Raw genomic sequence first — 223,386 nt, 5'->3', positions numbered from 1 at the left:
CGTGTGTGCCGAGTGCAGGTACATGGAGGGAGGTGGCGGTGGTTGTTGTCGTTGACTAGCAGGGCCCGGGGGAGAGGGCTGCCCCTCCCCCCTGGCTCCCGGAGCCCTGTGCCCCCCAGTGCTGCCCTTGAACCCTCCAGCAACAAGACCCTGTGGTATCTGCACCCCCGCCTCCCCGCAGCTCCCCTCTGGGTCTGGGCCAGTGCCGCTCCCTCCCAACAGTCTGACCAACTCCTGCCTGTTCTTCAAGATCAACTCCGGTGTCACCTCCTCCAGGAAGCCCTCCGCGCCTCAGGCTGCTCTCAGACGGATGCCTCCTGCGCATCTCTTCTGCAGGACCGTGTACAATGTATGTACGATCACACACATACATGCCTTTATGGATAGAGACTTCTATAATGCTTTCTAATTTTGTTCATTTAAAATTTTTATTTATTGGCTTTAGATAGAAAGAGGAAAGGAGGGGGGAACATTGATTTTTTGTTCTACTCATTGACACACTCATTGGTTGATTCTTCTATGTGTCCTGGCCAGGGATCGAACCTGCAACTGTGAGATATCTGGATGCTGTGACTGATCCAGCCACAAGGCCAGAGCTAATGTTTTTGTGTTCAGTAAACTAACAAATGAAAGTGACCTTGAGCAATGAAAGTGACCTTCTGGGGCTGTCTCCTCCCCTTCCAAACAGGGGCCTCACACTTGATTGGTTGTGCCCTGGAGGGACGCACATTCACTCAGCAAACAGCAGACAGAGGTGTCTGCACTGGGGTCTGGGGTCCGGGCTCCGGCCCCAGCTGGGCGGGAGACCAGAGAGCCCCTCCCCTGCTCCCGCCCCCCAGAGGCGGGGAGACCACCACTTACGGCCACTGTGTGCTCTTCTCCTTCCCCCAGTGCACAGACCCTGCGTTTTGGATATTTTATCAACTCTGTACCAGCCCTCCCTGCTGCTGGCTCTCACATACATCTGTGAAGCTTGAAATGGACACATGCAGCCTGGGAGAGTCTGAGGGAAGAACTGGGGTGTGGTGGAGCCCCTTTATGTTTGCAGAGACCCATAGCTGCTCATACTGTGTGAGAGGTCCATGGTCTGGCCATGGTCACAGTTTTCACGACAAGGTGGTGCTTCTCCCGACCAAGGGCTTAAAGGGCCAAGATGCTTGATATTTCCTGGGTCCCTGCTCAGGGTACAGGGTCTGTTGGACCACAGGTATTCGTGGGGGCTTGGCACCTCTTGCTGGACCCTGGGGTTTGTGGGCCCTTTGGGGGTGGCTCTGGCTTTGCTTCAGGAGCCTGTCTCAGCCTGGGGCCCTCTCGACCTCCTGCAGGCCTACCCTGTGCTGCCCGAGCCTGCCCAGCCGCGGCACTGGGAGTGGAGACTTTCTCTCCAGCCACCCGGCAGCCTCATCTCTGGCACTTTGTCTTTGCTGCCCCGGGGGGCTGTGAGAGACACCCCCTGGGCGGTCTGGGCCAGGGGACCCTCCGTTCCACAGTCTGTGGTGGGGGATGCACTCAAACCCCTTCTAGGCAGAGGCTTTGTTTCTCTCTCAGGAAGCTCAGCTAAAGCTGCTAGCCAGGGAGGACCAGGGGACCGAGAGGCAGGCCTCCAGAACCACCGGGAGCCACACGCGACGGGGCAGAGGCCCCTACCAGGCTCCAGGTTCCACGACTCCCCTGGTGAGTTCCGTGTCCTCCGCTCACCCCTCTGTCTCCCAGGAGCGGCTCTGCGAGCAGGCTTCCTTCTGGGGGTGTACGGGAGCGCTGGTGTGCGTGAGGAAGCTGTTCACTCTGGCTTCCTGGGTGGGAAAGACCCACGGCCTCCCCACTTCAGACTCGAAACCCCTTTCCTCTGCTCATTCCGTCTGGGGTCCCGGCGTTGGTTGGCTCAGGGGGCCTCCTCGCCTGCAGGACCCCCCACTCCCCTGAGGTTTCCCAGGCAAAGCTACGCCCCTCTGGCTCACCCTCTCCCATCCTGCCTCCTCCTGAACGTCTGCCTGCAGAGACAGGCTGAGGGGTGGGCAGGGAGGTCCCGCATCTGTATGGAACCCCCTCTGCATCCCCACCCCCGTCCCTTCTCCACATTCTGTCTGGAGTGAGCCCCTTAAAGGCGAACGGGGTGGCACGGTTTGCTGCTAACTCTTCATTGCTTTCCCAGCAGCCTTAGAACCCTGCAGGAGCGGACCCCTGGGGGGCCCACCTCTCCCAGCCTTCCCCAGCCCCCTCCCAGCCTCGCTGGCCTTCCTTGAAGAGACCACTAACCAGCCACCCCCAGGGCCTCTGCACTAGCTCTTCCCCGCGCGTCCGTAGAGCGCCCTTCCCCCTATCTGCGTCCTCTTCGCTCAGACCTCGGATTAGATGGCACCTCCTCAGAGGTCCTCCTGACCGCAGGACCTCAAGTAACCGATTATCACTTTCTGTGACAGCAGCTGCTCTTAATCCTGTGCACGGCACTTAGGACAGCCTCAGAGTTATCGAATTCATCTCCTCTCCTTCTCGCCTGCCCGAGTGACCGGTTCCCTCGGAGAGCACGGCTTCTGCGGGCGTCCTCCGCAGACCCCGGGGGCGGCGGGGTCTAGAACTGGCTTGGCCGAGCAGGGCTGGCTGCTGGTTCTGGGACGGAAATGGGGCACCGGCTGCTGCTGCTGCGGCTGCGGCGCGCGCTCCAGGGCGAGTGCGCGGGTTTTATCTCAGTTGCGGGTCCCAGGGGAAGCACGCCCCCCCTCCGCTTGGCTCCCCGCAGACGCGCCTTAAATGCGCTCCGGGGACTCGAAGATAACGAGGCAGACTCTCAGGCGGTGGGAAGGGGCGAGGCCGCCGGTGGGGAGGGGTTTTTGCGGCTGGCTCGGCGCCTCGCGACCCCAGCGTTAAGGCCCCAGTGGTCTCCACCTCGCACATCCAAGATTCTCCCCAGAGTCCCTGGGACCCGCGGACGGGTGGGCGGAGAGGGGTGCTCTGAGCGTCGCTCGGGGTGGGGTGCATATTCCCGGCGCCCTCGACCCCCTCGGGGCAGGGAAGAGGGTACAGACGGTGCTCTGGGACGGGGCTGCTGAGGCCCCGGTCCTCCGGGTGCGCCGGCGCCGGAGCCACAGTCCCCGGGCAGAGTCGAGGCGCAGCCCGTCTGCGCGCTCCGGCAGGGGACAGGGTGGTGAAGGGGGTGGCGGAGCCGGGGGCAGGGTAGGGACAAAGAGCCGCCCTGCCGCCGGGAGAGCGACCCCTGTGTCAGAATCCTATTGTTCGTTGCAGCTCAGACTACGCTGGACTCTGGTGCCCCGGGAGGGAGAGAGGGACCTATCCCCCGGGTGGAGCGTGTTTGTTTATTTGGGGCGAGGGAGGGCGGGCCGGGTACGCTGGCGGGAGAAGGGGTTCGGAGCGCATTTCAGCGCGTCTCCTTTAAGGGAAGCCCGGCCCTACCTTTCCCACCGTCGCCCTCCCCGCACTGTACCTGCATTTTAAAAGCGCCCTGTAGCCCTGGGATTGGCCCAGGCCGCGTCCTCCGGCGCAGAAACTTGAACCGCCAGAGGGAGGGGGGAGTGTTAAAAGCCCAGTGGGTGGACTGTACCATTTTCTCAGCGTCCCCCTCGTGAGCCCCGCCCCTCCCACACACCCCCGGAGAGACCCAATCGGACGGGCTGGAGGGCGGGACCACGGCTCCAACGCGCCTCTGTCAGGGCGCCGGGCGGGCGAGCGCACAGCGGTGGGGGACCTCCGGGCTCGGCCGCGCCTCTGCCCGTCCCCTCGCTCCCTCGGAGGCGGGGCCGGGCCGCGGTGCCCCGCCTCCTCCCCGCCCGGAGTGGGCGGGGCGGCCGGGGCTCCCCGGAGCTGGGCCGGGGGCGGGCCTCCGCCTGCTTCGCCTGAGCCCGGAGAGCACCCGGCACGGCGGCCGCCGACAGAGCAGCGATCCTCGCTCGCTCGCTGATACCCGAGACGCGCGGGGTCCCGAGGGCCCGGGCGGGCGCTGCGTGAGGACTCGAGAGGCGGCGCGGGGCGGGCCGCACGCGCCCCCGCCTGCCCCCCGCCCGCGCGCGGACCGGCCCAGCGCAGCCCCGGCGCGGGGAGCGCCGGCCGGGCGAGGGCGCGGGCGATGCCGCGGTGACGGCCCAGCCATGGCGAAGCCCCCTGCGGCGGCGGCGGCGGCGGCGGCGTCGGAGGAGCTGAGCCAGGTGCCGGACGAGGAGCTTCTGCGCTGGAGCAAGGAGGAGCTGGCGCGGCGGCTGCGGCGCGCGGAGGGCGAGAAGGTGGGCCTCATGCTGGAGCACGGCGGCCTGATGCGCGACGTGAACCGGCGGCTGCAGCAGCACCTGCTGGAGATCCGCGGCCTCAAGGACGTGAACCAGCGGCTGCAGGACGACAACCAGGAGCTGCGTGAGCTCTGCTGCTTCCTCGACGACGACCGGCAGAAGGGGCGCAAGCTGGCGCGCGAGTGGCAGCGCTTCGGGCGCCACGCGGCTGGCGCCGTGTGGCACGAGGTGGCCCGCTCGCAGCAGAAGCTGCGCGAGCTCGAGGCGCGCCAGGAGGCCCTGCTGCGCGAGAACCTGGAGCTCAAGGAGCTGGTGCTGCTGCTGGACGAGGAGCGCGCGGCGCTGGCGGGGGGCGCGGGCGGCGCGGGCGGAAGCGGCGGCGCGGGCTCCCGCAGCTCCATCGACAGCCAGGCCAGCCTGAGCGGGCCGCTGGCGGGCGGCGCGGCGGGCACGGGGGCCCGCGACGTGGGCGACGGCAGCAGCACGTCGAGCGCGGGCAGCGGCGGCAGCCCGGACCACCACCACCACGTCCCGCCCCCGCTGCTGCCCCCGGGGCCGCACAAGGTCCCCGACGGCAAACCCGTAGCCACGCGCAGGTCCCTGGATGACCTGTCGGCGCCACCGCACCATCGAAGCATCCCTAATGGCCTGCACGGTAAGGACGACACCGGCGGGACAGCGCGGGTCACAGCCCCTTCCCCCACTCCAGACCTCTCCTTCGGCTGGCATCCAGACCCAGGGCTGGGATACCTCGCGCCCGCCCGCCCGCAGTAGGGCTTTAGGTGGTGTTTTTCTGGCCGCCTAAAGTGATCGAGGCGGGTCCCTGCCCAGCTTCTCCTCGGCAGCCGGGCGGGACCGCCAGATCCCAGGAAAGTTTCTCTCCTGCGGGCGTATCAGCGTCGGTGTCCGCCGCTGCACACACTGCTGGCTGGGGGGCGCCTCCTCTCTGCCTGGAAATCCTGGTCGGCCAGCAGGAAGCTTGTGTTAAAAAAAAATGAGTGGCCTTCTTAGCAGCAAGTGAATTTTCCCTCTTATTGGCAGCAACAGGCTGCCCGAACCAGAGCTGCACCCGCGTGTGAGCTGGGGCTGGGCATGTGTCTGGGCCTCCTGGGGCGGCCCGTGGGCTGGGAAGAGGCACCGCCAGCAGCCGGGCTGAGACCCCGAGGCAGCTGGGCGAGAGGACCCAGGCTCAGAGCCTTCCTGGCTCCTTCCTAGCTCTGCACTTCCCAGGGAGGAGAGACCTTCCAGAGGGGTCATGCATGGGTCTGGCTTTGTGTCCCCCCTGTGCCTCAGTTTCCCTATCTGTAGAATGGAGCTGGCGAGCCCTGCCTTGGGGACTTGAGGCGGAGAGGAAGCTTCTGAAAGGGTTTGTAAACTGTTGGTTGCCGTACAGGAAGTGCCACAGTGGTGGGTGGCCAGGGTGTGGGTGGCAGGACCTTTGAACTCAGGAAAGCTCAGCTCCTGGCTTCCACGCCCAGGGCAGGGAGCCCCCGGCCTGGTCTGCAGAGCTGAACCGCGGTGCTGCTCCCTGTTCTTCCACATTTTTGGTGGCTCGGCTCCCGGTTCTGGCGGCAGTTGCTACTACCCGAACAATTTGCCTGGAGGTGGGGATTAAACAGCTCTTTCTGGTTCTGCTCAAGGCTCTGCTGGTTCAGGGAACACATATTAGGCCTTAAGTGACGATTCTTCCCCAGAGCGACAGCCTGAGCAGGGGGAGGACGCTCTGTCTTTGCTTCGATGGCTGGCCAAGCGGCCTCTGCAGGTGCTTGGGGTGGGGGCTGGGGTGCGAACTGGACCCAGGAGGTGGGGTGCAAGTTAGTGCAGCCCAGTTTTTCCTTTATTTACCTTCCCAGCCTGCGAGTTCAGGGCAGGACTGGGCTGAGAGGGATATTTTGTTACCGATTAGCGATCTACGTCTACAACTCAGGTTACTTTTGGTAACTCGGTATCCAACCCCACCTCCCACCGCAGGCTCCTTAAGGCCAATGGCAGTCGCGGAGCGTTAGGTGGTTGCATTTGTTGGGGTTTCAGGGTTTGGGGAGTGAGGAGCCCCAGTCCCAGCCTTTCTGGCCTAGCCTTCTTGGGGGGGGTGGGGGGTGGTACGGGCTTGGGAGGGTCAGATTTCTGGGCTTCCATTTCCCCCACTGCAGCATGAAGGAGGGGACTGCTGCAGCCCTGTGGCTGGGAAATGAAACGTTGCTAGTTTCCAGCTGCATCACTGAGGACACTTGGCGGGAGTAGTTCTCTGTGGGACACGGGAGGGCTGGAGTGTCTCAGCATATTTGCAGGGAAGTTCTCTTGTGGTTGCCAGGGAGGCAGCAGCGGAGGCCTGGTGTAGACCTGAGATGTTCTCCCAACGTGGATAGGAGGCCCAGACACCGGGACAAGGCCCCTTTCTTGCAAATGGCCTTTTCTGTCCTCGGACCTGTAGTTGAAGCCGTGTGAAGAGTGAGGCTGGAGGTGGGACCCGTGAGCCCCGGCCCGGTGTGGCGGGGGGAGGGGGAAACGGAGTCAGACACAGGGCTGGTGCCTAGCGGACCTGGTCTCGGCTCGTCCTCACAGGAGCCCTGGGGGAGGTAGCATTATCCCCACTTTACAGACAAGCAAGTGGAGGCACAGGGGTCTGCGCGTGACTGGGGATGGGGCCACCGGCGGGGTCCCCCCCTGCCCTGGTGGTGGGCTGGCTTGCATCTCTGGCCTCTCGTCCTGCTGGCTGATCCTGTTAATCAGCAGACAAGGGTGATTCCCTAGTCTGGGTTCCTGATCCGGGCTTGCCCTCCTTCTCCCATCCTGCGAAGTGTCGCTTCCTTATCGGTGACCACTGAGCAGATGGTTGATAACCCCTTCCCCCGGAGGGGTCAGGCCACCTGGGATTTGAACCAATCCCTGCTCCTCCTCTTCTCTCTGCGAGTGACTTGACTTGGCTGAACCTCTCTGCTCTCCCGTGCGGGTAAGCCCAGAGTGCCCCCTGTATCCTCAGGGGGGGGGGGGGGCGAGGGAGGCCAGGGTCTGCACACAGTAGGTCTCAGCAGTTGTCAGAGCCCTGGTCGTGAACATTTCTTCCGAGGCTCCTCGTGAAAAACCAGTAGGGACCCTTTTGGGGGCTGGCCAAGCAGGCTTCAGTGTTCTTTACGACTGTTTGCTGTGTAGACAGCCAGCTCATGTGAATGTCTGGGCCCAGGTGTGGCTGCACCTGCCAGTGAGCCTGGGAACCAGGGACCCAGGGGTCCTCCCTTGGGAGCCGTGGGGTACCTGCGGCTGGCTGGGGGCCCCCCGGAGGCCCAGGAGGCTATGGTGGGAGGTGGCCCGTCTGCGTGCAGCGCAGCAGTCCTGGGCAGGGCTGCTGCAGGCCTCAGAATGCCAGTGCAAATAGCCCTCCCCCCGCTCGGTTTCGGCCGAGGGCCAATTAAAATCTGGGCTGCAGCGCTCTTCCCCGTGACCCCATGGGGCAGCTGAGGCAGGTGAACCCCAAACACCAGAAAGCCAGGTTTGCCCCCTTGAATGGATGCAGCTTTCAGACAAAAGCATTTCCAGCAGTCCCTGCTTGCCCTTCCCCCATCCTCCGTGCCCCACCTACCCGAACCGCCCCACCCCCATCCCCCAGCTTGTCCCCGTGCGAGTCAGCCCTGTGCCCTTCCCCCACCACTGGGGACACTCCCCTTTAGCTAACCTGGGGACCCCAGGACCTCCGGCAAGCCTTTGTACGGCCCTGTTTACTTTTAAAAGTTTGGATTAAAAATTTGAGCTGCTCATAATACGATGGGTTTGTTCTCTGGCTTGTGCTTTTTGTTGGTTTAAAGGGAGGGTGGAGCGGGGGTGGTTGGAGCCTTCAAGAAGACGGATCGTGCTGGCCCTGAATGGGTTTTCGCGGCGGGCCACCCAGCTCAGGGCCTCCTGGGCAGGACCGGGGAACACAGAGGCATTTCCTGAAGCCAGTGTGGCCCGGGAGCAAAGGTCAGTGCAGACAATGGGTGGGTTAGAGAAGCCTTTTCCCTCCCTCTCCAACCTGGTCCCGAGCATCCATCCGTCCACAGTGTTGGGGTGCTGGCCTTGCACCAGAGGACTCACGGGCAGGTAGCCCCGGGGGGAGGGCAGTGTGTGGCCGACATGTCACAGCTCACCACGGAGAGCTTCCCGGGCCCCGCTCTGTTCCGTTCTGTTCAGAGCGCCCATATGGCCCCATGCCATAGATGGGCAGGCGGAGGCTTGGGGGGTAGGGTGCCGTGCCTTGACCTGGGTCCCGCTGGTCTGCTGCTGGTGGGGTCTGGGATGGCTCTTGGGTCTCCTGTGTCGGAGTTAGCCACCTGCCTGGCGGCTGCTGCCCTCTGGGCTGGCACGGTCCAGCCCCCCACGGGAGGCCTGCCTGCGACGGAAGGCCTCCCCGGAGCTTGGTCCTTGGCAGGGCCCAGGGCCTGTAGGTAGACACAGAGCCGGTGGGGAGGGAGTCCCAGGGGTGGGACACGTGGGGCAGAGGTGTGGCACCCCTTCTGCAGCAGTGGGACTCTGAGCCTTATCCCGGTCTCTGCCCTTGAGCCTGCACAGGTGAGACGGAGAAGGCAGGTGTGACGCATGCTCCATGGCACATGCTCCGCGGCGCATGCTCCAGGGCGCTCGCAGGGGCTCTCGTTCCCTCGCCGGACTCCTCCAGGGTGGCTGCCCTCGGCCGGGGGCCCCACCAGGCCCGTCCCCTGGGGCCTGGCCTCTGAGCCTGCAGGACACAGTCATGGTTTACTGCTGGCTCTGGAGCAGCACGATTGGCAAGGAAACCCTCTGTGTTTCCCCGGGGACTTTCCGTGACATGCTTGTTGTCAGTGAGCACAGAACATCGGAAGCCGGGACCTGAGGCCAGTTCTGGCACCTCCGTGGGCCTCCGCTCTCTCATCTGCAAAGTGGGCAGCTGCTAGGTGGCCTCGGGGGTGAGGGGAGACACAGTGGAGCGAGGTGTGTGCAAGCCTTGAAGTGTAGCCGTCTCCCGACACACGGATCCCCCCCTCTCGGCCGCAGCCCTCGGTGCCGGGGGTGCTGAGGGGCAGTGCCGCCCGCTGGTCAGGCTCTGGCTCCGGCTCAGGGTCGGAGAGGCCTGGGGGAGTTCTGGCCTTGCCCCCTGCTGCGTGAGCATGGCAGCTCCCGGAACTTCCAATCCTCAGCTTCCTCATCTGTGTCCGGAAGATAGATGATGATACTCGGGTGCGAGAGCTGGGCCTCAAGGGGCAGGTTCAGCGACCTCCACTGCCACCCGGACCCCTGCAGACCTGCCTGCCAGGGTGGGCCTGGGACTCTTGTGCCCACTGTGTGTCAGGGCCCAACGAGCCCTTGTTTGGAGGGAGGGCAGGGCGAGGGCGCTCCGGCAGGGCCAGGCAGCTGAGGTCTGCCAGGGGGCCGAGCCGCGGGGGTCCGGGGCCGGGGCCCTGGGAGGAAGGTGCCCTTGCACCTCATTCCGGGCGCCAGGAGCCTTGTCACATGAGCAGAAAGAACCGGAATGCTGAGCCAGGAGAAGGGAGGCCTCAGGGCCCGGGAGCTGCTGCCAGGGTGTAGGGGGTGGCGCTGTCAGCCCCAGGACGTGAGCGCTGTGTGCACCCCAAGGGCACAGGCTGAGTTCCAGGGGTTCAGATGGCAGCACCTACAGACAAATGTAGACCCGGCCAACCGTGTTGCCTGTGGAGGTGGGGAGCTGCCCGTCAGGGGTGGTGTGCAAGCACCAGCTTGGGCACCTGAGAAAGGGCATCGCCGAACGCAGTGTGAGGGGATTGGGACCAGTTCTGCAAGCAGAGACTACTGGCTCCCGTCGTGGGGCGGAGGGCGGGCCGTGTGGCTGGGAGAATTTGCCCTTCCAGCAGGGAGGGAGACAATAGCAGGCGGTTAATTGAGTGGTTACTCTGTCTGACTTCTGCGTGCCCCACACACTGGTCTGCGGAGCCTGGCTCGGGGAGCGGTGGCACAGGAGCACTCATCTGGCGTGTGTCCTGGTGTCGGCTGGGCAGGGGACGCCCGGGGAGGAAGTCTGGGGCCTCTCTGGCGGCTGTAGCAGTGACAGTGGCCACGAGAGAGAACCTCTGCAGGCTTGCAGACCTGGCCAGTCTGCTCCAAAGTCCAGCCCCTGTCTGCCTCCTTGTGACCTCTGACCTCTGAGGTCTGGCAGCCTTTAGCTGCCGGGCTCAGGTAGGCCAGAGCTGCAGGTGATGTGCTTTCTGCAGCCTCACTCCCTCTGGTGACAGAAATGTCATTGCCACAGCCAGTGTGCAACCACACCTGCCACCCGGGGTCCGTGCAGGGACCACTCGGAGACTTCGCAGCTGGGATGTGGGTAGTTCTCATCTCCCTGGAGCGTGACGAGGGGGCGCTGGGGGGGGCTGCCCAAAGCCTCGGCCACAGAGGAACACGCTTGTCTGCTAAGGGACACGACGGCCCCTCGATGGTGGAAAGTCGGGAATGGTTCCCCTCCTAGCAAGCACCCAGAGCCCCTCATTGTCACATCACAGATGGCCACTGTCCCCTGCCTCTGCAGGTCGGCGGGGGCGGGTGGGCAGAGGGTTTGGGGCAGCTCTGATGCTGGTCCCCCCAGAGATAGAGCCTGGTTCTGAACGAGTCTCCGCCGGTCTCCAGCTCTGGGCGGGGGGCAGGGCGGCAAGACAAGGGGTTTTCCGGATTTTCCTGTAAGCTCCCCGGGCTCACCCGGAGGAGAGGTTCACCCGGAGGTGCGGAGCGCCGGCGAGGTCTCACAGACGCGGAGGCCCGGCGGGCGGGCGGGGAGGGAGGGTGTTCCCCTTTCCTCCTTCCTGCTTCCCTGTCTGCCGGAGGAGGCCGTGGCCGTGTGTCCTTTGTTGCTTCCTGACTTCAAAGACGGGCTTCCCCTCCTGCGTGGCCCGGCGGCCGCGTCTTGGAGTCTGAGCGTGTTTCCTGAAGGGCCACCTCACTCACTCGGGAAGAGCTGTGGGCAAGAGCACACGGCTCGGGCACCTGTGACCGCATGCGTGTCCCAGAGGGGAGGAGGCGCCGGGCAGGGCCCTGCAGGCCCTCCGCGGGGACTGGGAGCGGGGAGCACGCCCCAGGGCCGGCCACGTGGTGCTGGAGCCCCGCCTGGGCCCTCAGTGGCCCCCCCCCCCCATCTCTGTCTGTCTCTGAGCTTGACTACCAGCCTCGGCAGAAGGGAAGCCTCCACACACGTCTTTTGCGTGGTGGGACCAAGTGTGCCTGGCCCGGCGTTTCGGGGCACTGGCTGCCCACCGCGGGGAAGAGCCCTGCTGGGCCCCAGCCCAACCCCCTGGGGCTGAGAAGGCTCCGGGCAGTTAGGCAGGTCCCACCAGGTCGGTGGGGCCGGGGCGGGGCCAGGAGCTCCCGTCCTCGTCCACGGGACCCGGGAGCCCGCGCTGCCTGGGTGGCGCTCTCTTGCTTTCCTCCAGGGTGACGGTTTGCCACACTCCTTTTACTCTCCGAAGCGGGCCCTGGTTTGTCTCTCAGCCTCTCCAGGGTGCTGGGAGGTCAGGGGAGGGGTGGCTGGAGGGGACCTGGCAGGGGCCATGAAGGGGGAGCAGGTTAGTGCAAGCAGAGGAGGGCAGGGAGAGGCCGGGCGTGGCAGAAGGAACGGCGGGAGCCCAGGCGCGCAGCAGGCACGAGCCTGGCACAGCTGGCTGAGCGGGGCGGGGTGGGGGCGTGGGCGGGCCAGGGCAGGTGGGGTCTGGGCAGCTCCTCCCGCCGCACCTGGGTCTCCCCCTGCAGTCCCTGGGTTGGGCCCTTCCAGCTGTGGGCACTTTGGGGGTGGCTTTTTTTTTCTCAGTATAAAACAATTTTTAAAATGATTCTTCTATTTTATTTTACTTTTTAAAAGATTCATTTATTTACTTTTAGAGAGAGGGGAAGAGAGGGAGAGAAACATTGATCAGTTCCCTCCCACACGCCTCCACCTGGGGACCTGGCCCGCGCAACCCAGGCGTGGGTCCCGACTGGGAATCGAACTGGTGACCTTCTGGTTCTCAGGCCAGTGTGCTCAAACCACTGAGCAACACCAGCCAGGGCTAAATTATTATTTTAAAATTTATTTCTCAATTATAGTGGGTCTGCCATATTATCTTAGTTTCAGGTGTACAGCATGATAATTAGATGTTTATCTGCCTTACGGAGCGGTGCGCCCAGTAAGCCGAGGACCCATCTGGCACCGCACGTATTCATTACGCCATTGGCCGTATTCCCTGTGCTGTCCTTTACATCCCCGTGACTATTTTTATAGCTCGCAATTTGGACTTCTTAATCACGTCACCTTTTTGCCCACCTGCTGTAGCCTCTTTTTTTTTTTTTAAGGATTATGCAGCTCATTTTTTTTAAAGGTTTTATTTATTTTGAGAGGGAAGGGAGGGAGAAAGAGAGAGAGAGAGAGAGAGAGGGAGAGAAACATCAATGTGCAGTTGCTGGGGGCCATGGCCTGCAACCCAGGCATGTGCCCTGACTGGGAATCGAACCTGCGACACTTTGGTTCGCAGCCCGAGCTCAATCCACTGAGCTACACCAGCCAGGGCTGCTGTGGCCTCTTCTGATGGGCTTTTCCAGGGGGAACCAGAGTTTTCCGTTCGGGCTTCACCTGAAGTTGGATCTTCTAAACAGCCCGGCCCCTCCTGTTCTCCTGCTCCTCCACTTCATGAATACAGATTATCCGCTGGGCCCGAGATCGGCTACCTCGGCCGGTGCGTTCCCCACACCTGGGGTTTTGGGGTGCCTTTGGGTCACCCAGCACTCTCCTGGGCATGGTTCCACACAGAGCCAGCAGTTTCTGTACACGGGCGACCTGACCTTATGCGAGGTCCCTGCCTCCCCCGTCCTCATGTTCCCACCTGTAAACACGGGAGGCTCGCCCTGGCTGGCGTAGCTCAGTGGATTGAGCTCGGGCTGTGAACCAAAGCATCGCAGGTTCGATTCCCAGTCAGGACACATGCCTGGGTTGCGGGCCACGTGAGAGGCAACCACACATTAATGTTTCTCTCTCTTCCTCTCTCCCTTCCCCTCTCTAAAAAATAAATAAATAAATCTTTAAAAAAAAAGAGGAGGCTCCACGGGCTGTGCCGGGGGCCTCGGAGACCCTGGTTATCCTCTGACTCGGCGCTCCTACGACGGCAGAGCCACGGCAAAAACAGAGGCTGCCCGCTCCGCCCCCCCTGCCTCTTGTCGGTCACACCTGTGGTCAGGTCTCCTGCCGGGGGCCCATCCTCACACTGGGGCAGGTCCCGGGATTGAGCTCCGGGGTGGCGGGGGGCAGGGTGCCCCGGGGGCATGGCTCTGCCCCCACCTGGCCAGCCTGCCCTGGTGGAGGGCCACAGTGAGAGCCCTGATGGAATTACCTGCCTCCGCCAGGCGGTCGCCGTGCGCGGGAGTAGGTGACAGGTTTGGCGAGAGAGGACAGTGCCGGGCTCCGGTCCCCGGGGGTGGGGTTTGCCTGGGGCAGGGCCGCCTGTCCTGGACCCGAGTTTCCTGGGTTGGCTGTCCTGTCTCTCTGCCAGCCACTCTCCGTCTTCAGGGCCGTGTCGGTCTCCCTGGCAGGTAGCAGGCGCTCAGTCAGTGGGTGAGGGGTGGCGTGAGGGGTGGGTGGCCGGGAGGTGCTGGACAGGGTACGCTCCCTGTTGGTCAACCCACTGGGGTCACCTGCCTTTCTCATGTGCTCCGTCTGGCACCAAATGGCCTGCAGCTGCTAACGTGAGAACCAGGCCCCCGGCCTCGGGTGGTGGCTTTCACTGCCCTCCTCCCCTGGCTCCCTCTAATTCCTAAAGAACACACACTTGGCATTTGTCACTCGGCTGCATGTTAGATGTCATGTGGGAACCCTAAATGATGCCAGTGCCTAGTTGGACCCCCCTAGCGATGGGCTTGACTGGTCCCAGGGCCTTAGCGGGTGTAGAACCCCCCCACCCCCACCCCCCAGGCGCTCCCGGCGGCCAGAGCGGCTGTGGGGAAACTCCAGGAGAAACCCTCCGTGTCAGCCCGGGGCCGAGTCACCGCCCTGCCAGGCCCTGCCATGGCTGGCCCTGGCGGGGAGGCTGGTGTCAGCAGGCATTAGCCGTGAGGGAGAAATGGGACGTCGCTGCTGTCCTCTTGCTGACCTTTGCCATTGTCAGCCGGCGGCGCCCAGAGAGATGGCTCTGGTGCACCCAGTGGGGCTGCCCCGCAGTGGTGGGGAGGTGGGCTTGCATCTGGCCTTGAAGTTCCTGAGCACGTGCCCCAGCCCTCAACACAGCCAGCCAGCGCCCCCTCCCCACCCGAGAGCCGTCCGAGACCCAGACACGGCCTGCAGACTGGCCCGCAGACGCCGTTGCCAGCAGCCCCATTGTGGCGCGCCGGGCCGCCCAGACAGGCTGGGGGGGGGGGGGGGCTTTTAAGGCTGTGGCGTTCGAGGGACAGATGCAGGCAGGGCCAGTGGCACCGAGGTGGCAGCTCTGGAGAGGAGTCGACCCATTTCCAAAAATAGCCCGTCAGCGCTGTCAGGGGATGCATCTCTTTGTCTCCCCCAGCCTGTCTCCGGCTGTAAGGCAAGGAGGCTCCCTCTTGTCTCGGAATCAGAGGCTCCGGAGCACCTGTCCCCACCCCCCACAAGGGCCCGATTGTGCACCGGCCCTGAATGAGCCCGTGTCGCCGAGCACGGCCGCGCGGCTCCAGTCCCTAATGAGCCTGCTCCGGGAGTGGCCCTTTGTGGCGGGTTCCGGCCGCGCTGCCCGTGCGCGAGGCCCTCAGAAGGCTCGATTTCCCAGTTGCTTCCCATCTCCTGCGGCTGTGGGACAATGGGACGCCCCTGCCCTGCCCTTCCTCCTTTCTCCGGGCTCTCCGTGTTTTCTGGAATGTGCACACACCGCGGTCCTCCCGGGCAGCAATGGGGCAGTGGGCTTCTCCCTCTTGCAGCGCCTCCTGTCCTGGCTGGCCAGGGCCCCTCTCCCCTTCCCTGGCCCCTCCTGCGGGACCTCCCCGGCCACTGTCTCCTGACTGTTCCTCCTTCCCCTGCAAACAGGCTCCCGTTCCCTAGCCCACAGCAGCCAACACAGTCCTCTTCTTTCTGTCGTCCTGCCCCTCAGGTTCCTCCCCTGCACTCCCCTGTCCCAGGGAGGCCCTGGGGGCTGGTTGCCCTCTTCTCCGCACCCCACCGCACCCCGCTTCTTGGCCCTGTGCAGCCCGGGGTCCTGGGAGAGGCCCCTCTCACTGGTGTTTGCCCCCACTCTGGGCTCGGCTTCCAGAGCAGGACCCCCCTGGGGGCGGCTCCCAGCTGCCTCTCCGGCAGCCCCTGCCCGTGGCAGGCACTTTGCCCCACGCTCAGCGCCCAGTCTGCCTCCACTTCTCACTCCTGACCCTGAGGCCCAGACTTCCAGTGACCTGCTGGTCGCCATCCTGCTGACCCTGGTGCCCCCCTGGCCCTCTCCCGCCTCGTGGGGCGAGCACCCTCTCCCAGGTTTCCTGGCTCTGGCCCTGAGCGACCCATGAGCTGTCAGCGGCTGCTTCAGTTTCTGTGTAATTCGGTTCGGTGAGGTGGAAGGTTTCAGTTTCTGAGTGGTGAGAGCTTCCCACCATGTTGACAATCAAGAAAAGGAGCATTTTCGTCCTTCCAGAGATTCCTGCTGGGCTGTGGGGGGCTGTGCGGCCAGGGGTGCCCACCTGCCCGAGAAGGAAGCTCTGGCTCCAGGACAGCGGGGTGTTGGGGACTCCCCGCCCCCCAGGGCTTCTGCGGGCAGTGGGACCCTCCCTTTCCGACACCCCCCCCCCCCCGAGGTCCCGCCCTTCCTCTGAGGCTTCGGTCATCCCTTGGAGAGGGACGGGCACAGGATGTGGGGCCAGTCATCCTGTCTGCTCAGCGTGGAGCCAGGGGCTTGCCGGCTGCCCCGCAGCCACGGACGGCTCCGACTTCCCTTCTGCTGGTGGCCGGGTGTGGGTTCGCGTGCATGTACTTGAGGGAGGGGCCACGTGGCTGGGTGGGGGGTCCTGAGCCCTCCCACCGAGCCCCGCCCCCGAGCCTCCCAGCCCGCAGCTCCTTATCCCCAAAATGAGGTCCAGAGGTCTGCAGGATTAGGCACCAAAGAAATGGGCTTTAAAACAATGGAGGGGCAGGGCAGGGCAGGGGGGAATGAATGGACACAGGCCAGGAGGCCTGCCTGCTCTCGGTCCCCCCACAAGGCCTCGGGCCTGGCTGCTAGCAGCCACCGCTCCCTCTGCCCTCTGCGCTCTTGGTTCTCCGAGGCGGTGGAGGGGGGTGGGCGGCACGGCCGGCGGTCTCGCCCCTGCGCATCCCGGGTGAGAGGAGGCGCCTGGGCCCAGCTGCAGGCCATTACTCCGGCCCGTGAGGCCATTATGCGCCGCACCTGGGGTCTGGCCCGGGTGTCATTCTGCCCCGTGCAGGCTCGTGGGGGCTCGTGCGGGCTCGTGCAGGCTTGTGCGGGCTCCTGCAAGTGGGAGTGGGGGGGGCAGGCTGGCGCCCCACCCCTGGGGAAGGTGCTGGCTGGGAGGGTCAGAGGAGAAGCCCCTTCTAAACCACTCTGCTCTGGAATGCAAGGAGTCTGACGTGGTGGGAGCCCTGTGGGTGGGTGGGTTCTTGCTGTCAACGCCTTGGAGGTCCCAACGCCCCCGTACTCCTCAGGCCCCAGGCACCTCCTGCTGCCCCTGGGGGCTGTTTCCAGATGGGGGCAGGGGCTGGTTTTCTGTGAGTCGGCTTCTGCTGCCCCCCCACCACCGAGACTGCGTCCTCCCTCTGCCAGCATTGCTCCTGCGGGGGACGGGGGCAGACAGCGGCTCCCGAAGGTGTGGGGAGGTCCCCACCCCATCTTGCTCTCCCCCTGCGTCCCTAATCCCTTGCACTGAGTTAAGACCTTGTTCCCCGGGAGTGTGGCCTGGTTATGGGCAACGTGAGCCGCTCCCCCGTGTGTGCGGCTGAGTCGCTGTGGGATGAAAAGACCCCTTGTTTCTGGTGCAACCTAAACTCCCCGAGCAGGAGGGGCGGCAGGGGAGCTATGCCCAGGCAGGGGCCCTGGAACCTCTGGGCGGGGGGCTTCGGATGGGGGCGTGAAAGGAGGGAGAGGCGTGGGCCCGCTCCACCCTCTTCTCCGCAATGGTCCGTGGACCCCTTGACCTCGGGACCCTGACGCGACCATGAATTCGTGGCTTTTCCTGGGCCACGACCCCTGGCTTTTGTCCGAGGCTGAGAGCGGGGCGGGGCCCAGGAAAGACCACAAACCACAAGAGGAGGCTCAGGGAGGCGCCGCCCTGAAGCCTTTAAAAAATAAAAGGAAATGGACGTGATGGGTGTGCGCAGTGAGAAACCCCACTCGGGGTGCCGTGGTGCGGGGCGAACCTCAGGGCTCCCTTGGTCTGCTGGCTGTGCATCTGGGACACCTGGCCACCTCAGGTTGTGCCTGCCCTCCACTGGCTGGCCTGCCGGCTCTGGCTCACCCCTGCCGGCCCTCCACCCTCAGCCGGCCGCCCCTTTCGCTTCTGCCCTGAAGTTGTATTTGCGGAGGGTTTTGGGGTGGGTGGGTTTTCATGCAGATCTTTGCTGCCTGGACTTCTCTCTCCTTCATTTGCTTTCTGCCTCCATGGCTCCCCACCTTCCCTCGGCCTCAGGTGACTCATGTCTGAGCCGAGGCAGGTGGACCAGGCCCACGGCTGCTTCTGTCCGTCCTGGCTCCTCCCGTCCAGCTGGACCCGGGCCTTTCGGGCTCCAGGACGTGCGTGCTGCTCCGAGGCCTTCAGGGCCTGCGGTGGCCCAGTTTCCGACCACAGGCCCTCACCTGCAGGGTCCTCCCTCCCAGGTGCTCGCCCAGGCAGGGGAGTGATCTGACCCAGAATCAGAAGGCTGCAGCCGGGAGGGATCGTTTGCCACCCCACCCCCAGCCTGCCCCCAGCCCTCAGCCCCTTGTGCCGGCTCCCCGAGGCCGCCGCCAGCAGGAGCAGAATAAAAACAGGAGAGCCTCCTAATGTGGTTTGGAATTGCTGCCTTCTGGTGACTTTTGAGTGGGTCTGTGGGTCCCCTTCTCTCGAATAGTCGTGCCCTGGTGCCGAAGGAAGCCGGCCGGCTGGCCGGGCCCCGGACTGATGGGCAGTGCCCAGCCAGTGACATCTGACTCTAAAAGGTGCTAATTTACTGGCTTGGCTGACATAAGGCTGGTGGTTTTGTCCTCGGGGATACCAGTGTGAGGAGGGGGGTCCTCTATCAGCTGAGAGGTGCTTCTTCCCCACTCGCCCCCACCCTTCGCTGGTTTGCTGATTGGCAGCTGGAGGAAGTGGGAGGGACCTCCCATCCTTCAACGGACTGTGGTCCCAGAGGCCTGGGTGGGCTGGGGAGTGCAGAGGGGGCCTTGGGTGAGGGGTGGCCGGGGTGAGCCGGGGGGAGGGGGAGGGCAGGCGGGAGGGATGCTGGACTGGGGAGCAGGGGCTGGCGGCAGGAACTCGGCTTCATTTATTTGTGGGGCAGATGTGCGTGCGGCCGCTGGGGGTGGGGTGGGACACCGGCCGGAGGGCCCGCCCGCTGCCCGTCCTGCTCCTGCAGGTGCGCCTGCTCTGCTCTCGGGTGCACTGGGCGCCCAGGCCGCTGCCCCCTGGGCCAGGTCCACAGCTGGTCCAGTGTGACCGGGGCGGCTCTCGGGCTGGGGAGTGGTAGGGGACAGTCTGCTATGGTTGGGGCCCCCCAGAGGGCTGTATCTTCCTCCCTTCTCCTCCCTCCTCCTGCTTTGTCACCAGTGAAGCGGACCCTTGGGTCAGGGATCTCTGAGGGCCGCTGCGTAGGGGGTTGGAATGCATCCAGGTGTGACGTCTTTTTTTTTTTTTCCCTAATCAGGACGCTAACCACCTCCCTCAGAGGCCTTGAACGGGGTAGCTCTGACCATTGACCTCTGGCGATTCTTAGAGGAAGGGGGCAGGAAGTCTGGGAAGGGAGAGACGAAGGGGTCCCTCGTCTGTAGGGGACCCCTGAGCCCCCCGAGCCCTGCCCATCTCGGCCTTATAGACGTGTTGGGTGGTCGTTACTGCTCGTTCTGTCTGTTCCACAAGGCCGGGGGGCCGGGGTCCTGCCCTCCGCCTCCTGCCCTCCCCCTCCTGGGCATCACCTGGGAGGAGTGACCGTGACCACGAGGCACGGGTCTTTGAGAGTGGGCGAGGTCACACGGGGGCCAGAGCGTGGCAGTGGGGTGGAGGGAGAGGTCGGTGCCTGGCTCTGCCCACACTGCCACCTCTGTGAGCCTCAGTTTCCCTCTGGGGAAGCTGGCCACTCAGCTGTCCTCCACGCCCGCTGGGAGAAGCGAATGGGGGTTCACGAAGCGCAGCCACCCACCGTGCCTGTGCCAGTAACACCTGAGGCCGCCGATGTTAGCTTTTAGGCTGAGCAGCCTGCCCTCTGACCGGCTCCTGGGGCAAGACCACGCAGCCGGTCACTCCGTTTAGAAGGGCTACTCCACTCCGGGCCCTCTCTGGAGGGTCGCTGGCCCCGCCCCCTGTGTGGCCCCGCCCCCTTGTGGCCTTGCCAGGCCAGCCCAGGAGCAGCAGGTCCCGCTCACAGGATGTTTGTCTGCCAGCCCATTGAGAAATCCTCTGGAAATCCTCCTTTGGCCCCAGTGGGGCAGCCAGAGACCCGCAGACAATGGGCCCGTGAAACAAAAGGCACAATTGTTGGGGCTGCCTGGGCAGGGTACGTGGGCGCCCCTGGCCAGGGAGGAGGACACCCCCCTGGCGCCCCACCCCTGGGCAGATCACTGGGTATCCGCCCCCCAGGGGGGTGGCCGAGAGCCTGCTGTGAGGAGGGGAAGGATGCTGGAGCTGTGCTCCGCCCTCCTGCTCGGAAGGGGGCACCCTGGGGTTGGAGACCTGGAGTGTGGCTGCCGGGGCAGCACCCTGTGCTGGTGGGGTCCAGACCAGCCCGGCGTGGCATCGCTGGGCTCTGCCCACCCTGCCTTGCCCAGGCCTTTCCCTGCCGAGCACGGGGTTACAGTGAACAGTGCCAGGGTGAGCATGGGCTCACCTGCCTCCTCCCTCGTCCGTCCCATGCTGGTGGGGGGCTTGCACCCTCCCTCGCCCACCCTCTGCTTCAGGGTTCTCAGCACAGCCTCCCAGCTGGGCTCCCTGTCTGTCTCCAGGGCCACCACCTCCAGCCTTCACTCTGTCCTTCTGGAATGTTCTTAATACATAGCCCCCGGCTTCTCCCCCTGCACCCAACCCTGTAGGGGCCCTGAGTCTCGGCGTCAAGTTCAGCCTCCTGGGAACAGAGTTGAAAGTGCTCTGTGACCTGATTCCTCCCATCTCTTCCGGAAGCTTCCGTGACCCCTGGCCAGTAGCAGTTCCTGAGTACCATCTGGGCATGTCCGTGCCCCCCTGCTTTGCCCTGCCGTCTCCTTGCCCCCCAGTGTCCTCCCCTGCCTGCCCCCCATTTGGAAAGTCCTGCTTGTTTTCAGGCTGTGGCTGACGTGCTGCCCCCACCTTCCGCCATTTTTGCCTTCACCCTCGCTGCTTAGAGAGGGTCTCTCGGGGCGTGTTTCATTCAACCGCAGCCTTTGCTGCATCCAAACTGGTGTTGGTCTGGCACCCCCCTCCCCCCAGAGAGCCCTGCAAGCAGTCGGGGGCTCTGTGGACGCCCTCGGCGGGACAGACGAGGCCCTCGGACTCCGTGGCCTCGCCCCAGGGCCACACTGGAGCTGCCCGTCCCTGCTCCTCTGGGGGCCGGAGGTCAGGATGCCCGGATGCCTGGGTTCCTGGAAGGGTCTGCTCTCTGGCAGTGGCCCTGGGAACGGGAGGCCGAGAGGAAGGGCTGGCCCTGCCCCAGGGACTCACTGGGCTGCGTGGGGTTCAGCAGGGCGAGCGCTGCTGGGGCTCCCCTGTGCCCTGCCCCCCAGGCTGAGACACCCGAAGCCCTGCGGCTGAGCCGGGTCGGGGAGGGGCGGGGGTCTGGCCTCAGGCCTCCTCCGGCGGACAGCTTGGCCACCCTCCGTGCCCAGTGTCCTTACGGTGGATGAAGATGGTGTGGGAGGGTCAGGAGAGGCGACAGGCAGGAGCTGGTATGTGCCCCTCCCCCAGCTGCCCTGCACTCTCAGCTCCTCAGTGGGGCTGGGGGGGGCCAGGGACCCTGACACTCCCCAGGCAGCCAGCCCCTGCCCCACCCTGGCCTCCTTCGGCCATCCCAAACCTGCGTGCTTGCTGTTCGGGGTCACCCCATCCTGGGTGTCTTGTCTGGGCTCATCAGGGCTGAGTTCCAGGAAGGCCCACGGGAGGGTGAGGTGGGTCGGCCAGTGGCCTTCTGGCTGCCAGCGGCGTCTGGAGCACCTTGGGCCCTTTGTGGGTGCCCCGTGGGTCCTGCAAAGTGAGCTAGAAGGAAGCCTGGGGCTGGGACCCCCTGACCTGCTGCTGAGCCCCAGTTCCCGACTGTGGGGTCAGCCATCAGCTCCTCAAGTTAACCGAGCTTTGGGGAGAGGGCACATGGCCTCTAGCCTTGACCCTGACCAGGCTCCCCAAGGGTCTCTCTGACCTGCCCAGGCTCGGTGCCCCCTGCGTGGACAGGAGCAAGGAGGTTGATGTGGGGAAGGGGCGGTTGGGGCCGGAAGGAAGGTACAAGGAGTACGTGCGTGTGTCTGTGTGTGACTACGTGAGCGTGTGTGAGTTGTGGGGTTCCCACAGCCGCCCGCACCCCTCGCTCCCCTTGCTCACATTTCGTAGCGTTAAAGTGCCCCCCTGTCCCCCCAGCTTCTATTTTTGCTTCGGACCTTTCGCCAGGTGCTCACACCGGCTGGGCGGCGGTGTGGCGGCGAGTGTGTCACGAGTAATTGGGAGAGGGGACACGTTCCCTTCTTTTAATAGCAGTGCTGCCCCCCCCCCCCCCACCTCCTCAGAGCAGAGCTGACTTCTCCGGGCTCTTTTCCGGGAGCATTTCACACTGTAGGTGACAGGTGGGTGCGTCACCACGCTGGTGTTCACACGCCACGGCGCCCTCCCTCCGTCCACAACCCCCCGCCAACGGCAGGGAGGAGGGCGGCCGCTGTCCCCCGCCGAGAACACAGCCTGTCTCCCCGATGCTCACTAAGCAGTCACTGCAGGTGACAACTCAGGCTCGGAGCTGGAGGGGCTGCGGGTCCCCAGGAGGACACCGGGCAGACCCTGGCTGCCCTGAGCCCTGGGTGCCCCGGCCCTTGTGCACATCCCCGGGAGATGGTGCCCAGGGTGGGGGGGCACCGGGCCCAGGAGACGGAGGAGAGCCGGGTCTGAGCACCCAGTGTGGCAGGCAGCGTCCTCACCCCCACACCCCCGTGGTGTCCCCACGGCAGACTCCCGCGGCCTGCGCAGCCAGCGGCAAAGGAGCCCCGGGGACGTGCCAGGGGCCCAGGGTGACTGCTGCACCTGCCACCCCCGAGGTGGGCAGGCTGTGTCAGCAGCCCTCCACGCCTCGGGCCCCTCTGCCGTTGAGTGGCCTCGGGGACACTCAGTGGCGCTGTGCGGGTCAGGGACGTACGCCGGGCGGCAGCAGCAGGGCGTCGGCGGCAGGGACACCGTTGTTCAGCCGGCGCGTGCATTGGCGCCCTGAGTGGGAGTGACGAGCAAGACGCAGATGGGAACCGGGGAGCAGGCAGGCCAGGGGGAGTGTTTCTGGGGGGCTGGAACCCGCCCAGCCTGGGAGGTGCTGCTGCTTCCCCCGCCCATGTCTTCGCTGACCTGGATCTCACCTGCGAGGACCCCGGTGGCTGCAGAGCTGATGCGGGGGGCGGGGGGAGCAGGTCCCTGGGGCATATGCTCATGGCTTGGCCCCCTGTGCACCCAGCTGCGAGGGTCCCTGTTCAGGAGGGGTGTTCCGGCTCCTGGCTGTGGCTGCCCTCTCGGGCCAGAGCAGCCCGGCCCTGGCGGCCTCATGACCGCCTGCCAGCGAGGCCCTGGGCCTGCTCCTCTCTGGGGAAACTGAGGCCCAGCGTGGGGGAGGAGGGGCTGACCTAGGAGGCTGTGGCCACAGCTGGCGCCTGCCCATCGGTGGCAGCTGAGGGTTCTGTGGTTCTCCACGTGAGACCCCATGGCCTTCAGTGGTCCTCAGAGCAGCCCCTCTGAGGGGGTGGAACCTGGGGGCCCAGGAACAGGCACCCCTTTCTCAGTCCGCTGGGGCTGCTGTGACAGAAGGCACCTGACCGGGTGGGTCGGGAACCATGGAAGGGCACTGCTCACAGTTCTGGGGGCTGGACGTCCAACGTCCAGGCGCCGGCAGGGTCGCCTTCTGGCGAGTCACTTTGGGAATTACTTCCCAAAGGTCCCAGCTCCTAACACCACCACCGTTGGAGGGTAGGATTTCAGCGTATGAATTTGGGGGGAATGCAAACACTCAGACCATAGCGACCCCCAAAACCAGGCAGAACCAGCTCCCTGGGGGCTCCACGCCCCGCAGGGGGCACCCGGGGCCTCGCCACTGCCGTTCACTCGGGGTGGACGGCCAGCCGCGGGCCCTGTGCTTGTCCCCTTCGGCACCAGGCTCCGTCCTTGGCCTTTCCACGATGCCCCCGGCTGCGGGGTCCCTGTCGTCCCATCTTATCCACAGAAGGCGGGGCTCAGAGGCCCAGGCACCTGGGCAGGGCAGTCCGAGGCCCCAGAGAGGGGGGTTGGAACCCAGGCCTCCTGCCCTCCCCCCTGCGCTGCTGCAGCACTGGGCTGTGCGCTCTGTCGTCAGCTGTTGATGGAGCACCTGCTTCACCACGGTTGCTTGTCCACTTCCACGCCCCTGGGACCCTTCCAGAAGCCAGACAGACCTCGGTCTTGCCAGGGAGACAAACTAGCAAACAGACCAGGGGACAGGATGGTTTCAGTATGGGGGAGTGCTGGGAAGACCTTACACAGATGGCCGCAGGACCACCTGGGCGGGGGGCTTGGTGGGTCAGGGGCTGTCCCTGGGGGCTTTGCAGCTGGGGAGGATGTGGAGGCCGGTGGGGATGTGTCCAGTGCGGAGGCCACTGCCGCTGGTCTGCTGGCCCGGTGGGCAGAGTGGGTGGCGCGGTTTTGAGCTGCGGTTTGATCTAAAGCCAGGCACAGGTGACACCATATACTCTGGTTTCCTGGTGGGCAACGGGCTCAGGGCGTGGGGGGGGGGTCAGGTGCCTAGATCGGAGGCCCTGCAGTGTCCAGTGACCCAGGCCACACGCACAGCTTTTACAGCCTTCTTGGGAAGAACCGGGGAGGAGACAGCTGTGCACTCCAGGTTACCTCTGCAAAACCAGCTCAGCTTTGAAGGAGGCGTGGCTCCGTCCTCATGACCTCATCACCTCCCAGCGGCCCCGCCCCCTGACACCACCACCCTGGGAGGTTAGGATTTCAGCCTACGAATTTTAGGGGAACACAAACACTCAGACCATAGCGGCCCCCCCAGCCCCCAAACGCGGGGAGGGAGGGAGCCCCAGAGGACGGCTGGGTGGCCACCCACAGACGTCTGGGGCCCCGGCGGGCTGACAGGGGTGGGGGCGGAGGGTCAGGGGAGTTTGCACTTCGGTTCCTCCCGCACCCTGTGCTCGAGAACCGGTGGGCGTGGGAGAACCTGGGGGGAGTGGGAGTGGGGGGAGTCTGGCTCTAGCAGCTGACTTCCAGAGTCTTCCGGTAGGACAGCATGTGGCGGGGGCAGGGGGAGCGCTGCACCTCCTGCTTCTGGCCCGTGAGGGCCAAGGATGCCCACACCAAGCAGCATCTCGCTGCACCGCTCACCCGCCCCTCGGCCCCTCTGCCTCTGGGCGGGGACGCAGGGACAGGAAGCTGGGCCCGAGTGATGTCCACGTCACTCATGAGTCAGACAGCAGCAGGAAGGGGCGAGGGGGTGTGTTGTTCTAAGCAGCCTGGTGGAGCGGGCGCCTGAAGGCGGCGGCCACAGGAACCCGGAGCATTCACATCCGCAGGCCCGGCCTGGCCGAGAATCACCCTGTACCTGTGATTCAGCTTCCCGTCCACCTCGCTCTCCCGGGGCTTCCCGGCGTCATAAATCTGGCTGCACACGGTGACTCGGGGAAGAAACCAGTCCGAGGTGCCACCGAGCGCACGAGCAGCTGTGGGCCGGGGCCGGTCTTCCAGGTGGTGGGGGCCCCAGCCTGCTCCCTCCCCAGCCTGCTCCCTCCCGAGCGACCCGCCCAGGGACCCCGGCCTCCTCTGTCGGGGGCTGTGTCTCCACTGTCCACTGCTTGTCTGTCAGGCGGGGTCCCTGGTGCCAGTCCAGCACCACACGTGTGCGCAAGGCCCTCGGTCACCGTAGCCGTGGGAGCTGGGTGTCTTTATACTCGGGTGCATTGTTGTCGTTGCCGCAGTAGCCTCAGCAGGCAGACCTCAGGGAGACACCTGGGGTGGGGTGGGGTGGGGTGGGGCTTGGATTCCACGGGGTAGCTCTGGAAAGGCCTCCCCATGGCTGTGTCCATGGCTGACCCTGCCTGTGTGGCGGGAAAGCCTGTGGTCCCCTAGTCCGGACCCCCTTTGTGTCCGTCGCTCCTTCCTGAGCCTCCTGGTGGGGTCGGCTGCTGGAGGGAGTGTGTCCCTGGCAGGTGGGGGCAGCCCGGGCAACGGTGGAGAAGGCAGGGCTGGGTGGACAGCGGGCGGGCAGGCCCTGCTGTATGAAGTCAGACAGCAGCAGGAAGGGGCGAGGGGGTGTGGTGTTCTAAGCAGGTGGCCCCTTCCCATCTCCTGGGGCCGCACGGCGGGTGCATGCACCCAGTCTGCTGGGCCTCTGCCACCCCAGCCTTGGCTGCCACCAGCCTTCTCTTTGCATCGAGGGCCTGGGTCTTTCTGCTCCTCCCCCAAAGCTGCCTGTCCGTGACGTCTGCGTTTTCTGTGGTCAGCGGCCCGGCAGGTTAACATACAGATACGCACTGTCCAGCGTCCAGCTCTGGGGGGAGCCTCGTTCCCGGGGCCTGCAGGGGAGATCGCAGGGCCCCTGAATGCATTTCCCTTTCTCCTGCCTGGCCTGGTGGTCGTAGCCCCCCGCTCTCCACTCCCCTCCCCTTCCTTGCCCTGCTGGCCTCTGGGGAGGTTTTTTGCTGGCCTGTTACCACCTTAGAAGGTTCGGCCGGCCGGGTATAACTGTCCCAAACCCAGCCCCCCCGCACCCGCAACAAGAGGGATCATAGAAGACCCAGCCCCTGGTCCCTCTGCCCTGGGCTCTGCCTGGGTGACTTCTGGCCCCTGCGGTGGCCCCTCATCTGTAAAGTGGAACTGATTAGCGACCCACAGCATAGAGTCTGTGTGTAATAAGGGGTGAGGCACACAAGCCAACTGTCCCGAGCTTGGTGGGAGGAAGCTGTGTCCAGGGCCCCCGCCTGGGCTCCCAGCGGGCCCGCTGTTGGCTGCTGTGTGGCCTTGGGTTGGCTGGTTAACCTCTCCGCCCCTCTTTCCTTGTGGGTCAAGTTAGGGAATGCGGGAACCTTCCTTACTACAGGGTTGCGGGAGGCTGGATGGGACAAGGTGTTTAAGGTGCCCAGGTGTGTAAAGAGTGAGGCCACACGTGGCTGTCACCCTCTGGGGGAACATTTTGGTCTCTGAAAGGCACAGTCCCAGCCCCACGTCAATACCCCCCTCTTGGGAGCCGTCCCTGCCCCTGCGCTCTGCCCACCCTGTGCGCGGCGGGCATGGCGGGCCCTCAGCGTCAGGCGCTGCTGACCAGCTCCAGCATTGGCATGTGGCCTTGGTGAGCACGTGTCCGGCCTCGGAGCCCTGCCCCCGGGGCAGCCACCGCCTTTGCAGGGTCGTCGCCTCTCCGTGGGCACCTGGGAGGCGTGGAGCTGACCAGCTGCTGCGGGCTCCAATGAGGCCGCCCGGGGTGGCCACGTGAGGCCGGAGGCGCCCGGGGTTAGGAGTCGGCTCTGGAGTGTCCTGGCTCTGTGGCCTTGGGCGGCCGGGCCCCTGTCTCTTGTCTTCCCCTCGAGCCTCCCCAGAGAGGGGGGTGTTGATTTCGCGGCCGCAGGCTGTCCTAGCCCCAGAGGCCAGCCTGGGACTGCTGGGGTCCCCGGGCCAGAGTGGCGTGCAGCCGTGGGGTGGGGCTGTCCTTACACACAGTCTTGGGGCGCGTGGGACACCTGCCACCTGGTGCAGCTGAGCAAACACCCCGCCGGCCCGGCGACACCAATGCTTTTAGACACCAGAGCCGGGGGCTCCTGGGCCTGGTTTCAGGCTCCTTGCAATCAGGCCACCCTGGGAATCAGATGGACTCGAATCTTCCCTCGTGGATAAAGCCGGCGGGTCCCGTGGGGCTTTTGTTACAGAAGTGCGTTGCAGGACTGGGCTTGGGGGGGGGCTGGATGTGTTCGGGCGGAGAGCTGGGACCTGACCTTCCCTTTGCCTGGCCTCCCCGGAGCAGCCTCTCTCTGCAGCACCCCCTCCCGGGACCCCTGAGACCCTCGTCGGCCCACCCCCCATTTCTGAGGCCCGTGTTCCCGCTGCTGCGCCCAGCGGCAGCCTCCCCAGGAGTGCAGTGGGAGCCCCCACCCTCCCCTCCGGCCCCAGGTCGGTCTGTGACGTGGAAGTCCTCTCCTCTGTTGACAGCCTGGCCGAAGCCACGTTTCCTCTGCCCTTTCCCGGGAGCCTGTGCCTGGCGACCGGCCAGACCACTAATAACGCTGCAGCTGGCAGTGTGTGGGGTGTGTGACCGGCCTGGCCTGTTCCCCTGCCCCAGGAGAGCCCGGCTCAGCGCCCTCGCCCGCTGGTCCGCGTCCCCCTCGGCGTGGGCACTCAGTCCCGAGGCCGTGTCTCTTCCGGGCAGCGTCCTCATGGCCTCGTCTGGCCACCTGCCCGCACCCGCCAGGAAGACGCAGTCTTCTGAGTGTTTGCGTGTGCCCGGGGGTCCCGGTGGGGGCCTGGGCAGCTCCGGAAGTCAGTGTGGCTGTGGGAGGGCAGAGGGGTTCGGGGTGCCCAGGCCCCCTGGTGCCCAGGGTGTGGTGGACGGCACAGTGCCGGACCTCCTTGGCGGGCTGCGGGGCTGCCTGGCCGGAGGGATTGGTGTCCTGCTGGGCTCCCGTGTCCATGGGGGGTGAGGAGGGAGGTCTCCCAAGGCCCGCCTCCCACCTTGGGCCTGGCACGCACGCCCCTCTGTCTCCGCGGTTACATAAATCGCGGGCCACCCCGGCCCCAGCAGCGCCAGTGCCCGTGGAGTGTTCACAGTCTCACATTCAGGCCCCGGTTATTCTAGAGCTTGTGGTGGTCCCGGGGGGGCACCACCAGGCTGCGGATTATCTCTTGGGGGGGGGTTCCTAGGACAGCTGACTTCTGTGGGGAAAGGGAAGGCCCTGCTCCCTGTTCCTCCCTCAGCACGGTGCGCTGTGAGCCAGAGAGGGCTGTGCCCCACGTCCCTGCACCCGGCGGTGGGGTCGGGGGCGGGGCACCTTCCCACCTGCCCTCCCCACCCCGCCTTCCTGACCTGGGAGAGTGAGTCCTGGGCTGTGGGGGCGGAGGAGGGGGCCACTGTGGGGAAGGGGACCGTGCATCGAATGCACCGGGCAGGCATCGAGGACACTGCAGTGCTGGCCCGCTGGTTTGGGAAGGACTGGGTGTTGCTTACGCCTCTTCCCAGGGCGGCCGGAGGCCCCCGGCGCCTGGCACGGCCCTTCCCGGCTGACATCTCCAGACCATCCACCGCCTGCCCCCAGGCGGGCCTGGGGAACGCAGAGGGGGCCCAGGGCAGCCCTGCAGCCCGGCTCGGCGCCTTCAGAGCCTCCCGCCCTCAGTTTCCTCCTCCCCGCTGTGCCCTCCGCCCCCGCATGCCTGGGACCCCCAGCTCAGCAGCCGGCCTCTGGGGCAGGGGTTTTCCTGTGACCACCCCTGGTTTTCCAGAGCCTTCCGGAGCCTTCCGTGGGGACAGGGGGCTGTGCTGAAGCCGTGCTCTGCTGTGCAGGCTTGTCAGATTCACGCCCCTCCCCCACCTTCCCCACCTCCCCCACTTCTCCCACCCCCACTTTGCTGTCACGTGGCCACCTTTGGCGGGGAGGCCTCTGTACCAGGCCATCCGGTGCTCTTGGTGGGGCCTGGGGCTCCGGGCCTGGCGCCCCCATTTGCCGAGCAAACCTGGTCAGCCACAGACTCTCTGAACCTCAGCGTCTGCAATTAGAAAGTGGGAGCGCTTCACGTGAGCTGGGGGACATGCAAATGAGGACCACAATGAGCTGCCTCCTCACACCTGTCAAAATGGCTGTCCTCAATAAGTCAGCAAACAAGAGCTGGCGGGGGTGGGGAGAAAGGGGAACCTTGGTGCACCGTTGGTGGGCGGGCATGCAGACGGGTGCAGCCTCGGGGGAAGGCCGTGTGGAAGGCCCTCCAGAAATTAAAAATAGAACTGTCATGTGACCCAGCAGTTCCACCTCCGGGTGTTTATCCGGAGAAATTCCAAGCACTGATCGGAAAGGATAGACGCAGCCTGTGTCCAACGCGGCGTCATTTCCAGCAGCTGCAAGCAGCCGAGTGCCCATCGGCAGACAAGCGGATAAGCGGGCACGTGCCAGGAAATATTACTCGGCCATAAAAAGGAGGGAACTCTTACCTTTTGCCCCAGCGTGGGTGGACCCAGAGGGTGTTGTGCCGAGTGAAATAAATCAGAGAAACGCCATGTGATTCCACTCGCGTGCAGGTGGACCCTGAAGAACAAACAAGGGTAGAAACAGACTCCCGGGCACGGAGAGAACAGCTGGCGGCCGTCAGGTGGAGGGGGTGGGGGCGGGGCGGGAGAGGTGACGGTGGGGCTCAGGTGCACAGATCGCCGGTCAGACACACACAGGGGTGCACAGCACCGCGCAGAGGGCAGAGTCGGTTCTGGAGGGAGCTCGTGCGTGGCGCCGGGTGGGTGCCGGGCTCGTGGCATGGTGGGGGGGGGGGTCGCCCTGTAAGGTGTGTGCGGCACAGAGCCGCACAGCTGAAACGAATCTAATGGACTGCCGTTTAACTGTAACTGGAAAATTAAAAACATTGAAAGGTGGAGAAGCGGTGAGCTGTAAACTTAGGGGAAACCGTGTCAGCTGGCCAACGGGGTCGCTGAGGTTCCGACGAAGGGTGGGCTGCTAAATGGGCTTTGCGGCCGTAAACCTTCCGGAGCCGCAGGGCCGTTCCTTGTATCTGGGTGCGAACCCTGCCCCTCCCCCGCACGCGAGCTCTGAGGACATGGGTGCTTCCCCCCCCCCCCCCCCCCGTGAGGCCTAGGGAAGGGGGGCGGCGCCCCCTCCCCCCGCCCGCCCCGGTGCACCCCGGCCCCTTGGCTTCTGAGCTGAGGGCTGCGGGATGCAGGGAGGGCCCCCGTGCAGGGAGGCTGGGTGTCATGGGCCAGCTCTCCCTCGGTGACACTGGACCTGCACATTCTAAGTCTTGGTGGTGACCTAGTTGGTCCTGCAGTGCCACCACTGAGCAGTGTGACTGGGGGAGCCAGCTTCTCGCCTTGTCCCCACAGTTCTGCCGCCACCTGGGAGGCAGCTTGTCAGCCCCGGAGGCTGCGGCGGGACTGGGGCGGGCAGGCCGTGGGAGGGGGTGGGAGCGATGGGAGTTCCTGCAGCAGGTGGGGGCCGGGGACCCGGGGCAGAGTCCCCAAGCGGCCGCAGTTGAGTGTGACCCGGCTCTCCTTGGCAAACCAGCTGGGGGGACAGTGCGGTCAGTGGCCCGTGACTAACACCGAGTGCCGCCGCTTGGCCGCGTGCTCAGGGGCCCGAGGCCGCCCCCGGGGTAGCGTCCGTTTCCCCCACGTCTCCGGGGCTGGCCCCCGGGGGCTGCTGCGGCCCCTGCCGCCTGGATTCCCGGCAGTTCCCGAGCATGCCTCGGACAAGGGCACGTTCCTCACCGCCCCCACCGCCCCCGTTTTCTCCTGCCTCTGCCCCCCCATCCCCGTCCATCCTCCCCCTAAGCCGGCTCAGTCTGTCCAGAAGGCCTCAGGTTGGCTGCCTGCCCATCTTTCTGTAAGGACAATTTAATTTGGAGGGTCACTGAGGGGACCTAACAGTCTGGACATTGTTCCCTGTGCCGTGGGATGGGCCTGGAGGAACCAGCAGCCGGCTGCGGCCTCACATTCCTGGTGGTCTTACCCAGACACTCTCCACCACTGGCCCGAGCCAGGCACCGTGCAGGGGTCGCCGCACACAGCAGAGGGGCCCCTGCCCTCAGAGAGCGCAGGGCCAGGTGATGGAGGCCACCTGGGAAGGGATGACATGCTGAGATGAGAATTAAAAAGGGCTCGAGGCGCTGATGCAAAGGGGCAGGTTGCTGGAGAGCATGTAGCCTCTGTGGGGCAATCCTAGAAGGCTCCTTGGAGGAGGGGGCCTCCGAAAGTGCTGACTTTCCTGCCGAACCCCATCCAGGGATGCACCTGTCTAGCTACAGAGGGGGCCCAGGCAGGGGGGGGGTGAGTCCTGGTGGTGGTGATGGTGGGGGTCATGAGGCAGAGGATGTGCTTCCCGGGTAAGAAGAGGAAGCATCCAGAGCTACAAGGCCTCTAACTGGCAAACTGCTTCATTCCAAAGAAAAAGAACAAAACAGAAAACTTCTTGCGCTCCCCGATGAAGGAGGGAGCGTGAGTGTGTCCAGCCCCCCGGGAGGGCAAGCCGGTGACTTTTAGAGAATTCCAGAGGCACGGCCCCCCTCTGCTCAGCAGTCCCCCTGCTGCGGACGAGTTCCCCCCCAGGTGCGGGTGGGGACACTCAGGCTCCTCACCGCGGCAGCGCCTGTGACGGCCATGTCTGCCGCAGCCCAGGGTCCTCTGCCCAGGGCGGGTGCCTGCCACCCCCAGTCTCTCCGGGGGCCGTCCTCAGAGGGAGGGTGCGGCTCCGGCAGCTGGTCTGGCTGTGCCCAGAGGAGGCACGGCCCACCTGCTCCTGCGTGGGTCCCCGCAGGACCCCATGCCCACAGGGATCGGGCTGGGGATGCTGGCACGAGGGGGCTGGGGGGCCCACAGGAGGGGGTGATGGACATCCGCCGGCTGGCAGCACCGCACCGTGCCTTTGGGTGCATGGGAGTGGGGGGCATCTCCCTGCCGGGCCTCTCCCCCCTCATTTCATCCCAGTGCCTCTCAGATGCAGAGGGACCCCTGGATTCGCTGGTGGTCCTGCCCCCTCCACTGGGGGGGGGGCGTGTCTGCCCCAGGTACAACAACGGCCATGCCCTGGGGGCTGGGGACCAGGGGCCGGCCAGGGCAGGGGTGAACAGGCGGCGTGGGCCAGGTCCCTGGTGTCCTGCCCACAGCCCTGCTGGGGCCCGACAGAATGAGTGATTGGCTTGAAGAGGCCGCCGGCCACGCCGCGCCATCTGGCGGGGCCATTGTGGACCACATAAAGGACGGAGCCTGGCAGGGTAGGGGCCTCCGGGGAGGGGAGCGGACGGCCGAGCGGTGGAGGACGCTGGCCCCCGGCGCGCACCACGCTGGCGCGTTCGCTCCGCTGCGGCCTGGGCTTCAGCGCCGAGATCTGGTTTATCGCTTCTGGACAGGAGCAGGGGGTGACTCCCTCCCCCCGAGTCTCTGGCTAGAACGCTCTAAACAGCTCTGGCTCTGGGCTGATTTATGGCTCTGCTCAGATGCACAGGCGGGTGTACGTGGTGGGTAATTAAGCGGCGTTATGGATGGCCGAGAGTGAGTGGCCGCTGTTTTAATAATTAAAACAAATGACCCCTTGGCTGTTCCCCGGCTCGATGCTGGTTTCCCTCAGTGTCAGGACCCCGGAGAGAGGCAGGGCATAGGTGTGTGCGTGTGTGGGTGTGCGTGTGGCTGTGCATATGGTGTGGGTGTGCGTGTGGGCGTGGGGGCGAGGTGGCTCCTTCCTGGTCTCTGGTTCCCAGGGCCGTTCCCGGGCACACACGTCCCCCCGGGGCCGGCAGAGCCCCCTCCTGGATAAACCGTTTTCCACCCTTGAGTCTGGCTGACCCAGGTGGGTCTCAGACGGTGTCTCCCGGGGCAGGCAGCGCTGGTTCTCACCCCGGCTGCGGTGCTGCAGCCGTGCCGGGGCCGCCCCTCCTCGGGGGCTGGCTCAGCCTGCCCGATCTCATGGCCTGCCCACCTCCCACGCTGTGTGCTGGCGCCCAGGGGGGACGGCACTCCCCTTCCAGGGCTCAGAGGCGCTGGGTGGGCGCTGGGGTGGGCACTGGGAGGGGCTCGTGGGGGTGGAGGTGGAGCTGGCCTGCCCCTGCCCTCTGGTGGGAGTGACAGTAGGGACGCCAGAGCGGGGACAAAGTCAAGGGCAGCAGAGACGAGTTGGGAGCAGAGCCTGAGGCCTGGCCCCTGGCCGGCCGGAGCATCTCTGGCTCTGTGCATCTATCTGCCTGCGCACGGCTGCCCAGGCCCGGGGGCAGCGGGCCGGCCTGCTGGGGAGTGCCATTGCCTCCTGCCCAAACCGCACCGTTGTCTTCCGGAACGGGGGCCTTCCCCAGGAGCCGTGGGGACCGTGGAGCAGTGCGCCCTCACCCCGTGGGGCTGGCTCTGGGCGGGAGGGAGATGGAGGAGGCAGGAGGCCGGGCCGGGGGCTCTGTGCCCAGGTGGCCCTGGCGGAGGGGGAGGAGGGAGTGGAAGCGTCGCCGGGGTCCGGCACCGCACTGGGCTGCCACACACTGCCCTACGAAGTGAGTTTCACGGAATCCCACCAACCCTGCGGCGAAATGACTCTTCCACGGTTGGGAAAGCGCCAACTCGGGGATGGTCAGGTGCCAAAGTCCCAAGGCCGGAACAGGTACACGTCCCCTCCGTCCTACCCTCCGTCCTCACCCCACCCGTGCACTCTTCCCTCCTCCCCACCGACGTTTCTGCGGCCTCAGTGTGTGCCGGAGCTTGCGGGTCTTCGGGCTGGGCGGACTCCCCACCACCACCTCCGGTCCCTGCCCGGCCGAGCTTCCCATCATGGAGCCCGCAGCCTGGGAGTGCCCGTCCCCAGCGGTGCCCGTGTGACCGACCACCCACGCAGCTCCCTCATCCGGGCCTCGGTAGTCCTTCTGGAAACATGGGCGTGTCCAAGGCAGCTTCTGGACTCTGGGGGACCCGGTGTGGACGTGCTGGGATGTGGGGGCAGGGCGGGGCAGTGGGAGTCTGTGGGACGCAGGACTCGGCAGGGCCTGAAGGTGGGGCCTTGCTGTCCTGGCGCAGCCCAGTCCTCAGAGGGTGTGTGTAGCCGCCAGCTGTGGGCGCCACCCCAGTCTGTGGGCAGCACCCCCCATCTGTGGGGACCCCTCCGGTCCCCTGCCCTTTGCCACAGGAGCTCCAGGGCCAGCCCTTGTCGGAACCTGCGTCCAGGGCCTCGCACAGAGGCAGTGCCCACGGAGCTTCTGTCCTGGGTGGGACAGCCGTGGGCCCCTGGGCTCCGGGGCGGGAAGCTGTTAGGAGGCCTGGGGGCCCCGGGCCTCTTCCCCGCCGACCGCCTTTTCAAGCCCAGTGAATGGAGCGCTGTCAGCCCGCCCTGGTTGCCGGAGTAACTCGCCCAAGCTCGTGCCGGCCCAAGCTCCGAGCCAGCCGCGCCGGGGCGCAGCTCTGCCCGTCGTCGCAGCAGAGGCAGCGTGGGAAGGTCATCCTCGGCCACGGCTGCTTCTCCGGGGGGGATACCTCGGTGGGCACGGCCTCCTGATGCCGCTCGGAGCCGCAGGCCCGAGCCCCGCCTCCTGTCGGGGAGTGGCGGCGCCTGCACACCCAGGAGGGCGGCCCGTGCCACCTGCCCCCCGCCCTCCCCATCTGTGTGACCCCTGAATTCGGATGCTGGGTGGGGGTGGCCCTCACAGACCAGTGCCCAGAGCCGGGGGCGCCAAATAAGCCTTCCTTCCACCCTTTGCTCCTCTCCTCTCCTCTCATGCTTGGGGGCCGGGCCCAGGCTCCGGGGTCCCCCTGCCCCGACTTCAGGTCTGGGGTGGGCTCCTCTCCCATCTGCCTCCCCAGAGGCTCGTCTGGCCTGGGGCCCAAGGGGACCACAGCCGTCTCCGGCCAGCAGCCCGTCGGGAGGCCCGGGCGCCCGTCTCTGGGAGGTCAGCGCTGTCATGTCTGCGTGCAGCAGGACCTCGGTGCCCTGTGGGGAGCTTGGCACTCCGCAGCGCTTGGGCTCTGTGGAAAGAGCAGCACCCCCTCCCTTTGGCAATCCTTTCCCTGGGAGATAGGTAAAGGGGGGCAGGGGAGTCTGTCCTGGTGTCCGTCCCGGGCGCGGTCAGCTATTTGAGGACCAGGCTGTGTGGGCCTCAGGGCGGAAGGGCCTTGCCTGGAGCTGAGAACCAGGGCAGAGGCCCTCTGGCCCAGCTCACTGTGTGGGCCGGGGCCACACAGCCCAGGGGCAGGGGCGGGAGCGGGCCGGCCCACGATGGTGCGTACATGTGAGTGAGTTGCCTTGGCTGGACGGAGGGCTCTGGCCTGTGGCTGCAGCAGGACATGGCCAGCGGAGGTGGCTCCGGGGAGCATGGCTGTCTCCCCACAAAGCTCTTTGGCCCGGGGCTGGGGGAGCAGTTGGCCCTTCCACTGCAGCTGGAATGCCCCTGGGGCCGGTGGTCGGTGGGCAAGGCCCTGGCCTGGGCAGGGGCCGGGCTTCTCACCCTGGCTCTGCGACTCCCTGGGAGGGTTTGGGGGTTCGAGCCCTCTCTGGGCCTTGGCTGCCTCCTGCAGACAGGGTCTCAGGCTCCGTGGGCTCCAGCATCAGGGCAGAGCTGGGCTGTGGCTGTCGGTGAACCAGACTGTGCCCGGTGGGGGTGTGTGACCAGCACAGCGGCCGCTTCCCTGCCAGTGCGACCTTTCTCCAGGCTGGGGGTGGGGTGAGGGGGGGTGGGGTGGGAGGGGCCTACTGTGAGTGGCTGGGCTCCTCCCTGGGCCCCCCCCGAGAGCAGGCCTCTCCTTAGAACCCTCATTCAATGGCCTCCGACCGTCCCCGTGGAAGAAGGGCCTGGCCAGGGCCCGCTGGATGTCTCTGAGCTTCGCTCCACAGTGAGCCTGGCACCCACTGCCGTGGGAAGGTGCTCTGGGAGCCAGAATTAGGGGTGCCGAGTGCCTGCCGGCATCTGGCGGGGGGGGGCAGCTCTAGGGTTGCTGTGCGAGGTGTTTGTCGTGGCCCTGCCCACCCCGTGGTTGTGTCCAGGCGGTTGATTCTGGCTGCAGGAACGTCCCCGCGTGTGTGGCCACCTCCATTTCACAGGTGGGAAAACCCACCCTCAGAGCCTTCACGGGGCGTCCCAGGGTCTCCCAGCTCAGGCCCGCCTGCCCCTTCTGAGCTCAGACACGTGGGCAAGCGTGAGGGCTGTTGTGGTTCAGCCGGGTCTGAAGCTGTCTCCCCGCTGTCTGCAGAGTGGCCTGCCGTCGGCCGCCTCTGGAGGCCTCGTGGCGCAGGGCGACCCTAAAACGCCACAGAGGCTGCCCGCGCCGTCCTGGTGCTCACTTCCACGGCTGCCTCCTGTGGGCTCAGGGGCCGATTTTTTGTTCTTCCCTGAGATGGAACAGGAAAGGCCTTTTCTCCTGTGATGGTTCACCTTCCTGACGTGTCGCGCTTGCAGGGATGTGCACAAGACACGGTTACACGTACACGCCTGCGGCGAGAGTGGAGGAGGAGGTGCCTGCCCACCTGCCTGCTTCAGCTCGCCTTCTCCTTGGGCCTCGGGGCGGGGGGGGGGGCCGGCTGGGTTCATCCTGTGGGGCTGCTGGAGGCGTCTCCGCGGCACCCCGTGGCCCCGGCAGCCCTGCTCCGGGCCAGGGTCCCTGCCTGGCCCTGAGCGCCACCCAGCCAAGAGCCCCCTGCTCGGGGCTGATTTCATGTCCTTTGGGCTGATGGTTAAAAAAGGACCCAGATGACCCTCGTATTGCACCTGGGGAAGCTCAGCGCAGGCGGGGAGAGCCACTAGCGCACCTGTCCAGGGTCACTGAGCGAGCCAGGTGGTGGCTGAGTGTCCAGCGCCGCCCAGGCAGCTGGTGTGGCTGGGCTGCAGCGGGTAGGCGCCCTGGGGCCCTGTGCTCCACTGGGCATGAGCGTGCGTGGGCCGTGGGCTCCCCTCCCGGCTGCACCACGTCCTGTCTCGTGATCTTCGGTGAGCCCCCTGGTCTGTCCGGGCCTCAGTTTCTCCACGTGAAAATGGAAATAACGGCCCCCCTCTCAGGGTTATGTGAGCATCAGGTAACAGGCCTGAGGCTTCCCACCAGTTTCTGGAAACGGTGGGGAAGGTGTTTTTCATCTTTTTAGTTTATGTTTTTTGGAGTGAGTTTGAAGTGGCAGAAACATGGCCAGAACAGCGCAAGGACTCCGGTAGCTTTGCCCTCGCTTTGCCAGGAGTTTTTGCCTGGTGGCTTTCGACTACATGGTTCTTCCTGATGCATTTGAGAGAGGTTGGCGCTAACACACCCCTTCACCTTCAATACTTTGTTCTTTTTCTTTTTCTTTTTTTAGAGATTTTATTTATTTATTTCTAGAGAGAGGAGAAGGGAGGGACAAAGAGAGGGAGAGAAACTTCAATGTGTGGTTGCCTCTCATGCACCCCCTACTGGGGACCTGGCCTGAGACCCAGGCACGTGCCCTGAGTGGGAATCGAACTGGTGACCCTTTGATTTGCAGACTGGCACTCAGTCCACTGAGCCACACCGGCCGGGGCCAATACCTTGTTCTTGAGAACCAGGGCTGTCTCGTGGTGACAGTGCAGGAGTCAACATCAGGAAACTGGGCTCCAGCTCCAGGCTCGTCCTGTCGCGGCACTTTGGAGACTGATCTTCGGGTCCAGGGTTTCGCCTGGGTCCACACGCTGCGTCCCCTCTGGAGCCTTCTCCCTTGGAGCCATCGGCCCCTCCTCCTTCGTTGCTGCATAGACGCTTTGTAAGAATGCAGACCACCTGGCTGGCATAGCTCAGTGGATTGAGCGCGGGCTGCAAACCAAAGTGTCGCAGGTTTGATTCCCAGTCAGGGCACATACCTGGGTTGCAGGCCATGACCCCCAGCAACTGCACATTGATGTTTCTCTCTGTCTCTCTTTCTCCCTCCCTTCCCTCTCTAAAAATAAATAAATAAAATCTTAAAAAAAAAAGTCAGACACAAAAGGTCACATAAAAAAAAAAGGATGCAGACCAGCCACGCGTGGGCCCTGTCTGGCGGCCCCATGGTGGCGGGAAAGGCCCAGAGGGCAGGCGGTGCCGGTGACGTGCCCTGGCACCAGGCGCCTGGTGTCCGCTGGTCTTGGGGCAGACTTGGGTCGGCTGGTTTAGCAGTGTGCCACAGGCGTCCCCACTGTGAGGTGGCACCGCCCTGTCATTATTCAGTAACGGGGGGGGGGGCGGGGGGCACTTCGAGACTGTGCAGGTGGGCTGCCCCCAGGATGCCTGGCTGGGTCAGCTCCCGCGGCCGATGGGGACTTTGTTGTCCCCTGGCCCTGGACGCCTGGCCCTCGGCACTGTGCACAGAGGGCCTCCCCCCCCTCCCCCCCCGCCCTCACTGGCCTGTGTGCGCACGGCATGAGGCATCTTGTTTTATCTGTGGGGGTGTGACCCCGGGCCGTCCTTATCATCGGCGTTGTCACTTTGCCCAGGTAAGCAGCTGCCGTGCACCTGGAGGAGAAGGCGTGGAGGGTTTGGCGTGAACCCTCCTGGGGCCACGCAGGCCCCGGAGCAGGGCTCCTGCCCTCCTCCCAGCCGGGCCTCCGACCGACCTTGGGCGGGGTTGGTGAGCACCTCGGGGTCCCCGCTTCACCCCGATGTTCGAAGGAAACGTTGGGACAGGCCACCCTTTAAGGCCCTGTTTCCCAACCCCCGCGGTCCCCGTGGGGTCCCCGCCCAGGCCTTGTGCTGTCCTCCGCTGGGGCCAGGGGTTGGCCGTGGGGCAGTTCCGGGTGGCCCTCAGGTCCCCGGGACGCTCCTCCAGCAGCTGCCCCTCGGGGGGACCCAGGCCTGTTCGTTCTCGCTGGGAACCGAACGGTGACCTCATCCTGGCACCGGCCCTGCTGGCCTTTGGGTCTGTTCTCGTTCATATTTTTCTTAAAGAAACAGCCGCGTTGGGCAGGTGTGGTGGGGTGCCGCAGTGACGGACGTGTGCCCACTGTGCCCACCGCCTGCCGGTGTCCACCATACCCACTGGGGCCCACCGTGGAGGCTCTCCACGGTACCTTGCTGGACCGAGGACTGTTCTGGGCCCCAGAGAGGACAGGGGACCTGCCCAGCATCACATGGCAGGTGGCAGCGGGGTGACTTTGAGACCAGGCCCCTGGTACGCCAATGCCACACCCGCCCACAGGTGCCCGTGTGCCCTTTACAAGGGCCAGCCCACTGGCCGCCTCTCGGAGCCTGAGGCGGGGTTTGGTCCTGGGGACAGGGCTCCCGGTCCCTGCTCTGTCCCGGCGCAGGGCTCCAAGGTGGGAGGGCGGTGAGCGGGGTCCTGAGGGTCGCCCCCCTTCTCCAGGGGCCAGCCCTGCAGGGACTCGGAGGGGGCTCGCAGGCCCAGCAGAGAAGTGCTCGTGGCTCTGGGCCCAGCCCACTCAGGTGTGGGGCTCCCCGCTTGGGGGTGGGGGCTGGGTGTCCCCCAGCAGTGGAGGCTTGGCCAGAGGCACCTACCTCGGGGAGCTCTGTGTGTGTGGGGACAACCTCTGGCACCTTCAGAGGACAGTGGGGGTGGGGCACCGAGTAGAGGGGAGGGAGGAGCGAGGCTGAGGGCCGCCCCCGGGGAGTGTGGGCGGGGGAGGAGCAGGGACAGCCCATGGAGCAGGACCCCTCGGGTGGCAGTGGCAGCTGAGGGCCCCGAGAGGCACCCTGCTCAAGTGCTTGGGCTTGTGAAGGTTCTGGAAGGACCTGTGAGAGAAGGGCTCCATGCTCTCCCCCACCCAAATTCCCGAGCTGCCGGGGCCTGGCCTGGGTGCTCCCAAATGCTCCCTCGGCTCAGGGAGGCTCAGAGATGTTCAGTCACCAGTGCGAGGTCACACAGCGGGAGCCATGGAAGGGGCCCGGTGGCCCCCGGGCTCCCTTGCGGACCCCCTACTCTGGCTGTGGGTCCTTCTGCTGTGAAAATCATACCCCCGGCCCATCCTCAGTGGCTGGGGGTGACCAAAGTGCCTGGCCGGCAGGAAAGCAGGCTCCTGGCCTGTCAGTCCTGTCTGGGGCCCCCACTGTGTCACGATGGGAAGTGAAGGGTCCCCAAGCCCTGCCTGAGGGAGTTAGGTGAACTTTGAGCCCCAGAAAGGGGCTCAAGGACCCGTGGGCCCAAAGGACAGTCTCAGCTGGATTGACTGGGCGAAAGGTAACCCTGGCCTGCGGGGCATTCAGCGGAGCCGGCAAGGGACCGCAGGACAAGGATGCAGCCGGGCAAGCCGGCAGCCCCCCGCATCCCAGACACCGGCCCCCAGCACAGCCGATGCCTGCCACCCTGTCGTGCTCTTCTGCAGGGGCCTGGTGCGTCCTCACTGGACCGAGGGGACGCTGAGGCGCTGGTGGGGACACTCCCGTCCGGCACACGTGGCCAGACCTGCAGACTCCACACCCAGGTGCGCTCTGCAGGGTGGGGCAGACTCTGCCCGCCTCCCCTCTGCTAGCCTTGGGGACCTGACTCACTGGAGCCAGCCTCTCCGTCCCCACGATGACCTTGGCTGGACACGCAGGTGTCAGCTTTCTCAGGGGTTGGGTCAGAGGGCAAGATGACGGCACACCTAGGCGGTAGCCCAGGTTCTGCCTACCCACGCTTCCCTGTCTCAGCTGCAAGGGGCCCCAGCCTGGTGCGCTGGGGGCGGGCTCTGGGGATGCAGACTCCTCTGGCCTGGGGGGAGCTTTGCCCTTCCCTGAGCCTCTCACCTGGCCCCCCAGCTCCGGGTGTGGCTCCTACCCTTGCAGGATTCAGATCAGGTGACCAAGGACGCCCTCTGTGTGGGCCTGGGCCTGGGTGTGGCCTGGGTGTGTGCAGGCTGGGCTCATTTCTCCTCGGTTCCTTCCCCCTCCCTCCCTTCCTTCCCTCCTTCCTTCCTTCCCTCCCTCCCTCCCTTTCTTCCTTCCTTTCTTCTTCTTCCCTCCCTCCCTCCCTCCCTTCCTTCCCCTGCCTTTCCACCTGGGTTTGGCTTGGGCTGTCTGTCTCTTGAGCCTTGTTTTCTGGGGGCTTTCAGTTGGGGGCCATTGTGCTGGGAGGAGGGAGGCTGAGCCTGGACCTGACCTCAGTATATGGTCACCGGCTCCCTCCCTCTGTCCCCACAGGCTACCTGCTCTGTGCCACTGGACACAGGTTGGGTATCCAGTCCGTCGCTAGGGCCCTCCCAGCCCCATGCTGCAAGGGCTGGAATCAGCAGGGCCACGCTCTGTCCGGAGACCCTAGGGCAGAGGCCACCGGCTCCCCGGCAACCGGCCCCGCCCCACCTCCAGAGCCAGCCACGGCCTGTTGCTATGGCCCTTCTCCCCAGATGTGTCTCCCACCGACCCCAGCTGGGGAGGGTGTCCAGGAGGGACCCACCTGGGTGGTCAGGCCACCCTCCCACCTTAATCGCAGGGCCGGCCCTTGACGTGTGAGGTCGTGTTGTCACAGGTCCTGGGGGTTAAGGTGCGGGCATCTGCGGGGGGTGGCAGTCTGCTGAGGCCCCTTTGTAAGCACGGGCTGAGGACAGGTCCCTTGTGGTGTCGCAGGGGAAACCAAGGCCAGGGCTTGTTTTGGGGGGTGCTGCTGGGGCTAGGACCCTTGACCCCGGTGTTCCCCAGCCCCACGGCCTCTTCCTCACAACCCTCACGCCGGGCACGGGGCTCCTGCTGTGCACTTGGGTGACGCTGGTTTTCTCCTCTAGCCACGTGCCCCAGGCATGAGGGAGTCGGCCCTCCCCAGGGCCGGCAAAAGGCGCCTCCCTGGCACCTCGGGGGCGGGGGTGGGGGCGGCACCCCAGAGCCGCCTTCGCTGAGGATCCTTTGGTCAACAGTCACCCCACCACGGGTTTTATGTGCACAAGGAAGTGCAGTTGGCTGTCCCCACGCCGAGTCTGAGTGTGTCATTCGCACCTGGGCGGGTCCTCACCGCCTGGCTAATTGCAGGGACGCCGCCTTGCAGGGGCTCCGAGCCACCTCCCTGCTCCGCTCTGCTCCACCTGCCACCTGCTCCCTGCCTCTGCACCTGGCTGGAGTGTCCCCCAGTGCCCTGCCCCTCCCGGGCCTCCCCACTGTTCCCGCCTCCCCCGCCAGACGGGGGTGGGGTGGGGGGTCCATGCCGGCCCCACCGGCTCCTCACCAAGGGCGAGGGCCTGCTCAACACCCCGTGCAGACTTGGTTGGCATCTGAGGATGAAAGCCCACCCCCCTTTCTCCCGAAACCAGCCATGTCCTCCTGTTTTTGCTGCTTGGGGCTTGGTGCATCCAGTCTGGGGCTCGGTGAATGTTAACTCCCCACCCGCAAGACTTCAGTCCCACCCAAGCCCTGAGGTTCAGCTGTGTTTGCAGGAGGTCAGCCCACTGGGCAGAGTTGGGGGCCAGCTGGGTGTGGGTCCCACGGGGAGGGAGCCCAGGAGGCGGATGCTCTGAGCAGCCACTCACCACTCAGCAGCCCAGCAACCTGGGGTTTGCAGCCCTGCATCTGAAGTTGGCTGGGCGCCCACCCCCCTCCCCTCACGAACAGTCCTGTCGGTCTCGGTCTCGGGAGAAGAAACCAGATGTTGAAAGGTCCCCAGAGAGCCAGGTGCTGCGGTGCCGAGAGCCACAGGCTGGGGATGACTTGGCCACCGGGTGCCTGGGTGTCGAGGCCTGTATAAATAAATGCCATTCGGAGTGAGAGTGGGGCTGGGGGGGAGGGGACCCGAGCAGCGCCGTCCCCTGCGCTGTCACACTGCTGCATTTCTGGGCGCGGACACCGGAGGCCCAGGCCAGCAGCTCCCCCTCCCCCCCCCCAGTCTGAAGCCCTGACACAGTTTCCGCGGGGCTCGGGGGGCTTCCCCGGGGGCAGATAGAGACGCGGTTGGAGCGGTCGGTGCGGGTGCACTGGAGGCGGTGCGGCAGAGGGGCCCCACCCCAGGCTCCTTCTAAATGAGCCGAGTGGGACCCGGCTTTCTGGCCGGCTGCTCCCCGGAGGTTCCAGTGTGAGCCGGAGTGGGGGGGGCTTGTGGCTTTTCCTGGAATTAATTGCCAGGTGAGCCCACGTCCCTGGAGGGGCAGGCCGCTGATCCCTGGAGGAACAGCCGGGGGGTGGGGGGACAGTTGGGCGCCTCCCTAGGGGAGGCTGAGCGGCCAGCGTGGAGAGACCCGGAGCCCACCAGTGTCGCCGTTTGTTGTGCTCCGAGCCCACTCGCTTTCTTTCCTCCGTGGGCTCAGGCTGGAGAGGGTGCGGCTCCAGTCACGCTGTGCCATGTCGTTATTCAGGGGCGTCTGAGGGCTCCCTGATCCTCGGGTGTCGGGGCCTGGGGGTGGGGTCACGGGCGGCCCCTGGGACATCGGGCGGGGCGGGGGGGGCGGGCAGTGCTTTCACTCTGTGACCCTGACCTTGCCGCTTCACCTCTGTGAGACTCAGGCTCCTGGTCAATAACCAGGGACTGACAGTAACAGATTTACTTCTGATTCGCTCCATGTGAAGGGAGGGTCGGGGTCTCGCTTGGTGCCTGCGGGGGGCCCGGGGACCTGTGTGTGTGGGTGGGACGAAGGCTCCCTTCTCAGTGCTCTGTGGGCATGTGAGCGTTCCCCGTGACCAGGGCTCTGAAGTTTGCAGCCGGCTGCCTGGGCCTGTCCCGCCCTGCAGACCCCCGAGGGCGGCCCTGGTGGGCAGGCCGGGCCAAGAGCAGGGAGTGGCAGGGGCCCGCCTGGGTGCCCGTATCCCAGCCCCCCCCCCCCCCCCCCCCCCCCCCCGCCGCCTGCCTGGCCCAGGATGGCCACGCTGAGAGGCATCCTCACGGGAACGTGATGCTCCCCTGATGTGCCTCCCTGGCCCCCTTGCCTTCATCCATAAATAACACGCATCTCACGTTCAGCCCGTGCCTCCTGGAGCTGCCACGTGGGCCAGGAGGCAGGTGCGCGTGGCTCAGGTGCTCCTGAGCCTATCCGTCACGGTCCTGCCTCTGTGCCTTTGCTCACGCCGTGCCCTCGGGCTTGCCTTTCTTTCATCCCCGCTTCACTGGTCTGCCTGTCAGGGTCCTGCTTGCTCTTCGGGGCTCAGCTCAAATGCCGCCTCCTTCAGGAAGCAGCCCCTGATTTCTCCCGGTCGGCGCATCCTTGTTCTTGGTCCCCCTCCCGTTAGGCTGCACCTCTTTGCTCCACGCTTTCCCTTCAGCAACCCGGTTACTCCCACGGCTCTTTCGGTAGGTCGAGGCGCCCTCAGAGAAGGGGACCATGGCCTTGGACAAGCATGCGTAGTGCTGGTGCTGCCGGCACCTGGCTCCGTGGCCTTGGGCAGACCTGTGCACTCTCTGAGCATCCTTGCTCGCAAGGCGGGGTCCCCGGGAGGATGAGAGGGTAGTCCCGTGGCATGCCCGCGCTGAGGTCGGTGAGCAGCTCCCAGCTCCATCCGGGACCCTCAGTGTTCCCGGGGCTTCCGTCCAGCAGAGGACGCCCAAGCCGGAGCCTTTCAGCCTTTGCTTGCTTCCCCCTGGCGATGGGGCGCTCACACCCCACTCACTGGGAGCCTTTGCTGCCCAGAAGTTGATTAAGTCTCCTCTCTAGTCTCGGGCTCTGCTCTGTAAGAATTCAACCCATGGTGACCTTTTGGGACTGCCCAGGTCCTGGGGGTTGGTAGGCCCTGGTTTCAAACATCCTCCAAGTCCGTTAAGAAGACAGGACCAGTGGTGGGGAGGACAATGGAGACAACTGTACTTGAACACCAGCTAAAACAAAAGAAGAAGAAGAAGAGTCTTGGCCATGTGCGGGCTCTGGGGGTCGGTGTCCGGGCCTTGCTGGGGACACGTGGACACACGCCTGTGTCACGGGAACATTCAGGTCCAAGGCCTCCGAACTGGGCCGTGGGCAGTGGCCACTCGGGCTGAGCACCGGCCAGGGACCCGGCGCTTCCCAGCAGGACAGGGCTCTGCAGGGAGCGGTCCAGGCTGCACTGGGCCAGAGGGGGCGGGGCTGCCTGGGAGGAGGAGGAGGAGGAGGAGGAGGCTGCACCACTGCCCGGTCCACAGCATCACCTCCCCTCCTCAAGCCTCCACGTCCTCACCTGGAAGCTGGGGGCCGATCGCCCGCCGCAGTGAGAAACGATGGGGACGGAAGTGTGCAAGGCACACTGATGGTGCTGAGTGTGCGTGGTTATCGGTGGGTCCGTGGACTCTCCATTTGTCCCGCCGGCAAACAACAGACGTTTATTTCTCGAGTTCGAGAGGCCGGGTGCCTGAGATCGGCACGCCGGCGGACTCGGTGTCTGTCTGGCAAAGGTCTGGTTCCTGGCCCAGACCTGGTGCTCCCCTCTGGGTCCTCCCTCCGAGGGAGGGACAGGAGCTCCCTGGGGGCTCTGATACGCACCAACCTCACGCATGGGGGCTCGGCCTTCGGGACCTAATCTCCTCCTCCCAAAGGCCTCACCTCCTGACGCCATCACAGTGGCCATTAGGTTTCAACACACGGATTTGGGGGGACACATGGAATTCTGACCACAGCAGTGCCCCCCCCGGGCTGGTCAGAGCTCCCTGTGGTTGGTTCTCCGGGTGGCCCAGCTTGTGGGACTCAGGGCATCGCTGCACCGCGCCTCGTCTCTGTGCCGGTGGCGGGATGGCGCCGCCTCCCCGTGGTGGGGGACGGTCTGAGCTCGCCCCCGGCAAGAGCGGCTTGCTGTGGCTCGTGGCGGGAGTGACAGCCCCACCACTGGGGAGCAGGACAGAGTGGGGGCGCTCTGCCAAGCTGGAGTTTGCTTTCCTGACCCGCAGGGGCCGCTGGCCTGCGCCTCGTGGGTGAGTCCTCGGTGCGGGGAGGGGGCGGAGAAGCCGAGAAGGCAGATGCTCTCCGAGCAGTTTCCTCCTCTGGGGCAGAGCGGGCAGGGCCTTGGGAGGACGTGGTGCTTCTGTTTGATGAGGCCCCTCAGCCCCGATGGGGCTGGAGCCGTCGGCCAGGCCGCTGCCGCCCGCCCCTCTCCAGGAGGGGGGAAGAGAAGGGAGGTGGTCAGCCAGGCGTCCTCACGGGCCGGCAGCAGCCTCTCCCGCAGGGCCCCCGCAGAGGACGCCCGAGGCGAGCCGTGGCCGGCTCTCTTGCTAATGACCTGCCACAGAGCCCTCCCGTCCCCATGACCCGGGACCTCGAGGGGCCTCTGCCCCATGGGAAGGGGCTGGAAGGGAGGCAGGGCTCCAGGGGCAGCAGCTGGTCAGGCCCCATGTGTCACTCACTGTGTGTCCCCGTGACAGCGCCCCAGACGCTGCTGGCACCCTGCCCACACAGCAGAGGCGCTGACCGCTTCTGTGGCCGTCACTCACTCCACCTGCTGGCGCCCGAGGCTCTGCCCCGGGCTCTCCCTGCCCACTCTCCAGGCGGGACGGGCCGCGGGGTCATCCCCCTCTCCTGCCAGGAGCTGCCTCCACCAGTGAGCCCTCCAGTAACTCTGAGATCCTGGAGCTTCCCTGTCATCCTTGCCCCCCCCACTCCCTCCTGCTTCCCCACGCTCCTGGGGCTCCCTCCTGCTCACCCTTGAGTCCTGTCTCACCCAGACTAGGACGTGAGCTCCTGACAGGGTTATCTGAGACACAGTGCACAGAGCCAGGGAGGGTGGTCTGGGGACCTCTGGCACCAGCTCAGGCCGCCATGAGCTTCCTCTCTTAGCCGCTGCTGGTGGGAGGACCTGACCCACCTGGCAGGGTGAATTCCTGCTAGGTGCTCAGTCTTTCTCTGAGGGCCTACTGTGTGCTGGGAGCTGAGCTAGGGGAGGAAGAGGCTACTACAGGGTGGTCGGATGTTGCCTTGGGCTTCCAGATTCTTACCGTCTGGAGTAAAGAGGAGATGGGTGGGGGGGCACTGCCTCGCCAGGGAGGGGACCGGCCAGGGAGGGGGCCGGCCAGGAGGGGAGACGGGACCTGACCCCAGCCTCACGCCCCAGGAGGCAGGGTGTCCTGATGGTCAGCGCCAGGACTCAGCTCTCGAGGGGAGGGGCTCACAGACCCTGCGGACAGGGGGCTCCTGCTGCCCACCAGGGGCTGCACAGAGGGTCTTTGAGGAGTGAGGAGCGAGGGCTGATGCTCCTCCCGCTCCTGAACATGGGAGAATGCTGCAGGCGGCTCCCGCCCCGATGGAAGCTGCATCTCAAACCCCCCGGAACTGGCCCGAGGGCCCAGGTCGGGCCAGGGGAAGGTGTGAGGGGACACTGTGGCCCGCCCAGCCCCAGGAGCCCCCTCTGTAGTCACCTCCCCCACTTTTCCTGCAAGGAGTGAGGCCGGGAAGTGACGCTTTCCTCCCCCGGGGCTCCTCTCCTCATTAGTGCCAACCCTGGGATTAATTTAATTACACGCTCACTCGTCTCGGAGAGGCTGGGCCTCAGAGGCACCCGGTGGGATCAGGAGTTGCCCGGGGCTGCTGGGAAGGCGTGTCTTCCCCCAGTGCCAGGCCCTTCCCGGGGTCCCTGCGCTCGGGGTCCTCCCCCGCCCCCGCCCCTGCAGGTTCCACCTCACTCCCATTCTTCCTTGTTGTGGGGCACCTGCTCTGGGCAACCAGGTGCCCTGCTCCCTGGCTCCTGGCCACGTGCGGCTGCATGTGGAGACAGGGCCCAGTGTGGTGGGGGAGGCCAATCCTGTGGAGCGCCGTGGGCAGGGGCAGGCTTGGGGCTGGGCCTCGGGAAGGGCCCCCAGCGCCGATCTGGGGGCAGTGGGCGGAGGGGGGGTGGCGGGTGGGCCCGCCGTCCAGGTCTCCCTCCCATCTCCCCTCCTGCCTCCCTTGGATTCAAAACGTAAGTGACCTCAGCGGCTGGCTGTGGCGTGTGATGGTGCCGTCATTTCATCGATTCTCCTTTTCATTAAAAAAAGAAAAGGTTTCTCCCTCTTCTGGAAGTAGATTACTTGCAACGGAACAGGAAATAGCGTGAATGAAGGAAAGATTGCCCGTTCCTCCGAGGAGGCAGCCGCGCCGGCGGCGCGTCCAGGCGCGCCCTCCTGGCTCCGTCCGCCGCTGCGTGGACCCGTCACGTGCAGGGGCGCTCCCACGAGCAGTTACTTCCGTGTGCGGCTGGTTCCGTGGGCGGCGGTGGGGCGTCTCCCACGCCGTGCGGGAGGGAAGCTCTTGCTGGATGCCCCGAGCGATGGCGGGGCGTGGCTCGCTCGGCCGGCTCGCCGCTGTCTGCAGTCCTGGCCACCGGGACGCCGCCTGCATCCTTCCCCATTAGCGTTAATGCTTGGGGATGAACGCCACCGGAATCACCGGGTGATTCAGAAGAGTTTAAGACTCTCGTCTCGTTCTTTCGAAATTCAGACGAACCCCTCACACCCCGAGGTGGTCTGAGGTGTGCTTTGTTCTCTGCGGCCACTCGGGGTTGGGGGCAGAGGCACAAGGACGGTGGCCGTGGCCTCGGGCCAGTGCCCATGTGGGGCGGTCAGGGAGGCCTGCAGCTGTGGCCTGGGAACCCTGCGGTCTGGTGCTGGCAGTGTGCAGCGGGGTGGGGGGGTTGTGGGTGTTGTTGGGTCATTTGGCCTGTGTCCCTCTCCTGTCCCCACACTTTTCTCCTCCCTGCCGTCCTGGGAGCGGGGTGAGGGGCCGGCCAGCTCACGCGGGAGCAGTGGCGTGATCCTCCCGCCCGCCCTCCCATCTGCCCACTGCCCGGCGAGGACGCTGCGGCTCGCGGGCAGGTCTGCTGACTCCATGCCAGGCCACGACTCCAGCTGCGTCCGAGCAGAAGGGAACTGCTGGCCGCTCCCGACTGCCACCCCTCCCCCTGCCCCCGACATGGCAGAAAGAGGCAACACCATCCCTGTAGCCCAAAAACTGTGGGTGGGCAGCACGCCCGTCATCTGAAAGGCCCCGTGGCCGAGCACGGCTGGGTGTGACCTAGGGACCTGATAGGGCCGGTGGCCCCTCTCCAGAGTTTGGGGCTGTGCCTGGAGGCGGGGGCTTCAGGGAGCAGGGAGCTGGCTTGTGGCTGCCCCTGCAGCCTGGGCAGTGGCGGAGCGTCCAGGGGGGAGGCTTGACCAGGAACCGGGTCTCCTTTCTGGGAGCGGCGCCTCTAGCTTCCCTCGGCGCTGCTTGGAGCAGCCAGGGGTGGCCTCTGCAGCACTGACCGACCTCGGGGGGCGGGCCTGGGCCCCGGCCCCTCCACTCCCCCGCCAGCCAGTGCGGACCCTGTGCTCCTCGTGGCCTCCTCCTCCAGGAAGTGGGGACGCCTGCTTGACCCTTGCCTGATGCAGGGGCTGCTGTGTGTCACTGGGGGTGGGAGGTGAGGGGTTGGCCCCCCCAACCCCTCCCCGCTTCCACCAACCCCTCCCCCCTTCCACCAACCCCTCCTAGAGGGAGGCCGCACTGGGCCCCCTTGTCTTAACCCGTGCCCACGAGAGAGCTGGGAGTGCCTCTGCAGTTCATCTTGTCCGTTGTTTCCCGGCTGGTGTTCCGGGGAACCCTCCTGCGACCAGCACGCAGAGGGTGCACGTGGGTTTGGGGAGCCTGGGCCGTACCCCAGTTCCTTCCCTGTGCCCAGCACGCCCTGAACACCGGGGCCTTTCCCATCAGGCCTGTTTGCGTGGGTGGTTTGAGGGAAGGGACGTGGGGACTGCTCGTCAGTTTTGGGTGACCGGTGAGTGCACTGAGGCTGGGGACAGGCATGGGGCATGGACTGTGGTGACCCTGGGCCACAGAGAAGGCCGAGAGCAAGGCCTTGTCACAGCCGCGGCCAACCAGGCTGGCCACCAGGCCTGCCGCCCGGGAGGGAGGGGTCGGCCGGAGCTGGGCCTGCGCACAGCATCCTGGTGGGGCGGCCATTGGGGTCACGGCCCAGGGTCCGGTCCCACCTCTGCGCTGCCCTGCCCTGTGCTGTGCTGTGCGGGGGCCTCTTTACCTCTCTGAACCCGCCTCCCTCAGTGGTCAGGGGAAGCTATCCGGGGGGTGGGGGGAAGTGAGTGTGGGGAGCACCCAGCCCCCACAGGCCTCCCTGGCGGAGCTGCCTGGGGTCACCCAGTGTCACCCCTGGAGCTGTGTGGGCCGGCCTGGCGGGGAGCCACCCTTTCTGTCTCCAGGAGGCTCCAGATTCCTGAGAGGTGACTGGGTGGGAGGAGCCGCTTCTGATCCCCAGGAGGGCGTGGGTGGGGATGGCTCCTTCCATTCCCGCCTGGGGCTGGGCCCGGAGCTTTTACATCGCCTGTCCTGGGCTGGCTGGGAGGGGCCCCGAGGGTCCCTCCTGGTGCTGAGGGGGCACGGTGGGGTGGGTCCAGGGCAAACGGGCCCCTCTGCAGGTAGGGCCTCTCGTACCTGGGGGTGGCCTTGCCGGTGGGCGGGGACTCTTGGGGCTCGGCCAAGCCCTGGTTCAGGAAGGTCACGGGGTTGTGGGAGAGGGCTGTTGGTGCCCCAGGCCTGCAGGGTGCCAGTGGGGGACACTCCTGTCATCCGTGAGGGTGCCGAGGAGCCAGACATGCACTCGTGTGTTCCCATGGGTGTGTGAGGGTCCAGCTCGTCCCGAGGCGGCACCCAGCCCCCCGGCCCCCCAGCCCCCTCCAGGAATGTTAAAAGCCCGCTGGGTCTGTTTCCTGTGTCCCCGAGGCGGCAGTGTGGGGGGTCACGGAGCTGGCTTTGTTTCTAAGATAAAGCATCAGCGTGTCCTCTGGGAAGACCCTGTGTCCCGCTGGGGAGCAGTGACTGGCCTGGGGGCGCCCAGGGTCCAGGCCGGCACGGAGAGTGAGCTCTGTCGGGGGCTCGTGAGAACAGGTGGTGCGCAGACCGTCCCCTAGCAGGGGGCTGCTGACCGCCCCTCCCCTCCCCTCCCCTCCCCTCCGAGCCCGCCTCTGCCCTGCGCGGGCCGTCGGTGCCCTTGCCGGCCTGCCCTCTCCTGTGGACTCACCTTTTCCGTGCGGGGTGAGGGGAGGGTGGCTCTCCTCCTGGTGACCGAGGCTGATGGCTCACGTGCCCTCGTGTTGTTGCAGATCCCTCGTCCACCTACGCCAGACAGCTGGAGACCAAGGTGAAGCTGCTGGAGGGTGACAAGCTCCTGGCACAGGTAGGCCGGCTGCTGCAACCCCGGAGCAGCGTGAGCCGGGCCCTGCGCCCCCCGCTTACCTGGGTCCCTTCCTCCGTCATGCCTGCAGCCTCCACGCCCCCAGCCTGCCTCTCCTGCTCCAGGCCACCTCCCGGGGCGCCGGCACCCACCCTTGCTCCACAGTCTCCGGGGTCCCTCCGTCATGTCCTTTCCCTGTCTGTCCCCCGGTGGTCTTCAGGCTCCCCGGGCGCCACACTGGGCCTGTCCCGGAGATCACGTGGACTCCCAGTCGCTGAGGAAGTGGGCGGCTTTGCCCCTTGGCAGGCGGGTGAACGGAGGCCCCAGTGCTGGGCCGGCATGCCTGGCTCAGACCCACGTGGAAGCCTCCCTGGCTCCCCGCCCCAGTCCTTTCGGGGCTGGGGTCCATCCTTCTCCCTCCTGGGCCCGGCGGGTGCCCATGGACAGACAGACCAAGTCGAGTGTCATCCCCAGTGTGGCCCAGCACAGGCACAGTGGGTCAGAGACTCGGCAGTGAGGGCAGAGCAGGGCAGAGTGGCCCACGGTGGGCCCACCTGTCGGCACGAGGGGCCTGTCCTGTCGGGGCAGGGGTCGTGACGGCAGGCTGTGGTCAGCCCTGCCTGGGGTCCTGGGGGCCAGCTGGCTTGGCCCACCCCCTAGCCTCTCTGTCCCTTGTACTCATCCCTGACTCAGTTGAACCCCCTCCCCCAGCAGCATCCACAGTGGCAGCCGGCTGGGATGCCCAGAGCATCTCTCTGGGAACCAGGCCCAGCTGGGGGTGGGGTGGGGGCTCAGCTGCCTGGTCCTGTTGCTAGGTGACCAGCAGGCGTGGTGCCACTGCGCCGCTCAGGAAGCCCTCGGCACCCCCTCTGACCTCACCTCACGCCGGCATTGTGGGTGCTTCCCAAGGCCCAGCGGGGCTCGGCGGAGCACACATCTGGGTTAGGGCCCCCTCACCCCACCATCCCCAAGGTATTGCACTGCAAGGCTGGTTTTGTAACTGTATGTGGTAGTCCAAGGTTCTGCATGGCACCAGCTCCAGGGGCTGGCGAGGCCAGGGAGGGGCTGGGGTCTTACCTGGCTGTGGGCCGGGGCTCCTCGGACCTGACCTTCCACGTGGACTTGACCTGGGCTGGCCATGCCTGCTAAGGAGGGGGGTGGGGTGGGGGCTGCGGGTGCTGTGGCAGAAGTGACGGAGGGCACTCCAGGGAGACGGGCTCAGGGCCTCTACCTGGGAGCAGGTGCCCGGCCAGCGCAGAGGGAGGGAGCTGTCCCCGCAGCTGTGCGGCGGGATGGAGACCAAGGCTACATCTGGTGGCCGTGCGAGTCCTCCCCAGCCTACCCGTCCTCTGTCCCGTCGGCCCCTGGAGGAGCTGGGGGAGAGCGTGAGCTCCGAACTGGGGACGTTGTTCCGCAGCCCAGCTGAAGCGCTGCTTGGTCCTGTGTCTACAAGGAGGGGGGTGTCCCTGACCCCCGGCCCCTGCTGTCTTAGGCCACATTGTCCACTGGCAGACACGCCCCAGTCCCAGGTGTTGGACCTGGCCGCGAACCTGTCGGAGAACATGCACGCACTCAGGCCACAAAGCGATAGCCCTTCGTCTTCCTCCCTGCGGGCACCCCCTGGTTTCACCAGGGAGCCCCACGTCTGTGTCTCCCGGCTCCACACCCAGGTGTGCAGAGGAGGAGGTGGACAGGGGCCCTGTGTCTGGGGCATCGGAGAGATGGCAGCCACTCCCTCTCCCAAGCCAGCTCTGCCCTCTCCTGGGGGGGACCAGCCTGGGGGCCGTGGCCTGGAGGCAGCGCCGTGGGGTTCGGCCCCCATCTGTTCCCACACCAGGCCAGACGTTGTCAGAAGAGGGGTTGCGGACCCTTGGCCCCTCGGCCCCTCGGCCCACACCCACGCCTGCTGGCTGTGGGCGGTTACACTGGGGTTTGGGGGCACGCACGTGCTTTTGCCTGCTCGCTGCCAGAACGGGAGGGGTGCCGGGGACTCAGAGACCACCCCGTGTGGAAGGTCATGTGTCTTATTTTTGTGGGACTTTTCTTCCTGAACGAAACCTTGCGAAGCTGAGCTGCTCTGGTGGCGGCTGTGTGGGCTTGTGTATGTCAGGGGGGGCGGCTGGTCAGGCCCCACCCCTCGTCTCTTCCTCAGCAGGGGCTCTGCGGGTGGGCCGGCGTCTTGCCCAGGGGTCCGTAGTGAATAGTATCGGGAAGGGGGCAGCAGCATGGTGCTGGGGGCTCAGCCCCGCAGGCGCACTGGGGGTCCTTCTGCCCGAGCCTGGCCCTTGGTCTTCAATCAGCACAGGCACTTGGAGCCAGTGGCCTTGGCAGAGTGTCTCCAGGGTCGTGGATGAGGCTCCTGCTGCCCTTGCTACCTGCTGTCACCAGAGTTGGCCCTGAGGGTGGGTGGGTGGTGCTGGCCGTGGAGGAGGGCACTGGTGCTCTGAGCCACGCAGGAGGAACGGGAGGCAGGGAGACAGGGAGAGGAGGCCCCTGGCCTGCTCGGGGCTTCCTGGTGGCAGTTCACACCTCGCTTGCCTTTGGACTCCTGAGGGGCTCCAGGGGTACCAGCCTCCTAAGGGCCCTCAAGTCATTCCTGTCCCCAAGGCTGTCTGCTCACCTGGACACTGGACACTCACTCAGCGTGTGAGCGATCCCCTGCTGAGCATGTGGCCCTGGGGAGGTGGGGCTGCCCAGGCGGAGGTCTGCCCTCAGGGCGCCCGCTGTCCAGCCTGGAGGTTGTCCCCGCCCGACCCCCTCCCTGTCCCGCCCAGCAGGACTCCCATGCACAGGGCGCTGCTGGAGGACAGCAGAGGGAGGGGTGGGGGGAGCCCCTGGTCAGCACTCGGCCCCCGGTGAGAATGCTGGCCTTATTCTTCCGGGGTCCAGGGAGGATGGGGGTGACTGGGCCTTCGTCCCCCGGCCTCCTGCAGGTCACGGTTCCCGGCTCTGGTGTGGCTCCTGCCGGTGTCCCTCCCGGCCACCCCAAGTGGTGTGGCGCTTATCCTGAGCCCTCCGCTCCATGGCTGCCCGCCCTGCTGGTGGGCGTTGGGCCCCTCCGGTGGGGGGCCTGGCACTACCCCTGCTGGACGGCCAGCCTCCTCTAGGACTAGACTGCAGGGTCTGATGGTCACTTCTGTGTCTCCAGTGCCCGGCACAGCTGGACCAAATGGTTGTATCTTGGGGAGACCCTGGCTACCCCCCTCCCCACCCAGAGTCCTAGGCCAAGAGGGAGTGTGGTTCTTGCCCAGAATAGGGAACACCTGCTTCACCAAGGGAGAACTGCTTTAAAAGGTAGTGAGCATATCATCTTTGGAAGTAATCAAGTGACGGATAGATGACCATGTTTGGAAACCTTGAAGACACTGCTGCTGTGGGCGGGCTGCTGGCCTCGGCCACGTGAGCTCTGGCGCGTGAGGCTTGATGGCTCTGGCACCGCAGTGCCGGCGCTGCAGTCGCTGCACAGCAGCCTCCGGCTCTGCACGGCCAGGAACCCGCCCGCTGGCGAAGAGCCGGGGAGAGCAGTGTTGTTCTCTGCATTCTCTTAAGGGGACGTGGCTGCGGGGTTTGGGCGGGAGGGCAGGGAGCCGCCGTGGATCCCCACTTCCCGCTGCCCCGCCCCGCCCCCCCCATGGCCTCTATTTAACTCCAAAATAGCTTTAATTAAAAATGTGCCGGAGCGTTCACAGGCTGAATTACTGTATTCCAGTTCGTATTTTCTTTCTCCCGTCAGCTTTAATGTTTCATCAACACAGCTGCTGCCTCGGCCCTGACGCCCCGTGAGCCCCGCACACGTTACTGCTTCCCCCGCGGGCTCTCTGGGCCCGGCGGCGCCGGGGCGCTGGGGCGCTGGGGTCCTGGGGTCGGTGCTGAGGCCCGGGTGCTGCGCTCCCTCGGTCAGGGCCCCGCTGGGCCGGCACAGGTGCACCCAGCAGCCAGTGCCACGGCAGTGCGAGGAGCCCGAGATGCCGCCCCACGCTGGTGGGGCCAGCGGGCCATGCCCAGGGGTGTGCCGGCGGTGGTCCAGGCCCCTGGCTAAGCCGCCCCGAGCCTGCCCGTGCCCCTCCTTACCGCAGCACCCCCACCCTGCCAGGCCACACAGGGCGGAAGTGACCCCAGCGTTCACACCACACACAGCTGGTGGGGGAGCCGAGGCCCGGTCGGGGCAGGTCGCCTGGCGTGGGTGGCTGCATCCGCCCACTGGGGCCGCCGGGACTGCACAACCACACCAGGGGGCGGGGTTCAGCCAGTGACATGTACTGTCTCACAGTTCTGGGGGCTGGAAGTCCGAGGTCCGGGCAGGGACGGTTCCCTCTGAGGGCGGGGACAGGAGGATCCGGCTCAGGCCTCTGCCATTGGCTTGGGACTTCCCTCTGTGGGAGTCCGTGTTCCAGTTTCTGCTCTATAGGAGGACACCGGTCACTCTGGATTAGGGCCCGCCCTGATGACCTCGTTTTAACCTGAGCACCGCCGTGGGGGCCCATCTCCAAGCGGCCGAGTCCTGAGGTCCTGGGGGTTAGGACACGTGAGCGGGGAGGCCCCAGTTCAGCCTGTGGCCCTGCTGTGTCGCCCCGACCCGGGAGAAGGCGGCTCTGGGTCCTGGAAGAACCCCCGAGCCAGCTCTCAGCCGGCCTGGGGCTCGGGCAGAACTCTGTGTGTCCCGGGGTCTCGGCCTCCTCCCCTGTGGGACAGATGACGGTGAGGCCATGGCAGCGCCTGTGGCCCTGACTGTGGCGCCAGCCCCCGGGATGCCTCGGGCAGCGGCTCTTTTCTCGCCTTCCTCTGACCCTGGGTCCCGGGATCTCCCGAGGTCTGGCAGGCTGAGCCACCTGGCCTGTGGCTTGGGCCTGCCCGTCTCCGAGTGAACCCTGCTCCTCCGTCCCTTGTCTGAGTTTTGAACCCTCCAGGCTGGGGAGCGGGGACAGGTCTGCCACCGTCTAAGCCCATGTCTCGAGCCCCTGAGGAGGACCGGCCGTCTGAGTGGGGGTCCGCTTCCCCAAAGCCTCTGGAGATGCAGCCCTGGGGGCAGGGGTTGGCACTGGCAGCTCTGCTCGCTGGGGTCCCCTGTGACGACAGTCTCTGGGCCGTTCCTGCTCCCCTCACCTGTCTGGTGTTTGGGGTTGGCCGTCACGCCCCTACCCTCCCCACCCCCTTCGTTGGGGGCATGTGGTCTCTTTAAGTGCTTCTTTAACGAACCTCAGAGCCGGCCCGGCTTCTCCCTCAGCTGGGGAGGAGAGCCCATTCCCAGCCTCTGAGCAGATGGCCAGTCTGGCAACAGGGGCAGGAGGACGGCAGGAATTTCTCCTCTGTCCCCTTGCCCGAGGCGGAGCCAGTGTCCACCGTGAGCCCTGTGCGAGGACAGAGTCAGCGGGGCGAGAGGCCGGGCCCAGGGCTGTCAGCCAGAGCCAGGCTCCTGCCTGCCAAGGGCCGCGTACCAGCCGGGGGGGGAGCCCTGGGCCGGTGGCTGGGCCTCTCTGTGCCTCTGTTTTCTCATCTGCAGAACGGGGGCACTTGAGGGGCCCGCCCCAGGGTCAAGGGCGGATCTCCGGAGACACGGAGGGCCTTGGGCCTCTGAGTGTCCTTCTGGACCCCAATGTAGGTGAAGCAGAGACCCTGCAAGTTGGTTTGCTCAGGTCCAACCCAACGTGATGGGGGTTGGGAGTCCACGCCCCCCCCAAGGGGCCACCCCCTTCCTCGGAGGCCCTGCGGCCCACCCAGGGGCCCTGGGAGGGCCGGGCATGGTGGCGGGCGAGACCTTGTCCACATGCTCCTGTCGGTCCTGGCAGTGTGCACCTGACACGGCGGGGCCTGCGGGGCGCACGGAGCAGTCCCGGCTGAGAGTGCTGCGGCGGCTGCACGCAAGAACACCTGGTCGGGAGGGGCCCGCTGGGCCCCGCCGTGTTCTTAGTGGCCTGCTAATGAGTTCTCCTCAAAGTAAAGAGAAAAAAATAAAGTGAATCAGGTGTGTGAGGAGCCTGAGGAAGAGGGGGGGTGTCCCCACCCAGCCTCCTTTAGCGGCTGGGACCTGGGGTGCACTCCAGCCGGCCTCTCACGGGGCAGCTGCATTCTGGTGGGAGCCTGGGGGGGGTGCTGTGAGGGGGGTGGTGTCCTGGTGCCCGAGGGGGGCAGGTGCTGCCGGTCCTTATGAAACCTGGAGCTTTGAACATGTGGGGCTCCTGCGAGGTGCCTGGGGGCCCCCTCACTCCCACCCTTGCTGTGAGAAACCCGCTCCGGCCAAGCTGAGGTCCTGGAGGCTCTGGGCGGATGGGTCTCCGGGGCCGGGGGCCCAGGTGAGGGATGCAGCCAGGGGTGCTGGCTGACACCGCCCCTCTTCCCTTCCAGCTGCCCTGCCCCCACGCCCCGCCGAGGAGCTGGCTTCAGGTAGAGCTGCCTGGCGGACCTCGGGTGCCAGTGTTGGGGGTGGGGGTGGGGGTGGGGGTGGGGCTGTCTTGAGTGCTGTGTGGTGGTGCCCTGTCTGCTCTGGGTCCCCTCACTTGGGCCCCCTCCTGGGACCTGCTGCATGGGGGCCCTTCTCACCTGCTCTCCGAGGGCCCACCCCCCCTGTCAGTGTCTCTCCTGCCCTGCAGGGGCAGCCCCAAGGGGCAAGGTCAGAGGCGAGGTTGGCCAAGCTGGCCCAGGTCCCTGCGACAGGTCCCTGGGGCCCAGTGCTGGGCTTTCTCCCCCCCCCCCCCCCAGGGATCTGGTGCTCCTGGCGGTCCCCTGTGAGCAGGCTGCTGGGCGGGGCCAGGCTCCCCCACTCCGGTGCCCATGCTCACCCTGGAGTCCCTGCCCACAGTCAGGCGCTACCACCTGCTGGGGAGCACATAGTAGGAGCTTCCTGAACACAAAACTGCTGCAGCGGAGGGTCCCACTGCAGGGCCAGAGCCCTTTGGGGCGGGAAGGAGGGGTCGAGTGAGCAAACCCCGGAAGGTGGCCTGCCCACAGCTGCCGGCCCCCCAGAACAAGGAGCCCCACGTGGCCGGGGGGGTGGGCGGGGGCTGCCCCGCCACGGCCCGCTCTGTCCAGCACCCCTCTGACGGTGCCCCCAGGTGTTGAGGGGGCGAGGCCAAGGGAGTCCCTGCAGCTTTGCCAGCGGAAGGCCTGGCGGGAAGCTGGTGGCTGAGGCCCAGGGAGGCTGGGGTGGCCTGAGCCCCCACAGCGGGCAGCCTCATAGTGACAGCCCTGGACAGAGCCCGGGTGCCTGTCAGCGCACCCTCGGGAGGCCCTGCAGCCTCCTGGGCCTCTCCCGGTCCAGAGGGCTCCCGCCGCCCTTGGGGGGCACAAGATGGGCTGGGAGGGCTGTGCTGTGTTCTCGGCCCTGGGCGGTTTCCTTCCCTTTTAAGGGTTCGGGGGATCCCGTTCTCCTGCCGTGTGTGTGGGAGCCGCCCCCGCCCCCCTCCGTGTCAGGGGGCTGCCTCCCCTGGGGAGCAGCCACGGCCCCACTGCCTGAGGAGCAGGCCCAGCCCCCCGCCCAAGGCCGTTTCAGCTCCGTTCCCCTCAGCAAGGAGAACCTAGGGATCTCTTTCTCCCAGCGCACTAACAGGCAAATGCCAGGATTTTAATTTGGATCTAAGTGCAATTATGGTTCCTCATTTCGATGCGTCATTAGTCACGTTGGCCCTAATGAGAGATTGTGCACGTTCCCACCAGCTTTGAGGCTGGCTAATAAAGTTCTGATGTGCAGAACACGGGCGTGCCAATGTTTATAGACGGTCACTGAAGGCAGGGGTGGGGACTGCGTGCCGCTAATTAAAAACTCCCCCCCCTCCTCCCAAGGAAACCGTCCGGGCGGGGGAGGGAGGAGACACAGCCCAGTGTTTTGAGTAACAACGTGGGGGCTGTCTCAGAACCCATTTGGGCCAGGGCCAGAGAGGCCGGGAGGAGGCCTGTGTGGGACTCGGCCCAGGGCAGAATCCAGACCGGGTGTGAGGAAGGACTGACCGGGCGGGGCCACGGTCGGACACTCAGCTGTTCCGTTGTATTCGAGATTGATGGTCGTGCTCCAGGCTCCCTGGTGAGATTGTGCTGCACTTTGGGGGCCACCGTGAAGGGGTGATGAGCAGGGAAGAAGGGCGTGGCCCCTGCCCCTGGCCCACCCGCCTCCTCCCCTCCAGGGTTTGTTTGGGTAACTCAAGGGCCTGCTGATTGATGGGACTCTCCCCTGCACGTTATCTGCCCAGCGGCCTTCCCTCAGCGCCTTTGAAGTCCAAAAGGGTGCTGGGGCCGGAAATGCCATGAAAGGCCCAGAGGCCTGGCTTCTGCTCAGCTGGACCCCTGGGCCGGCTGGGATGGATGGAGCATGGCCACTGCCTGGTCCTCTCCCTGTCCTGCCCGGGTGCCAGCCCCCAGTGCCAGCTTCTGCCGGGAGGGGTGGGGGAAGGGCCAGCTTCGCCCTGCAGGAAGCTGTATAAGGCCAGATAGCTGTGTTCGTGCGCTCAGTACTCACACACTCATTCACACTTCCCTCCCTCCCTCCCTCCTAAGCTCACACTGGGCATCAGTTAGGAGCCCAGCGTGCACTGGTTCCCGTGGGCACAGAGGGGTGAGGCCCAGGGCCTGCGTTTGGGCGCTCCTGTCCGATGGTGGAGGCTAAGGGGCGCCCTGAGCAGAGAGCCCTGTGAGGGGCTCAGCCTGCAGTGAGCCCCAGCACCCATGGGAGGCAGGAGGACTTCCTGTGGAAGAGGGGGTTCCGGAGGGTGCGGGGAGCCCCAGTGTGTGGGATGCTGGAGCCAAGGAACAAAGGTCAAGGGGTGGGAGACCGTGCCCTGGTCACTCACCTGCTGCCCACGTTGGTGCAGCATGGTGGGGGCTGAGGGGGGGGGCAGGAGGAAGCGCCTGCCTGGATGGGGCGTGAGGGGCTGCAGCGGGGGGTGGGGGGTCGAGGGGGTGGGCAGGGCCTCCCGGCAGGAGTCCAGAGCGGACCACAGCGGTCAGGAGGAGCCGCTCCAAGGGCCCGGCTAGTGCCGGTGGGGCGCAGTCCTCGGCCGCCTCCGCCCAACACCCCCCCCCCCAGTCTAACCTCTGCGCCCCTCTCTCCTGTGCAGCAGGCGGGCTCCGGGGAGTTCCGGACGCTGCGGAAAGGCTTCTCCCCGTACCACTCGGAGTCCCAGCTCGCCAGCCTGCCCCCCTCCTACCAGGATGCCCTGCAGAACGTGAGTGCCCCTCCCCCAGGAGTCCCACTGCTTCCCCGAGGCCCTGGCGCCTCCGGAACCCTCGGTCCCCGTGCCAGTGGGGAGGGGCGGGGCTCGGACCCGTGGGCAACCTGCCGGGGCCTGAGGGCAGCCGGTGGCCGAGCTCGGTCAGGGGCGGGTAGTGGGTCAAGGTCTGGCCCTCCTCATTCTCCCACCTTCTAGAGCTTTGTCAGGGCCCGTGTGGCAGTGAGAGGTGGAGGCCCGGCTCGGGGCGGTGGTGTGGCGGCACCAGGCAGTGTCCAGAGGCCACAAGAGCGGCTGCCCAGCTGCCGTCCCACCGTGCAACCCGATGGCCTGCGTCCGCCCTTGGATGTGGTGCGGAGAGTACTTGGGCTGGTGCGGGTGCTCGGGGTGGGGCTGGGTGTGTACATGGGGGTCTCGACCTCAGGCTCGGCGACGAGGGTGGGTTTGGGGGTGGCATGCTGCAGTTGTCCACAGGGGCCCCCAGGGTTACCCCGGGGTGCGGCCGGCCCTGGCAGGACAGGGAGAGTGGCATGGGGCCCACTCTCTGGGACGCAGACAGCAGCCCTGGGGGCAGATGTGTCTGCCAGACCTGCGTGACCTCCTGCGTGGGAACAGCGTGCCCGGATCTCTAGGGGCAGAGTCCACGTGCGGTGGCCGGGGGCTGGGAGGCGGCTGCACTGGGGAGGGGTTGCTTTCTGGGCTGATGGAAATGTTCTCTTGTGACGGCACCCACCTGTGACTACGCCGAGAGTCACTGCCCAAGAAGCACTTACCCTCCCGAGCTCAGCAGAGGATCGGAGCAAGAACAGCCAGCGTTTGTCGAGTGTCTGCTGTGTGCCGTGCCGCGTCGCGCAGGGGGCTCACCTCACGCATAAGCCACAGCGAGGCAGGGACCCGGCCTGTCTGGGCCAGCCCGGCGTCACTCTGTGGGTCCTGGCCCCGCTTCTCCCCTCCCCCGGGCCAGCAGGGACCATGGGACGCCCCTGCAGAGCCACGCTGGCCTCGGTGCTGGCGGACGTGTGTGACGGCCAGCGGAGTGGGCTGTTTCTCCCGGAGGCCCTCGCCCCTCGCCCCTCGTCCAGGCACACAGCTGCCCGGGCTGTGCGGACGGCAGGGCTGCCGGCAGCAGATGCTCCAGATGTTTAGGCGGGAGCCCGTGGCTGAGTGAGGGTCCGGTCGCCTCCTGAGTTAGGGCCCCGGAAGAGCCCGTGACTCCCATGTGGGTGGCTCCCCCACCCCATCTCCCCGCCCCCTCCGTCCATTCTGCTGGCCGAGGACGGTGGAGTGCTGTGTCCCGACTGATGCCCTCTCGGCCATCTGCGAATTGTCCTGTGCTCTGCAGCCTGGCCGGCGGGGCTGCTGCGCTGGTCAGGCCTGCAGGTGTGAGCAGATGCAGCCGGGCCCACGGGGGTGGGGTGGGTTGCCGGCCCCCTGTTCCTCCCCCTGCCTGCCTGTGGCAGGGGCCCAGTGTCTGTCCAGGGCCACCCCAGCTCCTCCCCCACGAGGGTCACTGGCCTGGGTGGCCGTGGGGCGGGGGGGCGGGGCTTCTGCCTCAGGCTGCGGGGAGTTACTCTGGCCCCTTCGAAGGAGCTGTCCCCGGAGGTGGGTGGCTGGTACCCGTCAACCTCCCGAGAGGGGAACCAAGGCTTCCCACTGGCCCCCCGGGGGAGCTGGTCTCCTCCTGTGTCCTTGTCAGTGGGCCTTGTTTGTAAGCAGACAATTCAGTGGTTTCTGGTACAGTCGCAGATTTGCGTCAGGATTACAAGAGAACATTTTTATCACTGTCCGCCCCCCCCAGAACTATTCTCCTTCGTATTCCCCCTCCCTCCCCCTCCCCACCCCCTTCATCCCTGGGCAACCACTCACGGACCCCCCCCTATAGATCTGCCTGTTCTGGACCCCTCATGGAGGTGGGGTCTCATGACACACGGTTGGCTCTTTGTGACTGGTGTCTTGAGGGCCGTCCACGCTGCAGCGTGTATCCGCTCCAAACCCCTTTTTATTGTTGAAGGGCAGTGCGCTGTGTGGGCGTGCATTCTGTTTATTCGTTTACCGATTGCTACGTATTTGTGCCTTGTCTTTTTTTTTTTTTTTTGCCTATTGTGACCAGTGGCGCTGTGAGCATTCCTGGCCAGGTGGTTTTCAGTTCTCTTGGGTAGACCCTGGTCTCCTCTCCTGGGCCCCCAGCTCTGGAGTCCCACAGACCCGGGTTCGAGGCCCAGCCCCCTCGTTTGCTAGCCGTGCGGCCTTGACAAGCCATGCAGCCTCGCTCTCCTCAGCTGGACGATGGGGATGTGAGAAGCTGGTGGCTGCCCGGAGGGCTGGAGTGAGAACTGAGTGGGAGGCCTTCTGGGGGAGCTGTGCGTGGGGGGTCCTGTGTCGGGGAAATGGCCCCAGCTGCATACTGTTGGTGCATACTGTTTGTCCAGTGGTGGCTGCATTTACCGGCTCCCAAGGCCACGCTCTGGCCAGGAGAGGGCTGCACTGCCCAGCCTTCCCAGGCGGCTCCTGGCGTCCCTCCTGCCTTTGCTCCAGGAGCCGGCCCCCTTACAGAGCAGGCTGTTCAGGGAGCCCCAGGTACAGACAGGACAGGAGGCCGGAGGTGCCCAGAGCTGGGTGCCTGCCCGTACATGTGTGGCTGTCGCCCCCTCCTGGCCGATGGGGGCAGTGCAGCTTTCTGCCTCAGGTCACTCACCTGTGTGTGGCCTGCCTTCCGCTTACCCCAGACCCCCAGAGCATCCAGATCTTTTTGGCCCCCTCACAGGACAGACCTGGCCTGGGCACCAGAGGCCAGGCACCTGGGCTGGAGTCCAGGGCTCTGCACACACCCTGGGACCCAGGGAACCTTTCTGTCGTCCAGATGGGGAAACTGAGGCAGAGTGGGTCAGCCCTGCCTCCAGCCACAGCCAGCAGAGCCTCACCCAAGCCCAGCTTCTTCGGACTCCAAGGCTGGGGGTCCCTGTCTCCCTGCTGCTGGCTGTAGGGGGAGCCTTTGAGGCCCTGGGGGCAGGCAGGTGGGGAGAAGGGGGTGGGTGTTGGCAGGGAGGTTCTGGGCCCTGAGGGTCTCCACACAGCATGGGTGGATGGGCAGGACCCCAGGGCGGTGACCCTCAGCCAAGCTCACCTGTTCTGCCAGGGCCCTGGAGGAGCCATTGGCCCACAGAAGGGAAGGAAACTGAGACTCCAAGAAGAAGGGGGGCAGGGCCTGGGGAACCCAGCTTAGAGGCTCCCTCGCTGCCCCCAGGCTCCCAGGCTGGCGGGCGCTCCCTCCGGGTGTTTTCTGTCTGGGTCCCCTCAGGCCCACTCCCAGGTCTTCTGCACACCTGGCTCCAGTGGGCCTGGGGGCTTCATCCTTGAGGGTTCTTTGTGAGTTTCTTCCACGGGATCCTGAATCCAGGGTCCTTCTCAGAGCCCAAGACAAAAGCCCAGCACCCAGCTCCCTGGCTCCCTGGGCCAGTGACTCTTGTGGGGAGAAGCTGGAAGGCCCTGGGCAGACACTCGACCTCTGCCCCAGGCGGGCAAGGTACCGAGAGGCTGGGCCCCCTCCTTGCCTGGCCCATCCGGGTCCCCGAGTCTGGTATGGGAGTTTGCTACCTAACTGCCCATTAGAGTGTGTGCCGAGTCCGGTGGCCAGACCCGGCCAGGAGGTAGGGGTCGGGGCTGGAAGGGACTTAAAACCCTGGGGTGTGGGGGGCGGAGTCAAGGGGATGCAGCCACGGGGCCGTGGGGGAGGGGAGGCGGCTCTGGGGTCGGGACACCTGGGTTCTGCCAGGGGCTCTCTGTGTCTCCGCTGCCCTCCGGCCCTGTGAGCTGCCTTTGTGTGGGTGGTAGACCTTGCACGTGCTCCCCGTGGAGAAGCCCGCGTGGCGGCGTGGTGGGCTCCAGGTGCCGCCCCTCAGCCCCGGCCCGCTCTGCACACCTGCCTCCCCTCCCCATCAGCCTCCCCTGTTTCCTCCCGCCTAGCCCCGGGCCCCGTGGAATCAGGGGCCTCGCTCAGGGCTGGTCACACCTGTGGCCACCACCTGGGCCTCTTGAGCGTGCGCTAAGCCACGTGATTCCCTTCCACAGGGCCCAGGCTGCCCTGTGCCCGAGCTGTCCTCACCCCCCTCGGCCGTCTACAGCCCCGCAGGACAGAAGCCCGAGGCCGTGGTGCACGCGATGAAGGTGAGGGCCAGTGCCCGCCCCCTCAGGAGCCTGACCGCTGCTGCCCTGCGGGCCACGGGGCCCCCGGGGTTGTCTGAGTCGGGACCCGGTGGCTATGGCTGTGACTGCCTGGAACACTTTTGGGGGGGGGGTCCGGGGGGCCGGAACAAGTATGTCATCTGTCTGTTCTCCTTGCACCTGGGGAAACTGAGGCCCCTGGGTGTAGAGAAAGGGCAGGCACTGCCTCCAGGTCAGAGTCACAGGCAGGACTGGAGCCCCGGTCTCCTTGGCCCGCTGCTCCTCACCTCTGGGGTGGCTGCCCCCCCCCCCCCACAGGTGTCTCCGGGCACATCTCCTCCTGCTGTGCCCACCCCACCCCCACCCTCTGAGCTCCCATGCACTCCCCAACCCCCACCCCCCCGGCCACATGCACAAGTGGGTGCTGTCCTCGACCCTTCTGCCCACTAGTCACACACCGGGCCCTGGGTGGGAGGGAGGCCACCTCGCACAGGGCGCCTCGCACAGGTGCCCTCAGCCGCCCGCCATGGGGGTGCTGCCTCCCTTGGGTGGTGTCCGCAGTGTCGCTGGGCTGAGGGGGGAGGGCTCAGAAAGAGGAGGGAGGGGATGGCCCAGCCCTCAGGCCTCTCCGCACCCTGGCCCCCGGGCCCTGTTCCCTGCAGGTCCTGGAGGTGCACGAGAACCTGGACCGGCAGCTCCAGGACAGCTGTGAGGAGGACCTGAGCGAGAAGGAGAAGGCCATTGTCCGAGAGATGTGCAACGTGAGTGCCCCCCCGGGTGGGCATCCGGGCCTGACATGGGGGGTGTGGTCGCAGCCGTCCCCGAGGTCTGTCCTCACCGCCCCCCGCCCCCTCCAGAATGGAGGTCCCTGAGCTGGGCAGGTCGGTCTGTCCTGGGAACGTGCCCCTGCCCGCAGGAAGGGTCCTGCTTAACCTGTGTGTCCCGACCTCAGTCCTGGTCTCAGGCGGCTGGCCTCCCAGCTGGGTGGGGCCCCTGTTGACTGCTGGCCACAGAGGTAGCACCCAGACTGAAGGTGCAGGTGGCCCCCAACTCTGGGGCCTGCAGGGCTGGGGCTGCCTGGGAAGGACGGACTCACCCCTTGACCGCCTTCCTGACGCGGTTCTCTTGGGGCCCTGGTGGGAGCCGGACGGATGGGGTGGTTCACAGGGGCTGAGCCAGAGCCTCCTGGGGGCGGAGCATTCTAAACCCCCCTCCTCCAGCACTGCCTTCTGAGTCCATGGGGCCCCAGACACCTGCGAGGCAGAGCCTGCACTCCAGTGGTGACCTGCTCAGGTGGCCACGAGGGTGGACGTGCGAAGTCTGGGCCTCCGTTTCCCCTCCGGGCCCCCCGGCTCTGGGGATGCGTGGGCGGGCTCAGCACGGGCCCTGCACTCACAGCTGGCCTCTCCGCACAGGTGGTCTGGAGGAAGCTGGGGGACGCCGCCAGCTCCAAGCCCTCCATCCGGCAGCACCTGTCTGGGAACCAGTTCAAGGGGCCTTTGTAGGGCCTCTCCTGTGTGAACGCGGACTCTCCCTGCCCGGGGTCCCCAGGGGAGGCGGCGGGCCCTCCGGCTGAGCCGCTGTCGTCTTCTGGGATGAACTGTACATAGGACGCTGCCGGCCGGGCCCCCCTCACCCCCATCTCTCACACCAGCAAACCGGGCAGCCGAGAGGCCGCCTGCTGCTGCCTGAGGTTCCCTGCTGCCGCCACCTGGGCGGCCGCTCCCACCCCGGGCCCCGGCGTCCAGCTCCCCGGGCAAGAACGGAAGGCAGCTCTCTGACGCCAGGCCCCAGGACCGTGCGGGCTGGGCCTGCACCTCCTCCAGCCCTTGCTTCCTGCGTGCCCCGGCCGCCACCGCACTGGGCCGAGGCTACTGGCAGCTGGACACGGTGCGGGCAGCGCTTTTCATCCGCCTGCTGTCACCCGGACGCTGGCTCCCGAAGCACTGGGTCCCCTGAGTCCCGGATGGGGTGCTCCCAAGGCCCCTCCCCTGGCCTGTGCCCTGCTCCCCTGCTGCCACTTGGTTTTAGGGTTCACACTCCCCCACCCCCCAGGGTCACCCTGCCCTGCGCCAGGGGTGCCCTTTTTGGTGGCTCCCTGCCCAGGCATCTCCATTGTCATGGTTCTCACGAGGGGCCAGGGGCACAGGGAGGCTGAGCAGAGGCCCCAGGCTGAGCCGCACACGCCCCTCTCTCCAGACGGGTCACACCGGCTCACGCCTTGGCCTCTGGTCCGCCGTGGTGTCCCCTGGAGCCGCGCCCCGTCCTCGCTCCCTGTGGACAGAGCCGCAGGGCTAGTGACAAGAGCCCTGCCCTCCTGGGAAGGGACCTGGCCTGGCTCTGGCTGGAATTTGCTGCGTGACCCTCACTCAGTCTCTCTCTGCCCCTGGTGCAAAGGGCGGCCTCGGTGGTGCTCTTGGCCACGCCTCCGGTGGGTGCCATCAGCTGCTGCCCGCCTGTGCCCTCGGCACTGCAGCTGACGGCATCACCTGCAGGGGGCGGCTGGGGGCAGGCCCCATGCCGCCTTCTGCTGCCTCATCATCCGGTGGACCATCCCCCTGCCCTGCCCTGCCCTGCCCTGCCCTGCCCGAGCCCGCTGAGGTGGGGTGGGGGCACGAGGAGCTCCTTGCGGCCTCTGAGGGTCGGATGAGACCCTCGGTGTAGATGGCTGGGTATACACTGTAAAGTGCGGTCCGTGTTTCCAAGTTAGTGTTTGAGGAAGAGGAGGCCCAGAGGGTAGGAGGTCCGTGGCTCCCCGCCGGTGAGACCCCAGGGCCTGGGGGCAGGCAGGGTCCCTCGATGCCGTTGGGAGGCCCTGGCGTCCACTCGCTTCTCGCCCACCCTCGGACCTCCCTGTTCCGGCGGCACTGAGGGCTGCGGCAGCCTCCCGAGGCCCCGGGGGCTTGGCTTTGCATCGGGCAGCCTCGTCCAGGCCCATGTGAGGGACGGGGGCCAGGACCCAGCTGCTCCCACTGTCCATTTGCCTTTGGGGTGACACTCTCAGGGGAAAGGCATGCACCCCTCCTTGTTCCCAGGAGCTGAGGGGGCCCTGCCGATGGCCGCAGGCGTGTCCCTCCTGCCCTGGGCTCTTTCTGGGAGGAACTTGCCGTCGGGGCAGGTAGTGAGCTCCCTGTCACGGGGGCGTGCCCTTGGAGCAGGGTGGGCAGCCTTGGTCACGGCACTGCGTGATCACTGCCCGGGTGGGCAGTGAGCTGGGGGACAGAGGCCCCGATCTGGTCTTGGAGTCCAAAGAGCCACAGCAGCCGGGGCCCTGGGTCCATTTCGGTGGGAGCCACGTCTGGGAGCCCCTTCGCCATGTTTGGATCAGGTTGGCTCGGCCACAACCGACAATAAGCAATAAGGAAGGTCCGCTGGCACCTGCAGCTGCCCCCGGGGAGGGCGGCCTCCCAGGGACCCTCCCCCTCCGGGGGGAAGCAACGCTGCCCTGGGCTGCGGTGGTGCCCGGGTAGCAGGGCAGCAGGGCAGCGTTCCTGCCAGAGCCCTCCGGCCTGCCACTAGGCAGGACGAGCTGGTGCAGAGACCCTCCCGTGCCCCCCCCCCCCCCCCCCCCGCCAGCATGGCGTGGGGTGGCTTCTTAGGGCAGGACTGTGACGGTCACCTTGCTAGTGTGGAAAAGGCTGCAGCAGCAGGAGCTCTGCCTGACCCGGCACTGGGTCCCTTTGCAGCTGTGGGGTGGGGCAGGGTGCCAGTGGGGGCGGGGGAGCTCCGAGGGGCCTCAGCCCAGGGGCCAGCCCAGGGGCGTGCCAGCTCTGCCGCTAACGGGGGGGGGGGCGTGTGGGGGTGTCACCGGGTGACCCTTCTCCCCTGGGGAGCCTTAGCTCTAAAAGCTCGTGGTGGGTGGGGGTGTCGGTGAGCTCGGTGTCCTTTCCTAAAGGCCCCTTTCCATTCCAACCCCCCCCCCCCCGCTTCTAGATCCTGAAGCCGCGGGGCCGCCTGCCCGGGGCCCCAGCTCCCACTGTGACAGAGGCCGCCTCCCAGCCTCGCCCCCGGCCGCCGCCTCGCCTGCCCGGGCCCGCGGCCCACCGCCCGCCGCGCACATTTCCTGGGGTGGCGTGTTTCTATCCGGGAGTGGTTAGCTCCACACATCAGTGTTGAAAAAGTGACCTTTCACTTTTTTTTTTCTTGAAAACTTGAGAGGAAACAAAATACTACTGATTTTTTTTTTTTTTTTTTAAAACAACGCATGACTGCAGAGCGGTAGAGGTGTATATTTTTCACGACGGAGGAAGGGTCCGCCGCTTCCGGAACTGGCCGGAGGCCCGGTCCCCGTCCCCGCGCCGCAGCCACGCTGTTTTCTGTAGGATGTGACCCCGAGGGCAGGGGCCCGCCCCTCCCGGCCCCGGCCATCGAACCCCTTTGACTCGGGGCAAGAGCGAAAGAAATAGAACCTTTTGATAGTGTGGTAAAAACATTGAGCTATTTTAGTACAAGGTAACAGAAGAGTGTGACAGTGTATACTTTGCGCTAGATAAATAAAGGCTCTTTGCAAGCCTCCGCGGTGGGTGTGCAGTGCCTGTTTGTCTGGGGGGGGGGAGGGGGGGCAGGCAGGGCCACCGGGCAGAGGGCTGCACCTTAGGAGGGCGGCCGCAGGGCACGCAGCTGTACCCCTCAGCACGGGTGGCTGGGACCACTGACTGCTACCCCAGGGGCCTCTGTGTAGCCACAGGTCAGAAACAGGATTTTGAGCCCAAACCCCCATCTGACTCAGGAACCCAGGTCTGTGCAGGCTTTCTGACAGCCCCAAGCTGGGCCAGAACGCCAGGGTCCCCCACGGCTGAGGCGGGCTCAAGCTGGAGGCGGCCAGAGGGGGATCCAGCCCCCACACCCACAGGAGGCAGCAGGCCCGAGCCCCACCTCCCAGCCAGGAAACAGACAAAGGTTTCAGAACTGCTTTTATTTGGGTAACTGCCTGAAGGAGTCTGGTTTGTAACCAAGATGGGATTCAGAGTAGGCCATTCACACTTAAAAAATATATCTCTATGTACAGGAATTTGCAGATCGATGTAAACATATGTTACTTCCCAAGCACTTCCCTCGCCTTCCCGGAGGACAAAAAAAAAGCCATCCCACCAGGCAACCCCTCGAAATAACTTTCATACAAATATGTATCTCTGGATCAGAAAAGTGGTCCTCTGGCCGCCCAAGGGTCACGGGAGAGAACCACACAGAATGACAGCGACGACAGCGCGACTTCAGGTGGAACGGGACTATTTAAAATGGAGTATCCAGGAAAGGTAGGCACTGATTTCTAGAAGGAAATTCACTCCTTACGGACGCTATTTCTTGAGCCAATATGGCCGGTTGCATTTTCACTAGTGTAGTCACCCAGGGCAGGACTCCGGCCTCGGTGGGCACCAGCACGCGGCCGGCGGCTCTGGGTGCTGCCTGGGCTACGCTGGCAGCCACTGTCCCAATCCCTGTCCCAGGTGGGGAGGACCACCCGCGTCTTCTGCTGCACCTGTCTAGCATTACACAAGGTACCCTGCTGCTTGCTTCTACTACCCTTCAAGTTGATTAGAAAAACTTGTTTAAAAAAAAAGAGTGGGGGAAGGCGTCAGGTTATCTCATCCAGGCTGCGCGCCCCAGTCCCCCAACGGGGGGCATGCCAGGTGGGGGGATGGGTGGGGGCACGGGGGGCTGCCCTCCAGGGGGGACAGATGGAGGTGGGTAGCTGGCCGGGGGCAGGCCCAGGCCTGGAGGAGGGTGAGGTGGGACAGCATGTGTGGGGGGCAGGCGTGGGGGTGGAGGTGGGAAGTTGGGGTTGTAGGTGGGTGGGGGTGGAGGGTAGCCGGGAGTGGGGGGAGGGATGGCGGGCGGGGGGAAGGAGGTCGGCGGAGGGGGCACCGGCGGCGGGGGTGGGTTGGGGGGGTAGACGTGAGGGTGGTAGGGCAGGTGCGCCGGGGGGCCGTAGGCGGGGGGCAGGGTGCCGTAGGAGGGGCCCTCGGTCTTCATCATGGACTGCAGGCTCTGGTAGCCCTCTCCGGACATGTAGGAGCTGGTGGTGGACATCCCGGTGATGTAGCTGGAGGGCGGCGGTGGCGGCGGCCGGTGTGGCAGCGGCGGCGGCTGGTGCACAGGGGCCGGGTGGGCCAGAGGAGGAATCTGGACTTTGGGGAGCTCACCGGCGTCCACAGGGCCAGGCGGCTCGGCCTCGCCTAAGGCAGCCGAGAGGGGAGGCTTCCGGTCTGCGGGGGAGAGGCCAGTCAGTGCCCCGCACGCCGCCCCAACCCCTGCAGCCCTGGAGTCTAAGGTCCTCGGCGGCCCCGCCCAGAAGCCCAGAAGCGGGCGGGTGGTCCCGCCTCCCTCACACTGACCCCGAACCCCCTCTCCTGGGGAGCGCTGCGTTTCTGGACGCGAGCGTCCAGACACACCCCGAGTTTACAACGTCCTCGACGTTCCTGGTTCGTGAACACAGTTTCCGGAAGACCCCGGGTCACTACCGCCCCTAACAGTTTGGCTCCGAGGTCTCCCTTCTATGAGCTGGCCCCAGGACGCCCGGCCCGCCCTCGGAAGGGGGGGGGGGGAAGCTGCCTCGGCAGACACTGACCTGGCGGTGGGTGGGCTGGAGGCAGTGGAGGGTGAGTGGTCTCGATTTTGGGGATTTTAGGCGGTGGCGGATCTACGGGCAAACATCACGTTAAAAAGCACTCATAGCTCGTCACGTGAGCACACACGTGGCAGCAGAGCACACCTGTCAGGACTCCCCTGGGGAAGGAGAGCAGGTAAGAACACAAGCCTTAGGGGGCACTCGAGCAGGGTCTCGGCCGCGCCCGCACGCACTAACCCTTGCACACGGAAGAGCACAGCGAATGCAACCCCTGCTCTCCGGCCCCCCTTCCCCGCTCCACCGGGCGGGCGAGCCCTTCAGCAGCTGAGGCCGCGGACGATCCTGCGGGGAGTCCCCACCCCCGGGGCACAAGGCAGCCTGAGCGCCCCGTTGCATCCTGGTCGGGGCACAGCCTCGGTCTGCTTCCTCACAGGCACATGCCCCCGGGGGGCAGCTGGCAGAGGCGACATGTGACCTGGCACCAGTGGGGAGCTGGAGGCGCGCGCCGTTGCAGCCAGGGGGCTGGGACCACTGGGGGCAGAGCTCACAGGCCACCCTTCAGGGCTGAGCAGCTGCCCGTGACCAGCACCCGCAGTGAGGGCGCTGAGTCACCCAGACAGGCCCCACGGAGCCCAGGAGCTGCCTACCGAGTGCGCGCACCACCAAAACAGCGGTCAGCCCTCCTGTTCATCTGTGCGCTGTGGCCCCTCCTTCCCGACGCCACTGTGCCGGAGCCTGCCCACCGCTGACCGGACTTGCTCTGGCGCCGCCCACCACTTTCTCGGTGTCCTCTGTCTCTCACACACGGGCTGGACCAACCAGGTTCAGGGTCTGTCTCTCACCTTCCTTGGAGACCAAACGCCCCCTCTCTAGGCGGACGAACCTGTGCTCCTCGCTCTGCCTCTCCTCCAGGACTGGGGCCGACTCCTGAGCCCGCCTGGCCCCAGCAGCCAGCCCGCACGGGCAGGCCCCCGCCGCCCCCGTAACTGGCGCCTGGCCTGCCCTCCCAGCAGCCAGCCCACGCGGGGCTGGCCCACAGAAACGTAAGGAGAGCCGCGCGTGTAACTTGACACTTTCTAGCAGCCACATTCAGAAGAGGCAAAATTAATATTTAATGTGACATTAAAAACTCGATCAATGTATGATCAACAAAACTTGACTAACAAAATTTCCTTCTTTTTCCTTACTAACTCTCAGAGGTCCTGTGTGGGTTCTGGGCTGAGGTCTCACGGCCAGCTGCGTGTGCTGCTCTGCGGTGCTCTCGGCGCCCTGCAGCTCACGGCACCGGCTGCGCGGCCCCGCCGGGACCGCCTGCAGGCTCGGGCCCACCCCCACCCCACAGCCCCCACCCGCATCTGCCCTCGCCAGGCCCCCCTCAGATGCCGGCCCGCTTCTCCCCACAAGGACCCCGGAGGGGCCGCGCTCCTGCTGCGAAGGCCCCCGGCGCCCACCGCCCAGGCCTGAGCCCTGTCCCTGCACTCTAGCCTCTCACACCACGTTCGCTCCTTCAGCGCCACAACATTTGCTTGACCGAACTCACCGTTCCCCCGAAGACTGTGAGAAAAACGTAGCTCACTGTCACCGGGAGCTCAACAAACGGTGCACCACGCCCTCCGCTGGGCCCGGGCATCGCGGACCAGGACATGAGCGGACAGGCCACGCCGCTCCCTTGCCCTCCCGCCACCACTCAGCTGACGCTCCCCTCGCTCTTTGCTTCTGAAGCGGAAACGAGGCAGCCGAGCGTGGGCCCCACCACACACGCGTGTATGAACGGAGGCACGGCACCCTGCCCACCACGCGGCCCTTCCCCCACACCGCCCCGCCGCTCGCTGCGCAGGACGGGGACACCAGGGCCCCATGCGCGCCACGCTGCGGCCCACGCCACAACCACTGACAATAAACACCGCTCCACAGGCCGCCCGCACTCACAGTGACGTTTCACACGGGGGCCTCGGCGCGCTGTGACCTAAACCAGAGAGCAGGGACCAGCAGAGAGGACGAGGCACCACTGCTGGCAGGCAGGGCCAAGTCTGCGATGGGCTCTAACGCTCATTTTCTAAAAGATGATTTTACTTACTTAGAGAGGAAGGGAGAGAGACATCAACACATCAATGTGCGGTTGCCTCGCACACCCCCCCCACGGGGGGCCCGGCCCACAGCCCAGGCACGTGCCCCGACTGGGAATCGAACTGGAGACCCTTTGCCTCGCTGGCCAGCGCTCAGTCCACTGAGGTGGACCTGCCAGAGCCTAGGGTCAATTTCAAGGCCAATCTGATCTGGATGGAAACACTGTTGACTAAAAACTTAGTTTGACCAGCAGAAATGTAAAACGGAAGACCAGAACAGGAAATTACCTGCTGCTTTGTTCTCTTCTTTGGGAGAAACCACCTGTTGCAAAAGAAAACAGAGCCATTAACCAAGACCCTGGGGACAGAGGGAAAATGGATCACGTGGGCACCACGTCACAGTGATGGGACGTGGCCTCCGACAGCACGTCCCCGGAGGGCACTGGGCCACCGCGGAGTGCTGCTCCCCCCGCCCCCCCCCTTGCCCGGGCCAGACACAAACGCTGCCCTGTCTCCGTTCCGGGCGCCCAGAGCTCCAGGCCCGCTGGTGCCCGCCCCAAGCGTGATGAGCGGAGCGAGCTGACGCGGGTTCTTCCTGCACGCCTGCCTCTGGGGATCGCGTGGCAGCACACCCCTCCCTGCTGGCCGGGCTGCTTCCCCGCTCCCGGGGGACCTCCGCGAACACGGCCTCTTGAAGGACCGAACACAGCAAGGCCAGGGGAACTGGGAACACCGCCGTCCCGGCCGGCTGCAGACGCGCAGCGGCACCCCGCAGGGTCCGGCCCGTCGGAGCTGACACAGGCAGCGGCAGCTGGAGGAGCGGGGTGGGGCCTCCCCTCTGACCGCCTCGGCTACCAGGTTCCCCACAGACTCCCAGTCTGCTGGTGAGGTCACGGGCATCGGCCCCGCTTCGGGGCCCCGTGTGACCCCTCAGAAACAGGAACATGCTCGGGCAGGGTGTTGCCGCGGCCGCCGGCCACACCGGGGCCAGCGCAGCCCCTCACCGTGGATCGTTTGGCCTGGCGGGGCGGGCTTGGCTGCGGGGACGGCTTCTTGGGCGGCTGGGCTGGCTGCGGCGGTGGCGGTGGCTGGGCTGCCGGCTGCGGCTCCTTCTGCGGGGGCTGCGGCGGTTCGGAGCCTTGAGCCGATGGGGGGTGGCGGCACTGGGGGCACTTGCGGTGTGGATGGGAGTGAAGGGGGCTGCGGCAGCTGATGGGGCGTGTGATGAGGCATCTGTTGTTTCCCTTGCGAGTAAAGATCCAGGATTTGGTGGCAGATGTCTGAATGACAGGCGACAGTTACATTTACTATGAATTGGTATTTTAAGTAGAATTTTACCTGGAAAAAACCAGCCCATTTCCCTCTGAGCCTCCGGCTCCGCCACAGAGGCCCACAGGCGGGACTCGCCCTTGCGGTCCGCCCGCCCCCGCCGCGCACAGGCCTGTGGGCCCCTCCGGGCCACCAGACCCGCGTTCCGGACAGGGGGGCGTCAAGTCTCAGGCGTTCACCCAGGGCCCCCGTTCTCGGGCAGCGCCGCCTGAACACGGATGCAACACCCTCACGGAAGGCTCGGCGCGCTCAGTACCTTCCAGAACATCCACAGGGACATCTTGGACGAACTGCTCCCACCACCTCCGGTACATGGGCTTGGAGGTCCACTCTTGTATCTCGAACTTGCACAAACGTCCCGCAAGATACATCACCGCCACCGCTATGATCTCGGGCTCCCACTGCAGCGACAGCGTCGTGCAGAGGCTGGTTCAATGGGAGAGAGGCGCTTGAGTCGGGCGAGCACGCACCAGCCGGCAGCTCAGGGCGCGGCGACGAGGTGCCGGGCCCACCTGTGCCCTCGCGTGTTCTTCCCTGAACACGTCCAGCGAGGCACTGTGCGCGCCCAGAGCAGCAAGTCCCTGGCCTTCCCGGAGCACCCGAATGAGCAACTCTACCCGTGGTCACTGGCCGACTCCTTCAAGAGCCAGACGGATGCCAGAGCATCCAGGAACCGCACACGAATGAAAACGGTTTCTGGTCCCTGAGCCGCCGGAGCCCCGGCCACCCACCTCTCTCTCAGGCTCCCCCCAGGTCCCCCCGGGGCTCGGAATGTCAAGGCTCTAAACCAGTACCCCAGATGGCCCCCCACCAAAGAACCGAATGGGTTTTAAGTGACAGCTGTCTGAGTTCCCCAGTGCCCTGCTCTGGACTCGTGTTTCCCAGTGGCAGTGGGAGGTGTGCTTCCTCCACCACGACGACCCTGGGGCGGCCCCTCTGCTGGGGGCAGGGGTCTGGCCTGCAGCCCCCGCTCTGCCACAAGCTGGCTCGAGTCAGTTCCACCCAAAGCGAGGGGTTTGGGTAAAATGACCCAGAGAGTCCTTGCACATTTAAAAGCACTGTAACTGTACACTGTTCTTCAGGGATCACTTCTGTAGTTTGTTAAACACATCGTAACTAAACCAACTTTTAAACAAACGTACCTGTCATTTACAAATGTCCATGCCATCTGAACCAACTTTTGGATTTTATTTTTATCACCTAGAAACGGGGAAAAGGGGAATCAGCAGAGAAAGAGAGAAGCGGGAGCACAGGCAGCAGCACGTCCTCACGCACAGCCCAGGGCGCCCCCAGCCCCACCCCGACCCACGGCCAGCGAGGGGCTCCCGCCCGGGCACGAGGGCAAGTGAGCGGGCTGAGGCCCGCCTCCACCCTCCCACGTGCCCCACACCCAGGGCCTCCGCTCCTGGGAAAGCCGGCCCCACGCCTGACTGCGTTAGGCTATTTAAAAACTTCTGACTCATTTTCCTGTTTCATCGCACTTGGCAACTGGGTGACAGAATCTGTTTACGCATAAAAGACAACCTATTACTAGCCCCGACACTGAACTGCCCGGGCACGCCATGCCCGGGCACCCTCCACACCGAAGTCTCCGCTGTCCTTGCCCGAGAAGCACCATCTCAGTGACATCCAGCAACGACAAAGACTTGGTTTCAGAACAAAGAAGGTCTTTCGGTGACTTCCCCTTACCTTTGAGCTGTTTTGCATACTTGAGCAGGAACTGGTAGGGGTGTTCCACCTGTAAGTCAAACTTGATGGTCTGCAGTAGGATTCTCTCCAGAACCATTACTTCTTCCTAGAAGTAGAGCAAATGCTGGAATGGTGCTTCAAGTCCAAAAGTCCAAAACAACATTTAAAAAGTGAGCTTTCCTGTTTATTTTCAAGTTATAACAACCATTTTTTGTTCCTTTTCTCCTCTCCCCCACTCAGGCACAACGACAAATTCTGGAAAGAACCAGGAGATGAGGACATGGCTAACTTTTAAAAGATATTGGAAACAAAACATTCTCAGAAACATTACGCTCCCAGTGCACACGAGCCCCCGTTCACAAAGCAGACCCCCGCTGTGCAGACGGCTCGGCTGAACTGCGGGCCCCTCGCAGGCCCCGTCCCGGCGCTGCCGCGCGCCCCCAGGGACACACCCGGGCACCCGCTCAGGCCCGCAGCTTCCCGCAGACGAGGGCAGCGAGCGGTGCCAGCTGAGAATGTGTGTGGGGGCCCATCACCCCTGTTCAAAATTTTTTTTCATTTCTGTGTGTAAATCTTTCCTTCATCGAATAAGCTGTCCCCAGGTCATTCACTGACTGCATCATTGGTCAAACCACACCCTAAGCTGCCCACGCACCGCCACACACGGCGGCTTCTCTGTTCCCCGACGTGGCACTTCTGTGCCAGCATCAGAGGCATGGTTCCACAGCGGCTCCCCCTTTTCAAGAACAGTTTCTTGTTTTTGCTCGTTTCTCTCCAAATTTCAGTACCGTTTTATTTACTATCACTGTAGAAAAACAGGGACGCTGTCGATGCTCCCATTGGGAATCACCTGAATTCGTAGAACAATTTAGGAAAATGGACATTTTTTAACTACATCGAATCTCTCCATCAAAAATGTACATTAGAATCGTTTCAGTCCTTTAGTAGTTGTAAAGAATCCCTCCGCACCCACTAATTTTTTAATAAAGTGTACTCCTGAATACTTCCTTTTCCTGTAGCATTGTGCATGGGCTCCCCACTCTTACCACACCCTCTGACTAGTGGTGCCCGCAAACAAGTGTTTCTCGAATCCAGCCCCTGGAGTTCTGTGCACCCGACTGCCCGGCACCCAGACAGCACGGGGCACGCAGGACACCCAGTGGGGGCGCAGGAGCGAGAGCACGTGCCTGTGTCAGAAGAGCAGGGTCCCCTGACCCCCTGGACCGCAGGCGGAGGGGCCGGCAGGCGGCCACCTCCCTGCCCAAGCTCGGGGTGCCTCTCGGAGCTCGCCCCCGTCCGCTGTGCCTTGTGGCCCCGCACGGCACGGCAGGGCTGAGGGGTTCCGTCCTGTCTCCCGAGAGTTCTCTCGGGGAGGCTTTCTGAGGTCGGAGAGGCCTCCCCCGTTTCTGTCACCGCCCGTTTCCCAGAAGCTTCAACGTCATCCCTACCAAGGGAGCCGATCGCGTGTCCAGGCTGCAGCTCCGAGTGTCACAACCCCCGGGCCCCCTCCACGTTCAACTGCTCAGTGACAGGTCGTGCGCAGACGCCACTCCTCAGGAAGCCTCGCCTCGACCCCACCCCCACCCGCCCGTGGGGGCCTGGCCCGCGTGCCCAGGGCCGGGTCCCACCGCACCTCCAAGCGAGGGCGTCTACCGCAGCCGGCCCTTGGACAGCTCCGTGGTCGCGCACCGAAACCTCCCACCGCTCAACTGTGAGAGCCGGGAGAGCGACGCCCGCGCCCGCCTCGCTCCCGGTTATGCCTAGCGTCTAGCACGGAGGTGGAGCCAGCACTTGCTGAACACGAGAAACATGCAAGAGGAGGAGGGGCCACACGGTCAAAGCAGAGCTAATCAAGGCGGGAAAGTTCTGCAGGATTCGCAGTCTCATTCCCCTCAACAGCTTCAGTGCCCCTCCCCAGACGACTGTCCCCTCCTGTCTGCCCAAGACAGCGTCCTCCCCGTGTCTGCACCGTTCTAGACCCGGGGCCCGTGCCAGGCCCCCACCCCGGGCCTGTCTGGGGGACCGAGCAGAGGGGGGAGCAGGTCACCGGGCCCCACTGCCCCCTCGGGTCAGGCCGGGCCCTGGCCTTGCGCGCTAACCGGCAGGGCCGCTCCCTCTTCCTGTCTCCTGGCGCACAGGGGCTGCACGGTGCCAGCCTCGCCACTCCCGCCCCAGGTCTCAGTCTCCCGACGTGGTGGTGTGGGGGTCACGGCGGAAGGTGAGACGGGACTTCGCCAAAGGCCCCTGAACAGCACACGCCAGCTACGTCCACGTTTCCACGTGCCAGCGGCTCTGCCGGCAACACGCTCCTACTCTGTAGAGGCCCAATACGTGGGGGCACAGGGAACGTGCTCTTGTGGCTACGTGCCTCGTCTAAAAGTGCACTTTCCGTCACCGTTAGTACGAGTTCCTACCAGGCTCACGTTTTTCCAAACAGGCGAATGAACTCCTAAGGAAGCTCAAGGCAGAGTCACCCACGCCGACAGTACTTACGAAGTATCAGGACTGATCACAACCGCAGTGTCTGCAAGAGTGTTCTGGGCCTCTGCTAACTCCTCACAGCAAGGACACACACACCCCCTCATGTATGCGCACACAGACACTGCTCGGCAGGCAGAGGGTGGCTACCGAGGCAGGTGACCCCAGCGAGTCAGGACACACGGGCCCGTGAACGGCGCTGGGTCTCGGCGCCCCGGCCAGCTGCGCCCTGACGGAGCCCGAGCCCCTCCCAGCACCGGCTGCCTCCTGCTCGGTGAGCGCGGCTGCGCCGTCCAGCCCCGTGCGGGGCAGCAGGCACGGTCTCTGCTCTCCCAGTTCACGGCTGAGAAGAGGGGAGCGGGGCGTGATTACTTAGTCAAAACCTGATAAGCAGCAGTGACAGACGCGACGAAGGACGTTCAACACCAAGGGTTACAGTGGGGACCGGAAAGAATGGGGGAGAGGAAGTTGCCACCGGCCTCCAACAGCGGTCTTTCTAGAACATACCAATGGCACAGGCACAACGACTTCAACACCGAGTCCGGACGTGAGCAGGAGCCGTGGGGAAAGGACAGGGAGGGCGGTGAAACCCTCGAGTCTCCGAGCGTCTGGAAACGGCCGCCAGTGCCAACACCTCCCGCCGCCCCGGGGAGCAGAAGACACGGAGCACAGCAGACACACGCGCGGGCACACGCAGCATCGGGACGTCCCGGTCACCCGGACACGGCCACCACCCCTGCCCCAAGGAAGCCACGCTGCTTCTGGGTCCAGAAGCACAGCCAGCCACGAGAGGATGCCGCTCCTCTCCGGCAGACGGACTCCCGGCCCCGCAGCGCTCAGAGCGTGACTCGGCCCATCAGCCGGCACCACCGAAGTGCAGGCTGCAGGACAGCCTCGCTGCTCTGAGAGAAGCGACAGGCACCTTCCGCCGAGTCCTCGCGGGCACCCAGGGCCGGCAGACACAGGCGCCCCGGCCACTGGCAGCAGGGACCTCCGACTCTGTGCAAGGAGATGAGACTTAAAGGCAGAAGTGCTGATCCTTACCTTTGGGTCATCTCCAAACTGGCCAAACTGCACATCATTTAATAAACTACGCGCTGTTTTGATGATATCTTTACATTTTTTGGGTGTTTCTTCCACCTTCCCAGCCAGAAAGAGACAACAAGCTCCTGTGACCTAAGAGAAAGACAGAGGTTCCTGAGAAGCTGTGGCCACAGGCCACACGGAGACACGAGCAGGGACTCCGCCCGTCCCGGCTCACTGGCTGCCTGGCCCGCCCACACCCCCTTTCTCGCCCACAAGAACGCGGACGCCCTGAAACCGCAGAGCAGATTTCACGCCCCGCCCGACTTGGCTCCGTGAGCTACTTTAAGTTCCATCTTCTGAAGAACACGTTGTGTAAACAGAGTGGACGGACGCCCGCGGGGAAAAGGCCACGGACACAAGTCTCCTCTGCACAGGGCGACCTGAAGACCGAGACCCCCGATCAGCGCGCTCCTGCACGCGGCCCGCCGCTCCCTCCAGGCGTCTGGGTCCCGGTCTCACCGCTCGGCCTTCAGCTCTTCCCCGCCCACCCTCGCGGCTCCTGCACATCCCTCCCTCCACAGACGCCTGGCCGGCAGGGTCCTCACATGACCGCCTTCCTCGTGTATAAAACTCTGTAAAACCTCAGCACGAGGAAGAGCCCCCACTAAGGGGCTTCCTGTTAAGTCTATCGTCTTCTTCACGGAGCGCTTCCGCCCCTTTGGTTCGCCCACGGAAGCCAAATGCCCTCACCGGGAATTCAGCCTGCCTTCCCACTCGGGGCCCGTCCCATCCCTGCCCCAGGGACGCACCCCCCCACCCCCGAGACTGACACGTGCTACACCCCCTCCATGTCCCTGTCACGCTGGCTTCTGTCGGACGACTGCTCGCCCCCGTCTCGGCACACCCAAGGCCCACTGCCGCCAGGGCTCGCCTGACGGGGGCACCTCCTCCCCGGCACACTCCCCGACCCTCCGCGGCACGACTCATCTCCCCCTGGAATGCCGCAGCCCCCCCTGCACCGCTCCCTTGGCCGCCCTCTCGACCACGTGCTCTGCACGCGGCATGCCGTCTATTCTGGACTCACGGCTGCGGCGGCGAGCCCCCTCGGAGTCGCCCACAGAGCGGGAGGCCGAGTGCCTGTGTAAGGAGTAACTACAGAGTGAGCGATGTGGCCTGGAAAATTTCTGTTTCTCCTCGGTCTTTGTTGGGCCTCAATTATAAGCCCACATTTATCTCAGCAAAACCAACCACACAAAATACAGTATGACTGTGGTCCACATTGGTCTAAATTTTAAAAAATGTGAATATGGTTAAATAACAAAAGTTCAAACTTGATTTTGTTTATACGTGGTATTTACTACGTAGAAATAAGTACTTTCTGGAAATATAAAAAAAGTTATAATCATTTCACTGAGCTATGTGGAAATAATTACACGTAATAAAGCATTATGATAAAATTCAAATACTTACGTATCGTGGGAACTGCTTGAAGGAATGAAACATATAGAAGCGATGAAAATAAATTATTCCGGTAGCCAGGGTATCATAGTGCCTGTGGTTCTGGTTAAGGACTTCAGCCAAAAATGTTTACAGGTTACGTTCTTAGTTAAACGTGGAAAAACTAAAGACAAACAACAGCAACAAAGTCGGCGGCGAAGCGAACCCCGTCCGTGGCAGAGCAGGCAGAGGGGAGCCCCGGCGCCAGGACGCGGGTACGGACTCAGCAGGGCCGGGCTCGGGCGTCCCTGGGAGCTGTGGCCACCTGCCCCACGGCGAGGCCCGCACATTTACACGCAAACCAGGAGAGAGCGAGCGAGCCCTGGCGGAGCCACGCCAGCCAGAAACCACAGCTTGACAGGACGCCCCCGAGGCCTTCTGGCGCAGTGGCACCGTTACGGGTTCGGCCCACAGAGCCTAACCTGCTCCTCGGTGGTGGAGGGGAGCCCGTCTGCCACAGACGCCACGGAGGCAAGGATACAGCCCCAGGCGCGTGCCCACGTCGAAGATGAAGCGCGCGCCCTCCCGGCGGTAGCGGGCCTCGGTGGCCGGGTCGAGCCCCTCCAGCTGCGAGGGCGTGTGAGCCAGGTCTTTCTTATCCCAGTACCAGCATGGCTTTGTGTGGTCCAGGTTCGCCGAGGTCACCGAAGGGCTTGCGTTTTCTTTGTTCTCCTTCATTTATTGGAGTAGGCCTGCTCCTTTGCAGAGGTTCTCTGAGAGCGCCGGGTCCTGAGAGAGAGAAGCAGAGCAAGGCTGGAAAGGGACGGCCCACGTGCAGCCACCCCACTCACTACGGACACTCCGCAACCACAGACGGCGCCCCATTCTGAACTGGAACCCCCCACGGAAGCGCCACTACTGCTGGGCTGGCGGAGGCCCAGCTCACCCCCAACGCCTACTGAATGCGTCCGTGCGCCCTGCTCGACGCCTTTCACGTACGGGGCCCGAGCGCCCGTGGATTCTGGTGCCGGGGGGTCCTGGAGCCAACCCCACGCAGACACCGAGGAGCGCCCGTGCTGCACGTGACCCCCTGCACTGTAAATCCCAACGCTCGTGGCTGCTTACGAGGAAGCAGGTTCCCGCCGCTCCTGCCTTCGCTGGGCCAGCCCCCTCGCGCTGGTCGGGAGTCCGCTCTGCACTACACCCGGGCCTGTCCTAGCACTGAGAGGCCTCACGCTCCACAACCGGCCCTCTCCCCCGTCTGGCACCCAGCCGGATCTTCCTCCTCAGTGCACTCGACTCCACGAAGGTGCTCCCACTTTAAAGAGCCACCGGGCTGGGTGATCGCACACCTGCACACGTCACTGAACTCAGAGTGGGGTACTGTCGGGTGTGGGTGCAGGGACTTGGGGGGGGGCAGGTGGAGGGAGGTAAACGGAAGAAGTGGCTCTAAGTTTTTCTTGCTTTCTCATCCGCTTCCCTTTTACTCAGAACGAAGAGATTCCCTACAGGCTCCCTGCTGAGAAAAGAAAACAAAACACGAGGACTCTCATGTGAGCACACAGTACTAAGAATCAGTGAGTTGGATCAGAGGCTGGAGAGTTTCAAAAGGGGCAGGAGACGGGCTCCACCAGAGGCGCTGGACCCACATCCAGTCCGACTGGCGAGGAAACAGCCGTGCGGTGGCCAGGCCGGGAGCTGCCCTCCGGCGCGCGCTCGGGGGCTCTGGGGAGAACCTGGCGCTCCTCCAGCAGGAGGAACCGAGAACCCCAGGGAGAGCAGTCCTGCGCACTGACCCGCACTGGCGTGTGTGGCCGGCTCGGGCGGGCCCGGTGACTAAGGCCTCGGCAAGCACGAGGGGTTCCGAGTCAGGTGGCTGAAGTAGCATCCCTCACCTACCGCATCAGCACAAACGCTCCAAGTTTCACCACGCACCCTGCTGACAAGGCCCAGGGGAAGCAGGCGATCTCACCGACGGCTGGTGGGGGCGCTACAGGGGACAACTCTCCCGGCGGGGGGGGGGGGGTGTCTGGCAGCACCTAACAAAACGGCACACCCATCGGCTCTCTGCTTTGGCAGCCCACTTCCAGGAATCGACTCTGAAAATGCCACCACAAATACGAAACAATGCGTGCGCACGATCATTCACCGGAGTGCTGTGTATAACGGCAGGGACTGGAAGCGACCCAAGTGCCCGCCAGCAGGGCGCGGGCTGAGGACAATACGGCACGTGAACACAGCACACACTGCGTGCTGCTAGCACGCGGGAGAAGGCGCTCTGCGTACTGGTGGGGAGACGTGTCCAGCATCAGCCAGCGGCAGGGCAGTGTGCACGGCGTGTTACTATCTAGGCAAGAAAGGAGACGAAATAGGAATAGACGTTTCTATTTTTCTAGACTAATAAAAATAATGGCTACCAATAGGGTTTGGGGAGAACAAGACAGGAACACCGGGAACAAGACTTCTCTGAGCACTTATCTTCTATAGTTCTGATTTTAAAAAAGCCTTATTTTAAAATAATTGTAGATTTACAGAAAAATTGTAAAGACAGTACAGAGACTTCTTACAGACTCTTCACCCAGCTTCCCTTAATGGTGACATCTTATATAACCATGGTACACTGATCAAAACTAACAAATTAATTTTGGTATATTATTAAACAAACTATAGCCTTGACTCAAAAAATTTAAGTTTTTCCCAAAACCCTTTTTCTGGTCTGGGATCTTAACCAGGACACTACACGGCACTCAGGTGTCACCCTTCTCCAAGCACCTGCTGGTGTGTAACTGCTCTCAGTCTGCCCTTGCCCTCGGCTGAGGCCCGCCTGAGGTCTCCCCAGGAATGGACCTGGGGCTCTGAGCGACACTGCCAGACTCGAGGCGTCCTTCCCACCCCACTGTGCCAGGACGGCGCCCTAGTGCCCGCCTCAACCACGAGCACTTGGGCAAGAGGAGATCTGCCAGGTTTCTCAGCTAAGTTACTGTTTTCCTTCTCTTTTTTCTATTCCTGAGAAGTGAGTCGTGACATACGGCCCACGCTCAAGGGTAAGGGAGTGAAACCCCACCTCCTGGAGGGAGGGGTAGAAAGAATGTGTGGACAAATGCTAAAACCACCGCAGTGATTAGGAATCATTTGGGGGCAACTATTTTGCAATGCAAAATACTGCCCTAAATACCTATTTGTCTTTACAGTTTCACCCATTAATTATAGCATTTATTTCTGGAGTGTGGCTGCATTATTAGGGTGTTCTGATGGAGATTTTCCTTCAGGGATGAAAAGAATCCCAGCCCACAGGGAGACAAACCACAAATACGTTCAAGCCGGTTTTGCCTTGCTGTCCTTGACCAAACCCCATGCTAATAATTGAGCGCAGGTGCCTTTAGAGTTCAGGGCACTGAACAATACGTGAGATGTGGTGAAAATAAATGTGCATAAATAGAAAAGAAACAGTCCTCTGAATCATACACCACCTGAAAAAGTTCTTGCCTCGTTCTCTAACTCTGTGCCCCATTACTCTTCGATTACTCTTTCACCCTCAGGTCGTAAATGTGCTCACTAGCAGTTCATGACTGCCTTGAAGGCCGAGAGATTTATGAGGTCCTCGAAGGAAAAATCGCACACGAATGAGCAGCTCGTCAAGGCATTCTAGCAACATCTTCCAAGAATGGGCCTTAGATATTTCATTTTATGTGTCAAGAGGTTACATTCATTTTTTAACATTCACAATTATGGACACTTGCAAGTTGGAAACAACAGTAAAAGTCACTACCCAACTTATTCTCACAGTACAGCAACGCCCTCTAAACGGCAGCATTTGGCCACTCGCTAACCTGCATTTGGCCACTTCCATTACTGGGACCTCAGCAGATCACAAAGCGGCCCACGGCACTGCCAAGTACCAACAGCTGGTGTGTGCACGGTACCAGTGACTCTTGGGTTAATTACACACCGGTTCTGATCGGCTCTGTTCAAGCCCTAGCTCTGGCACGTATGTGGCGCAGAATAAGGAGTGAATGACATCTACCTACTCTCCACAGCTCCCACTTAGCTCCTTGAAAATACCTTCCCTTATCTACTGACTGCCTTCCAAATTCATTAGGACAGTTTTCACACTCCATTCTCTTCTTCAGGGCAAACATCTCATTTACTAGATTTGGTTTTAAGCGTTTCAAGATCACCCCTAAACATTAGCAAAATGAAAATCAATACTCTTTATACCGTTGGTGTAGTACTTGGGGGATGGCAGGTGACTACAATAATAGTATACAACACGTCCAGCGAGAGGCCGCTGAGTGGCAACATGCCTGCAAGCTGCTTCTTTGTCCTCACAACCCACCACTGAGAAAATGGAGCTGAGGAGACAGGAAGCAATTGCCCCACGCATATACCACTAGCAAACGGCAGAGCCACAGTTTGTCATTAGATTTAGACACAGCCTTTCCTCTACGTGCACACACGCGGCTTCTGTAATGGCAACAGTGTGTCCATTTCTGTCAAGTTGGCCTTCCTCATTTCCGACCGGGACAACTTGGTTTCTGTCAATTTAATCTTTGCTGGTGAATCTGCATCTTGTTAGCCTGGGCCTATTATTTCAGGCTTTAGGACCTCTTTGAACCCTGAGAGTCATCTCACATGCTTGCTAATTCCAAGTTTTGAGTGCATTTATTAATCTGAGAAGCCTGCCTCTTACACATCTGAAGTTGGTAATAAGAAGTGCTGGTCAGCCCTGGTCAGGTGGCTCACTTGGTCAGAGCATCATCTAGTACACCAAAAGGTAGCCGGTTCAAGCTCCGGTCTGGGTGCCTACCAGAGGCAATGGAATGTCACATCGATCTCTCTCCCCACTTCTCTCTCCCGAAAGCCAATAAACATAACCTTGGGCTGGGATTTAAAAAACAAAGCGCTAATCAGAGTAAGAGCAAGACCAGAGACCTGTAGCCTATGTCTAAAGACCTCTCATCGTTCAAGCTGACATCAATTCATTAATCAACAGTCGAGGTTTAGTAGTATAATGGATAGAAATCCACCTAATTAGACCTCATCCACTGTACACCTTCCTGACTAGGGCAGGAAGATGCTATGTTTCGAGTTGTAAGGAAACCTAAATGGTCTCATCCCCCGCCCCCATCCAGCACCAATCTAATAAACTTAAAAAAAGGATTACCATCTGTGTCACCCAGCTTTACTGAAAAACTGAAACTCTGCTGGTTTGAGGGAACCAGCTCTCCATTCCCAAGTACTCAAAAACTCCCCTTTTGCTCTTCCAACGAGATTTTAAAATAGATTACTAACAAGGTCAAGCATCCGAGAGCCATCTATTTAGTCTGCAAAACTGAGGCCTTTATCCGACTCCAGATTTCTATCGTGAACTGCACTGCTAGGATTCCAATGATTTTTAGTCATACCTGCAAGCTCTCTGGCAGAGAATTTCATCAGAGCCTAAATAAACAAACGAAATTTAATCCAATTAGGTCTTCTTTACAATTTCCTCAATTACCATGCACCTAATTCCTCTTTGACCCTATTCAGTTTTGGAGAAAGACAAAAAAAAAACATTTTTCTTCCTCCTAGACACTCAGTGTACTCACTGCTTTCCAACAAGCTCTTGAAATGAGCCACTCACGCGCTGCTTAGTAAGGATGGCAACACGTTCTACGCCATGTTCCACGAGAGAGTATCATCATTGGGCGAACATCACAGGGGCACTTACACGAACCTAGGCGGCGTTGTCCACTATCCCTGGGCTACAAGGCTGTAGAGCATGTTTTGTACCGAACGACACAAGAATCGATCAGGTGCAAGAGAACAGGATCTGATCGCAGAAGTGGCCTTTCCTTATTCCTTTCCAGGCTCCACAGTCGGGGTACCCAGGCGTGGAATGACACTCAAGTTTCAGACCTAACCAAAGTTGGCACCGAGGTTCTGCGAAGCCACGTAAAGACGTGGGTCGTCTGAGGTTGTGAGGCCAAGAGTGCGCGCGCGTGTTAGGATCCCTGCCCCTTCTCCCCACCTGCTACACAGTCCCCAAACCCTACCCGCTGCTCTCGGCGAGAGCCGCTACCTGTTCTAGGGTCCGCGCGGGCCTCTTTCCTCTGTACCCGCACCTCAAAACCCTCCCCCGAAGCACGCCCCGCAGCCCCGCCGCCTCCCGCTGACTTCGAGTTGCCCTGGGGAAAGTGGGATCTGGGAAGAGACTCCACCGGCGGATGAAGGCGTAGACCTTACTCTACTGGACTTTTAGAGACGCGGGAGGTGGGTGGCGCTGCCCGCGGTCCGTCGGTCACTCACTCGTAGCCTGAAGGAAGCCCCTTAGCGACGTCTTTCCTTGCCCACAGCGGCCATCTTGGACGTGGGAGGTCGGGGAGCTACGTCATCTCCCGGCGCGGCGACGGAAAACGAGCGACGGGAGGCGCCTGTCCACCAATCAGAAAATAGCAGAGCTCTCACAGGAGGAAAGAACAGCCAGTCTTCTTCCTCCGGCCCTCCTCGCAGGAGGGGGAGCCGGCCAGAGGGCCCGCCCACCGGTCCTGGGGCAAAGGCAACTTCGAAGCAACCGAACGTGCTAACGGAACTTGGACGCGAGAGGCGGGCCCTGGGGAGGTTTCTTCCAATCAGCGCCCGGGCGTGCCACAGTTCCGCCAATTGTGGCTTCGGAGCTGGCAGGGGCCGAGCCGGCCGTTTAGGTCCTGGGAGCCGGTAGGCCCAATGGCTAGGGAGAAACCTGAGCGAAACGGTAGGGGGGCGGTGGGGCGGGACCGCGCCCATGCGTTCAGCCACGGGCCAATGGGCGGTGGCGGCAGCAACCCGGGGCGGGACCTGGGGGCGGGCGGATCCGGGTTGGGCCGCGGCGGCGGGGCCGTCTCAGGCCGCCGACCCGCCCCTCCCGTCCGGCCGCTACCGCCGCCGCCGCCGCCTGGGGCTTGGTTGAGGCGGACGGTGGGTCTGGGCCGGAGTGTGGCACCAGTGCCGCTGCGCGGAGGGGTAAGAGGGCAGGTGAGTGCCGGCGGCGACCCCTCCGCACGAACCTTCCGGAGGGCAGAACTGTGCCTTCGCCCCCGAGTGCTGCGAGGCCGCCTACCACCCGGCCGGCGTCTCTCGGCCGAGTCCGGGCCCGGCTCCGCCGGCCGCAGTTGGCTCGGGGTGCGGGGGCGGTGTGCGTCCTGGCACCTGGAGGGGTGGGCTGGGCGCGGGGGTCCCCGCGGGGTTGGAGGGCGCCGCTTGGCCTTTGCCCTCCGGCCATCCCGGGGCGCACTCGCTGTCTCCCCGCTCCCCCGTCCCTTCCTGGCGTCTGACGCTCCTGACCCCCCTCCGCCCGCCCCGGAGGTGGTGGCAGGTGCAGGGAGCGCCCGGCCCGTCTTCACCCGCCGGGTGGGGCGCAGGCCCCTCTCCGTCGCGCTGGCCCGCCCCGTTCTGCGTGCGGCCGGCTCGCGCGCTCGCTTCCTTCCTTCCCGTCGTCACCCCGTTGGTTGGTGAAGGCGGTGTGGCTCTTATGTTCCTCTCTGTCTCCAAACCTCTGGTGCCCGCCGGGTGCCCGGGGACCAGGCTGCGCTTCTCTCACTCGCATTCCAGTTACAAAAACAGTCGTTGGAAATAGGTCATCTTTCTTCCCACGCGCCCTGGCTCTCTTCCACACGCTTCGAGCCCTACTAGGGAGAAGAATTCAGTGCTTTGGAGTTTGTCACTCCGGCATTGAAAACTCTTCCTCCTCGTGGCTCCGGCCTGGCGACGCAGTTCTGGCTCCCCGTGTCTAGTCCGGGAAGAGGAGACGGTTCGTGTCGTGTGTCCGGCCACACTGGCTGCGGGGGCCTCTCCCGCACCGTGTGTTGTTGACACGTTTAGGATCCCTTGAAAGATACTGTTTTTGCTTTTTCCAAGTGAGGGCGGTGATGCCTCAAAAGCAGAAATGCTTTAAAACTGTGTTGACAGGTTACTTTTGCCTGGAAGCACCTCGGTAGCTGGGCTGCGGTGGGGATTACACAGCCCTGTGCATTTGTCGGAGCTCAGAACCGGACACGGGCACGTGTGAATTTTATCATGTAAATGATACTATTTCTTCCCCCATTTTTTTTCTCCTCAAAAATGACCGACTGGTCCTTCAAAACTGAACTAACCGGTAATCTTGGAGAGGTTTGCCTTACTATTCTAAGTGAAGGCATTTAAACTCAAGAATATAGCAAAACAAAAGCAGCCTTCCTCGCTGCGGTTAATATTATTTGGCATGACTTGCTTGAGCCGCGTGTCTGTCTCTGCAGGCCACCGTGCACAAGCCCTGCCTTACCTAATTAGTCCCTGGGGCTGCTGTGATTGATGTTTTGGTCAAGGTCCAGCCCTGTAAGGAGCAGTTTTTCTCCGTCCCAAGAAAGTACTTTGCAAAGCTGGCTTCTCCAACGGCTCCAGAACAGCCCCTTTATCGAGACCCCAGACTTCCTCCATCTCAGCCTTCTGCCACCCCTGCCCGTGCGCTCTGCTTTCCCTCTGCACTCAGAACTGTAAGTTCCCATCTGAAACGAAACCCCAGTCCAGACGCGTTGCTGAAATGGTTGCTGCTTCTCGTCTCTCCCGCACGCTGACGCCTCTTGGCGATCCCGGTGGAAGGGAGCGCGCCAGGTCGGCTCTGCCCCTTTGGCTCGGGAGGAGGGAGCTCCCCAGGAGCTTCTCTTCCTGTGGGGCACACGGAGGCCCCATTTTCAGTGACGATTAAACCTTTGCTCTGGAGGCTGCTGGAGAGGGAGAAAACTGCGGAGGGAGTATGCAAATATTTTTCCATTCTGAAGCTCAACCGTCTTTGTTTTCACAATGGCCTCCTCAGTACCTAGAGGAGAACGACAAGGGAGGTGACAGCTAGGAAAGGAGTGACCTTAGCACAGCAGGCATGCCCGCCGGTGCCCACTGAGTTTACTGAAAACCAGGGACACAGTTTGTGCCGCGGGGAATGTTAGTGGAAGGATGAGCAAATATCTTATCTCCTAGCTCAGGGTTGCATTTTTTTTTTAAAACTAGATACCAATATAGTTTGAGGCATTTTAAGTCCCTTGAAATATTTGAATTAATGTCTTTTTTTAAATCACTAATCTGAAGTAGCATTTAAAAATGTAACTACTAATAGTGTCATTTTTGTGTACTCTGATGAGTATCTTTCACCGGGAGGGTTTTTATCTTCAGAAACTGGTTTGTCTGTTGGTGGCTGCTGTGCACTGTCGCTGCGGTTGGGGGTGGGGAGGGAGTTTCAAGTGTGCTTCCTCCTAGCACCTAGATCCTGGGGCTGGAGCCGGGAGTTCGTTCCCCTGCGGAGGCCTAGCAGTCACTTGTTCCAGTGGCACTAAACACTTGTAAAGAACAGTGACTGTATCTGTATTCTGTTGTTTTGGAAGTTGCTGGTGGCCCGTTATTTTTTGCTGTGCATCCTTTTTTTCTCGCCATTGTTGTAGAAGTGCTCACCGTGGATATCTGCTCACTCTGAGTCCTGTGCAGCCAGTTGAGAGAGAGAATGAGACTAAGGATTCCTTGCTCTTACGTTTTCTCAGTGTTCACTTTTGTTGCATTTTCAGGTGTATCTTACCTGGCAAAATTGACTTTTGTACATTAGATTTCTTTATACCATCTCATATTTTCCTATTTATAAAATCAGAGATGTTAATTATTTTGATTTGTAAGTATAGTTAATTTCTATGTTTATTCTCAAAGTAAAAATAACTTTCTAACAAAATATTAACACACACAATATAATTTTCTATTACAAAGGAATTGAGACTTTTCTGTTTTAAGTTACTTAGTAGGCTTAAGGAGAAAAGTTTAATTAGCACAATCGGCAAGATTAGAGGTCCTGGTTTTTGTCGTAAACCTCACTCAGTAACTCACTCCGGAGATTAGCTGGGTAGGCAGATTTCCAGGTGGGGCGTTTCCTCCAGGTTTTGTAAATAAACAGATTGTAAAACGAGAGGTACAAACACAGGTGTTGACAATTTTCAAATGAGATATTTGATTGGAAGAAAAATGATACCAAATGATTATAAAATGCAAATGTCAAAGTTAAGATTTTGAAATTCTTATTCAAGAAAGAAAGTTAATTAATAATCAAGCTAAGTCTTAAACACTCTTGGCTGACAGTGGAAGACAAGTCTACTCTGAAGTTCAAGTTCTGCAAGAGATCTGAGGCATCCTGTTTACCAAACTAAAGTACAATTTTACAGGCTCAGGCCCGGTAACAGGGATGCAGAGGGAGCTGAGGGCGGAGGGGCCGAGCAGTAAGAAATGCTTTCACTGATTTTTTGTTTTTTGAAGAACTGAAGAATTGTCTAGAGCATGGAGACCATCAGGTGTCTCCAAAGGACTGTTCGTAAATATGCAGCGTTTTAGGCGTATTACCTATGTAAGGTCCTGCGTTTCACTTCCCGCCTTCTCTTAGGATACAACTCATTAGAGCAGGGCAGGGTCAGGATACAACTCATTAGAGCAGGGCAGGGTCTGAAAAATCATGTGACTGAGTGGTTTTCAGGTTTCAGTCTCAGTAAGCAAGCATGACTTCACGTCAGTAGCAGCTTTCTGTGAAGCGCAGGTAAGAGAAAGTGGGATTAGTGTTGAAAAGGAGTCATTAAAGTTGCTTGTGCCGTAACATAGTTACTAATGACTAATAAGCTTTTCCTCCGTTGACTGTGATGCTTTAGTATTGCCCCACGTCATGGGCACCCACGTGGTAGCTGCAGTTTGCCCACTGCACCGTGTCCCCCTGGGAGCACGTCTGAAAGGTTGTGTTGACTGCAAGACACTGCGCTTCAGTGAAGGGGTTTTTCTGAGTGGCTCTGTCCACTTCTGGAAGCACGTCCCGAAAGCATGTTCAGTCTGGAGAGGCGAAGGCTGTGGAGGGTGCAGAGAGCTGTCTTCGGAAATTTGAAGGGTGGTTTCTTTTTAAAGGCAGAATTGGGAAGTTGAGGAGGACAGTGAACTTTCCAGAACGAGGAGCAGGCGCCCTCCGAACCTGGGGTCCCGCCCCCCTCTGCCACTTGAACCGCAGGCGGTGCCCCTGTTAGGGGTGGCGGGCTCACCCCTGCCTCTCCGAAGGTTTCGTGCTGGAGTTTGACGGTGGACAACGAAGCACGTGGAGAGCCGTCACTGCTCCGCCACGTGGGGTGCAGTTATCTTAAACATTTGCGGAGTCTGTGGTTAACACGGGTGACTCCAAAGGTCCCTTCCGAACCTGAAAGCCCGCCGTTCTAGACCCCACGGAGGATGTGGAGGTTTCGGGGTGGTTTCCAACAGATTACAGCTGTTCCTTCACACTGAACAGTTTCCTCTTTTCATTAGGAAGATGTAACAGGACATGATTGCTCATGATACCAATGATTCCTTGCTTTACGAAAAGTTTTTTTAAAATAGAATCCTCTAGTGTCGCAGGTTCCATTCCCAGTCAGGGTACACGCCTGGGTTGCAGGCCATGACCCCCAGCAACCGCACATTGATGTTTCTTTCTATCTCCCTCCTTTCCCTCTCTAAAAATAAATAAATAAAATCTTAAAAAAATAAAATAGAATCCTCTTTAAAAAAAAAGATTTTATTTTTTAGAGAGTGGGGAAGTGAGGGAGAGAGGAGAGAAAGAAACATCGATGTGCTAGAGGTAAACATTGATTGGCTGCCTCTCACATGCCCCCAGTGGGGGTCCCTGACTGGGAATCGAACCTGTGAATGCTCCGTTCATAGGATGATGCCCAATCCACTGAGCTACACCAGTGAGGGCCATTTAAGTGTATTTACAAATTAATTCAACTGAAGTTTAAAACTAAAACTATTATGTATCGAAAAGTCAGTCAGAAATGGTTTAAGCATTTCTAAAATTGTGTAAATTAGTAGAAAAATAGCAAAATATTGTGGAAGGCAAGAAACATCTGTCTTTTTTTTAAACCTGGATTTCGGGTGTGTGTATGTCTATCGCTCTCTGTAGGACAGCCCGAAATGTTCTGTGTGAAGATTTAAATGATACTCCCATGCAGCTGATAGGTCTGCATTCATCTTTGTAGTCAAGCAGCTCCTGAGCTGACACTAATTCCGCTTGCCTGTGCGCCTGTGCGCCTCGACTCCTGGGCACGTTCGAGCCGTGGCGCGTCTGGGCCTCTTTGGCAGAGGTGGGAATGGCGGGCGCCAGGTAACCGCGTAAACTGGTGTAAGTCAGCGTGGCCTTACCCTACCGCCAGTCCCTGCCACGTGCACAGTGAGGGCACATTTCCGACACACACTGGCTTCGGTGCACGTGGCACCGTGTGCATGTGAAGACTGTATGTACCTCATCAGTGCCGGTAGGAGAGAGAAGGCACCACACAGTTCCTTTTCAGTCTGGGAGTGCTTTCGTTTTCCTAAACCACCATCCTGTAATTCGTGCCTTTTACTCAGAACGCAGTAATCTGATCCTAATGGCCTGCAAAGTATTTAGTGAGATTCTTCTCTTCCTACACAAAGAAGAGGCCGGCTCGCACACTCCCCTCAAGTCCAAGTTACGGCTGGGTGCCCGAGGTGGGTGGCAGCCCCAGGCCATTCTGTCCTTCAGTCCATCCAGCTGTGAAGTCGGGCGCATTGGAAAACAGAAGCTGGATTTGAGCTAAGGTTTCCTGGATAAATTGCCAAATACGTGTAATCAAAAATGTTTATTCAAGTTGCATCTCATCGAAAGCAACTGAGGAAAAATACAAATGTACGCCCTTTCCATTTAGAATTTTTGGGGAAAACCAAAACGCCTCATGCAGCTGAATTCCATCCCTGCCTTTTCAGTGTGTGTGAGCTACACTTTGTAACAATGGGTTAAGCACCCAGCACCCCCCCCTCACTGCCACCCCCGCCATCAGCCAAGGTCCCTGAACGCACTTAATCTCCTACCTCCTGACCCGTTCTTCCCCTGCGCGGATGAGGTGTGAAAGAACCGTTCGGCTGGTCAGAAGTGGTTGTTGATTCCAGATGCCCCTTGCACACGAGTGGTTTAAGTAATAATTGAGCGCGCATTTATTGTTACTGTCTTCCAGAGGTCTTCTATCTCTTAAGTAGAGAGGTTGTTGATGGGCTTGCTGAATAGATTTTCTTTTAAAGAGCCACATTTTGAGGACTCGGTAGGTTTTTAAACCAACTTGACATTGAAGACAAGTAGACGCTCGGGAAACTCCCGCACATGCCCTTTGGGTAGACGCGCCTTCCTCTGACCGGCGCCGCCCACTGCGCTCGTGCGCGGGGCCGTTGGCCTGCTGGCTCGGTCTGTGATGGTGTTCTGCCTGTTTCCTTTTTCTCAAGCGTTGTTTAAATCCATTTTTTACCCCGTGCTTTGTTTCTCTCCAGATAATTCAGTAAGAATTTGTAACTTATACCTGATTTCCACCTAGACTTGGGGGAAACAGCTTTCATTTAGCGTTGCATCTCAGGCTGGTGTTTGGGATTTGACTCGAGTGCATGTGTGTGTGGGCGCGTGTGCAGGCGTTTAATTCAGCACACCTTCGTATTTTTCTCATGTAAGTCTTTGGAACAAATATTGAAGATAAATGTGAAACTTACGAACGTCCGATAGTAGTTTTTCCACTGAGCATTGAGAGCGTTCACAATACCTACTCAGCTGTTTCGTTCGTTGGAACTTGGACTCTGGCTCCAGATTCAGCTGAAATCACAATAAAAATTATTCATCGTCTGGAACAAATTTTGGAATTCTAAAGGAAGGGGTAGGTAGCTAATTCAGATCCGTGGTGTTGGGGCCGTCTGTGTTAGCTAATGACGGCGGCTGAATTTAGGGAACCTTTCTGCTGGACTCGAACACCGTCTCACACTTGTTCCTAACACACAGTTTTCCCTCTCCAGCGTGCTCTCTTCCTTGCGCCTCTGTCGTGTTACTTCCCCAGGTATTTGAAGAGGGCTCTGCTGCGAGCCTCACTTGCTTCCCTGCCCCTCCCCCCTAAAGGCGCGCTCGGCCTTCCCTTGTTTGGTGGTCTCCTGCACCAGCCGGCGCGGCCCCTGCGCCTGGAGCCTCGGAGCCTGCTCAGGCCGGTGCACCTGGGCTTCGAGCCTGCCCGTGTGCCGAACAGAAGGCTGCGGGGTTTCAGGCTGGACACCGTGGGTCCCCTGCTTGGGGCTTGGCTGAGCGACAGCTGAGCGTGAGGCCCGGACGCAGCTGTCGTTACCACTGGCCTCTGCAGGTGTGTCGGGGACCCAGGGAGGCCGTGGGCGGGACGTGCCCGACCAGCACAGAGCCCCACGCGGACGCCTGTGCGCCTGGTCACGAGCGGCTGTTGGGAATGGACGTGGTCCTGCTTCGTAGCTTTCCGACAGACCGAAAACTCACCTGCCCAGGGAGCAGCCTGGCGTTCCTCGCAGGACAGGTCATGCAGGACCTCGTTCCCGTCCGTGGTCAGAGCCCCAAGCCAGGCCCTCTGCGTGTCCTGGGGAGCACGGGGGGAGGGAGCGGGGGGCAGACGAGCCTCTCCGCGAGAGGCCGTGGGCGTGTGCGTTTCCGTGCCCGGATGATGACTCGTGGTTCGTGTATGTGTGCGTGACCGTTAGCGCTGCAGTGTCGTGAGGTAGACACGTCAGCATACAGAATGAAATCCGTGTAATTTGAGAACAATTCTGGAGTAAAATTTCCTTCCGCTACAGTTTTTGTAGGGAAAAAGGACTGCACTTTTCTTCCAGAGACTCCAAAATAGGCTTTTTTTTTTTCATTTGAGAACCTCCGAGTACTAGTATTTATTATGCTTTATTATATTTTTCTTCTGGAAGGAAACTTCAGGATATGGCCCGTGGAAGATAAATTCCTAGCATCTTAAGGCTTAGCTACTGTGGTGCCACATTTTATTTCTTGCCTTTTTTCCTTGGAAATGTAATGTTTTCTCTCTGTCTTTTTTCCTCTTCGTTGCAGTCAGAAAATGGGTAAGAAGAGTCGAGTGAAAACACAGAAATCAGGAACCGGTGCTACAGCAAGCGTGTCGCCGAAGGAAACCTTGAACCTGACGAGCGAGCTCCTGCAGAGTAAGTGTGCCGCTGGTCTTCCTGCCCTCCCGCGGGGCGCGCGCGTCTGTGCCCCGCCCCTGCAGGGCTGTGCGGGGGGGGGGGGGGGGGGGGGGGCGTTGCCGTCCCCCTGCCCGCCCGGTGGGGCGCTGCTGCCAGTAGCGCCGTGCGACTGCCCGTGGGTGCCGAGGACCTGCCGGGGCCCGGTGCGGCTCTGGCCGAGCAGCTCCCGTAGCGCGGGCTCCCGGGCCGTGGGCTGCTCTGGGCAGCGGTGGGCAGAGGCGGGCAGAGGCGGGCTCGCTGTGCAGCAGTGTGGCCTCGGGCCAGTCACTCAGCCCTAGGGTTCCTGTGGCCGTCTCATTCAGTAAAGGCCGCCTTGGGGCCCGAGGAGGACCGTGCGAGCCGGGGCAGGTGAAGGCGCACGATGGCCGCTCGCGCCCACGGCACGCGCGGCGTCCGCTCAGAGAGTGGCCCTCGGAGTGGGAGCGGGGCCTTTCCCGGGGCGGCTTGCTTTCACGCTCGGTGATTCGGTGACGGTTTTTCCAGTTCTCACGTGCCGAAGTCACGAGCTCTTGGTTCGAGGGAGTTAAGTACCTTGCCTCAGTAAGTTCGTATAAATTGGTAACTTCTTTTAGAGTGGGGACTTTAAATTGGTGCTGTGTGTGCTTCAAATTCAGCCGTGGTCACTCGGTCACCTCACTGCACTTGTCTCGTGTGCTTGCCTCTCACGTGGGGATTAAGTGACAGGCTGAACCGCAAATAAACATTCAGCTTTCTCCCTGACAAGCAGGCAGCCACCGAGTGAGGGCCGGGCCCTTCCCCGGGCACCTCCAAGGCCATCTCCCCCCCTCCCCCACCCCAGGACAGTGCGGGCCCTCCACGGAGCGCCACAGCGCTGACCGCCCCCACCCGTCTCCCACGCTGGCCTGGGGCAGCTCGAGGGCGGGCCCCGTGTGGTGTTCCAGGGCCTCGGACAGCACTTGTCGGTGGGAAGGTGAGGGAGACTGGTCAGCCTTCATGGTCGTGCGTGGGCACACAGCTGGCTGCTGCTCCTCACTCGCCACAGGTGCTCCTTTCCTCGCAGGACGAGGGGCCGAGAGGGCCAGCAGGAGTGTGGGAAGGGCTCCCTGAGCTGATTGGAAAAGGAAGGCGCTGCTGGCAGGTCGGCTGGGTGCCCGGCGCACAGCCTTCTAAGACACCGGCCCGGTCCCGGCTGTTGGTTCCTTCAGTTCTGGTTCGGCAGCAGAATCTCAGCTCCTCCTTAGTGCTGACGGTGCCTTCTCTGGCAGAGACTCCCCAGAGTGCCAAGTGTAATGCCTCGCACACGCGTGTGGAGCGTTTGTGGGCTGAGAGTCCTTGTGTCCAGGTGAACGGTTCCCCCAGGGGGCCGTCGTCACAGGGCTCACCTAGAGAGAAACGGGGACTTTGGGTATTAGCCTCTCCCACCACCCAGGACGGTTTTCCGAGCCGCGGTGTGCACTGTGGCGTGGCTTCTTAGGTCTCCCCGTGCACAGTGAGACTCGGAGGGCAGCGTGTCAGCGGCAGGAATGAGGCGGATGTCAGCCAGGCGCGCGCACTTGAGTCCCGGGGCCGCAGTTGGTGGGCGGCACTTGAGTGGCGTCGGAGGGTGGGTGCGCTCGACGAGGACACCTCCTTCATGCTTCTCGTGTTTGTCCTCTGGCTGCGGTGTCTCTGTCCTTTAAAAGTAAACCAGCCCCAACGGCCCGGCCCCTTTCTCCTCCAGAGCACAGGTTAAGGTGAAGGGAGCGTCTGAGCCCGTGGTCTTTATGTTGCAGAATGCAGCAGCCCTGCCCCTGGCCCGGGGAAGGAGTGGGAAGAATACATGCAGATCCGGTCTCTCGTGGAGAAAATACGGAAGAAACAGAAAGGTACGTTTGCTGGGGCGGTAACCGCTCTCTAACAAACCCGGGGAGAGAATCGGCCTGAGTCAGGAGGCGTGGGGAGCAGTCAGGTCTCCGCCACTTGCGTTCTCTGCAAGGTCGCGGTCGTCGGAGGGGCCGCTGGACTGGGAGGGGCGGGGCTCCTCTCTGAGATGCCGTTGCCTGCTCTGGGGGGAACATGGTGGTTTCTGGGGGCTAAAGTGATACAACGTCCATGCACCTTTATTTTGTGAAATGCACGTTTGGATGTGCCGTGCTTCTTTCAGGGTTTGAGGTCTGTCCGTAACGCTGTGTGTGGCCAGCACACAAGTGTACACTGATTGGTTAGTGTCCACCGAGATTGATGACGAACTCCATCATATTTTGATTAAATAAGAGATGTGGGTGTATGTCCCAAGCTGTGCTTTTACGGGTGTATCCCGGAGACACTGGCTTCACTCTTGGCCAGGCTAGTGGTGGGGCCAAGTGTCGGCTGAAAAAGCCCATTCAGCCCTCCTGAGGGTTCCCTCCTGTAGGGCACGGAAGGGGAGATCGGTATTCAGGGCCACGCGGGAGCAGAGGGGGAGCGTGACAAGGAGCCTGCGTCTAAAGGACGAGAAGAACCCTCTGGGCTCCTTGTGTGTTTGTTGTCTTAAAAGTGAGCCAGAAGAGGGTCTGTTTCCTTGCCGTCTGAGGCAGTGGCTTCATTGCTCCCTCAAGCACACCTACACACGCGCGGCCTCGGGCTAGAGGGCCTCAGACCCACATGGAGATGGGCCCTCAGTAGGGCGCTCACCCCACCCGGCGTAGTCCGCGCTGGTCCCGGCTCGCCGGAAAGGTGGCCGAGAAGCCCTGTGTGTCCCGCACGTCCCTTGAATAGAGACTGTTCGCTGCAGCCGACGCCAGACGTAGGAGGGCTCACTCATTCTCGGGAGGTCTTCGGTGGTCCCTGACGAGGTCGGTGTTCCTCACCGAGCAGGGATCTGCCCGTCTGGCCCGGTACGCCGCCGCGCCAGGCCGCTTGCTGCACGCGTGGGCCTTTTATTACGGGCTGGTGACGTGGCCGCCAGCGCTTGGACTGGCCTCCACGCCCAGCTCCTTGGGTTGAGTTCCTATTCTCCTCCCTCGTTTCATCAAAGAAATAGTGATTTCTCCAGTGCATGGCTTTTCATCTTTCTGAAAAATATTTCAAGCTGAAAATTCCAGAAAGTAATACACCACCACCTAAGAGCCTACCGCCCAAATTGAATGCATGTCAAACCCTTACCTGTTGAAGTTCTCTTTCTCTTCTTTTCCCCTACTGGTCTGATTCCCTTTCTTTCCCTTCCTTGGTTATTTTACTTTGTGTTCGTTTTTAAGAAATAACTGTTACACGTAGAGCTAGCCGAAGCCCCAGGCCTCCATCCCAGCCCCTTCCCTCCCCCCCTGGCGGGGGCGTGGTATTTATTGTGAATGTTTTCTACTTCATGTGTAACCCCACGAACACATGTGAGAGTGATCGGTATTTTTAAAATTGAATACGGGTATCATTCTGCTGGGTGTTTAAAAACTGTCACATTTTGTACTGACACTGTAGATCTGGCTCGTGGAGGTTGCTGCTCCCCAGGACTCCGGGGCAGAGCCCTCCGGCCTTGTGCTCCCAGGATCGGGCTCATCCGCACACGCGGCGCCTTGTGCGTGTGTGAGCTGCTGGCTTTTCTCCTCGTGGGAGGCTCGTTACGGCGAACGTGCCTGCGAGAGACGGCCCGTGGGCTCTCGGGGCGCCGCTCTGTCGGCCTGCAGCGGTTAGCGGGGTTCCCTCCTTCCCAGCAGACTGCCTCGGCCGCCCGAGGTCCTGTTCCCTGGGGTCCAGAGTGTTTCTCTGTGACCCACAGGAGTTTCGGATTTCAGTTGGCCCTTCCTGTCACTGTAACTCTCTGGCGATTAGCCTGGCTTTTTTCAAGATCAGAGTGTTACTACCATTTCTTTGGTTAGTTACTGTCCTTTTATTTTCTGAGCGTAGCGTGAATCATACATGTCCTAAAAGTAGTTCTTGTTTTGTAAAACATGGATTGATACAGGTCTGTCTGTTACTTTTGATGGAAAAAGAGAAGATTACTTTCCTGATCTGATGAAATGGGCCTCGGAAAACGGAGCTTCGGTGGAGGGCTTTGAAATGGCCGATTTCAAGGAAGAGGGCTTCGGTTTGAGAGCGACAAGAGATATCAAGGTGAGTTCAGAGGCTGCTGGTCTTGGGGGAGGCGTCTGAGTGTGTCTGGGTTGTGTCGTGTAGCGGACACAGGTCATGGAGCCAGAGGCTTGGGCCTGTTCTGGGCCCTGTGGCCCGGGGGCAGGGGCGGCCGGCCTCTCCTGCCTCCGCGGTCCCTCACCGGGATCACGGCCCCGTGGGAGCCTGACTGCGGGCGTGTCAGGTCACAGTGCTGGGCCTGTGTCAGGAGACCGGGGAGCGTGCCGCGTGGGGTCCTGAGACCTAACCGTAGAGAGGGGTGTGGGCCCCGGGGGCTGCAGGCAGAGCACTGGGGCCCGCTGGTGGGCTGGGCGTTGGGTGTGGGCGGGCGGGGGCGGGCACATCTGGGGGGGAACGAGCAAACCCAGCTCTGCCCTGCGGGCTCGGGCCCTGGCTGGTGGCCGTTGTGTTCCGGAGACAGGAGTGTTCAGGGGGACCGTCGCCCTTGCTGGTGGCCGTTGTGTTCCGGAGACAGGAGTGTTCAGGGGGACCGTCGCTCCAGCCCCAGGCACTCAGCGCTGGGAGCAGCTCACACGGACGGAGGCTTTGCTGGCGGGGGATTTTGTTCTGTTGTTAGCACTTAAAAATATAAGTATGGCAGAGGATGAAGTAAATATCTCTGTGCTTTGCCCCAAGCTGTTACACTTACTTTATATTAAAGTAAAAAGTCTCTTTTTGGTTGTCTTCCCAGTCTACCAGGTAGTTTTCCTGCTGGAGGCGGAGTTTCAGAGCGGGCCCCCCTCACCCAGTGACAGCGTGAGCGCTCACACGTGCGGTGCACCAGGGAGCAGGAGCGCGGCGCCGCCGCCGTGCCGCCCTCGGCTGTCTCCGTGGTGGCGGGCTGTCCGACCGGAGACGCGGCCGGGCTGGGGGCTGGAGTGCGTTGCGTTCTCACGATTCTCCTGTGTTCTGTTCTTTTCCTTCCAGGCAGAAGAACTGTTTTTATGGGTTCCGCGTAAATTACTGATGACTGTTGAATCCGCTAAAAATTCAGTTTTGGGTGAGAATAATTTCTGACTGTTCATAGCAGACTGGAAGTGATAGAAACATATAGAATTTCATTTTGTGGCGCTAAGGACCCTATTTGGTTGTTTTTCCAACTAGTGAACTTCCCCCCAACCTACATTAGCTGTTTTACACACTTATCACAACCCCACACAGTAGTGGACGAATATCGGGAGGAAGATGCGTGCCCCATTAAGTGTTCTAGTCCTGCTTCCTTATTGCCGGGACTTGAGCAGCAGAGATGGGCACCTTCTGAAGAAGTCGGGGACTCACGCTGTTAACCTGTGGGTTGCTCCAGGGCCCCTGTACTCTCAGGACCGCATCCTCCAGGCCATGGGGAACATCACACTGGCCTTCCACCTGCTGTGCGAGCGGGCCGACCCCGGCTCCTTCTGGCAGCCCTACATCCAGACGCTCCCCAGCGAGTACGACACCCCGCTGTACTTCGAGGAGGAGGAGGTCCGGTCCCTGCAGTCCACACAGGCTGTGCACGACGTCTTCAGCCAGTACAAGAACACGGCCCGGCAGTACGCCTACTTCTACAAGGTCATCCAGGTGAGCGCCGGCTGCCCTCGCCGGCTGCATGCGGGGGCGGGGCTCAGCGGGAGGGGGCTGACCGCACACGTTCACCGGGCCTCTCGGTGCCTCAGCGGTTACGTTGTAGGGGGTTCTAGTGCGTTGTTTCCATGCTTCCGGAACCGTCCCTGAAACGTGGCCAGTGTCCACTGTTAACATCAACAGCAGTTGTTCCCAGGTTGTGAAAGTCACCAAGTTCTCAGGAAAACAGTTGCAATGAAAAGTTAAATGCTCTACAGTGTAATACAAAAAAGTGCTCTGCATGTAAGTTTTCCAAGAAAATGGAAGTCCATTTGTGGGTTCTTCCTATGTATTGATAGTAAAACATTGGCAATCAATTTACTAAGTTACAATGCTGGCTTTTCTCTGTTTCTTCAGAGTGTCCTGTGTATTGTGGTAGTTCTACTCATTCTAAGTAAAGGTCATAAGTCTCTGTAAAGTTTTGAAGGGGCCTCGAGGCCCGTGCTGATAGGAGTACAGCTTCCTGCGAGAGGACTTGGGGACTGAGGCCACTGCTGCCTGCCGGCCGGCGTGGGGGTGACGGAGAGGGCGGGCCCGGGGCCGGCCAGCCGAGTTGGAATCCCCGCATCGCCCCTTGGAGCCGTGTCAGTCTGGGCAAGTCTCTGCTTCCGCCCTGTCGCCCGTGCGCGGGTACACCGCCCTCCTCCTGGGGCTGCTGAGCAGGCCAAGCGAGCGGGTTTGTGTGTGGCGCCCGTGCGGCCGGACTTGGGAGGGAGGTGCTCGTGCGAGTCACCCTGTTGTGTTTCGATCCTTCAGGCCATGTGGTCTAGGGGTTTGTTTTTTAATTTTTTTAGGTTGCTTCTCCCTCTGACCCCACAGGACCTTGTGTTGGTATTTCTTCTCTGCTGAGAAACTCCCATTCATAAGTGACCCATCTCAAGCTCAGAATGGCTCCGAAGTCTCATGCTTTGTTGCTGTGGTTGCTGGTCTTTGGTTTCATGTTTTTAAATCTTAAAAATTAAGGCAAATGTTTGTTTCCAATAGTTTTAAAAACCGTGTTAAATGACATAGTGTCCAGTCAGACTGGCAGCGTGGGAAAACAGCTCCGTCTCTCCTGTGGCCCCACACGCCCCTGGGTGTCCAGGGACCCACCGCGTCCCACCCAGCGGGAGAAGCACCGCTTCCCGTGCACAGCGGGGCCACCCCGATGGCGTGGGCCGTCTGGGTGTGGCTCTTAGGAGGACAACATGGGACTGCCACTTATCGTCGGGACCGACAGGCAGTAGAGGAGGGAGTCGTTGCAGGATGAACGTAGGGTGTGGTGAGCACCGGGGGGAGGGGGGTTCCCAACTGGGGCTTTGGCTTCAGAACGAGCCGCTCTGGGCGGCGCCGGCCGGTGTGGCCGTGGGCTGGGGGGCTTCTGCGTGACGCCTCACGACAAGGAAAAACGGGCTGAAGCAGACAGTTTGAAAAGTCACGGTTCAAGTCTCGCTGTTTCTCCGGCTTTAGAACATGCGCGGCGCATCCCGGAGCCGTCGGTGGCAGTCCCGTGGATGTGAGCGCAGCCCCGCCTGCCTTCATCGAGCCCGGGTTCTCGCCTCAGTGCCGGCCACGTCTCTCCAGGGCGCCGGTGGGGCTCCGCCCCGTTTAGGAGAGCGCTTCGGCGGCGCCTTACCGCTCAGGGAGAAGGGGGTGCCGTCACGTCGGTTCACGGTCACTGTTTCATGCTTTCATCACTGTGACCTCCTCAGTGTGACTTTTTTGGGTTTTTTTTTGGCATTGCGACCCTTAACCTTTTTCAGGGTCAGGGAGCCTTCTTCCCAGAGGGATGCGTGTGTCCTGCATCACAAACACTTGCATACCGTTGGGGGTTCCGAATTCTACAGCTTGAGTTGCTTTTTCCCTTATAGCTCCCATGCAAAGTACCCTCCCACGGGCCCGCTCCCAGCCAGGGGTCTGACCCGAAGCCCGCCGGGTTTCTCCTGAGCGGTGCTGGCTCCGGGGTCTGCCGCAGCTCTGGGTGCGCCAGCCATGTGGCAGCGGGCACACGCCCCCGTCCCACGCACGCGTCTGCGGCGGTGACCCCAAGGCCCCAGGAGAGGGGCCCCGGAACACTCACACGGATGCTCCAGGCCTCAGGTTTTCGTCCTGGGGGGAGCCGGTGCCGGCAGGGCGTCCGTTCCCTGGTCGGCGGTCCCTCAGGTGCGGGGCTTCGAGCTGCGCTTTCATCCCGGGATGTCCCTCTCTCTCTCTCTTTCTCTGTCGCCTGAAAACTAGAAAAATAATTTCCTGAGTTCTTCCCCTTCCAGCATGTGTCCTTGGTCAGGGGGCCACTTTCAGTGGCCACTTGCTGGTTCGCGTGACTTTCTGTCTTAAAAGAACTTGCTTTACCAAGTTCTTTTGAACAGTCTTTCTGGGCGGGTCTTCCAGTCTTGTTCTTCAGAGTCATTGTCATGAATTTGTATAATTTTTTCCATGGGGGAAAAACCAGTCTGCTTGGGTCTGTGCTGGTCTTCCTGGCGGTGGCAGGGGCCTGAGCTCTGGGGGTGTTCATGTTCTGCACGTTGTGTTTGCATGGTGCTTTTCTTGAGATGTTGAATATACAGCGTTTCCTGTAGATGCTCGTCAGATGATAGCGGGTCCCTGGAAGCCTCAAGCGGGTCCTGGAATAACCGTTCTGTTCAGCGAGGGCAGCGTTGATGAGATGCCGCAGGGACTGAGCTCTCGTCGGTACCAGTTGGCCTGCGGTGAGACCGGTTTCCCTGCGTGTCAGGCCGGTGAAAGGCGCAGCCCTGTCCGCAGCGGGGAGCGAGGGCCGCCTGACCCTCGGGTTAGGACGAAGCACCTGCTGGTGAAACCCCACGCTGCAGCCGGGCAGTGGAGGTTGGGGAGTGTGGGCACCCAGGCTCCGGGAGCTAACTTTAGAAGCGTGGCTCGGCCAGGGGCTGGGAGAGGCGTGTGCGCGCTGACGGCCCTGCGTGGTGAGCGTTCCGTCCGTCTGTGACAGGGAAGCCAGGGAAGGAGAGAGGGTGGGTGGCGGAAGGCGGTTTAGTGGCACTGACCCCTGGTTCAGAGTTGTTTGTTTGTTTCTTCAGGAGAGTGTATTTGTAGGGAGAGGGGAAGGGAGGGAGGCGGAGGGAGAGGAACACTGACGTGAGAGAGGTGCATCAGTCATTGCCTCTTGTACACGCCCAGCCCGGGGACCGAACCTGCAGCCCCGGCACGTGCCCTGACCGGGAATCAACTGGTGACCTTTTGCTTTGCGGGGCGATGCCCAGCCAACCGAGCCACCCCGGTCAGGGCTGTTTCAGAGTTCTAAGCCTGTAAAAATACCTCTAGCAGATCAGGGCGTTCCAGAGTCAGCTCCGAGTTGGGCACTTTGTGATGGAAATCAGCGGAAAAGTAGGATTTGGCTTAAACCCAACTGTGAAGTAATGTGATTGTGTAAAAGTGAAGCAAGTTATATCAGCTTTGACTTAACGTATATGAATGATAGTCCAAATGTTTTTTATTCACGTCAACGAAAAAGAAATGGATAGCTCCTGGGAGTGAACTGCTTGTGTCACCGGTAACCCCATCTAGTGGACCGGGTCCTGCCGTGCGGGGGCCAGCCTGTCCTGAGGCCACACGCGCTCTCAGGGACATGCACATTTCCCTGTGCCGTGGAGCTTGAGCCTGGTGCTTTTTTAGGTACATGCAAGGTGCAGGTTTCAACACAGTAGAGGCGTATGTATAAACTTACTATTTTGCCATTGATCTCATCAGTGAAGTGCTTTGTCCTGCCTTACTTGGGTTTCCTTTTTGGCGTTGATCGAACAGTTCGAGAGGTGCAGGGGAAGGGTTGCGGGTGGAGAAGCGTGTGCGCGCGCTGGCTGCCGGGAGTTGCATGTCGAGGCACGCGTCCGATGCAGCCCGTCCACGCGTCCTGCTGGCGCGTCGGGACGAGGGGCAGCTGAGTCGGCAGTTCTCCTTGAACAGGCAGCCTCTCCTGCCCTGCTGGGGCGGTCCCGGCAGGAGCCTGGGGCGGGCACACGCGGGATCTGCTGAGCACGGGGCCACCGAGGGGCAGAGGAAGCTTTCACTCGGGCTCCCAGCTTCTGTCATGGTCGCGGCTGAGTACAGGCCGTGGCTTCTCCCGTTTTTTGTGCGTCCTCCCGTGGCAGAGCCACAGAGAGCAGCAGCAGAAGTGAGCCGCCGGAGATAGATTTAGCCTGAGTTTTCCTAACGCTTGCACCTGCCTGCAGGAGTCTGACCCCACACAGGGCCTCGGGAGAGACCACCCAGTTGGAGTGAGGACCCCCGGGCATCAGCCCCCTTTAAAGGCCCCGCTCCCTGGGACTGGAGCGCCGTACGGCAGCATCCGAAGCCGGGTGTGGACATGTGTGTCGATTGTGGACTCAACCGGCACCGGAAGGGACAACATGCGGGCATTGGTGTGACTTCATCTCCTGGTGGCGGTTTCTGCAAGGCTGTCTTCTCATTGTCCGTCCCCTCCCCCGGCGGCAGGGGCTCTGTGTGGTCAGCGTTGGTGCTGCGTCGGCTCCTCCCCTCTGCCTGGAAACCTTGTGAGCCTCCTTTCCAGATAGGCCAGCCCCGGCCTCCTCCTGACCTTGGGCTTACCGTCTTCTCTTTTTAACCCACCGTAGCCTCTTGATTGTTTATTAATAATACAACTAGTATTTGTCTTTCACATGTGAGACGCCTCACTGGGGGAAAGGGGCTAGTATCTCTAGGGATACAAGGGTGTTTTCCACTTTTTATTTCGAAATAATTTTTCAGACTTCCAAAAAACTATAAACAGTACAAAGTTGAAAGCATGGCCATGGGTGTGGGACTCACGCTGGTGACCTTTAGCTCTGTGGGATGACGCTCAACCAACTGAGCCACCCTGGTCAGGGCTGTTCAGAGTTTTAACCTACAAAAATACTTCCGGCAGCTGAGGGCAGCCCAGAGCTCTCCTGACCTCACTCCCAGTGGCGTTTTTCCCTGGGGGCAGTTATGTTCCATTTGTCCCATTTTTGTTCTCGGCCAGGGTCGTGGCAGTGTCGCATCTTGTCCCGACGGAGGGGTGAGGGCGAGGGGTGCGGAGAGCTGCAGAGGAGCAGAGGGGAGGCCGGGTGGGGGGGGAGGGGGAGGGAGTGGGAGCCAGGCGCACTGAATGGAGATGTGTGCCTTGGGTCGCGGTAACAGGAACTGGGTAGTGGCTCCAGGACAGAGAAGGGGGGAATGATTCCTGTCTCCCCAGTCTCTGCCTGAGTCGCCGGGGGCCTGCTTCCGTGGTGCAGTGGTGGTCTGCACTGTGTCCTTGAGGGGCTGACTGTGGGGGGTGGGGGGTGGGTCAAGGTGGGTCAGAGCAGCTTCTGAGCACAGCCAGGGCAGCCGCAGCTGACGCCCATGCCGCCTGGCCGCCTGGTCAGAGTGACCTTCCCCGGTTCGGCTTTAACCCTTACGGTCACCCGGCGAGGGGGGTTACTCGTCCCTTGCAAATGGGAGTCTGACTGTGGAGCAGGGCGTCTGAGGCTCAGGGCGGGTGCCCAGGCCTGGGCTGGCTTCGCGGCAGGTCAGCTGGAGCCCAGCCCCTCCCAGCCGCTGACTGGCCGAGCCTGTGTCTGTCTCTGAGGCCGTTCCAGCAGTGGATCAGGGACACGGAGTGCTCTGGCGCTAAGGGCAGAGCTGTCTTGCTGAAATCGCTTGGGCTGTTCCTTTCCGGACAGCGGCCCCTGCCACGGCTTGCGGACTTGGAGGCCCGTGCTCGTGGGGCCAGGGTGGCCTGGACTCTCTGCCTCCAGCAAGGGGTTCAGCTAGCAGCTCTTCAGATCAGCGGTTTGCGTCCTCACGGGCTACTGTGTTTTTCTCTGTCAAGTTTCCTTCTGCGCCCTGCGGAAGGCTGGGTGACGCGCAGGGGCTTCCCCCACACTGTCGGCCCTGGTCTGCGGTCCTTCCTCTCCCAATGCTCGCTGCCGGGGTCCTCTGCCGAGGCACACTGTGCTGGCACCTTCGCCCAGATCTGCTTTTAGGCGACGCAGGCCCCTCTGCTGCCGTGTCCCACCACGAGTCCCCGCCAGCCCAGCCGGGCCTCCTGACTGCGCTCCCCGTGGCCCCCGGTGAGTCGCCCTCCGCCGATGTGCACGTTAGACGTCGAGTTGGCTCCTCCTGCCCCTCTGCCCCACTGCCCTGCTGAGGTCCCTGGGTGCCACCCCCCCCCCCCCCCCCCCCCGCGGACGGCTGCAGCGGGCTGCCCTGCGGTTACGGCGGTTTGCCCCGAGTGACTACTTCCAGGTTGACCTGTGTGTGTGAGTCCTCTCGCGTTCTGTCGCACGTGGCGGCGGTTCAGGTCGTGTCCCTTCATAGTCAGCTTCACTCTTGAAGCTTGAAAGGAAAAGTGGGTTCTCGAAAGTAGGGGTGGAAACGCAGCACGGATACTGCGCTTATCTTTACCTACGTTCCGTCGCATCCGCAAGGCCACTGCTAACGGTGGTGTCCCTGCGTTCCTGCTGGTGGGGGAGTTGGACTGAGTGCCTGTTCCCCGCCCGGTCAGCGGTAGGTCCTGCAAGGAGGTGGAGAAGTCGAGGGAGGTCCCGGCCTCCTGGACGTTGATAGTCCAGCTGAGCGGGAAACAGTGAGCAGGACGGGGCAGACCGCAGCCTCGGTGCCGGGGGCAGCGCCTGCTCCCCGGGGCCGGCAGGCTGGAAGGCAGACTTGTCTGTCCGAGAAGGTCTGGAGATGGGCGGGCAGGGCAGGGCGGGGGAGACGGTCCAAGCCCAGCACAGACAGTGACCCCGGCACTGAGAGGCTTCGCTGCAGGTCTGTGGGGACCAGCTCCCCAAGTCTGACACGGGCATCTCTCTGGGGGGCCTGTGGCGTGTGGCTCAGGCCAGCGTGGGATGAAGTGGCTCAACTCTGGGCCTCGGTGTCTGCCCTGTCTCACGCTCAGATGCAGGAGTGCAGCAGACATACCGATAGATGTGTGTGTGTGCTTTTAAAATGTAGAGCATGCGATGGATGTAATTAGCCGGGAGGTGGGTCTGTACACCTTCCTCGGGGCCGTCGGGGAGAGAGGCCCTGTACTGCGTGTACAGGGTGGGGGGGCGGGGCAGACAGGCCTGTGCCCAGGAGCAGGGCGGAGGCTGTGGGAGGGGAGGGGGCGGGGGGGAAGGTGGGGCAGGCCTGAGGGCCTTCAGCAGGCTCTGGAATTCCTGTGCTGCGTGACCAGGAGCCGTGGGGCCTGGGGTTGGCAAGCCGTGGGGCCTGCTCGTTTGAAGATAACCGGGCACCGGGGAGGCCGGAGACCAGAGAGCCTGAGGAATTTGAGAAGTATTTTGAGATAGAATCAGCAGATCTGGTGATAAGCTGGAGGCGAGGACTCTGTGAGGTGCCTCCGGATGGGGCGATCTTGATGCTTCTGGACTAAATCGCTTTGATCTTTTTCCCCTGTTCCTTCAGCTGACTTGACCGACCTTTCCCTCTCTCAGCCTCTCTGGTTTAGGAAGGAGATTTCGGATCCCAGATTTCTAGCTTACTCTAACCCAAGACACACTGAAATTCTGTATCTGAGTGTTCAGTCCAGAGAGGTTTACTTTGTACTTTGGAATACATATGTCCAGCAGGAGTCCTTTGTGTGCAAACGTCAGGCCCAGAGCAGACTTTCACTGTGAATCGTCAGCCGCGAGCGCGAAGGTTCAGTGGAGGTGCCCAGCCAGCCCTGACCTCGGGGACACGCGGCCGTGTCTGAACGGTGCCCGTCCAGCGAGCAGCTTTCCATTTCGGGGTGCCGGTGGTGTCGGACTGACTCCACGGAGTTTTAAAATCTTTGTGTCGGTCTCACGTCTTCCCTTAAGTGCTGCGAAGTCATTTAAAATTAATCAGCCAGTTTTTACTCAGCAGCGTTTACATCAGAACTGTTACCATCGGCTTTGAAGTCCTCACTCTCGGGCGCTCTTTTTCATTGTCTGCAGTGAACTAGAGGCCAGGGTTCTAGAACCAGAAGGATGCCGGTTTCCTGTTCCCGGGCAAGCGGACTCACCTGAGGGACGACCTAGATGCAGGTCTGTGGCAGGAAGCGTGCCCGTGAACGTTAGTGGGGTGTGAAACGGAATCCTCTTGGGTTCGCGGGGTGCCAGACCGGGCTAACGGAGCGCTCAGGAATGGCACCCCAGAGCCGAGAAAGGTCCCTGGGGACAGTCTGTCTCCGTCTCACACGCCCACTACCACGCTTCGCAATCCCACGAGGTCTGCCTGCATCTAGGCCTTGCCCTTTGGCTGGTACCTCGTGCGATCGAGCACCACAGGTCGGTGAGGACCACTGTCAGACCTGGGCAGCGGTGTTCAGTCTGGTGGGGAGGCAGAGCCGGGGCAGGGGCACAGGAGCTACTGGGGGACTTGCCCAGAGGCGAGGGAGACCGCAGAGACCGTGGGCAGGCAGGAGGGGCTTTCGGAGGTGGGGTGTCCGTTGACGCTGAAGGAGGCCCAGGAGGTTGCCAGGTGGAGGGCAGGGGGCACAGCATGGCCGCCCACTGCGGCTGGCGTGCCGTGGCCAGAGGCAGTGCGGGTGGAGAAAGACGGAGGCCAGAAGGGAGGGAATGGGACTGGCGTGCACAGCTCTTCACTCAGTGCCAGATCCGCATCCCTGCACGACGCCCCTGGATCCTCAGGACAGTGCCGCTCCGTCTGGGTGTCGCTCCTGTTGACGGGGAGGAAGTCGGGGCCTGCTTGGCTGGCCTGCTTGTTCCAGGACTTAAATCCACGCCTCGTGACTGGTGCCCCAGCACTCCCATTCGTGTCTGCAGTATCTTTTCCACTGTGTCATGCAGCTTTGCCCGGTAGCCATGGCAGCTGGTCAGGCACGCCGTAGACATTTCTGGAGAGCTAGCCGCTCAGTCGGTCTGATTTGTGTCTCAGCACAAGCCGAGGAAATGGTGTGAGCAGTGGACCGTGTGCTCGGGGTTCCCCCGGAACGGACGCACCAGAGGCAGAGGCAGGGGCAGGGTGGCCTGTGTTGTCCCGGCGCCCAGCCTGGGGCGCACTGGCCCCAGGCAAGGACTCGGTGATCGGCGACTAGAGAAGAGACACAGCTTCCGTGTGGGGCCAGGCACAGGTTGTGACAAGCCCGCAGGGTCCGCCCCGCTCCACACAGGCCTGGGTTTCCTCTTGGGGGGGGGGGGGGCGGGGCAGGGCACTGCCCTCCCGGAGGGGCTGCTCCGGGAGGGAGAAGAGCCGCAGAGGGTGACGGCGGACCGCATGCGGCTCGCCCGGAGAGAAAGGCCCGCCAGGCCAGCTCATCGGCTCGTTTTCCTGTCTGAGGGGGGTGCGTAGTCTCAGCAAGACCCTCGTCCTGGTGCCGTCTGGATGCGGACTGAGTGAGGGGACATGCCAGGCTGCACGAGGCCCCCGTGGGCCGCCTGCGGGCTCCCTTCCGTCCTGGCCGGTCCTGCCCACACTCCTGTCGGGGTGGAGACGGAGACCCGAGAGGCCGCCGGGCAGGTCGCGGGCGACAAAAGACCGCGGAGGAGTCCCTGGTGGAGACGGAGCCTGTCCCGACTGAGGAGCGCCCTGGCTCTGGAAGGGCGCGGTTGAGCGGGCATCCATCGTCTGGGCGTCGGCACCCTGGGGTCCTCGTCTCCCCAAGTAGCTCATTTCCTGACTGGGGACAAGTCACTCCTACTCTCTGAGCCTCACTTCCACACTCGAAAAAATAAGGGGTGTGGGGGGAGTCGTGCCCTGTGCCCCCGCAAGGGTGTGAGGCCAGGCGGGGAACGGGAGGAGAGGCGTTTTCAGATGCGGACACTTCACACGTGCACACGTGCACGGGACTCAGAGAGCAGCCGCCTGTCGGTGCCCTCGGGGGCCTGAACTGGCCGTGCTTGCACGGGGTGGGAACCCCTCGGGTTGTCCCCGGAGGCTCCCCCCCCGGCCAATGGACCACCTGTGAGGGACCGTCGCAGCCAAGGCACCCGGGGAGGGGAGGGTGCACGCCCAGCTGCGCCTCTCCTCGGCTCCTAGTTCCCAAGCTAGTTGGGGACCTGGGACAAATGGGGAAACAGTGAATGACAGTAAAACGTGCGAGTACCAGTTTTGGCAATAGAAGGGTTTCAGGAGCTTGTATCGGATCACAATTCTAGGGAGAAACTGCTGAGAGAAATGCAGAGGCAGGAAAGATTCAAGGGATTTAAGGGTTTGTCACATAAAAAACACAGCTATACTTCATAGGTGGAAAAGGTCAATAACAGCTTCCAAACATTAAAGTTTATAAACTGTTTTTATGAGATTTATCTACATCTCTCCAGACATAATATATGGCAAGCAACAGAAAAAGGCAAAAACAGTATGTATCTGTTGGTGAATTGTATCAGAGCAGCAACATTTTGGGTCCGTCAGTGCTCCGGAATGGCCGGTACCAACAGAGTAAGTGTGTGATAGGGCACGAGGTGGGGGGCGTTGAGGAAGCCCCTGTAGTAAAGGTGAAGAGCGTGGGCTGTTGGCTGCTGGGACTTTCGGTGTCTTTAAACTGAGATTGAACCTGCACCTGTGAAGTGCACGTGTGTTAGTGCGGGTTCGCTTTTACCCAAGGAGCCACGGCCGAGAGGAGGCCGCGCCCGGTCTCCCTTCCCAGTCGGTGCCCGGCCCCTGTCTGCAGGACGCGGCCTGTCTGGTCTCTGTCACGGTGGGTGACTGCTGCCCGCCGACGGACGAGCTTCCCGTGGGCAGAGCCTTAGGTGGGGGAAGCGTGTGGCCCGTCCACCTCTGCCTCCTTCCGTGAGGTGCAGTGTCTGCGCGAGCGTCCGTGTCGCCGGGTGTGGCGGGGGTTGGGTCTCGCCATCGCTGTGCAGTTTCCCGCGGTGCGTGTGGCACACCCGCTGACCCTCCTCCTCCTGATGGGGCTGTGGCTTTTCCAGCTCGTGACCATCGCAGACAGAACCTCTTGAAGTCGTCTGGGTGCGTCTCGTGGGTGCACGTGCTCCTTCCTTCTGGGCGTTCCTGGGAAAACGGTCCCAGGAGGAGGAAGTGCTTTGAGAAGTGCTGTCCTCGACCCGGGTGGAAGGCCGTTCTTGAAGAGACGGCGGGGACAGGAAGGTGATGGGAGCATCTCCGTGTGTTGACCGGTCGTGCGGAGGAGCTGGACCGTGTTCTCACGCCGAGGTCGAACTTTGCAGAGGGGGTAGGGTGAGGTGGGAGGTGGGGATGGCTGGGCTGGGAGCGAGTGGGAGGAAAGTGGAGACGACCGTACTTGAGCAGCGATAACAACAGAGAGAAGAAAAGTCTAGTTTTGTAGAAGGATTTGTGGCTGAGGAGTAGTGGGGAAGGGAGGGGAGGGGAGGGGAGGGTGTTGCCTCGTCTGGCTTGGGTCTGGGAGCGGTGAGACCTCTGCCGTTGAGACCAACATGGCAGGGCCCGTGGGTTACGGGCTCGGTGCTCCGCTCTTGCTTTAACATCCTTAAAAATGCATGTTGCTGTTTTGGGGTGCCACTAGTCCCCCCTTTCTTGCATTTGTGTTACACAGTAGAAGGAGTGCTAGGTTTAGAATCAGGACACCCGGATTTGAGTTACAGCTCTGCTTCTAAGTAACCTCAGGGACGGCAGGTCTCTTAGCCTCAGTTTCCCCATCCAGCGAGGGTGGCGCCAGCCACTGCTGGGGTTGGTGCTGGGCAGCTTGAGTGAGGAGTGCAAGAGCGCTTTGTGAAGCCCAAGTCCTCACGCAAGTGTGGGGTGCCCGCCTCGTGGGCTCGCCTGATGAAACAGCTCTCCTGTGTTGGTTATGTTTATACAGAGTCGCACTTGGAATGGTGAAGCGAATGGGCTTGGGAACGCCCCCCCCAGCTGGGCGCACCGGGCAGGTTTCTGGGGCGTCGTGTTTCACCTGGGCAGCAGGGGGTGGTGGCGCCCGTCTCACAGGGTCGCCGCGAGGCTTGCATTCAGCAGTGTCTGCCTGAGACATTCCATGCACCCGGCACGTGGTAGACGCTCAGGGAACGTGAATTATTGGTCTTGTTCCTGCCAGTGGGGTTGAGTAATAGTGAAACTCAGGTACCACCCTCCTGGGTCAGACCCTCTCCTGCATGCACTGAGCGCTGCCTGAGAACAGGTGCAGGTAGTCTTGAACCGGGAAGGCCGGGTCCTCAGCACTGTGTCGTGAAGTGGGCTCACGGCCACGGGGGGTCCGCCGTGGGGAGGCCAGGCCCTCAGCATCTGCCCGCGTCTTCCCTGCTCAGCGGGCCTGGACCTGGAACTGTTCGTTCATGGGCCACCTGCTTCACTTCACCACTGTCTGCAGCGGGGCCGTTTGGAGCCTCCGGAGGGCTGGCAGCAAACTCCCTCCGCTCTGGTGTCCACCGCTCCGGGCCTGGCGTCTTGGGCGCGCGATGGACGTCTTCTGGGGCGTGAGTTGTCGCCATCTGCAGGGCGGGCCCCAGACCGGGCTGGAGGCCCCGAGAGACAGGGAGGGGTGGGTCCGGGGTCCTCGGCCCTGCTGTCAGGGGCCTTCGGGCGTTTGTTTTTTTAAGTGAAATTATCTTTTAAGTTGTAACCCATACAATACAGAATATTAGAAATTATGCAGTAGCTTAAAGAGGAAAAGATATTTATTTACTTACTTATTTTATAGACAGAGGGGAAGGGAGGGAGAAACAGAGGGAGAGAAACATCAGTGTGTGGTTGCCTTTCATGTGCCCCCTGCTGGGGACCTGGCCCACAACCCAGGCGTGTGCCCTGACTGGGGAAAGTTTTATTGGCTTGGAAAGGTGGGGCCAGAACCCTTGTGTGAATTTTAGCTTCTCCCACACTGCATTTTGCCATCGTTCATGCGTGGGTGCATCTGTGCCCGTAAGGGGCGGGGAGGGGGTTAGTCAGATAGCAAGGACCTTCACTGTTCTCCTGCTTGGTGGCAGTAAACTCAGTTCTGGACTCAGCTCAGGTGAGAGTGAGTCAGCCTGGGAAACATGTTAAAAGGGGGTTTCCGGGCTCCACCCTCCGGGCCCGCAGGCTGGACTGAAGGCCTGGGAGCAGCACCCCAGGGAGAGTGCCCCGGACTGCGGGCCGTGGGGAGGGCGCGCACCCGGGACTGAGCCTGTCTGGAGGAGCTCGCCATTTCCGTTATGCTCCACAATGTCGTCTGTTTCAAAGAACAGAAACAGGTGTTTGAAGCTGATGAGACCAAAATAGACCCAGAAGCACGTAAGGTAGGCTGTATGGGGGCTGCAGATTGCCTGCTTGTCCTAAGTGACTTTGGAAATTGAAGCGACTCGCATGGGTTCCGTTCGGTGCCGCTGAGGCTGCCGGTGCAGGAGGAGCCGCCACTGTGTCGGTCTAGCCAGCGCTTTTGCTCAGAACGTGTGGTGAGTCTCATAGGTCTCCGAAAGCTGTGAGCTCGGGTCTGAGAGGCACTGTTCGTTCTGAGGTGACCGAGTGGTCACTGAGCATCAGTGGGGACAGAGAGACAAGAAGTGGTCGCGCCTCATAAATGACAGTCATAAAACAGACTCATTCTCAGCAGAGGCTCCTGCCCCCATTTGTAGAGAATCGGGTATTCTGTCTACTCCAGTTTCCCTGGCCGTTTTCCCTCCGTCTCAGAGTTTCCCTGTACCTTCACCGGTCCCGTGCTCCTCATGCTCCTCGTGCAGACCGGCCCTTTAACCTGGGCCCGTGGCGCAGCAAGGGTTCCCGCTCCGCACACTTTTTCCCGTTTCCTGCCAGTGTGTTCACTGCCTCTTCTCCGAGAGGAAGAGAGGCACGGACGCTGGCTGAGGGCCTGGGTCCTGGAGTGACCGTGCCGGAGAGCGGAGGGTGGGGCACAGCCAGCCAGCCCACCACCAGACCTCCCCAGCACCCCCTCGCCATCCCCGCCAGCTCCCCCCCTCTCCACCACTGCCTTCCTCCCGGACAGGCCTCCCCAGACAAGCCCCCCTCCTCCTGCCCCGCCGTGTCTGGTGCTCCCTGCATGGGACACTTCCTGCTTTCCCGCCCACGTGTGGAGCGCCCACCCGCACGTCCCCTCCTCTGGGAGTCTGTCACGCTTCTCTGGGAGACTGACGTGGGCCATGTATTCTGTCTGGTGGGCCACATCGTGTCTTGCCCACCGGATGCCCTGCGACCACCTGGCTAGCTGCTCGGGAGCAGCACCCGTCTGACTCCTGTTGCCCGCAGCGCCCGGCGCAGAGCGGGCGCTCGGCGGTGTCGGGGAGCGGGTGGCGGAGCTCCTCGGGACGCACTGGAGGTGCTGAAGCGGGCAGGCGCGGGAGCGCGTCCGGGACTCAGCGGCTCACTTTCATTACCGCTGGGACCCGGTGGCTGCTTCGGCTGTCTCTCCCAGAGCGATCGGAACCTCCCTACAGGTTTCCCATTTTTTGCCCATATATTTCCCCTTGTAGTTTGCGGAGTACTGCAGGAAATACCACATTTATTGCATTATGTCCTGTTTTTACGTGGACGTGCGTTTCAAGCTTGGGTGGGAGACTGGGAGATGTGATTATTTTAGCCATTCTTCAGCGAGCACCTTACTCCCACCAGAAGTCAGTGGGCGTTTTCTAGTCTTAATTTCTGTGTCTGTCCAAAGGTGTTCTCCTGGTCAGCACGTGTGCCCGTGAAGCGACTGCGTAGTTTCACGTCCTTAGCTTTAGTTTTCAAACCAAAAGGTTGATTTGCAAAATGACCACACTTGTGGAAGGCAGGTGATGAAGGAGTGTGGCTGGGAGAGGGCCCTGGTGCTCCTGCCTGCCCCCGCTTCGGGAGAACCAGCCGCTCCCTGAAGTCTGAACACCACTGGCTGTGGGCCCCGCCGGCCGGGCGGTAGGCACAGGGGCGGCGGTTGGGCGTGTTTGTGCACCACGGGGCGGGGGGCAGGCTGTGCCCCCCGTGGCCCGCAGGGCTGTGAGTGGGCGCGAGGAGGCTGGCCTGGCCCTGTGCCCGGGACTGGGACTGGGGGCCGCCTGCCGGGCCTTGGAGCCACTGCTCCTCTTGTTTGAATTTAAAGTTGCTTCGACCGCGGAGGGGGCCCCCTTTTAATGAAGGGCTCGTTGTTAGAAATCTCTACAAGGTGGGCAGTCTCTTGCTTTTCCTCCAAACTGAGTCTGTGGGGAAAACAGGAAGCAGGCACTGTCCTGGGTTTGAGAGGTTCCCTGGGAGAGCCCCGGGCTCCCTCACCAGGCCCGCTCCTCTCCCGACCCCGCCGGCCGCCTCTCCTCCCCCTCCTGGCGTGCCGAGGCTGTGCATCTGGGGACCCCCGTCCACCGGACGGGGAGCCACGGGAGGGCAGAAGCCAGTGCGGCCTGGGCGGCTTGTTCCCATTTCCTGACACAGCGTTTCACCCTGGAGCGCCCGCTCCATGAGTGTTTGCTGAGTGCGCGAGCGAGGGGACGAACGAGTGCCCCAGAGTGACCCGAGGGCAGCTGAATGCGGTTCACAGTCAGGTGCTAGGCAGTGTGTTGCAGACGGTGTGTGTTAGAAATGCATGGGTCACTGGAGGTCATGTGAAGTTTTGAAGAAAGAGGGATCTTAAGCTATCTTAGGGTTTGGTTAAGTGAATGGGGGGGGGGTAAATTATTCTCATTTGGAAAGCAATACCAAATGTTCATTGTGAAAATTGGGAGAAACCATTTTCCACATAAGGATTTTTTTCAGGGATAAATAAGATTACTTCCAGGTTTTGCAACTTTTTTTTTTTTTTTTTAGAAATTAAAGAATGAACAGAGAGAAAACAATGGTCATTTTGCCGAGCACAGAGCCGTAATTGACGGAGCTAATGATCTAGAAAACCCTATGCTGGAAATGTCACTTTAGGCTGTGTGTCTGGGAGTGCAGATGGGGAGACAGATTTTTTTCCTTTTGCAGTAACTTCATTAAGTGTTGGGGAAGAGTTCTCTTCCGCACCGCCTTCCCGCGGAGCTGGGGACGAAATCCAAACCCCGCTCGTCTCATGCTCCTTAGGAAAGAGCCAGCCCGTGCCCTGCACCGACGGGCCCGCGTCCCGAGTCCTCACCGTCCCCTTCCTCGGGTCTGCTCGCCGCAGAGCGTCCAGGCAGCGGGCGGCTCTGCCCGGCCAGCGAGGTGCGTCGTCCTGTCCCCCGGACCCGCCTCGTCCCCCTGGAACTGTCTCAGTGTCTCCAGCTCCCGGCTGCTCCCCACCCCTTCCTCCCTGAGAAGACAGCAGGTGACAGGAACATCTGCTCCTTGTTGTCGCCCTTGTGGAGTTTCTCTGTGCCCCCCCATTAGTCTCTCTGGGAAAGAACCCTCTCCGCAAGCTCGGGGGGGCCTGGCCGTGCCCGGCGCCTGTGACGTGCCCTGTGCCCTGTCTCTTCATTTGCTTTCGGTCTCAGGCTTCCCTGCTGTCCTAGTGTCATCCCCTGGGTGACGGCAGGGGGACCCTGCGCCTTGGAGATAGCGTCCCGTCCGCCTTCCGTCTTGAACCGCGGCTTCCGTGGCGAGCATTGCACATTCAGCCTCGGCCCTCCCTGCCGGTGGCGGGCCCTCTGGTGGCTCTGGGGCCACCCGCTGGTCCCAGGGGCTTGCTCTGTGTCCCGTCTCTGTCCTCCCTGGCGGCCAGGCACGCCCTTCCAGCTCATTCTTCCGGGCTCATCTCACACTGCCGTTGCGTCCCACCAGGGTAGGTGTCCCCACGTTTCAGGACTTCAGGTTGGGAGTCAGGCCTGGTTTTCAAAGCCCCTTTCCAAAGTCTTTTCTCGTTCGTGGCTATCGTCAGAAGTCATCTTGTAGCAAAAGGGGCTTCAGGCAATATGTTAGATTTCTTGCGTTCTGTTCCCGTCGAGCAGCTTGAAAGTGGTCTGTTTTGCAGGTAGTGCTGAAAGGATAGGCTCTGATTTAAACCGTCCCTTCACCGCTAGTTCGTCTCCAGCCATTGAGCGCTCTGACAAAGTGGTGGTGTCGCCGGAGCGGAGGTGGCGCTCCCTCCCTCGGGTGGAAACGGGAGTGCAGCCCGGAGTGCAGCCCGGCTCGTGACTCGTGACTCGTGGTCAGGGAAGCCTTCCATCAGGAAGACCTGGGCGGAGCACACTCTTCGAGGGGGAGGAGTAGTGGGCTCTGCACGTTAGTTCGGGCTCTGCGGCGGGGCCGGAGCCCTGTGCACCCTGCGCAGCAGCAGGCCCAGCCTTCCCGCCCCCCGCATCCCCCTTCCCACCCTCCCGGCCGCAGGGCAGGCTGACTCTGACGGCACCTGCAGAGGGAGGGTCCTTCGGGGTCTCTTCTTGTCTTTCCTGAGGGATGTTAATGCTTGTGGGAAAATAAGTATTGATGCCATCTTATTGCCTGCTTTTTTTAATTTATTTGATTTGGGGGTATAATAGTGCTTGAGAGAGTTCTGACACCTATTTTAGATTCTTAGTGAAATGAGAGACAGAATATTTTATCAACTGAAAATGAATATAAGGTAATTTTGTTTGATGAAAAAAAGCTCTTAGCTACTCTACTCAAAGACAAGGACATTTTATTTTATTTTTTTAAATTATATTTTATTGATTATGCTATTACAGTTGTCCTGGGTTTTCCCCTTTTGCCCCCCTCCACCCAGCACCCCCACTCCCTCAGGCAATGCCCCCCATTGTTCATGTCCACGGGTCATGCGTGTAAGTTCTTTGGTTACTCTGTTTCCTATACTGTACTTTACCTCCTCATCATGGCTATTCTGTAACTACCTATTTGTACTTCTTAATCCCCTCACCTCTGCACCTGTTCCCCCACACTCCCCTCCCATCTGGCAACCATCAAAACGCTCTCTGTATCCATGATTCTGTCTGTGTTCTTCTGGTTTGCTAGTTTGTTTTTTAGACTCAGTTGTTGACAGGTATGTATTTACTGCCATTTTATTTGTTGTTTTGATCTTTTTTTTTTTTTCGTAAATGAGTCCCTTTAACATTCCATATAATAATGGTTTGGTGATGATGAACTCCTTTAGTTTTTTTTCCCCTCTACTGGGAAGCTCTTTATCTGCCCTTTGATTCTAAATGATAGCTTTGCTGGGTAGAGCAGTCTTGTCTGTAGGTCCTTGATTTTCATGACAGAATATTTCTTCTCAGTTCCTTTGAGCCTGAAAAGTTTCTTTTGAGAAATTGGCAGTCTTGTTGGAATTTCCTGTAGGTAACTAACTGCTTTTCTCTTGCTGCTTGTAAGAGTCTCTATCATTAACCTTTTGGCATTTTAATTATGATGTGTCTTGGAGTGCGCCTCTTTGCATCCATCTTGTTTGGGACTCTCTGTGCTTCCTGGACTTGCATGTCTATTTCCTTCACCAAATTAGGGAAGTTTTCTTCCATTATTTTTTCAAATAGATTTCCAGTTTCTTGCTCTTTCTCTTCCCCTGGTGGCACTGCTGTGATGTGAATGTTGGAATGCTTGAAGTTGTCCAGAGGCTGCTTACACTATCCTCATTTTTTTGTATTCTTTATTCTTCTTCTTGTCCTGATTTGTTGTTTTTCGCTCCTGCTCCTTATGTTCCAAATCATTGATTTGATTTTGTTTGTCTCTGTGTACGAGGTGGGCTGCTCTGATCCGTGTCTTGGTGGTGTGTCCCGGTGTGTCCTGTAGGGTCCAGTGGCACAGCCTCCCCTGCCACCCCGTGGGGCACCGAGGTGAGGCTCAGACACTTGGAACTGCACCTGGTCAGTCAGGCGCTGCCCTGACTGAGTGTAGTAACAACGTCGGTGGCCTCTGCGCGTCTCTCCCCCTCGACCGGAACCTTGGGCACTCTGCTCCACCCGCAGTGACGGTAGCACTGGGGACGCTCTCTTCGGTGGGTGTCTTCTGAGCACAGTGGAAGCGTGGGGAGTAGGGAAGAGGGGCACCGTGGCAAGTCCCGAGTGGAGGAGGGACCCGTGCATTCCCCACTGGCTGTGTCCCGAGACTCTGCCCACAGAGGGCAGGGCCTGCGGGGGCTGTGGGCACGCGCTGAGCCAGGGGCCGTGTTCTCAGGCGCGGGCCCTCACCCACCGCACCTCCCTGTGCCTTGCAGCGGAGGTGGTGCCCCGGGGACCTCTGCTCCAGTTGTTGACATCATTGGGGTTTCCTCCGGGCAGCTGGTGACAAAGGGGCACGTTGTCATGTGTGGGTGTTTCCATAACGTGCCTGAGACTCCGGGTGCCCAGCGGCTCACGCAGCTGCGGGTGTGGTCCCCCGAACCATCAGGGCTGACTTACCGGAGCCCCGAGACCGACGTACGCGGGTCCTCAGGTTCCGTGGGCACTGCAGCCACTCACACACCCGCTCAGCTCCCTTCAGGCCTAAAGGCACAGCGTGCGAGGAGCCAAGGTCCGTCTCCCGGACAGCAGGATCCCGGGGAGAGCTGGAAGTAGCCGGAAAGATGCCAGAACACGGAGGCCATGCTGCTTTTATGATTGAGAAAGCTGTGGGGGTCTCCAGGGCTGGTCAGAGTTGTCGTGAAAATGACGGGAATTGCAGCCGATAGAATAGTGAGGGTTGTCGGGGCACCAGTGCGACGTACTTCCAGTGAAAGCACGGCCGGGAAGACTGCATATGACCCCTGTGCTTTAAGGTGTGATGAAGGACGGGCGTGCACACCTCTGCGTGTGCTTGGTCCATTGTGTTCTCTGGGAGCGGGGTCCTTCCCGCCCAGCGTGAGGGGGCTGGGCTGGAAGACCTCCAGCGACACCCAGGCCTGCGGCCTTGTGACCAAGGACGGGACCTTGAGCTCGTTGTGGTGTCCCGTTGGTGGTTTGGGAAGTAACAGACTCAGTCTCTGCTTCGCTGGTTTTGCCTGCCTCTGAGCTTTGTAACATCTCTCCAGATACATTTAGGCTGAATTTTAAATGTGAGCAGCGTTTACCAGCCATTTTTCTAGAATTTCACCAAGAAAAAAATGTATTAACCGTATTGGAATGTACGCTTTATTTATAAAAGTAGCACAACTCATAGTCGTCTGCTTTAAACTTCAGACCTCCGTGGCCCAGGTGGTCATCCCAGCCCCGTCATGTGCTAACGCGGTAGGTGACCTTGGACATGCTCCTGACTCCCCCGTCCTCCAGCCTCGTCGTCCGTGGGGCGGGACCGGGACGGCGCCCTCCACAGGAGTCACGTTCTCCATGTCGAGTTCCTTGCGCGGAGTGCTTAGCCGACGGCTGCTGTCGCTGTCGCCCTCTTCCCTCCTCCTCTCTGTCTCTCTCTCTCTCTCTCTCTCTCACTCTCCCCTGGGGGCCAGAGAGCTCTCCTGGGCACCAGGCCCTGGCGGCCCCTTTCCTGGGGGGGGGTCTCTATGTGCGCCCCAGGTGCCCGCCGCCCCCAGTGGGGGGCGCGCTGCCCTCCCCCGCTGCCCGGTGGCCTGGCTCACGCCAGCCTGACTCAGCTGCCCAGCGTCCGACGTCTCGGCCCCGAGTCACGGAAACCTGAACTGGCCGAAGTGAAAAATAAATAGTATGAAGCCAATCATAAATCATTCTTGCTTGCTTTTTTGGTACAAATACATTCCTCTAGAACAGTAACTGCCTTTGCCATTCTGTTTACTTCTAGTTTCTTTGGTAGGTTTGAGGGCTTGCAAGAACGTGTACCTCACAAGTGAGCACTGATCCCCGGGCGGATAGCCCGTCGTCTCCTTGGCACACCAGGGGAGAGGTCTGCTGGCGACTTAGCCCTTGAGTTCCTCCGCAGGTTTAGATATTTGGGGCTGGGGAGTGTCCCAGGCAAAGCAACAGAGGGTTCAAGAGCTTGAAAGAAGATAGAGCCCGCTTGTCTGGCTCCCCTTCAGGCGAGGAGGCGGGGGCTCAGGGGCTGGGCGGTGTGAGACGGCCGGGAAGCGGGGGCTAGCCTCCCCACAGGCCGCGGTGAGGGCGGCAGTGGGGCTGCCTGGCTCAGCGGACTGGTGGGCTTGGTCCGTTTGCTCCTCGGTAGATTCTCAGTAGAGTAGAGCTTTCTCAAATACGTGTGCTGAAAGGTAGGTTTGGGGGTAGAAAGAGAGAGGAGAGGGAGAGAAGGTTCTCTGACCCCTAGACAGGGGGAAACACCCTGTTCGTGAGAGATGCAGAAGGAAAGGAAGCTGGAAGCTGTTTGTCGGGAGGCCTGGGGGAGGCGCCTCCACCCGGAGCTCTCCGATGGGGTGTGGGAGCCAGGCTCCCTTGGGTGTGATCCGACTGCAGCGGTTGTTACCTGGGTCTGCCCGTCCTCGCCTTCGGAGTCTCGCTGGTTTGGGAAGTCGTCACTGTCTTTATTCCTTCTGTCATTCGGGATGTCATTCACTCTGCTGTGGATGCGGAGACAGGAGGTCGCAGGCCACCAGGGGGCAGCTCTCCTCCGCTGGCGGGAGCAGGACGGAGTGTGAACTCCTTGCTGGGGTGGAGGAAGAGGGCTTCTTTGAAGGAGGACCTGTGTGAGGCATCAGGAATTCCCTGGTGGTCCAAAAAGGTGTGGTCCCCACCCGCCTCGCTGAGCATGCCTGCCGGGGGAAGGGAGCGGTAATGAAGCCCGTGGTGTGGACCTCCCCGCCCCGCCCCACGGGTGGCGCGAGCTGAGGCCGGCCTGGGAGAGAAGGGCACGGGGTGGGCGGATGTGGGGCAAGCGGCGGGGGCGGCGGGAGAAGGCGGCCCTGAGAGGGGATCTGAGCTGTGACCGCCCACCTCTCTCGACTGTCACGCTGCCTCGGCCCCGTGTGCCCCTGTGCCCGGCACGGGCAGAGGGACTTCCACTGCAGAGACGCCAGTAAATGAAGTGTCGTTGGGCGAACGAATCTCTCGTCCTGACCTGTCTTCAGCTGTTTTCTGAGACAGTAGATATTTGCTGCGTGAATAATAATTGACAGTGAAAATGTTGATGGATTGTGACTCAGTCTGGCTTACAGCCGATTGTCTGTCCTCAGCGTGTACAAATGGTAACAGTCAGGTCTGGAAACTGCTTATTTTTTTGTGTTTCAACTAATTCCAATTTAATGTAGACTGGAGGTAGGTTATAGATTTCATTGTCTTCCAATGAAGAACAATTCTTGCATCTTAGAGTAATTTTATAAATTTATTGAACCATGTTGATATTTCTCCACTAATCTCACTTTCTTAATTAAAAACCTTTTATTATAAGGTAATACACAACTGTTGTAGAGAAATTAAATATATATAACTGAAAAGCAAACAATTCAAATTTAATGTGTATTGATGTGTTTATTTGATGGTATTGAGTGGATTCAAAGAACCTGATGGAATATTCCCTGTGGGATGTAATCTGTGTTTAAGAATAAAAGCCTTAAAATTGATTTTTTCCTCAAGCGCCAAATTCATGACCCAGGCTTTGACTGACTCCTGTTCACGGCTGCTGACCCCTAACCCGTGTGTTCGGTCTGTCGTGGAGTGGGACTGCGCTGGGTCCACTGGGAAGGGGGACGCGGGCGGCGGGGCCGGCCGACCCCAAGACCCGCCGCCTCCCGCGCATGCTGCTTCTGTCGAGCCTGCCTTTGGGGGCACCTCAGGGCCTCGGGGTCCGCTCTCCCCTGCCCGCTCTTCCTGCCTGTGCTCCGTCTGCTCTGCCTGCCGCCTGCACCTCCCTCGTCGGCACTCGGCCTGCTTCCTTCCGTCTCCGGGCCCCCACCCGTGCTCAGCCAGCCCCCTTCCTGCTCACCCGGGGCCCGCCGTGTGCGTGTGCGGAGACCCCAGGTCCACACGGGGCTCGGGGAGGATGCCAGCGGGCGTGTGTCGGGACGTTTCCCAGATGCTGCTGAAAGCACCACAGATCTCCTGGTTCTGGGAGGTGGGGTCGCAGCCCCCAAACTTACGTACCCGCACCCCCCCACAGAGGTCCCGGCTGAGGACCTGCAGCTGAGGCGCCCCCACCACAGTGGGAAGTGGAGCCCCCGCTAGGGTCAAGTGCGGCTGTCCACAGCTAGTTGACCCGACTGCTGTTTGTCACACATGCTTCAGAAGCACAGCCAGATCCAGCCTCGGGCATCTCTGCGTTGGAACATGGTGATTGCCTGCCAGTGTGGTTTCATCAGCACAGACGGGGCACAATTGCACTTCGTCATCGCTGGTACTACAGAGCCGCTACTAAGTCACTGAAGTGCTACGTGTGTATTTGATGTTAACAGTTGGCTACATCTTGTAGCAGGCTGTGAATTCTTTAAAATGCAGTTTTTAGGAGTGATTTTTACGGACTGAGCCACTTTTCTTTTACTAAGTATATTGGAAGGCCTCGTGGAAGGCAATGGTTAAGTGTCTTCAGCCAGGTCTCCCTGTGAGCGGCGGGCCGGGCGGGCCGGGCGGGCCGGGCGGGCCGAGCGGAGGTCTCCGCAAGTCGGCCTGGCCTGGCGCTGCGGGGCTCCGGGCCTTCCAGGCCGTCTGTCGTCCCGACCCTCCCCTCCCCGGGGACTGCTGGTTCTTCCTCCAGGCTGACAGTGTTTCTTCTGAGAACCGTTTTAGGAAATTCCTCTTCATATGCACGGGTGTGTTTGTCATTTAAAAAATGTTTTTCGTTAGGTGTTGGAAAAAAACAACTTTAACTCAAACGTGTTTTGTTCCCTCACAGAACTGTTAATGTTTCGGAGCTCTCCTACATACGAGATGCTTCTGAATTCGGAATTCACATAATGATGAATTCTGTTTATTTGGGTTTTCCACAAAGGTTTGTTGTCTGAGCTTAAAATAAGACTGCAGCTGATTTGTGTAACTCGTATTAACTGTTTATTTAGTTTAAGTTCATGTCTGTATCTCTCGTTGCTGATCAACCTGAAAAATTTGCATGCTGCAGAGCGGCTATCTTATTCTGTACTTTATTAAATATCTGTCAATTACAAATATCAAGGTTTTACATTAATGTCAAGACAGTACATCAAAAATTCATGGAATAGGTGACTTTTTCCAAGGGTATTTAATACTTAATGCATTTGTGTCATTTTTCTTTCCAGAGATATTGACAGGTTTTATTAAGTGTTTGTTAGGGAGATTTCATTTTTACCAAGGGACTATAAAGAGAAGCTGCATGCTAAATCAATTTTTTAAAGCCAGAAATATTGTTCATTTTTTTCATCTTCAAACTCTTGTAATCCATAGGCTTTATGTAAATTTCTCCTTGGTTTATTTTTGTTTCATGTGAATGATAGTTCAAGACAGAACTTTAATAAGGATCAAATATGCTGACTGTAGCGGTTTTTAATTTCCTTAAGCATAGCTACCAGACCCATGCTATATGGTAAATTCTTCAAAATGTCATACTTACATATTTAGCAATATTACTTCTTTTTATTGAAGCCAAACAAATGATTTTAGATATTAATCTTTTCCAAACACAGTGATTATTTTGTACGAGGTACAATATTCCTGCCTCGTCCGGAGCCCCTGCTGGCGAAGGGCGTGGGGCCCTCCCCGGGCGGCCTGCCCGGCATGGGAACGAGGGTCCCGCGTGGGAGCGGGGCCTCCGGCCTGATGATGAGAGGGGGCAGCTGTTCACGTCCCCCACCGCAAATATGTGTTACACTCGAGAGAATGAAAATATCAATCGCGTGAAAAACCCGCACAAAATCTGTGGCTGGTCCCTCCATCCCGACTGAAGCGGGTGGAGGGTGGGGAGGGTTCGTGCGCCGGCGGACCCCGTGGCCGAGGCTCCTTCCCCCGTGGCCGAGGCTCCTTCCCCGTGGCCTTGCCGGCGTGCACATGGCCCTTGCTCCCGTCCCACGGGTGTCTGTGGCGGCCCAGCCGGCATGCTGGCCACAGAGTGAGTTTCTGGTTTAACTCACACTTCGTTTTCGAAGTGCGGGTTAGTGATGCCGTCTCCTGCTGGAGAAAGCCTGTCGTAGACAAAACCCCGGCCAGGTTCTGCCCTGGGAGTGCAGGACGGCGCTCACCCGTCCCGCTCAGGGCGTGCTTTACGGCTTTCACCGGAGGACACCTCAGGGCCTTCCAGGCCACTCGGGTCAGGATTACAGTTCTTACAGCACATTTTTAACCCTTAACCTGGTCTTCCATGGGAAAAGTCCTGGTCTTTAAACAGAACAAAAATCACTCTGTCCAGAGCTTCAACAAAGAGTGTTTACAATAGACAGTTTTCTTTTTTCTTTTTTTAAAAGATTTTATTTATTTATTTTTAGAGGGAAGGAAGGGAGAAAGAGAGGGAGAGAGAGAAACATCAATGTGCGGTTGCTGGGGGCCGTGGCCTGCAACCCAGGCATGTGCCCTGACTGGGAATCGAACCTGAGACACTTTGGGTCACAGTCCGCGCTCAATCCACTGAGCTACGCCAGCCAGGGCTAAATAGACAGTTTTCTTATTCTTGTTCATTTTTTCCAGATATGTGAAAATACTCCTTTTTAAAGCTAAATGTTTTTCAAAGGCAAATCATTTCCAATCTTTGAATGTTTCAAGATCCTTGTAAAACAGTTACATAATAATGTGAAGAGGTAGGGGAGGTATTTCAGAAACCAGATCTGCTGGAGTGAAGCTGAGGCAGACCACTCTGGACGAACCTGGTGTGCTTTGGGAGGAATGTCAGGGAGAGGCCTTGTCTGGCTGTGAGTGCCTCCTGTCTGTGCCGCCACCAGTAGGTGGCGATAGCGTCACAGCAGTGAGAGCCCGGGGAAAGGGAAAGGATTTGCCGTGCTCCTGGCTGTCACCTTGTGCTTCAGCCTAACGGTGAAGAGCGTGTGTCGGTGGTGGATAGCGTTTTTTTATACCAGAAGTGCGTGCAGTGGGCACACCTTTTTTTTTTTAAGCAGATAAGAACCACTGTTTCTTACAGATTCTGCAAATATTATATAACTATACAGCCAAAATAATCTTAATTTGAAGAAAGCATTTGCACATTTTCTTCTTCAGTTTTCTTTACAACTTCATTGGGACTGTGAGCATGAACTTATATTTTTGGTAAGAAATGTGTATAAATAGTAGGAAGGGGAACATTTTGGAGAGTGACTTCATCTTTTTAGTCCTTGAGGAGGTCACTGTCATGTGAATTGGTTCTGTATCATCCAGAGCTATTTAAAGATCTTTTGAGTGTTAGAAGATTTTTTTCAAATCGTTTTGACATCCAAACATTCCAATTTTGAGAATTCTCTTCTTTTCTATTATTCAATATCTCAAACTTTTTTGGGGGGGAGGATAGATCAAATTTTGAATACTTACGGGATTTAGCAGTGGAATTTACCAGCTGTCAAAATACAGTAGTGCGCCCCACAGTTTAAATGAATTAAAATATTTTAAAGTAACAGAAGCAACAGGGCCGTCCCACCTGCCGGAGCTGGACAAGGGGCGGAGCGTGCCGTGGAGGGATGTGCGGCTCTACTTCGCTGGCCGCAAAAGGACGTTTCGGCCACAGCATCTCTGGGGGTCTTCTGTAGCCCTTTGTGTCGTCAACCTCGTCTTGGGCGGGGGCACGGTTCTCACCTGATGCATTTGTGCTCTCATGGGGGCGGAGCCCCCTGCCACCATGGAGAGCCTCCCTGGGACTCCCGCTGCTGCCCGCTGCTGCCCGGCCTTCGGTTGCCGCAGAGAAGGGCAGGGTGGCGCCCGGAGGTGCCGCTGTGGTTGACCGGGTGTCATTTTTTTAACCCCGGAGACAGGCTTTCTTGCTGTTCCTGTAGCAGCTAGAAAATGCCCAGGGCAACGTGTTATGTGTTGACTTAAAAATATCTTCTTTAATTCCATTTTTATTATCAAAACATTGAAAAGTTATGTGGTTTATTTTTTAGTGTTGACTCTCCTTCCAAAGGGTTAAAACCGGGCTAAGGATTAGAGGGCAGGAGCGGCACCTGGGAGCGAACACCCAACTGGCAGCCTTTTGTAATATATAATTTGCCTAAAATTGCGCGCTGAGCACAAGCTTTGTTTTCTAATTGATTTACGGTTTGAGCCACTTTTACCTCATCCCCTACTGTCCTGCCTACGGTGCCAGCGAGTACATTACCGTGAGCGATGATAAATTGCCGTGCACTTGTGATGCTAATGCGTCAGGAGGAAAGCCCGCCCTGCGCGGCCCCGCGCACCGGCAGCGGTGCGGGCACAGAGCACGGAGCCGCGCTGGCGTCGCAGAAATTGCCATTTGTTCATTTGATCGCTCACTGCAATCTGTCTATCAGACTATAATTGAAACTGGAGATTAAAATGATACTGTTACAGCTTTTAATTCCTTAATTGCGACAAAGTTTTTTAAGTGCTTGAAAGGTCTAAGGTGCCAGGGGGCGCGGGGGGAGAGTTGTGAAGAGAGAACATGAAATATATAAAATCTTCTCGTAAGTGTGAAGTTTTGAATATTTTTACCAAATGTTCTTTTGTCCAGAAAAATAAGTAATAACATTTAAGTACGCCAGTCTTTATTTTGTTAAAAAAAAATCTGTTTGTGAAGTGTGCTCCGTGATCTCACAAGAAGAGCCAGCCGCCTCTCTCCTGGTCCCCTGCCCCGCAGCCCCACCTGCCCCGCAGCCCCACCTGCCCCGGGATGATTCATGTGCACGGACACGCTGGTTCCCGTCCAGATGATTTAAGCCCGAGATAAATGGAAGAACTTTCCATTTATTAGAGTGCCTTTAATTGTCTCCTTTATTGCCGCGGGGAGAGATCTGAGACCTGGGCCGAAGGGACCCGGGCAGCACGCTGCGGCCGAAGACACAAAGGAAGGGCGCCCGCCTCCGGGGGCTCGGGGGCTCTGTGGGGTGGGCGTGCCTGCCTCCCGTGCAGTCGGTCCACCTTAAACCTCCTGCCCGCGCCGCGCCCGCGGGTTCTGGTACCGGCGGAGGAGGAGAGGGGAGGAGGCAGATTTATGGCGGCTGCTGGGCACAACAAATTAAGCTGACAGTGATGTATGGGAGCGTAACAGCACGATGATCCCTCCGCGGCGCGGCTGGACGCCTCCCGCTTGGTTTGGCTCTCGTTAGGATCTGTTAGGCAGCTGGGTAATGAAATTCTGCTGACTGACTTCTGTTTTCCCTCTCTCTCCTCGCCCCTGCTCCTCAAACTTCTAATTCCCAGACCCACCCTCATGCCAACAAACTGCCCTTGAAGGATTCTTTCACTTACGAGGACTACAGGTTGGTGTGTTGGGGGGGCGTCGTGTGTATGCGTGTGTTGGGGGGCGGTTTCTGAGTGAATTGGGGGTCTTGGAAGTGAGAAATGCAGCAGTGAGAAACGACCCGTGTGACCATTTTCACAACCTGAGACGGAGGTCGCCTGTCAGAAGCAGGTAGACAGCTGGGGGCGGGGGTGAGCGCTGTAAGAGCCACACACCTGCAGTGGCGGGGACTGGTGGGGCCGCCAGGTGGTGCTGGAGGCTGGCATCAGTGTGGGGCAGTCCTGAGGATTTTCCTGCTTTTTAAAAGCAACGCTCTAGTCTTTTTAAAGGGGGACTTCGTTTTAAACAAAAGATTTAATTCACTGTGCAATAAAAAATTGCCCTCCACATTTTGTAGTGTTCTTCAAAGAATTTCTGATCAGAAAAGAGTTACGTTGTTTTCACGGAGGCTTAAAATAGGTGCAGAGTCGGCACCGGGCAAGGAGGGTGGGCCGGCTTGGGGGAGGGGCCATGGTGGCCACACAGACCCGGGCAAGCTGGGGGAGCTCTGCTCATGGGCCTCCTTCTGGGCCCCTCCGTCCAGGCCTCTGGCTTCTCAGGAACATTCTCCTTTAGCTGCTCACTCCTGGGCTCCCCGGGGCTCCTTTTCCCTCTACCCACCCTCCCGCCCCCCGCCCAGATGTAGTGCTAAAGGCGTGAGCCCTCACGGTGAGGGAAGAAGGGCTTGAAGGTCCGGGAGCGGGCAGGGCTCTGTGTCTGGGCGAGCCAGTCACCTCTTTCTGGTTGTTGCAGGTGGGCAGTCTCTTCTGTGATGACACGGCAGAACCAGATCCCCACGGAGGACGGCTCCCGGGTGACCCTGGCGCTGATTCCCCTGTGGGACATGTGCAATCACACCAACGGCCTGGTAATGCCCTCCTCCGCGTGGGGTGTGATGGGGGGGCGCTGCTGTGGTGGAACTTGAATGTGGACATTCCCCTGCAAACCCTCCTCTCCCCGATTGCCTCCTGCGGGGCGGGGGGGGGGGGGCAGGCACCCTCCCACTGCCCGCAGGCGGAGGCTGGTATTTTCCTCTGTTGTGTGTCCTTAATCCCCCAAACCGGGGATCTTACCTCACTGTTGAAAACCACAGTGAACTGCATTTATTTGCTAGGCCATAATCCCAGCCTAAACATTCATTTTCTTATCTTATTGAACCACAGACTAAACCAAGTTTCTTTTTTTTTCTTCTTCTTAAAATACTGATTTATACTGAGTTAGTGGGGCGGGGACCTCTCTTCTCTCTCGCTTTTCTCCTGTGTTCCTCTGCTGACTGCGTTCCCCTCGTGTGAAGCCCTGGATTCCTTCCCGGCCCCCCCCCCCTCCCCCAACACGCTGACCCGTCCTTGGCCCCATCTGTTCACCCGCTCTGGCCCCAGGCGGCACTGGACCCCTGGTGCTGGGGCGGCAGGGGTGCACTTGGGCGCCGGCCTTGGCCACAGGACTCGGTCGCACCCCAGGCCGGGGGTGCTGGGTAGGAGACGTGAGAAACGGGGGAGCTGTGTGACGGCCGTCGGCAGCGGTGCAGAGCAGGAGGAGGCCGCGCTCTGCCTCTCGGCGTTCCTCGGCCCCGGGGAACCGCCAGGCCCCGGCCCCGCCGGAGGCGGCTGTCTGAGGAAGGTGTCCCGACCTCGGCACCTCGGAACAGGGTCAGCCTGAGAGCGTTCTGAGTTTCTAAGCGTTGTGCTGGTGTCCTGGTTCAGTTCATCTTTGGCTCAGCGTGGGCTTTCTTTGTCATTGTCAGCACTGTTATAAGCAGGCTGGGAAAACGCTGTGAGCGGGTGCTCACGAAACGGCCACTCACGCGCAGGCTGTGCCGCACGCGCGCAGGGCCCGCCCTGCTGCTGGCCGGGGAGGGTCGCGCCGGGTTGTGGAGGAGGAGGAGGGGGAGGAGCCCCACCTGTATGCTTCCACTTCTGTCTTATTTTAGGTACGCTTGGTTCAGCTAGCCGTTTAAGGAATAGTGGCGCATTTTATTTTCTTATTGATGAATAAAATTTTGCATTCTTTTGGTTTTTTGATTAGATCATTGGTTTTCAAACTGGATTGATCGTTACGGTTTATTTTTTTATATCTAAAATGTAAAAGCACACACTTCATTGTAAACACACGAAGCAAATGAAACGTCCGGGAACCCTGCAGTGAAGTGCGGACATCCCTTCCCCAGGGCCTCCACCCAGTGTCAGGGTTCGGCCCGGCTTGCTCAGGTCTCCCCCGGCCTTTGCTGTGCCCTCGCACCTGCGAGCGGGCGTGCACACACACACACACACACTGGTGTGTGCTCTGCTTTCTTGTAAATGGGATTAGACTATTCACTTTCCCCCCTAAAAGGTAAAGAGAAAAGTTAGTGTGTCTCAGAACAAAAGCAGTGGATTGATGACGGTACCAACGCTGCCTGTCACTGCCCTCTGCCCTCTGCCACGACCCACAGGGTCTGTCACTCCCACGGTCCGGGAGAGACGCGGCGGCCACTTCCTGGCTTGGCTCACTGGCCCCTTTGTGTCGCTGCGCTGTCCCGCTGTGCTTGCGGGACTCCGTGGAAGTTCCGTCTGGCGGGGTTTAAGAGTCTGTCTGAATGCTGAGAATTGGTGTAGGACACGCACTAGCAGTTCCTCTCCCTTTTAGAAAGTCAGGAGCTTGAAGGTAAGGCTGGGCGTTCCCGACAGTAGGCTTTCTTTGTGTGCGTGGGTCCTGACCGTTCCCTGTCTGTTCTGACTGTCACTAGGGGGTGACCCAGCCACGCTGCGTGCTTCCAGCAGCGTCCCAGCCCTGGCTGCGGCGCGGAGGCAGGGTCGAGTCTGACGGTCAGGAGCACGGGGAGCAGGGGGAGAGGAAGGCGGGCACACCTCAGCCAGAGGTTCGGGCCGCCGGGAGCTGGTCCTGGCCACTCGCAGGAACAAACTCAGACAGGTGTATGAGACTTGGTGTTAAGCTGTAAGAAGTAATATGTCTTTAAGTTCTGCTTGACGTGTTCAAAATTAACGTCAGCAGCAGGCTCCCTCCCTCAAGGCGGCGGTTTACACAGAGCAGCACACTTCTGGGTGGTGGTAGGCCCTGAATCACTCCGGCAGGGACAGTGTCGGAGCACTGGGCCCGGCAGTTGACATGCGCCTCTGCAGTCAGGGTGAAGGAGCGCTGGGGGAGGCAGGCTCTTCCTCAAGGCCTTTCTGTTTGAGAACCGAGAAATCTAAACCTTCAGATCGACAGGGGTCTTCCAGTCTGCAAGTAAGCAGCCCAGGCCCTCCCAGCGGCAGACAGGTGCACTGCACAGCCTGCCCCCGCCACACCCTGGCACACCCCACCCCTTCCCCTGTGGCCCACGCCCACCTCCGGGCCTTTGCACATGCTGTTCCCGCGGCCTGCACTCCTGTCCCTGAGTCGCCTGCAGGACGGACTGCTCACTAAGCTCCTCGGGTGAGGCCGCCCTGTCCTGAGCACCCTGCACAGTCACCATGCCCCTTCCATAGCCTCCCTTCCTGTCCTGGCGTCTGTCTCCTGTCTTTCTGCCTGTTTGTGTCGTGTATTGGTGGCCCTCCCCACTGTCTTCTTCCCCTTCCCCGGGGCCCCTGCTTACCTGGACTTACTGTCCTGCCTGTGTCCTGTCACGTCCCTGTGTGACCACACAGTGGTGTTCTGGACTTTCGGGTCTGGAGTTGATGGGCAGACCCTCTTCCATGCCTTACTATCAAGGTCAAGTCCGGGGTCAGAAAGGTGATTTCGGTGCTGGGCGGGGGCCTCCTGGGGTTGCTCCGCCAGAACACGGGCTTCGAGTGTTTCTCGTCGTTTCCTTTTTCCTCAGTGGCTCATTGGTCTTGCGGGAGATGAAGGTTTCTGCACGTGTGCTTCACTACGCATGGCCTCTGGGGTTGCTGGGTTTGATTAAACGTTGGTGTCGCCTGGCCTTCTCTCCCAGAATGCTGTTCCCTAGACTCAAAAGTATTTTTATGTTGGACCCAAACCTTTATCAGCAAGAAGCATGTGTTGGTCTTGAATTTTGATTCCCTAGGGCAGAACGAGGAGGTGAGAAGTAATGGATGAGCCTGTATAGACCATCTAAGAGATGAGGTGGGGCAGGGAGGGGCAGACTTGGAAGAAGGAGCTTTGAATACACTGTACGTGGTCGTGCATAATGCGCTCCCGTGTGACTGCGCACCCATGTTTTTGGCCCAAACTTGGGGAAAAATCTTTTGTTTTAATTTTTTAATTCAATTATTTATTTATATTTAGAAAACCGATTATCCTATTCCAGGGTATTTTGCATGTGGCTATCATTATTGCTTTCTAGAGTTACACTTTTAATGCATAAGAATAAATAAAAAGAATTAAAAATATTTATATAGAAACAGAATTAGTGCTACACATGTATAATGCACATCCTTGTTTTTCTCTCAAAAATGTGGGCAAAAATATGCACGTTATACACGGCAAAATACGGTAAGCTGGGGGCTTTGTGCTTCCCCGGGCGCCGCCGTGCATCGAGTGAGGAGTCCCAAAGGCAGTGCCAGGCACCAGGTGCAGCAGAGGGGCCTGGGGGGGCAGGTGCTTGAGTAAGTCCCCTCATGCGGGTGGCCGGGGTGTCACCACAAGGCTCCCATCTCGCAGCAGCAGGCAGGTGGGGTGCTGGGGGGACAGAAACGGAGGGCGGCTCCCAGCACGAGAGAGACAGAGTGGTGGCTGGCGTCGCAGGCCCGTGGCCATGTCCGGAGGCTGAAGCGGGAGGCCTGGGCCTCCTTGTGAACTGGCCCTGCGCGCACGTGAGGGCGTCCTCCTGCAGGCCTGGGGGTCGGCACTGTGCTGGCGCTCTGGCAGCGGCGGCCTGGGGCTGGAGGCCCGCTGGAAGGTTTTGCAAAGGATACGTTAGGTGGGAAAGCCCCAGGCCCTCGGTCAAGTAGGGGACTGGCCTGGGAGGAACCACTCCAGGGAGAATTTGAGAAGACAAAATGCTGACCAGCTGAGGTGCCAAGACTTTGACAGTGCCTGGCCTCGTAGGACAGATGCGAGATGTGGGTTTTGGTGTAATTGGTGGGTTTCCTGTGCTTATTTGTAATGGGCTTAGAAACTCGTGATGTAGCTCTCAGCAAAAAGAAAGTGACTAGGATACAACTAAGTTATTTCTCCTTTCTTATCTGAAAGTTATCTCTAATTTCGGAATAAAATATGAATATAAACTCAGAAACAGAACTTTCCTCCCCCCCCCATTCTTTCTCTGTGGAAAAGCCCACTTCAGTGTCTTAAAGCGGGCGTTGGGCAGGACGGCGTTTGCAAGTCAATAGAGGTGTCGGTCCGGAATCCGCTGCCCCTGGTGGGGCGGGGGCGCGGGCAGAGCTGGAAGGCGGTATCTTTGTAATAAATGGCTTATGTTTCGTTGAGACAAGCAGGTGATAATCTATACAATACATTTTCCTGAAGGATGTCTTTTAAGCACAGCATCTTCCGTGAGAATTTCTGGTGTAAAGAGTGTTGATTAAAATAACCAAGCAGTTGTTTGCTCGGTTGCATGAGGCACGCGCAGTGCTTTTCAGTCCCCGTGGATAGCTGTTACCCTCCAGTGCCCACAAAAGACCCTCCCGAGTGAGAGACCCCTGTCCTTGCCTCCAGATCACCACAGGGTACAACCTGGAGGACGACCGCTGCGAGTGCGTGGCTCTGCAGGACTTCCGGGCGGGAGAGCAGGTAGGCCCGGGGTCCTGGAGGAGGGGGCGGGGCCGGTGGAGGGGGGCGGAGCCGGCGGAGGGTGGCGGGCCCTGGGCCCTGCGGTCCTGCGGTGTTGGTAATTGTGAAAGGTATTTAACGTGGGCAGAAAAACTGGGGACTTCCATTTAGGGTTGCTTGGGGAACGAGTCTGGAGACGTAAAGCCCTTGTGAACACATTGTGCTCTAAGTCCACAAAGAAAAAACGACTTAAATGCAGTTATTTGCACAGCTGACCAAATATTAGTAAAGTTGTCAGCTGAAAATAAACTGTTATGAAAGTGAGACAAATTTTTCAGTTTTATAAACTGCATTTTTTTCTTGTTGAGTAGACCCTTTGAAAGGAGGCTGTTTAAGTGGCAAAAACATAAAGGAATCAGGAAGTACAGGTCTGCCTTCTTGTACTTAGACTTTAATCTGCGAGGTTTATATATCCAATTATTGTAAGTATGTGGGCAGGGGCAGGAGTAAGCCTTCCAGTGCGTGTGAAAATATGCCCCTCTGCACACCTGCATTCTGTCCGTCGGTCTTATGACCAAGCAGGTAATACAAAAAAACCAGAGCTGATGTGAATCATTGATGCTGCGATAGAGACAAAAATGAAATCTGTTAGTCTAACAGAAGTACTGACCCGCAGTCGGCAGAGAGCTCAGAATCCCCACAGGATCTGGAAATGAACTTCTGGCAGGCAGCCCCCCAAACTCTTGGCCCAGGAGAGAGGCTCTTGTGTGGGGCGCGGAGGAGCGCGGCGCACTGTGGAGGGCAGCGGCGCAGTGGTCGTCTTACCGTGCGCGCCCCCGCACCGCCAGGGCCAGGACTCGTGGGAAGGCCAGGCTCCCTCCTGTGCACTGGGGCCCCGGGTGCGGGGGGAGGCTCCTCCTCGTCCCTGGCAGTTGGGAAGGTGGGGAAGTTGTGCATCCGCGGAACCGCACCCGGGCGCGCGCACTGCCCGGAGAGCCGCAGGGCCCCGCCGCGCGGTCCCGCTGCCTTAGTTAGTGTAAAGCCGTGTCGCGACTGTGAGAACTGACCCTTTGCCCTGCTCTGTGCTGAGAATGGATGTTAAGTCTCTCTTATGTCCCTTTATTTTTTCTTTACTGCATCTCAGATTTACATTTTTTATGGCACTCGGTCAAATGCAGAGTTTGTGATCCACAGTGGTTTTTTCTTTGACAATAATTCACACGACAGAGTGAAAATAAAGCTTGGAGTGAGTAAAAGCGACAGGCTCTACGCGATGAAGGCCGAGGTCTTGGCTCGCGCTGGCATCCCCACGTACGTAGAAAACCGCGGCCGGCTCTGGCCTGTGCTGCTTGAACTGTTTCCAGTTGCATGATGTGTAGTTGGTGTGGTAATAAACCTTCTCGACAGTGGTGTGTCTTAATCCCTGTACCCCTGTGGCGCGCACATTCGCACCACGGCGCCGTCACCGCGTTTTTGGACAAACACGCTTGTGTCGCCGGGAGTGTTCGCAGTCAGTTCTGGGGGCTGTGGCCTGAACTCCTCACGACGCTAACTAAGTGCTTGCTGTCATTAATGTCTTTCACCTTGAAAAGGTTAATGACCCGGATCAATTTGTTTCATTTAATTTTTTGCCACCATTAGTTTCTGTAATGAAGTCGTGATCCTCAGTCACTTAAAAATTTCTGGTTAAATTCTTTAGGATTTTAGTGCATTTGAGGTGCAAAATGATAAAGAAGGCAAGAATTATGATTTATTAGTTCTCCAGGGAACAGAGGAACTATTCTTAATGAAAATGGATTACCCAGCCCTTTTTTTATTGAACTTGTCAATATTTGATTAATGATTAAAACGTGAACTCAACATAAATTATTGTTAACATTTTTTAAGAACCACAGTGTGCTCAGTTCTCTCAGCGTGTTGCACGCGAGCGGAGGCTGTGGCTGTCGGACTGTGAGAGTCGCTGGTGGGATGGGCGCTGCTGTCCTCAGCGGTCAGCCGGCCGTGCGCCGGGCGGCGCGGGGCGGGGTGGGGCGGTGCGGGCAGCACCGCAGTGCTCTCGCAGGTCGGGGGAGGAGCTGGAACGGCGCGCGCTGCCGCTCCGCGCTCCCGGAGGACGGCCGCTCGGCCTGCAGTGTAGGGGGTCTCACCGGGAGCGGGCGGGTCGCTGCAGGGGGGGTGACCGGTCTCCTCCCTGTCCCGGCAGTTCCAGCGTGTTCGCCCTGCACTTCACGGAGCCGCCCGTGTCGGCGCAGCTGCTGGCGTTCCTCCGCGTGTTCTGCATGACCGAAGGTACGTCACTCCGGGGGGCAGTGGTCCCTCTCTTCGGCTCATGGGCATATAAAGCGCTGGGTTTCAGATTAAAGATAAAAGTGCTGAAAACTAAAGTGCCTTTCAGCAGCAGTTAAGTTAGCAGTACTGGAGAAAGAAGTTCTTTTTTACCTTGAAAATGTTTTATTTCGTCCTCAATGTGCTGTCAGCATTCATTTGTCATAAACAATTCTCCGCCGCCTTGGAAGAAAACCGAGCACACCCGGGCTTGTCTAACCGTGGAAATCTCACCTCCGGAGGCGGGAGGTTTTGACCAGCTCCTCCCCACTTCGCCCGGCAGTGGCGGAGTTGGCAGTGACGTCACGTGCTCCGGCGAAGCCCCTCCCCTACCTCGCGGGCGACCGGGCTTCATTAGCTGCCCGGGCCTGTGTCCTGAGTCTAAAAGGGCCAGAAGGCCTTTGAATGCCGGGCGTCCTGCTGGAGTCAGCAGCGCTGCCAGCAGAGTCTGCCCAGGTCACGGAGTGCACTTGTCTCCAGCCTCTCACCAGGCACACACAGAGCTGAAAACATGCGTTGAACATCTATGTCGTGTTTGCCTAAGACAGGTCGTCGGGGTTTCTCACTGAGACCTGACCTGTCGGGGTGGTGGTTTTCCCCTCTCACCTGACACTGGGCTTCACATGGCCTGGCGCGGGGGCCTTGCGTCAGCCGTGGGTGTGTTTGCTGGTGGCGTCGGCTCGCTCGCGTCCTGTGCGGGGCGGGGTGGGTAGGAGGGGCAAGTGGCTGCCTAGTGGAACGGACACATGCGTGTTCTCCCAGAGACAGCTGCCTGGGCGCTGGGGAAGGGCACCTGGGCCGTGGCCCTGAGCCGTGGCCCGTGGAGGGGACTCTGCTGGGCTCCGCTGTCCCCAGCTCCCCGAGTCCATGCCCAGACCCAGGAAAAGTGGCCTTGTTGGCATGGAGGTAGAGGACACTTAGCCCCAAAACGAGGGGCCAGAAATGCCGAGGCACCAGGTGGCACCTGTCCCTCTTGTGCAGCCACATCTCGGCAGCCTCACTGTCGTTGAGGTGAGAGCTTTTGGTGACACGGTGCTTCAGCAGAGCCTCACCAGCTCCATTCAATGGGCACGAGTTACGGGTTGACTGTGGTGGCCCTTGCGTGTAGTGCAGGGGCACACACTAGATGTTGTCACAGCTCACGGGCCGAGGGCCTGTATGAAGCCGCAGTGGCGAGGGCAGCCCTGTGATCGTGAGCGCCCCCGTGTGCCCACGCAGTGCCGAGGGCAGTGCAGGCCGGGGGGCAGTTCGTCAGCCTGGCGAGGGACAGGGTCCCACGTGCCCGACGTGGGGACGGCAGTTCACAGAGGGTGAGAAACTGGGCCGCCCTGCCGGCAGGCGGTGGCCCTGTCTGGCTCCAGAGCCCGTGCCCTGGGCATCCCACGTGGCTGCTGCTGGTTGGCAGCGACACGAGCCACAGAAGAAACCCTGGTGCCCCCCGGGGTCTGGAGGACCCGGGCTGGGGAGAAGGGTGCCTGCCGCGAGGCGTGACCAGAGCTCACTCCCACGGTGGCCGGGGAAGCTGAGGGTTCCGTGAGGGCAGGGCGGGTTCCAGGCGCAGGGCATCTGTCCAGGGCCGGTCAGCAGAGGGGAGCAGGGGGAGGCGGCCCGCTGCAGGAGCCCTGGGCTCACCCTCCGGGGGTGGTGACCTTGCCGCCTCCCCCCACCTGTGGGTCTGCGCAGGGAGAGCAGGCGTGGGTGCCGCTGCGCTGGCCCGGCCGGCCCGGAGGCTGAGTCGGGCAGCCCGAGGAAGAAAATGAAAACGGAAACCTCACTTTGGGGGGCTTCTGAAAACAAATTCCCACCACTCGGGGTATTCTTAAACTTTTAATGACTTCATACAAAGAATACAAACTGAAGGATCAAACCTCTAAAAACCCTGAATTACCACCATCTTTTACTGACAAAGGCAACTTAATGAATTTCTTTTTTGAACATTAGATTAACTTCTGTTTTGTTTGAAATTTAGAAAAAGGCGAAGTCCTTGAATCATCTTAGATCTGTTGATTTTTTTTGTTTCTCTTTAGCCATAGAGAGTTTGTCACGTCAATTGTCTTGACGTGTCCTTCGAATCACTCTAAACTGATAAAAGTTTGGTTTGCTGGCAGCAGAAGTCCTCGCATTTGCATTGTAAAGAGTGACAGCTGCGGGGCATTTTGCTCTGAAAAAGACACTGTCTCCTAATTACATAAGAAGCGGGTGGATGTCTTGAGCATGAATAGACCAGCATGTTTTGGTCTTTTGAAGAGAATGTGCCAGGAGATAAACCGCTCAGAGCAGTTGCTGAATTCTTTCCTCTTAAATGTAGTTGAAGGTAATTGAGATGTTCGCTTGCGTGTATTTGCAATTGCTATTTAAATTCCTGACAAGTGAGGGGCATGCACACGTTTTTCATTAACTGCGATTTTCCTAGTCCGTTTTCTTGTTTCTCTGGTCGTGGCTCTGCTGCACGCTGGGGTCAGTGGCTGGGCGGGGCCCCCTGTGTGAACAGCCCACCGGGCCTAGATCAGAGGGCTTGCCGCGGTGCTCTGCTGGCCTTCGGGTTTGCTCGCTGCATCGTGCGTCCGGGTGTCGTTCCCACGCGGCTGGTGTGACAGAGCTCATGGCTTGGAGGACGAGTGTCGTCAGAATGCCACCATAGATTATCCTTTAGAAGGTAGCTGGTGAATTGGTCTGAAGGCTCGTGGGGTCCTTCATGGAAACCTTGGAAACGGAGGCTTGAGTGGTGCCGGCTCTGGAAGCTCTCGCCTCGTGTCCCTGCCCGAAGCTCAGCTCTGGCTCTCCTGCAGAGCCGGGAGCGGCCTGGTGGCCAGGCCAGGGCAGGCGGCGCTGTCGGAGGGCCGTGGCGTGAGGTGGGCTGCTTGTTAAGATGAGAAGGAGGGCCGGTCCCCTGACGGCTGGCTGTGCTTCCTGCAGACGAACTGAAGGAGCACTTGCTGGGAGACAGCGCCATTGACAGAGTCTTCACCCTGGGCAACGCCGAGTACCCCGTGAGCTGGGACAACGAGGTCCGGCTGTGGGCGTTTCTGGAGGATCGCGCCTCGCTGCTTCTGAAGACGCACAAGACGACTAGCGAGGTACCCCGGCTGCACGGGGGTTCGAGCTCCGTCCTGCTGAGGGGTGCTCAGTGGGAGGTCCCTCCCTGCACGTAAACCACTGTGCTGCTTCTTTTTTATTTAACACCTTTACGCTCAACAAGAAATCCTGTTGAGGCATTGTTGATTGTAATAATTCTTTACATTATTCGATACTTGTCTGTGATTTCTAACCCACGATACAACAGACAGAAGCTTTCATTTGTGCTTTCAAAGTTGACCATCAGGTCGCTCACTTGAAGTACTTCTCATTCATTCATTCATTCATCCATCTGTTCATTCATTCGTTCAGCCAAGGGCTGGGCCCTGGGACCCCGTTAGCCCCCAGGACGAGACAGAAGCAGTTCAGACCCGGGGGAGGTTCCCCGTCAGGTGGGAACGCACCTTGGATGCAGGCTCCCTGTTGTGTCCTGACCGCTTCACTGAGGCGCAGTTCACACCCGGTAGAACCTCGGTGTTGAAGCGCACGTTCTGATGTACGAGTGTCCGCATGCAGCCACCGCCACAGTCAAGGTCTAGAGCCTTGTGTCACGCCCCACATGTCTCACGCCCCACCCCCAACAACCGCTGACCTGCCTTCTGTCTCTGCAGTTTTGCTGATTTAAACTTCTTATGCTTAACTTTGCTCGTTTTTATTTTCTAGGAAGACAGGTCCATCTTGAAAAACCAGGACCTTTCTGTCCGTGCGAGAATGGCCATCAAGTTGCGCTTGGGTGAGAAGGAGATTTTGGAAAAAGCGGTGAAGAGTGCGGCCGCCAACCGGGAGTACTTCCGCAAGCAGATGGAGGAGCGGGCTCCGCTGCCCAAGTACGAGGAGAGTAGCCCGGGGCTGCTGGAGGGCGACGGGGCGGACTCGAGGCTGCCCCTGGTCCTGCGGAGCCTGGGGGAGGGGGCCGGCGGGCAGGGGGCCCTCCCCCTCTCAGAGGCCATCGGCCACACAAAGGCCGCAGAGAATGGGCTAGTCAATGGCCAGAACTCGATCCCCAATGGGACCAGGTTAGAAAAGGAAAGCGTAGATGAAGAGGAAAGGAAAAGAGCAACTGAAGATGCCAAAGAACCTCCCTCGGAGAGCGCGGGGGCGGCCCCGGCGCGGCTCTGAGGGTGCCGGCGGCCGGGGGCCCAGGCGGCGCCCCCGCGAGAGCGTCCCCTTCCGTCGCTGTGGTTCCTTATTTCACGTTCGGGTTTTTTTTTTTTTTTTTCTGCAGAGAGGAAAGTGTTTTTGCTGCTTTATATAAAAATAATTTTTTTAAGTTATTTAAAAAATCTAGCTTCCCTTTTTTGATTAAGATTGCCATCTTGCTTTGAGGCAAAGCGAGCACGTTACGGAACCGTGACAGAGAAGGGGAGAGGGGCCTCGGAAGGCTCTGCAGACCCGCTGTGGGCAGAGCGCCCTCTTCCCGGGGAAGGGGGGGCTCCTCTCCCAGCTGTGCTTCTGTGGGCCTGTCACCGAGACAGCCGGGGCGGACGCCCTCCGCCTCCTGCCCGCGGGGGGCGGGGCGCGGTCCCACCGTCCGCCGGCGAGAGCGAGCTGGGGGTGTGGGAGCTTGTCTGGGCAGGATCTTTTTCCCCCCCTAAAAGATAGAGCACTCCAGTACCCAAATAAAAGGTAAGGTGGCAACCTTATTTTTAATAGTTTTAAATGTTGATGATAATCCTAATTCTATAAACACACACACACCCCTAGTGACTTCTGAAGACTTGTTTACTTTTTGTGTTGTTTTGCTGTATTAAGAACTTGTCTCTTCTCCTTGAATCAGAGTAGGACAGGCATCACCGTTCTAGGGTCCAGAGTCGGCTCCGGCTCTAAAGTGGCACGCGTGGTCTCCACGCGGGTGGTGGAGAGCGTGCGGACACGGCGGCCGCTGCTCTCCGCCGCTGGGTTCGGAGCGGGGGGCTCCCGGGCCCTTCCGGTTCTCTCAAGCTAGAGATTTTCAAAGCTACACTTTTGAGTAAAAAGCCTTATTAAAAGGAAACCATGATTAATATATCGGTCTCTTCCTTTTATTTGGAGTGGCACAGAGCCTCTGAGTTGAGCTTTTATGCAGACCACCCTCCTCGCCCACTGGGCAGGGCCCGAACCCGAGCACTGCCCTCGCTCTGCCGGCCCTGGGGGTCCAGAGATGAGGAAAGGCTCGCGCGCAGCCCTCACCAGCCGCTAGAGGGCGCTCCGGAGGGGTGGGGCGTGCCGGCAGCCCGCCCACAGAAAGAAGAGCGCTTAAGCTCTAGGGGAAACAAAAACTTGGGACGGTGTCCTGGTGCGGGAGGGGGCAGGGGGCCTCCGTCCCCAGAAAACCACCCCTCTTCAGACTGTGGACTGCCAGTCCTCACGGTACGTTTCCACGTCGGCTCTGATGTCCTGGTCAGCCCGTCACCGGCTCTGAAAACACTGTGTCATTGTTTGCACGGGCGTTGGTTGGACATCACTGCTCACAGGTCGTCTCAGTGCCCTCCTTGGAGAGGACACCCCTGCAGACACAGTGTGTCCCTCTCACTGAGGACGCCTGCCTTCCGGGGCCCAGCAGGCCGCCCGCCCACGCCACCACACGCCAGCGTCAGGCGTGGTTCTTGGGCGAGGTCGGCGACTCTGCCCGTGTGGTGCCTGTGACGTGTGCACGTTGTTGGCGCGTGCGTGGTCCACGCTTCCTCGTGAGGAGCCACCTGTGACTGCCCACCCTCCGTCAGCCTTGTCCCTGAGGTCCTTTGCCAAGAAGGAGGAGGAGCCGGTCTCACGTACGAACTTCCCGAAGGCCGGAGCGCTGCGGTCCCCAAGGGGTCTCCCGCTCTGGGGGAGGAGCCCCAGGGGCCAGAGTGGTCGTGACTGCCGTGGCTGTAGGTACAGTGGTCACTGGGGTGAAAGTTTCCAGTCTGATGTAACTGTGTCCTTTGAAAAGACAGCCACAGTTCAGACATAAAGTAGCATCTCAATCTCAAGAAGGGACAGCTTTGAAGAGAGTCCCTGGAAAAGATGTGCGTTGGGTGGGGGGGTGGGGGGGGCTGAAAGAGGCCCGGGCGGGCTTGGATGCAGCTCAAGTCCTCGCAGCACCACCAGTGCGCCGTCTCCCCCCGGGCGGGCCCCGTCGCCGCAGGTCCCGGCCAGGTAGAGGGCTACACCGTGTTACCGGAGGTCCTGCTTGAGAGCGTGGAGGCTGTGCTGCCCGCGGACTCCCCGCCCACGGTGGGGCCTGCTCATGCAGGCGGCCGGACCGACGGGCGGTGGTGTGTCCGGCTCCCGTTGAGGACAGTCTCTGTGTGTGTGTGTGACCTAAGAACGGCGCCCGTGAGGACAGGGCGTAGGACGTTTTCATGTGGGAAGACCTCGGACTGTTGAGTGGCGGTACTTCTGAGCCGGGGAGGGCGGCCCTCGAACCTTGGCCTAGGACCGTGAGCCCGCGGCCCCCGCAGCCCCCAGTAGTCGCCCTCGTTCGGCCCCACACGGCTCGGCAGGGGCAAGGCTGGCGCCCAGCCGTGTGGTGCCCCCGCCGAGCGTCTGGAAACAGAGGAGAAGGGGTGACATGGGCCCGGGGAGCCCTCACTGCCGTCTGTCATGGAAGCAGACCTTCCTCCCCAGTCATCTCAGAGTTCACTTTCCCTCCCTAACGCTGTGGGACGCGGGGCTATTCGGACCGGCTGCCGGGAAGACACCAGCTTCTACCCCGGTTCTGTGAGCTCCACGCGCGATTTGTGTGAGCAGTCCGCAGCGAGGTGCCGCCGGCCCAGGAGAACCACTCGGCTGTCCCTCGCCCACTGCGAAAACGGTGGGCGGTTTTCCCCTGTGGCTGTAGGCCGAGCTCTCCAGGAGAGGCATTTGTTTGAGAGATGGGGGAGACGGTAAAAACACACTCAGGTTCCCAGTACCGTGGTCACGGGAAGTGAAACCCGCACTCACAAACCGCGAAGTTGGGCCGGGCCGGGTGGCTCAGCCGGTCGGAGCGTCGTCCCGGGCCGCACAGGCTGCGGGCTGGACCCCCGGTTGGGGCAAGCGCCTGTCTCTCTAAAATCAATCAATACCTCCTCAGGCGAGAATTTAACAAGGGGAGTTCGTTTCCTGTACGTGATCACTGTATTTCCTGGCGGTTGATATGTGGGTGTTAGAGCAAAGGATGAACACAAAAACAGCTCGTGGAAAGTCCTCTCGACCTGAGGCCAGGACTGGGGCAGTGCAGACCCAGGGGAGTCGGGGACCACGGGCCGGGGGCTGGCTCAGGAGTGAGTGTCGGAGCGCTCAGCGTCGGAGGTGCTGGCTGCAACCGTGGCTGCGGCGGGACGCTGCCCGGGTGACACCGCGTGCTCCGCGCGCACGGCCGTCGGTCCACAGAGCGGGCGTGTTCCACGTGGGGTAGCCGCCGGCCCGGCCTGAGGGCCGGCGCGCTTGTGGGCACAGGCAGCTTCGGGTGGGTAGAGAGTGGGTCCGATGGCCTCATTCCGGGTCGCCCTGCTGTCTCTGTCCACAGTGCCTCCTGTAACGCATTCCTAGAATCCTGTGTGTAAGTCGAATTTGAGTTACTCAAATTGTATTTACGTGTTCTCATGAATTTGTTATTTAAATACAAGTGCAGCGCGGCCCTGGGTGTGCACGGCCCTGGGTGTGCGTGGCCAGAGGGAAGGGGCCGCAGCTGGGCCTGAGCCCTGTCGTCCCGGGTTTGAAGGACTGTCCACGAAGGAGGGGTGGATGGTGGGAGGGTGGGGCCACTGCTCAGGCAGGAACACGGCCAGGGCCCGGCCTTCGGGGTCCAGGGGCACAAGGACACGAGGAGAGCATTCTGGGTGATGTGAAGATCCCTAAGGCCCCCCCCACCCATGGCTTCTGAGCGGTGGGGCACCCACCTGGACAACCACCGTAACCCAAGCAGAGCATGCCACGTTTCATGACCGGGAAGCCTGACACGCGGGACTCGGAGAAACTGGGGGGTGGAGGAGCTGGTGGCTGGGCATCCAGGGGTTCTTCGTGAGCAGCGGAGTGGGGGCAAGGGGTGGCCAGGCGTGCACAGGAGGGCCCAGGAGGCCCAGCCTCTGGGAGAGAGCCTGCGGGAGACTGAGCCTTGGACCCCAGCGGGCCGCAGGTTCTGGGAGGGCCGGTCCTGGGGCGGTCGGCCCAATCAGCGGCTTCTTCAGCCAGAGAACGCAGCAGCTGCCCGCCCCTTTAGACACGGGTCGCCCTCGCTGCTCTCCCAGGAGAAAGGTGAAAAGACGGAGAGAGCTGTGTCCGTGGGCCTCGCGGCACGGTCCCTGGAGCTGGGCCCGGTGGCTCTGGCGGCGCACACCTGCTGCGCGTCCTGGGCTGGCGTGACCGTCTCCAAAGCCCTCGTACCGATGCGGGCCACTCTCCTCGACCCGGACCCCGGCTGGCGTGCTCCTGCGTGAGGGTCCTACATGTGTTCTGTACATAGACACGGACATATATGTGTGTGTGTGTGTGTGTGTCCATGCGCTCGTATGTGCAGTGCTCTCAAAACACGCTCTCAGGTTCAGTTACCGGGGAGGTGACTCGGTGTGGTGTAGGCTGAGCCTCCCGCGCAGGTGCCACTCGGGCGCTGCTGCAGGTGGGGTGCCGTCGGCTTCCACTGGCTCGTCTGAACGCCTGGCACCTGGGGTGTGCTCTGAAGGGGCCCCCTCAACTGCTGGGCCGGTCACCGCGGTGGGACACACGGCACCTCTGGGACCTCGCGTTACACTCCTCCAGGTTGATGGAAATCTCACCGGTTCCCTCTCCCTGTTCCCGCTTGTTGAGTCCTGGCCCCTCAGGTGCGTCTGGCAGCAAAGGGTCAGACGGGCTGCCTCTCAGAGCACCCTCCTTCGTCCTCACAGTGCCCGGCTCTGGGGGAGCTGCTTTTAGGATCGTGAGATCTGCTCCAAACACCGGAAAGCAGCCAAACGCACCCCAGGCGGGCGGCCACGGGGTGGCCTGTCCCCTCCCGTCCCGCAGAGCCCGCCGTCCCCGGGCTCCGTGCTCCTCCCCACCGTGTGTTCACGCAGACTTCTCTGAAAGTCAAGGAGCCGACCAACGAACCCTCCCTCCCACGCGCGTGGCTCGTAGGGCCCTCACGAGGGTTAGCGTGGGAACCTGTGGTCGGCGCTCTAGCCCAGAGAAGCAGCCTCATCCAAAGACCCGAGCTTTGAAATCGGGCGGGGTTGGTGCAGAGCCGTGACCGCTCCTCCAGCGTCTGAGACCCCCGGGGGGTTTCTTCACACGCCGGGCGGTGGCTTCCTCATCTGGGAGACGGGATGGCCATGGCGGCCGCCTGCCGGGGTGGCTGCAACAGTGGGATGGGAGTCCGGGGCCCGGGGCAGCGGGCGTCCCGCAGGCGGGTCCCACTGTGACTGCCAAGGGACCCCACGGGGAACCAAAGGCTTTGCCTCTGAGAGCGGAGCGGGTGGGGCTTGCCCTCCGCCCTGGGATGTCAGGGTGGACCTCAGCTCCCCCTGCCGCTGCTCTGCTCACCTGCTTCCTGCAGACCCGGCAGGGACCACCCTCACACCTGCACCTTTTCCAGTGGGAAGACCCGCCCCACAGGCACCTCTGCGTTCCTCGGCTTCAGGTTCTCAAGTGACTCTTACAGGCAGCCCGAAAACACACCGTCCCCCGACTGTGGGTGCGGACGACGGCCCCCAGGGAGCAGGGGGACGGCAGCTGGGGCCTGTGCCACCCAGCACGCCTGACGTCGGAGGTGACGCTCCCGGAGGCCCAGGGCGCAGTCGAGGGAGCCCACAGGCGCGTGGGGAGAAGCGAGCGGCCGCTGCCTTCTCGTGCAGAAACTGGGGAGGTTTTGCTTTGCTGTGGTCGCCGGCACTTGTCGGAGCGCACGACGTTGGGCCGTCATCTAGCGATCTCCGGTCGAGACTGCCGTGGGGTCACGGTCAGGGGGACCCAGTCGGGCCACTTCTGTGGTGTTGAGAGGAGGAGAAAGGCCCTGGCCGTGTGGCCCGGTTGCTGGGCGCCATCCCGGGCACCAAACGGTTGTCAGTTTGATTCCCGGTCAGGGCACGTGCCTCGATTTTGGGTTTGGTCCCAATCAGGGGTGCACAGGAGGCAACCAATGGATGCTTCTCCCTCCCTCTGCCGCTTCCTCTCTCTCTCAAAGCAATAAAAACTGCCCCCAGGTGAGGGTAAAAACAACTAATAACATTAAAGGGCCAGGTGTTTTCAACAGTTGTCCCGGGGAAAAGGAAAGGGGTGCTTTGCTCTCGACTCTTTGGAGCTGAGGCCCAGGCTCTGAGGCCCGGATCAGGGCACCGCAGTGGCCCCTTCTCCTGCCCGAGAGCCCCCTCGAGAAGCAGGGCTGCAGCAGACACACGACGCCACGGAGCTCTCCCCGCTGCTCAAACGAAGGCGGCCTGTCACACAGAAGCCTTCACGTGTGTGCTCCAGAGCGGGGTCTGCGTGGGCGGGGCCTGGGGGGTGCGCTGTGCCACATGGGAGCCTAGCCGTGACGGGGCTCCCCAATGTTAATGAGCTGCCGGCTGGACAGAGTGCTTACCGACCACAGGCCTGGCTACTTTGCATGTTAACGAGGTTGAGAACTCGGTGCCGGAGCCAAATGACAGTTGGCTGTCAGCTCTTCTCTTCACCATGAGGAGAGAGGCTGCCGCCTCCTTCAGGGACCCACCCCAGCGTCGGTGTAGAGGGGACGGAGTGCGGGCAGCCGCGGGACACTTGCTGGTCTGTCCCCAGCAGAGGTGGGACGCAGCAGCGGTGGCTCCAAGCTGGTCTTCTTGGAGGCTCGGCTCTGCAGCGGGGGACTCTGGGGTCCGGGCGCTCCCCCACAGGCGCCTGAACAGGCCTGTCTGCTGCTGTCCCCGACCTCACCCAGGGGGCAGAGGCAGGTGGGAGGAGCCCTGGTTCGCAGGTGACAAAATGTAGGTCCGGTGGCCATGCTGAGCTGGTGGGGGAGAGACGCATGGCTGCAGGGCCCCAGCCCAGGTGACCTTCCTTCACGTGCTTCCGGTCAGTGCCCTCTGCTGAGCCCCCCAGCAGTCGGCCGAGTGTCTGATACGTGCCGGGCGCTGTCCTCGGCTCTGGGCGGACCAGCAGCGTGTGACACCGGGGTCCTGTCAACCAGGGCCTCACGGAGGACAAGGACAGCCACCTACCTCCCTGGAGGCTGCAGAGGGCCCCCCAGGGGGCGGTGTCCCTAATGTAGGACTTCACGTACATCCCTCTTTTTTAACAAAAAGTTAAAAAATCGTGGCAAACAACATCCCCAGATGATGGCATTTAACAACCACCAGTTAATCAGTCCCATTTAGGGGCGACTGGGCCGTCCACAGTGACAAGAACAAGCACGGCCCTGCTTACTGCCGTCTGTGTGAAACGGACAATTAAGAAGGAAACGACCTGGCTGGTGTAGCTCAGTGGATTGAGCGTGGGCTGCAAACCAAAGTGTCGCAGGTTCAATTCCCAGTCAGGGCACATGCTTGGGTTGCAGGCCACGGCCCCCAGCAACTGCACATTGATGTTTCTCTCTCTCTATCTCTCTCCCTTCCCTCTCTAAAAATAAATAAATAAAAAATATATATATTTTTTAAAGAAATGAGAGGGTCCAGGCTCCGTGCCGCCATGTCTTGCCTGGAAGTATCTTCTGTCTCCACCTCATTCCCGTGGCGAGTTGTCTCTGGCCCGAGTCGTCTCTGGCTGGGGCCACTGGGATCTGTTGGTGGACATCTCGGTGCCTGGAAATCTGAGGGCGCAAATGCGCCTCCCCCAGGAGACACACAGTGCCCCCCCAGGTCACATCAGGTGCCTCTGTGGGCTCTCTCTAAGGAAGCCAGGATTTCCAGCGGCAATTAAACGGCGTGATTGGATACAGGGAGAATTTTATAATTGCTCCCAGGTAGCAACTTATTAGGACGGATGTTACTGATGACATGTGTCAAGAAGGTCAAAGTTTATACTGCCTCGAACATTAACCTAATCTTCGAAACTCTAAAAGTTACACTTTTTGGTCATTAATTTTTTTTTCACATGCAGAGATTTTGACAATTAACCCAGTTAATAAAGGTCAAGTTTCAATTTTTTTCCAATTTCTGGAAATTGGAGCACTTAACTTCCTCCTTTGTGAACGTTGGGAGATGGAGATAAATAGTTATTAGGCGGATGCGGGAGGCAGGTCCGCCGTCAGGGCGGTGATTAGAACCGGCGACCCCGAAGAACAGCATCGCTGTGTGCCTGGTGGGGAGGGGAGCGGATGACGAGCCGAGGAAACGGGAAAATGAAGCCCGAGCAAGGTGCGTGGCTAGCAGGATTGTAGGAGCATGCACGCTTGTAAAAGTCGTCTCAGGGGTCTTCATCCAGTGACAGCAGACTTCGGGCTGCCACTGTGGAATCTGAGTATTTCTAAAGAGGTAATTTCTGCAAACTCGCGAGGAAGCACAACGTGGGTCAAGAACCAAGTGTACCCCGCAGCCAGGCCACCTCCCTGAAATGACACCATGCACACACCCGCAGACGGGGCAGCCGAGTCTCTGGGACCCCCGGACCAATCTACACGGGGGAGGGGGTGCACACTGCCCCGGGGACAGCCCCCCGGGTTGGACCAGGGGAGGTGTGGGTGAGGAGGGGTTTCCCTCTGCTCAGGGCCCGGGAACCGGCGGTGCAACCCCACAGAGCCCTCCGCCGCGCAAACAGGCCGGCCGGCCGGACCTCTGTGTCCGCCCCCACCCAACCAAACCCGCGAGCCCAGCTTCCAGCCCGGTCCCGACTCCCCAGCAGCCTTCGACTCCCCAGCAGCCTTCGTGGGATCCTCAGCGCCCGCCTCCGCTTGCGCCCCCTGGTGGCAGTGCGGGCTGGGACGCTGCCCCGGGAAGCTGAGCGGAGGAGCTCTTGCACCCACTCGCCTTGAGAGCAGGTACCTTTCCAGACCCAGCCGCGAGCCTGGTCCGAGAGGCGGGTGTTTGCTGGCACGTTTGCGGGTTGTGGCTGCCCCCGCTCAGTTGTGTAAACACAGGCCTCTCGGTGCCGGTGCCGACGCGCTCAGTGTTGGTTGAGAGAGCTGGGTAACCAGGCGGGGCCGTGGGGCTGGGGTGGTCTGAGCCCCGGAACTGTGAGGTGAGGGTGCAGGAGGGGGTGCTGGGTGGTCAGGCAGGGCCAGGCTGGAGCTGCTGGTCGGAGGGTGACAAAAGTCAGGGGTGGCCTAGGCGTGGGCCTGAGAGGAGGTGGACGGCGAAACCACAGGAAGTGAGGAGGTCACGGCAATGGAAAGCTGAGGGTGAGAACTGGGCCCCGAGGTGGCTGCAGGGGCCCCTGGGGGTAGAGAGCTGCGTTCGAGCCGAGTTGACTCTGCTCAGCAGGGACACCCTGGGTGGCCTGGCCTGCTGAAGTCATCGGCGGCTGGAGGGGCCCCTCCCCCGAGTACCAGGAGGCCGGAGGCCGCCACCGAGCGAGCCGGCAACCCCTGCTTCGCTGCAGACGCCCCGAAGCCTCTGGTAATGGCCGCCCAGAACCGTAGAGCAGCTCCCCTGAAAGGTCACTCTCCCGAGAAAGAGGCGGGAGATTCCTCCTCCCGGGGGCTGTCATCTTGTGCTTTAATTAACATCACCCGTGTGCACCCTTGGCAGTGGCTTCAGGTGTTCGAGGGGACTTCCTGTGACATTTTTAACAAAAAAAAAATGTGAATCCTCCCGGGCTAACGGAGGTGTTGGTCCGCGCCTTGTCGGCTGCAGGGCGCCTCCGGGGCAGACAGACGCCGGCCCTGCGGCCCTGCCCTCGGCCCAGCGCAGGCAGCCTCACCCGGAGGACAGGGCCGGGCGTGCCAGCTTGGTCATCCGCTCGCTGGGGAGGCCACGTGGGAGAACCCAGTGGCTTGCATTCGCATCCTAGCTGCCAGGGCCAGTGAGCTCGCCTCTCCCTGCCTCAACAGCCTCGTCTGTAAAATGGGCCCGTCAGAGCCCGATTTCACAAGGTCGTTTTTGTGGGTTACATCAGTTTACACGGGCTGCTCTGAGACTCAGCCGGCTGCAGTCACAGGGACTCATCATCACTGACACCCGTCCCCACGGCGTCCTATTGCTGACGTGTCTGCTGCCCCCGCCAGACCGAAGGTGGGACCATGTCTGGTGTACCAGTGTGCACGGGCACCCTGCTCAAGGCAAGACCTGCAAGACAGGAGCCGGCAGGTGTGGCCCGGGGCTCCCGGTGGGAGCGGCAGATACCTCTACAGAGATTGGGACTTCAGCTTCTCTTTGGGAAGTGGCAGCGGGTGGTCCAGTCTGGTTCCTTTGGCGCTGTCTCCATTTTTCCGGTGAGAAAGTGAAAGCCCAGTTGCAGGGGTCCTTGCCTGCCCCCCACCCCCGTCTCAAAGCTCACCTGTTCCTCTAGGAATCGGGAGCTGAACACAGGCCTAGGAGCACCCCTTCCCTGGTAAGCAGTGGGCCCTGTGACCCCAAAACTCCCCTTTCAAAGACCACCTACTGTGTGTCAGCGCCTCATTGCTGATCAAGAGACCAGCGTCCCCTTTGGAGCTCACATCCTGGTGGCTGCCCCTCCCCTCAGCGACACCCCCAAATGCTCAGCTGGGACAGAGAACCCTCTTTTCCTGAACTCTTAATTTGAAGGTGCCGACGCAAAGTTCTACCCACATTTCCCCCCCGCCCCCGTCAGCGTGCCTTTCCTAGGACAAGGGCGTTCTCTTGCTTAATCACATCGCAACCATCAACAGCAGGAAACTATCGCTGGTGCGTTCCTGCCACCTGATCCTCAGGCCCCATCAGGGTCTCTCCACGCGTCCCACTGAGGTCCTTGACCCTGACGGGATCCTGGATCACATGCCTCGTCTTCATTCTAGACCATCTCTGTCTTCACGCCCGGACTTCTGTGGCTTGGCACATCTGAGGGTCACAGGCCTGTCATCTTGCAGAACGCCCCTCCGTCGGGGTTCGGCTCTTGTTTCCTTGGGACCGGGTCCCTGTCCCGAGCCTCTCGGGGAAAAACTGCAGACGCAGCACCGTGCTCTGCCCCCCCCCCCCCCCCCGCCTGACACTGGGTGGCACAGCTTTCAGTGCGTCCCCCAGCCGACGCGGTTGACTTGGTTCATTTGGTTACGGCAGGTTCCGCCAGAGTTGCCAACTGTGGAGTGGCTCTTTCCCCTTTGTCATCAGTAACGTGTGCGCGTGGTGGGGAGGAGGTGTCCTGCGGTGCGTGTGATCGGGAGTGTCCCACTCCTGGTCATTATTTTTTTACCATTCTGTATTTTGACACTCAGCTTGCCCCTGACCTGGCCAGCGGGTTAGCCTTTCAAGCTGGCGCTGGTGCCCTGCTCATTCTCTGTGCTCTTCCCGACCTCCCTGTGCCCCAGCCCTGGCCAGGGGACCCGCCCTCTCTCCCTGAGCCCTGTTTCCAGGCGGTGGAGCCCAGAGGGGCGGCAGCCAGGGTCCGGGCAGCAGGCGTGCCCAGGCGCCGTGGGGCCTCGCTCTCCCGGGCTCTCTCGGTGAGCAGAGCTCTAAACACACACATCGATTTACACGGAATGTCTCTCTCTCTCTCTCTCTCTCTCTCTCATTCCCCTCCTATTCCATTCAAGCACCACCGGGTCCACCCCAGTTTCCCCTTCCCACAGCTCTAAGGCGCTCTCCCCCAGGGAGAGCCCCGGCTCCCCTTATCCTCCAAAGTTTTCCTTAAGGGCTCAGTCCCCTGGTCAGCGACCCACCTCCCGCTGCCCGGGTGGCCCCTCACTCTGCTTGGGCTCCAACATGCCACCGTTGATCGCCTTTGTGTGTAGGGACCCCCTCTCCTCCTCTCCCTGCTACGCCCCATGCCCCACGCTCGGGGCCGGACGCCGCCGCCTCCCCCCCTCGGCTCTTTGATACCCACGTCACAGGCCTTCAGCAGGGAAGGCCTCCCGGGCCTCCCACACCCGTGCGGGCCGCCACCCTACCCCCACCCCACCCCCAGTGCGCACAGCTCCCCTGCGCAGTCTCTCCTAACGGCTTCTGGACCGAACACCGGAGCGGAAAAGGAGGCAGGCAGGCTGCACGGCAAACGCTAGCAGAGACTGCCACTGCGGTCTCCGAAGTGTCCCCGCGTGTGACCTCCCTGGCGGCAGCGCACGGCAGACCTGCTCCCGCCCTCCCGCCCCGCACGCTGAGGTCGGCCAGTCTGCCGGGACCAGACGTGCCAAGTGCGCATGCGCTTCCCGTCTTTGCAGACGAGTCGGGGATCTTTATAACTTCGGTCCCGCGTCTTGCCTCCTCGTACCTTTTCCTGCTGTCATGTCAGAGGAATTCTTCATGTATGTTGGGCACCTCTATTTGTCACGTGGGTTGTCAACATTATCTCATCTGCCGCATCTCTTAACTTACATACAATCTTTCTTCACACACACTTTAAGTGTTGTAGTCCAGTCTTTCCATTCTGCTCTTCCTTTACATCTCGTTGAAGACTCAAGGTCATAAATGTATTTTCTAATGTTTTCTCCTATTACTCTGGCAGTTTTTTTTTTATAAAAGCTATATTGCTTTTTCCCATTAATTTTTGTTAACAGTGTTTAGAGGGAATTTAATTTCATTGTGTTCCAGGTAGTAAGCTGTGCTCCTGCTTGTTGAAGGATCCACCTTCGCCCACCGATTTGAAACGCCACCCCTGTTCACGCACTGAATTCCGGTGTGCGATCCTCTATTTTTGTTCCGAGGATCCATTTATCTATTCATGTGCTAATATCGCATTATATTTATTAAAATTACTTTATAATATGCTTTGACATCTTGTCGGGCAAAATTCCTCTCTTTGTTTTTTCCCTTTTTCAAGCTGTCTTGGCCACTCTGGAACCGCTCCTCTTCCCTCTGATGACTAGAATCAGCTTGTCAAACCCCATTCACATCTTGATCGGGTTTTGATTGGGATTGTGTTGAATTTATAGATTTATTGATGGGATTCAGTCGGAGCACAAATGTGAATTCGCAGCGTTGTGATGCGGCCCGCGCAAGCGTGCGGTGGGGTCTGGCGGGCCCTCCGCGGAGGCGGACCGCCCTGCTCTCTGCGTCGCTGAGCCGGGCTTCTCCCTGGTGTGTGGGTGCTAGGGGTGTGGCCCTCGGGTGGCTCTCGGGGTCCCCACCTTGAGCCATGCAGGACCAGTGGGGCTGGCTTCCCTCCTCCGGAGGGGCTGGGGGGCCTCCCTTAGACCCAAAATCCTGGCCCAGAAAGAGTGACCCTAACCCCACGCACCGTCCTCACTGAGTGCTCACTGAGCGCGTGCAGGTGGGGACACCCCAGGTGCCAGGGGCGGAGGTGACCCCAGGGGGCAGAGCAGCCCCCTCCTGCAGGGGGAATGCTGATGGGGACTGTGGACAGCCCTTGGAGGGAGCAGCGCCTCGGGGTGACTCTGCGGGGTGGGTCTGTTTCCGGGCAGCCCTGGGGAGGGGGCCACCACGGGAGAGGACGTGGGGTGCAGGACACTGCGGTGTGGCCAGGCGGCCAGAGCGGGGGCAAGGGCAGCTGGAGATGAAGCCCCCTGGGTCACATCGAGGCCTGTGTGGGCTGGGGCCCGTGTGCCCTGCAGGGGCGCCAGGTGGGATGTGCGGTGGAAGGACTCGTGGTGTGCCCCTGGGGTGGGCACTGGGGGGGCGAGGGGGGCGAGGGGGAGACCAGTGGGCCAGCCCAGGGGTGGCTGCACCTTGCGTTCCAGGGGCCAGTGGATGAAGTCCCTGTCGTCGTGGTCAGCAGCGGCTATGAAAGGGCAGACACAGAAACGTGCTGCCCGGGAGCTCACAGACACGTCACGGAAAGGCCACAGGAAGGGCACCCTCGTCCCGGAGGCAGGCTTCTCCCCAGCGAGGGCTCCTGGTCGCTGACACCGCGTGGGATCGCAGGCACACGGCGGGCGGTCGCGCAGAGAGGACGCACTCTGGTCGGTTTCATTGTGTTTTAAGTTCCCGACACACAGCACCCCTGGGTGGGCCTCTCCGACCCCACCCACCCTGGGGTGCCACCCGTGAGCTGCATTCTTCATCGGCTGTTCGTGTCGTTTAACGGTGCTTGTGAGATGCGTAAGGCACACGGTAACAACAGGGACCCTGGGGTCCCACCGCTCGCCGGAGCAACAGGACCACTGTCGCCTGTGAGGCCCTCTGGGGACCTCCCGGGTCCCGTCCCCGGCAACCGCAGCACCCCTGGGTCTCTTGCCCGTGTGTCCTTCTCTTGCCATCCATCACTGTTTTACCGTGTGCCTGCGGCCCGGACGTGACACCGTTTGGTGCTACATGTTTCCGAACCTCGTGGGACTGAGTTGGTGCAGCCTCCGACCTCTGCCTCTTTCTTTCTCCACTTGCTGTTCCCAAGACCACACTTCCCTCCCACCGCCTGCCGTGCAGCCCTCCGTTGGGGGACGGACCTCGGTTTAAGGGTTCTTCCTTCAGCCGGTGCGGTCTGGGTGGCTCCCAGCGTTTGTGTCTTTGCCGGGCTGCCGTCTAGGCACGCACCCTGGGCCGCACTTTCTGGGTCACGAGGTGTTCATTTCTTCCGCTTAACTCCATACTATAAAGAGAAACGTAGGGAATTTTGACTCCTGCCAGGATGATGTTCTCACTATTCTGCGTTGTCAGCAATAATTGGTCTCATTGCCTAGACTTTTTAAATTAAAAAAAATTGGCACTCACGTATGAATGACATCACGGCCGAGCCCAGGAGTCTGAGGTCAAGACCTTTTGTTTGACCCCGGTCGGCTCTCGAACATTTTTGGATGCAAAGGGCACGCCAAGTTTCGGGCAGGCCTTGCTGGGCAAAATCCCTAAATGCTAGGGGAAACTTTCTCAAATCTCTCGCAATTCCAGACAGAGGGAAACAAACCAACTTACTAAGAGAAGCTGGACTAAAGTCAGAGCTCCCCTTTGCTGCGCTGGAAGTCAGATGCAGAGGAACCCGGTATCATGGCCCCAGCCCTGCAGGTCCGAGCTGCAACCCTCCCCGCTGTAGAGCAGGGGGCACAGAGCCGCGGGGTGAGTTCTTAAACGGCACAACTCGAGTGAGTAACTTCCGGTCCAGACTCACACTGCCTGCCTCCAGAAACACGCCCTCAGACTACCATACATTCCTAACTAAGATGGAAAGAAAACCCCTTCAGTACTTAAAGGCCTTTCGCCCAGGCCGGAGAGCAAGCAGGAAGGCTAAAGGCAGTGTCCGGAGAACCAGGGCCAAGAGGGTGCCTGCCAGCACCCCTCCTGTTCCACACAGGTTCAGCTAACGCGACTGGGGAGGAGAATTAGCAAAGACCACTTGAAAAAAAAAAAGATAAAATTGCCTCTTTTTTGCAGGTTATATAATATGTATCTAGGAAATTCAAGCAGTTCAACAATGACCAAAAACAAAAACAAAAAACCCCAAAAGCTAAGGTGGCTGGATGCTCGATGAATAAGCAACAACAAAATAGGTTTTCTTTATATTAGCAATAAACAGGAATGGAAATGCAAAAACCACCACGTTCACCCTGAGAACAAGCTGTTTTTTGAATATTTGAAGTATTCCATTTACAATAACATCGAAAAGAATGAAAGGTGTAGGAGTAACCTTAACAGAAAAGCACAAAACTTACACTCTGAAAACTGTAAAACACTGTTGAGAGAAATAAAAAAAGTGCCTAAGTAAATGAAAAGAATTCTATGTTTATAGATTAAGATTTAGTATTAAGATGGTGTACTGACCCGTAGAATAAATGTAGTCGTTACCAGGATTCTAGCTGGCTGCTTTGTAGAAATCGCCAAGGTGATTCTAAAATTCATACGAAATCTCACAAGACCCAAAATGACCAAAACAATTGGAAAACAAGAAGTAAAAGTTGGAGGACTCACATTCCTGATTTCAAAATTCACTGCAAAGCAGCCGTAATGAAGACCGCGTGTTGCCGGCCAGACGTATAGGTCAGAGGAGCAGAGCTGAGGGCCCAGACATCAATCCGTGTGTCTGCCGGACACTAACTTTTGCCAAAGGTGCCAGGACTAGTCAACGGGGAAAGAACCGTCCTTTCGACTGAGACCACTGTATAAGCTGAAGGATCAAGCTGGGGCCCTTCCCTCATGTCACGTACAAACATTAACTCCGAATGGAACTAAACTAAACTAAACCGCAGCCATAACACTCCTAGAAGAAAACACAAGGGTAAATATTTATGACCTCATTTTTGGCCACTGATTTTTTTTTTTTTTTTAGAAAGATTGGAGAGAAGGATTACATTTTCTTTTTTTTTTTTTAAAGATTTATTTATTTATTTTTAGAGAGGGAAGGGAGGGAGATAGAGAGAGAGAGAGAAACATCAATGTGCGGTTGCTGGGGGTCATGGCCTGCAACCCAGGCACGTGCCCTGGCTGGGAATCGAACCTGCGACACTTTGGTTCGCAGCCCGCGCTCAATCCACTGAGCTACGCCAGCCAGGGCTTGGCCAGTGATTCTTAGATATAAACCCAGAAGCATGAGCGAGGAAAGCGAGAGCAGATAAACTGGAGCTTCACCAAAGGGAGCGCTTCTGTGCTTCAGGGGACGCACTCAGTGAAAGGGAAAGATGGCTCAGAGAATGGGAGACAGTATTTGCCAATCACGTGTCTGAGAAGGGGCTTCTGTCTAGCATGTAGAGTGAACTTATTTCGCTCAGCGATGGGAAGACAATCTAATTTAAACCTGGGCAAAGGACTGGAGTAGCTGTTTCTCCAAGGAAGATGCACCAGTGGGCCGTGATCTGCAGCTGAGAGGATGCTCCCCATCATCAGTCGTCGGGGAAACGCGGGCCAAAGCACAGGGAGACGCCACTTCCCGCTCGCTGGGATGGCAGGGTAGAGAGTCGAGTCATAACGAGTGGTGAGGAGGGTGTGGAGAACTCGGAACCACCAGACATAGCTGGTGGGAACGTAGCGTGTGCATCGTGTTTGAAAACAGCCCGGCATTTCCCCCAGTGCTTGGCCACAGAGTTACCTCCTGGCCCCCAAGAGGAAAAGGAAACATCGGTCCGCACAAACACTTGCACACCGATGTTTATGCGCACGATGTTTGTTGCATCCTCACTCACACCAGCCGGGGGGTGGGAACCACCCAAGCGCCCCTCAGCCGATGAATGGACAGACAAAACTCGGCCTGGCCACGCAGCGGAGCGTTATTTGGCCTCACAAGGAACAAAGTGCTGCCTCACGCCGTGACACGGGTGGGCCTTGAGAGTCCGGTGCTAAGTGACAGAAGCCGGCCACGAAGACCACATGTTACGTGATCGCATTTATATGGAGTGCCCAGAGGAAAATCCAAACGACGAAAAGCACATGAGTCGTTGCCCAGGGCTGGGAGGGTGGGGAGTAAAGGGCGAAGGGGAAGGGGTGAAGGATACGGACAGGACGGGGCTTCTTCCTGAGGCGATAAAACATTCTAAAACCGACTGTGATGACGGTCACACGTATCCGCGGGTACCCCCAAACCCATGGAATTGTAAGACCACCCCAGCTTTCGGTGGGTCAGTTGTCTGGTATGCCAATCACATCACAATAAAGCTGTTTTTTGTTTTAAAGACTAAGTTGGAACAATATATTGATGTGGAGAGGTTTTTATAACAAGTGCTTACGTGAAGAAAGTTCTAGAGAGTTCCGGGTTAAAATACCTCCCTCTACCCCCGGCCCCGAACCAAAAATTTTGACCTGGGGGAGGTTCCCTCGAGGCCCTGTTTAAGTTTTAACTCTCAGCAAATCAGAGAGAAGCCTTCCTTGTAGAGACACCTGGATCTCAGGCTTCCCGTAAGATCAGATTGTTGTAGGACAGCACTTTCCATTGTCCAGGCCACTCAGCGTGTGGTGCGTATTAAGGCAGCCCTAGTACCCAGAGGAACAAAAGAATTACTGAAGTGGCCAAAAAGCCCCTTACATTTTTTTTCCGTAAAATAAAAGACACATTTTTCCCTTTCATCAATAACTGTATTGATCTGAATATTCTGAGTATGCCGGCTCTCTCCTGCTACTGGCTTCTAGTGGCTGGAGGCCGGGGTGCTGCTCAGCATCTCCCAGTGCCTAAGACGGACCACGGAACTATTTGGTCAGAATGTCAGTAGTACCAAGAAACTTGGCAAAAACCATTTCGACCCATTTGATCAGTCACAGCACCTTCTCCCTACACTGAACAAATGTGGTTTTTTTTTCTGTGCAGTTGCATTTTTACTTTTCTTGAAATAATAAAGCATTATGTGCCAAAAATGTTGTGTATATTCTTCCATCTTCAATATTAAAATAGCTTCACAAAAATTCACCAATTCTGACTTTTTTCATAAATGCACACTGATATGACAGCTGTCACAATACAATCTAAGAAAATTGTTTCAAATGAAGTTAAAAACAACTAAGCACTACAAGAGCCATCTTACAGAAAAAAAAACTAAACAAAATTTTTGGTCAATCCAATAGAAATGAATCTATATTAACTCACTTTGTTAACATTGCTTATCTTATGGGATTGGACTGGAGTGACAGAGGCTGTTAGGTTTTTAAATACGCTTTTATCATTGGCATTATTTTCATGAGCATGCACTTTCTTAGCATTGAAGAAACAAAAGATTTTTTAAAAGATTTTATTTATTTTTAGAGAGGGAAGGGGGGGAGAAAGAGAGAGAGGAACATCAATGTGCGGTTGCTGGGGGCTGTGGCCTGCAACCCAGGCATGTGCCCTGACTGGGAATCGAACCTGCGACACTTTGGTTCGCAGCCCGAGCTCAATCCACTGAGCTACGCCAGCCAGGGCTTAAAACAAAAGATTTTTGAAGAAGACTGGGCTGCAGGGTTTGGGGGCTGTCTCCATTTTTCCTTTTACCTTCCGTGGTCAGATGTTTAGTGTCTTCTGTAGAGGCCCTCCCGCCCAGCCCCTGGATTAGATGGCCAAACGGGTGCTCTGAAGCAGTCAGGGGCTCTGCAGAGTGCTGGGTGTGGTGCCGGGAGCAGGGTGGACCGCGGCTCCTGCCCTGTGCCCTGGGGAGTGAAGACCTTCGTGGTGAGGATGCGCCTGCGGCTGGAGGACAGCCATAGAGAAGGAGGGTTATGGCACATTGAAATTTCACCTCATGCTCCGTGGCAGTATCTTGCATTCACAGATCTGGAAACTGAGGCTCAGCGAGGTCAAGGGATTTGGGTGGGGGTCCCACCACCCGTAAGTCATGGAGCCAGGGTCTGAGCCTGCTGTAGCTGAGCTCCAACCCCCTGTTCCTTCCAACGCGTAGAGGCTACGGTGCCCCTTCTCCCACCCCCAGCCCCGCCCCATGTACCAGAACCATCCCTAGCCTAGCGAGAGGCTCCTGTAATTCCAAACAGCCTGGGGGGGTGGTGGTGGTGGGAATGGGGCTCCCACCACTGTTTGTCTCTGCAGCTTCCCAGCAGCCCTCGCTGGGCTGCCGTGATGCCGGAGGCCTGCATTATTCAAGCCCATGGAATATTCAGGCTGCTGGGCAGAGGGATGAGCCTGTCAGGGCTGGCTCAGCCTTTCTCTCCCAAAAGGCCCCTGTGGGCTGGGGAAGCCGCCTGCGCCTTGTGCAGGGACCGATGTGTCGTCCTGGCCTGACCCAGGTGGGGGTGCCCGCTGCTTCTGCCACCTGATGGATGTCCTCATCTGGGGGAATGCATTATTAAGCACAGGGGCGCTTTCCAACCAGACTCTTGGACAGAACAGCTCAGCTGCGTCCCCGCTGGTGGGAGCCCCATTGAATCTACTCCCATGGGAGCTGGCCAGGGAGCCGGCCCAGTGTGCTGGGCCCGTGCGGGCCTTTTGGGTGGCGAACATTCTTGCCTCAGTTCCTACAGGGAACCAACCTTCAGCAGAAAGACCGGGCATTTGGGACACCTGGTCTGGGCACCGTGTCAGCTGTGCAACTGCACACCTGTGTGACCCGCCAGGGTGAAACCCTGGTGCTCCGTGTGGCTCGGCTCCCCGAGGTCAGTGTGAACGGTCCCTAAGCACGATGTGGCAGGTTGGAGCCCGTGCTCCCAGGACCGGGGCACTTGCCCTTCCTGAGCCCTTGCCCCCGAGCCCTCGGGCATGGTCCTGGGGCTGCAGAACGCCACAGGTGGCAGGTCTGGAACCATGTGGTAGAAGTTCCCGAATCTCAGAGTTGGTGGTTCTAGAACCCTGGGGGCGAGGGGCCTGGAACCTGGCATTCCAAGTCTGGAAATCTGAGCCCCAGTCACACTGTGCAGAGCTCAGGGCCCCCGCCCCACCCTGAGCCCCATGTGGATGCCCAAGTCAGGCCTCATGCTGGTCCCAGCAGCCCCGCCTGCTGCCTGACCCGCTTCCCTCTTCCCAACCCGAAGGTGCCTACCAGTGTCCCAAGAGCATAAGCCAGTGATCTCCATTTTACAGAGAAGATAAACAGAGGTACGAAGAGTCTAAAAAGAGGTTTAAATTGAGCAGATACAGGGTCAAACTCGTACCTGTCTCTTTCAACTCGACTGCAGTGCCTCGCCTCCCTTGATCTGGCTGAGACGCTGAGCTCACTCAGTCATTCAACAAACACGTATCGGATACATAAACTGCAGGCTCCGTTGCAGACGCTGAGCAAAGAGCAGCAGTCAGACAACCATCCTTGCCCTAAGCCAACATCCCAGCTGCAGGGGGCGGGGGTGTAGAGAAAAACAAATACCCAGCTTGGCATCAAGAAGAGAGGACCCCATGGCCGTTCAAATGCCCGTTCCTCAGCTGGGCTGTGACCCAGAGCTGTAAGGGCTGCTGCCCCGGGAAACTGGAGCCCAGGAAAATGTTAGCCTTAGGCCTCTTGTCCAGCCCCATGCTCACTTTCCCAAAGAGCGGGGCTGAGGAGCCAGGCCAGGGCACAGCTACCGGCCGGGCCCCTCCCCGCGCTTCTCCATTCTCTCACATCTGTCCAACTGTGAGCAGGCGGGCGCCCAGCCCGGCTGCGCCACCCAGACCCCCATAAATTATGCACACCACTCCCATTTCTAGATGGAGGCGCTGGAGAAATTACAGCTGCCGTTAAGTTGCACTGCACAGGCAGCCCAGCTGTCTCTCCTGCACTCCGGCCTTCCTGGGCTGGAAGGGACCCGCTTGGCGGCGGGAGGGCCGGAAGCGCGTGGCCTCTCCAGGCCTGAATTCACCGCGCTCTGCTCGTAACTATTTGGCAGGGAGGAGGCTTCCGTCCCCTGCAGGACTGGCGCTGGTGCCCCGCTAGCTGGTCTGATGCTTGAAAAGCTGGAGGAGACGAAATGGTAATGTTTGCGGCGAGACCAGGCAACGTGTGGCAGGTGCTGCCGGCCTGCCCGCTGTGCGTAGAAGGGGCTGGGGCTTCAGGCCGTCTTCTGAGAGCCGCCTTTCCCACCCCTCCACTTGTCCCCGAGGTCCCGTGCGTACAAAATGGGCTGACCTGTCTCGGATGTGGCAGGACCTGGCTAGGGACCAGTCGCTGCGTGCATTCAAGGTGCATAAGGGGCTCTAAAGTGGGCCGGTAGGGATGGGTTGTCAGGTGTTCCCAACCCAGGGAAGTGATTACTCATCCAAGATTGCAGGGGGGGTGGGGGTGGGGAGTAGCTTAGGGGCAGCCGCAGCTTGGGGACAGTGAGTTCTTCTGGCCGCTGGACCTCGGAGTTTGTGGCAACTGCACCTCGTGAGGACAACCACACAGCTACCCGTCAGTTTAGCTGATTGGACCAGGGCTTGGGGGCGGGGCCAGAGACAGCCAAGGGTGGGCGGTGGTGTGAGTTCTGTCCAATAGGAACACCCCATCCTGGAGTGCGGCAACCTGAGCCAATCACAGCCTGTCACCCGGGCGAGCGCACTATAAACACTTAGAGCTGACCCCGCTGGGCTGCCAGGGCCCCGCCTCCAGGGCGGCAGCGGGTGGACCTGTTTCCCGCCTTCCTCTGCTCCCGCGTCCTAGAGGATGCTCAAGCCCCCAGGTGAGATCTCGGGAGGTTCGTGGACCAGGTCTCTGGCAGCCTTCCAGGTGCAGGATTTCAGCGATGTCACCGCTAGTGAATTACGACGTCTGCGGACAGACTGTTTAAGTTACATATTGCCCAGCCCAGCGATACTGATGAGCATCAATATTTATAAAAGAGGCAGCTGTTTCCGTATTGAGGGTGCCTGTCTGCTGGCTCTTAAAGATATTAATTCATAGGCCCAGGGTTACTGGAACCGAGGGCCCGGAAGCCCACACTCCCCACTTCGGGGACAGGAAAGCCGGCCCAGCAGGGGGCAGAGCCCTGCCCCGCCCAGTCTTGTGCTGGGGGGCGGGGGAGGGGTTTCTTTGCACCTGAGTCGCCTCTGGAGCTCGTCTCCTCACACCTGTTCTACGTTCTGAGGGTGGCAGTAATTAGAGGGCTGGCCGGATGTTCACCGTCCCGGGCCTTTTAGATAAACTCTTTGCAAAGCCCTCCATGGGGAGCTTCCTCAATCCTCTTTATAAAGAGGGGAGATGGAGGCCCACAGGGTTAAGTAATTTACTCAAGACCGTGTCTCTGGAAAAGGGTGGAACCAAACACCGAAGCTCACCTTCTGATTCCCAGGCTGTGCCCTCGGCAGCCTGGGTGGCCCTTGAGGTGGGTCTCGAGGAGTAAGGGTGGGGACACTCATTCACACACGTGTGTGTACACATATGTTCATTCACTGATTCACTCGCTCAGCCAGCCTATCTCACGAGTCCGCTGCTCTCCCTCTTAGGTTCATAATCTGTCGTCTTCTCATCGACCCACTTGCTTTCTTGCTGTCTGGACCGTGCCCCACTGGGAGGCAGGGGCTGTGTGTGCTGTGTCCACCCCAGTGTCCCCAGGGCCTGGTGCCCAGCTGGTCCTCAAGACACATTGGTTGACTATTTTTTTTTAAAGATTTTACTTAGTTATTTTTAGACAGAGGGGAAGGGAGGGAGGAAGAGGGAGAGAAACATCAAAGTGTGGTTATCTCTTGTGAGCCCCCTACCGGGGACCTGGCCTGCAACCCAGGCCTGTGCCCTGACTGGGAATGGAACCAATAACCCTTTGGTTTGCAGGCTGGCACTCAATTCACTGAGCCACACCAGCCGGGGATATCAGTTGACTATTAAGTGGATGGTAGGATAACAAGAAGCCGAGATGGATTTAGTTGTCGAACTGTGCTGTGCTCAGGCACTGAGACCTGGGCTGTCACGGCATCGTGACCTAGCCCGTCCGACCCTCGGAGTCTGTGTGCAGGGGGCGGTGCCCAGAACAGGGCCGGTTCCACTGAAGGCAGCGGTCAGACTCTCCCGCCCATCACGGGGCAGCAGGCCTGCCCTTCCCCGGCTGCCGGGGACACTGTGCGGGGACAATGGGGACGCTCTCCTCCGGCGTTCTCAGTTGGCTCTGCCGCAGGAAAGCAGAGACACCCAGACATGGAGTCACCACTTGTTTTCGGCGCGCGAGCGAGAAAAAAGCCTCCGCAGTATTGTGTTTGCCTTATTAAGGCTCATTTTCTCATTACAGTTCTCCCTCCTAATTGCCGATTTTTCCAGCTTCTCCAAGAGCCATTCTCCTTCCTCCCTGTTCCTTCCACCTCCAAGGGCTGGCGCTCCGAGGAACGGCCACAGATGGGCAGAGGAGAAACACACATGCTTGTTTTTCGTTTACTTGAAATCCTCTCCGCTCCGTGCTACTGGGACGGGCAGCTGCCAGGCTCTTCTGGCCACGTGGCTGGGGACTGCCCTGAGGACTGCCCGGTGGAGGTGGGGGGCGGCCAGCGTGGGTCCATGGTTCCATGCTCCTCCCGAGGGCCTGGCTTCGGCTGTGGGGTGGCCTGCCCTGGCCAGGACCCTGAGCCTCAGGAGCACGTGTCAGCCGAGAGGACGGTGGTCATGGGTCCTTGGACGAGGTCCCTGGCGTGGCCCCGGAGCCGGGCCCGGCGTGCTCTGTCCCCATGCCAGCTCTGTATCCACACCCCCCTCAGCGGGACGGAGCTGTGGGCACCCCATTTTCAGAAGGGAAGACGGAGAGGCAGACTCAGAGAACCGAGGAGCCCCAGCTAAGGCTGCTCAGGGAGCAGCAGCGAGGAAGGGATTCCCCCAGGACTGCCCATCTGTCTGTCTGCCCACTCCGGGGGCTCCTTCCACACCAGGCCTGCCCGGGTCAGCAAGGAGCCCGTCACACAGCGACGGAAGCCCCTCTCTGCTCTGCCTTGAGCTGTCCGAGGCAACCGCTCGCTCGCTGTTCCCTGGCCACGGCAGTTTGCTCCCTCCTCAGGGTCGTGGTCCCCGCTGCACTTGACCGAGGGGATGGGGCCAGGTGCCGCCTGTGGGTCTGATGGGTGGGACCCCAGGCACGACCGTCTCAGGTCCCCCGACCCCCGAGAGGCAGGGAGGACAAGGACTTGTGACAGGACGTTACAGGTCATCAGACTGGGGGGCATGCCGTGGGTGTGGAGTGTCGCGCTGGCTCTGCCACTGGTGGGTCCTGTGCATGTGGGCAAGCCCCTCACCTCTCTGAGCCCCGGATCCCTCCTCGGTCAAAGGAAGGTGATGATCCCGCCTCCCTGACGGGAATGAAAACAAGTGTGAAGCTACTGGCCTGCGACTGGGCAACAAGGACACTTCCCTGCCACGGAATTACCCTCCTGGTCACCATCATCCTCATCATCGTCGTTGGTGTCAGGGGACTGTGTTTTTAGAACTGGAGAAGGTCGTGGCTGTTACACACTCAAAAGGTTCGTCACCTGCTTCCAATTCTGTTTTGTACAAATCGGGAAACCAAGTCAGGAGAAGGGAAAGGTGCTCAAACTGTGACCAACAGAGAGTCAGGGGAACCCTGCGTCACCCTGTCCCCGCTCCCCACAGATGGACAAGTGAGAGCCCCTGTGCTTGAACACAACCGGGGACTTGTCGGGTCCCACGGGGAAGAGCCCAGCAGCAGCACCTCCTGCTGAGCACAGTGTCGTCGTCAGAGGCAGGAGAGAGAGCCTGGTGCCCCAGCGAGGTCACCCGAAGCCTGGGCCCAGCCGAGGTCTCCAGAGTTGGGTCCCAGTGGCCCACCGCTGGAAGCTCTGGGGCAGGGTGAGGTCCTGTGGCCAGAAAAGTCCCCGCCCACGATGCGCACCAGGGACCACCTGGCCCGCCCGGAAGCAGCTGCTCTTCAAGGAATAGAAGCCCCCATCGGTGTGGTCACCGACCCCACTGCCCTTTTCTTACTGGGTGACTGCCCCTCCGGAGTCTGTCTCCCCCTCCCCACAAGTGTCTGCCCCGTGCCCGGTCCTCCATAGGGACTTGTCAGCCGGGGAGACAGAAGTGAACCAAAGGTTGCAGAAGGGAATCTTCTGCGTTTCTTTACCAGTTTTCAGTTCATGACATTTCTTTATATCCGTTTATGAACCCGGGTGGTAAGGGTTCATAGTCCCATCGTGTAGATGGGAAAACAGAGGCTTGGGATTGGAAGCTGGGGTTGCCAGCACGGTAGCCACAGCAGCTATTTAAATTAAAGTTCAGTACAATTTTGAATGTTCCTCAGAAATATTCGCTGCATTTCCAGGGCTTAGTAAATAAGCGAGACACGTGGCTGTGAGGAGCGCACGGGACAGGGAAGTCCAGAGGGTCTGTGACGACATTCGGCAGAAGGTTCTACCTGACGGTGCTGGTGAGAAGTCACGAGGCCCCTGAGCGGGGTCTCTGACAGTGAGTGCAGGCTCCTGGTGGGGGCGAGGGTGGGATTTGGAGTGTCGTCGGGGTGCAGGGGGCTGTGCTCAGGACTTCTCAGAGCCCGGGTTTCCCGTTGTGGGCCTGGGATCCCAAGGGCCACCTTGGGTGGCTCCGTGAAGCACCCCTTCTCCTGAGGACGCACGCGGCTGTGCCCGGAACACAGCCAGAGCACACAGTGTGGGCGGGAGGGATGGGGGTGGGGTGGGCGGGGCCGGCCACAGGGTGGGCTTGGAGAGCCTGCCGGCAGCCAGGTGGGCCCGGAGCCTTCTCCCATCTTTACATACAACCACCCGTGTGTGTGAGCGACCAGGCTCTGGCTGCTCAAGCCGAGAGTCAGAGGGCACTGCCATGCTCCGAGGCCGCACTGCCACGCCCCTCCTTTTGCCCCAGGACAGTGACTGGCCCAAGGACACGCGGTAGCTGGTGGCTGAACCTGGCTCCAGACCAGCAGCGTTTGACTCCCTGGCCTGTGGCCCTTTTAAGACAAAAGAGCCAGGATTTTTCTGACCCTGCCGGGCTGTGGCCTTTCAGAGCTCTGAGGGGTGGGGCTGGGGGCAGGTGGCACAGGACCCTCTCCAATCCTGGGGTCGCCTTGGAGTTCTCTCCTTGTAATTCTTGTTTCTGCTGCCCTGGAGTTTTCTCTGTCTCCGTATGTTAGAGAGAAAGAAAACAATTTAACGACAACAACACAGAAAAAAAACTTAGTTCATTTAAAAAAATACAAAAAAGTCTGACTTATGTGAAATTTAATTTAATTTATTTTTATACCAGCAGCTGTCAGTTCAAAGAACAACAACAAAGTAGCCATCTGTGCTTAATTTCATCAATCCACTGCCGGTGGTCACGTGAGCGGGGCTTTTGGACGGGAGGCAGAGCGCATGGCCAGAGCTCAGCCCCCACCCCCGCGGGCCCTCCATCCAGGTGGGGGTCCGGCGGCTCCGCGTGGGAAGCCGTGGGGCACGGCCCCTGGGCACGCGGGCTGAACTCCTTGCCAATGAGGCAAACGCAGTGGTCTCTTCTCAAGACGCAATAGGCCCCCGACTTTGCATCTTTGCTGAGCCCCATGGTTTTAAAACATTTTATTTATTGATTTTAGAGAGAGAGAGAGGAGGGCAGGGGGGGGTGGGGGGGAGAGAGAGGAGACATTAATCTGTAACCCATGTTATTCCACGGACTCCACACGCAGTAAGCGGCCCTTCCAGCCCTGAACCGGGCTCAGCTCGAGGAAGGTGGGCCCGTCACCCTGGTTCGCCGGGGGAGACTTGCCCGAAGTCACGGCAGGGGTGCGTGCTGGAGGCGGGGCAGATCTTGCCCCCCTGGATCACGGTGCTTGTCCAGAGGAAATCTAGAAAATCTGCAAGAACCCAAAACGACAGGGTTGAATCTACGGGTGGGCCCTCAGGGGGGGCCAGCAGACTTTCCCTCCTCCAGCCAGAGAACCCTGGCTCAGAGGGACCTGCCTGGGGTGGTACAGGGTCAACTACAGAGCCCGCCTGGGACCCAGAGGTGGCCGTAGGCGTCATCTGGGCTACAAGGCCTCCTTGTCGTCTGCCACGGGGGCCGGTCCTCTTTGAAGTAGGCAGGGCGTGGGGGGCTTCCCGGGGCCCCATTTCTGCGTGATTCAGGGAGCGAACCCTGGGATGGAACTGGCCCCTTCCAGAGGCGGTCAGGAAGAGTGACCCTCCCCACCCCCCAAAAGAATCCCCCCCCAAAGCGAAATCAGAAGAAACCCCAGCAGGAACTCCTGGGCATATCCCAGCTTTATTTACTGCGGGATGAAGAGAATTCAGAGTGAGCAAGTCAGAATCATTGAAATATAGATCAAGAAAGTCACATTTTTCGATTTGCCATATTAAAGAGAAAGGGGAACACGCCAATTGGCTTGTCATTTTCTCGTTCAATAACAGATGGCCGCTGAGTCACAGCTCCCGGCGGTCCGGACGCTGCTGTCTGCCGGCTTCCTCGCTGGGGCCCACCCGCTCGGGGCTGCGGGGGTCTGCGGGGGGTCCGAGGAGGGGGAGGCCCCACTCCTTCCGCCGCCCCCTCCCGCACCCAGCCCCGTCCTCCTCCCCCAGCCTCGGAAGATCTGAGAAGGCCTTCCGTTCCTCTCCTGTTCCGTCAGCTGTGGTCCAGGCAGCCCCACTTGCCCGGCCCTGGGCCCCCCTGTGCTGAGAGAGGCCCCGGCCTGGGAGGGGAGTTGGAACACGGGCAGGAGCCTGGTGCTCTGGAGTTGTTGGGGTTACGGGTGGGGACACCCAGGGGCTGTGGGGACCCAGGAGAGGAGCCTGACCTGGCCTGAGGGAGCAGGGCCAGGGCCCCGCCTACAACTTGGGGAGGGGGTTCTGAGGACCGCCCCCCTCCTGACACCCTGCTGCCCACCTGGAATGTGGCCCTTCCTACCGAAGGCCTTTCCCTCGGGGACCCTTTCCCCGCTCTCCCCTCCGTGTTCCCCCAGCCCCTACCGTGTTCGCTTCTTGGGCACCTACACCTGTCAGGCCCAGGGGCGGGTGCAGAGAGCAGGGTCCCTTTTATCCGGGGCCATTTCTGGCTCACAGACCGCCATTCGTGGGTCCCCCCCGTGACCTGCCGGCTCTTGTTAACGTTGCTTTTGGACACCCGAGTGCAGACCACACTCTGCCCACGACTCGTCAGGCGGGCAGCGTGTTTCAGACACGGTCGCCGTGGCGCGCTTGGCGGGCCCAGGGGAGCGGCGGGCCCAGGGGAGCAGTGGCTGAGTGGCGGTGGGGGTGGGGCTGTGAAGGGCTGATGGCTTCTAATGAGGTCCCGTTCAATGAGCACTCCGAGCCAATGGGACTTTAGATAGGAATTATATCTGTAGATGGCTTTGCACAGCATGGATTCTTTTAACATTATTCATCCTTGCCATCCACAAACGCAGGGTGTCTTCCCGTCTGTTTGTGTCTGTCTCCATTTCCTTCATCCGGGTCTTGCGGTCTCCACTGTCCGGGTGCCTCACCTCCGTGGTTAAGTTTATTCCCAGATGTTTTCTTGCTGTTGAGGCTGCTGCGGAAGGGAGCGTTCTCCTGATTTGTTTTATCGATGCTTCACTGCATAGAAACACAACTGGTTTCTGTGTGTTGATTTTTATATGCTGGAACTTGACTGAATTGGTCGATTAGTGTCAACAGTTTTTTGGTGGAGCCTTTGGGATTTTCTCTATATAAGATCCTGTCGTTTGCAAGTAACGACAATCTTACTTCTTCCTTTCCAAAGGAGACTCGTTGTATTTGTCCTGTCTGACCATTCCGAGCTAGGGTCCCCAGTGCTGTGTGGAGCACCAGAGGTGAGTGTGGGCATCTTGTTTCTGATCCTGGCGGACAAGCAGTCAGCCCTTCGCCGTTGGAGGTGGCGTGAGCTGGGACTTGGTGATATACGGCCCTGACAGCGTAGAGGGGCGTGTCTTCTGCACCCAGGTCATTGCGGCTTTCATTCTGCTGTTGCATTTTGTCCACTGCTTTTTGGCATCCGTGGAGATAATCACATGGCTGTTCTCTGATTCCGTTAACGTGATGTGTCGCACCGACTGGTGTGTGCTGTTGAACCATCCTTGCCTCCCGGGGATAAGCCCGCTTGGTCATGGCAAATGACCCTTTCCACGCACCGTTGAGAATCTGGGCCCGCGGGGACCCCCAGCCGCACTCCTCTGGCCCCCCCTGTGCACGTCGCAGGCTCAGCTGGAGTCCAGGCCCCACGTGCTGAGAGGCCTTGACTGTATCGGACATTAGGTCAGACTCATCTGGCCTCCAGGCCCCAGTCCACGGCTGCTGTGGGAGTGGGAGCTGGCCCACTTCCTTCCTCCCTTCTCTGCCCCCCAGCAACTGGCAGCCCTCCCTGCCCGGGCCGTGCAGAGGACTGGACGCCAGGGGCCGGGCCTGCCCAGGAGTGGGCCCGGCCCCTGGGAGCGGGGGGAGAGGCCGACCATTCCAACTCAGGGATTTCAGGTCACAAGCGCCCCAGAGGAGGGGGCTACCCAGAATGTCCGGGGTGTGGGGCTCCCCCGACAGAAGCCCAGCTTCGGGGCCCTTGGGTCCGGGTGTCGCGGTGTTCCACGGGGGCAGCGTTGCCCTCCGCACAGGTGTTCGTGGACACGTCTGGCCTGGCCTGGCGTCAGCTGGCAGCCGACTGTCCCGTCGCCACCACCCCCCCAGCTGGCATTTCCTGTCCCACCTGCCCCTCCAGGCTGCCCGCCCCCACCTCGTAGGCCCTTCTTGTCTGCGGGATACATGACGGAATTCTTTGCATTTTTCGTGCTGCAACATCTGGTCGCGTTGACCTGCGAGCCCCGAGGAATGGGTGTCGAGGTCCTTCTTCTGTCTGTTTTGCCGGCTGGTGTCGTCCCCCTGGTTCGAGATCAGGGTCGTCGGTTGTCGGCCACCCTCTGAGCGGTGCCCCGTCCGGCCTCCCTCCAGAGAGCTCGCAGGGTGGGTGTCGGCCGGCCTGCTGGCTGGTCTGGGAGATGTCTCCTGGGCCATGGCTGGCAGCCTGCTGGGCCCCAAGTGGGTGGGCATTCTGTCCTCACCCCACAGTCCCCGACACGGACAGCCCCACGCTTCCCGACGCCTCGTCCCCTCTCCTCCCAGAACTGGCTCCTCTTGGTTTTCTTTCTCCTCGAGGGTCCCAGCCACCCCCCACCCCCGCCCCAGGAAATCTGCATGCCTACAGCCCTGTGAACACGCTTTGTGGAGTTACACCCTAAAACCATCCAAAACCAGGCCTCTTGCTTCCTGCTTGAAAGTGGTGCTGGTGTCCCGGCCCCTTGCTAAGCCGTCCTCCCACGGCCTTTGATACGAGGGTAGTAACCTCGCTCCCTCTTGTTGTTCTTTGATTTCATGCTCACCTGGGGGTATGCTTCTTGATTTTAGAGAGAGAGGAAGGGGGTGGAAAGAGACAGAGAGAGAGAGACATTGATCAGTGGCCGCCTGTATACGCCCCGACTGGGGATCGAACCCACAACCTAGGGATGTGCCCTGACCGGAACTGCACCCACAACCTTTCGGTTATGGGGCGACGCTCCAACCAACTGACCCCCCGGCCAGGGCTCCCTCTGGCTCTTTGCTGTCTTAGACATGAAGCCGGGGCCTGGGCATCGCGTGCAGAGCCCCTTGCTCGGGACCTGCCGTCTTCCCTGCTCCGTCTCCCGCTCCGCCTCCTCCTCCCGGCTCCCCGTAAAGAACGCCCTTTCCTCGTCCTGCGTCTGAGAGGTCTCAGTGGCCCCAAACCTCAGTCTTTCCCAGACTTAGTCAGTAACTCTGCGCCTTAGAAACCCTTCTGGTGGTTCCCCTATCGCCCGCCTGTGGCCGAGAAAGCCGGCGGTCACCAAAAGTTCACATTCCCCACAGCGGTGTGCAGCTCTGGTTGGAGGGGGCTTTGCCAGGTCCCTCTGCACCCCGGTGGGGCCTGGGGACTGGAGCCCACCAACAGGACCCAAGGGGAAGGGACGAGGGCCCCTTCCAGCCCAGGCGCCTGGGGGGCAGGTCTCCCTCCTTCTTTCCTCCCTCCCACAGCTGGATGCCCTGGGCACAGCCGCCTCGGGGCCACACGGCCAAGAAGCTAGAGCTGCCAGGTGGCAGGAGCTGGGGGTCTGGGTCAGAACTTGGAGAGGAGATGCCCAGTGACCAGAAGTCCAGGTCTGGCCACAGCTAGCACTGCCCTAAACCAAGGGTCAGCAAACCGCAGTCCGGGCCTTCTGCCCCACAGACCCTCCACGTCGACCCCTTCTGCCCTGTCCTGGGGGCGCCGGCCTTGGCGCGGCCAGCTCTGACCCTCGGCAGGCTGGGCCTTTGCACTGACCCCGTTCCTGAGTCCTTTGTTGCACCTCCCACGCTCCACACTAGATCTAGTGAGATCTTGCCCCTAATTTGTGAAATGGTGGGTGACCCCCCACCCGCCCTCCAGAACTCCACCAGGGGTTCTGGGAGCCCCACGGCTGTTACCCAGAACCGGCACAGAACCCCGTCCCATTCCGTGGGGCAGCTGCACACATTATGAAACCCTGGCCAGATTCTGGAGTACTCTCTGAAGTCTTGCCTTTGTTTCTTTTGTGCTTTACAGCCCCAGCGGACGGTCCTCGGGGGTTGAACAGATGTGCTGATACACAGGATGGTGCAGTCAAGTGGACGGATGGTGCAGGATTCACGTTCCATCTCCCTGAAGTGGGTTACAGCCCAGCATCCAAGACGGACACACAAATGAGCTAAAGCCCAGACGGGCAGGACAGACGCCTCCCCTGGGAACCTCCCTTCACCAACATGGCACAGAGAGTCACACGGAACACGGATGCAATAACTTGGTGGGCAGCCCGAAATACGGCAGTGCCAGCACACTCCACCTGCCTCCCCGACGCCGCTGTGGGTCGGAGAGGGACAGGCAGCCACGTGGGCAAGCCACCGGGCTTGGTGCAGGCTCCGGGGTCCGAGCGTGTGTGGAGGAACCCAGCACTGGCCCTCCCTCCCTCCCAGAGCCTTTGGGGCTCAGGTGAGATAATACCTGGTTCACAGAAGAGACGACACACGGGCGTGAGGAGCTCGTGGGCCCATCCGGTGGACCAGCACCTGCCCCCCGTCCCGGGAACAATGAGAAATGGAGGCCAGGGAGAAGGGGCTGGTCCCAGACCACGAGACTGGGGGTCTGCGTCTCTTCATTCTCCATCCAATGAACGAAAAACAATTTGAAAATGCCCACGTGAATCAGTAGACCGTGTTGGGAAAATCGCACAGGTAAACTCAGAAAAATGAAACCAGGCCACCGTCTGGCACCACACACAAGAATAAATTCAAAACGGATCAAAGACTTAAATATTAAACTTGAAACCATAAGAATCCTGGAAGAAAACAGGCAGCAACATCTCGGACATTGCTCGTAGCAATTTTTATCAGGTATGTCTCCCCAGGCAAGGGAAACAAAAGAAGAAATAAACAGGACTATAGCAGACTAAAAAGTTTTTGCACAACAAAGCAAATCATCAACAAAATAAAAAGACAACCCGCAGAATGGAGAACATGTTCACAATACATCTGATAAGGTCAATATCCAAAATTTATAAAGTACTTACAAAACCTGACAACAAACAACCAACCCAATTAAAAATGGGCAGAGGACCTGAACAGACACTTCTCCAAGGAGGACATACAGAGGGCCGGAAAAACATGTGAAAAGATGCTCAACATCACTAATCATCAGAGAGATGCAAATTAAAAAACCACAATGGGATCCCACCTCCCACCGGTCAGAATGGCCGTCATCAATAAATCCACAAACAACAAGTGCTGGCGAGGATGGGGAGAAGGGGAACCCTTTTGTTCTGTTGGTGGGAATGCAGACTGGTGCAGCTGCTGTGGGAAGCAGATGGAGACACCTCAAAAATGAAAAATGGATCTTCCTTTTGACCCAGTGATCCCACTTCTGGGAACATATCCAAAGGAACCCCAAACACTAATTAGAAAGAACACTGTGAAGGAACACAGTGCCCTTATATTCATTGCTGTGTTGTTTACAATCGTCAAGATATGGAAGCAGCCCAGGTGCCCATCAGCAGGAGAGTGGATAAAACAACCATGGGACATTTACACAACGGAATACTACTCAGCCATAAAAAGGAGAAAAGTTTACCCTTTGCATCCGTATGGATGGACCTGGAGAACATGATGCTCAGTGAAATGAGCCAGCCAGAGAAAGACAAATGCCATGTGATCTCACTCGCGCGTGGAATGTAATGAACAAACGGAATTAACAAGGAAATGGGGACAGGCCCATAGATGGAGAGCAGGATGACAGCTCAGGGGGCAGTTCGGGGGGTGCAGGGATTGAGCAAAGAGGAGAAGGACTCATGGCCACGGACAACAGTGTGGTGATTGCTTTGGGTGGTTCCCAGGGGACGAAACAGAAGTGGAGAAAAATACAATAAAGATTTTAAAAAAATGCCCACCTGGGCACGGCACTTAGCACCTGACCGTTGGTGAGGGCTTTTGCAGTGACCCTGTGAGGCAGTCAGGGCCGGGGTGTTCTGTTTTGTTTGGCTGATGAGCGAGTTCAGGCTCAGGGGCCCAGATCGCCGATGCTGCCCTCCCCGTCTCTCTCTCCCCTCCCCCAGTAGGCTCGGCCGCCCCGCTGGCCTGCCTGCAGAGAGCTGCAGCCCGGGTCCTTGGGCGCCCGCACGGTGTCCTTCCCATCAGTCCCCGTGCCCAGCTCCGTCTCTGGTCCCCTGGGGCGGGCGTGGAGAACTCTGGGACACCCGGTTTGGCACTCCCTCAGGACAGACCCAGTCGTCCCACAGTCACACGGGGTCCCGCTTCGTCCGTCATGCACTTGGCTCAGCCACGTTCGCTGAATTCCCCGTGTGCTGAGTTCTGAGCTGGGGGTACTCCAGGGGTCAGGGCAAGCCCATGGCATGGTGGTCACTGGGGAGCCCCTCGCAGGGCCCCGCTTCCCTCTTCCCAGCCAAACGGCAGCCAGGGTTACTTTCCCCAGGCCCTCCGTCGGCTCATTTCAGGCTGGGCCACCGTGTGTAGGCCCTTCCCGCGGGCCCGTTCTTCCTCTGCAAGGGAAGTCTGTGTGTGTGTGTGTGTGTGTGTGTGTGCGTGCACATGCATGTGACCGAAAAGTGCCTCCCAGGCCCCATACTCTATGGCGCTGGCTCTTTTTACCTGGAATCAAAGTGTCCCGTTAGTGATACACACACGTGCCAATGTGTGTCACAATCGTCCCATCAAACCCGCCTGCTCTTACCCCTGAGGACTCCTGGCCACAGAGGAGCTCGGGTCCCACCAAGACTCGGACCAAGCGCCACAATTCCACACGCAACCGGCCACTTTCTCTTTCAGCGGCTTGGGGTACGGAATCAACACCCCGGCTTTTAGTGTTCCAGTTGATCAGACCCAGAGGCCGTCACCCCTGCGCATCCTGACGTCTCCTCTGGTCATCTGGTCACGCTCCAGGAACTCCAGCCACGGACTCAGAAAGGCTTTTGGGTCCCCTGTGTCCCCATGGAAATGGACTCCACCACTGTCCCTCGAGGCCAGAGCTGAGGGAGAAGCTGGTCCTAGGACAGACGGGCGAGGGCACCCAGCAACGGTGCTTGAGATGCTGCTGTTCGTGCCGAGGAGGCGGAGCCGGGCCGTGCTCTGGCGCAGCAACCCTGCCACCAGCAACCCTGCCACCAGCAACCGCCCCCCGGAAAACCCACGGTGCCCTGGCAGGACCTCTTGTTCCTCACTGCACCGCCCCCTTCAGGAGACCCTGGAGACTTTTGCCAGCTGACCTCAGAGGGGGCTGTCTCAGCACCTTGATTCGTACCTCTCACACTGCTACCCACCCAAAAGACCACCTCCCAGTTTCCCTTGTAGCTAAGTGACTGATTTACAGCCAACGAAGTATAAGCAGAAGTGTCCTGTGGGACTTCCAGGAATTCGTCTTGACAACTCAGAGGCACCGCTCTTCTTTACTCCTTCCTTTGTCCCGCCGTCTGGGACATGGGCGTGATGTCTGGAACTCCAGCAGCCATCTTGGGCTGTGAGGGTCACACCTTAGTAAGGATGGAGCAGTAAGCTAGAACGAGCCCAGAGTCCCCCAGACCCTGTGTCTCTACTATCAGCCCCGTATTCCCCACTTCTGGATTTCTTTAATGTAGAAGAGAAATAAACTTCTCTTGTGTTCGAGTCACGGTTATTTTGGGGTTTCAATCACACGTGGTTGAACCGACACATCAAGCAAGCTTGCTCCCCAAACAGAGAGGGACTCTGAAGGTATTTGTGGGCCTCACATGTTCCCTCTCCTGCGGCAGCCGTGGAGCCTGTCTTCTGTGAGGGGACACACAGATCCTCGTGTACCTTGCTGGAGAACAAGGGACAATAGCTCCAAGCTGTCAATCCCATCTGTTTCCCAGGAGCAGGGAATGGCTACATGGTGATAACAGAAATTCTCAGGCCGGCGGGGAGTCTCCCATCACAGGGCCATCGGGGATGGGGGGGACACAAAGAGGGCACACTCGTGGAGCCCTTCCCGGGGGTCGCTGATCAGGCACTGGCGGCATTTGTGGTTTCTGAAGCCCGTTTTCCGTACAGCCACACTGACCCCCACTCTGCCTCTCCTCCCAAGGACCCCCACGACCACATCGCCGCCCACTGCACACACGGTGGACTCGAGGCCCCGGGGGCGGCGTGGCTTGCCCGGGGAGGGAATCACATAGCAGGTCTGCCTGTCCCCCTTTTGTTACAGTTTTCTCTTAGTGGAGGAAGGGCAATCTATCAACATACATCCTAGGTTTTTCCAGCGAAGTTCCAACTTCTTGAACCACCTTTTTTCTCCCGAAGGACATGTGTTCCAGACAGATGGCTCACCCTGAGTTTTGGTTTGTAAAGGAGATCAGTCATTGGGAAGCACCTTTTAAAATCACCCTCCCAAGTGGCAAGCGTTTCAGAGGAGGGCAGAGACAACACTGGGAGTTTAGAGGAAGTCAGAGAAGACTTCCTGGAGGAGGTGGCCTTTGACCAAGACTGTAGTAATAGCACTGACCTGGACGGAGGAATATGCTCTGGGGATAATTAGGGCAGCAGAGAGGAGGTGATGAGGAGAAGATGGCTGTGGAAGGCAAGAACCTTCCAGAAGGGGGAAGAGCACAGGAAGTGTGAAGACCTAAGGGCTCTGGTGAAGGAGCAGGGTGCCCTGGGGCCTGTGATGTGCCTGGAGAGTGAGGGGAGCAAAGCGGAGGACATGAGGTGGGGTCCCTTGGAGGGACAGGGTGGCCCCCCCGAGGACAGGGGCAGGGGGAGAGCAGAGGAAGAGGCTCAAGGACAGGTGTCACCACTGATCACCTGTCGGTGGGTGTGGGGCGGGGGCGGGGGGGGGGGAGCGGCAGCGATGAACAAGCTTCAGCCGCGGGTACCACCGCATGAAATGACAGATTCCTTTTTTCTCCACAGTGAGGCGTGAGCGCCTCCCACCCGGGCTAGTAATTGAGGTTACTCTTTCAATATTTGCTCAAGGAGAAAGTAATCACCTATTAACAAAAAGTGTACTCAGAGACGGATTCGCGTACCAACTCTCTTCCAAACAGCTGAGAAGGTGTGACCCAGGGGTTCCGATACCTTTTTGTCTGCATTCTTGCTCTCGGTTCTGTATAAATGGCTGTGCTCTTCCTTGGAGAAAGAAGGGAAGGTGAACCCCAAAGTACTGTCCTACCCACGCTCCGTGCGGCGATCAGCTATTTTCCTGTGTTTCCCACATTCCCTTCACTGAGCAAAGAGGCATGACAGCACGGGCTGCCCAGAAGGAAGGAAACCCCAGGCTCCCTCCCGACTCCCGCTCTGCAGATGGCAGCTGGAAGAGTTTTGAGGGCAGAAGTGTGTGGTTAGGCACCAGCCGAGAACCACTGCCCCAGGGAAGGCAGTGTCCTCAGACGGGCAAAGACTGGGAGAAATACGGCTCATGCTTCCTTCCTGGGGAAAAAAAAAATCACCCAAAGCGCACGGAGGGGGGCGGGGGGGACTGGCGGCGAGCTCCGGAGCTGGCCCAGGGGCCAGGTGGGGCTGCCAGGCTGCTGCGGCGGGGGTGGGGGTGGGGGGGGGGGGGCGGGGGGCGGGGGGAGCACCGCAGGAGGAGAACCAGGGGAAAAACATCATGGGGAAAAGGATGGACGAGACGAAAAACGAGGCGGAAGGCAGCGCTTATAACACCACGTGGAAATGACACAGGCTTGGGCGGGGGCAGGGAGGACGGGGAGCACGAACAATTACCGAAAATGCACGGCGACCGGTCAGACCTTAACAACCCCGGCCTTGATCTTGGCAAGCAGAGACACGTAAATGAACCTGAGGGTGCGTTGGACGACCTGAAAGGCGGTTGCTAAGAGAACTGAAAATGCACGCCAGAAATACACGCGGTGGAAAGCCGTGGCAGGAAGCCTTCCACCTTTGCGTGAGGAGGAGGAGTGTGCGCGTGCGCGCTCCCTGGGCCGTTCGCGCGGCGCGGACTCCCGCTGGGGAGGCCGGCGGGGGCCCCAGAGCCCGTCTCCGGTGAGTGTTTGAGTATTCGAATTTGTCAGACCGTGTGGCAGGCATTACAAACAACTTTGTTCAGGCCAAATAGACGTACTTCCTGCACCTGCTTCAGTGGACAGTTTCACCCGTTCGACCCCGGCGGACCCGCAGCACTCAGGGTGCGAACAGACCCGCCAGCCCCGGTGTCCCCTCCCTCCTGTCCCCTCCGGTCCCCGCTGGACAGAGCAACACGAGTAGCACTTTACACAGCGAAAAGAGGGAGCAAAGAAGAACCAGGGAGCTAAGAAACAGAAAGCCTAAAATGAGACAACAGAAGTCAAACCTGACTTGAATGAGTTAAAAAATCGAATAAAAGGCAAAGGTTCTGAGAATAATCATATGAATACAATGTCCACCATTGTCCACACGAGTGAAGGATCAACCTTCTTTGTGAGCTCTGTACATCAACCAGAACTGAAGACACGTGGGCTGTAAAAATCCGACTGTGTCCCCCAAACCCAAAACTTCACAGGTCACATTCTCTGATAAAAATTAAACTAGAAGTAACCATAATTTTAAAAAGTCTTCTTAATAATGATTGGAACACAGAGGAAGAAAAATACATGTATAGAATATTTGGAGAGTAATGAAAATAAAGACACTATGCCTGATGAGAATAAAGCTGTTCTCCAAGGCAGACTCGTAGTAGTAAATGCACTGTTTACAGAGAAAGAGAGCTAAAGTACTTGTGAGTCAAACATTCAATTCAATAAATTAGAAAATTAAGATGAAGCAACCCCAATAAGTCAAAGGGAGAAATCCGAACTTAATGCAGTGAAAATAGAGCTGTCGAGTAAATGTGACTTGATTTGAAACATACACTTCAGTCATCTGGTGACACTGATTAAATAAAAACATAAAATGCAAACAAAATGACAAAGGATATAATCACAGGGAGGTGGTTACAAAAGTAATATGTATAATTATGTTAATGCTTTTAAAATCTCAATGACCTGGAATTATCTGGAAAACTATAAATTATCAAAAACTTCAATATTATAGAATATGGTACATTGAAATTTCGATGAAAGTACTTTCAAAAGAAGGTTGCAGGCCTGGTAGTTTTATATGAAAGTGATTTAGAATATTTAAGGATTGGATGTATAACTCTTCCAAAGTGTAGAAAAGACCACAATCTACCCAAAATAATCTCACAAAGCTAAAATAATCTCATTGCCAAAAAGCTATCAAAGCTAACCTCACCATGAAATGACAAACCTCTCCTGCCTATGCACACCCATATGAAAATTCTAAATAAAATACTTACCGGTCAAGTTCAATAGCATGTTAATTATTCATCAGAGTCCACTGGACTTTGCCCAGGGATGTCGAAATGGCTCAATGTTAAGGAAAATCGGTAAGTATAAGACACTGCATCAATAGGTCACATAAGAGAGTCCACAGCATGATCACCCTCGTGTGTGCCTCCAAAATGAGCACTTACTCCATCCTTCGATGCCGTGTTTCACTTAGAACAGGTTTTGCCACCTGCCGGCCGCCTTACTAAGTGCCCGGTACAGTGTGTGTTCAACATCCATAGCAACACCTGGCAATGGGTCCCTCCTCCCGCCTGCGGCCGGCCCCCCACCTGTGCCCACTCCCCTCCCTGCTTCTCAGGGGCCTTACACAACCCATTACACCTGTCCTACACTCCCCCCCTCCCCCACACCCGGCTCCTTCCCATCAACGCTGAGACGAGCTCCAGGTCTTTTTAAAACAAATCTCCTGTGACCCGGCATGACCCTCCAATGGGGGCTTCTGGGAGGAACTGTCCGTGTTCGTCCTGTTTTCTCACGTTCCACCCGGCCCCCCCAGGCAGACTTCTGCCCCTCTCACTCCCCGGAGACAGCCCCCCCAGACCAGCGCATGTGGTCCAGCCCACTGGTGGCTCTTCTGTCACGTTGTACATGAAGTGACGCTCTCGGGGCATGAAGCACTGTCCCGGATGGTGGATAACCAAGGGGCATGTGTGCATTAGGGTGATGCCCGCCCTGTGCTGACAGGGTGCCCCCCAAAACCAGTGGCTTCCTGACGCCAGGAGGGGGCCCCTCTTTCCTGCATCGGTCTGGTCAGCAGCCTCCTCTGCTCCTGGTCGTGACTCAGGGGCCCCTCCCCCAACCCGCCTGGTACTCCAGAAAGCAATGCTCCTCTCCCGCAGATGGTGTTTCCCGCCTTACAAAGCAGGGCAATCTCCAAAGCAAAGGGCCTCCCCCAGCTCTGGATCGGGATCCCGGCTTGCACAGAATGAGACTCCTGCTCAGAGGCCCTCGGCAAGCCAGCATCCCACAGCGGCAAAGAGGTGGAGGCTGGACTCGAACGCAGGGCCCCCTGTGCTCCCCTAAGTCCCGCCGCTTCTGACGGGAGGCCACCTTTTGCAGACTCACGGTCCTGCCTGCCTCCGGCCAGTGGCCTGGGGGAGCCTGGCAGCGGGCGCCTGCCTCAGATCGGAGGCTCAGAACGTCCCCTTGGTTTCTGGAACGCTCCTATCTCCCCTGCTGGAGCTTTTCCTGTGGGCCCGGCAGCCTCCTCCCATATGCCTTCAGGGTCCTGCCAAGAGCCTCTCAAATGTTCCCCAAGAAAAGGCCAGACCTGTTCCTTGGGCTCCGCGGCTGGCCAGACACCACCCTCTCATGTGCTGCTTAGAAATAAAACAGGGAGGTGACGAGCAGCTTGGAGGAGTTGAAATGTCAGCGCGACACCCTGAAATCTCCTCCGAGCACGGAACGCGGCGGTGGCAAAGGCTGCCCAGAAAGCAGACTGTGAGCCAGGAACCGTGGGAAGTCCCTCCTCTGGGTTCTGGGAGCCGGCAGCTCCAGAAGAAACCGCGCTGGTGCCAGGAGCCCACCCTGGCTCTCCGGCGCGCCGGCGCCAGCCACCTGCTGCACCGCTCGGCGCTCGAGCCTCGGCGCCGGGAGACTTGTAGCTCTCGTCACCTCTGCGTCCCCTTCCTGAAGGTTCCCCCTGTCCCTGTCCTCTCTGCCCTGCCAGGGTGCCGCCTCCAGGCACGCCTGTCCCCCCGGGGCTTCGAGCTCCTCCAGGGCAGAGGCTGAGTCTTTCGTTTCATACCCTGGGGCCCTGCTGGGGGGCCTGCACAGAGGGGGGCTCGACTGATGTTGTCCAGTGAGCACATGACCCTTCCCAGAGCTCAGCATTCGGAGGGGACCCGGGGCCAAGCCCTGAGGTCCTCCCAGCCCTGCTGGCAGCAGGAGGAAAGGCCACCCGTGTCTGGGCACCAGAGGCAAGGACACTGGACGTGGAAAGGGGGCCACCCTGGGGTGGGCCTCCCACGTGCTGTCAGTGTTGGGTCCCAGTTTCCTTGTTTGCAGAACGGTGGGGGTGGATGGTCTCTAGGGCCCCCAGGATGGGCTCTTCCCAGATGCACGACGGTCTGAGCCCCTCCTCCTTGCACTTGTTGCAAAATAGCTCTGCCTGGCCTGACCCCCCAGCCTTGGCTTTGGCTGCTGCCCCACCCCCGCCCATGGCTGCCAGACCTCAGAAGAGCCTGAAAGTGAGGGGTCCAGAAGCTTGAGCTCCGCCCACTTACAGGAAATCCACCCGGAGAGGATGCTTATGTGTGTGCTGGCATGTGCTGTGTGTGCTGGCGTGTGCTATGCCTGCTGCTGTGTGCTGTGTGTGTGTACGTCCTAGGTGACAGGGAAGGCGCCAGGTGTGTGTTGGTTTGTGTCTCTGGGTGTCGCCCCATAGATCGGATTGGCAGCAGACCAGAAGAATCAAGAACGGAGGGGGGATGGATGAGGGGACAGGTGGGCCTCTCACCTCAGGGCCGGGGTGGTGTGTGTGAACGGGCGTGGGACCCACATCGGGAGTCTGGCCAGCCGACATGCCTGTGGGTGGGCGCGGGTACGTGCCTGTGTTTGGCTGCCTGTGGGTTTGTGTGTGCATCCAGTGCCCGCGTGCACGCAGGCCCCCTCTTGGGCCTGCTCAGGGGCAGGGGGAGAGCTCCCGGCGGCAGGGGCAGGCCTTGGTAAGCCGGCAGGCACCGCGGCTCACCTTCCCCTTCCATCCATCTCCAAGTATTGATCATCTCGTCTGAAAACGCTGGCTTGGCCGCGCGGGCGGCGCTCGGAGCCAAAGCGCCGAGCGAGCTGTGAAAACTGTCTACCCCGCGTGGGCGGCGGAGACGCCGTCCCACGTCGGTCCCCTCCACGCTGCCTAAGGTTAGAGGTTTCTGCAGATCAAGCCGCGGGGCCACGCACGAGCGCCCCCACCCGTGTGGCTGGCTGCAGGGACCTTAGCACTCTTGTGGTTGAACCTTGTCACTCACAGCTGGGGACAGCCTGTCAGTGAGTGCAAGGGCCATGTCCAAGGTCACACGGGAACGGAGAGGTGAACCGCGGTGTGCCCAGCCCCTGGGCACAGGTGCAGGGCTTGGCGGGAGTGGCGGGGACTCGGGGAGGCGGGGGAAGGAGGCGGGCTTTCCCGGAGCAGCGCGGGCCAGGGGTGGTGTGGGAGCAGGAGACGCACAGGCTCTCCGGCTCAGTTCAGGGAACTTAGTCTGACCTCCACGCGGTGCAGAGTAGAGAGCTGGGGGTGGGGGGGGAATGGAGACAGAGCCCCCGTCTGCGGGGGAGCCTTCTCAGACGCCAGATGTGCTGAGGCGCGCAGGAGGGAGGGCGGGCGGGCAGGGCAGGGGGGTGTTCTGGGCAGCAGAAACAGCAGGCACGAGCGGCAGGGGTGTCCTCCACCTGTGTGGGGGCAGCTGTGCACTCAGGTGTGGTTGGAGGGCCCCGGTAAGAGTGGCGGTGTGACTCCAGGGTCCCCGTCGGTCCAGCTAAGACCCCGGGGAGGAGAGCCTTGAGCTAGGAAGGACAACCCGGGAGCAGCGGTGGGCAGGGGGTTGGGTTATTGCAGACAGGGAGAAGCTACCTGGGGGGGAGGGGAGGGGGATGGGCTCCTTCCCAGTGGGGCCTAGAGCTAGAACAGAGGGTGGGAGAGGGGGCGGGTGAGCCCCTGTGGGGGAAGCAGCGGTGGTCGGGGAGCTGGTCCAGGGCTGGGCCTTTAAGCAGGCTTTTCTTCTATCCTCCCCCACCCCCACCCCACCCCCACTTCTAAACTCTCCTCGGACATGCCGCAGGGCCAGAGAGGGAGCCCTCCCCTCCCCCGAGAAGCCCACACAGTGCAGTGGTGGGGGCACTGGGGCTGAGGTCCTCCGAGGGAGCCGGGAGGGAGCGGAAGGACAAGCACCGAGTTCTCCTGACTGTGGCAACGGGGTGCAAGGCCCTTCCCTTGGACCTCAGGGTGGGCGCCTGTGCTTTCTCCTTCCAGGGGCGAGGGCGTGCCCGCACCTCTGCAGGTGTCTGCCCAGACGCCACTCCACCCCCCTCTGCTGCCCCCTCCTGTCGCTCTCAGGTGCTCTGAGCACTCTTGCTGGCATCCGAGTCCTGTGGGCCCCTCCTCCCCCACCTCCAAGGAAGCCGCCTTGGCAGGCGGCAGGCTCCGTCCTGGGTCCTCCCTGCACCTCCTCTGCTCCGTTTAGGGGGCGGGGCCACTGAGCCCAGAGGGTGGTCACTCGGTCACTCGCTTAAACAGCACAGCTGGCAGGAGGCAGAGCTGAGGCCAGCACACACCTGCCCGAGGCACTAGGACTCAGGGATGCTACTCTAGGCAAGGGGGCCCTGGAGCCAGAGAACTGGGGTTCATATGCCCCCTGCCCCCCCACCCCCGCCCCAGCAAGCTGTCAGCTGACCTCTGTTTCCTCCTCTCTACGCAGAAGGAGGCTCTACCCGAATCTGCGTTCGTTGCCAGGGCGGCCGTAACAAAGAGCCACACCCCGGGGGCCCACACAGCAGAGATCCGTGTTCCCACCGTCCTGGGGGCCGCAGGGCCAGCAGCGAGGTGCCGGCCGGGCTGCATCCTTCTGAGGGCGGGGTGGGAGAACCCGGGCCTCTCCCGAGCTTCTGGGGGTGCCGTGCATCTCTGGCGCTCTGACCGGTCGGCGAATCGCCCTGACTCTGCCGTCGTCATCACATGGTGTCGTCCCTGGGGGGGGGTGTGTGTGTGCCCACATTTCCCCTTTTATACGAACGTGGTCATACCGGGTCAGAGTCCATCCTTAGGACCTTGTCTTAACTTGACCCTGCTCTGCGTTCGGCTCTAGCTATGAACTTCGTGGTCCGGCGTGGGGGCGGGTGAGACGTCCGAAGCAGGTGCTGGATGGAGAGGGGCGTGTCCTGAAAGAGGGGGTGCAGAAGCAAGGCCGTGCCTGGCTCTGGGGCCCCAGTGGCTGGCCCCCAGTAGGTGCCCCCTGTCTCCTTGGGGGCAGGTCAGCGAACGAGGACAGATCAGGAGAGGGCACGGGGTGCCGTGTCGCAGAAGCGTGGGAACCACCTAAAGAGGCAGGAAGGAATTTCTGGCCCCAGGCTCGGGCTCCTTGGCTGTTGAAAGATCGGATTCCTGGCATTCGTGTCCTCCGTCTCGTCCCGTTGGGCGGCCCCTCGTCGAGCACAGAGACCCGGGGTGCTGCGGGCAGTGTGTCGGGGCTTGATGGAGGGCATTAGTGCGGCCTGCATTCCAGAGGCCGCCAACGCGGCGCCGTGCACGCGTGGTCTCAGCATGGCCTCTTTGCACCGTCCGATGGCCCCTGTCTAAAGACTGGAGGGACAGCCCTCTGGAAATCAAAGTCTGGTTTTCCGGAGCCACGTGATTTAATAATTACTGGTGCGGGGCCTCCCATCGCCCTGCAAAATGGAAGAGACCCACGTGGCCCAAAACAAAGTGGCGTGGATGGCCGTGGCTTTGGCTTGGCTTTGCCCGCTGTGTAGGAGCTGGCGTCCTGGCTTTCTGGGGCCAGGGTCCCCTGGAAGGGGCCGCAGAGTGCTTTGAAGTTGTCTCCAGTTGGTTCAGTGACCGGAGCAGGGGGTCCTTTGTCAGCCACCCCACCATGGTGCAATCCTAGCCAGTCACGTCCTCTCTCTGAGCCTCAGTTTCCCCGCCTGGACAGCACAGACTAAGACATTGGCTGCAGGTGATTTATTCGAGTTTCCCCAGTTTGAAGTTTACTGATTCTTTAGGGCATGGATGACCTCATCGTTGTTGTGCAGGGTCCGAAGGCCGCACAGGACGGTCTTGCTGGGAGGCTGGCAATAACAGTGACCTGTCCCTCGGGGGCAGCCCTGGCAGCACTGACACGGTGCTGAGTTGCACGGCAGGTGCAGGGTGGTGCTCGCCGACCCCTTCACCACCTGCCCAGCGAGGGTTCCCTCTGCGGTCCCAATGACATGGGCAGGAGACGGTCCGATCTCTGCTGCCGTCCCTCTGTCTGTCTCCGTCCCTCAGCCTCCGTCTGTTCCCAGGCAAAGCACACATGAAACGGCAGCATGTGGGCTCCCGCCAATGTCAAGGTCAACTGGCTCGTGTGGCACTCACCAGAGAGGCTTGACCACTGTCACGTGTTGGGAGGCCAGCCCGCTCTTCCCGGGGCTCTGACCGTGGAGCCGGCGTCCCTGGACGTCAGTGTCGGTGAGCATCCGAACTGCATGGGGGTGTGTCCCCAGCGCCGCCAGTGAACAAGCCTGTGCTGTTCGTTGGATGGATGGGTGGGTGTTCATTCCGGGGCAGAGAAACCGCTGTTCGAGCCTCTCTGTCCTGCCCGTCTGCACACCGGGCAGACGGTCTGCTCTACCTACACACAGGATCCTGGACTTCGGCTGGCCAGGGGCCGAGCACACACTGGAGATGGACACGCTGGCCTCCGGTGAGGAGGGAACACGCGTGTAAAAGGTGGCGTGGATTTCTCGAGGTGGCCCAGCGGCTGCGTGTGGCAGACGGGGCCCATGCCAGTTCTCCCCGCTCTCAGTCCAGGACGCTCCCTCTTACGGCGGGTCAGACACAGGCCAGGCACACACCTCTGACCCATGGGATGGTCGCGTCTGCAGGTCCCCTGAACGAAGCAACTCACCTGCTGGGTGACCGTGACACTAACACATCCGTCACGGGCCCTTCGTGCCCGGGACCCGAGGCGTCTGCCTTCGGTGCCTCCGGGGCCTCGCAGGTGCCCAGGGAGGAGCGGCCAGAGAGCTCAGGCTGCCCGTTGGGAAGCAGGGCCAACGAGGCCCAGCTGTGGACACAGCCCGAGTCAGGAGACGGAGACCCGCAGGGAGAAGCACTCGACCCAAGGAGAGGAGTGAGTGCTGGGTGCAGGCTGAGCCAGGAGCCCCCCGACCCCGGGGCCCTGCGCACACAGTGGGGGCTTGTGTGGTGTGTAGGGCAGGGCAGGGCAGGGAGCACGGCCCCATTCCTGGTCTCTCTGTCCACCCCCAAGCCTGGAGCAAGTGAGCGGCTCAGCAAAAAGGAAGAATGATGTTGGGAAAATAAAATAAAATAAAATAAAATAAAATAAAGGCAGGGTACGGCGTGCAGGAAGTGTGCAAACACTGCCCAGGCACACTCACACTGAGACCATCGTTCATCCTTCCTCTGAGGTGCACACTGAGCCGGGTGCCCTGCATCTTTATTTTAAGTTCTGGAAGCCGACACCACAGGGAGCAGGGGCGACGGGGGGTGTCAGGGCTGCTGGCTGCCCCTCCTCAGCAGGAGCCTTCCCAGCAGCTTCCTACATCCTCCTCAGTGTGGGCGGGGCAGAAGGTCCCGGCGCAGCTCAGACAGGCCCGCTCTGCAGGTCCCGGTCAGCCGGTCTCCGACGCTGAGCCCCCAGGTGGGCTCTCGGTAGCCGTGATGGCTCGTTTTATGTGTCAACTCGGCTGGGCCACAGGGCGCCCGACACGTGGCCCCACCTGATCCTGAATGCCTATGTGAGGTCTGGGGGATGGTGGGCGTAACAGTGGAATGTGCAGACGGGGCACCGCAGGTTGCCCTCCCCAGCAAGGGTGGGCCCCGGGTGGGCAGTCAGTCGACCTCTGGAGCGGGGCGGGGGCTTGGGGGGCGGCGAGGAACTTCTGCCTGCCTGTTGTCAGCCGGAACACAGGCCTTTTCCTGGCTTTGAACTCAAAGGGAAGCAGCGGCTCTTCCTGGGCCCCGAGCCGCCCCCTTTCTCCCGGGGACGACGCCGGTTGGCTGTCCTGGGCCTCCAGCCTGTCCGCTGCGGTCCTGGGCCTGGTCAGCCTCCAGCGCGCCGAATCCTGTGTGAAATCCCACATGCGTGCACACGCGGCTCACATGCTCCCTCCCGGTCTGCTGTCTGGGCAGCTCTGGCCGGTCCCGCAGCCGTGGCCACAGTGAGTCTGGAGCCCCTGTCCCCTCGCCCCCAGAGAGCTGCTCCCTCTGCCCGTGCCACGCGCTGGGGCCTCGCTCCGGACAGCCGGGGCCCTGGAGGGACCGGCAGGGGCCGCCGCGGAGTCGCCTGTCGCCCGCCTGCCTGCGCGACGACTGCGGGGCTCTTGGAGCGGCGTCAAGGAGGAAACAGACGTATTTTTTGAGGAGGGAGGCACGCTCTTTGTTTCCTCTCAGATCCGCCGGGATGGCAAAAGTCTGCTTTTTAAATGCAAGAGAAATGTCATGCTCCAGGAGGGCGGGCGGGCGGGCGGAGGCTCCGATCGAGCGCCCCCAAGGAGCCAGGCTCTCCGCAGACACCCTGCCCTCCGCCTTCCGCCCGGAGGACCTGGGAGCCCAGGATGACGTCAGCGCGGCCCTGGGTTTCCGCCGCCGGCTCGTCACTGGCCCCGTGGGCTTATTGGATGCAGTTGTGCGTGTGCAAGACACAGAGTTTATTCTTGTGTTACTGTTTATCATTTACTGTGTTAGTTCCCGCACGAACACCGCGCACCTACTTCTGCCCCACACTGGGTAAACTCCGTGACCCGCCGCCCACCACGCGGAATAGAACATTGTTGATAACTTGCTTCCACCCGGGGCCTCCGCTCTATCCCAGCCCAGGGGGTCACACTCCTGACACTGCCCCCGCAAAGTTTTATTTTATTTTTTTATTTTTAGAGCAAGGGGGAAGGGCGGGAGAAAGAGAAGGAGTGGACCATTGATGTGCCAAAGACACATCAATTGGTTACCTCTGGCACGTCCCCAACCCGGAACCTGACCTGCATCCCGGGCCTGCGCCCTGACTGGGAACCGAACCGGCAACCTTTCACTTTGCGGGATGATGCCCACCCACGGAGCCACCCCAGGGAGGGCACGCTCCTGAAACTTGCATTCAAAACTTAAGAAAAATGACATAGATTTTCACGTAGAAGTATTATAAAAGATATGTTTAGTGTTCCCTCTTAAACCCTTCATACAAAGGCATCTCTTTTCGTGAACTTCCCTTTGGGGTTGGCCAGAGGCCCCAAGCCAGCTTCTGTGCGCGCCGGGGTCTCTGCGCATGCCCGGGCCTCTGCGTGCGCGTGCCCGAGGCTGGGCTGAGCCTTCCTGCAGCCCAGGGTCTGGTCCTCCCGGCGCCTGTGCTCCCCTGAGCAGCCGGATCAGACCGCAGACCCTGCCGCTGTTGGGGCGTGCCTGCGGCCGCTGCCCTCACCGCCCGGAACTCACACGGAGAGCCCAGAGCAGAGGCAGGCCTGCGCCAGCCGAAACCCCCCAGATCGCTCCCATGGCCCAGGACCGGGACTCCAGGAGGTCCCCACCGAGTGGGCCTGTCTCGGAGGAAGACAGGGGGAGGAGGAAGGGGCCTGGGGGTTTGGGCGTTACTAAGTTGCTGTTTGTTCAACACTTGCCATGTGCTCAGTGAGCAGGTGGGCTGAGCATCCAGGGGCACCCCTCTCCATGTCCTCGCCGAACTCTGGAAGGTGGCGCCCCCTGTAGCCCCGCTGTACGGGTGAGGAAGCCAAGGCTGCACGAGGCACAGTGACTTCCAGCGGAAAGGGGTGGGAGGGCGGCAGGCCTTCCCTAACCCCGAGGCTGGGACCACGGAAGCAAACCCTTTGCGGGCAGTGTGCGTTTTTATGGCGCATGGGCGAAAACCCTCTTTGCCCTCAAAGGGGTTGGGAAGGTAAGGAATGAACAGAGGGGAGGGGCATGAGGAGAACCGGGCAGTCTGATGTCACTCAAGCTGGATGCTATGTCAGGGGTCCCAAGGGGGAGTGATCCCTGAGGCTGGGCAGAACAAGGCTTCCTGGAGTAGGGGGCACTCGAGTGGGGGAGGAGGTGGAGGGGCGGCCCAGGCTGGGCGTGGCTGGCATCAGGGTGCAGGGGTGAGGAGGCTGGCAGGCATGCGCAGGTGACTAGAAGCTGCGTGGTGGGACAGGTGCCCGAGCTCATCTGGGTCTGGGCTACTGTCCCCATCCTGCAGGTGAGAACACTGAGGCCCAGTTTCCACGGTGATGTAACAGGGCAGGCTCAAGTCCCAATGTCCCAGTTTGGTCTGCTCTCTTCGCTTCCAACCTGACAGACCCCCGCCCGTGGGGGGTCTCAGGAGCGGAGGGGCTGGTGCCAGCCAGAGGGAGGCTCACACAGGCCACGGGGAGCACCGTGCACAGGCCAGGGGCCGGGCAGAGCCGAAGCAGGCGGGAGACGGACAGGGACGGCTGTAGTGGGAGTGTCGGGGAGAGCTCAGGAGCCAAGGGCCCGGCCCCAGTCCCAGGAGGAAGGGGAGGGCTGGGACACGCCGGCAGTCGAAGGCAGGCAGGGCTGGTCATGCCTCGGGTGGGCCAGGCTCCAAGGGCAAGGCCAGTCAGGGGCTCTCGGCTAGGCCAGCGGGCCCCTCCCCACACCTTTCCAGTGCTCCCCTCTCCCCTCCCTGGGGACTGAGGCAGGAACCAGGGCGCCTTGCAGGCAGAAGCATCTTGAGGAGGGGAGCCCCCTTCGCAGAGTCCCAGGTTTCCGACTGCGCTGGGCAGGAAGCTGCCTCCTGGAGCCTGGGAGGAAGCAGAGGGGCACGGAGTCCTGGGGTCGCTGCCAAACCCAAAGTTCGTTCCCCGCTCCCCAGGCGAACGCCTCCGGAGGGGAGGAGAGAGGAGCATATGGAAAAGCGGCAGCTTCCCCATCGCTGCGAGAGGCCGCCCCTCCACAGTCTGCTGTCCCGGTCCCGGTCCCGTTCTGTTCCCTCCGGTGCCTTCCAGGGACAGCAACTGGGGCCTCTGCAGCCTGGATCTGCGTGCGTGGCCTCCAGCAGTGGGCGCCAGCACCCTCAGGGCACGGGAGCGAATAGGGAGAGGCAGGAATGGGCGGTGGTGGGAGGTTGTGGCCAGCGGTAATGCACTGACTGCCTGTGGAGACCAAGGAGGGCTTCCAGGAGGAAGTGGCAGTTGAAGCAAGCCGGAGTTAGGCCAGAGTAGGAGAGGTGCTGGAGGTCTGTTTCCACTTACGCATGTGTTTGAGAGGTTGAAACACAAAGTGGAGGCTCAGAGGTGTGAGGTGAGGTTTGCCCGAGACCACACAGGAAGCAGTAGGGAGGTGAGGCCAAGATTTGAACCAGGCAACCAGCCCCCGGCCCGGCTCTGTGTCGAGGCCCACAGAGCCACGGCGATTCCTGAGGAGGCTTCCCAGGGACCACGCCAGGTGACAAGGGGGGTCGCTGGCACAGAAGTGCGGCTTGCCTGTGCTGGGATGGGAGCTGAGGAGGGGGTCTTGGGACTGAGAGAGGAAGGGGCTGTCCCCTGATTTCCGGGGCTGGGAAAGGGGGAGGGGGAGGGAAAACTGGGGCTCTGGACACAGGGCCTGGAAAACCTTTGGTCTCCACTGAGGCTCTCGGTGTGCCCCTCAGTGTGAGCGTGCAGTGTGTGTGTGTGTGTGTGTCTGTGGGCATGTGTGTGGGGGTGCACATCCGAGTGTGTGAGTGTATGTCCGTGCATGTGAATGTGTGTGTGTATGTGTGTGAGAATGTGGGTGCATCTGTGTGCACGTGTGCGAGTGTGTGTACACGAGCCCCCTTAGCCAGTGGTGACGTGGCCGTGCACAGCAGGGCTGGCCTCGGGGGCCCAGGGGTGGGGGGCACAGCCACCAACCAGGTGTGCAGATGCCCCCAGGCAGCCGCCCTTGTGGCCAGGGCTTGGTGGCGGGCTGTGCCCTGCCACCTGCTGATCACGCTGGAGTGGGCGAGGACAGCACGTGGGCCACCAGACACCTGTGGAGGGGGTCCTCTGGTGTCTTCTGAAAAGAGGGGAGAGCAGGGCAGGTGCACCTGAGGAGGCGGCCAGCGCCCAGCCTCCCGAGGCTGAGGGCCCCGGGAAGAAGGGGAGCCTGCCTACCCAAGGCCTTTGTGACCCCCCCCCCCACGAAGGGGAGGGTGTCCCTATTAGCCCTGACTGGTGGCGCACGGGTCACCAGTCAGGGCTAATAGGGGTCTGGAGGGGTCTGGATGGGTGTCAGCGTGCCCCCCGCCCTGGACACCCTCCCGGGTCACCGGCAGAGTGACCGCCAGGGTCCGGATGACTGCGCACAGTCCGGAGGAAGCGGGCAGAGGGGCCACACCGAGGGTGGAGGCGGCGGGAGCCCAGACCGAAGCTCAGCTCGGGCGTTTTCGCACCTCCTCCGCCAAGGCCCTGCGGGCCGCACGCCAGTGTGGTCAGCCAGCCGGCCCAGGCTCTCACTCCAGAATGTCACCGCTCTGCGGCCTCCGGCCCCTCAGCACTGGGGGAGGGGTGCTCCTTGTGTGTGTGTGGGGGGGGGTGTGACTGCTTTGCAGGCCACGCCCCAAAGCTCTCCTGGGCTTCCCGGACCCCGGGAAGCCTCCTGAACTCCCTGCAACCGACCATTTCCTGCTCATCTGTCTCCCTGTGCACCCACCTCAGCCAGGGGGTGAGTCGCCCTGGAGCTCTTCCGGGGGGCCCCTCCACCCAACGCTTCTCCGTGCAAGCCCTGGAACAGGGCGGCGGGGCCACGGGAGCCCCTTGCCCACAGACCTTCGACCGCAGGCAGCGGGGCCAGGGCCCGGCTTGCCAGCTGGAGTGGCGCCCCCTGGTGGCAAGAGCGCAATCTCGGCTCACGGTGCCCTCTGCCCCACTCACGGAGAAATTGGGATTTCTTGATGAGCTTCAAAGTGGGCGTGTGTGGGATTCTCCTTGAATTCCACGCTGGTCACCCTCTGAGGCTCCAGACACATTGTTACATCGGCTGCAGCAAATCTGTGCAATTTAGGTTTCCATAAAATGCAGCTCACCTGTATGCTGTTTTGATCTTCTATTTTAAAATTGCACTCCCCAATTTTTTATTTAAAACAAGAACAACTGCATTTACTTGCCCAGCAAACACTTCCCTGGGGCCCCCCAAGTTCAGCTTTACCTGCAGAGCTGGGGCATGTAGGTATGATGAGCCCATTTTATAGATGAGGAAACCGAGGCCCAGAGAGACGCAGGGTCACTCGCGAGGGGAGGCACTGGGGCTGTGCGGGGATTAGGTGGGATCGCCCGTGTGGAAGGACGCGGCAGCGTCTGACAGGCAGCAGGTGGGCACGCGGCGTTTAAAACCGGAGACGGGGGGACAGTGTCTCACGCCCCCGGTCTTCTGACTCTGGCGTGAGCTCTCCTCACCTATGGGTGGCATGCCGCACTCTTTGCTGGGGCGTGCCACCCTGCTGTGTCCTGGCTCTAGTCACGTGGACAATGTGGCTTTGCTCTTCTTGGCTCTCTGACCCCAGCTGGTCAATGTCACACGTCCGCTGGCCTCTGTGAACCCCTGGCCTCTTGGACAAAATCCAGTGCAGCTGAGAATTCCAGTCTCACGCCCCGTGCAGGGCTCCCCTCCCATGGGATGGGACACTTGGTGTCCCCTGGGTGTCACCCCACGTGCAGCTCCCTGGCACTGCAGAGGTGGCTGTCTTCAGTCTGGTTCTGCCCACGGCCGGCCCCTGGCCACAGGCCATCCCACGGCGGCCCCCAGCTGCCTGCCAGCATCCCTTGTCCATGGTGATGACCTCGGCGAGGAGGCAGCAAGAGCTCTGACCCCTCGTCCTTCTCTGTGTCCTCTTGGCCTTTGGGAGGCTTGCACATGCCCTGTCACTCCAAACGGTGCCTCCTCTGTCCCCTCTCTCTGCCACTGGCTGTGTCTCATTCGCCTTCTCCTCCCCAGAGAGGCCCGGCGGGGGCAGGGCAGCCCCCCCCACCCCCCAGCGCGGTGACTGCCCAGGACGGAGAGGCTCGGGCAGGCGGGTGGGAGAGGAAGGTGGTCGCCTCCTGTCGTTACCTGGGTGATGGTCCAGGTCCCTGGGCTGCCGCCGCCTCCCAGCCTCCCGAGAGTGGGCTTTGGTTCTCAGGCGGGGCGGGGGCCCTGCGGGAAGCAGGGTCCCATGAGGAGGGGGCATAACGTGGGGACACATGACAGACACGTGAACTGGGTCAAAGGAGCGGACAGGGACCTTGTCACCCCAGGGCCTGCGGCAGTGGGGAGCTGGGAGCCCCGTCCTCTGCCTGTGTGGGGCGCCTCCGACGGAAGCTGCCATCTTGTGAGGGTAAAGCCAAGAAATGCCCCGACCTGCCTGTCCAGCTGCCCCCCCCACCCCCCGGCCATCCAGGGCCACCCGATGGGAAGGGCCAGGGCAAAGCGGCCCAGGAAGTGCAGGCTGCCACCCGGGCCCCAGCGCAGCTCAGCGAAGGGCAGGGATTGGGCGGGGGTCGGGCCGGGGCGGCACACGGAGAACGGTCCCCTCACCTCCAGGGGCCTCTGGGCTCCATCCCGACGACATTCCTGTGCACTCCAGAACGGCCCTAGACGGGGGGCTGCTGGCCTCCGGGGTGCCGCGAGGACCCTCCCGCTCAGCCCTCAGCCGGAGCAGCCCGTGGGTGGGAGGCCGCCCTTGGCCTGACCCCAGACGCAGTGGCAAAGGGCCTGTGGCCCTGGGGGTGGAGGCCCTAGGCCAGTGCAGGCCCCTGAGGCTGCAGGTCTCTGTGGTGGGTTCTCCCAGGGACTGGACAGCAAGCCGCACCCCACAGGCCTGTTGTGAGGATCGCGGTGGGCAACGACACCCGGCACTTACCTACCGAGCGCCTGCCGGGGGGCCGAGGGCTGTGCTGGGGACTGCCACTCACAACTGTGTGCACAGCACCTGCCCATGGGCCCTGTCTGTTCTCCTTTCCCTAGTGACCCTTATGGTCCAGTTTAGGCTGCAAAGGATGCCCCCTGGCAGCCCGCACCGTCCCCGGGCAGTGGGACCCTCCCCCGCCCTGGCTTGGCACGTGTGTGGAGGCCGCCCTGGCCTAGGAGAGACACCCATGTGTCGCCGGAAACCTTGGGGTTCTGAGGCCTGGGGCGGGAGGGGCTGCCCGGAGCCTTCCAGCCTGCAGCATCCAGCAGTGAGGAGCCCCCATCCCGGCCCCCTTTGCCCGATGGCCCGGCTCCCACTGTGACCAGCATAGTTGTCATTTCTGCGGCCAGGGGTGGACTCTGAAAGGTCATTTACAGACCCCGAGGGGGACATACGGCTGTCATTGGTGCCTGTTTCTGTGCCCTTCGTGGCTCGTAAAGAGGTGGCACCAGCAAGGGCCACGCTCCCCGGCCAGCCTCCCCCGCATGGTCTCCTTCTGCCTCTGTTTTATTGTCCACTCTTATCTCCCTCCCTCCCCACGCCCCGCCCTGCTGCGGCTCCCAAGACCACAACCTTCTCCAAACCGCTGCTGGCTTTTCCTGACCTTCCGCCCCGGGGCACGGAAGGCAACTTTATTAGCTGGGCTGGTGAGGGCTTGGCTGGGGCCCCAGCCCGGGAGGGCCAGAGAGAGGGAGCCCGCAGAGGGGGAGCGGCCGGCACAGCAGGGCCTCGGGGCTGCCTGCTTCTCGGGCAGGAGGGACTGAGGGATCCGGCCCGGGATAGTGACGTCCTGTCCGCCTCCAGCTGTCCCCCTCTGTCCACTGCTCCCGCCCCTTGGGGATGGCCATGGGGGCCGGGTCAGGTGCATTTGCCCTCGTCTGCCCTCCCCCTGCACACGCAGGGGCACCCTCTGATCAGACAGCGAGGGGACAGGCGCCCCCACATCCCCAGGGATCATCAGGGACCCCTAGGTCTCTCTCTGTCTTTGCACCTTAACACGGATTCAGGGCTTGGCTCTGCGTCCGCCCCTTCTCTCGCCGGGGACAAGGACAGTTGGCCGTGGATGCGGGCAGCCGTCATTTGGGGAGGAAATAAGAGGACCTGGGATCGGGTGACTCAGCGGGAAACCGCCTCTCACCTTCCCGGGGACTGAGCCTCGGTGTCGTCACCTGCCATGACCCCCGTGACCCCCCCCCCCCCTCCACAGCTGCCCCGAGCGGGATCGGCCGTGTTTGCTGTGGGGTCTCTCCGTGGGCAGCCGAGTGGGAAGCAGACAGCGTGGGAACCGTGCGGACTTGGGGTCAGGTCTCGGTGTGGCCACCGGCCAAGTCCAAGTTCACCCCAACCCCTGCACTCCAGTTTCCTGTTTGTACAGCGGGGGCGGGGGGGGGGGCAGGTGTCAGGAGTTGGGAGAAGCACGGTCCGCCCTTGGTGGTGGCAGATGCTCAGCCTATGGCCGCCGCCGGTGCCCTTATTTCCCCGGCGAGGCCCCGAGGCTCCGAGGCCCTGAGGCTCCAAGGCCCTGGGAGGACGGTCAGACAAACGGTGGGAGTGGGTCAGCCCGGCCTGCCTGACGCCCAGGAGCCCCACTGCCCGCTCAGCCCCTTCCCCTCCTTGACTCAGAGGAGCCCACCCGCCCAGCCTCCCCGCCTCCCCACCGTGGGCCAGTCTCTGCCACAGGCTGGGGTGAGCGGCTGGGGTGAGCTGCTGGGGTGAGTGGCTAGCGTGGTGGCATCTGCCTCGTCCCCCAGACCTACGGTGACAAGCTAACAGCCATCGCCCCACCACCAGCAAGGGCGAGACGCTGACCGGCCCCAGGGACGGGTCTTGGGCGCTTGTCCCCCAGTATTCGGACCGGCTCTGTGGGGTGCGGGTGCTGCGAGGGCGCGGTGGGGTGCAGGCGAGAGCTCCCTCCCTGCAGCCCCGGCTCCCTTGAGTCACGGCTCGGTGCCCGGCCCGTGTTTGCTCTGTCTGCCTGGGTTCCAGCCCTTTGGCCAGCGGAGGTTAAAGATTACTGCGGCTGACAATAAAAGTGCCCGCGCGCTGGCCTTTGACCGCCCATGAGGCGGCAGTGGCATCGCGCTCCGAACAACCGTCGCAACGGCGAAAGTGGCGAGGGCGTGGGCACGGGGCACGCCCTCCCCGTATTAATATTAAGGGACAGTCGCTCCCACCTGGCACTTGGGCCAAGTTTCCCTTTTATCTGCAGCCAGGGCCACAATGGGGCATTGTTTCCCGTCTCAAAGGCCACCGTGCGGCCCCAGAGTGGACCCAGACGGACTCCACCTGGCAGAGTAAACAGCCACCCGGACGTGGCCAGGGGCAGCGGGGCCGGGAGCTTGCTCTTTCCTCCTGGGAGAGAGCTCTGTCCTTCAGGGGAGTGTGGGGCCTGCAGGCCTCCAGGCCTCGTTCGCCCCCGTTTCTGTGCCTCGGTTTCCTCACCCGGACCACGGTGGTCCACTCACACTCCACCCTGCCGCCCCCGGCTGGGGAGCTGGCTAGGGAAGAACCCCCTTCTCAGAACCACGATATGCCGGCGTCAAAAGACTCACAAAGAAGCTTGAGGTCTCGACACACGTGCGCTCCTTCACGGATGCACTGGATGCACGCAGCTGGCTGGCTGGCCAGTAGATCCCTCGGCTGCTGTCATTTCAAAGTAGCGATGAGTGGCGATCACACTGCAAACTGCCGACGACACCCCAGTCTTGGATGCTGCCCGTTCCTCTGAGGTTTGCTTCTGGGGCCTCTCTGTTTTGTTTTGAACTTATTTTATTTTGAAATAATGGTAGACTCGCCAGAAAGTGCGAAGAAGGATAGAGAGTCCCACTGACCCACCCCAGCCCCTCCAGCGGTGAGCCCGACGTCATCACCTGCGCTACCCAAACCGGGAAACCGGTGCGCACACTACAATGAACCGGCCCGGGAGTCTGGCCATGGCTGTCACCGGGGTTTGCCCACCTGGGACTTTGTGTCTAGTGCTACGGGGTTTCATCACACGTTTGGGTTCACGTCACTGCCCGCACAGTTGGGGCGAAGAGCTCTTCCTCCGTGACACAGGAGCCACTCGTGCTGCCTGGCGACAATCCCAGCCCCCGCCTTTCCTCGAGGTCCCCCAGCCCACCGATTCCAGCAGCGGCAGTGGGCCGGCCCTGGGCACGGACCCGGCACTTCCCCGTGCTCAGGGAGCTTGGGTGGTCACCCGAGGGCGCTCAGCAGCAAACGCCACAACGGGTCTCGCCTGCATCTGGTCACTGTCAGCCTGTTCTCTATGTCAGTGTCTCTGGTTCTATTTTGCTTGTTGGTTTGTTTTGTTGTTTAGGTTCCTGTTAAAGGTGAGATCACATGGTATTTGTCTCTCGCTGCCTGGCTTGTTTCACTTAGCATAATGCTCTCCAGCTCCATCCACGCTGTTGCAAAGGGTAGGAGCTCCTTCTTTCTTTCTGCTGCATAGAATTCCATCGTGTAAATGTACATAGTTCTTTCATCCATTCATTTACTGATGGGCACTTGGGTTGCTTCCAGCATCCAGCTATTGTAAATTGTGCTGCTATGAACATTGGGGTGCATAGGTTCTTTTGGATTGGTGTTTCAGGGTTCTTAGGGTACAATCCCAGCAGTGCACTCGCTGGGTCAAAAGGCAGTTCCATGTTCAGTTTTCTGAGGAAGTTCCAAGCAAGTTCACTGAAAAGCGAAACGCAGCACAGCAACAGTGCAGGTCACCAAATACAAAGGACAGGTTTTATGAGCAGGAGAGAAAAGACAAATTGTGCACTAAGGAGGGACAGGCTTTCGGCCGACTTCTCAACAGAAACAATAGGATCCAGAAGACAGTGGAATGGTGTGGTCAATGCACCGAGGAACACTAATTGTCATCAGGGAATACTGTACCCCATTTAAATATCTTTTAACCATGGGTTTTAAACACAGGTTTTGAAGCAAAACTGGAAAACTTGCCACCCATAGACCCTCACTAAAACAACCCGAAAAGAAGTGATTCCAGGTCAGAGAGGTGAGGCGCAGAAAGGAACGGAGAACAGAGAAGGAGCGAAAATGTGCACAAAACGGCCCTGGCGTGTTCTCGTCAGGTGGGTGGCGATGCCGGTGGTGCCTCCAATGGTGAGCAAACCTGAAGGATGGTCACGTGGAAGGAGGGCAGGGTTAGTGACAGAACACTGTAGCTTTGATCATAAAGCTTCCATGTATCAGCTGAACGGGCCTGAGAAAGTTGCTTCAGCTCCTTCATTTGGGAATATATGAGCTAGGGATAAAAATAGTGCTCACGGAGCTTTTGTGAGAAGTGAAACTACAAAATGCATATAAAAACCGATCATAGGCCCCTGGCTGCCATAGCTCAGTGGATTGAGTGCGGGCTGGGAACCAAAGTGTTGCAGGTTCGATTCCCAGTCAGGGTACATGCCTGGGTTGCAGGCCATGACCCCCAGCAACCGCACATTGATGTTTCTCTCTCTCTCTCTCTCTTTCTCCCTCCCTTCCCTCTCTAAAAATAAATAAATAAAAATCTAAACAAACAAACAAACAAACAAACAAAAAAACTGATCACAGGGCTTGATACATAGTTGAAACTTGGATCAAAATTTGAATTTCAACTTCTCAGAGTCTGGAAATAGAGGAGGGAAAGGTCGAGAAAGGGGGGCAGGGGGCCTGCTGCTTACGGGAATTAACCACGAAAGCCACCACACACTGAGCGCCCACCCAGCACTGGGCACCAGGCCACGGCGTTTGTGCGGTTTCCTTGTTGAATCCTCACCGCGTCCTTACGAAATGGCAGCATTTCTGGTGTATCTGACATCCGAAGCAGATGATTTTTAACACTTTTCTTCCCCAGTGTAACAAAATTATGTTAAGTAGCAGTCATACGACAATCAGTAACTTTACTTTCCTGATGATTCTTTAATTCTAAAACAACAATGGAAAAAGCAATAGCCATGTTAAGTGTATTTAAATTCAGAAACTATTTCATTTACGAATTACAATTTTCACTTGTCAAACAGAAACGCGACACCTCTCCGTCTGTGAGCTTGCCCGGCTCCCAGTTGCGAGGAACTTACTTTCCAAACGATCACGTGGAGCCGAGTCCGTGTGCATTGGGCGCAAAGCGCTTAACTGGAAGTCCCTCGAATTAACTTCCATGTAGGATACAATACTCAATAAAGGGTAAGTAATAAAATGTGCTAATTTGAAACTTGCCTGCATGTTATTAAAACTCAAATGTAATAGCAGCAATTACTTAGAAGTTAGACCAACAAAAGATTTTTTTTTCCAGGAGGAGTATTTTATTACTAGCATTATTTAGAATGGCCAGTGCATGGTGTTAATAAACAGCAGATAAACGTTTGGTTTTATTATTGTTTTAAAATTATCTAGAGACAATTTGTGCGCACAGGGAGACTGCTCTCGTGGGCTTGTACTTGGCACGCCTCCCCACGCCGTGGACTTTGGTGTTCCCTTGGAGATCTTCGTCTCGGGTGGCGCGTTTGAATTTCAAATTTACTATATTTTTGTGCTTCGTCCAAAATTATCGATGTAATATTTGTCTTTCTATCCATCCATCTAAAATGGGTATGTGGCCCTGGCTGGCATAGCTCAGTGGATTGAGCGTGGGCTGTGAACCAAAGCGTCGCAGGTTCAATTCCCAGTCAGGGCACATGCCTGGGTTGCAGGCCATGGCCCCCAGCAACCGTACATTGATGTTTCTCTCTCTCTCTCTTTCTCCCTCCCTTCCCTCTCTAAAAATAAATAAATAAAATCTTTAAAAAAATGAAAAAATAAAATGGGTATGCGTGTATACACACACACATACCTGAACGAAGAGTAAACCGATCATTCTAACATTTTACATCATGTTATATGATTTTTTAAATCTTCCCTTTCAGGTGTCATGAAGAGATTTCCAAACTGGTACATATAGAGGATACATTATCTCATGCAAAATGGTCACACGGCGTTTTATAGCGTCAACGCGCCCTGGCTGCTCATTTAAAGATACTGAAGCGTAACAGGGACAGGAAAGCACAGACCGACCACGAACGCACGAGTCAGTGATTCTGGAGAGCCAGCTCACCTGTGCGACCCCACACACGTCAAGAAACAGGGAATTATCAGCACCCCAGGGGCCCGCTCATTCCCATCGCTCTCCCTCCGAGGCGACCTCATCGGGACCTCTGTCACAGGGCTCGCTGTGCTCCTTTCTGGGCCTACATAGAGACGGACTCATACAGCAGGTGGGCATTTACATCTGGCCTTGTGAGGCGTGTATCCGTGTCACTGCACGTGTCGGTGGTTCGATTTGTTTTCTCACCGATGCCTTTAATGACCACGCCGCAGCCTCTGTGCTCATTCTGCTGCGGAAAGGTGTTTGGGTCGTGTCCGGTCTGGGGCTGCGGTGGACGGTGCAGCCATGCGCGGCTGATCGTCAGCCTGTCTTTGGTGCCCGTGTGTACCGCATTTTGCCGCGTGTGATGCACACCCACGATGGAGCGCTGCCCGTGTACAATGCGCACCCTCACTTTTCCCTAAAAAAAAATGTGGGCAAAAAAGTGCACATTGTACACGGCAAAATGTGGTGCTTGTGTTTCTGTTGAGGAGGGGATGATAGGGTGGCATGCATTCCCTTGTAGCCCTCGTCCTTGCCTGGTTTCCGGCCTCAGGGAGCAAGGGGTCTCTTTAACTGTTACGTGTAATGTTAGCTGTAGGGTTGTTTTTTTTTCTGTAGATGCCCTTTGTCAGAATGAGACAGTTTGCTTGTATTTGTAGTTCGCTGAGTTTTTCATCGTGGACACGTGTTGAGTTTTTTTCAATGCTTCTGCATTTTTTTGAGATGGTCATGTGGTTTCTCTCTTTTATTCTATTAGTATGATAAATTACACTAACCGATTTTCAAAGCTTAAACCAACTCTTCATTTCTGGGATAAAGTCTGCTTGTTTATGACGTATTATCATCTGTCTACATTGCTAGAGTTGATTTGCTGATATTTATTAGGAATTTCATACAATCTTAGGGATTTTGTACAATTTCTACAATTCTATACGATGAGGGATTTGGCTGATAGTGCCGTTTTCCTGTGCCGTCCTTTTCTGACTTCGGCGCCAGGGCCTCAGGAGTAAACGAGGGGGCGTGTCTCCCTTCCCTGTCTCCGGGAGCGTCTGTGCAGCCTGGCACTACTCATTCCTCAAACGTTTGACAGAAGTCACCGGCCACTTTGGATTTGCCCGGGCATTTTTGTTTTGTGAGCGGGTTTTCAATGTACAAATTCAGGTTCTTTAATGGTCACTGGGCTCCTTGTTTTGTGTTTCTTTTTGAGTTATTTTTGGCAATTCGTGTCTTTCAAAAATTTGCTTCTTTCACCTTGGCTGTCGGATTCACTGGCCTGAAGGTGTTCACAGCGTTTCGGTCAGGGAGTTTATGTCCGCTCCGTGAGGACCACTGATGCAGAGGCCCACGGGACCCGGCGGAGAACGTGGCTCCCTAACTGCTCACGGAGTGGTGTCGCAGTGGTAGCAGGGGGGCAGCCACGGTGGCAGGTCACACCTGGAGACTGAAGGATCAAGCCTCTCCCGGCCAGAGGTGGCCGAGTGGGCAGCATGCCACCACCATCTCCTCCACGTCTGTGGCGCCCGTGGCCGTGTGCTCGCTCTCACGCGGGACCTGATCGTTATTTTCCTGATGATTCTAGCCAGAGCTTTATCAATTTTATGGATCTTAGCAAGGACCAACTTTTAGTTTCATTTACTTTATTATTTGTTTTTCATGCTGTGGATTGCTGCGCTTTATTAATTCTTTGCTTCTGCTTAGGTTTATTTTGATTTTTTAAGCTTTTTTTGTAGAGTAGCTTAAAGCTCAGATTTTAGGCCCTTTCTTTTTATGCTGTAGGCATTTAGTGATCTTGCTAACTTCACATATTAATTTTAATAGTGCATCTGTGGATTACTTGAATTTTTACATATGTGGTTATCTGAGAAAAATGACAGTTGTATTTCATATATTTCAATTCTTATATCCTTTACTCACTTTCCATTCCTTGTCACACTGTCTAGGGTCTCCAGAGCAATGTTAATATAAACAGTGGTATAGGATCCTGGTCTTCTTTTCTGTATCAAGGGGAAAGGATAAGGATGATAACCATAGATTTTTAGATACACTTTTCTTAAAATCAGAGGATGAAAGTTCATTTCTAAGAATTTTTTAAAATTAAGAAATGATGTTGAAGTTTGTAAAATAACAATAATTTGCTGCATTTTGTGAAAATGTAGTGAGGCAAATTGGTCCATCTTCAAGCATTAAACCATCCCTGCATTTCTGAAACAAATTACCTTTGGTCGTGATATATAAATCAATTGACTCATTTTGCTTAGATTTTGGTTGGCATATTAGCATCTATCTTCATGAGTGGAGTGGACTTACAATTTTCCATTCTTGTTACATCTTTAGCCAGTTTTGACATCGAGGTTATGCTGATCTCATAAAATTAGTTGTGAAATATTCCTTTTTTTATTTTCTGCAAAAGTTTGTGTACTGTTGGTGTAACTTCTCACTTAAATATTCGATAGAACCCACCAGGAAAACCGTATGTGCCTGGGCGTTCCTTTTTAAGACAATTCTAAGTCACGAAATAATGTTAAACACTTTATAGTCACATCCTTCGTTTCTCCTCATGTCGGCTCGGAGAAGTTGCACGTTTCTAGAACGTTGGACGTTTCATCTAAACGTTCAAGTGCTTTGGAAAGTGGTGCTCAGGGCGAGTCCATAAGACCCATGACGGTGTCCAGTGTCCATCTCTGACTTGGCAATTTCTTCTCTGTTTCTGAACGTTCATCAGTCTTAATGTTTTCTTCGAAGGAAGAAGTTTCGTCTTCGCTCACTTTCTCTGGTACATGTGTGCCGTCGTTTTCGTCCGCTTCTGCTCTTGCGCCTTCGCTGCGAGCCGTGTTCGTCCTCCAGCCCTTCGCCTTCAGGGAGGCCGTGCACGTCCCTCCAGCCACAGCTTTCGTTCCGTGTCATTGCGATGTGTTTCACCTGACTATTATGTCATTAACATTTTTCTAATTTTCACTTCGATTTATGTGGTTCTTAGAAGCGCTTTGCTTCATCTCCAGGTACTTGGAGATGCTCGGGTTCTCCTTGCGTCCCTGATTTCTGGCTCAGCTCCCCGTGGTCCCAGAACAACGTCTGAGGGTTTTCAATCTTTTCCAGTGTGGTTGAGGTTTACTTCATGGCCCAGACTGCGGTCCTGATGTCTTAAACTAAAAAAAAACTGTCATCTGAATTTTCTAGTTGTCCTGCAGGCACGTCGGGCTCCTCGTGGGCTCTCCTGCCCTGACCGAGACCAGAACGCCACTGTAGCGTCTGTGAGTCACTCTTTGATTGAACAAGATTAGTTAATGTTCCAGTGCTCTGTGCTATTAAAAACATCCTGCAAAGCACATCCTTGTAACTGCTTTCCGGCTACTTTTGTGATGCCGTCAGAGTCGGGAGATGCTAGCACAGTGGTCGAGGGCATGGGCTCTGAGGTAGGTGCCTGGGTTCACATCCTGGTCCTTTATCTTGTTCAAAACACGTGTTTCTGGGCTCCACCTGTGACCTCGTGAGCTGGCGTCCAGTGACTGTCACGGTCCGGGCCAGGCGAGCGCTGCTGCTCGTCATGGTGACAGTGCCCTGACTCGGACTGGGGAAGCAAGGCAGTGATTACGAGCTTCTGAGACAGAGGGAGGAAGAGAGAGAGGAGAGATGCAGATGAGGTCAACAAAGTCAAGGTCCCGGAGCCCAAACCTAAGACCACCGGGGCCATTGCGGGGTCTTAGCCTTTCCATCCGAGTGACTGAGGGTTTTGAGCAGGACAATGTGGTCTGACTTAGGTTTCAGAAGGTCAGACCGCTGTTGAGAATAGGGGCAAGGATGGGCAAAGGAAGGCCAGGCGGGAGGCTCCTGGTGCAGGGAGGGGGCAGCGGAGGTGGGGGGAACTGGCCACACCTGGAAAGACGCCTACGGTAGAACCGGTAGGCGGTACTGACAGACTGGGTGCCGGCCGTGGGGGGAAGGCAGGCCAGGGCTCTGGCCTGTGAGCCGTGGCCGTGTGCTGGGTGGGGAGCACGCGGCAGGGGCACGCCTGGCGGGGAGAGTTCCGAAATCGGCTCCGGAGAGGTGGTGTTGGTTAACGTCAGGCCCGCAGTGAGGAGGTCGGGCAGGTGGCTGGGTGTCTGGGAGTAGAGTTTGGGGGCTAAGGATGCAAATTTGGGAGTCACGGGCATGTTGGTGGCATTTAAAGCCCCTGGAGAGCTTGATGTCGCCAAAGGGAGAGAGACCAAAATGAGCAGAGGTTCAAGGGGGGACCCTGGTCCCCTGTGTCCAGAGACGGAGGGATGAGGGGAGGGGCAGAGCTGGAGTGGGAGGAGCCAGTGGGGCATGTGGCCTCCTCAAAGCCTGCCCAGGAGGAGGGTGGGCTTTGTGGGCTCAGTGGGCCGCGGGCAGGGAGCACTTAGCAGCGGCCATGGAGGTTGCCGGGGTCCTTGCCCAGAGCAGCTGGGTGGAACTGGACAGCCAACGCTGAGTGGCTCCCAGAGGGAACGGGAGGACAGCAGTTCCTCGGAGGGTCAAGAGCCGGCCCTTGCTGGAGGAATGGGGTGGCCCTTGGGGCAGATGTGGGAAAAAGCTACAGTGTGTTTTAATTCAAGCCGCTACCCACGGCGGCCATTTCGTCCGGGCCTAGGACGTGCCAGCACGTACGGTGGCACCTGGGGATCAGCCGGCAGCAGCGATGGCCCTGTGGAGATCTGTGTCCCGTGAAGACTGGAATCCAGGGCTGACGGGAGCCTGGCAGAGGGGCCACCAGGGCGGTCTCCTTGGAGGAAACGTGCCAGCTGAGCCTCGGGCGGAGGGGAAGTGACCTCCACCCCTGGGGAGTCCTCCAGGGTTGCCCAGTCAGGGCCATCTTGCCTCATGGCTACTCGGCGTTGCCGCGCTCATCTCCTGAGGACTCGCCTCCCTCTGCTTGGTGCTGGTCTCGTGGCTGGTCCCGTGGACGCGCATCACATACCTCCCGTCCCCGGACACTCAGCCCGGGCTTCCGCCTGCGTCCTCCGAGCGGTCCTCGGGGAGGCCGCCGTGGTGTGTCACCTGCTCGCGTCTGCACCAAGGCACGGCCCCTCGCTGGCCTCCCGCCTCCAGTCTCAGCCCCTCCAGCCGCCTCCGCAGGCTGACTCCAGACGGCCCTGCTGGGCTGCCCACCTCTGCCTAGACCCCCTCAGGGTCAAGTTCAGTGAAGTCAGCCAGGCTCAGCTCCTTCCAGCCCGTCTTTCCCTTCTTCTCTCCCTCCCTCTTCCCCTCCTCCCTTCCTCTCTGTCTTCCTGCCCTTGCAATCATTCCCTCCCTCCCTTTCTTCTCCCTCTCTCTCTCTCTCTCTGTTTTTCCTTCCTTTTCCTTTTATTAAAAATACCACGAAATACTGTCTTTGGTGTACTTCTTTTCCTTAGCGGAGGTCATGCCGTGAGCTCAGTTCTGCATTCTGCTCGGCCGGCCTGGCAAGGAAGCCGGCTGCAGAGCCCTCCAGTTGCGGCGCCCGGCGGGTCTGCGTGGCCGCACAGCCACTGCCTGGTCCGCGGGGCTCACTCCCGCCACCGCTGTCCTCCGTCCAACTTGCTGGTCTGAGCACCGACCCGAGGAGCTTCCTGCGGGCGGGGGTGGCGACACACCGGTGAGTGTCCGTGGTGTCCACCTGCAGCTCCTTGAGGTCCAGGAGAACCCTCTGGGTGCGGCCTGTGGTGGCGGCCTCTGCAGCCGGCGCCAGACTCAAGGGTCCTAGAGCAGGGGGACGGAGCAGGTGTCACTGGAAGGAAGGGTGACAGAGGCAGACCTCCTGGACCAGGGCCCTGAACGAGCAGTCACTGCTGGTCACCTGCTGCAGCGACCGGGCCGGAGCCCCCGGGCAGAGGGACATGGTGTAAGGATGGAGGCCGTAGTGAGCGGGGCACCTGGTCCGCAGGGATCATGGCAAGTGGCCACGGCGGCCGGCTGTGGAGGAGGCCGGGCTCTGAAGGCCCCACCCCCTGCTGGGCTTTGGCTTCCTCATCCGTGGCCTGACGGGGCTGAGCCACCACCCTCAGGGCCGCCCACTCCGAGTGTCCCTGCAGAACCACGTCCACTCTGATCCGTCGCCACACGGGGCCCTGGCAGCCGGGAGTGTTTCTCTTGCCCATGGTTGGCCATGCGCTCGGCTTCATGACCCGTGAGAACAGGACAGAGTGTCAGGACAGACACCCCCTGGTTGGCCTGGGGGCCGAGGGAGGCCCTTAGAGGACGGCCCTTCCCGACTGGGAGCCGGACGCACACTGGGGTGGACCTGGCCGGTGCCGTCTACCGCCTGGATGTCCACTTCCCTGAGTCAGTCCCAGTTTCCATGGGATCCGGCAGCCTTCCTGGAGTGGACACCTTGTTGGAGGAGAGGGCCAGCCTCCCTGGCCTCACGCAGGCATGCGTGGCAATGACAGGGTGCCAGAAGAAGAGAGCTGCCCCTTTCCTTCCCGGTGGCCTAGGGTTCCCGGCTGGCCCGCCGTTTCCCTGTCCCCCTGTGCCCCTGTCCCCCTGGGGGGCTGGCAGTCAGGAGCCTGTGCCCGGCCCAGTGGAGAGAAAGCCCTGTGCTTTCTCAGCAACTTGCTTGTCATGTGGTGACTGACAGGCTGCGAAGGGGTTTGGGGCTGTTTGGGGCACAGCCATGGGCCTGGGACTCGGGGCACCGAGGACCCCCCCCAACCCTGACCCAGGAGCTCCCTTCGGTCAGGCACCTCCTCTTCCCCCCGGAGGTAGGGGGACGGCGTGATCCCTCGGTTCCTCCCAGCTTCCAGGCTCCCGTCCCCAATCCATCCATCAAACACTATTTTGAGGGCTCCGGAGCGAAGCTTGGGTGTCTCCCATTATCCCGCCCGCCCACCGCACACCTTGAGGAGTTCAAAAGTCTCTTTTGATCGGCGTGTCAAGCGGACACGTTTCTGGACTGGGGGGGGCTCCGTGGGTGAGCTCCGTCTTCCCAGGAGCTGCCCGGACGCCCCTAGGCCCTGCAGGTCGGTGTGCTGCCTGCAGCGGACACACGGCGGGCACCAGTGTCTCTGGGTTAAGCCCGTTCTTCCTCAGTGCGAAGGGGGCAGGCACGGGAGAGGTGCTCTGGGAAACTGTGGGGGGGGGGGTGGGGGGACCAGAGGGCGGCGGAACCCCGCTGGCACAGAAGAAGGAGCCGGAGCAAGTTATGTAACAGAGCAGGGTGTCACCACTGTTGGGGAGCCATCCTCTCGCTGCCCGGGTCGACGGGTGAGGAAGTTTCCAGTGAAGACCCATTTACCCCTGAGGTCAAGACACAGTATCTGAGGGGCACACCGTCTGTGGGCACGGTGGCCGCCAGGCACGGGCACAGCCCTCCGACGGTCCAGGCGCGTGTCCACAGCTCCCCGCCTCCCTTGCAGTGAGGCTGCGTCACAGGACGAGCTCCGGCCGATGGGCTGTGAGTGGAAGTGACTTGTGTCGCTGCTGGGCTGAGGCAGTTATGAGCCGTGGTGACCCTTGGCCCTCTTGCCCGCTGTGGCCCTGGAGGCCGTGAGGGGTGGCGAGAGGGGCCGGGGGGCTGCCCCCGAGCGAGCCAGGTGCAGGACAGCGGGGAAATTTGCACAAACCTCTACGGTCGGGCTGGGGACCAGCGGGGGCGGCAGCGCAGCCTGGCCTGTCCTGGCCGACGTGAGGATGGAGGAAAGAGCAGTGCCCACGCCTCCGGGAACCCTGACTTGGGATCCAGACTCTGCCAGGACTGGCTGGGCGGTGCTGGGCAAGCGGCGGGACTTGGTCTTCCCTCCTGTAAAATGGGCGCTAACACCCGAGCGACAGGGTGGGAGTGTGGGGGAGCGGACACAGGATGTCGGCCAGTGCCTGGCCCCCAGGAGGGATGCAGATGGTATCAGTTCTCGCCTGGCAGCCCAGCCCCGTGACACCACTCCCTCTGGAGGGTCACCATCTAACAGGGGGACCGACTGCTGGCTAGCCAAGTTATGTCACCTTGCCATCCACGTGTGCCTTTGGTCAGAGTCGCTGGCGCCTGTGTCTGGGCGCGAAACCCAGCACTTCTCAGAAGTGCGACTTCCCCGTTGGCCCTCCCACGCTCCGGCCCCCAGGCAGCAGAGCCCTTTACCTGAGCTTTCTTAATCGGGCACTGGGGGAACAGGGTAAGGAGGGGCTTCCTGACCTTCTTTCTGCTGGAGCGGGGCTGGTGTGTCCCCTGAAGGGTCCCACAGCGGGGTGTGTGTGTGCGGGGAGTGGGGGGGCGTGCTCCTGTTCCACGCAAAATGCTTTCAGGACTGACCCAAGAGACCTGCCTTGTACCCAATCCCATTTTCTCTTACGCCGTCGCTCGCCACCATCGCTGCAAAGTAGCCAGGCGCTTGTTGCCTCTTGCATTTTACTCTTTGTTTATAAAACCCCAAAGTGAAAACGAAACCCGACCACAAACCGAGCTCACACCTCCAGCTCCGAGGAGCAGCGCCAGTAGCAGGGTGCTGGTGCGTCAGAGTCAATCTCACACCGGGGTTGAGCCTGTGCTTGCTCGGGGGGGGGGCGCCCTCTGAGGACCCCCTTCAGCCCCCGGATGGTTCCTCCGAGGGAGCGTGGCTTCCCCCAAGGCTGTGGTCGCCATTGGAGTTCGAAGGTTGCATGAAGCCCGGAGCCGGGTGGAGAGGTTGGCCTGGGTGTGTGGTGGTGGGGCGGCTGGGGGTGGCGGGGTTCAGGATGGAAGGACGAACCTGTCATTGTCTTGGCCGTACGGCGTTCTAGCCCAGTTATCGCTGCTCTTTGTGTGGGTGACAAGGAGGGCCAACAGTTCCCGTCCATGTCCTCCATGCAGATAGGATGCTGGACTGTGGGGAGGGCCTGCTGCCCCCGAGCCCCCAGCTCTGCTGCCCCGGGCCACCCTCGCGACCGGGCACCCAGCAGGAGCACGTGGGAGTGTCCTAGGGCTGCCGTGATGATGTCCCGCCCACTGGGCGGCTTAACACAAGACATTCACTGCCTCTGGTCTCCCGGTTCCGGAGGCAGCCGCTCTGAAGTCGAGGTGTTGGCGGGGCCACACCCCCTCTGAGGGCTCCTGGGGAGGGTCCTTCCCGGCCCCTCCCAGCGTCCGGGGCTGCTGGGCATTCTCGATGCTCCTTGTCTCTGTGGACTGATGACATTTCCCCCACGTGTCTCTCTCCTTTTCTTTTTTATTTGATTTTTAGAGAGAGGGGAAGGGAGGGAGAAGGAGAGGGAGAGAAACACCAATGTGTGGTTGCCTCTCATGTGGCCCCCACTGGGGACCTGGCCAGAAACCCAGGCAGGTGCCCTGACTGGGAATCGAACCAGCGACCCTTTGGTCTGCAGGCCAGTGATCCATCCACTGAGTCACACCAGCCAGGGTGTGTCCTCTCCTTTTCTTGGAAGGACTCAAGTCTCATTGGATTAAGTCTGCTCCTTCATCCGGCGTAACCTCACCTTAACTAATCACACCTGCCAGTACCCTGTTGGCAACTAGGTCACATCCACGGGGACAGGGGTCAGGACTCCAGCATGTTTTAGGGACACAGTTCAACCCCCAAAGGAGCACAGTCCGTATTTACCGAGCGAATGATCAGCTGTTTGGGGAGCGGAGAGGCCACTGGGGGTGAAGAGGGAGATGGGCAGAGTCACGGGGGCCGGGTGCTGGGTGTCCCCAGCTCCTGCCCGCGTCTCTGCTCTGAGGGCCCCTCTACCGGGGCTGCACCCCGGGCTGGGCTCTGATGAGCCGGGGAAGGGAGAGACACGGTCCCCCCGCCCCAGGAGCGCCGGGCCACGCAGGGAGCAAGGCCGTGACAACGAGCACGGTGATTCCGGGGGCTGGTAGGCGTCGATTTGGAACTCCAGGAGGAACCTGGGGAAGATGAGCAGAGCCAGATGCAAAAGAAAACTATCTTTCTTTCTTTCTTTCTTTCTTTCTTTCTTTCTTTCTTTCTTTCTTTCTTTCTTCTTTCTTCTTTCTTTCTTTCCTTCTCCTTCCTTCCTTCCTTCCTTCCTTCCTTCCTTCCTTCCTTCCTTCCTCTTTCTCTCTCTCTCTCTCTCTCTCTCTCTCTCTTTCTATCCAAGGAGGCTCCCCGGACTAAAGAATACTTCTCCTCATGGCGTCCTGACTGGGCTCAGGGTTTTCCCTGCAGGTGGCAGGCTGCGGGTGCCTGTGCCAGGTGCACATCCCCTTGATGGCCCAGGGCGGGGAGCAGGCGCGGCTCCATCCTGGAGGCGGCGGCTCCCGGGGAGAGCGTCCTTCTCAGGAAGAAGAGGAGCCGTCCCAGGAGCCGCCCGTGCCGCCGAAGGCTCCATGGTGAATACATAATTAGGCCTCTGTAATTACCAGTTTGGATCTGCCTAGGACACTAGGCCTCCCACCCCCTAATTTACCTTATAAATTTATTCTGCTAAAAAAGTCGAAAATGTCAGTCTCCTGTGAAAGCTGCATAAGTGAATTGTCTCCCCGATGACAGAAGGTGGGAAGGAGGGGGAAGCTCCAAGGGGACATTCTCCACTGTCAGTGTCTAGAGGCACCCCCACTCGGCAGGCCCCCAGCACACGGCCTGGGGGCCGCTCCCCGGGGCCAGTGTGGTGGGGACCCCGGGCTCCGCCGGGCCGAGAGTCCCGCTCGGGGTCCCCGGTGGGTGGGGACAGGCGGCGTTGAAAACCAGCCCCTTAGGGGGCTAGAAAGTCTTGCCTGGGGGATGAGCAGTTTGGGGTGGGGGAGGCCCCCAAACAGAAGGCAGGGAGGGTGAAAACAAGGCAGCTTCCTGCGAAATCAAGGGTCCCGTCCAACCTCATCCTGCCGTCCCCAGCCCCCAGCACAGGCCCTGCCCGGGCAGTGTCCTCCTGTGGCAGCATCTCCAGGCCAGACCCTGCTCCCCCCCCACCCCCCACCGCTGTTCTGCACAGCCCTGTGACTGCTCCCATGATTCTTTTTTTAAAAATATATGCATTTTTAATCCTTATCCAACGATATGTCTATTAATTTTTTTTGAGAGAGAGAGAGGGAAACATCAATCAGTTGCCACTCACACGCACCTTCGCACCCTCACAGGGGATTGAACCCGCAGCCTGGACCTGTGCCCTGGCCAGGAAGGGAACTTGCCACCTGTTGGTGTCTCGGAACGACGCACCAACCAACAGGGTCACCCGGCCAGGGCTCCCTCGATTCTTTGACAAAAGTATAAAAACGTTTGGCAAGTCTTTTTTTTTTTTTTTTAAAGAGGGAAGGGAGAGAGAAAAAGAGAGAGAGAGAGAGAAACATCAATGTGCGGTTGCTGGGGGTCATGGCCTGCAACCCAGGCATGTGCCCTGACTGGGAATCGACACTTTGGTTCGCAGCCCACGCTCAATCCACTGAGCTACGCCAGCCAGGGCTTGGCAAGTCTTTAAAAAACATGTTAGGAGGTTTGGGGAAGAAAGTTCTTCAAAAAGCCTCTGGGATGGCCGAATGCTGACACTGCGTGGCCGTCATTTCGGCCTCTCCTCCCAGTCTTTTCTTCACAGGTGGTCTGTGGACATGTGATGACCCTCCTGTCCCCGCCCCTCAGGGGACACCTGCCAAGTCACCGAGAGGCCCCCTCCCAGCCTTGTTCTGTGGGCTCGGCCTGTCCAGTGTCCCGTGCCGGCGTGTGGACGCGGTGGGCCTGGGATTCGGGTCCCGCTGGCTCTTCCGTTGGTAACTAGTACGCGCCGCCCAGGGTAGAGGGGAGAAGGCAGGCTGTGCCGTCGGCCGTGAGCAGCTCGGGGCCTGGTGCTGCACTGGAACCTGCCGGCAGGTGGAGACCATGATGTCTTCCTGCGGGTTCCCAGAGGTTAGGCTGGGCCCTGGCACATCGCAGGTGCTTCATCAAGATTAGTCAAATACACCCTGGCTCGGGTGGCTCAGTGGATTGAGTGCCAGCCTGTGAACCAAAGGGTCACAGGTTCGATTTCCAGTCAGGGTACATGCCTGGGTTGTGGGCCAGGCCCCCACTAGGGGCTGCCCAAAAGGCAACCACCCATTGAGGTTTCTTTCCCTCTCTTTCTCCCTCCCTTCCCCTGCCTCCAAAAATAAGTAAATAAAATCTTTAAGAAAAGATCAGTTGAATATGGTCACAGATGAAATTGGGGGATAGGTACTCTGTTCAGACCTGAAAGGGAAGGACTGCTGTGTGCGCCTCAGATGGGAGTGGGGGTGAGTCTCCTCAGCCCCAGCCTAAGGCTTCCGTGATAACAGAAATAATGCCAGTGATTTATTAAAAGCCTGCTGTGTGCCAGGCCCGCGGCGGGGCTTTCTGACAGACAATCAGCTGTCATCCTCACGACGACCCGGGTGTGATGCAGGGGGACCTGGGACTCCAAGAAGGGGAGCTGCTCACTCGAGGTCTCCCAGCTCCCAGCGGCACCCAAGGGGGTGTGTGCGTGTGCCCTGCCCTGCGACCCTCACAAGGGTCCTGGAAGGACACACCCAAGTCAGGGGACAGACGGGCTTTGTACTCCGTAAGGGAGCTACTGATTTCAGTTCTTTGTCTGTTCCCACGTGGAACCCGCAGACCCTCCGCCCACCACCCGCCGCCTCCTGCTGCACCGCACGCCCGAGGCCTCTGCCCCGCCCGCTCCGGGAGGCACGTTCCCAGGTCTCTCCGCCTTTTCTCCTTCCACCCGTGTCTCTGCGCCTCCGTTACTTGGTTTCAGAGTCCCGGCCGCATTCCCTGGATTTTGCTGTCCTGAACGGAAAAAACCTCTTTGATTAACTCTGCTTTAGACTTTGTTTCTCCTTCGGTTTTCTCCTCCCTCCTCCGTGTCGTGGTCCGGCACCAGCTTGGCCTCCGCTGCTCTAGCTGCACGTCCAGGGGGGTCTCCAGCTGCCTGCTGTGGCCTCGGGGGTGGAGGACGCTGAGACCGGGTGGTGGCTGTCCCCAGGCAGTTTCCGGCCCTGCCTCTCAGCTCCTGGCCTTGGGCTTCTGGGCAGGAAGACCTTTCTCTTCCCAGGATTAGATAAGGTCAACCGGGCAATGACATTAGTCCATCTCTCTTTGACCTCTCAGGCCTTGAAGGTCTTGGAGGAATTCTGCAGGCTGTGACCAGGACCTCCGCCCCCTCCTGTGTTCCCATATAGCCCTCGGGACAGGGCCAGGGGCCCACAGGTGGGTAGATTGTAATTGCTGAGGGCCTAGCACTGTGTCACGGACTTCTGGTCTACCTCGCATGTTCTTCGGAGTGGGGACGGTGTGGCAAATTCAGGTTTGTCTGAACGAGGAACCTGGGTGCCAACCACCACACATGCCACCATCCCTGGGCCCCAGTTCCCCACGCTGTGCTCGGCACAGAGCGGGTGCCCTGTCCCTGTGCGCTGTTGAAAGAAGGAGACACGGCGGTGCCAATGAAGTGACCGCTGCCTCCCAGAGACCAGACGCCACAGCCCCTTCCCACGGCTGAGACGGTCAGCCCATAGAACAAGGGAGCCCCGCTGGACAATGTGAGCCCCACCGGACAAGGGAGATGGAAGAGCCCCGGAAGTGAGTGCCCTCTTCCCTCTGCCCAGACCACCCAGCCTGAGACGCTAGCTCTGAGCCCCTGGCTGCGCGAAGTGGCAGGATTTTGCTGCAGGGCAGGCAGAGAGCTCCTGGCTGGTGGGCGGGGGGAGCTGGGGTTGGCCTGGCTGTCGCTCCCGGCAGGCAGGGGTCAGAGGGTGGACGCCTCATCCAGACCAGCCTCCATCTTTCATTCAGAGATGACCCTTGATGGGCGCTGCGGTGGCAGCGGGGGCTGATGGCACAGCCTGGGAGTGAAGGCAGCCGCTGTGGTCCTTGTCACTTCCAGCCACTCGGTGGGAGCCCTGCCGGCTCGCGAGGGGCGTTCAGGGGCCGTGCACGTCTGTGGCAGGTGTCGCCGTCAGAGGTCGGGCAGGGCGCCGGTGCAGCTGGGAACACGGCAGCTCGCGGCGGCGTTAATTAAAGGAGGACCTACGTGACCGCGGCCCCGCTGGGTCGGCCGTGTTCAAGCTCAGCGAGAGCTGCCCTTCGGGACCTCGGCGGGGGGCAGCCACGTGGAACGACCCAGCTGATCGCGGGGGGAGCCGGCCTTTGCTGAGGGCTCCTGGGGGGGGGGGAATCGCCACTCGGCATGAATATGCCAGCTTTGCGGGTCTCCCCGCACCCCTGCCCTGGGAGGCCGGGGCTGGCCTGCCTCTGCCCCTGACGTGGGAACCGTACCCCGTGGAGATCAGGAGGAGCATGGGAATAAGACAATTCAATCAACTCACAATAAAACATCCACAGCCTTTCATACTTTTTCGCTTTCTTTAACTCAATTTATTTTTCATTTTGTGGACAGAGATTTAGTCCGGGTATTAGTTTATGATTTTTTTGCTGAAGGAATTACTCAACACACACACATATAAAAAGGAAATATTATTTTTATCATTTATTTTGTGCCATGTATACCATAGGAGGAAAAAAAACGGAGTGAAATCACTTCAGTACCGCTGTGTTTTTCATTACAAAGTTATTACATATAGAAATTACTCCAAATTATCTGAAATGAATGGAAATTATGAGGTTTAAATTCCCCAGGTTACTGCAGGCACAGCTCTGGAAATTTATTTTGTCATCTTGCTGAACATAATTGCTACAACAAAATTTCTTCCATTTTACAACTGCAGCATAACTTATTTATACTGGTATAGCCGTAATTTTACATCAATAAGTTGCATGGGAAGGAATACACAGGTGGTAATTGAAAACAATAATTTGTACCGAGGTCCAGGTGGAATGGTTGGCGGAGGAAAAGACTCCAGTTACCGTCGGCAACGGCTCTGTGTCGCTGTGGCCTGTTCCCATCCGGTTAGCCGACACCCTGCGAACCATCCAAACGCCCTCCATCACATCCGCAAGGCGGCCGGGGCGAGAGCCAGGGCTGGTCCGACTTCCCACCGCGGCCCGGGCATCCTGGTCCAGAAACCGAGGCCCTGGGCCCTGGGGTGGGGGCCGAGGGGGCCCGTGCACCTCTTTGCAGCCCCTGCCCTTCTGCTCTGGTGCCTTCCAGGTTGCCTCTGGGTCCGGGCGCGTTTGGGTGCCCAGAGCTAATTAAGGTGTTTGATAGATTTCAACTGGAGTATGAGTTCTTGCCAGAAACATCAACAACCCGATTCCCCGAACACAACGCCGCGTGTTAAATCCACTAATGCTTTATACATTACTGTGTTCCTTCCCAGCTGGAATGTGTGGTCTGGGTGCAATACCGAAACGGTCCCCAAACAGGCGTCCTCACTCTTCGGTTCTCTAATTGTTCCTGTTAAGCAGATACAAATAATGAAACTGCAGATGCCTGTGCTAAATCCCCACAGCTGATGAATCTACCCGTTGGAGCCCGGGATCCAAACTCAGACGGGAGGAAAAAACAGGCCGTAAATCTGCCCTGTTTAGATCGCAGACCGTCCGTGGGAGACAGGTCAGAGGTGGGCGTCTTTGCCCCTGGCCCGTGCTCCCTTTCCGGACGCACGTGGGAGGAAGAGCGGCAGATAGCGAGAGAGGGGGAGAGACGGGCAAAGGAGCTCTGTTGCAAGTTCCACGGCAAGTGTTATTGCCACATCCATATTTTAGAAGCCATTGTTGTTTCAAAGATCCCAAAGGCTTCAAATCAGAGTGAAATCATTTTTTTTTTTTAAAAAGGGCCAGGTTCAACGAATCCACCGTGCCAGAATGCACAGCAAGCCAGCACCTCGGGTTTCCCTGGGTGGTATTAATTATCTTTTGTTGTAGCAAATTGTCTGCCTTGTAAATTGAGCCAAAAGCGTGTCTTTGAGCGGAGGCAACGTTTTCATGCGTGCATCGTGGCACAACTTCTGTAACTTCCCCGGTCCCACAGATCCGCCGTGCCGTCTCCAGCACGCGCCCGCCGCTCAGACCGTGTGCGGCCACGGCGTGTCTGTCATCTCGCAGCCTTAGCCCCTGTCTGTTCGACAGAGGGCCCACCGCCGAAGTGTTTTCTGGGGGTACCAACTGCCTTTGTTGCGTTCACCCGAGAGCACACACGGCTGTTGCTAGAACTACCGAACAACAGATGAGACCTCCCAGAACCCGTCCTTTTCCCAGCTCTGGAAGGCCTGGCTGGAGCAAGGTGCTGGCTGGTTTGTGTTTGTACTTTCCAGCGAGTGGCCCCTGGCAGCACTCCCTGCAGCCACGCCTGTCGCAGCCTGCCGCCCTCCGGCCTCTCTCTCCTCTGTTCTTCCCTCAGCCAGTCTCTGCCGCCCCCGCCAGCCCCTGCAACTCCTCTCCACCGTTTCCCAGGTCGTTTTCAGAACCTGGGTTTGGAGGGGGGGGGGCGTGCAGAGCTTGCAACTGAGTCAGATTCATCTACAACTCCAGCGCAGCATTTACTGAAACTTTCTCCTTCTCCAACTGCTTAAGGATACAAACTAATTAATCCTCACAGTCTCATAAAACCCTTGTTAGAAGGTAGTCATTATTGCCTCCACCCCAGCCCCTCCTCATTTCCTATCACCAGACACCTCCCGGCTGCTGCTGCTGCGGCTGCGGCGGCAGCTCTGACAGCCCCAGTCAGAACTGAAAATTCCCTCCTGGGTCTCAGCTCTTTCCCCAGACGAACGGTTGTCACTCCCTCTCCCCTGCTTGCCTGGGCTTCCGGTAGGGGAGACGGATGGTCCCTGGACCACCGAATTCAAACTGGTGTGTGTGTGTGTGTGTGTGTCTTGCACATTCAGTCTCACAGTCCAGAGACTCGGTGACAAGAGGGAAAACAGCACAGAGACCCTTTCTGTACATCTCGCCCCCGCACGCACGCCCACGTGCCGCCCCCATGCGCGCCCTGCGGCTGCTCCCATGTCCCCGCGCGCCGAGGGTGGCACTTGCCGCAGTCACACCGTCCTCGCGAACGGTCTTTCTCCCAGGCCGACCAACTGCGTGATGCCAGTCCCTACCAAATTTGAATTGATGACTCAACTAAAGAATTAAAATTAGCAAGGCAAGAAAATTCCAAATGAGGTGAGAAAGCTGTAGAAATAGTTCCAGATCCCCTCGTACTGAGCCATTCAATATCATTTCTGATGACAGGACAGAGCTAGGAACATTCCATGTGGGTGTGAGTCTTTTTCATACGCGGAGAGCTGAGTTAAGTTTTCAAAAAAATTTTTTTTTAAAAGAAAATAATACATGAATCAGGAACAGTGACTTGGGTTTTAACCCCTTGCCGGCTGCAGCTGTGAAGACAGCAGGCCATGGGTCCTCTTAGGGTTCCTAGGGCTTGTCCGTGCTCCACGCAGGTGACCAAGAGACGGACTAACCTGTCAAGCACAAGTGTCACTGACAGACACACATAAGGCACCAATGGTGTCATGTGTGAACGAAGGCAGTGGCCGTACGTTCAGTACCTGCAGAGAGCCAGCCAAACAATTGTTAATAGGCAAGTGCTGTGGGCCCGCCTCTGCTCTAAGGTGGCCGAGCAACCCCCTGCCGCACCCCCCTCCCAATCCAGCAGGCAAGGCCTTCACGGACTGTCTCTGGCGCTCAGAAATTTGCAGTGATGTTCAGAAGCGACATGGAATAGTTCCAGGAGATATGCCAGGGAGCCCAAAAGACCTCTTCGGTCTTTTTATGCTTCTGGATGGGACGGCTCCTGGAGCTTCCAGGACCGGAGCAGCGGCACTCGGGACCCTCTTGGGGGCCTTATTCATGTGCGCATAAATAGGGCTTGCTTGGTATCTCCACCGCGGTTTCCTCGAGAGGTACGACAAGTCAATCCACCAATCGGATCGATGCATTGTATTTATCTTCATCCTCTCGGTCGATGGCGTGTATGGATCCCGAGGACCAGTCTGCTCCTGCGCTGGCCCTGCACCTGTGCACACGGAGGGCCTCGCCTCCGCTTCGCACAGATTTTCTGCAGAAACGTCGGGAGCTGCCACGTCTTCTGACACACATCATCTTGCCTCTTTCCACATTTCTGTAAACACATAAAATGTAACAGCTCAGAAGGCAAAGAACACTGTAGACTCTCCTGAAGACTGCACCTCAGCGAAGAGTGAAGGATGAGAATTCTTCAAAGATTTTGAAACGAGAAGCGCCTCGGGGTGGGGAGGGTCCTGGGCCTGCGTCGGGGGGCCCCCGCCGCACGGCGTGTCCCAGGCAGCACACAGGGAATCAGCATCCACACGGGACTCATAAAAACGCACCCCGATTTGATGAAAGGGTTTCTGATCTCTGAACTGCTCCTCTAAAAGAAATTTAAAGTGTCTGGGAATACGGGGCATCATCTGCTGGAATGCATTGTGAAGCTGGAAAAAGGAGAGCAGGAAAATATTTGTCAGTTCAAAAGCCTTTTGATGTCTGCTGTCCGCCCCCCTCTCCCCCTCCCCGCAAAAATAGTGCAGAAAAAGTGGCCTTTCTTTCCCTGATTCCAGTCCGCACAGAGCCCCCTGCAGGGGGGCCAGCACACAGTAGGCCCGCTGCAGGGACGTGCTGGAGAAATGAGCGTGAAGCTGTCACATTGCGGACCACGGAGCACCCGCACTTTTTCCTTTATATTTTTACATGGGAAGCACCTCGCCGCCTTACTGGGCACGGAGGGAATTTTATTCTAGGCAAAGGCTGGGGAGACCAAGGGATGGGGTGTGTGTGCACACACATGCGTGGGGCGACCTTCTCAGAAGGGTACTGGATCCCCTGCCTGCCTGGGGTCCTGAGGAAGGGGCGGAGATCAGGCTGTGGCCGCAGCCCCGCCACCCTCTTCTCGCCCAGCCCGCCTGTTGTCTGGGCACCAAGAGAGTCGAGAAACATTAGTGTGTGGGCCGGCTGCCTAAGCGGGGCGGGGTCTAGGGAGAGGTCAAGGTCGGCGGAGAGGCGGCTATTGATCCGGCTTGGAACGCGAGACAGGGAGAGCAGCAAGACTAAAGGGGGAGCTGTGAGACCAGACATTAACAGCTTTCTGCGCTAATGGTGCCCGTGCCAGACGGGCAGAGGGAAAAAAAGGAGACTGGAGCGGCAGCTGGGATTGCTTGCTGCCTGCGCCTGGCTGCCTCTCCGGAGAGAAGGAGGAGGAGGAGGAGGAGGAGGAGGAGGGCGAAGGGGCCAGCCCTGGGCTGGGCAGGGCCAGGGCCGCCTCTCCCCGGCCGCCGCGAGGTGGAGCGCGCCGGCGGGCGGTGGCGTGTCCGGCCCTGCGCCGGCCGGCCCGCCCGCGCGTCCCTCTTCCCGCCGTCGGGGCAGCGCGGGGCCAATGAGGAAGCGCTCCTCTGTCTGTCGCGGCCCGTGCCGCCCCCTGCCCGCTACTTCCTGCCGGGGTGGGGCGGAGGGTGCCCCCTCCCCAGCCCTGGCTGCCCCGGCGCGCCGGAGGTGGCAGCTGCTGCCGGCCCCCCCCCCCCCCCAGCACCCCGCGCAGTCCGCGAAGGGGCCTCTTTCTTGAAGGGGGCTGCCGTGTTCCCTGCCCAAACTCACCCCCCTTCCTTGTTACCAACCCCCGGAGGGCGAGGGTCGGTGGTCGGGATTTCGGGCGGCGGGGCGCAGGCGGGCCCAGGCGATTTGAGTCCAGACCTGCCCCCACGCGCTGTGTGACCTTGGGCAAAACGCTAACCCTCCCTGGACTTCACAACGCCAGTTCTCAGAAAGAGAGCTAACTGCTTTCTCAAATTTAATAATTGGGCGAGTTGGGATGGCCGGTTTATGGTTTTCTTAAGAAGTTTATTGAAGGCGCGTGTGGGCATTTTTTTCTTATTTAGGCCACTTTTCTGGAAAGATTTTCGTTGTGGGGCGGCATGCGAGGAGAAGGCGGTGCTTCCAGACTTTGGACCACGTGGAGGTGGGGTGTGGGTTGGGGGTGGTGAGCAGCTGCGTGTAGTCCCCGGGGAAGAGGTGGGGAATGCCGACTCGCCCTACCCCACCCCCCTCCACCCGCTGTGCGGGCGACCCTGCAGTCTATCTGAAATGCTACATGCTAGGGCACATTTTATTGTTATTATTGGGGGGGGGGGCGGAGTCATTTGGGCAGGGAGCTCTTTCTGTCCTCGCTAATGGGCGCTGCGCGCTGTTAAGCTGTTAGTATCGTCGCCCCACCTAAGACCTTGGGGGCCAACCAAAACCGGTGTGCCCCCGAAGGAAAAGGCCCTGAGGGAGGCGGCGCGCCCGGAGGCGTCACAGCTCATCCCCTCGCGCGGTGAAGCCGCCCAGGCCGGGCCTGGGGGTGGGGTGGGGTGGGTGCAGCTAGGCTAGCCTGCCAAGCCCAGCCCGCAGCCAGGCCCCGACCCGCCCCGGCCTCCTCCCAGCCGGGACTAGAGAAACCCTGAGAAGGCAGAGCGCTGTAGCCGCGTGGTGGCCCAGCCCCGGGGATCAGGTCATCAAATAGACAGAACTGGCCGCGGCCTGGGCCGGGAAGGGGCCTGTCCACGCAGACCATGGCCTGACCTTGTCCCCGGGCCACGGTCGGGCCCCCACCACTCATCCTGTCCTCACCGGCTGGAGACCGAACGGGTGACCAGGCAGCTGTGTCCTTCCCTCTCTGACCGGCGATTTCAAGTCTTGCCCTGGGCGGAGGAACACTTGGGGGGAGGGGTCGTTTTTCCAGGTTGCAATAATCGTCAGGGTGGGAAGGGATTGGGGGGCCAGAGGATCTGCGGACATCTGGCCGCGCTTACTTCTGGGTCAGCGTGTATGGGTTCCTCTCCCACGTGGAGCACCTCCACTCCGGTACCCCTACGCTTCCCACAGACCCTGAGAGGGTGGGGACGTGTCTGACCCCGAGGAGTTACAGGGGTGAGGGGGTGGGAGCGCACAGACTCCGGCGAACACTCCTTCCGGAACGGGACTCAGACAAGGTCCCACGTTCCTCCTCCCCGAGCGTGCTCTTAACCCTCTTCCCTTGGTGCCTTTCATTTTGTCCACTGGGCTCCCCCAGCGTTTGTACTATCGGGATTTACAGGGAGACACTTTTTGGAAGTTTAGCCCCATCCCCAGTAAAGCAAAAAGTAAAAACAACCAAGCTACTTTCCGCGGAGATAAAGCAGTTGACCATCTCCCCCCCCCGTCGCGGTGCCCACCCCAACCCTCTCCCACAGCCACCCCTCCCGCGCCCCCCCGCGGTCCCCCGCAAGTCCGAAAGACCTTTCGGTGGGCGGGTGGGGACTGGCGTGGATTCAACTTCCACACACACCGCACGCCGCTCCCCTCCTCAGGGGGTCCTGTTCCCTGGAGGGGAGGAGGGACAAGAGGATTTTCTTTTATTTAAAAATGTCCTGCCCACCGTCCTCCTCCCCCTTCAGCGCTGCCAGTGCACGCGGAGGAGAGTAGTGCACAAAAACGCCGTTTGCACGTGTGGCCGGCCTGGACTGCGGGTGTGCGCACGGGCGAGTGTGTGTGTGGGTGTGTGCGCGCGCGCGCGCTAGGGAGAGTGTGTCTCTGTGTGTGTGTGTGCTTTCTTGTTCTCTTACAGGGTACAATGTTAAAAAGCCACCGCTAGTCGCCCCCAGTGCTCCGACTCTCTGGGTCTTTTTGTCTCTCTAGTGCAAGATTAAACGTCACGTCCGCACTTGAACTTGAATTTTATCCCATTGTACAGAGGCAGCCCCAGCCATAGAGAGACCGAGAGCTCCCAGAGAACCCGGACTCCGCCATCTTCACGTTGCAATCTATAGCTCTCAGTCCGCGCCCGCACCGACCCAGGCGCACTGGGCGAGCCGCCCCTCGGCCCAGCTCCCCCCGGGCCCGCGGCGCCAGGGGAGCGCTGGGGAGCGCTCGCGGGGACCCGGCAGCCTCTCCGGCCGGCGCCAGCCTGCCAGGTGAACTGGGAAGGAGCCGATCCTGGAGTCCCCCCAGAGCCTCGGAAGGGTCAGTCTCCGAGAAAAAAGCAGGCAGCCCGCAGAAAAACCAGAAACAAGCAAACCCGGGCAGTTTTACATTGCTTCGGGTTTTTTGAGGGGGCGGGGTGAGGGGGTACGAGACAAGTCCCCAAGTTTTCTTTGCTTTCTTTTCTTTTCTTTTTCTTCTTTTATTTTTTATTTGCTTGCATTTTTTTCCTTTCCCCCTCTCCTGGTAGAAGCGCGCTTTCCACCTACCAGACCCTGAAAGAAAGTGTCAGGAGCCGGTGCAAAATCCGGTTTAGTTCAAGAAGACATTTGGAAGTCCAGGAGGCCGAGCAGTTTGAAG

At 60.2% G+C, this 223,386-nt stretch overlaps 3 protein-coding genes across 10 annotated transcripts; 2 read left to right on the top strand and 1 right to left on the bottom strand.

The window, feature by feature from the left end:
- The first annotated feature begins 3,809 nt into the window (after positions 1-3,809).
- CCDC85C (coiled-coil domain containing 85C) lies at positions 3,810-67,918 on the top strand. 5 transcript variants are annotated; one of them, XM_036013894.1, is made up of 7 exons: positions 3,810-4,890; positions 51,059-51,132; positions 57,472-57,510; positions 60,177-60,281; positions 64,353-64,448; positions 65,108-65,206; positions 65,861-67,918. In XM_036013894.1, exons 1-7 carry the CDS (start codon positions 4,101-4,103, stop codon positions 65,948-65,950), a joined length of 1,293 nt encoding a protein of 430 aa, XP_035869787.1. In that variant the 5' UTR covers positions 3,810-4,100; the 3' UTR covers positions 65,951-67,918. The 5 variants fall into 5 exon arrangements, with proteins under 5 accessions (XP_035869787.1, XP_035869785.1, XP_035869800.1 ...); XM_036013892.1 differs by having other exon boundaries at positions 60,174-60,281; XM_036013901.1 differs by lacking the exon at positions 57,472-57,510 and having other exon boundaries at positions 3,811-4,890.
- A 1,427-nt stretch (positions 67,919-69,345) lies between these two features.
- On the bottom strand, positions 69,346-87,442 carry CCNK (cyclin K). Its single transcript, XM_028507011.2, is given in 12 exon segments — positions 69,346-70,651; positions 71,014-71,085; positions 73,368-73,401; positions 74,084-74,248; positions 74,250-74,359; positions 74,665-74,834; positions 75,551-75,608; positions 76,098-76,203; positions 79,620-79,751; positions 81,072-81,153; positions 81,580-81,827; positions 87,327-87,442. Coding segments are annotated over 11 exon segments (1,752 nt in total). The 5' UTR covers positions 81,777-81,827; positions 87,327-87,442; the 3' UTR covers positions 69,346-70,025.
- A 423-nt stretch (positions 87,443-87,865) lies between these two features.
- Positions 87,866-142,668, top strand: SETD3 (SET domain containing 3, actin histidine methyltransferase). Of its 4 annotated transcripts, none has more exons than XM_028506315.2 (13): positions 87,866-88,019; positions 95,914-96,023; positions 97,799-97,891; positions 99,943-100,091; positions 101,037-101,109; positions 101,413-101,669; positions 129,533-129,591; positions 130,365-130,479; positions 135,210-135,284; positions 136,408-136,574; positions 137,467-137,552; positions 140,505-140,665; positions 141,327-142,668. In XM_028506315.2, the coding sequence occupies exons 2-13, from the start codon at positions 95,921-95,923 to the stop codon at positions 141,780-141,782; spliced, it is 1,794 nt and encodes a 597-aa protein (XP_028362116.1). In that variant the 5' UTR covers positions 87,866-88,019; positions 95,914-95,920; the 3' UTR covers positions 141,783-142,668. The 4 variants fall into 4 exon arrangements, with proteins under 4 accessions (XP_028362116.1, XP_035869759.1, XP_035869767.1 ...); XM_036013866.1 differs by having other exon boundaries at positions 87,875-88,031; XM_036013874.1 differs by having other exon boundaries at positions 87,882-88,031; positions 95,911-96,023.
- The last annotated feature ends 80,718 nt before the right edge of the window (positions 142,669-223,386 follow it).

Source organism: Phyllostomus discolor, chromosome 1 (genome assembly GCF_004126475.2).
Source record: "Phyllostomus discolor isolate MPI-MPIP mPhyDis1 chromosome 1, mPhyDis1.pri.v3, whole genome shotgun sequence".
Taxonomy (NCBI): domain Eukaryota; kingdom Metazoa; phylum Chordata; class Mammalia; order Chiroptera; family Phyllostomidae; genus Phyllostomus; species Phyllostomus discolor.
This window is presented reverse-complemented; position numbering and strand designations above follow the sequence as displayed.

Bases quoted from the DNA above. Each gene is read 5' to 3' on its own strand.
- CCDC85C (XM_036013892.1), top strand. From the start codon at position 4,101: ATGGCGAAGCCCCCTGCGGCGGCGGCGGCGGCGGCGGCGTCGGAGGAG. The intron at 4,891-51,058 runs GTAAGGACGACA...GTGTTGTTGCAG, and splicing joins CATCCCTAATGGCCTGCACG to ATCCCTCGTCCACCTACGCC. The intron at 60,282-64,352 runs GTGAGTGCCCCT...TCCCTTCCACAG, and splicing joins ACCAGGATGCCCTGCAGAAC to GGCCCAGGCTGCCCTGTGCC.
- SETD3 (XM_028506315.2), top strand. From the start codon at position 95,921: ATGGGTAAGAAGAGTCGAGTGAAAACACAGAAATCAGGAACCGGTGCT. The intron at 96,024-97,798 runs GTAAGTGTGCCG...TTTATGTTGCAG, and splicing joins GACGAGCGAGCTCCTGCAGA to AATGCAGCAGCCCTGCCCCT. The intron at 101,110-101,412 runs GTGAGAATAATT...GGGTTGCTCCAG, and splicing joins CGCTAAAAATTCAGTTTTGG to GGCCCCTGTACTCTCAGGAC.